Source organism: Erinaceus europaeus, chromosome 5 (genome assembly GCF_950295315.1).
Source record: "Erinaceus europaeus chromosome 5, mEriEur2.1, whole genome shotgun sequence".
Taxonomy (NCBI): domain Eukaryota; kingdom Metazoa; phylum Chordata; class Mammalia; order Eulipotyphla; family Erinaceidae; genus Erinaceus; species Erinaceus europaeus.
In genome coordinates, this window is record NC_080166.1 from 110,008,902 (window position 1) to 110,297,259 (window position 288,358).

At 38.2% G+C, this 288,358-nt stretch overlaps 2 protein-coding genes and 2 long non-coding RNA genes across 20 annotated transcripts; 1 reads left to right on the forward strand and 3 right to left on the reverse strand.

The window, feature by feature from the left end:
- Positions 1–2,504: 2,504 nt before the first annotated feature.
- On the reverse strand, positions 2,505–146,333 carry LOC132538636 (uncharacterized). The gene is made up of 2 exons (XR_009549994.1): positions 146,282–146,333; positions 2,505–3,126 (listed from the first exon to the last, which is right to left on the reverse strand). It is a non-coding gene; the product is annotated as an uncharacterized LOC132538636 (long non-coding RNA).
- Positions 5,466–70,867, reverse strand: NDFIP2 (Nedd4 family interacting protein 2). Its single transcript, XM_007531389.3, has 8 exons — positions 70,488–70,867; positions 35,366–35,528; positions 33,885–34,018; positions 27,243–27,336; positions 16,831–16,955; positions 12,646–12,712; positions 9,340–9,445; positions 5,466–6,481 (listed from the first exon to the last, which is right to left on the reverse strand). The coding sequence occupies exons 1-7, from the start codon at positions 70,806–70,808 to the stop codon at positions 9,342–9,344; spliced, it is 1,008 nt and encodes a 335-aa protein (XP_007531451.1). The 5' UTR covers positions 70,809–70,867; the 3' UTR covers positions 5,466–6,481; positions 9,340–9,341.
- Positions 146,334–167,390: 21,057 nt separating the features above from the next.
- On the reverse strand, positions 167,391–168,128 carry LOC132538637 (uncharacterized). The gene is made up of 2 exons (XR_009549995.1): positions 168,010–168,128; positions 167,391–167,886 (listed from the first exon to the last, which is right to left on the reverse strand). It is a non-coding gene; the product is annotated as an uncharacterized LOC132538637 (long non-coding RNA).
- On the forward strand, positions 168,054–237,513 carry RBM26 (RNA binding motif protein 26). 17 transcript variants are annotated; one of them, XM_007531393.3, is made up of 22 exons: positions 168,054–168,604; positions 179,701–179,819; positions 182,737–182,873; positions 186,369–186,457; positions 187,423–187,640; positions 189,632–189,892; positions 190,834–191,073; positions 191,747–191,887; positions 192,221–192,376; positions 195,544–195,655; positions 196,742–196,901; positions 201,041–201,202; positions 201,901–202,023; positions 203,322–203,393; positions 208,841–208,966; positions 209,284–209,358; positions 211,885–212,052; positions 214,688–214,792; positions 218,803–219,009; positions 222,036–222,122; positions 228,666–228,779; positions 230,398–231,212. In XM_007531393.3, the coding sequence occupies exons 1-22, from the start codon at positions 168,534–168,536 to the stop codon at positions 230,485–230,487; spliced, it is 3,033 nt and encodes a 1,010-aa protein (XP_007531455.1). In that variant the 5' UTR covers positions 168,054–168,533; the 3' UTR covers positions 230,488–231,212. The 17 variants fall into 17 exon arrangements, with proteins under 17 accessions (XP_007531455.1, XP_007531456.1, XP_007531457.1 ...); XM_007531394.3 differs by having other exon boundaries at positions 192,236–192,376; positions 201,892–202,023; XM_060191589.1 differs by lacking the exon at positions 230,398–231,212 and adding an exon at positions 236,522–237,513 and having other exon boundaries at positions 168,088–168,604; positions 186,366–186,457; positions 191,717–191,887; positions 201,892–202,023.
- Positions 237,514–288,358: the final 50,845 nt, after the last annotated feature.

Genomic DNA, 288,358 nt, shown 5'->3' on the forward strand with positions numbered 1-288,358 from the left:
TTAAGGATAAGTTGGTGTACTGCACCAAAGTAAAAGACTCTAGGGTGGGCAGGGAGGGTTCAGGTTCTGGAACATGATGGCAGGGTGGGGGTTGAATTGTTATGTGAAAAACTGGGAAATGTTACCCATGTACAAACTCTTGTATTTTTCTGTTGACTATAAACCATTAATCTCCAAATAAAGAAAAAGAGATGTAGGACAGGAGATGGACTTTTAATGCAAGTGGCAAAAACATATCATCCCTTCAAGTACAAACCACTCAAAAATATGAAAAAGACTCAGTTATGAACAGGGTAGAGTCTATAGAACTAAGATCCATTGTATTGCTCTTTCACAGTAGTCGACACTTTAAAAAATAAAGCTTAAGTATCCATGAGTACAAGCAGTGAAAGAATTTACCCTGAAATCAGAAACAATCTGGCCACCAACTTGTTTTCCAATCACTTCCCATCCGGGATTTCAGTACTCACACCCTGAGCAAAAGCAGTGAGTCACTAATGTAGCATTACTTAATAGATTCATGATGAAACTGTGGGGTACTGGCCTCCCAAGACCTCCAAGCTTCAGTCCAGAGAGATCTGTGTGAGTTTCCCCCTCTCCCAAACAGCTGGAGTGCCTTATTGCAAGGTAAACAAGCAACTCCCTCTCTTTTGCTTGTGTCCCTTAAAATCAATTATCATCTAAGTTAACTTTTATTCCACTTGCAGCAGAGAATTAAAGTAAATTTAATTCCACTTGCAGCAGAGAAAATATAAGGAGCCAATACTAGGTCAACGTGATCCTATTATAATCACCCTTTGCAAAAGAGCTGGCAGATACAATGCCCACATCAGGTTGGACTTACTGCAAGTCCTGGAGGCATCTACTAGCACTAAGAGGCAGCATGGTCAGGAAACACACTGAATAACGCCTACCTTTTTCTTTTGTATAAATCTCACCTAATCCTCAGATACATATTGTGCTTCCCAGCAAACAGGTAAGGAAACTGAGGCTTTGGTAAAGCAAATTGCCTGAGCTTGCATGGAAGTAGATACCTGAGTCCAGAGTTAATCTGGCTTCAGAACTCTGTCTTTGTGTTACACAAAGCTGCCTCTCTCAATAATCCATAGGTTCCTCAAGGATAGAAAGAGGAGGAAATTTTAAATATTTTTTTAAAGCCTGAAAAGCCAACTACATAATAGTTAGTTTAACTCTGCTCACTTTGCAGAATTACAGAGAGAAGGAACTGCCTTCTTAGCAGTTTCATTCTGTCACTCTTCCACACTGCCTTGGTGATACTGCCCTCTAGTCACATTATGTACAAAGTATATGTATGCACAAAGCTATACAAGCCAGAAGGGCACTCACTCAGAAACGTCATAAAGTAGGAACTCAAGGCTGTTGATCAACTCTTCAAAAACCATTTTCTGGTTTTTTTTTTCCCCCCTTCCTTATAACAAGTCTTAATCAGATACATTGGTCTTAACACTTGAACTTCCTATCACATGTATACAAGGAGCTAGAAATGGGAAACCCAACAATCTCAAATGTAAGGGAAGGAAATGTGTCATTAGAGAAGATGTATTATACTGGAACCTCTGGAAATTGATACTGAAATATTAATTTCACAGAACTGACAGTTAATTGTAAAGCGCCATACTGAGTAACAGCCAAAACTCTAAAAAGAGGTCCCAATAGTTATTTGACCAAGAACTCATCAAAACAATCTTACACAAGTACTACATGAATACTTCCGAAGGTGACTTGATATTATCAGTATTTTAAGGGCAGAAGCTGTTCTGCATATTTCTTCTTATTTTTTGAGCACACTTTTGTGCTACTTACTGATCCTGCTATGCTTCCAGTAAAAGAAGCTTAAAAGCTAAAAGATGAAACTATTCTCTAAGGAAAAAATAGTTCATGTCCTTCTGTTGAAGATGAACTATTTAATAAAACAAATAAACACAAAAGAAGTAGGAAAGTTGGTTTTTACCAGTGTGAGATAAGAAAATATCTATAATTTTTGGATAGCTATCTCTGTTGTTAAAAGTTTAATACCCTCTTTATTTAGCTATTGAAGGTATAAAATAATTTTCATGAAAATCAAGTGGTTTTGAGAAAGCGGCTTAATTTAAAAAAAGCTAAGACAAAGTCAAAGCATGCAAGCACGTTCTATTTAACTTTTCTGAGTACGAAATGAGCTTTTTTCGTTTTTTACTCAATGATTTAAAGATCTCTCAGTTTAGGAAGCATGGTTCAAATAAGAATACAAGTTTATAAGTAGGTCTGACCTAATTTGATTCACATTAAAATTGAATTGCAAACTATCAATCTCCTAAAATACAAATTATATGACAAGTGATGTTCCATACTTCAGCCTAATTCCATGCCAGTTATTTCAATCTCAAATAAGATGTCACATATTTAAAAAAAAAATCTGTCATGTAAATGTTTTAGCAAAGTCAATCTGGTAATACTAAGCCTTAATATGTGAAACTAGTCTTCAGAATGATAAATCAGATAACTTTTACATCTATAGAATTTTATTAACAAGTATCAGCATGTTTTACATACGGGCAAGAACATTCCTATTATAACAAGTGATACAATACTATCTAACAGTTGTTACTTGATCAAGAATGAGGTTTTAAAAATGTACTAACATTCTATATGATTAGACAAAGAATAACCAATAAACAGCAAAAGAAGCACTCGACAGCAGTAAAAGTATAAAAGTTCATTGTTTACAATTTACCATAAACTGGAATCACTCACATATAACTTTTATTTTTAAAAGAGAAGCTGGGGGAGGACTATGCATGCTCTACATGCCAAATAAATGGTTGGTTGGCCAGCAAAAGCTGTGGCAATAACTGGCTCCCACCCTACTACTCCAGTTTCTTCTCTCAAAGTATATTGGGTTCAAGTAGTCATTTCATGGAGCACTTAACCATATGTGCCACTGCTTGGCCTCCCGTCAAGTCGTCTTTTAAATTAAATCTTTTTTTTAGTATCTTTATTTACTGGATAGAGACAGCCAGAAGTCGAGAAGGGAGTGATAGAGAGGGAGAGACAGAGAGACACTTGCAACACTACTTCTCCACTTGCAAAGCAATCCCCCTGCAGGTGGGGACTGGGGACTCGAACCTGGGTCCTTGTGCACTGTTGTGTGCTCAACCAGGTGCACCACCACCCGGCCCCAAGTTGTCATTTCTTAGAACAATGTACAGTACCGTATCAAGTGAACATTTAATTTATTCTCAAATTAGGTTTGTTTTTTAAGAGTGAGGTGAGACACTATTATAATTAAGCCAAGAAAATAAAAAGAACCAGGACTATTCTGAGTAAACTCAGGATATATGTCATCCCAGTAAAATACAGTAGCAGATGTACTACCATTGCTCTTAAACAATGAGGGACATTACAGATTTTAAAATTTTGTATTATGTTAAGGAATCCTGAATTTTTTTTGCCATATGAACTTTCTGAACTTTCCTTTTCCTGTCAGGAGAGATTTTATTAGAACATACATTGATTATTATTTTAAGATTAAAATTCATGAACAAACTCAAAAGCATAGGATATAGCAAAGGCTCAAAATAAAAGGCTAGCACTTCCCTCTATTAAACAGAGACTTTCATTTTAATCACGTAATAGCCTTTTTTCCCCCTAGTTTTAAGTTTCTAAAATCTATCAGAAAACTGTCACTTTACTTAATAAACATACAATACTGGACAATACTGTGACAATACTAGCTAGGTTATTCAATATACTAGAAATAATAGGTTTTGACCTTAACTTCCAAGGCATATTTTACCTTTATTCAAAAACTGTTTAGATATCTTAACATATACTTTAACTTCCAATCTTTAAGGCAAAGTGCAAAAAAAAAGTTGGTAGGTGCCCCTCAAACACAATAGGAGCTATTCTAACTAGGCTCACAGGAAATGGAATATGTAAGGTTTGATTGATGTGGAAGGAAATATAAGATTTTTAAAAACAGTATTCTGATTTTCCTTGTATAATGAAATTTAAGACTACCATTGCATTGAAACAACTTTAGAGGATTAAGTAATGTGTACACTTGAATCTTTAAAAAATTGTGTAGGGAAAAAAAAATCAGATGAAAGGGTGAAGTTTTAATGTTGGATCAAAAATAACACATACATATTCAGAAACCAAATATAAACACAAAGCTAAGACAGCATTTAAACAAGTTGATGTTTGATAGTTGATAAAATGATTTTAAATTATCATAGCTTCATTTTATTAAAAAATTACTGGGGTAGGAATACAGCTTAATGATTATGCAAACAACTTTAATGCCTTAAATTTGAAGGTCCCAAATTCAATCCCCAGCAACACGTAAGCCAGAGCTGAGTAGTGTTCTGGTAAAAACAAACAAAATAAAAGAGCAACTGCACCAAAGTAAAGGACTCTGGGGTGGGAGTGGCGGGTGTACAGGTCCTGGAACATGATAGTAGAGGAGGACCTAGGTGGAGGGGTCAGAGTGTTATGTGGAAAACTGAGAAATCTTACACATGTACTAACTAATGTGTTTTACTGTGGGCTGTAAACCATTAATCCTCCCAATACAGAGGGGAAAAAAAAAAAAAAACTAAACGAACAAAGTAGAGGTCAACAAAAAAATTAATAAGAGCTCTCAAATGAGTTTCCATTTCTTAAATCAGAATTTTAGTTTTCAAATTAGGCAACAAAATTAAATATTTGGGTTTTTTTTGTTTGCTTAGCCCCCATGCTATTAATTTAAGAAGCATAACACTGGGTGGGGGTAGATGGCATAATGGTTATGCAAAGAGACTTTCATACTTAAGGCTCCAAGGTCCCAGGTTCAATCCCCTGAACCACCACAAATGGAGCTGAGCAGAGCAAAGCTCTGGTTATTAAAAAAAAAAAAGCTTAACTCTTTAACAATAAAATTCTTCTGTTGGGGGAGAAGAATAAATAAGGGAAACAAAAATAGGAGGTTCATTAGCAAAATAAAACTGTATACTTTATTTATCAATAGCAATGAAATCAGAGAAATACCAAAAAAAAAAATAGAGAGAGCATATTGAATTTTATTTGTCAGAAATGGAAAAATGTCCCTGAAAAGTTTCAGATATGTTTTTCAGTATTAGTATCTAAAAATAAACAATTTTCTGTTTTATATAGATATAGTAAGTGATTTTGAAGCTTAAGATGCTGTAATGTCCATCAATTATAATATTGACATTCAAAGAAAAGACATGTTAAATGATTTGCAAGATGATGTAAAATATGAATGCAAAGCAGATTCTGATTGCAATAATGTTCATCCCCCACTCCACACACATACACCACACACGCACTTAAAACACATACATAACCATACCACTATATTCCACAAAGATAGATTTCCTTTACTTGAAAGCAGGTATTTTTCCTGTATCTCAACCCAAGATATTATTTTCACAAATTAATCCTACAATCATAAAGCACGAAGCTACTAGAAGTACAAGTTTTTATTTGCAAAGTTTAACAAATTAAACAGCTAAAAGAAAAATAATTACAATGTTGAAAGATACTTTTATTGGCTTTTTAAAATGTGAATGAGTATCTTGTCCAGAAAATTAATTTCCAAAAATGTTTTTTAAGTGAAATAAATACAGTAGCTAATACAATCTCTTTCTGCAAGAATCTCTAAAATGAGCAATGCTAAAAACCCAGGTTTTCATATGGGAACCCCTAGAACAGGCATGGAGGAGAAGGGAGGAAAAGTTTTCTTACAAATAGCATGTGGAATATTCTCACAGTTTCTTGCTATTTGTCCTGAAAAAGAACCCTATCTTAAACACCCAAATGTTCTCTACATATTAAGTAGCTTAATTTAAAATTAATGAAAAGATATACAGATACAATTTCTAAGAAAAGAATGCATAAAGTGATTTATGCATGGTTATTTACACAATGAGTTTTGCTTAATAATGATGTAAATATCATATTCAAAAAATCTGACAAGGCCTTTCTAATAATCAGCGCTGCAGGTTTCAAAAAAACTATGTAACATAGGATGTTTCATCTGTCGTTACTCGGTGAAACTAAGAGCCAGAAACTAAAGCATTTGGCATGGTTAATAATATCATTTTTATTATAGTAAATGTTGGGTGAGAACTCAATGGCACTTACAAGCTGGAAGACTGTCTACCTCTCAACTCTTTCAGTTGTATCTAACACTGATTACCCAAATGTGACTGGATCTTACTACTATAACTTCATGGTTTCTTTCAAGTATATGTAAGTCTTTTAACGGGGCACATATGCAAGTATGCAAAACAAGTGAAATATAAACACTTATGAGAATGAACAGAAATGGCTTTTAAGCATAAGCCACCCTTGCCATTTGATTTTGAAGCTCTATCTTCATGAGTTTGTCTTCTATTAAAGCTATTAAAGTTATAGATTTACAGATGATCTGAAATTTTCACATTGGTGTTAGGAAGGAATGTCTGGTCGATGCAGTCTAGGAACAAAGAAATAATTTATTTTAAATTACATTTATGAATAATGCAAAAAATATAAATAGTATAGATAATACACATATTCTAAAACATCAGCAGTATGATAAAAACCTATTTTCTAGCAATATTATGTATACTAGTATATAATATTATTTTGCTATAGATGACAATATATCATACAGTAGGATAAATTCTATATTTTAAAGTTTCTACAGAACACCATCCAGAAAACACTAATGTTTTCTAATTATATTTTAGACTCCTGAAAGGCAAATAAGATAATCATGTTGAATACGCACAGCAAATCATGAAAAGTAGCAAAATTATTTTGCCTTTTATCTTACTGACGAACTCTTAATGTCACTGCTTGCAAAGACATTTTACTTGGGTTAAAAAAGAAAATGTAACATCATCTGGGGGAGGAAGACAGCTTTAATGTAACATTTAAAATGATATTTTAGGGGCTGAGAGACAGTTCACCAGTAGAGTAGTTCACCCTTCACTGTGAAAAGACTCTTGATCAAGTCCGCAGCATCATGTGGGGGCTCCATGCAAAAGGGACACTTCATAAATGATGGAACAGTGCTGTGGTGTCTCTACTCTCTGCCTATATGTGAAATTGAGAGGGGGGAGAGGGGGAAAAAAAAAAGAAGGAAGAAAAAAAAAAAAACCCAGCAAGTTTGCCAGGAGGGGTAGAACTGTGTAGCTGGCAAAGTCCTGGAGGCATAAATAGAGTATTTTAATGTCTAGAAAACAATAGTATCCACTGTACTCTTCGATGCAGATAAGTAAAATTAGGTTAGCTAATCTATAGATTATAAGTATTTAAACAATCAAATCACAAACTATACAATTTATAAGCACAATAGTTTTGACTGGTGAAATAGCTCACTTAGCTACTGTACTGTTCTGCCCTGTGAACAATCCAGATTCCAGCCTGGCCCAACCACACTGAAGCAAGTTTAAGTGCTATGGTCTCTCACTTTCTCTCTGCCTCTATTTAAAAAAAAAGTAGTAGTAGCAGCAGTAGTCGTCATCGTCCTCTTGGGACTAGGTGGGCAGGTGGTGGTGCATTTGTCACCATGAGTAAGGACCCCTGCAGGTGGGGAATCTTCATAAGTTGTGAAGCAGTACTGTAATTACTGGGTATTTCCCCCTCTCTCTCTCTCTCTCTCTCTCTCTCTCCTCTCATCCTGTGTCTCTCAGTCTCTGTCATAATTTTTAAAAAGGGAAAAATAGCCACCAGAAGTGGTGGATTCACTGTGTAGACACCAAGCCTCGGCAATAACCTTGGTGGCAATTAACAATAATAAAACAAAACAGCAGGGGAAATAGCATAATGGTTATGCAAACAGACTTGCATGCCTGAGGCTCTAAAGTCTATCAATCCCTTGCCAACCATAAGCCAGAACTGAGTAGTGGTCTGGTGGAGGGAAGAAGGGAGGGAGAAAGGAAGGAAAGGAGGCTACATCTTTAAAAAATATATAGTCTTGGGCTGAGAAGATACTAAAATGAACACACAAAAAGATTTTTATGCCTGAGGCACCAATGGTTCCAGGTTTAATCCACAGGGCCACCATAAACCAGAGGTGAGCAGTGCTCTATAGATAGATAGATAGATAGATAGATAGATAGATAGACAGACAGACAGACAGACAGACAGACAGACAGACAGGCAGGCAGGCAGGCAGGCAGGCAGGCAGACAGACAGACAGACAGACAGACAGACAGACAGACAGACAGACATAGAGTCTTACAATACTCTTGAAACACTGTGTACATACATTTAGAAATTGTTTTAGTAGATGTTTGTACAATTCAGATACTTTAAAAAGTTAAATCATTTCAAGATATGAATGCATGACACTTTAAAATATGGGGCCTTTTAATGTGATGTTATCACTATACAGCATCCAGAATCTCTGCTCATTTATTTCTATATTCTCTATGTATCTCTTCATATCTATATTCCCACTTATCCAAGTAGCAGTCTTCATAATACAAAATGACACACAACAGTAACAGAGCTGCTATTTTCTTTTTTTCTTTCTTTAATTTTTTTAAATTATCTTTATTTATTTGTTGGATGGAGACAGTGAGAAATTGAGAGGGAAGGGGGAGATAGGGTAAGAGGTAGAGAGACACCTGCAGCACTGCTTCACCACTTGCAAAGCTTTCCGTTGCAGGTGGGGACCAGGGGCTCAAAGGACCTTGGTTCGAGCCCCCTGCTCCCCACCTGCGGGTGGGGGGGTCACTTCACAAGCAATGAAGCAGGTCTGCAGGTGTCTATCTTTCTCTCCTCCTCTCTGTCTTCCCCTTCTTTCTCTATTTCTCTGTCCAATCTAACAACAGCATCAATAACAACAACAATAACTACAACAATTAAAAAAAAAACCTGGGTCCTTGTGTATTATAAATTCAGATATTTGTTAAGATCAGTCCATAGTAAATTGTTTTTCAATCCCAGATTTCTTTGTTCACCAGGTGTTGGTGTGGATTTCACACTGTTTCATGGATAACAGAATCTCTTCTGTTAAGTGCCTTGTCATATTTGGTTTTTCAATCTCCAGATTTTGAGCTGGTGGTTACTCTGATACATTCTGTTGTCAATCTTTAAAAATAAGTTTAAAAAGTCTGACTCAAGAGTTTCAATTTAGTAATCATGTATTTAGAACATTTTAATTTATGAAATTCAGTGTTAAAATCTAAAATTATCTTATAAAGCATAACTTCTTAAATATCAGTGAGTTATTAAACAGTACTAGATGTATTAAATATACTAAATTTGAATAAATGTGAGTACACTTAAACATGTGACATGATCCAATGGTTTAGGAATAGAATTTAGATTATTTCTTACCTCTATAATAAGAAGAAGTATCTTGTTCTATGAGCAGCTACCATACTTTCAGACATATTTCTGACTTTAAGATAATTAACAAATCCTCTGAAGAAAAGAAGCAGGCCTGAGAAGGTTGAAATCATACAGACATATTATGTTTTTATACAGAGAGGGAGCATGATAAGTTTTTAAAAGACAGTTTTAAAATATAAAGGTAGCCTCTACTGAAGAAATCTGATAAACAGAACTCCATAATATATTTTATACTATAATGCTTAACTCCATCATGAGAAAATGTAGTAAAATCTCAATGCTACTCTAAATTCTTTGTCAAACTCAGATGCATCTAAAGTAAATCCAGCTGTGAAAATACAAAATAACATTAAAAATATATACTATGAAGTAACTTTTCTAAATACTAGCTATCTAAATTCATTTAAACTAGTTGACTTCATAGAAATACCATCTATAGCAAAATTTCAATTAATACTATTCTAAGTCATGTCTATTCACATAAACTATTTTAAAGATTTTGTTGATTTTTTTAATCTTTTAAGGTTTCTTTTAATATATATTTATTAATGGATAGGGACAGAGAAATTGAAAGGGGAGGGAGAGATAGAGAGACAGAGAGACATCTGCAGCCTTGCTTCACCACTCACGAAGCGTTCCCCCTGCAGATGGGGGCCAGGTGTTTGAACCCGTGTCCTCGCGCACCATCATCATGTATGCACTTAGCCAGGTATGCCACTGCCTGGCCCCCACACGTCAACTATTCAAGGAGGAATATATGCATGGTACTGCTGATAAACTTGTCTAACAATAACGAATATCTGTGAAATCTGAAGAAGTGTGCATTATGTGAGCAATTTTACTTACTTTTTTTGTTTGTTTTTCATAAATAATTCTATTAATGTCTATCCTTCATATTTATTACATCCTTACTGAGGCACAATGGCAAGAAAATGTATATATTTGAGATGTATAGCAATAAGTTAAAATATGTATATTGTGCAAATAATCACAAGCTGATTATCAGATCACCTCACATACTATTTCTGTGTGTATGGTATGGACACTTAAGGCCTGCCCTTTTACTTTCAAGTAATAATAAAAGACTAATTTATAATAAAACTTAAGATGAGGAGAATTAAAAAAAAACACTTGGGGAATCTTTCTAGTGATTTTTTAAATGATTTGGCAATCATACCTTTATTTCAGTTTTCATCTCTGTACAGTACTTTTAAATATAACCACATATGTATACACATACAAGGTATCTTCATAATTAACAAAATGATATTTGTGAACTGCTTTAAAGTTTCAGATGAAATATGTTAGCTAAATTTAAAGAGTATTGTCATTATTAGTAGCGTTATGCCTTCAATATATTTAAACAGACAAATCTAAGGGGAACATTAAAGAATTTTAACTAGATAACGGTGGGAAGCAAAAACACAAATAGAAGATATGTAAGTGTGCAACTTTCCACACAGGCAGTAAGAACCTGTCAATTAAAAATGCAAAGTCCCAAAGTAAAATTGTGCCGTAGCTTCAAGACAGTAATACGAAAACCTAGAGACAAATAAATGAAAGCAGCAGAATGGTAATAAGTTAGAGGGGAAGATAGTAAAGATATGCAAATAATGGCAAGTGGCAAAAATTTCAGCTATATCTGATTTTTTTCCCCCATTTTCTAACTCCTTCCACTCTAAATTCCACCCTTGTACCCTTCCAGATGCTGTTCAAAGATAATGGTATTATGATCTAAATGTAAAAGTATTACTGAAAAATGTAAACCAAAATTGTTTGTGAAATCTCTTACTTTGTTTACAAAGCTGCTACTCCTAAGATATTTTCTACTCAAGAATTTTCTTTTAAAAAGACAGAAAAAAAGAAAAAATAAAAAAGCCCTATCCTACCTAGAAACCAATCACTCAGCAATTGTTTTTCAGATTTTTACAATGTGCTAGACATTCTTTTAAATACATGTAAGAGCAGCACTTTTATCATGGAATAAATTTCCACATTCCTTTAAATAAACTGAAAATTCTGACTGATGCGAAACTGAGGCTGTCTTCTACATTTTACTCTATCTCTTAGTTATCTTTCTAAGACATTTGATTCAATAATAAGCTATACAGGCAAGTGTATTTGTCAAATGTTTTAGTACCTCATAGCACTTATATAATATTTCTTTACGTGTTTTACTTTTGAGCAAGAAATTCAATACAGAGAACAAAAATGTTGGCAATCAGAACACAATATAAAACTAGTTAAAACCTTGTTTTAGTTTAACTTTTCCAACGAAGTCACAATACTAGAATAATTTTAACATAATTACTAGGGAAAGAATCCAGGATATTCATGACCTTAACCAAACACTAAGAATTCGTTTCTCTGAAGATCCAATAGCATGACTAAATAAAAATTCAAAGAGAAGACTGCCACCTACTGAAATGCTATTATTTTCTGGTACAATTGCATTACTAAAGAAATGTGAACTTTTAAGCCTAAATTGAATCAAAATGCTGTCTTCATGCCAGTAAGTAAATTTGAAATGTGGATTAAAAGTATAATGTGATTATAAGATTAACTTAATTATCATGCATCTAGAGTAAAAAACACAAGGCAAAAAGAAGAATTCTATAACATTCATCAATATTAATAAAAAGACATGCCTTGTAAGACAAGCAGAAGTTCTGTGATCACTAGGCATGAAGGCTTTCTGAATGCCCAGCTGATTAATGATTAATGCTGGGCATATTTCAAAAGTATAATGAATGTTTCCATGATCCAAAATAAGAGAATGGATAAAGCATTCAAATTAAGCCTGAGCATTTTCAAAGATAAATATTGAAGACAAATAAGTTTTAATCATGTTAGGATAAACTTGTGTAGTATTCAAGTATTCTTTAGTATTCAAGTATTCTTTTATTCAAGTTGGCAGACTCAGAATTTCTGAGAAATATGGTTATCAGGGAGGGCGCAGCACAAGATTTCAGTGGCAGGTGCAGTGACTGTAGTAATTTACACCCCTAAAATCTTGTAACTCTGTGACCCCCCCACATTAAATCACTAGATTAAAAACAGTAATAGAATTCCATTAAAATAAATTGACAAACTAGATTTTAAGTCTAAAAATCTAAAATACTATATAGAATTAAGTAGCTGAGATTATATAATAATTTGGACATAATTTTATAGTATAAAAATGTTCTACTTACATCATAATAATCTCTGTATAGCTTACAATTTTAAGAAACATCAAAATTAAGTTAAATGCAAATCAATCAAACTGAAATACATTAAGAATAAACTTACCAAGAACAAGAAATATCCACCAGAGCCAATACTGACCATTGAAGTATCCAGTAAAATAATCAGAAAACTAGGGAGTGAACATAAATATATTAACTGTATTTCTGAATGAACCTAAATTTTAAAACCATTGAATAGCTCGTTTCAGAATGATTTAACTCAATCTCAGGCACTTAAATATATCACACAGCGGAAAGGGGAAAATCTTGTGGCATATCATATATCGTAACGAAAAAACTCACATAATAGCAAACATGAAACACATATTTATTAGGAATAAAACACTTTCAAACTGCTCTAACATGTTAATACTATATTAAGGATATGAATCCAACATTTTCTCATTAAAAAGTCCACATATCAGTTCTTTTATCATAACCTCTCAAAGCCACAACTACCATCCCAAGCACAGTACAGCAACCTGCTGTTTTAGATATTAACACCAAAAGCCACATTAGTTTAATCTTATCAGCTAGGGATGTTCTGGTGACCTCTAGAAAGAAGAGCTTTTGACCTTCTGTATACCCCCTACTGTTAATCACTGTCAAGAATACTAAGCAAATAAAAACCCCCAACTCACTAGTCCTTTTATTTTCAAACTAGATGCTCCAGTATTCTGTTCCCGACAGTGAGCTTAGAACATCTAAATGAACCTTGAAGTGGCATTTCAACAGTTCCTATTAGTGATCATAGTAGACAGTTTTATATTCTCTGAGTAATGGGAATATGAACAAACAGATGAAATGAAGGGTTTTATGATATTGAGCACAAGTATCCTTTCCTCGATTGTACTGTATAAACATCATGACTATTAGAGACTTTTAATCAGTCTAATTTTCTTCAGAGCTACTTCAGATAGCTCTTATTACCTGTTAGCTCCAAATAAATTGTTTACTTAAAAATAGTAAGGTATGAGTTTAGTATAACCTACTCTAATACTAATAGCTGGATTGTTTTATCTATTCTAGTTCTATTGGTCTCCAAACGGAATCTGACATAACTAAAAATGACTTTGTTAAAGGTAGATTTGCCCTTACATCTGAAACTAATTAAAGTATCTATCTCCAATTTATAATTTCAAAGTACCACTAAAGATACAACCTCAACATATTGTTATATCAAATATATATAATGAGAATTTTAAAAATTAAGAAAGTATGGCTTGTAAAACAAAGACTTTATAAAGGTGTAACTGATTAATAATTAGAAATAAAGAGTTTCATATCAGTTTTAGAAGCTATAACAATAGGAGTAAAGATCCAAATTTATTCATTTTAAGATGTTTTAATGCTACCTGGTAAGAGGGAAACAGAAAATTAAGAATGATGGTGTTGGTCACCAAAAATATTTACCTAAATCTACTCTTTATTTCTCATTGAAAAATACAGTTGTGTTTACCTTGAAATCAGAGAGAATGGCCACATTATGTAAAGAAGGTTAATAATCTTTTGGGCTCATTGTGGAATTATCAAAACATAACTGCACAAGTTACCCTGTGCAATGATCCAGGTTCAAGCCCCCAGTTCCTATCTACAAAGAGAAAACTTCACCTGCAGAGCTGTGTTAGAAGTAATTCTTTCTCTCCCTACCTCTCCTTGCCTCTCCCTGCACTCTCAATTTGTCTCTATTAAAAAAAAAAAAATTTAAGTCTAGGAATGGAGCCAGGCGGTGGTGCACTTGGTTAAGCATGAACATTACAGTGTGCAAGGATCCAGGTTCAAGCCCCTGGTCCCCAACTGCAGGGGGAAATCTTCACGAGTGGTGAAGCAGGGCTACAGGTGTCTCTCTGTCTCCCACTCTATCTTCCCCTCCAAATTTCTCTGCCTCTATACAATAAATAAATAAATAAAACATTAAATAATAATAATAATAATAATTTCTAGGAAATTATTATTATTTATCTAGGAAATTATTATTGTCATGGGGCTGAAATGAGCTAATATGATTTTATTTATATACTTATTTTTACCACCAGGGCTCAGTGCCACCATGATAAATCCACTGCTCCAGGAGACTGTTTGTTGTCTTTTATTTGACAGGACAGAGAGAAATTGGGTGGGTGGGGGAGTGGGAAAGAGAAAGAGAGACACTTGCAGCATGGCTTCACTGCTTGTGAAGATTGCCCCTGCAAGTGAGGGCTGGAGGCTTGAACCCAGATCCTTGCACATGATAGCCTGAGTGCTTAACCAGGTGTGCTACTGCCTAATCTACAATACAGTTGTTTTCTAAGTGACTAAATCAGTCTGTGTTGATAGGTCAACCACAAGCTACAAAAACTAACACTGGAAAATAAATCAACAAGAAGAATTCACCTGACTTTATTAATAAGCCTCCAGATTTTATTGTTTACAAAGTAGTTACCTACTTTTAAAAAGGACAATTATTTACAGCCTATTTATCCTCAAAAACTTTTTTTTTTACACCTGCAGACCTGCTTCACCACCTGTGAAGTGACTCCCCTGCAGGTGGGGAGCCAGGGGCTCGAACTGGGGTCCTTACACTGGTCCTTGCGCTTTGCACCACCTGTGCTTAACCTGCTGTGCTACCGCCTGACTCCCGACCTCAAAAACTTTTTAATAGATCGTATATACATATTTGAAGAAGCAATAAAAACATCCAAAACCTTCATCTGCCAAAACACTGCGGAAAACAGCAGCATGGTTTATAAATTATTACTGTCTAGTAAGAGAAAACATCCAGCTTTAGGAGAAAATCTCCCTTTAAGCACTGAACTCTATGGAGAATTTATTATTTGAGGCATTAGAATAAAAGTCAAAGTACAGTGTCACAGAGGCAGTACAAAATTAGTTAGGCACTGAATAGAGACCAAATTAGATTCCAATCTACATACAAACTGGAATATTGAGCTAGTTGTTGGACTCTTTTTATTCTTAGTTTTATCATCAATAAAAAGGTTGATTGTCACTAATCACTGATACAAAGAGGGATAAAGTATTCAGTGATTATGTTAAGTTATGCCAAAAACACACTAATTATTCAATGAATGGCAGCTATAACAAACCTTTCAAATCCTTTTTTTTTAAAAAAAGTTTTTATATTATCTTTATTTATTTATTGAACAGAAACAGAAGTTGAGAGGGAAGGGGGGATAGAGAAGTAAAGAATTAGAGAGACACCTGCAGCACTGTTTGATCATTCACAAAGCTTTCCCTTTGCAGGTGGGGACTGGGGCTTGAACCCCAGTTCTTGTGCCTTGTAACATGTGCGTTCAACCAGGTGCACCATCACCTGGCCCCTTAAACCCTTTTCTTATGCCAGTTCTAAGTATATACTAAACTTATATATTAATCTTAACTCAGTGAAAATACTTTAAAAGGAAAAAGTCTTAGTGATCAAACTTGATGACAATACATACCTAACAAAACTTAGAGGAATTACAACTGGAGTTTACTGCTAGATAACCTAACCTCTTTCTCATCTCAGAGTTCTATAAGAAAGTTAGCCCTGGGAGTGGGGCGGTGGCACAGCGGGTTAAGCGCACGTGGTGCAAAGCACAAGGACCTGAATAAGGATCCCGGTTCGAGCCCCCCGGCTCCCCACCTGCAGGGGAGTTGCTTCACAGGCGGTGAAGCAGGTCTGCAGGTGTCTATCTTTCTCTCCTCCCCCTCTCTCTTCCCCTCTTCTCTCCATTTCTCTCTGTCCTATCCAACAAAGATGACATCTATAACAACAATAAAAATAATTACAACAACAAAAAGACAAGGGCAACAAAAAGGAAAATAAATTTTTAAAAAATTTGAAAAAAAAAAAAAAAAAAGAAAGTTAGCCCTAAACTATGCTACTAAAATGAAAAAAATTTACCAGCTTTAGAAAAACTGAAAAAATAATCTTCAACTCATTTTCTATGAAATAATTTTATTCCATTACTAATATAGCCTAGGATGGCCAAATCTAACCACAATTCTTTTGAACTTTTTTCTGTAATAGCTTAAATGAAGGCAAGAACTGTCCCTTTAAATATGTATGCTTTGTAACACTTAACTAATTTAGGATCACAGTAGAATCCACATTGTAATCTTTTTTGACATGAAATTAGAGCAAGCATCTCTCAGGTTACAGCAAAATAATTTAGCTCACATGCATAAAATTAACATTTATAAATGATACAGGAAATTTCATACATTGTAATTTTAGATATAAAGTAATAAAGACTATGAAGACACTTACTCTGACAATAAGGATCCATTTGATCAACGAAAGGCCAAATCCACAGATAGCGCCATATCTTCCAGCTATGGTATTGGTGATACAGAAGGATAAACAAAATCCAAGCCAGTTGAAAATAAAAGCCACTAAAGGCAAGAGAAACAACTTTTTTAAATACCACACTTTGAAATAATATTAACATTATTTTGTTGAAGTATTTCAATAGAAACAGCGCTTTCTTTTAACTCTATGTTAAACCTTGTTAAAGTTTTCTACCTTTAACAAATGTCATTATTTACTATGCATTAACAAATAGGTGCGCTTGGTTTCTTGTCAGTTTAATCAACTGGAATCAGTTCCTTAAAGGTCACTACCAATGGCAAGGAGCCAGGTTCAAGGTCCTGGTTCCCAACCTGCAAGAGATAAGCTTCCCAAGTGGCGAAGCAGTGCTACGAGTTATCGCTCTCTTCCTTTCTATATCCTCCCTCTCAATTTCTCTCTGTCTCTATTCAAATTATACCAATGGGGAAAAAAAAAAAAATCACATTAATTTTTTTTTAATTATCTTTATCAGATAGAGATGGCCAGAAAATGAGAGGAGAGAGAGAAAGAGAGATAGAGAGACACCTGCAACCCTACTTCACCACTTGTGAAGCTTTCCCCCTGCAGGTGGGGACTGGGGGCTTGAACCTTGGTCCTTGCACATCGTAATGTGTAAGCTTAACTAGGTGCACTACCACCTGACCCCGGCAAAATCACATTTTTAAACTAGCTAAAGCTCAGGTCCTAATACAGCTTCCATGAGATTCTACCCAAGAACTTCGCTCAAAGCAAACCACTAATGAGAGAGAGAGAGAGAGAGAGAGAGAGAGAGAGTTGATATATATGATGAGATGAATAAGTTATAAAGCATGGCTCTCAAACTAGACACCATTCACCATCTCTTCAAAACTACCTAACAATACTCATCTTTTTCCCTCCCCAGGAACATACCCAACTGAATCTTCATTTCAGGGATGGCTATATCCCCTAGCCCTAAACAGTGGGTTTTGAGAAACCTGGGGAATGTTAGGAGGTGTAGTCCTCTTTTCTTCAACAGTACTTCTGAAAAATCACTTTTGGTTCTTAAAAACACTGCAAGGAGAGGGAGGATAGAGTTCAGTTTAAAAACAGTGACTGATCACTGTTGAAATGGAAGTGTGTTATACACTACTGCCTATTTTAAAGTATACTTGAAATTTTCTAGTATATAATAAAAATTTGTTTTTAAAAAGAGGAAGGGAGGGAGGGAAGGAGGGAGAAAGAATGAATGAATCATTCCTTTTTTAAGTGAATGTCATGTATGGATATGGTATGTGGGAGCTGTAGGGATCTTGTCTGAGGATTAAGACATCATTCCAGTGGGAGAGAATGAAGAAAAGCACAAAACAGCATCCCTGTATCACTGATGCTTTCTGTCTAAATTCTACTTATCCATGGACTTGCTGCTTAGGAAGATGAACTATCTTAAAAAGAGCTGAAAAGGGGCTATCTCTTGTACCTGAAACCATACGGGTCCTTGAGATATACTCTGAGTGCCCTATTTGTTTCCAACGTATTAATATGAACAAAATCATCACCATCATCATAAAATATCTAAATAGCCACCTGAATCCTGTTCAGTAGCTATCTGCTTGCCCCTGTATACCTGCAACCAACTCCCAGGAAGAACATTGTAAAAATCATGAGTAACTGACTTTGCAGAATTCTGAAGAAAAAAAGGAAATATTTTAGGACAAATTTAAGTGAAACAGCTATTTCCTGTGCTCCAATAACTTTATTCCTAATTCGTTCTAGTTTCAGGTTTTTTTTTTTTTTTTTTTTTTTTGTAATTCATGGAAAGTTGCATTATACAATAGTAAGAAGAAAGTTATGTTGAAATGAGATGTCTGGCTTTAAATATGTGTATGCCACTCACGAGATATGTGACCTTGAACTCACTGCAGACTTCTGTCTGAGTCGAAGTTCTCTGATTTGTAGACAACTCCTTCACAAGGTTGATAAGTGAATTAAATGTGGTAATGAGTGTAAGAAACCTAGCACAGAACAGAACCTGGTACTTGGTGATTGCTAAGGAAAAGGTGGCCACAATCTTACTAGTGAATTCTTCACCTTACAGAGTAGGCCCTATCTTCTCGGGGGAAAAGTAATTCTGAAGCACTATTGGAAATAGAGCTTGCTTATTCTCTGCTTTCTGTTTTCTAAACCTATATGTTGACCAGTATTTTGTTACACTCTATTATCTCTATGATTCAATGCCACTACTTGCACCACTCCGTCCTCCAGCCCTCCTCTATAAATATTTAAATTAAAAACTTAGCTTTTCTCAGTTACACTGGCCACATTTTGAGTCTTCAAGTCATATGCAACTTGTAGCTACCCTACTGGAGAGGAAATACAAAATATTTCCATCATCATAGAATATTTTATAGGAAATTGCTGCTCTCTATATAATTACCTCTGTGAATTATCTGTGGGGGAAAAGACAAATCAGCACTCAGTCAATCAAAAGTAATTTTATAGCTATTTAATATAAAGAACAAGCTAAAGTGCATATTAGTTATGCGAAAGACCTTCACACCTGAGGCCCCAACGTCTCAGATTCAATCGCAGCACCATCATAAGCCAGAGCTCAATATTGCTTTGGCTATAAAATAATTTACATCAGGGTTAGGTGGTGGCGCACCTGGTTGAGCGCACATGTTACAATGTGCAAGGACCTGGGTTTGAGCCCTCAGTCCCCACCTGCAGGGGGAAAGCTTTATAAATGGTGAAGTAGTGCTACAGGTGTCTGTCTCTGTCTCTCCCCCCCTTTCCTCTCAACTTCTGGCTGTCTCTATCAAGTAAATAAATATAAATTAAAATAGTAATAATAATTTACATCAATAGATAGTAGACAGCCCCAAGTGGTGTGGCATATATGTATTAGTGACAGGCCACTCACAGGGCAGGAAGGTGAGGTCTAGGGTAGAGAGCAAAGTACCACCAACAAGCTCCACTGTGCTGTAAACACTGTTATTTTGCAAGCATATTATGTTGCCAAAATATAGAAAGCAATGAAGCAGAAAATCCAAAATTGCAAAATATTTCAAAAGTGCATTTTCACCTTAAAGTAGGTGTTCTGTTTAAGAGTAAGGGAAAATAATTCAAACACTGTCCCATCTTCTTCAGAATTAGGCTTACCGATTTCTACTATACATATCATTGTACCCACTACAAGACAAGAGCCAAAGGAAGAAAAAAAATATATTTACAGAGCAACTATTTTCCTTTTGCTCTCTGCTATCAGTATAAATTCCTACAAGTCATACTTATGTGCTATAACTTACTGTGGACTGAACTATATCCCCTCAAAATTTACAGCTTAAAATTATTTCAAATCGGTGGGGGTAGATAGCATAATGGTTATGCAAAGAGACTCTCATACCTGAGACTCCAAAAAATTATTTCATATAGTTTAAAGATGCTACTAGAGAGAGAGGACAGAAAGAACCAGAGTATCACTCCAGTACATGTACTGCTGGGGACTGAACGCAGGATCTCATGATTCAGACTCTTAATGCTTTATCCACTGTGCCACCTTCTGTACCAATAGATTAAAATTCTCATCCCTGTAAAAGATGTAAACTAGGACTTTCATGGAAGTAAGTAAGGGTATATTGGGTTATACAAGGACTGGAATCCTTTTATAAAAGAAAAAGAGAAACTAGATGTCTCTCGGCACACACATGAAGAGAAGTCCATGTAAGGACAAATCAAGAGGGCTGACATCTGCAGGCTAGGAGAATGCTCTCCAGAAACCAAATTTTCCAAGACCTGACTTTGGATTTCTAGCTTATAGAATTGTTAAAACAAACAAATAAACAGATAGATAGATAAATAATAATTTCCATGGCTTAAGTCACTCAACCTGGTATTTTGTTATGGCTACCCAAACAGAGAAATTCTCAGACTAACTGTATTTTGTTATGTTACACAACGGGAAAACACAGAAGCCAGTGACTACCTGAGCATAGATTCATTTCTTATGACCCTTTGCTTGTTAAGTAGAAAGCAAAGAGAACTAGGTCTTTAAGGCACAGAAACAATCTATTCAGAATCCTTGTCAGAACTAGCAAGAAACAATTTAAAACATGTTGCAAGAAACTTTTTTTTTTTATTATTGCCATAAGGGTATTGCTGGGGCTTGGTGCCCTCACTATGAATCTACCATTCCTGGAGGCTATCCCCCCTCCTTTTTTTTTCTATTTTTATTTGATAGGACAGAGAAAAACTAAGAGGAAATAAGGGAGGGAGAGTGACAGACACCTGCAGAGCTGTTTCACTGCTTGTCAAGTGTTCCCCCTGCAAGTAGCGAGCGGGGCCTTAAACCCAGGTGTGCCACCGCCAGACCGCCTACACGAAACTTAAAACATGTAAAGTTTGTTAAAAAAAAAAAAAAAAGTTATGACAAGTAGCAAAGACAGGGGAACACACCTGTACCAAGGAACACAATTAAGAATTTTTTTTCCAGCTGTGCTTCATTCCATCCATGTTCCTTGAGAAGCACAAGGCTAAATTATAATGTAAGATGTAGGACCGCTATTCCCCAATGAACAAGGTCCAAGGTGAAGCCTCAAAAAAGCAAGAGCCTAAATTTCTTAAGTAAAAATGTGGGAGAGCAAAAATGAAGGAAAGAGGGCAATTAACTTGGAAAGGTGAAGAGTGCTTAGTATTGTTCCAACTACACTTCTCCACATTCACCTTCAGAGTGCCCTTCTCTTTGTAAGAAAGCTAGGCGAGCAAGTTCAGACAGGTTAAACACATGAAAGAAGCTGCCAATCACTTTAAATCATACTACTTATTATAACTAAAAGGTGAATTCCTAGTTAAGGACAGAGGAGAACATTATCACCTCCTTCACCTAACAGTAGTCTGTAATCATATTTCATTTCATGTATTTTAACTTTTTTTCTTCTAAGACTTTTTTTTTTAAGAAGGGCAAGGTCAGAATTAATTCCATTCTATGGAGGACAAACTGAAACTTAAAGCCATTAAGTTCCACATGTAAGTAGCATGGCAAGAAAATTTAAAAGCAGAATTGGAGCAGCTAAGTCTTTTACACTTCACTTCTAGTGATATGTTCACTTTGTATGTGTCTAACTGCCCAAACAGGCTTCTAATTAACCTAGAGGGGCCGGATGGTGGCACACCTGGTTGAAAGCACATGTTACAATATGCAAGGACCGGGGTCCAAGCTCCTAGCCCCCACCGGCAGGAGGAAAGCTTCATGAGCAGTGAACAGTGCTGCAGGTATCTCCCTTTCTAGATCCCCCTTCCTCTTGATTTCTGGCTGTCGCTATCAAATAAATAAAGATTACAAAATTAAAAGATAACCTAGAAAATAATATTGTAGAATATAGTTTACCCAACAGAGTGTAAAGTAAAACTACACTTTAAATTTTACAACAGCCAAAAGGAAAAGAGTAACTGTACAGTGAGTAAATCTGGCAGATACCATTCTAGCCTAATGATAGCTGTCATCATCAATCTTAACATATGTCAAGGCTACTGTCTCCTGATGTAATGCACTAAGAATGGCATATTACTTCTGTGATAGTCTTACCCCCAAAAAAGTAAAACCTGAATTTAATAACAGGAAAAGATTATCATGTGTGAGTCATCATATTAGTGTGAGACAGATGTTAAGTCTTAGAGAAAATGTTTTTATTTTTTATTTATTTATTTTCCCTTTTGTTGCTCTTGTTGTCTTTTTATTGTTGTTGTAGTTATTATTGTTGTTGTTATTGATGTCGTCATTGTTGGATAGGTCAGAGAGAAATGGAGAGAGGAGGGGAAGACAGAGAGGGGGAGAGAAAGATAGACACCTGCAGACCTGCTTCACCGCCTGTGAAGCGACTCCCCTGCAGGTGGGGAGCTGGAGGCTTGAACAGGGATCCTTCTGCCAGTCCTTGTGCTTTGCACCACGTGCACTTAACCTGCTGTGCTACCGCCCGACTCCCTACTACATTTTGAAACTTTAGAGTATAAGATCATTTCAACAGATATCAATTTTTTTTCAGTAAATCAAATCATAATTTCTAGTTTCAACTGATAAATAACTGAGTTTTGTTCTATTCTCTTAGACAGAAAATCTGATTTTTAAAAAATTAAAAGATTTAAATAATCATGTGTATAAGGGTGGGACTGTGAGCAGTGGTACATCTGATTGAGTGCACATGTTACAATGTCCAAAAGAGAACTGGAGAGACAGCAAGATTGTGCAAACAACTTCCATGCCTGCGCCTCTGAGTTCCCAGGTGTAATTCCCAGCACCACCATAAGCAATGCAGAGAGAGATCCTGATTCGAGGCTTCACTCCCACTCCTGTAAGAGGAAAGCTTCACAAGTGGTGAAAGTGTTATAAATGTCTCTATCTCTCCATTTCCTCTCAAGTTCTCTGTCTGTATCCAAAATAAATATTTTTAAAAAATATATAGAAAAAGAACAGCTCTTAATGTGTCTTTTTAAAATATTTTTAAAAAATTTTAAATTATGTATTCACAGGTAAAGTATGCAAAAGACATTTGTGGTATTATTTCAAAAAAATTACAAAAAGCAAACATATTATCATAGGGTATAAATATTTCTTGTATTTTCTAGCACGAACATAAAATTACCCTCTCAAAATTAGAAGTAATCTTATTTTAGGGCTATACTAGTAAGACACAGAAATAAATGAGAAATTGAATAATGTGAATATTGAAAACAAAGAAGGCAAGAACTAAACCAGCAAAAGGTCTTTAATTCTGATAGTCTTACTGATTTTCACTGTAGTTTTTAATCACACAATTTATAAAACCCAAACTTCTTTAATTATAAGCCAAGTTAAAGAAAATCTATTTCTGTACCTTCGAAATAGATAACAGCTATGGGCTTAAGCATGGAAAAATGTACCAAGTTGCAATCTGTAGAGTAACCACTAGGTGGCAGTAATTACAAATTAATCAATGAGTAGCAAGCAAAAACTCAAGTATTAATAAGCTTACATCCTGCCAGGAAAAAAATTTCAAAATGAAGGTTGTTCAAAAATCAGTTATCATTTTACTCTTAGAATCTTGGTACAATACTTGTAGAACAGAAGGCATTAAAAAATAAGCAATGACCCTTCATATTCTATGGTCTTGTCAGTGTTTCCATCTTACAAATAAATTTTTTTAAAAAAGCAGTAGAGAAGTGATTTCATAGAAAATGTAGTAAAAGTCAGATAACGCATATTAAATGCATTAAATAGCAGTGCAGGAGGTAGCACAGAGGATAGTGTTGGACTCTCAAGCATGTCCTGAGTTCAATCCCTGGTAACAAATATACCAAAGTGATGTGGGTTCTCTTCCTATCTCTCTGCCTATCTAACAAATAAAATCTTTAAACATATACTAAGTACAAACACATTTATATTAATTAGTATGCCAGCAATAGGAAAAAAATGAAGATAACCAAGTTTCTAGATTACCATGCATTTATAATACTGTTTTGATTTGTTTTTAATTTTTTCAAATTATCTTTATTTTATTTGATAGACAGCCAGAAACTGAGAGGGAAGGGGAAACAGAGAGGGAGAGAGAGAGTCATCTGCAGCCCTGTTACCAATGTAAGTTTGTTACCAATATAAACGACTACCAGTCTAATTATAAAACTAAGGGGCAAAGACTGATAGTACAAAACAATAGTTGCTGATATGCCAAATATTAATTTCCTTTTCACTGTATCCTGCACTGTATCTAATGAGAAATTCTAAGTAAAGCTCGCAAACAAATTAGCTGGTTACCAACCTAAATTTAGTTAGAGGACAAATGTTCAATCACTGAACTATAACCCCATACAATCTAAGGAGAAAAATATAACAACTTGCCTCGCCAATTCTGAGTGATTACCTAGTTTCTGTTCTTCAGTAGATGAACTAAGAAGAACCAAGAAACCATTTCAAAATGGAAAAGGTAATTGAATTTCTAGGCTTAAAAGTAATTCATTCCAGTATTTCTATTTTAAAGTTGAATGTAGAACTTGAAATAACTAAACTATTCCTCAAGTTTATTACCAAAACAAACCATATCGTTAAATCTACATTCTAGCAGACATGAAAGTTTGCTTAAAGTCAGGGGAGGAGCAGGCAGCAGCACACCCTGCTGAGTGTAGACATTACCATGAACAAGTACCCAGGCTCCAGCCCCCGCTTCCCACCTGCAGGGAGGATGCTTCATGAGCGGTAGGCTGCAGGTGTCCTTCTATCTACTCCTCTCTTAATTTCTCTCTATCCAATAAAATACAATAGAAGGGGGGGGGATTGTCACTAGCAGTGGATTCATAGTGAAAGTCCTACTGACAATGTTAGTGGCTAAAAAAATAAATATAAAGTAAGTTGAGGTCATAAATTAACTCTATCTCAATATAGTGAATCTGACTATGTAAATAATGGTGTTTTTTGGTCTGTTTTACTACAGCACTACTCAGCTCTGGCTTACAGTGATGCTGGGGACTGTACGCCAGGCCTTTGGAGCCTCATACATTAGCCTTTTCGCATAGTCATTATTCTATCTCCCCAGCCTGAATCATGGGTTTCTAAAACTGATATTACTAATTTCAGCAGCTTACTGAGTATCATAATATTACTGAGTACATTACATGTCAATCTCAATATTGAATTAAAATGAAGAAGGGCTATAATAGTCTCCCTTGAAGGATATTGTGTTTACTTTAAAAATCAAGTATTAAATCAAGAATTTTTCAGATGTTAAAAATACCTATTTTTTAAATTTTATTTTTTTATTTATTTATAAGATAGAAACAGAGAGAAGTTGAGAGGGGAGGAGGAGATAGGGAGAAAAACAGAGACACACCTGCAGCCCTGCTTCACTACTTGTGAAGCTTTCCCCTATAGGTAGGAACCAGGGGCTTGAACCACTAAGGTTGCACACCATAATGTGTGTACTTAACCAGGTGTGCCACCACCTGGCCCCTTAAAAAATATTTCTCAGGTCTCTGGTCTTCTAACCATGTGCCTTGCTATTCCCTTCAAAATTTATACTGTATTTTTATACATTAATTTCTCAATCACATTAGTCCCACTACCCAGAATATCTCACTTTTAAATCCTTCCTCACTTTTTTTTTCCCCTCATGTTTATTGGGGAGTTAATGGTTTTCACTGCAGTCACTGACACATGGGTAAAATTTCTCATCATGCAACAGGATCTCAAGTTTACCCCCTCGCCTTTGCTTTGGTGCAATACACTACATCCAGTCCAGCTTCATTTTGTGATGTCTTCAAGTTCCATCCAAGAGGAAGTAAAAAGAAATGGCTTTTGTCATTTTTAATTAGTAATCCATTGTGTATATATACCACAACTTTCTTAGCCACCCATTTGTTGTTGGACATCCAAGTTGCTTCCAAATTGTGCTACTATGAGCACAGGTATACACGAATCTCCTTAGATAGGTGCTTTTGTTTCCTTTGGGTAAATCTCCAGTAGGGAAATTACTGGGTCATATGGGGTAGGTAGATCCGTTTCTAATGTTCTGAGAAATCTCCAGACTGTTTTCCACAAGGGTTGGGCCAATTTCCATTCCCAACAGCAGTGTAAAAGTGTTCCTTTTCCCCCCCTCATCTTCTCCAACATTTGTTGTTTCTGTCCTTTCTGATATATGAGATTCTTACAGGTTTAAAATGGTATCTCACTCCTGTTTTTATTTGCATTCCTCTAAAAATCAGTGAGTTTCAACACTTTCTTGTGTGTGTGTTGGCCTTCTAGGCCTCTCCCTCAGTGAAGAAGCTTCTGTCCATGTCCTCACCCCATCCCTTCCTCCACTCTACAGATACTCAAAAGGAAGTCCTTAGTGTCAGAGGCAAAATGTATACTTTCATTTTTCATGTTCATGCAGCACTGAAGGCTTCTGAAGCATTTTCATACAAAACACACTGGGGGTGGGTGGACAACGCAGGTAGTGTTACACCTGGTAGAGAGCTCACAGAACCATGAGCAAAGACCTGGATTCAAGCTGCCAGAACCTATATGCAGGATAGGAAGCTTCACAAGCAATGGAGCAATGCTGCAAGTGTCTCTGTCTGTCTGTCTCTCTCTTCCTGTCTCATTATCTATGAAAAAGAAGGAAAGAAAATAAAGCTTTAACGTGTCTACATATCTTTATAACAGCAAGGTTATAATTATAATTACCAGATAAGTGTTAAATTCTAGTATTTTTATTGTAATACATGATCATACTTAGTTCAAAATCAGCTTACATTTAAAAATAGTAGATATAAGTGAAAATATCGTCCTTTGGTGCCTGTCTTAGCTACATTAAAAATGTACATAGTCAGTAAGCAAAAAGAAAATATTATTTGGAAAGATCACTCACTGAAAAATGCCAGCATGAAAATCCCATCATTTCCTACTCTGAGCTGGTCTGCGTCATTGAAGTCATCTCTTGTCGGACATTCTTCCTCCTGAATCTGAAAAACATATCATTATAATATGGTAATTTTAAAGACTTGGGGAAATGATTTTAAAACATATTAACAAAATATTATAGAATTTTAAATTAACCTAAGAAATTAACATTTGGGGCCAGAAGATGGCTCAGCAGGCAAAGTAAATGCCTTACCTTGAGTGAAGCCCAGGGTTCTTTCTATTCCTAGGATGACATGAGAGCACCATGAACAGCACCGGGGAACTCCATGGATGGTGGAGTGGTGCTTTGGTGTCTGTTTCTCCTTTCTTTCTCTCTCTCAATGTATCTCATAAGAAAATATACACAATAAAAACTGAACCAGGGAAGTGTTGAGAAAGGCCCTGGTTTCATTCCTGGGAGGAGGAGGAGGAAGAGGAGGGGAAAGGGAAGGGGGAAGGAGGAGGAGGAAGAGAAAACAAAGAAGGAAAAGAAGGAGGAGGAGGAGGAGGAGAAATAAACATTAAAGCACAGTATAATCAAAACAAATGAATACAAAAAAAAAAAAAAAAACACTGTTGGCTGGAATATAACAAGTATGTCATACTTTCTTTTGATTGTTTCAGGTCACCAGGGTTCTTGGCTGGGGCTCTGCACCATTCCACTGCTCCTGAAAGATTTTTTTTTTTTTTTTAATATAGAAAGGGGGAGAGAGAGACAGAGAAAGGAATAGTGATATCACCATTTGTAAAATTTTTCCAGGCAGGTCCTCCTCTGTGGTAGTTGGGGGCTCAAATCTGGGTTCTAGTGTATGGTAAAATGTATGTTCTATTAGGTAAGTCATCTCCTGTACTCCACTTTGTGCTTTTTGTAAAGCACCTATATAGAAGGCCTGGCAGTGGCGCACCAGGTTAAGCACACATAGTGCAAAGCACACGGACCATTGCAAGGATCCAGCCTCCCCACGTGCAGAGGAGTCACTTCATAAGCGGTGAAGCAGGTCTGCAAGCGTCTTTCTTTCTTTCCCCATCTTTTGTCTTCCCCTCCTCTCTCAATTTCTCTCTGTCCTATCCAACAACAATAATAACTGCAACAACAACAATGGAAAAAAGATGGCCGCCAGGAGCAGTGGATACGTAGTGCAGTCACCAAGCCCCAATGATAACCCTGGAGGAAAACAAACAAAAAAATACCCATAGAACCAGAAGTTGGAAAATAAGAACAGAAGGGAAAACGCAAAGCAGAACTTGGGCTGGAGTTGGTGTATTGAACCAAATAATGGAGTGAGTGTGCATGTGCGTGTGCATGTGTGATGGTGGAAGAGGACCTAGGTGGGTTATTAGAGTGTTATGTGGAAAACTACACATGTACCAGCTACTGTATTTTACTGTCCACTGTAAACCATTAGTTCCCAATAAAAAAATTTTTTTAAATAGGCCTATAAATGAGTAAGTGGAGAAATGACTGAGTGAGGAAGTTCTTTAAATATATGGATTGAAAATGTTGCTACATAAAGGATTTTAAAATTTAAATAAAAGGTTTGTTTTCTGGGCTACCAATGTAGACTATGGAGATGGGAAACAAGTATTTTTAATATAAAAACAACAACAAAAAACACTTATAGAGATGTTATCATAGGAAATTAACAAAAAAATCTTTAAAGACATGCACAAGTGTCTTTACAACATTAACACCAAAAAAAGCACATATATGTATTTGAAAAATAATCTAAGTGTTCATTGCAGAGAAATGGCTGTTACATTACTGTATATGAATTCTGTAGAATTTCATTTCACCATTAAAACAATAGAAAAATGGGCTAAGGGGGTGGCTCACCCGTAGGACTGAACTGTGTAAAGTCCTAGGTTCATTCCAACCTTGGCACTGCAAATGATAGAGTGCACTATAGACCTTCTCTCTCTTTTACTCTCTCTCTCTCCCTCTCCCTCTCCCTCTCATACATGCAATGAATATTTTTTAAAAGATGAATATTTTTTAAGGAGCTAAAAAAGAGGACATGACTGCTTTTCAATACATAAACATTGATTTGTAAATCCTAGTCAGCAAACTATTTTTAAATATTTTGAAATGAAGAGCTGCACAGACTGGGTGGTGTTATCTAGTAAGAAACACAAATTACCAGACTCGAGGGCCTGGGTTCAAGTCCTCAGTACCCACCTGCAAAGAAGCTTCATGAATGGTGAAATAGTACTATAAGTGTCTCCCTCCACCCTCATCCCCACACTTTTCACTCACCCTCTTACAAAAAGAAAGAAAAAGGGAAAAAATATCTGCCAGGAATAGTCACACAGGCACTGAGCCCCAGCAATAACCCTGGTGGAAAAGAAAAAGCAAGAGAGAGAGACAGAGATAGGCAATAGTAAAATTATAGCACTATTTCCTCCTAATCCACATTGGCAAATGTACAGGAAGTAACTATTAACTGTTTTTATAATTAAGCACCAATATTTGCCAGATAGTCTTTAGGTGCTGGAAATGTACATGCAAACTCCTTGTCCTGGGTTACTCGTAATTACTGTATCTTATACTAGACTGTATGTCAAAATACAAGTTTCTAAACTAATTTCTAAAATGTTATAAAAAATGGTCCTATCCACCAAAAGGTTTTAAGATGAGATGAACTAAAGACAAATCATGTTCTAAATGTTTTATCTAATGAATTACATGGAACTCACATTGCTTGCAGAAATATTAAATAGGTGGTTCACTTACATAAACCAATATAATCATTCTATAATACACGTACAACCCTAAACAGTGAAAATAGAAAAGCTATGTGTGGTGTATTGCAGCAAAACCAAGGACTCTAAAGGGAGGAGGCAAAGGTTGGTGGTGGCCAGGTTTAAGCCCCCACTCCCCACCTGCAGGGGAAAAGCTTCAAGAATAGTTAGGCAAGTCTGTAGGTGTCTTTCTCTCTCCCTATCTCCCCATTCCCTCTCAACTTCTCACTGTCCTATTAAATAAAATTTGGGGGGAGGGGCAAAAATGGCCACCAGGAACTGCAGATACATAGTATTGGCACCAAGGCCCTGGGTTAACTCTGGTGGTGGAAAAAAAAAAAACCCTACTTGGGGGCAGTGGTGTGTTCAGTTAAGTGCACATGCACAGGTTCAAGCCCCTACTCCTCTATTTTAAGGGAAAAGCTTCACAAGCAGTGAAGCAAGTATTACAGGTTTCTCTCTATCTCCATCTCCCCCACCACTCACTATTTTTGTCCTATCAAATAAAGGAGGAGGAAAAAAAAAAAAAAAGAAGAAAATAATAGCTGCCAGGAGAGAGAGATTCATTGTGCAAGCACCAAGCCCCAACAATAACCCCTGGGGTGGGAGGAGAGAAGGAAAAGAAAGAATGAAACAGAGAGCCCAATGCACAATGGGAAGTCTTCAGCTGGTTAGAGGAATGGTGTGCAGATAGATATCTATCACAGGGATATAGAAACTACACTTGTGTGACAGTAATTGTTTTGTGGATTATTATTTTCCCCAATAATGTGATTTTTTTTAAAAGTACTGTTTTCAACTTTGCTGGCTACCTACATTCTCCCAACGAGTATGGATTTAAGAAATAAGTTTTCAGGGGACTGGTCAGTGGTGCACCAGGTTAAGTGCACATATTACCACGTTCAAGGCCCTGCTCCCCACCTGCAGGGGGGACACTTCATAAGTATAGTGCTATAGGTGTCTCTCTCTCCCTCTCCTCTCAATTTCCCTCTGTCCTATCAAATAAAATCAGAAGAAAGATATATATATAAAAATGCTGCAGTAAGTGGTGTACTTGTAGTGCCAACACAGAGTCCCAGCAATAACCGTAGTGGCAATGGAAGAATGAAAGAATGGAAGGAAGGAGAGAGGGAAGGAGGGAGAGAAAGAGGGAGGGAGAGACGGATGGAGAGAGGGAAGGAGGGAAGGAACAAAGGAAGGAAAAAAGGAAGGAAATGGGGGAGGGAGGGAGGGAGGGAGGGAGGAAGGAAGGAAGGGAGATTTTAGCTCAAAAAACAGCAGGCTTATTATGACTGAATGCACATAAATGATATTCAAACTGGGTTTTGTTTTTTGTTTTTTTATCTGAATGAGGAAAAAAAAAACACAATTTGTAGAAAGAAATCTTTGAAGTATTAGATTAGAAGGTGCTGATGAGTAGTCCAGGAGGTAGCGTAGTGGCTGGGGCACTGGACTCTCAGGCGTGAGGTCCTGAGTTCGGTCCCTGGCAGCACATATACCAGAGTGATGTCTGGTTCTTTCTTTCTCTCTCTCCTATCTTTCTCATTAATAAATAAATAAAATCCTTAAAAAAAAAAAAAAAAAAGAAGGTGCTGATGAATTTAAAAGATTTTCACAGTGACCTAAGTTAGTTGCTCATGCATAATTCTGCTTTGCTTTCTATGAATTTTCCCAGCCCTCACAAGTCAAGAGTTTAAAAAGGTATCAGGAGGTAAAATGAGAAAACTTTTCTTTTTTGGACATGTTCCAGTTCAGGCTGGGGACAGAGATAGGCAATAGTAAAATTATAGCACTATTTCCTCCTAATCCACATTGGCAAATGTACAGGAAGTAACTATTAACTGTTTTTATAATTAAGCACCAATATTTGCCAGGCATTGGAAATGATAGTGAGGAGTTGGAAACACACACCTTCAAGTTTTCTCTACGAAAGGTGAGGTCTCCTTGATACTTTGGCTCAAAGCATGGAGAACAAGAACTAATGTTTTCTGCTATATAAAAGTTAAGACATTAAAGAACCCAACATCCACAGTACTCTTTAAGGATCATTGCCATTCCAATGTCTCTAACCCTGGGGAGAAAAGGTGCCTCTACTTCACTGAGAATGATGCATGTACAAACACAGGCGCTAAGGAACCCAGAGTTCATTTTGATAAAAATCACATACACCATAAGGTCGTCCTTTTCCTTCTTGCACCTAAAATTTTTTTTTTCTTTTTTATTTAAGAAAGGATTAATTAACAAAACCATAGGGTAGGAGGGGTACAACCCCACACAATTCCCACCGCCCAATCTCTATATCCCACCCCCTCCCCCGATAGCTTTCCCATTCTCTATCCCTCTGGGAGCATGGACCCAGCACCTAAAATTTTTATTGACTGAGATTACAGCAAACACTTTCAAGAGGAAAAAAGAAATGCGGTGTTCACTATCTTTATTTAGGAACCCAAAGCTGTTTGTCTTCGTATTTAAATCTATGCATGCCGGAGGAGAGGAGCAGGTATAGAAAGAGCTGTAGCTGGTTAAAGAAATCCACTCTCCCCCCACCCCAAAAAATGCTTCACCTATCAGAAAAGCTAGTCGCTGGGTTCAAGTGCCAAGAGAATACCGTGTGCAAAACCACCTGTCTCTTCATACCTTATCTTAATTCTAACTGTCCTATGAGAAGGGTTTTCTTTTTTCCTTTTTCCTGAACAAAATGGTATTTTGTTCGAAAGCAAGGGGAGGTAGATAATAAATTCCAGCCCTGCTTGCTGTTATACTAAAATGTAAATAATTTCTACCTTTCTCCTAGCTATAAAATAGTATAGATATATCTCAATAATTCTCTATTACTGAGACATCTGCCACATTACCAGAACAGTAACACATAAAAGTCACACTGTATTACTAAGAAAAGAGGGGTGAGGGAGAAAGAAGAGCAGGTATAGTCCTTGAACATCACTCTAAAAATTTAGTGTGGGGTGTATTAAAAGATTGGAGAAGGGCCGGTGGTGGCACACCTGGTTGAGCATACATGTTACAATGCACAAGGACCCAGGTTTGAACCCCTGGCCCCCACATGAAGGGGAAATGCTTTGCAAGTGATGAAGCAGTGTTTCAGGTGTCTCTCTCTCCCTCCCTATCTCCCCCTTCCCTCTTGATTTCTGGCTGTCTCCATCCAATACATAAAGATTTTAAGAAAATTTTAAATAACAAATTAAGTTAAAAGAACTGGGAAAAAGTAAATAACACAGTCTTAAAGTCTTGTGACTATCCTTACAAGCTGGAGCAATGCTATAGGTATCTCTCTGTCCCTCTTTATCATCCTCTCTCCCATTTTTCTGTCTCTATAAGAAAAAGGAAAAAATAATGGCCACCAAGAGTAGTAGTGTTATCTTGCAGCCCTAGTAAAAACTCTGACAACTATAGTAGTAAATGTGGGCTGGGGAGACAGCATAATGATTATACAAAAGGATTTTCAGGCCTGAGGCACCAAAGGTTCCAAATTTAGTTCCTAGCACCACCATAAGCCAGAACTGAACAGTGATGTTAAAAAAAAAAAAAAAAGAGGGAACGAGGAAGGAAGAAATTGATACAAATAAAGTCTTGGGTAATCACAAGCCAACATGGATTTGATGATGAAATCAACAGGAATAAAAAACAAAAAATAAATAAATAAAAGAGGTGTCAAGGAAAAGAGAAGGTCAATTTTACTGGGAGAGTGTCAATGTCACTAAAAAATGGTGCTGTGGACAAATAACAGCATAGAAAAATACTAAAGAGAAAAATCTCTATGAACAAACGCTTTTTAATCTAAAGTACAGAGAACTGTTTTGGGTGTTACTGAATGTCCATATTGACTGACAAAATAAGACTCAAATTGTCTTACTCTCTGGGATGTCTCTGCTGCTGCAGCTGCCATTGCAGCAGCTTTTGCCTTCTCAGCTTCATCGTATGTAGGAAGGGAGGTAGCAACACTGTATGGAGGTGGCACAGGGTAAAACTCATTGTAAGCTTCTGTATCTGAAGAAAGGGGGTTAAGAGAAATAGTCATTAAATCAAACTACTTAGTATCATTTTGCAGCAAAACATAATTCCATAATTTGTAACAGACCATGAAAGATTAGTACTGAAATTTTAGCCCTATTTTACACACCTATACAAATTAATGCCATAATCAAATACGTTGTTAGTTCTCTATGTGCTTTTTAAATAACTTTAAAAAAAAAATGAGAGAGACCAGAATAACTGCTCTGTATGAGAGCAGAATAATTACTCTGTGTCATATGCAGAGTCAGGCATCAAACCCAGACACTCATGCAAGGAACATATTCTACCCTTTGAGTCACCTCTCCAATCCTAATTCCGCATTTACTATAAAAAGATTAATAAATATAATCTAAATGCCTATATGCAAAACAAGAACATAAGCAAATAAGTTCTGAAAATCCATACATGGAAAGAAAATACACAGGGACTAGATTGTGGCACACCTGGTTGAGCATACACAGTACTACGTGCAAGGATCCAGATTCAAGTTCTCGGTCCCTACCTATAGAGGAAAAGGTTCCAAAGTGGTGAAATGGTGCTGCAGTTCTCTTTCGTTCTCTCTCTCTCTCTCTCTCTCTCTCTCTCTCTCTCCCCCCTCCCCTCCCTCCTCTTTCCCTTAATTTTCCTCTATATTCAATAAAAAATATATAATAAAGGAAGCCGGATGGTAGCACAGCGGGTTAAGTGCACATGGCACAAGGCGCTAGGACTGGCCTAAGGATCCCGGTTCGAGCCCCGGCTCCCCACCTGCAAGGGAGTCGATTCACAGGCTGTGAAGGTCTGCAGCTGTCTATCTTTCTCTCTATCCTATCTAACAATGATGACATCAATTACAACAACAATTTTAAAAAAGGGCAACAAAAAGGAAAATAAATAAATTTAAATATACATATATATTTAAATTTATAATATAATAAAATAGAAGACACTCACAATATATGAGCATTCTCTAAATGCCAATTGCTATGCTCAAGGAATTTACTTGCCCTGACTCATACCATCAAAAAAAAGATACCAAGAATAATAACATCACTGTAATAAAAACAATTATTAGTGTGAATGGTCTTCTAATGGAAAGAAGGAAAGAAGAGAGAATGAAAGAAAGGAAGAGAAGGGGAGGGAAGAAAGAGAAAAGGAGGGTGAGAGGGAGGTAGGAAAGGAGAGAAAGGCCAGCCAGTATTCACAGAGAAGGGTCTAAGAAAATTAAACATCTAGCTACTGGACTCAAACTGTTTTGCAGTTAAGACACGATCAAGTCTTTAGAAATATTTTTAAAAGACATACTACATTGTCAAAACTATGCAGACTACAGAACAATACCTGAAGTTGTAGGTACTTCCACAGTAATGCTACTATAAGGTGGAGGGGAAGAGTCGGTTTCAAGTACTAGTGCTGAAGGCACAGTCTGCATGATCTGTGGTGTTGGGTTTGAAGTTGATGGTTGCTCTACAGATGATTCTGAATTATCCTCTTCATTGTACAGCTAAGAGAACAAGTGAAAAAAGAAGAATTAACATGGTTCTGATCATTGCCTTTAAATTAATTTTTAGAGACAGTTTCGGGTAAAGGACTTTTTTTTTTTTTTAGCTAAAAATAAAGATAAACAAAGCATTTTGAAAAATTAAGAGGATTTTTGAAAGACCTGAATCACTAAGTTTAGAATTTTTATAATTTCTTTTTTTTTTTTTTTTTTTTTTTTTGCCTCCAAGGTTATTGCTAGGGCTCGGTGCCTGCACTAGAAAAATCCACTGTTCCTGGAGGCCATTTCTCCCATTTTGTTGCCCTTGTTGATGTCATTATTATAATTGTTGTCATTGCTGTTGTTGGATAGGACAAAGAGGAGAGACGGGGAGAGACAGACACCTGCAGACCTGCTTCACTGCCTATGAAGCGATGCAGGTAGAGAGCCAGAGAGCTATAATTTCTTTATAATAAAAATGTCGGGGGCTGGGAGGTAGTGCAGCGGATTAAGCGCACATGGCACAAAGTGCAAAGACCAGCACAAGAATGGTGCAAAGATCCCAGTTTGCGCCCCCCAAACTCCTTACCTGCACAGGGGTCGCTTCACAAGCAGTGAAGCAGGTCTGCAGCCATCTATCTTTCTCTCCTCCTCTGTCTTCCCCTCCTCTCTCAATTTCTCTCTTTCCTATCCAACAACAACAGCTATAACAACAATAACAACTACAACAAGGGCAACAAAATGGGAAAAATGGCCTCCAGAAGCAGTGGATTCGTAGTGTAGGCACTGAGACCCAATGATATCCCAGGAGGCTGAGAGAGATGGTTAGCTGTTAAGAATTTATAAGGAAAAAAATTCATGATAAGTAGGTCACTCTTTACCAGAGAGAGAGAGAGCAAAAATACTTATACTTTTAATACTTATAACACCGTTTCTACTACATTAGTTTCTGAAATAACTGGAAAGTAAACTAATGAAACATAACAAGATAAAAACCACTCCTAAAATGTGGAGTATTCTAAGGAGACTTTCTTAAGCACCAGAAGACTTATGAATACAGCAAAATGAGCCAATGTTTACATAAAACTTTAGAAAATGTTCTGCACAAAAAAATTATTTTTAATTTATAGAAAAATTTTTGACTTTTTTTAAATGACTTATTTAAAAGGTTTATTTATTAACATGAAAGAGAAAGAGTAAGAATTAGAGCATTAATCTGGTATATAGTGATGTGGGGGGTTGAACTTGGAATCTCTCTTTTTTTTTTCTTTCCTTTCTCCTCAGAGCACTGCTCAGCTCTGGTTTGTGGTGGTGAAGGGGATTGAACCTGGGACTTTGGAGCCTCAGGCACAAGAGTCTCTGCATAATCATTATGCTATCTACCCCAGCCTGGAATATCATTTCATTTTTTTAAATATTTTATTTATTAATGAAAAAGTAGGAGAGAGAGCAAGAACCAGACATCACTCTGGTACATGTGCTGCCGGGGATTGAACTCAGGACCTCACACTTGAGAGTCCAATGCTCTATCCACTGAGCCACCTCCTGGACCAAGGAATATCGTTTCTTTTTCAAGCTCAAATCACAGAACTCAGCCCTTGATAAATTATCCAAGTCAACATATTTACTGGATGTCCAGCTGCACCGCGGGGGAGAGAGAAGAGACTGGAGGAGAGGGAACACAAATCTTTATTCACGCTGGCACTGCAGAGTTAGGTGAGCTGTACAGCGGTTCTGGGCACGTGGAGCTAGCAAAATGGCCGCCTCTGCTATGCAGCAACCCTTCTCGGTCTCAGGTCTCGAGGAAGGGAGGAAGCAGGAGGGCTTTTATGGGAGAAATTCCGGAAGTGGCAAGTTGGGATGGGATTGGCTAGGAAACAAGGCACTCCAGGAATAGAGTTTCAGCTCTCCTGGGAATGGGAAAGGGAGGTGGGGGGAACAAGGCACTCTGGGAAGCTAGGATTTCAGCTCTCACCGGAATGGGCGAGATACCCTGAGGGGACAACATGGTGGATGTGACCACATCTGCACGATTTCCCAACAACTGGATGTTCAATAACTGACAAATAGTATACTGAGATTTTTAATATTTTAACTCATTTAATCCTAACAAACCTATGAGAAACCTGAATAACTGTTATCCATGTAAGACAAAGTAAAAGGAAAATTTTGTTTACAGATTAAAAAACAAGCAAGTCTATAAGAATAGAGTTAAAGTTAGATGCCAAACATCGTTAAGTAGGAAAGGCAAAGCAGGAGTAAAACCCAAGTAATGTCGCTAGAGCCCTCTTATTTCATTTACAGTGATCTTTTAAATGATTATTCTATAGAGGCACTACATGGAGGCAAAACAATCTGAGGTTAACCAGAACTATCAATATTATAAGTGACTCAACAAAACTATAATCAATCCTGAGATGTGCTTGGAAAAAAGTTCTTACTAAAATATTTTTTAGTTATTTTAAAAACAATTCAAATGCTGGTTTGAACTGCAAGTTTTCAACATTATTCAATGCCTACATCTTAATGTACTCCTGCAGCTTTAGGAAACCTAATATTGAAAAAGAAAACCCCTCCAAAGAAATTTTGTCACAGAGTACATTTAAGCACATACAAACATAAGTGCTGTACTGCAATAAAATTAAATTCATTCTAGTGTCCATGAAGAACAGCAAGCAAATTCTTGCTCCAACATCTAGAATCTTTGATAATTCTTCTCTGTGCCTTAATTCCCATGTGTTAAGATCTAAATGTAACCAAAATTAACACAGAATGTCTAACACATAACAGACACTTAATAAATATTAGCTTTCATTTTCTTTCACTTATTATACTTTATTTCATAGGGTCAAAAAAATTATGTGTTGGGAGTCAGGCTGTAGCGCAGCGGGTTAAGCGCAGGTGGCGCAAAGCACAAGGGACCGGCATAAGGATCCCGGTTCGAACCCCGGCTCCCCACCTGCAGGGGAGTCGCTTCACAGGCGGTGAAGCAGGTCTGCAGGTGTCTGTCTTTCTCTCCTCCTCTCTCTCTGTCTTCCCCTCCTCTCTCCATTTCTCTCTGTCCTATCCAACAACGACAACAACAATAATAACTACAACAATAAAACAAGGGCAACAAAAGAGAATAAATAAAATAAATATTTTTTTAAAAAATTATGTGCTTCTCTAAGTCTAGTAAATTGTTACTTGCTTCCAAAGACTATCTATCTATAGATAGATGCTCACACTTACATATATTTACATACATTTACATATATATGCAAAGTAAAACATCAGGTTAACACTGCTATTTCAAGTGTCTTACTAAGAGATTACATTAACAAAACTCTTCTGTGAGTTAATAAATACACTATACTTTTTATAAAATTATTGTAAACATACCTAAAATAATCTCAGGCTAATGAGACAATATTTTCTCCATTATCACCTAGTATAAAAGTAAGGTCCACTCATAGAAACTGAGTTCTAAGATCAAATAATGTGAACTTTACCCCTTTGCATGGTATTTCCATTGTAGTTACAGGTAACCTAAACCTGTGTCCTAGTGCCTTTTTTAAGTGTCACTCTATTAAATGAGTTATCTCACCAATCTACCAACTCATTTTTTAAAACTTAAGAGAGCTGTCTTGATCCAAAAAGGATGAGAGGACCTAGTGGAGGTTCTATTATGTGGAAAACTGAGAAATGTTATGCATGCACAAACTATTGTATTTACTGTCGAATGTAAAACATTAATCCCCCAATAAAGAAATTTTTAAAAATAGAGAGCTGTCTTAAATGGCTAGTTTTTATAGATGTATACTCAAGAGTTTTTTGTTTGGTTATTTGTTACCAGAATACTGCTGAGCTCAGGCTTATGGTGGGGCTGGGGAATTGAACTTGGGACCTTTGTTGTCTCAGGCATGAAAATCTGTTTGCAGGGAATTGGGTGGTAGCACAGCAGGTGCACATGGCATGAAGTGCAAGGACCAGCTTAAGGATCCTGGTTCCAGCCCCTGTCTCCCCACCTGCAGAGAAGTCACTTCACAGGCGGTGAATCAGCAGGTCTGCAGGTGTCTGTCTTTCTCTCCCCCTCTGTCTTCCCCTCCTCTCTCCATTTCTCTGTCCTATCTAACAAGGACAACATCAATAACAACAATAACTACAACAACAAGGGCAACAAAAGGGAAAATAAATTTTTAAAAAATTTTTAAAGAAAAAAATCTGTTTGCATAGCCTTTATACTATCTCCCCAGCACAGAGTTTTTTGGTTTTTTTTTTTTTAAATGACAAGAAAGCTGGCAGAGAGTGGGGTAGATAGCATAATGGTTATGCAAAGAGACTCTCATGCCAGAGGCTCTGAAGTTCCAGGTTCAATCCCATGCACCTCCATAAGCCATAGCTGAGCAGTTCTCTGGTGAAAGAGAGAGGAAGGAAGGAAGGAAGGAAGGAAGGAAGGAAGGAAGGAAGGAAGGAAGGAAGGAAGGAAGGAAGGAAGGGGAGGGAAGGAGGGGCTGAAAGTCCAACCCTCTCACCTATAAACTATTGCTTCTTTTATTTCAATAGACTTGTCTCTTGTACTAGACTTCTTCATTCCATCTTGGTAATAAAATATTAATCTAATAGTTGGAGGTTTGCTTTGGAGAAGTTAGAACTCACTGAATCCTTTCTAAATATACCTAAAGGAGGTGATAATGTGGTTAAAGAATAGAAGACTAAATTAGTTTTGCTAATTTGACTTTTTTTCTGACCTTTAGAATTTTATTCAATAATTACTTCATTTTCAAATATAAAACATAATCACATACAACTTGGCCTGCACATGTGTGATTCTTTCCTTCCCACACTGCACTACTAACCAACCTTTACATATATTGTTCAGAGCTTAGCTAGCATTTAAACATACAGGAAGGAGTCCGGCGATAGCGCAGCGGGTTAAGCGCACGTGGCGTAATGCACAAGGACCAGCATAAGGATCCCGGTTCGAACCCCCGGATCCCCACCTGCAGGGGAGTCGCTTCACAGGCGATGAAGCAGGTCTGCAGGTGTCTATCTTTCTCTCCCCCTCTCTGTCTTCCCCTCCTCTCTCCATTTCTCTCTGTCCTATCCAACAATGATGACATCAACAACAATAATAACTACAACAATGGAAACAACAAGGGCAACAAAAAGGAAATAAATAAAATATATAAAAAAAACATACAGGAAAACCCTTTTTCTTTTTTCTTTTTTACTACCTTCAGTGTGGTAGGGATGGGGCTTGAACCTGGGTGGCATGCATAACAAAGCAGCACACTGTCTAAATAAACTATTTTTTGCCAGCCCTAGAAAGGCTTTTCTAGTCTCCCAAAGGACATTAGGACTCACACCAGAAACTTGTTCTTTAAAGCATTTATTACAAGACTAATTACTTATGTAATCATTCATTTACAATCTGTTTTTCCAGCTAAAATAAGAGATCCACAAAAATAGAAGTTATGTCTGTCTTGGATCCATCTTGGCTAAAACCTTTGAGAAAGAACATTTCTGCTAACCCAAGCTTACTTTCAAGTCTCTAATGGCTAGTTATCATCTGAATAAAGGAAAGGAGAAAGGATTGAAGAATATTTACATCTTGGGCCGGATAATGGCACACATAATTGAGCGCACGTTACAATGCACAAGGACCCGGGTTCAAGCCCCCAGACCCCAACTACAGGGAGAAAGCTTTGTGAGTGGTGAAGCAGTGTTACAGGTGCATATGTTGCTATGCACAAGGACCAGGGTTCAAGATTAATGTTTTTTACTTTTGATTAGTACAAACAGAATTGAGAGGGAAGAGGAAATAGGAAGAGAGAAAGAAAAACACCTGCAGCATTGCTCCACTGCTCATGAGCAGTTTTTCTCTCTCCCTATCTCCTCTTCCCTCTCAATTCTGTCTGTACTATCAAAAAATTAACTAAAAAGTAAAATGTAGTCGGACAGGAGTAGATAGCCTAATAGTTATATACAGAGACTCTCATGCCTGAGGCTCTTAAGTCACAGGTTCAATCCCCTGCACCACCATAAGCTAGAGCTCATCAGTGTCTGGAAAAAATAAGAACAACAACAACAAAAATAAAATGTAGTTAAAAAAAAAGAAAACAAGCATTAACTAATGTGCACAATAATCATTTTAGTCAATAGGTAAATACTAGTTGGCTTGCATTATTAACAGCATGCTGATCTCAAGTCCTCACCAACAAAATATATATATGTCTGAGAATACTGTATTTGGCACCTTCTCATACTTTCATCTAAGACTGTCTTCTGGGAACTGATTCATGGTGGCTTCCACTCACTTTCTCAGTCTCATATCTCACATCAATTTAGCATGAAAGATGGTCATGTATGCCACAAATACTTGTATGTTTCATGAGATGGTGGTTTATTTTATTAATTTTTTTTATTTTCATAGGACAGAGAGTAATTGAGAGGGGAAGGGAAGACATAGAGGGAGAGAGAAAGATAGACACCTGCAGACCTGCTTCACCACTTGTGAAGTGGCCCCCTGCAGGTAGGGAGGCAGGGGCTCCAACCAGGATCCTTGCGCTCCACAGTATGTGTGCGCTTAACCCACATGCCACCATCTGGCCCCTGGTGATTTTTTTGTATGTTAGTATAAGTGAAAACTCTTAGAAGAACAAAGATCATATCTTTTTTTTTTTTTTAATAGGGCACTACAGAATGAACCCAGGATGTGGTAATGCCCAATATCACTAAACAGCCTCACCAACCAAATGTTTTTTATTTTCGATTTTATTTATTTATTTATTTATTGGATAGAGATAAATCAAGAGAGAAGGGCAGGTAGAGAGGGGTTAGAAAGACCTGCAGCACTGCTCCACCATCTGTGAAGCTTCCCCATTGCAGGTGAGGACCAACTGAATTTTTCATTTGATATCCTTGGAGAGGAAAAGCCAGAAAGACAGACAGGAGATATACTACAGCTTTGCTCCACCACTCAAAGTGTTAACTTGGTGATTCTACACAAGGTATGGGAGGGTGATAAATGTATGGTCTTAGTTTACTTTTCTTATAAAGAAAATTTTTATAATGAAACACATATGGCAAAAATATTAACATCTAGTATCTCCAGAGTGGTTATATATTTTTTTTAATTATCTGGAGGGCTGGTAGTGGTGTACCTGGCTGACTGCACATGTTACAATGTGCAAGGACCCAGGTTCAAGGCCCTAGTCCCCACTTGCAAGGGGAAAACTTCACAAGTGGTGAAGCAGGTCTACAGGTGTCTCTCTGCCTCTCTCCTTTTACCCTCTCTATTTCTGTCTCTATCCAATAAGTAAACATAATAAAAATGTTTTTAAATTATGTTTTTTTAAAAACATTTTAAAATTATCTTCTGTACTTCCTTTATACTTGAAATGTTGCAGCTTTGATTCTTACATTTAAAGAAAAGGGAAGTTAACCCAGTTAAGCTGTCCTCCATATGTAATGTATCAGAGAGAAAGAGAGAGAGGGGGAGGGAGGGAAGGAAAGAGAGATGGACAGAGTGTGTGTATGACAGCCACAGGTTCTTTGGTGTGGGGTGGGAGGGCGAACTACTCCATGAGAAAAAAAAAAAAAAACAGACAAAAAAGGCATTCAAAAACCAATAAAAAAAAAAAAGAATGAAAAAAAGTAATGGAAGAGGATAGTGGTGGTTACCACTGACTCCTTTTAAACACAGAACTAATCCTAAATATAGAACTAAAGACTAAATAGTTGCTATTTAGTGGCAAACATTATATACCTGAAATATTAAGCATATAAGTAACATCAAAATCAAGAACTAAGGAAAGAGATGAAAAATAGTATTAATATCACTGATCTAATTCTCTATTACACATGTACCAACTACTGTATTTTATTGTCCACTGTAAACCGTTAGTCCCAATAAAGAGAGAAAAAATATATATATATTATATACAGTTGGCCAAGAGATATACTGGCAAAAAATATTTATCAACTAAAGGATAATTATCTCTATGTCAACCGTTATTAGAATCACCAAACAAGTAAATGTAGTAAACCTCAAGGTTAGCTTAAATCCCACTAATATCCCAGATGTATTTCCTACCTAATTTGAGACCAGACACCATAAACCTAATACCAGTTTGGATACAACAAATGACACTCAACACTTCAACAACTGGGAGAAAGCCCAAGCTTGTTAGGTTAAGAAGGGACTACAAAGGCTGAAAAAGGGCAAGAGACTACCTCACTTAATGATGACCTTCCTGGTCATTGGCAGGCCAACCTATCACCTGAGGCCCTAGTCAGGGAATCTTTGGATTCCCACACAGATTCAAAGGGCCTATACCTTTAATACATCTCTCCCTCTCTCTTCTATCACTGGTCATTTCCATCAGGAATATCATTATAAGCCCTCTTGTGGGTTTCTTCAGGACCGTACCCTCACTATGAATTACCAATGGTAAGGACTACCCCATTCTCTGAAGGGAGGCTGAGTTATCCTGAAATGCATGCAGCCTAGAATGTCCCCAGCTGTGACTATGGACTGACAGGAACTCAGAGGTTACAAAGGCTCCTGTGCTAAATATGAATAGATACAGGCCATAGGTCAGATCAATGTGGTAAATAGCTGTATTTACATATTTTCTTCTAGTTGGGAGCTACTCTCTGCCCTGATCCAGCTTTCTAGTCCTATTCTCAACTCTGACACCATCTTCCCAGACAATGTTTTTACTCCACCTGCAGATTGGCTATCAAGCTCCAGCAAAAATTATCCCTAGGAACATAACTAAAATAGACTTCCTAGCTTCTATCGACCCTAAAATCCCTATTCCTATCTGCTCTATTCCTACTTCATGGTTCCTGTCCATTAAACATTTTGTCCTGCTTTTTTATCTTACTGCACTTCAGCTGCCAAGTTGCAGATGCTACTATAACTTCATTCTGAACTCCCTGGGCAGATGACCTCACCAACATCTCTTGGAACCCCATCTCTCGAGCCCTATCTCACTGGGAACAGATAAGAACAGGCTGAGGATATGAATCAACCTGCCAACATCCATGTCCAGCAATAACAGAACTCCCACCTTCTGTACCCCATAAAGAATTTTGGTCCATACTCCCAGAAGGGGTAAATGTCAGGGGGAAAATGACCAGAGAGCTCAGAACTCCAATTCCATCAGGACCCAAAGAAGGCGGGGAGGACATTCAGAGAGGAAGAGAAGACAGAACCACAGGAAAAGGGGGGGGGGGGCAATTATATATAAATACAGATAGGTAGTATAGAAAGAACAGTCACCTTATACCTGTGATCCTGGAAGTATTATTGCAGTTTCCAGTCGAAGGAATGGGGACACAGAAATCTGGTTGTGAGAAAGGTGTGGAATATACCCACCTCTGTTAGCTTAAAATTTTGTAAATCAACATTAAGTCACTAATAAAAAATTAAAACAAAAGCTGTATCTGCACAAATCACATATTATTCTGTTACGTTTTGTACTTGTGGAATTCTACTGCTCCTAAGGAACTTTTCTTTTTCTGACAAAAAGGAGGGTGGGAAGAGTGTGTGTCACCAGGGTACTGTTGCATAATTTTCATGGAGCCTTCACCCACCCAGTGCTGTGCATTGTTCTTCCATGTAATGCCAGGGGTTTCAACCTGGGTCTTCCCGCATGAAGTGTGCACTCTACTGTGTGAGCTACCTCCAGAGTTTTCTCTGATTTTAAATGAGAAAATATTAAGTATCAAAATGACTATTAACATAATAAGTGGGAAGCATGGGTGATTGTAAATTGCCTAGGTTTGTTGCTTTGGTGCTGTTTTTTTCTTTTTTTCCAACTTCCCTAGAAAAGAAAAACAACATTCTTTTTTTGTTATTGTTATTGTCATTAATGCAGGAAAGAAAGTGGTCTATTAAAGAGATTTCCATAAAGAAATAGTTGCAATAACATAGAAAGATATTAACTGTAAAATGTTTTAATCACTGGAGTCAGGCAGTAGCGCAGTGGGTTAAGCGCACATTGCACAAAGCATTAGTGGACTGGTGGTTTGAGCTCCGGGCTCCCCAACTGCCAGGGAGTCGCTTCACAGGCGGTGAAGGAGGTCTGCAGGTGTCTGTCTTTCTCTCCCCCTCCCTGTCTTCCCCTCCTCTCTCTATTTCTCTCTGTCCTATCCAACAGCAATGATATCAATTAACAACAACAACTACTACAACAATAAAATAACAAGGGCAACAAAAGGGAATAAATAAATAAAAACTGTCTTAATTATACTAAGAACGAATAAGATCATAGATTTTATATCCCTTCCATAACCTTTTAGTGTATGTGCCACCAAAGTAAGCATTCAACAAACAACCTTTTAGAACCACTATCACATTTACAAGAAAAGGAAGTTGGTAAATAAGCCCAGATATGATCGCGCTTGTGATATTCCATCAGCCAACACTAAGGATATAAAAAGCAGTAGCATCATCTATCCATTTTAATGTAGCAATTTTCTAGTGAAATCCTTATAAAAGTCACAGTGATTCATAGACTTTTTCTCTGTACCGTTCCCACCTGTAATAAGAGTTTCCTTCTTGATGCCCTTTTGCTTTAACCACTTGTCAATCACATTACACAGTTAAGTCTACATAATCTGCAAAGGCATTCTCTTTTCACAGTAATGCTGTCTAGTCCTTAGAACTCCAACTATAAGGAGCACACTAACATTATGAACGACACCTTGTCAGTGTTCCAAATACCCTTTTTCCACAGCCTAACTGATAAAGAACTCTGCAAACTTTCCACCAATCATGGCTGTTGTTTTCGCCGGGTTATGTTGTTTTCGCCGGGCTGGCTTCACGGGCGGGTAACAGACGACCAGGGACTCATGGTTGAGCTGTAGGCAGTATCTCTTTATTCATGCAGGACGCAGCACAATCTAAGACGAGCTAAGCTAAACTCAAGTACCCCAAAACTCACAATGCTGTCTTTATATATACTTGCCAAGTAGGGTGGAAACAGGATGTGACATAGAGAAGGTGGAGAGAAAAGTGACTGGTGAAAATCAGAGTGTGACAAGGAGGGGGCAGAGCAGGCGAGAATCCTATCACTGAACCACCAATGCCCTGGAGTGCTTTATGTAAATGTAAAGTGATTTATATAAATAGACCAAAGCTTTGAATGGGATTAAATCTATCCCTATATAGGCATATGGTTAAGCAGAAGCCAGGGGGAGCTGGCATACTATCCAACAATGGCGGGTGGGTGAATGGGGTTGGCAGGGAGTGTTCATAAGGACCCAGCACTGTAGTAGTAATAATAAAAATAGGACAACGTGGTCCAGGAGGTGGCGCAGTGGATAAAGCATTGGATTCTCAACCATGAGGGCCCGAGTTCAATCCCCGGCAGCACATGTACCAGAATGAAGGCTGGTTCTTTCTCTCCTCCTATCTTTCTCATGAATAAATAAATTCTTTAAAAAAGAAAAATAGGACAATAATGAAAATAACTTATGTTAGTCAATTTTTTCCAGTATAGTCTCATAAATTTAAGCAGTTCTGTATAATTTAAAAGCTTTCTCAATTCAAACTAAACTCTAGAAATCAGATACCTTCACATTATCTATAAATATTACAAGAAAAAAAGAGTTATGTTACAAAATCATGAAAGCACTCACTGGTCAAATGTGGGACTGTCTCGGTCTTAAAATAAATTATGACAAATTACAACAATATATTAAGTAAAATAAATAAATTTATATTGATTTAAATGAATAAATAATTGGAGGCAAGGGCAAGCTCTTTGTAGAAGTCTAAATTACAAATGTAATGGGGTAAACAGAATTAGGAAATAATCATTTGACAACCGCCATAGTGATATATTCTCTCAGGCAATAATAACCAATGAATTAATTCTAAAACAAATGGGTAGAAGCATAGTGTTTTAAAAGAACATTTATAGGTATACTACAAAACAACTGACATGAGCCTTTCAATATTAATATTGTAGAAGATAAAGATTAGGGAATAGTTTCTGATTAAAGTTTAAGAGACTTAATAACTAAGCACAACATTTTATCATGGCCTGATCCCTCCTCCCCAAATGTCTTTTCTTTTGCTCTGACAGGTGTTAGTATGGAATTGGTGAAATGCTTATAACTATAGTATTGTATCAGTGTTATTTTGATAACTGTGCTATGGTTTACAACAGTGCCTTTTTTTTTTTAAAGAAATTTATTCATGAGAAAGATAGAGCGAAAGACACAGATATCACTCTGGTACATGAGCTGCGAGGATTGAACTCAGGACCTCATACTTGAGAATCCAATACTTTATCCACTACACCACTTCCCGGACCACACAACACTGTCTTTATTTTTAGAAATTAAACATTGAAATACTTAGATGTAAAGGAATAGCATGTCTCCTGTATGCCACTTACATTCAACTGCTTCAGAAAAATACTGTGTTTATATGTATTTATATGTGAATATAAAAAAAACATCAAAAGCAAATATAAAATGTCAAGATTTGATAGCAATGAGTGACTGATACATGAAACGGAATGACAACATGAATTCGTTCTACAGTATTTTCCATAAATCTAAAATTATTTTAAATAAAATTAAAAAAAAATGTTAAATGTGCAAAGACCCAAGTTCATGTTCCTAGATCCCACCTGCAGGGGGAAGTTTCACAAGTGGTGAAGCAGTGCTGCAGGTGTCTCACTATCTCCCCTCCCCCTCTCAGTTTATCTCCTAGCAAATAAATAAAATAATTAATTAAAAAGTTAAAAATGCGATTGCTGGGGAGAAAGCATAACCATTAATGGGAAAACAAAAAAAGCAAGCAAGAAAGAAAAATGTAAAGGCCCAGCAATAGTGCAGTGGGTTGTGCGAAGCCCAAGGATCCCAGTTCAAACTCCACCCTGGCTCCCCACCTGCAGGGGGTGTCACTTCACAAGCAGTGAAGCAAGTCTGCAGCTGTCTTTCTCTCCCCCTTTCTGCCTTCCCCTCCTCTCTTGATTTCTCTACAACAGCAGCAACAACAAGGGCAACAAAAATGAAAAATTGATTCCAGGAGCAGTGGATTCTTGTAGACATTGAGCCCCAGCACTAAGACTAGAGGCAAAAAAAAAAAAAAAAAAAAGCTATATGCTAAGAAAACAGAATACACGGTATGCACTGTATAAAAAGACTAAGGGATGGGGCAGGGTGTGGTGCACATGGTTGAATATACATGTTACAATGCACAAGGACCTGGGTTCAAGACCCTGGTCCCCACCTGCAGGGTGAAAGCTTCACAAGTGGTGAAGCAGTGCTGCAGGTGTCTGTCTCCTTGTCTATCTCCCCCTACCCTCTTGATTTCTGGCTCTCTCTATCCAATAAAGATTAAAAAACTGAAAGAAGACTGTCGAGCTGGTGTAGTGGCTCTGCCTGTGGACTCTGAGGCAGGCAGACAGGGCTTCAGGTTCAAAGCCTGTCCTCCCCAGAAGCCAGTGGTTCACCACCACCGGAGAGGAAAAAAAAGACTGAAAGACAGACAGACTAGGGGTGGAGGCTGGGTAGTGGCACACCTGGTTGAGCTCACATGTTCCAGTGAACAAGGAACTGGGTTCCAGCCCCTGGTTCCCACCTGCAGGGGGAAAGTTTTGCAAGTGGTGAAGCAGTGCTGTAGGTGTCTTTTTCTTCCTATCTACCCCATTCCCTCTTGATTTCTAGCTGTCTCTATCGAATGAATAAAGATTAAATAAATAAATAAATAAATATTAGGGCCCAAGAAGTGGCATATCCCATAGAGTTACTGTGTTGAACCCAGTTACTGGAGTAGCTGGGTTCAAGTCCCTGGTTCCCATCTGCAGAAGAAAAAACTTCTAAGTGGTGTAACAGTGACTGCTTGCAGGCGTCCCTCTCTCTCCCATCATTCTTCCTTTTTCTATTCTTCTGTCTGTCAAAAAAAGGGGGAGTGCCTACAGCAGAGGAAACAGTATAATGGTTATGCAAGAGACTTTCATACCTGAAGCTCCAAAGTCCCAGGTTCAATAACCCACACCAGCATAACCAGAAACTGAAGCAGTACTCTAGTTTAAAAAGAAAAGATGGCTGCCAGAAGTAGTGGACTCATATAGGTACTGAAGCCTAGCCATAAAACTGGTGGCCAAAAGAAAAAAGTAGCTTAAAACTCTACAATCTAGCTTCTAACAATGTTTATTCTCACCCTATTCATTAACTCCTCTACACCTAAGTGGCTTTACAAAATTTCTCCACATTTAATAAAAATCTAACCCGGGATGGAACAACTCCCTCAAAAGCCTCTCAAATCAGTAAGATAATCCTGCCACTGCCTGCCCCCATACACTCTTATCTGGGAACAAGACAAGGAAACCTTTCTTGACTGTTCAATTCTAGATGAGGAGCTCCTCTTGAAATTCACACTATCTATGAGTACTGGGCACTCCTTCGCCCTGTTCTTATTATCTATATTTACAAGGGTCCAAATCATTCCCCAGTGAATAGACTTTTATAAATCTACTCCCTATCCTCCACATTATCCCCTCTACTTAAAGCCCTATAAAATGGGAATAATTTAATACCTATTTAATAATTTAGTGCCTTTTTTCTTTTTATTTTATTAAAATAAAAAGAAAAAAAGGATGTAGTACTCAGTGACTGAATCATTACCTCAGTTCTCCACTTCCCTGTCATGGATAATAATCTAGAATAAGAAGCTTCTATGGGAAAATACTGAATTTATTACACAGCTTCATTCCTGATCACAAGTTCTGGCTCTACATCTGGTATTAGTGTCTATCCTTATCAGTCCAAACAATAAAATGAAAAAGGTGCATGGCATTAACCATCAATTTCCTAGTTCCCATATTCCGTCATATCTTAAGCTACTCCCACTCCGTCCATCAAGACTCAATTTGGGATGTATGTTCTATCTCTTGGTAAGACAAAAAAACAAAGTCACACTACTACGTAGGTTAGAGTCCCTAGGGACTTAGTGTCTAATTTTGGCAGGGTTATCACAAAGTCACAAAACATGGCAGATGTTTCTTCTTCACCAGACTCCCCTTTTCTTTTCATGGAACTTTAAGCAAAATCTTTGCTTCCTACTTCTGATGGAAACTGGTTTTCAAGCAAAATTCTTTTCAACTTCTCTCCCCTGCAACTCTAAATTTAGCATTATGGCATCCGTCCTAATTCATATTCCTTGCTCCTAAATGCCAGATAGCTGTACAGAGAAGATCCTGTCTTCCAAAGAATTTTTTTTTTCGTTAATTATGTCTCTTCCTCCTGTTCTCCACTAACTTGTCTCTGCCTACATAAATATTCTATTTGTGCCATACTTTAAAGAGAAAAAAAGACCTTTACCCAGCCAAAAATAGTTTTTCTTGCGTTTTCTGAACTATATTACCATCTCTTTCTTCTCGTCAATGACAAACATGCTATCTAAAGAAAGCTACCTATCTGTTCTCATTCTGTGCACTTGTAATTCTCATTTCCTCCCCAACTCAACAATTTGGCTTTCACTCAAAGAGCTCCTGCAACAACAGTGACCTTTTAATTGTAGAACCCACAGCCTTTTTTCAGTCCTCATCCTACAGAAAATCTCTAATAAATTCAACACAATTGAGTGTACTTAGAATTGTTTTTCTTTGACTTCCAAAGAATTATTGCCTTGGTGCTAGGCAGTGGCGTACCTGGTTAAGCACACACATTACAGTGTGCACGGACCCAGGTTCAAGCCCCTGGTCCCCATCTGCAGAGGGAAAACTTTACAAGTGGTGAAGCAGTACTACAGGTGTGTCTCTGTCTCTTTCCTTCTCTATTTCCCACTCCCCTCTCAATTTCTCTCTGTCTCTATCCAATAATTAACAAATAAATAAATAAATTTTTAAAAAGAATTATTGCATTATGATTTTCCTCCCACCTTTGAGTATTCATTCATTTGCAGGGTCTTTTTTTCAATCTGCCAACTTAGTTTTAACTGAATCCAGAGCTGTGAATAAATACTGTCTCTAATATAGAGATGAACTGAAGTTGTATAATCTGTTTCATTTAATTTGCAAGGGTCTAAGACAAAATTAATCCCACATATAATTGTTAGAGCTACTACTACAAGTATGCACTTGCCAATGAAAAAATAGTGTGGTGCACTGCTTGTATGATTTCAGATTAATTTAGATGACAGCGTAGTTTCTATATGAATAAATTAGGAAAGCTAATTTGATGGCATAAAACTTTAAGATACAGATCTACTACCTCCTAAATGAATAATCTTAACTCAATCTTTGAACTTCATCTTTCAGTTATCACTCAACCAACATAACTAACACCTACAAAATGTCTAATATATTTTATGTACTACACTAGGTGTAGGAAATGTTACAAATCTCAACCCATTACATCCTAGAATGTCTAATTTTTGACAAATAGGAGTTCTGGGGTAAGCTTTATGATCAGGGTTACAATAGAATTAAAAGGAAATAAATGTTTGCTATTTTATCATATGTAAACCAAGGAGCCAAGACCACCAGCAAGAAGCAGTCCTAAAATACCAACTTTCGGAGCAAACACAGAGAAATTAAGAACTGCATCCTCTGAAATGTTTCTCTTTTATGACAACCTGAATGGAACAGAAAGAATCATATTAAGTGCAAGGATCCTGGTTTGAGTGCACCCCAGCTCCCCAGCTGCAAAGGGGGGGGGGGTGAAGCAGGCCTGAGACCCCAGCTCCCCACCTTCACAAGAGGTGAAGCAGGTCTGCAATTGTCTATCTTTCTCTCCAGGTCTTCCCCTCGTCTCTCAATTTCTGTCTGTCCTATCTAATAACAACGATGAAAAACAAGGGCAAGAATAGGGGAAAAATAGCCTCTAGGAGCAGCAGATTCATAGTGTAGGCGATAACCCTAGAGGGAGGGAGGGAGGGAGGGAGAGGGAGAAGGAGAGAGAGAGAGAGAAATTTTAGTTAGCTATGGTCTATTACAGTAGATCTAAGGACACTAAAAGGGAAAAGCACAATGAGGCTGAAAATGAGGTAGGGGCCTAGAAGGTGGCACAGTGAGTAGAGTGCTCACCTTAGAAGCATAAGGTCCTAAATTCAATCCCCAGCAACCTATGTGGCAGAGTGACAGTCTGGTTCTGGTTCTCCATCCCCCCACTCTGCTATATAAATAAATAAATAAACAAACAAACATTCTAAAAAACACAGGTAGAGACAGCATAAGTTGGTGGAAGGTGTGTATACTGACACCTATCATGAAGGAGTTATGAAACTCTACACCGGTGACAACAGTCTTGTAAACAATATTTCCACAATAAAATAATGTGAAAAAAGTCAAACTGAATCATCAGGCAAAATTTATACTATTAACAACTACTATGATGGGCTGTTGATTCATCTAGGAAGCACAGAAAATAGCAGACAACAGCAGAGTGCTAGTTCACCAAAGTGTGTCATGCTCCAAAGCAAACACTCCAATGTTGGCCAATAAATTAGTTATTTAAAAAGATAAATAAGTAAGCCTTCACAGCACAAGCAAAATACACACTCACATATTCTCCATTTCTCTTTAAAAAATTAACAACCATATGCACCTTTACATCGTCCTACCACAGTTCTTTGTTCCTTCATAAATAAAACATACTCTCTTATTACAGGGAGCATTATAATGTCACACACTTCTAAAGGCAATACTTAATACAATAGTTAAACTGGGATTTTCCACAAAACTTGACATTTCTTTTTTTTTTTTTCCGAAAGTACATCTTGCTCACTTTATTTTTATTCATGATCTAATAATGGTATACAGGACTTTTTTGCAAGTTCATGTGTTTCAGGTTTTTTTTAAATTTATTTCTTTATTGGAGAATTAATGTTTTACATTCAACAGTAAATACAATAGTTTGTACATACATAACATTCTCCAGTTTCCCATTTAACAATACAACCCCCACTATGTCATTTATCATCCTTCACGGACCTGTATTCTCCCCACCCACCCACCCCAGTCTTTTACTTTGGTGCAATATGCCAATTACTTGACATGACATTTCTAGGAAAAAGTTATATCCATAAATCCCCTAGCTGTATTAATTTCCACTGGGAGCAAGGATGCATAAAACAAAATACATTATAACTTATGCTCTTGAAAAAAAGAAAACAAAATACTACCTGAAAAGCTGAGTGAGGTAGTCTTTTATGGTACTCAGATTATCAGCTGTTTTACTATAGTACTACTGCCAACTGTCAGCAAACTTATCACAGCACACATAATAAAATAAATTTACCAAATAGTTTTGTAGGTGGAAAAAGAACAAATTTAATTATTTTCTTGGATAATCTAATTTTTATTTTAGCTTTAGAAAGACTGAGTTTTGGGGAGTCGGGCTGTAGCACAGCGGGTTAAGCGCAGGTGGCACTAACGGCGTCAGGATCCCGGTTCGAGCCCCCGGCTCCCCACCTGCAGGCAGGTCCCTTCACAGGCGGTGAAGCAGGTCTGCAGGTGTCTGTCTTTCTCTCCCCCTCTCTGTCTTCCCCTCCTCTCTCCATTTCTCTCTGTCCTATCCAACAACAACGACATCAACAATAACTACAACAATAAAACAACAAGGGCAACAAAAGGGAATAAATAAAATAAAGTAAATTTAAAAAAAAAAAAAGACTGAGTTTTGCTTTAAAGAGAGACCTTTAACATAACTAGAACACTGACAATGATTTCAAATTATTCCATTATATAATAATTTTGCCTTTCACTGTATCCTTTCTCATGAATAAATAAATTCTTTAAACAAAGAACCAGACATCACTCTGGTACATACATGTGCTACTGGGGATTGAATTTGGGACCTTAAGGTTAAGAATCCAATGCTTTCATCCACTGTGCCACCTCCCAGACCATGTGACATCTGGTTGTCTCGATCTCTCTCCTTTCTTTTTTTATTTTTTTTAATTATCTTGATTTATTGGATAGAGACAGCCAGAAATCAAGAGGGAAGGGGGTGATAGAGAGGGAGAGAGACAGAGAGACACCTGCAGCCCTGCTTCACCACTCATGAAGCTTTCCCCCTGCAGGTGGGAACCGGGGGCTCGAACACGGGTCCTTGCGCATTGTAATACATGTGCTCAACCAGGTGCACCACCACCCAGCCCCTCTTTTTAAAAATTTTTTTTAATTATCTTTATTTATTGGATAGAGACAGCCAGAAATCAAGAGGGAAGGGGATGATAGAGAGGGAGAGGGACAGAGAGGAAGAGAGACAGAAAGGGAGAGAGACAGAGAGCGCTCTCTCTCCTTTCTTATGAATAAATAAAATATAAAAAAAATTCAAAAAGTCTTTTAAGAATTAGAAAAAGTTGCCAAGTTCAGTCCCCCACACCACCATAAGCCAGAGCTGAGCAGTGCTCTGGTAAAAAAAAAAAAAAAAAAAAATTAGAAAAAGTTAACATTATTTTAAATGTCTGACACAGTTAATGCCCAGTAAGTGTTAATTTGAGAATGCAAAAATCTTTTATACTTATCTATTTTAATCTCTATAGCAACCCTATGAGGTGAGTGCCATCCTTTTACAGATACAACAAACTTTAAACAGTTGAAATGGCATACCTATTCAATATCCAAACCCTATTTCAGTACTTCTAAGTTAAGTTCTTTTTCAAAATACCTCAAATAAAAATTCACAGGTGGTGACTATCTGCCACATAAATATTTATATAGGTACTTGCTGATGGGGGGGAGATATCATATCACAAAAGGATTATAATGGAAAACAAAGAAACCTAGGAAAATCTCAAATAAATGAAAAATCGAACTTCTAAATAATGGGTAGTTTAGACAGAGAAATCACAAGAGATACTAAAAGACATTCTGAACTGAATGACAACATATCAAAAAATTGCAGGGTATGGTAAATAGCAGTTGAGGAATATTTATATTTTTAAAAATGCTTACACTAGAACAAAAACTCTGAAATCAATGACCAAAATACCCCCTATTAAAAGCTTGAAAATAAAAAGTAAACCACAGAAAGGAGGATATAATAAATAAGAAAGGCAAAACTCAGTAAAACAGAACCAGAGACATTTAATTAAACACAAAGTTAATTCCTTGGAAAGTCAATGAATATCAAAAAAATTACAAACTATCAAGAAAAATAAAGAGAATAAATCCCAATATTAGAAATAAAGTTGATAATGCATAAATTAAGATGATTTTTAAAAAATAAATGAATTTAATGTCAATAAATTCCATTTACTTTTTTTAACCTCCAAGTCATAGGAAAACACAGAAAAACCTGTTCTATTAAAAAAATAAACCATAAAAAAAAGACTTTGGATTCAAGAAGTGTAAGATACAACACAGCAAAGTAATGAAAGAGTCTCAGCTTGACAGTTGTGCACCAGGCCTAGAGAACAAACAGTATAGAGACAGGAGGAGAAGGCTCCAGGAAAATTGTCTTAAAAACAAAATACAGGTATTAGTAATTGATATGATTAAAAGCAATAAAATAAACTTTGTCCTCCAGACTTGGCTGCAAAAATTCCAATCATCTATTAAATGGGAAGGTTAAAGAAAATCATTGTTAATTGCTTCTGGAAGCAAGTTATTTTCCTTCTTTATATAGCTAGATCAAATAACCTAACCATGATTAACTACCTTGTAAATGCAATCCACCAATCAGAAGAGGAATTACATAAAATGACCATAATTTACCTAAACAGGTTAACCAGCAGTAGCGCGCGCGCGCGCGCGCACACACACACATACACAGATTTTAGTGTAGTCCAGTAAGGGGCATGTTAAGAATATCAACATTCCCTGTGGGGACAAAGCGTCCAGGCCGCGTCGGAGAAGCCCCGTCCCCTGGCTCATTGTTTCCTGGCTGGTGCATGCAGGGGTGGCTTGTACTGTATGCCAAGTCTGTCTTTGACTAGTAAAAGATTCAATAAAGGTTTTTAAAGTACAAAAAAAAAAAAAAAAAAGAATATCAACATTGGGAGTCGGGCGGCAGCGCAGCGGGTTAAGAGCAGGTGGTGCAAAGCGCAAGGACTGGCATAAGGATCCCAGCTCCGGGAGTCGCTTCACAAGTGGTGAAGCAGGTTTTGCAAGTGTCTTTCTCTCCCCCTTTCTGTCTTCCCCTCCTCTCTCCATTTCTCTTTGTCCTATCTAACAACAACAACATCAATAACAACAACAATAATAATTACAACAATAAAAAAGGGCAACAAAAGGGAATAAATTTAAAAAATATTTTTAAAAATTTTTTAAAAGAATATCAACATTAGGGGGTCCGGCGGTAGCACAGCAGGTTAAGCGCACATGGCACAAAGCGCAAGGACCGGTGTAAGGATCCGGGTTCAAGCCCCTGGCTCCCCACCTCGCCCGGGTGTGGAGAGGTTGCTTCACAAGCAGTGAAGCAGGTCTGCAGATGTCTTTCTCTCCCCCTTCTGTCTTCCCTCTTCTCTCCATTTTTCACTGTCCTATCCAACAACAACAATGGCATCAATAACAACAATAATAATAACCACAAAGTAAAACAACCAGAGCAGGGAAAAAAATAGCCTCCAAGAGCACTGGATTTGTGGTGCAGGCACAGAGCCCAAGCAATAACCCTGGAGGCAAAGAAAAAAAAAAAAAAGAATATCAACATTATATAGACTAGGTAATGCATCATTACTTTTTTTTTTTAATTGACACCAGGGTTGTTGCTGGGGCTTGGTGCCTACACTACAAAACCACTGTTCTTGGCAGCCATTTTTCTTTTCCTTTTTTTTTTTCTTTCTTCCCTTCCTTCCTTCCTTCTCTCAATAAGACAGACTGAAGTTGAAAGTGGAGGGAGAAACAGAGAGGGAGAGACAAAGAGAGTGACACCTGCAAACCTGCTTCACCACTTATGAAGTGATGCAAGTGAGGAGTACAAATCTGAACTCAGGTCCACTCATGAACACAGTAACATGTGCACTTAACCTGCTGCATGTCACATGTTTCTTTTCCATAGCAGTACTCTAGAAAACTATTCACCTTACAAACAGAACATAATACACCAGCAAACTCATGTACATACTAAGAAATCATTCAGAAAAAGTGTATTTATCTACCTATGAGAGCATCACTCTGGCACACAATACTGGATCTCTTGAACTTGGGATCTTATGCTCGAGAACCCACTGCTATAACTACTGTACTGCCTCCTAGGCATTTATTTCTGTACATTTATTTATTTCTTCAGTACACTTATTTCTTCAATAAGCAATTGCTAATATGCACCAACAATATACCCAGAATTATGCTATATACTATTTTAAACAAGACAGATAAGACCTACTTCCCAATAAGTTTCTAATCTAGTGGGGAAATAGAAAGAAACAGAATTAACTATGACACAGATAGGTGAGTTCAAATAATACAAAGAATTGTGTGAAGGGTAAAGAAGTAAGCTGGACTGAAGGGAAGGAGATAGAGATGGGAAGGCAAAGGTTTAGGGAAGGTTTTCTAGAGGTATCTAAGAAGAGTAAGAGAAATTAGTCCTGAAAGAAGGAAGACAAAAAAAGGGGGGAGGGGGGACTGTTAACAGTTAAGCTAGAAGGCAAGAGACAACAGGATTTAGAGTGACGGTTGGTGAGGCTATCATCAAGAGGACAAAAGTAGTGCAACTTGTTCAACAATTTGTTTGGCTTTGTATGTTAACTCTCTTTTCAGCCACCAGGTTCCAGATGCTATCATGATGCCAACCAGACTTCCTTGGACAGACGACCCCACTGGTATGTCCTGGAGCTCCGCTTCCCCAGAGACCCACCCTACTAGGGAAAGAGAGAGGCAGACTGGGAGTATGGACCGACCAGTCAATGCCCATGTTCAGCAGGGAAGCAATTACAGAAGCCAGACCTTTGACCTTCTGCAACCCACAATGACCTTGGGTCCATACTCCCATAGGGATAGAGAATGGGAAAGCTATCAGGGAAGGGTATGGGATATGGAGATCTGGTGGTGGGAATTGTGTGGAGTTGTACCCCTCCTATCCTATGGTTTTGTTAATGTCTCCTTTTTTAAATAAATAAATAGAAATAAATTCTTAAAAAAGTAGTGCAACTAAATATGGCTCAACAAATCAGGCTGCATACCCATGTAAAGGTAACAAACAAAAACTTGAAAGGTCTCAAGTGTTACTTCTAGACCCTTTCTCACTGGAGGAAATCACACACCCGTCACACTGTACCAAAATGAAATTTTATTTTCATTTGGCAGGACGAGGGGAGATAAGAGTAAATGTTTTGTCAAACATCCATCAGGCAACAAGTTCTTAAAAGTCTGCTAAGTAAGAGGTAAAACTATCACAAAAGATCCTTTTAAAGCCTAACCAACTAGCACAATTTTTTGACATATTATGGGTAAATTATGGGAGAATCTCATAGACAAACTAACCACAGCACATTCCTAAACTTCTGAAATATTAAAAGGTGCATGTCCTGACAAATCTTAAAAGCAGACAAGTCAAAACTTTGAAATAATCTGACAGTAAATCTTAAAAGACTACTGTAGCATTTCCCAACTTGCATCTGGCAAGTCCTTAACTTGTATTTTATCCACACCTTAATTCCAGTTAAATGATTAAACTTTTGGATGAAACCATAGCAACAGTGCATGAAAACATAAACAAAGGATGATTTATAATCACATGGTAATCAGGCTAGTTTTAATTCAATTCAATGACCTTGTCAGAAAATTTACATCTAGTAAGTATCAACAGAGTGTATGATACGGTCATTTTACACTAAATCAGATATATATATATAAAATGATATAATGGATGGGTATATAGATGTATAATATAACATTCTAAAATAATACATTTCTATTAATACAAGTAGGCAATGTTCTAGAATACAGGTCTGTTATTAAAGGGGGAGAGAAGAAAGTAAGTACTATGTTTCCAATATAAAACAGATGAGAAGAAACAGTATTCACAACACCCACAGTTAAGCAAGGCCACACCATAAGATTTCATGGGTTACTTGCTGAACATTGCCTAGGGAATACCACTCATATAGGAAACAAAGAAAGATAGAAACAGGAAGAGAAATCATAATAAATAAATGCTAAACTGAAAAAACACACACAAGGGCTGGGTGGTGGCATAACTGGTTGAGTGAACATATTACAGTGCACAAGGACCCAGGTTCAAGCCCCCAGTCCCCACCTGCCAGGGAAGAGCACTGACAGTGGTAAAGCAAGGCTGTAGGTATCTGTCTCTCTTTCTGTCTATCCCCCCCTTTCCTCTTGATTTTTGTCTCTATCAAATAAATAAACATAATTAAAATTTTTAAAAAGAAGAAAGAAAAACACATACAACAACAATGTTCCATGGCACCAGGAATAATGGAGCAGTGTTCTGTGTCATTTTCTGTATCTCTTCTTCTTTTTAAATGTAAAGAATGAAAACAATGCTCTAGAAGTGGCAGAGAAAAAAATAAACAAAAATTAAGTATTTAATTAAATTAGAAAAAAAAAAAAAAAAAAACCTAGCCAGGAGCAGTGAACTCATGGATATATGAGGTCTGGAAGCTTCCCCATAGGAAAAAAGAAAAAGAAAAAAAAAAAAAAAAAAAAAAACATTACCTCAATGAGGATGAAGATTCCACCAGACTTGAAAAACTTGTTTCTTGTTTCTACCATCTCACAGGGACTTTCATACTCTTTTCCACTACTCACTTATCTCCACCATAATTCTAGTGACTAACTTGATTACCAGGTGTAAGTTAAGGATGCAAAACAAGTTTACATGTTTAATAAGAGTTCGCTTCCAGTCTTGGAGCCAGCTGGTGACGCACCTGGTTGAGTATACACATTACAGTGCACAAGGACCCAGGTTCAAGCTCTTGGTCCCCAAATGTAGGGAGAAGCTTCATGAGTGATAAAGCAGTGTTGCAGGTGTGTGTGTCTCTCTTCTCCTTCCCTCTCAATTTCTCCATCTCTATCCTAAATATATTTTATAAAAATCTATTCAAAAACATAGTGAGTCTTTTTAAAAAAATATCTTCTTAGAAGCACCCTGGTATAATTAAGTTTCAGGCCTATATGTGCCCAAATCATCTACAACAGGGTGGGCAAAGTACAGACAAATCCAGTCCACTATTAATTCTGTAAATGAGGTTTTATTGAACACAGTTACAGTTGTTTATATATATTGGACACTTTTACAGAATCACTGTCACAGATATCACAACTCACAGAAACTTATAAATTAGTGCAAACTCAAAGTCTGCTGGCCCCTGACCTATATACTCTCATCACTGAACTCTCCCCCACACTAAGACTGCTAGAGGTACCATTTTATGGTCTTCATGAGCACATGACCAGATGAAACAGACGGCAACATAACTAACAAATGTTCCATGGTGTTCTGTAGTCATCCTGAAATTCTAAATAATTTTACTTTTGAATTTCAGTGTTATAGGGAAAGTCTAGTAGGACAATGGAATATGTGCAAGGAACTTCAGCTCCTAAGCATTCAGCCTCCTCAGGAAGGATTCTCAGTTAATTGAAGTCTCCTGATTCAACCTCCCTGTTTTCACCCACTCACTAGAAGCATGACAAAATTGTAGTCATTCTCACAAACCCAGGGAACATTCAACAAACAACTCAGCAGGTCTTCTTACCTATTTGCCAGTTCTGGTAAGAAACATATTCTGGTGTGAAGACTGTAATCCTTTGAAGGATATCCATCTGCCATGGAGTCAAACAGTAGTTGCAAGAAGGGAAAGCTGATTTCCCACCCACCAGGGTTGCACATTTTCACTTGGTACTGGGTCTTGCAAATTAAGCAACTGGAATTAATTATTGCCATGAAACAAAATGATAAACTGCAGCTATAGAAAAAAGTGTTCCATTCTTTTAACAAATTCAGCATTAAATTATATCTATGCTTTGTCCAATTCTACTAAGCTATCTAGTTCATACTGCTCTCACTATGCAGTTGTCTTATTTCTTAAGCCAATAAGCCCATTTCCACTATAGGTCATTATCACATCTGTAATACTCATCAACCAGAACATACAATTAAGTCTGACTTAAGAGTCACATGCCAGAGTGGAAGGAACTCTGCATCTTGTATCCAACTATCCTGATTCTAGTCAACTGAGGATTCAAAATAACAATTACATTTTTTTTTCAAAAGCACCCTAATATAGACCTAAGCTTGAGGCCTATTTGAGGTGTATGCCCAAATTATCTACATTAAGGTGGGCAAACTACAGTAAAAAATCCAGTGCACTATCAATGTTGCAAGTGAAACCTAACTAATGGGGCATATTATCCCAAAAAACTGGTAACCATCAACTTCTCCCCTCCAAATATGTGCATGTCTCTCCCTTGAGACATAAAATTTATTTGCCCTCCCTCTGAATCTAAGCTGGTCTTGTAACTGCTCCTACCAACAGAATCAAGTAGAACAGACATTCTGGATTTCTATACCCAAGTTTTAAGAGAAACAGCAACTTCCTCTTCTTTCCATGATGTAAGAAGTCAAGATCACATTGAGAGGGCACATGGAGACAGCAGAAAAGAAAGAGATGATCCACTCAATAATTCCACCTCAGTTTGCAGTCAAAAGTCAACATGAATTGCTAGTCAAGTGAATGAACTGTCCTGTAAACTCCAGCCCAATCAAGCACCAAAATGGCTACAAGTCTTGCTAAAAACCCTAGTAATAGAAGAGTCAACACATGTAATCTTGAAAAAAAACATATGTAGAATAGTTGGTTATAAACCAATTAAAACTTTCATACCAAGATTTGAATACCAGGTCCATCACAGCTGGGCCTATTACTTAGTCTCTTTATTGCCTCAGTTTTTTCCATCTGCAAACTTGGGATTATGACAATTACCTATTACATTTACTCACAGAAGCACAATTAGAGGCAAATGTGCTGATATGTATAAAATACTGAGCAGAGTTCATGAGTAGTGCTTCTCATAATCCAAACATAATACAAAGTAATAGTTACATTACTGCCATTTCATTATTGACAAAATGTATTTTGTCCATACAGTACATTATAGTCTTCAAAAGATTACTACCTGCTATTATGCTTACTTTCCTGCCTCACTTCCACCAAAGTATGAACCATGAGACAAGAACTTAACTGTCCTGTTCTCCAGTACTTAAAACAGATGTTGGCAGGTATTTCACAAAGCATGATATACTACATAAATAAATGAGCTCTAGAGTCTGCTTCACAGCTGTTAATATCTAAAAATGCTCTCACACTATGATGGTTATCTTTGGGAGGTGGGAAGGCAGGGACATAGAACTTTGGTGATCAACATAGTAGGGAACTATACACTGTCTACTTACAATCTTGTAACCTACAATTATTAGCAAGTAAAAATAAATAAAAGTGTTCTCACACCATCTTAACCATTCAAGACAGAAAGTATGTAAACTATAATGTGGTAATTTCTAGATATATGTCCAATGCATTTCCTAGTTTCCATCGAAATATTACACCGTTACTAATGCATGCACTGGTCAAATATGCTGAGGCAAGCATTTGATTCAGTATTATACACACAGACTCTTCATTTGTGTACCTTTTTTGTTTTAATATAGAGATGGAGAAAAAGTGAGAGACCACAGCACAGAAGCTTGCTTCAATATGCTGGGGCTGGATCAAGCTAGGGTCTGTGCATATGGCAAATCAGTGAACTATCCAAATAAGCTATTTTGTTGGCCTTTGTGTACCAATTTCATTTAATTTTTTTAACCAAAGCACTGCTCAGCTCTGGCTTATAAGGAGTGGTACTGGAAACTGAACCTGAGACCTGGAGAGGCTGAGGAGAAAAAGGACTCTGCTTATACAACTGGTGGGTATGTAAATGGGTGCAGCCTCTTTGGAATTTTCTATGGAGAGTCCTTATATAAAAATGAAATTACCATATGGTCCAGCAATTCCACTTGTAGGTATTTATCCAGAAGATACTCAAAACACTAATTCAAAGGGGCATATGCATCCCTATGTTCATTGCTGCCATGATTCACAATAGCCAAAGAGCAGAAGCAGCCTAAATGCCCATCAACTAGCTAAGGAAGTTATGACATATACTCCATGTGTCCTTTGGGACAAAATGTATGGCACTGGAGGTGATTAATAATGAAAATATATTAATAATAAAAATATATGTTCACAAAATGATCTCTACAAGAATATTCCTAACAGTTTTCTTCACAGTACCCCAAACAGGAATCAGTCCAAATATCTATCAATAAAGCGATAAACAAACTGCAGTACACTTAGACAATAAAATAGTTTATCAATAAAAAGGATGAACTGGGCGGGGGTAGACAGCATAATGGTTACGCAAAGAGACTCTCATGCCTGAAGCTCGGAAGTCCCAGGTTCAATCCCCCCACACCACAATAAGCCAGAGCTGTGCAGTGCTCTGGTGTTTCTCTCCGTGTCTTTCTCTCTCTGCATCTCTCTCAAAAATAAATAAAATATTAAAAAAATAAAATAAAAAAGAAAAAGGATAAACTATAGATACATAATATTCAATCTCCAAAACACTGCAGAGTGAAAAAAAAAAAACTCTGCAAACTTAGTGCTATAAGATTTGAGAATAAGCAAAACTTACTTTATTTTATTATAGTTACCAGAACACTGCTCAACTCTGCTTTATAGTAGTGTGAGAGAATGAATCTGGGACTTTGAAGCCTCAGGCATTAAAATTTTATCCATAATCATTATGCTATCTCCTAATTCAAAGTATAAGAAAATTAAAAAATGATCACCTTGGGCTAAGAATTAAAAGAAGAGGGTCGTGACTGGGGTGGTGGTGGAACCAGTAAAGCATACAAGTTACTATGCAGTGGACCTGGGTTCGAGCCTCGTAATGTTCTACAAGGGTCAGTGGACTTCCATAAAGGACAGAACAGTAAGTACTTCAGACAGTGTGGACTCAATTCTGCCATTGTAAATGAATGGGTATGGCTATGTTACATAACAGATATTTCAATAGAGCTTAATTTACAAAAACAGTAGTTTACTAATTCCTACTCCGTATGTTAAAAGTGCTTGATATTTGTCAAGACCCCTCCAATAGGGCATTTACAATTTGTACATTTCACTCTATGTCAATGATACCCCAAAGGAAAAAAAAAAAATGCTTAGCTCTATGGTAATAAAAAAAGCAGTTTGTTTGCAGTGAAACAGACAGATAACAGCAACTTTGAAAACATCAAAAGAGTGTCCCGGAGGTGGCACAGTGGATAAAGAATTGGACTCTCAAGCATGAGGTCCTAAATTCAATCCCCGGCAGCACATGTACCAGAGTGATGTCTGGCTCTTTCTCTCTCCTCCTATGTTTCTCATAAATAAATAAATAAAATATTAAAATAATAATAATAAAGAAAACATCAAAAGAGATGACGGGGCCAGGTTGCAGTGCATCTGGCTAAGTGCATACACTAGAGTGCGCCAGGACCGGGGTTCAAGCTCCTGGACCCCACCTATAGATAGAAAGCTTCAGGAATGGTGAAGGAGAGCTGCAGATGTCTGTCTCCCTCTTATATTTCCCCTACCCCCTCAATTTTTGTCCCTATCCAATAGTAAATTAAAAATAAAAATAAAGAGAGAAGTTGGGGCACTTGGTTAAGTGCACACATTACAGTGTGCAAGGACCCAGGTTCAAGCCCCTGGACCCCACCTGCAGGGGAAAAGCTTCCCAAGGGGTGAAGTAGTACTGCAGGTGTCTGTCTCCCTATCTTCACCTTGCCTCTCAATTTCTACTGGATTCTCAACCATGAGATCCCAAGTTCAATCCCCGGTAGCACATGTACCAGTGAGTGATGTCTGGCTCTTTCTCTCTCTCCTATCATTCTCATGAATAAATAAATAAATTCTTTAAAAAAAAAAAAAGTAGGGAGTCGGGCGGTAGTGCAGCAGGTTAATCATGCGTGGTGCAAAGCGCCAAGGACTGGCATATGAATCCCAGTTTGAGGCCCCGGCTCCCCACCTGCAAGGGAGTCGCTTCACAGGCGGTGAAGCAGGTCTGCAGGTATCTTTCTCTCCCCCTCTCTGTCTTCCCCTCCTCTCTCCATTTATCTCTGTCCTACCTAACAACCATGACATTAATAACAACAACTACAACAATAAAAAAGGGTAACAAAAGAGAAAATTTAAAAAAATTTTTTTAAGTAACTGCATCTAAAAATCACCATACATTAACTTTTTTAAAAAAATTTATTATCTTTATTTATTAGACAGAGACAGTCAGGGGAAACAGGGAGGGAAAAACAGAGAGACACCTGCAACACTGCTTCACCACTTGCAAATCTTTCCCTCTGCAGGTAGGAACTGGAAGCTCCAACCCAGGTCCTTGCACACTGTAACATGTGCACTCAACCAGGTGTACCATCACCACCACCACCACCACCACCACCACCCTACTGTGCACCACCAGCCGGCCCCCTATACATGAACTCTTCTAGCACATGTACTACTGAATAATGCAGTCTGCCAGGAACCTGGGGTGTCCCTGCACATTTCTGCTGAGTGTGGCAGTGTAAAAGCTCATCTATTTGCTTATACTGAGCATATTCTTGTAATCACGTATGCAACACAGAACATCAGGTTACAACTAGTAAGTAACCAAATCCCTGAGGAAGAGATGAGTGAATTCGCTTACTGCTTGCAACAATGCTTGCCATCTGCAAAAGAAGTGTTGTACCCTTGGTCAGCTAAGACCCACCACCTGCATCCTCTGAACATATCACCTTCACAGAAGCTGACTGCAAGTGCATCCTGCAAAAAAATGCTGATGTTCATGTAGCTTTTGCTGAGTCATGAGTAGCAACAGCTTCTGTTTCTAAGCTGGGAGTATCCTGTTTTGAGCTAACAACCAAGACACACCAACACACTAACTTACTAGCTGGTAAATATGGCACAATCAAATCTTAAAACTTTTCAGATCTGATATGGACACAGCAAGCTAATTATATCACTAAATAAAACAAGAAGCCTAAAAGTGTCAAAAAATTTGAAATATCTAATTTATAGTTTATCTTACACTAGTTGTCGCAGTTTAGCATATACCAGTCTCTATATTAGATCTTTTACCTATATTTATATTATTTAGTTCTCCCACAATAACCCTAGTGAGATAGATACAAATATCAGGAAAGTGAGGCCTCAAGGTAATAAGTAACTAAGCTAAGGGCTCATAAGTTTTAAATAAGACAACTTAACTCTTTAAGTCCAGATGATTTTAACTTGTAGTCAACCTCATATACAGCTAACAACTCAAGAACAGCTCTTATTCTCCAGAAACAAGAGTAAAACAGATCTTCACAGTACCTATATTTTGTTAAATTCCTAAGAAAAATGACTATTTTGAAAGGTTAGTATTTAAATTTTTTTCTTTTTAAAGACTTAAAAATATTGTCTTTGTTTATTGTTGAATAGAGACAGAAGAAGATCAAGAGGGAAAGGGAGGACAGAAAAGGAGAAAGAGATATTTGCAGCACTGCTTCAATGCTCAGGAAGCTTCTCCCCTGCGGACAGGGACTAAGGGCTTGAACCTGGGTCCTTGTGCATTATAACATGCACACTCAACTCAGTGTGCCATGATGCCCCCCCATTTTTTATTTTTTTATTTTTTATCAGTAGACAAGGTTTAGGAAGAACTAAGCAAATCCAAGTAACTGTTTTTACTTCAGATTATTGCCTAGTTTCAAGCTGAAACTTCATTTTAAAATGTTAAATAAAGTATGTTATAGATCTTCCAAGAACATCTAATACCATCATTCTAGAATAGAGTTTGGGAAACCACTGCTACCATCAACATTGGCAATTGAGACCTCTGAAATCTTAAGAGGCAGCTTGGTACAGGTACATAATCCTTTAAAACTAATAACATCAAAGAGTGTGGCTTAACAGCTCCAAGCCAACTACTTCACAGTTTGGCAACATTGCTCATTTCCTACCAAAGGAAACTGACTTTCCCATACACAACGATGCTACATTTCATACCTAATTTTTTCTGAAATACGTTTTTTTTTTCTTTTGTAGTTCTATGTAGTTATCCACTGCTTTAATGTTTATAAATTCAGACTACTTTAATTAAGAAAAGACTACAAAGGCCTAGGGAAGACAGAATAATGCTTATGCAAGAAGACTTTCAGGCCTGAGACTCCAAAGTCCCAGGTTCTATCCCCACTATCACCACAAATCAAAGCTGAGAGAGATATCACACACAGAGACAAAGACATCATAAATAAAGCAGTTAGGGGGCCGGGTGGTGGCACACCTGGTCAAAAGCACATGTTACTATGCGTAAGGACCTAGGTTCAAGCCCCTGGTCCCCACTTGGAAGGGAGAAGCTTTGCAAATGGTGAGGCAGGGCTGCAGGTGTTTCTCTGTGTCAATCTTCCCTCTTGATTTCTGGCTGTCTCTATCCAATAAATAAAGATTAAAATAATTCTTTAATCTTTTTTTAAAAAAAAAGAAAAAAGAAAGCAGTTACCCTGAGAATTTGTGAAATATTAAGTCACTCTGATAGTCCTTGGCATCACTAACTTTTCACTATGGAAAACTAAGTTTTAACTTTCAGTAAGAGCTAAATGAGCATCGCCTGCCATTTCATGCCTAAGCATACCTGCACAACCTCCTTAGTCATGTCTTAGCATTCCACAACTAAAGTTGGTTGATGCTCAAGCTTATTAATCATTCTAATGTTCAAAAAATTAAGTTAAAGACAGCTACAAACGAGTTATGTTCACCATACATGTCAGAGCTGAAGACTAATCCCAGGCAAAATAGTCTACCAGAAAGCAATCCAACTGCTTCTCTGACATATTCCCAGGTGCAGTTATGGATCACACCATCCTCAAAAAAATAAACAAACACAAGAGTTATACTAGACAAATGAAATCACCGTGTAATTACAGAAGAATGAGAATTAAAATACAAACTTAAATTGTACTAAGATTCGAAGGCAATTAGCCTTACAAGGAAAGTGAACTGATGTCATATTCAATAGGGGCATCACGTTTAGAAGGACTGATTTTTGCCTACTGCTCTGAAGTAATGCCTCCATTCACTCAAAGTCTATGTAGAACACATCTCCAGTTTGATGGGAGGAAAAAAAGGCAATAATAATAATAATAAAAAGACTGCATCTACTTATTATGAAAGAATTTATAGGGTGGTTGAGCTAGCATAATAGTTAGGCAAAGACTGAGGCTTCAAGGTCCCAGGTTCAATCCCCTACACCACTATAAGCCAGAGCTGATCAGTGCACTGGTTAAAAAAAAAAAAAAAAAGTTAAAAAAAAAAGAAATTCCACTAGTAATCGTATTTAAATTTTACTTTCTGCTATTTACTTCTGTTAACATCTACAAAAATAAAAATGCCTTTTTTAAAAAGCAAACTTCTAGAAGTATACATACTGAAAACTTGAAAAATACATTCCATACTGGCAGCAGTAATATTTTACAAGCCATTTTTTAAAAGAATGACATTATTCATAGAATTCAGAATATGGATCAACTGGAGGCTTATAGGATATAAACCAAATGATATGTGCATATAGCTACATTTTACATTAGAAAGATGCAAAATCACATACATTGGGACCTTTCAGTATGCTAACAATCAAAAAATCCTTTGTTGCACAATTTTGCTTAAGCTTACTTCAAGCAACTAAGTTTATCTCATATGTGCAAACAAAATGCTGAACTCTGTACTAACACCTACCCTTCACAAGCAGTACTACAAATTACATCATCAGTGCTACATGTCGTTTATCTCTTTCTCTGTAAATGGGTTTAACTAAATTACCATTTGAACGTTTACAGCACAACATACCTAAGCTGCCAATAGAACTGTCCATTTCTTATATTTTAAAGAGCAGAGTTTCCAAAGACCCTCAAGAATTAAAAACTAAAGAAGAAAAAAACGTATTCAAAAAACTGACAATAAAAATATAGAGGGAGAACCAGGAGATAGTACCCTAAGTATCAAACCAGACTTTCATGCCTGAGCCACCAGAGGTCCCAGGTTCAATGTCTGGCACCACCATAAATTAGAGTCGAGCAGTACTTTTGGTTAAACATTAATCACAAGAACAAACAATAATAATAAACAAAAACATTTGGAGAAAACAATTTCGACTCATTTCAACAGCTACAAAGCCCTCTAAAGTTAAATTGAGAAACCTATATTTAAAGAAAAAAAAAGGACTGATTTTTTTCAAACGTGATCATCACGTTATCTAGTAAAAAAGTCATCATCATAATAATAATAAAACACGTTTTTCCTCTCACCAAGAAAAATTGCCACGACGGAAAAACAAAAAGCACTTAATTTTCACATTCACAAAATGAAAAAAAGCACACAATGGCAAGGTCGACTGCTGATGCGGCCCTGAGCCCCGAGATTCGCACCCTGACTGTGGGCTCCACTTGCACCGGCTTGACTGACAGCGCCTCCGTCCTCCCCGAAGCCGCGGCGCATCGCCCCCTACGCGGCGCTTCCACCTCGGCCGCCCGGCTGCCCTCCCTCCGCCCAGCCGCCCAGCCGCTCCCCCGCTCCATCTATGACGCCAGTCACCTTCCCGGCAGGTGCGAGAACTCAGCAGTTTCCAGCGACAATGCACTGGCGTGTCGCAGCAGTGGCTGGGGTCCGAGCATAACGAGAAAGTGAAAAACAAAACAGAGATGAAGTGTTGACGATGGGGGGGGTGGGAGTAGAGACGGGGACTCGCAGCGGGGTGCGGGGTGCGGGGTGCGGGGGCTATAGGAGACTCGCGTAGAAAAAGGAAAGGTGGCGAACGTGTCGCAGGCAGGCTCCACGGGAAGGAGAGGCGTGAAGCAAGCAGCCCCGGCTACCAGAGTCAACATCCAACAGCCAGCACGTTCCCTTCCAGCATAACCCGGGGGTGGGGGTGGGGGTGGGGGTCACGGCAGGAGACATTTCCGCGGCCCCCGGCCGCTCTGGGGCGGGGGGGGCGGGCGCCAGGAACTCACCACCTGGTAGCGGCCAGTCCCCGGCTGGTGATGATCCATCCTGCCCGGTTCAGGATCCGGCTTCCGAGCCGGCGAGTCCCCTCGGCACGCAGCTCTTTCGGCTGCCTCAGTTGACGACGTCGCAGCCGCAGCGCCCCTTCCGCCCGCGTTTCTGCCGCCGCGGTCGCCCGACGGGGCCGCTTTACTTCCTGTCGCTCCCGCAGCAGCCGCACCAACGTCCGCGTCGGCCGCAGTTCGCTGGAGAAGCTCCGGGGCACCGCGCGCGCTACTGAGCATGCTCGGACCGGCGGCGCATGCTCCCTGGCTCCTCCGACGTCCCATTCGCCTCCACAGTGGAGGGGTTTCCCTGGGTGGGAGGAAATGCAAAAGTCAGACGAGTCCCTGGAAGCGTTCACGGTCGTCAGCCTGTCGGGTGTAGGCGGTGGCGAGAAGAGCGGAGAGGAGAGATGTAGCTCTGGTTTTGATTGGTGTTTTCTGTTGGGTGAATTTAGCGCAGCCATGGGCGGGTGCACAATCTATCTGAGCAGCCGGAGGTCGAGGAAGGAGGGGACACATTCCTAGAACATCTGGGACAGGTCACCCAGATACCTGACGCTTCCTCTTAATGACTCACCTATCCTAGAACAATGCAGGGAAATGCAACTCTGGGGCATTCATAAAATGTTCTTTCAACATCAGTAGTCAGTAAGGGGCATTTAAAAATTTTTTTCGCCGCCTTAGTTGTAAAAGGTTTAAAATTCCAACAAGGACCCTTCTGCTATGCTTTTCCATTTCACCAAGGAAATAGACCTCTAGAGTCCCTGAGGGTATAGTAGAATAATGAAATAAGATAGGGCTGTTTATATGATCACGAATGAATAGTGCCAAAGGGCTTGTTGATACCAAGAAGTGATATGTGTGCAAATTCCTAAGATCATCCCAGGGTCTAGTTGATCACATAAAATATGTGTTTCTCCCACTAGGCACACGACATGTTTCTCTATCAAGTAAAAGACAATGACAAGGTAGTGTCAAGCACAGAGATCTCTCTTCCTTAAAAACTATAACCCCACATGTTCTGACTAGCTGTCTTTGACAGTTGACTTCCTTCCTCCATCTCCAAATGAGAATCCTGGTGGGGAGATGGTTATGCAAAAAATACCTGCATACCTGAGGAGGCAGAGTCCCAGGTTCAATAACCCTCACCACTAAAAGCCAGAGCAGAGCAGTGCTCTGCTATAAAAAAAGGAGGAGGGGGGGAGGGGGGAGGGGGGGAGGGAGGGAGAGGGAGAGGGAGGAAGGAATCCTGGAATGAAGGTCACTTGAAGAGTTTGATCAGCTACTTAAAGCTCTAAACATACATTTAAAAAAAAAGTGGAAGCACAGAGATCAGCTAAAAAATAAAAACATTCCTGATAGTTTTATGCAAAGCACTGAACAGTTTTTTCTGACTTGTAGTGGCAAAGGCTTTACTGGTAAACAAACCAAAGGAAGGTCAGTCCCATTGCTTCCAACCCAATGAACAGCAGTGTCCATAAATACATCAAGTGGTGTCAAAGTGCACTTTGTCTATCTCTGATTCATAAATCCAGTCAAAAGCACAGGACTTGTGGCTAACCAATTCTTCAGGCTTAAACCGCAGGCTGATTTCTTTCTCAGCGCTTTTTTACTGAGTCACAGCCCTGATGATGTTCCTGCCAACCTGAATACAGAAGTCCCTTCAAATGGTGCCTAGCTTAGAATCTGCTGGTTTCCCCAAGCACCACTCTCCCTGTCTTCACTACATTCAGCCCCTGCCAGACCATAGCCACCACTGGCCCAGAGTTCATGTACTTAACAAGCCCAGGGAAGAATGAACCATCTTTCAAGTCAGTGTAGTGCTGCTTCAGGAGTTCCTCAGAGGCCTGAAGGAACTTCATTAGCCTTTATTTCCTAAATTAAAATTTAAAGTAGAATTTAGAAGATATAAGATTTAATTTCAGTATATGAAATTAAATATAATTATTTCTCCCAAGTTTAGACTGTTATACTGTATGCGGATCTTATAAAAAGTTTGTAGGCTTCAACAAGATTTAGTTTCACATAGTGTTCCTTATTTATCTTGTCCCAATATTCTTATCATCTGTTCATCTCCACAGTTTTAAAGAGTTCTTCTAAAATGAACAACCTGACAATCAAAATTCTACCTCCTTTCTTCCCTTTTTGCTCTCATGCAGTATGCTAGAACAAGATAAAAAATCTTTTTTTTTTTGTAATTTTTTTTTTTTTGCCTCCAGGGTTATCATAGGAATTGGTGCCAGCACTACAAATCCACTGCTCCTGGAAGTTATTTGTCCCATTTTGTTGCCCTTGTTGTGGTTGTTATTGTTGTTATAGCTGTTGTTGTTGGATAGGACAGAGAGAAATAGAAAGAAGAGGGGAAGACAGAGGGGGGAGAGAAAGACACCTGCAGACCTGCTTTACCTCTTGCAAAGAGACCCCACCCTGCAGATGGGAAGATGGGGGCTCCAACCAGGATCCTTAAACGGCCATGTGCGCTTAACCTACTGCGCTATCACCCAGCCCCAAAGCACTCCTATCTTTATCAGTTATAGTTCACTCAGAGTAGCAGAACCAATAAAAGATAAATATTGACATTTAATTAACAAAATTGGTTTATGCTATTATATGCATACTATGTTATTATGGTTAGTCAAGTTAAAAAAATCATAACACAAGCCACTGGAAATCCAAGAGTTCTAGAAGGTGTTGTTTACAGGCAGAATTATTTTTCTACCTCAGAGAAGCCTCAGTCTTGATCTCAAAGCCTTTCAAGTGATTGAATCAAGTCCACCCAGATGATAGTGGATGATTTATTTTACTAAATGATTTTTCATTTTAAACATACATCTGTAGAACATTTTCACAGAAATGCCTAATTCCTGATTGAGTAATTGAAACCACCTAAGAAGACAACACACATGTGTTTATTTAAATATAAGCCAATATGGTCTCTATACAGTAAAGATAAATAATAAGTAGAAAGAGAAACATATGGAGTGTGGGATAGAGAGCATGATAGTTATGCAAAGAGACTTTCATTCCTGAGGCTCTAAAGTCCCAGGTTCAATCCCCTGCACCACCATAAACCAGATCCGAGCAATGCTCTGGTTAAAAAAAAGGGGGGGGGGGAGACAAACAACAGATAAGTGGCTGAGCAAGTTGTGGTATATATACACAATGGAATACTACTCAGCTATTAAAAATGGTGACTTCACCATTTTCAGCCGATCTTGGATGGACCTTGAAAAAAATCATGTTGAGTGAAGTAAGTCAGAAACAGAAGGATGAATATGGGATGATCTCACTCTCAGGCAGAAGTTGAAAAACAAGATCAGAAAAGAAAACAGAAGTAGAACCTGAAATGGAATTGGCGTATCGCACCAAAGTAAAAGACTCTGGGGTGGGTGGGTGGGGAGAATGAAGGTCCAAGAAGGATTCAGAGGACCTAGTGGGGGTTGTATTGTTATATGGGAAACTGGAGAATGTTATACATGTACAAACTATTGTACTTACTGTTGAATGTAAAAGATTAATTCCCCAAAATTAATTGTATGTCTCGAAGTTTTTAAAACACAGACTGAGTCTTTTTAATATATAGGCTGTGTATTTGATATGCAGACTCTCTCAAAAGCCTAGACCAAGTAGATCAGAAGCAACCAATGGCACAGCTATATACAAGATACTGGGTACTATACAGCAAACCCTAACAAAAGGTCTTTTCAAAGTTAACCCAATTACCAAATAATGTAATGATAACATTAACTGTCCATTGTCTTTTTGAACCCTAAGACAGCAGGAACCTCACATCTCCACTCTAGAGCCTATATTTCCCCCAGTCCTGGAACCCTTGGGTAGGGCCCACTTTCCTGTATGCCTCTCCCAATCCATATCAAATAATATTGCATCTGCCGATTGCAACCTAATCAACGCAGCGGATTGCCACCTCAACATGCTTCAGCTCAGACTGTGTCTAGAGACTTCACGTGTGGAATGACAACCCTTCAGCTTCATTACTCGGGTGAGACCTTTCCTTTCATAGTATTCTCTAATTCCATCCCAGGTGGTTCACTTTCTAACGAAGTCCCAAAACCTAGATATACACCAGTTTCTGTGAGAGAGAGCATATGTTCACACGTATCCATAAACTAGTGCAAAATATATACATGAAAGCAAGAGTACACTAGAGTTTGCAGTGAGTAAGCCCCCTTACACTTCCTCTCCACTATTCCAGCCTTTGGGTCCATGATTGCTCAACAATTTGTTTGGCTTTGTATGTTAACTCTCTTTTCAGTCACCAGGTTCCAGATGCCATCAGGATGCCGGCCAGGCTTCCCTGGACTGAAGACTCCATCAATGTGTCCTTGAGCTCAGCTTGCCCAGAGACTCACCCTACTAGGGAAAGAGAGAGGCAGACTGGGAGTATGGATCGACCAGTCAATGTCCATGTTCAGTGGGGAAGCAATTACAGAAGCCAGACCTCTCACCTTCTGCAACCCACAACGACCCTGGGTCCATGTAGTAGTATATATCAGAATTTCCTTCTTTTAAAATTCTGAATAATACATATATATATATATATATATATATATATATATATATATATATAACATTGTTTTCCATCCAACAATCAATAGACATTTGAACTGTTCTCACCTGAGTTATTTTATCTGATATTCACTATAACTACTCAACAAATCTGAATTTGAAACTTGATACAGTCATGTGGTAATTGCTCCTGATTAAGCTGAATTTTCTCCTTGTATATTAACTTTCTCTTTTGTAAAATGGAATCCAGTTTATTCATCTGGCAAAACTGAAATGAGAATGTAATAAATTAACAAAATTTATAATCTAGTATCTTATCATATAGTAGATGTTCAGTAAATGGCAGCTAGTAACATTTTTTTGTTGATAAAGATAATACAATTATCTATTCTATGTGTCTTTGGATCATTTCAAGCTAATCTTTGCAATGTGTCTCTTGCTTTACGAAAAGACATCATAGGTCATCTATATATATAAGGCAAATGTATTTCTGGCTTCTGAAGTACTCAAATCAATGAGGGAGGGTAAGAATCACTTATGGCACATGTACTTATTCCAGCCACAATCTATTTGTTATCTTCAAATAGGTTAAAATGTCAGTTCAAAAATTCAGTTTTAAGGAGTGCCGATGATTTGACTCTTAAGGAAATCTTTTCTTCAGTTTATTTACCTGAAAATTAAAGGGCAGGGGCAGATAACATAATGGTTATGAAAGGGACTTTCATGCCTGAGGCTCCAAAGTCTCAAGTTAAATTTCCTGCACCACCATAAGCCAGAGCTGAGCAGTGCTCTGGTAAAACTAACTAACTAACTAAATAAATAAATAAATAAATAAATACCATATCATTAAAGAATAAATGTGGGAGAAGGGGCTGGGAAAACAGCTTAATGGTTATGCAAAATATTTTCATGCCTGAGGCTCTGAGGTCCCAGGTTCAATCTTTAGTACTACCCTATGTCAGAGCTAAGCAGTGGTCTGATAAAGGGGGAAAAAGGAAAAAAAATTATAAAATAATTTAAAAGGGGCGGGTGGTGGCAAACCTAGTTGAGCGTACATGTTACAGTGTATAAGGACTCAGGTTTGAGGCCCCCATCCCCACCTACAGGGGGAAAGCTTCACTATTGGTGAAGTAGGGCTGCAGGTGTCTCTCTGTCTTTATCCATCTCTATAAATTTAATTTAATTTTATTTATTTTATTGGCTAGGACAGAGAGCAATTGAAAGGGAATGGGAAGGGAGAGAGATAGAAAGACACACCCTTGTGAAGCTTTCCCCTTACAAGTGGGGGACCCAGGGCTTGAATCTATGTCCTTGTACACTGTAATGTGTGCCCTTAACCAGGTGCACCACCACATAGCCCCTGGCTGTCCGTCTCTATTTCTGGTCTTCCCTCTCGATTTCTGGCTGTCTCTATCCAATAAATAGAGATAATAAAAAAATTAAAAATAAAAACAATAAATAACACAGGTCTGACAAAATAACTCACTTTGGTACACTTAGACGCATGACTTCACTGCTTTGTCGTATACTTAACCCAGGTTTGAGCCTGGTCCGCACTGCACTAAAGAAAGTTTTGGTGCTGTGGTCTCTTTCACTCTCTCCCTCTGCCTCTGACTCTCTGTCTTTATTTTTTAAAAAGGAGAAGAAAGAATACATTTTCACTAATTTATTAGAAAGTCATCTTCAGATTCAACTAATATAATATCCAGGTGAGCACTGAGAAAAAAACTTGAAAAGGGTATTTATGAACTTTTATAATAATCTATACTTAGATTATTCCTATGAAAAATATTAATATAAACCATAAAGAAACTTCATATGTACTTTAAAAAATATTTTTATATTTATTAGTGATAAGGAGCAGAGAGAGAAAACCAGAGCATGACTCTACACATCTTTTGTGTTGCAGATGTCTCTGACTCTCTCCCTCTCTCTTACCCTCCTTATTTCTCTGTCTCTATTCAATAAATAAGTAAAATATTTTTCTAAAAAGAAAGATAAGAACAGTGGGTCTGCAAGTGGTGCAGTGGATAGTTTTGGACTCTCAAGGATGAGGTCCTGAGTTCAACCCCTGGCAGCACAAGTACCAGAGGGATGTCTGGTTCTTTTTCTCTATTTCCCTGTCTCTCTCATTAATGAATAAATTAAATATTTTAAAAGGAAGGAAGGAAGGAAGGAAGGAAGGAAGGAAGGGAGGGAGGGAGGGAGGGAGGGAAAAGATACAACAGTGCTCTCTGAGAGATACCTGCAACACTGCTCCACTACTTGGGAAACTTTTCCACTTTAGACAGACACAGGGGGCTTGAACCTGGTCCGCAGGAGGGTGAATCAGAGCACCCCTCCTTTCTCACAAGAAAGAAAAGAAAGTATGTGTACTTGACAAAATTTCTGTGATCAGATTCCTGTCCTACCAACTCCTGGCACAAACTTGAATAAATCACTATTTCTTTGTATGACAGTTCTTCCTTGAAAAAATGGGCACACTAGCCAGGTAGTGGCACACCTCAGTAGAATACACGCATTATCATATGCAAGGACCAGGCTCAAGGTCCTGTTCTCACCTGCAGGGGGAAATCTTCATGAGTGTTGGAGCAGTGCCACAAGTTAGTCTCTCTCTCTCTCTCTCTCTCTCTCTCTCTCTCTCTCTTTCTCTCTCTCTTTCTCTCTATTTCTCTCTCTCTCCCTTTGCTCTCAATTTATCTCTGTCTCTACCCAGAAGAGAAAACTAGGAATGATGAATTTTTCCTGCAGGCACAGAGCTCCACTGATAACCCTGGTGACACAGAGAGAAAGAATTCTAATAGCGTACCTATTGGACAAGTTTGTTATAAAATAATCCTTAGTACATTAACTATAAAATGTTTAGAATGGCACTTCATATATATATATATATATACACATATATATATAAAACTATAGTCAGCTATTATCTATTAAAGTGTTGTTACTATTACTATTTTTTTAGTATTTATTTATTTTCCCTTGTTTTTATTGTTGTTGTAGTTATTATTGTTGGTGGTGGTGGTGTCATTGTTAGGGCAGAGAGAAATGGAGAGAGGAGGAGAAGACAGAGACGGGGAGAGAAAGATAGACACCTGCAGACCTGCTTCACTGCCTGTGAAGCAACTCCCCTGTAGGTGGGGAGCCGGGGTCTTGAACCGGAATCCTTATGCTGGTCCTTGTGCTTTGCTCCACCTGCGCTTAATGTGCTTCGCTACAGCCTGACTCCCATTACTATTACTATTTTGCCAGCAGGGTTGTCATTGGAGCTCTGTGCCTGCACGATGAATGCACCCCTCCTGGTGACCTCTTTTATTTTTTGGACCCCACTTTCATTTCTTTCTCTTTTTTAAAAAACTTTATATATATATGATGGAAACACTGACAAGACCATAGGATAACAGGGCTACAATTCCACACAATTTCCACCACAGGAACCATTTCTTTCCTTTTTGTTAATTTTAATACATCTTTTTACTTTTTATGTATTTGTTAGTTATTTGATAGGACAGGGAGGTATTAATGTGGGAGTGGAAATAGAGAGGGAGAAAGTGCAACACCTGCAACACTCATGAAGCTACCCATCTGCAGGTAGAGACCAGGAACTGGAACCCAAGTCCTTGTGCATAGTAATGTGTGTGTTCAACCAGGTGCTATACTTTTGTTTTTCTTTTGCATATCTAAAAGGTAAATTCTTTTATTTTACATTTGTAGTTTTTCTTTATGTTTCCAGTTTTATTAAAATTAATTTACCTACAGCACATTTTTTATTTACGTCCACTTTATGGGGGCTGGGAAGAAATGGTTTACAGTGTAGTTGTTGCATATGTACAACCTCTCACTTCCCCAAAATAGGTGTCCCTAGCACCATCATAAGCCAGAACTGAGTAATGTTCTGATCTCTCTCTCTCTCTCTCCCTCCCTCCCTCCCTCCCTCCTTTTCTTTTCTTCTCTCCCTCTTCTTTTTAAAATTTTTAAATAATTTTTTATCTTTATTTATTGGATGGAAACAGCCAGAAATCAAGAGGGTAGGGGAGATAGAGAGGGAAAGAGAAAGAGAGACAGCTGCAGCTCTGCTTCACCACTTACAAAGCTTTCCCTCTGCAGGTGGGGACCAGAGGCTCGAACCTGGGTCCTTGAGCGCTATAACATGTGAACTCAGCCAGATGCACCACCACCCGGTCCCTCTTTTAAAAGTTTTAAAAATATTTATCTATGTATTTATTGGATAGAGACAGAGAGAAATTGAAAAGGAAGAGGGGAAAAGAGATAGAGAGAGAGAGAGAGAGAGAAAGAGAGACAGCTGTAGCACTGCTTCACTGCTCACAAAGCTTTCCCCCTGAAGGTGGGAGCCAGTCCTTGCACACTGTCGTGTGTGTATGTGTGTTTGTGTGTGTGTGCGTGTGTGTGCGTGTGTGTGCTTAACCCAATGCACCACTACCCAACCCCCATCCCTGTATCTTTCTGTAGCTCTCTCATTAAAATATATTAAATATTTTAAAATAAAAAAACATAGAATGACAGTATGATTCAACAATTCTGCTTCTGGGTACATGTACACAAAAGAATTTAGTGCAAGGTCCGAAAGGAATATTTTTTGTCAATATCTTTATTGAAATAGCTAAAATATAGAAGCAATTCAAGAGTCAGAGGTGGATGAATGGAAAAATCAGTATGCTGTTTAAAGATGCAGTGGGATACTATTCAGTTTCATAGAGGAAGTCTGACATATGAATAACATGGATGAGCACTGAAAACACTTTACAAGTGAAATATAACTTTATGACTCTGCTAGTGACAAAAAGTGAAATACTGTAGTTAGGGTAGTCAAATTAACATTAACAGAAACTAGGCGGTTTCTACGGTCTGGGGGAAGGGTGACAAAAATTAATTAATTAATTAATTAAAAATTAATTAAAATTAATTAAAATTAATTAATTAACTATTTAATTGGACAGAGACAGAAACACTGAGAATGAAAAGTAAGGTAGAGGGGAATTACTATTTAACAGTCAGTTTGTAATATGAAAGTATTCTGGAAATAGATAGTGATAAGACTGCACAACATAAATGAACTGGTACTATTCATCTGTACGTTTAAATATGGTTAAATGGTAAATTGCATGCTATGTGCATTCTACTTCAATAAAGAAATTGAGGTGGGGTGGGTGGTGCACCCAGTTCAGCGCATGTAGTACAAAGCACAAGAAACCACGCAAAGATACAAGTTCAAGTACCCACTCCCCACCTGCAGGGAAGACACCTCAGGAGCAGCGAAGCAGGTCTACAGGTTTCAATCTATCTCTCCCTCCCCTCTCAATTTCTCTCTGTCTATCTCCCCCTCCCCTTTCAATTTCTCTCTGTCCTATTCAATAAAATGGAAAATATGGCTGCAGAAGCAGTGGATTCATAGTGCTGGCACCGAGCCCCAGAAATAACCCTAGAGGCAAAAAATTAAAAAAAAAAAAAATGGAGGAGGAAGTTTACACACTAAGCCATATGTTTTTTTTTAATTATTATCTTTATTTATTTACAATTGAGCGGGTAGGGGTGATAGAAGGAGACACAGAGACACTGCTTCACCACTCTTGCAAAGCTTTCCCCCTGCAGGTAGAGAACAGAGGCTTGAACCTGGTCCTTGCACATTGTGACACAAGCGTTAATAGTGGGTGCCACCACCCAGCCCCCTAAACCACATTTTTTAATATTTTAATTTTTTATTTATTTTAAAAAAAGAGACATTAACAAAACCATAGGATAAGAGGGATACAACTCCACACAATTTCCATCACCAGATCTCTGGGAGCATGGACCCAAGGTTATTGTGGGATGCAGAAGGTGGAAAGTCTGGCTTCTGTAATTGCTTCTTTGGGTCCATGCTTCCAGAGGGATAAAGAGTGGGAAAGCTATCGGGAGGGGATGGGATACGGAGATCTGGTGGTGGAAACTGTATGGAGTTGTACCCCTCTTATCCTATGGTTTTGTTAATGTCTCCTTTTTTAGATAAATAAAAAAATTTTTAAAAATAAAAATATTTTTTAAATGTGGTTTAGAGGACTGGGTGGTGGCACCCCCTATTGAACTCTGTGTCACAATGTGCAAGGACCACATTTTTTACAATAGAAGATAAACTGCATACAAGATGCAGCAAGATAGATGAGTAGGTAAAATATTAAAAATTAATAAATATTTTAATGTGTGTTTGCAAATGTAGCGTAAGTACATATATAAGTGATCCCTGTATTATTGTTTTTTCTAGAGCCAGGGACTTACACATGCACAATTTCACTACTCCCAGACAAACCTCATTATTACTGAGAGACAGAGAAAGAGACTAATGGAGGGAGAGACACTACAGTACTGAGCTTCCCTTTTGACAGTGACCATGGCAAGGCATATATCCTATCTATCGAGCTATCTTTCTGACTCATTCAAGAAGGAGAATATTATTCAAATAGAAATTCGTTTTTGCTTAAACTTTATTTACTCTTGCATGAGGGATCCTCTACCCTTCCTTCTTTCCTTCTTTCTGTTTTTATTTTTAATAAACAGAGAAATTGAGAGGGAAAGGGAAAATTGGGAGAGATAGAGATATATCAGCACTGCCTCACCACTCATGAAACTGCACCCCCTAGGTGGGGGCTGGGTGCTTGAACCCAGGTCTTAGCAATAATAATGTAATAGTAATATGTGTGGTTTACTGTGTGCTCCACTACCCAGCTCCTGCTTAGACATTTCATCATTTCTAGTTAATGTATAAACAATGATTAATAATCATAATGCAAAGAAAATGTCATTGTGAAAAATCAGTGCAATTTGAAGACAAGACATTAATAAATATCTTTGTTGGTGGAAGGAAGTTGTTTCACTTGCTTAAAACATTCTACTCAGAGCCCAGAGGATGGGTTGTGAAAATTTCAACCTATTTAAGACAGAGATTATATAAGTGAATATACACACAGGTGAATAGACATACTGCCATTGAAACTGAGGTTCATAGTTGGACTTACTGGATGCATTAGGACATTTATAGTCATCACAGGATTGTATGGTAGTGAGAAAAGTAGCAAACAAAAGTCAAAGAATTACAAACAAAAGTCAGGAAACAACTGAATACAATCCCAGTTGGTTCTAATATGTGTAGATTTGAATCAGACATTTCATTTTGTACTTCTCTAAACTATGGCACTCAGGGATAAGAACAAAGTTCAGAGATACTGAGGAGGTTGAACTGGCTAGAATTGGGCCCCTCCCTGAGACTTAAGTCTGGAAGATCTTTAGACCTGTAGTCTATTAATAAAGTTTTCAAGGGCCAGGGATATAGCATAATGGTTATATAAGACTTTCCTATCTGAAGCTGTGAGATCTCAGGTTTAGTCCCCAGCACCACCATCTCTCTTTCCTTGAAAAAAAAAACTTTCTTTTTTTTTTTGGGGGGGGGGAGTGCTGGTGGAGGTTCAACCTAGCTAAATGCTTAAGTGCAAGGACCCATAAGGATTTGTCTTGGAGCTCCCGCCTCCTCACCTGCAGCAGGGGGAATGCTTCACAAACAGCAAAGCAGATCTGCAGGTGTCTATATTTCTCTTTCCTTGTCTATCCTCCCCTCCTTTCTCAATTTCTCTCTGTCCTATCCAATAAAATGGGAAAAAAATAGCAACCAGGAGCAGTAGATTTGTAGTGTCGGCACTGAGCCCCAGCGATAACCTTGAAGGTAAAATAAAATAATTTAAAATAAAATAAAATAAAATAATTCCAGGGGCTAAGTATAAACATGATAGTGCACAAGGACCCAGGTTCAAGTCCCTGTCCCCACTTACAGGGAGAAAGCTTTGCAAGCAGTGAAACTGTGCTGCAGGTGTCTCCCTCCGTCTCTATCTTCCCCTCCCTTTCAACTTTTTGCTGACTCTGTCCAAAATTAATAAAAATAATTTGTTAAAGAATATAAAAAGTGTTTCGAAGGTATTGCTGTTGATTAATCAAGTGTGAAACCTACTAATGCAGGGTATCTTCTTCTTCTTCTTCTTCTTCTTCTTCTCCTTCTCCTTCTCCTTCTCCTTCTCCTTCTCCTTCTCCTTCTTCTTCTCCTCCTCCTCCCCCTTCTTTCTCCTTCCTTTCCTTCTCCTTTTATTCCTTCTCCTTCTCCTTCTTCATCACCTAAGTGTCCTTCAGTGCAGGAGGTGCTGGGTTCAAACCTGGACCATGCACAAAGCAAAGCAGCATGCCATATAAGTGAGTCATTTTACTGGCCCCCAAGGCTATTTATTCAAACAGCCTAAATGTCTAAGTAAAGTGAAGAGAAAAGATGGTAGCTATAGGGCCAAGGGAGAAGCAGTGTCTTCAGTAAAAATCAGAGAGCCTCCAAGGCCCAGCAGTAGCATACGCTGTTAAGCTCACACATTATCAAGTACAAGGACGAGGGTTTGAACCTCTCCTGCTCACCTTCAGGGTGTGTGTGTGTGTGTGTGTGTGTGTGTGTGTGTGTGTGTGTGTGTGTGTTGGGGGGTGTTTTATGAATACTGAGGCAGGGTTGCAGGTGTCTACCCTCTTTTCCTTTTTACCTCCCCCTCTCCTCTCTATTTCTCTCTGTCCTATCAAGTAAAATATAAAGGAAAAGAAATGGCCTCCAGGAGCATTGGATTGGCAGTGCTGGCACTGAACCCCAGCAATAACCCTGGTGGCAGATAAGTTTTATTATTGTATTTTAATTAACTTAGATGTTTAATTAATTAATTAACTTATTGGATCTAGACAGAGTGACAACTGCAGCCCTACTTCACCACCGGTGAAGCTTCCCCACTACAGGTGGGACCAGGTAGGGTCCTGGCTTGAACCCAGGACCTTGTGCACTACAGTATGTGCACTTAATCAGGTGCACCACCGACTAGTCCCTTAAAACATTTTAAAAATAATAACAATAAAAACCAAAGAGCCTTGATAAGTCATTTAATATTTTAATTTTTTAAATTCTGTAGTCATTTATAAACTGAACTATAATCCTGTCTACCCTAAGTATCCTCAGTTTTAATTTTTATATTTAATTTTTTTTGATATTTTATTTGTTTATTCCCTTTTGTTGCCCTTGTTTTTTTCTTATTGTTGCTGTAGTTACTGATGTCGTTGTTGTTGGCTAGGACAGAGAGTAATGGAGAGAGGAGGGAAAGATAAAGAGAGGGAGAGAAAGACAGACACCTGCAGATCTGCTTCACCGCTTGTGAAGCTACTCCCCTACAGGTGGGGAACCAGGGGCTCAAACCCGGATCCTTACACAGGTCCTTGTGCTTGGCGCCACCTGCGCTTAACCTGCTGCGCTACCGCCCAGCTCCAGGTTTTAATTTTTTTTATTTTCATGAGAGAGAGAGAGAGAGAGAGACCAGGGCACTACTTGGCTTTGGCATGTGGTGGTTCTGGAGATTGAACCTGGGACTTCAAAGCTTCAGGCTTGAAAGACTTTTGCATAACCACTATGCAGTTTGAAGTCCCCAGTCCGGAGCATGCTGATTTTCAGTTTCCTTTCAAAATCTTTATTTTAACACTTCTTCCTCATAATGATAGTCATTCTTTCATTTACAGACCACCTACTACACTATATTACTGGTATACAGCGAGGTCATGAAAATGAATCAGACACCTTATCTGCCTTCAAGGAACTCACTCTTGTTAGGAGGAAAGACAAATGTATACCTTTATAATAAAGAATAAGGAGGAGAGAGATTAAGGAATAGGTTAATGATGTCCCGTCTAGGACAATCTTTGAATGTGCAAAAGTAAAACTTGTAAAATCAGACTGCACAGATCCTGGAGAAATTGCAAGCTGTTTACTGTTCTTCAAGAGGAAGGCCAATGAGCAGTTGAACTGCATAGGTAGGAGCAGTTATATAGTTAAGAATACTACTTGGCATTCTAGAAAACTTGGGATTTTTTTCCCTGAAGGCAAGAATTCAATTTTAATTTTTTTTTTTTTTACTTATTTTTACTGGAGCACAGCTCAACTCTGGCTTATGGTGGTGCTGGGAATTAAACCTGAAACTTGAGAGTCTCAAACATGAAAGTCTTTCTTTTTAAAAAAATTTTTTTGAATATTTATTTATTTTCCCTTTTGTTGCCCTTGTTTTTTATTGTTGTTGTTATTGATGTCGTCGTTGTTAGATAGGACAGAGAGAAATGGAGAGAGGAGGGGAAGACAGAGAGGAGGAGAGAAAGATAGACACCTGCAGACCTGCTTCACTGCTTGTGAAAAAACTCCCCTGCAGGTGGAGAGCCGGGGGCTCAAACCGGAATCTTTAAGCCAGTCCTTGCACTTTGCGCCATGTGCACTTAACCCGCTGTGCTACCACCAGACTCCCGAAAGTCTTTCATATAAACACTATGGTAACCCCCTCTGGTAAGGGGGATTCAACTGAGGGTTCTTTTTAAGGGGGCTAGGCGCTGTCACACCTGGTAGAACACACTTGTTACCCAGGTTCAAACCTCCAGTCCCCACTTGCAAAGAAGAAGCTTCATAAGTTGCAAGTATCTCTCTACCTCTCTCCCTTTCTCTCCCCTCTCCCAGTTTCTCTGTATCTTTATCGGGTCAATCAAAAAATCAATACTTTAAAAAACAGAGGGGGATTGGGATCCAGAGGTAGTACACTGGATTGAATGCACATGTTACCATGCACAAGAACCCAAGTTCAAGCCCCCAGTTCCCACTTGCAGGAGGGAAGCTAAATAAGCAGTGAAACAGTACTGTAGGTACCTCTCTTTCTCTTTCCCTTTCTTTTTTTTTTTAAAGGCAAAAGAATTTATCTTATTTTTAATATTTTATTTATTTATTTATGAAAGGGATAGGAGAAAGAGAAAGAACCAGGCATAACTCTGGTACAATGTGCTGCCAGGATTGAACTCAGGACCTCATGCCTGAGAGACCAACACCCTATCTACTGTGCCACCTCCCGGACCACTCTCTTTCCCTTTCTATCTCCTCCTTCCCTCTCAATTTCTGTCTCTATCAAAAATAAATTAAATTAAAAAAATAATAAAGCAATGTATTTTGTTTAAAATTGTAAATACCTGGTGGTCACTCATAGGCAGAATTTAGGAAACAAGACAGAAAGGGAACACACAAAGAAAACTTGGAATGGGTTTGGTGTACTGTACCAAAGCAAAAGACTCTGAAGGAGGTGGCAGGGAGGAGACAGAGAGAGAGAGAGAGAGAAGAGAGAAGAGGGAAGAAAGAAGAAAGAAGAGAGAGGAAGGAGGAGGGGAGGGGAGGGGAGGGGAGGGGAGGAAAGGAGAGGAGAGGAGAGGAGAGGAGAGGAGAGGAGAGGAGAGGAGAGGAGAGGAGAGGAGAGGAGAGGAGAGGAGAGGAGAGGAGAGGAGAGGAGAGGAGAGGCGAGGCGAGGCAGTGGCCACCTTGGAGTCCTGTTACATGATGATGGAAAAGGATTTAAGTTGGGTGTGAGAAGGTTGAGAATGTTTTGCAGACACCTATCATGGGGAGATGAGAAATTTTACCCACGTGTTAACAACTGTACTATATATAGATTATTACCCCACCCCACCCCCATAAAATGATAAAAGAAAAAGAAGAAAAAACGGAATGTGACTAGAGGGCCAGAGACATAGCATCGTGGTTATGCAGAAAATTTTCATGCTTGAGGCTTTGTGGTTGCAAGTTCAATTCCTAGCACCACCATAAATCACAGATATTGTGCTCCAGTTACAAAAAAAAATGTGACAAGATAAAATATGAATTTAGAACATTTAATCTGAGGATCAGTTACAAGTGTTATTAGAAATATGTAGAGCAACAGAAAGAGAACAATTGTAATCCTGGCAGAAGTCAAGCCAAAGCACTCAGTAGCAGGAACAGAGTCAAGAGAGAACTGTCCCACCCCAAGATTTAGAAAGTTCCCCAGGTAGTGCTACTAATTAATCTTAAATGTGGCACCTACCAAATTTAGACTGCTTTTCAAAGCACTTAAGTGTCAAAAGAAAGAGGCAAAAGGGGGTAGCTACTAGAACACCAAGGGAAAGTGGATGGTTAAAAATCAAAGAACTTTGGGGCCAGGTGTTAGTGCATCTGGTTGAGCACATATATTACAATGCACAAGGATCTGGGTTCAAGCCTCTTGTCCCCACCTTCGGGGAAAAGCTTTGTGAGTGTGAAGCAATGCTACAGATATCTCTCTCTGTCTCTTTTCCTCTCTACCACACCCTTCCCTCGCAACTTCTGGCTGTATATATTTAATAAATAAATAAATAAAGACAATTTAAAAATTAAAAAGAAATCAAAGAGCTTTTGTCAGTCATATGCCAGGGAAAGAGAACTAACAGGGGGGGAAAATCTGGAATGATGGACAATCAATAAGAGGAGGATCTCAGTTCTGAGAAAGAAGCAGAAGGAAAGAGAGGGAACATGCTTACAGTTTGAGAGGGAGAATGAGGGACAAGGATGAGTGAATTGTCCCTGTTTTTGTTTGTTTTCCTCTCTGAGGCAGGTGGGTATCTTCTGGAAAGACAAAGATGTATGAGAGGAATATTCAGGATCTTGGAAATAAGAAGGACCTCATGAGAGAAAGGTTAAAGTGCTGTTGTCTCCCAGGTGGCAAGAAACTGCCAGTGAACAGGGCATGCACTTTTCTTCATGTAGGGTTGCCAGGTGCAGCACATAAAAATATAAGATGGGGAGTTGGGAGGTAGTGCAGCGCATTAAACACACGTGGCGCAAAGTGCAAGGACCAGCTTAAGGATCCCAGTTCCAGCCCCCGGCTCTCCACCTGCAGGGGAGTCACTTCACAGGCAGTGAAGCAGGTCTGCAGGTGTCTATCTTTCTCTCCCCCTCTCTGTTTTCCCCTTCTCTCTTCATTTCTTTCTGTCCTGTCTAACAACAATAACGACGCCAATAACAACACCAATAATAACTACAAAAACAATTAAAAAACAAGGGCAACAAAAAGACAAAAAAAATTTTTTTAATTAAAAAATATATAAGATGCCCAGCTGAATTGGAATTCTAAATGTAAAATAGGTCCTTTTCTTTACTGTATGTCTTATGCAGCATTTGAGACATACTTAAATTGAAAAAGTTATTCATTAGTTATTTGCAATTCTGAGTTAACGGGGCATCTGGTATACTATCTGGCTCATCACAAGAACTTGATTTAGATGTGAGGGTTATGATCTAATGTGTAAATTTGATACTGGGGTGTACTGTGAAACTCCTCTTCATTTATTAATGGTTGTTTTCTTTGCAAGTATGACTCACTGTCAGCAGCAGACAGGGTCAGGAACACATAGTCATGACACGGCAAAAGTTGTAAGCAAGACTGATTAGCTAGTGACTGCTGAACTGAATCTTCCCTATCTAGTCCTGTTCCATTCTGAGAAACATCCACCTTCACCTTTGACTCCAGGGCTCAGTGTTTCCTGACAGTAAATCATTTGTTGGGCAGATAGTAAGAAATAACCTTTTATTTTACACTACCTATGCCAGATCACTCATGTTAGTTAAAAGTAAGATAATTATCTATCCTGATTTTGTCCAGAATTGAAGGTTATCTGAGATTTGGGATTTTTAGTGCTTACATATCACACAAGCCAGGGCAGTTCTTTCTCTACCTTGTCCATGATGGATTACTTTAATCCAGTGATATCTCTATGTTGATAACTACACTTTAATTCTTACAAGAGAATTATAGACTTCTCATCAAAACATCTCATCTTCATTATGTACGGAATTCCCTCTATTTTATATAACAGGCAAGAATTTATAAAAGAAAAAATACCTTTTTCATATTGTATGCTTTATCATATTTTAGTTCTTAAAACATCCTCCATGGAAAAGTATGTCAATTATATAATCAATTTTTTTCTAGGCTTTGTTTCTAGTGATTCCATTTTATTAAAATGATGTATGTATTTTTCCCTCTTATTTGGATTTTTTTTTTGTGCCTAATTTCTCTAGAAGAATGGATAGTACTTTGTTGAACAGGATTGATAAATGTAGGTCTCGTTGGGTGGGGGTTGGTTATGCAAACAGACTCTCATGCCAGAGGCTCCGAAGTCTCACGTTCTATGCCCCGCATAATAAGCCAGAGCTTGTGCAGTGCTCTGGTATTTCTCTCTGTGTCTTTCTCTCTTAAAAATAAAATAAATAAAATACTTTTTTTTAAGTGTAGGACTCCTTGTCTGACTCCTCTTATTTACTATTATTATTTTTTATTCTTATTCCTCTTCTAAGAGGAATGGTCTTCAGCTTTTCATTATTGAATGTGATGGGTAGCTGTGGTCTTGTCAAATATGGACTTAAATATATATAATTGAAGTCTATTCATTTTCTACTTGATTTGTTTTTTTTTCATATTTTAATCAGACAAATCTTTATCGAGTACTTGCTTGTCCACATTTGCCTCTGACTCCAACTCAGTATTTTTCTAATAGTGAATCATTTGTCAGGTAACAGGCTATGTACTTAAAATTTTTTTTACTTAATTTGATAAGACAGAGAGAAATTGAGAGGGAAAGGGGAGAGAGAGGGAGAGAGATATCTGCAGCACTGCTTCACTGATTATGAAGCTTTCCCCTTATATATGGGGGCCAAGGGCTTGAATCTGGATCCTTGTGCATGGTAATGTGTGTACTTAACCAGGTATGCCACCACTTGGACCCAGGTTATGTATTTGTTGAAGTTTTACTTATATACTCATTAACTGGACAGAGACAAAGAGAAACTGTAATGGAAGGGAGAGATAAGGAGAGAGAAAGAGAGACACTTGCAAAACTGCAGAAGAAAACTGAGCTGGAGAATTTTAATTGCCCAAGATCACAAACTAGAAATAGTGAAATTGAGACTCAAATTCAGAGAGATTGCCTTGAGATCTCTGACTTTAATCTTCTCAAAGATGAAACGGATACAATCTCAGTGAAAAATAAATGTGGAGTTTTTTCTCTCCTCTCCTCTTCTCTCCTCTCCTCTCCTCTCCTCTCCTCTCCTCTCCTCTCCTCTCCCGGATCAACTAGGAATACCAAAGGAGACCACCCGGACCAAAACAAGACAGGACTAGAATGACCACAGGAACCCAGTAAATCACCGGTGAGTACAAACACGCGTGGCTGGTGACAGAGAGGAGAGAGGGGCCTAAAGAGAGATTAAGTGACTGCTAACAGTTCAACAGTTTATCAGTGGAGACACCACCTCCATCTGCTCCACAACAAGGGGACAGCTGAAGGGAGGAAAGGACTCCCCAGAGACTCACCAAGTGCAACTCTGAGTCTCCATTGCTACTACCCTCAGAATCTGGAGCAGCAACAGGGAGGGACACCAGGGGACAGAGATCTAACCGGGAAACTCAAGAGAAGACCTATACCTCGGTGGCATAGCTTCTTCTTCTAGTGTTTGCCCTTCTTCCGTAGCCAGTCAACAACATCAGGTTGAGCCTGATGTAAAGTTTCGAGACCTCCTTTGAATCTGGAGAGGTGGCAGTCGTTGACTATGTGGGTCATAGTCTGTCTGTAGCCACAGGGGCAGTTTGGGTCGTCTCTGGCTCCCCAGCGATGGAACATAGCAGCGCACCGGCCATGGCCTGTTCGATAGCGATTGAGGAGGGCCCAATCATAACGTGCTAGGTCAAAGCCGGGTTGACGCTTGCAGGAGTCTCTGATGAGGTGTTTGTTCTTTACCTCAGCTGACTGCCAACTCTGTTTCCAAGAGTCTGGAACAGAGAAGTTCAGTGTAGGCGTAGGGGACCAGATTGGGTGACGAGACGCCAAGTGTTGAACAGGGTGGGCGAAGATATCCGCGTATATTGGCAGGTCCGGTCGAGCGTAGACGTGGGAAATGAACTTAGATGATGCTGCATCCCGACGAATATCTGGTGGGGCGATGTTGCTAAGAACTGGCAGCCATGGAACCGGGGTGGAACGGATGGTTCCAGAAATTATCCTCATGGAGGAATATAATTTGGAATCGACCAAGTGGACATGGGGGCTACGGAACCATACTGGGGCACAGTATTCTGCAGTGGAATAGCATAATGCCAGAGAGGATGATCATAGTGTGGAAGCGCTTGTGCCCCATGAGGAGCTGGCCAGTCTTGCAATGATGTTATTCCTCGTGCCCACCTTTGCTGCAGTTTTTATGAGATGTTTGTGAAATGACAGAGTGCGATTGAGAGTAACGCCAAGATAGACTGGCTGGGCTTCATGCCGGATTCTCGTATCGCCAAGCTGCACATTAAGCTCACGCGAGGCCAAGGCATGGTGTAGATGGAAAACAGATGATACCGTTTTTGCAGTGCTAGGGATTAGTCGCCATTTTTTACAGTAATCAGATATCAGAGACATGTCTTTCGTGAGTGTTTCCTCGAGGATGTCGAACTTGGATGCCTGAGTTGCACAGCAGATGTCATCGGCGTAGATGAACTTCCTTGAAGAAGTTTCTGGGAGGTCATTGATGTAAATATTAAATAGCGTAGGAGCCAGAACAGAGCCCTGGGGGAGGCCACTTGAGACAAGTCTCCATCTGCTAGACTTGTCACCCAGATGTACCTGGAATCTTCTGTTTTGGAGAAGAAATGATATAGTGTTGGCCACCCATGGAGGCAGGCATCTTGAGATCTTGACTAGGAGACTACGGTGCCAGACCGTGTCATAGGCTGCTGTGAGATCAACAAAGACAGCACCCGTCTTTAAATTCTTCTGGAATCCATTTTCAATGTAAGTTGAGAGGGCCAGGGCTTGTTCGCAGGTAGATCTTCCTGGGCGGAAACCACCCTGGGCGGGTGATAGGAATTTCTCTGTAAGATGAGAAATACATGACAGAAACAGCCTCTCAAGGAGTTTGTAACACACAGAGAGGAGAGAAATTGGTCTATAGCTGGCGGCCAGAGTTGGGTCTTTCTTTGGTTTCAAAACCACTATAATCTTCGCACGATGCCAAACTTTAGGCATAGACTCAGATTCCAAGATGTGGGACAGGAATGAAGCAAGCCACTTCTTTGCCGCGGGAGCCAGGTTAAGAATGAGTTCTGGGGTGATGTTATCATAGCCAGCAGATGTTCCCGGTTTAACCCTCTTCAAAGCGTCTTCCAGTTCAGACAGTGTAAAGGGAGAGATTTTTGGAGATGGACAAGATAACCGCAAGTGGGATGACCATTCATGGGAAATTTCTCTTTTCCAGACTGGGTTAATCTTAGCACGTCCAACTTGAGTTAGGTGACTGGCCACTGAGTTTGGAGATACGGGAGGATGGGAGATGGGAGGGGGTTGGCTACTGGCACCCAGTCTGTGAAGAAGCTTCCAGGCCTTCCTACTTGAGTGGGTGAAGTTCAGACTTTCCATGAGTTGTTGCCAGCGGGCTTGGCGTGCTGCATCCAGGGAGGCAATGAGATGGTCAGCCACATCTGGGTCGCCCGACTCATCATACTGCTTTAGTAGTTGCTCACATTCAGCATCAAGACAAGGCGTATAGTTAGCACGTCTCCCACAAGGAATGACTTGGGAAGCTGCTTTGAAGATGGCTTGGCGGAAGCGCCTGTAGGAATCTTCAGAAGGGATAGAGTTAATTGGAATTGCAGGAATAGATTTGTTGGTAAGATCACTGAACAGACGCCAGTTTGCTTTCCGAAAGTTCCATCTTAGTTTCTCCGAGCACAGAATCAGTGGGAGCTGGAGACCAATGTGGATGATAGCTGGGCGGTGATGATTGTGCGGGAAGATCTTGAGAACTTGTCTCGTAGTGGGAAAGGCTTGGCCGTTGACTGTGCTAATCCAGCATAGGTCAGGTGACTAGTCTCTCTTCCATCTAGCACTGTGAAAAGAGCCTGGCTGTTTGGGATCATATAATAGGGAGAGGTCATTCGCTGAAGCCCAGTAAGCTAAGATAGAGCCGTCAGCACGAGTGGAGGAATATCCCCAGTTTTGGTGATGACTGTTAAAGTCTCCAACGAAAACGGCTGGGTGATTCAGGCTAGGCAGGATCTCATTATCCCATGAGGCACTGGGAGGCTTATATACGTTGACGAGCTGAATAGTTCCAATAGTAATGGAGTCATAGAAGGTCGAAGAGGCCGTGTGGTAAACGTCCGCAAGACACGATTTGGCGTAGATGGCTCGGCCGTGTTTAGGATGAAGATTATAGCATATTAAATCGAATCCACTGATGGTGAATCGAGCAGCTTCATCGACTGCTATATGTGTTTCTTGTAGACAGATAACATCTGCCTGATGCTGTATCGCCAGTTGACCAATAAGAACGCGTTTGGCAAAGGACAGCCCCTCAACATTAAGTTGGAGGATTTAAGTTGGTGGCATAGCTGAGGGGCTGTGAAAGTCTCTTTGCATAACCACTGGATTATCCCTGCCACACCCTGCTTTATCTCTTGGTCAGGAGTCAGTGATTAAGCTAAGAAGTCTATTGATAGTTTAAAAGCCCTCAGGCTCCCATAGCCTACAGGGAAGAAAAAAAAAGAGAGGCTTTTACACCACTGAGCTCCAACTCAGGGATTAAAAAAACTGTTAACTTCCACCACAGTAAACCCTTTAATTAAATTACTTAGACACAAGTTAATCCAGGCAATAGTGATCAATAATTTTAAAAGTACTGATAAAGGGAACTCATAACATAATATATTAAATGGTTAAAACAACAAGAAAAAATATTGGAGACTCGAACCAGAACAAGAATCCAGCCGAAAGTCCTCCAGAGGGTGAAGCACAAAACAACGAGTTCAACATCCAAACATTAGCTAAGGAAATAATAACAGGAGTGAGTAAAGAATGTGAAAAAATTGTAATCAGAAATGCAAGAACAACAAATGAGAATATGGAAGAAAATTCTAATTATCACATGGTTATTAGAGAGCTGAAAGCTGAAATTGCTGAGCTAAGAAGGCAACTAGCTGAACAAGCTAAAACAGTATCAGAGCAGAGCAACAAAATAGATGAACTCCAGAAAGCAGTAGAGGGCAGAGAGAATAGAATCTATGAGGCTGAAAACAGAATTAGCAAGATTGAGGATGAATTAGAGACAACTAAGAAAGAAGAAAGAGATCTCAAAAAGAGATTAAGAGATGCTGAAAACAACAGAGTCCTATGGGATGACTTCAAAAGAAACAATATACGCATTATTGGCTTACCAGAGGAAGAAAGAGAAGGAAAGGAAGAAAGCATTCTCCAGGCCATAATAGCTGAAAATTTCTCTAGTCTAGACAACACCAAAGACATAAAGATTCAAGAAGCCCAGAGGGTCCCAAACAGAATTAACCCAGACCTAAAGACACCAAGACATGTCATACTTAGAATGGAAAGGAATAAGGATAAAGAAAGGATCCTCAAGGCTGCAAGAGAAAAACAAAGAGTCACCTACAAAGGAAAACCCATAAGATTAGCAGCAGACTTCTCCATACAAACACTACAGGCCAGAAGAGAATGGCAAGATATCTATCGAGTGCTCAATAAGAAAGGCTTTCAGCCAAGAATACTATATCCTGCTAGATTGTCATTCAGACTAGATGGAAGCATCAAAACCTTCTCAGACAAGCAACAGTTGAAGGAAGCAACCATCACCAAGCCTGCCCTGAAAGAAGTTTTGAAAGGTCTCCTATAAACAACCAGACCACCACAAATAGGACATATATCAAAACACTCTAAAACTCTACAAGAATGGCGTTAAAATATCTTCAATCTTTGATATCAATAAATGTCAATGGCCTGAATTCACCAATTAAAAGACACAGAGTAGGAAGATGGATCAGAAAACACAACCCAACAATATGTTGTCTACAGGAAACTCACCTAACGCAACAAGACAAACACAGACTTAAAGTGAAAGGATGGAAAACTATCATACAAGCCAATGGCCCACAAAAAAGGGCAGGAACAGCTATTCTCATATCTGACATGATAGACTTTAAAATACATAAGATTAAAAAAGATAGGAATGGACACTACTTAATGCTCAGAGGATCAGTCAATCAAGAGGACTTAACAATTATTAATATCTATGCACCCAATGAGAAGCCATCTAAATACATCAAACTTCTACTGAAAGAGCTACAGCAATATATTAACAGTAACACAATCATAGTAGGGGACTTCAACACCCCACTATCTCAACTTGACAGATCATCCAGGAAGAAAATCAGTAAAGACATAAGGGAGCTAAATGAAGAGATAGATAAACTAGAACTATTGGACATTTTCAAAGTCATTCATCCCAAGAAACTGGAATACACATTTTACTCAAATCCACATGGATCATTCTCAAGGATAGACCATATGTTAGGCCACAAAGACAGCATCAGCCAATTCAAGAGCACTGAAATCATCCCAAGCATCTTCTCAGACCACAGTGGAATTAAACTAACACTTAACAATCAACAAAAGATTAGTAACAGTCCCAAAATGTGGAAGCTCAACAGTACACTTCTTAACAACTTCTGAGTCAAAGAGGAAATCAAGGAAGAAATCAAAATGTTTCGAGAGTTCAATGAAAATGAAGACACAAGCTATCAAAATATTTGGGACACAGCTAAAGCAGTCCTAAGAGGGAAGTTCATAGCTATACAAGCACACATTAGGAAACAAGAAAAGGCACAAATAAACAGCCTGATTGCACATCTTAAAGACCTAGAAGAAGAACAACAAAGGAACCCTAAAGCAACCAGAAGTACAGAAATTACTAAAGTTAGGGCAGAAATAAATAACATTGAGAATAGGAAAACCATACAAAAGATCAATGAAAGTAAATGTTGGTTCTTCGAAAGAGTAAACAAAATCGACAAACCTTTAGCCAGACTCACAAAACAAAAAAGGGAGAAGACCCAAATAAATCGGATAGTAAATGAAAGAGGAGATATCACAACAGACACTGCAGAAATTCAACATATCATGCGAGGCTTCTATGAACAACTATATGCCACCAAGCTAGAGAACCTGGAAGAAATGAATGATTTCCTAGATACCTACCAACTTCCAAAACTAAGTAAAGAGGAAGTGGATAACATGAACAGGCCCATCACAGCTAATGAAATTGAAACAGTTATCAAAAATCTTCCCAAAAATAAAAGTCCTGGACCAGATGGTTTTACAAATGAATTCTACAAAACTTTCAAAGAAGAACTAATACCTCTACTTTTAAAAGTCTTCCAGAAGATTGAAGACACTGGAATACTCCCTGCCAGCTTCTATGAAGCCAACATCACCCTGATACCAAAAGCAGACAGGGACACAACAGGAAAAGAAAACTACACACCAATATCTCTGATGAACATAGATGCGAAAATATTGAACAAAATTCTAGCCAACCAGATACAGCAGTATATCAAAAAGATTGTTCATCATGACCAAGTGGGGTTTATCCCAGGCATGCAAGGTTGGTTTAATATACGTAAATCAATCAATGTGATCCACCACATCATGCTATTCCACTGCAGAATACTGTGCCCCAGTATGGTTCCGTAGCCCCCATGTCCACTTGGTCGATTCCAAATTATATTCCTCCATGAGGATAATTTCTGGAACCATCCGTTCCACCCCGGTTCCATGGCTGCCAGTTCTTAGCAACATCGCCCCGCCAGATATTCGTCGGGATGCAACATCACCTAAGTTCATTTCCCACGTCTACGCTCGACCGGACATGCCAATATATGCGGATATCTTTGCCCACCCTGTTCAACGCTTGACGTCTCGTCACCCAATATGGTCCCCTACGCCTACACTGAACTTCTCTGTTCCAGTCTCTTGGAAACAGAGTTGGCAGTCAGCTGAGGTAAAGAACAAACACCTCATCAGAGACCCCTGCAAGCGTCAACCCGGCTTTGACCTAGCACGTTATGATTGGGCCCTCCTCAATCGCTATCGAACAGGCCATGGCCGGTGCGCTGCTATGTTCCATCCCTGGGGAGCCAGAGATGACCCGAATTGCCCCTGCGGCTACAGACAGACTATGACCCACATAGCCAATGACTGCCACCTCTCCAGATTCAAAGGAGATCTCGAAACTTTACATCAGGCTCAACCTGATGTTGTTGACTGGCTACGGAAGAAGGGCAAACGCTAGAAGAAGAAGAACAAAAGCAAGACCAAAAACCACATGGTCATATCAATAGATGCAGAGAAAGCCTTTGACAAAATACAACATCCCTTTATGATCAAAACACTACCAAAAATGGGAATAAATGGAAATTTCCTGAAGATAGTGGAGTCTATATATAGCAAACCTACAGCCAACATCATACTCAATGGTGAAAAACTGGAAGCATTTCCCCTCAGATCAGGTACTAGACAGGGCTGCCCACTATCACCATTACTATTCAACATAGTGTTGGAAGTTCTTGCCATAGCAATCAGGCAGGAGCAAGGAATTAAAGGCATACAGACTGGAAGAGAAGAAGTCAAACTCTCCTTATTTGCAGATGACATGATAGTATACATGGAAAAACCTAAGGAATCCAGCAAGAAGCTTTTGGAAATCATCAGGCAATATAGTAATGTGTCAGGCTATAAAATTAACATTCAAAAGTCAGTGGCATTCCTCTATGCAAACACTAAGTTAGAAGAAATTGAAATCTAGAAATCAGTTCCTTTTTCTATAGCAACAAAAACAATAAAATATCTAGGAATAAACCTAACCAAAGAAGTGAAAGACTTGTATACTGAAAATTATGAGTCACTACTCAAAGAAATTGAAAAAGACACAAAGAAGTGGAAAGATATTCCATGTTCATGGGTTGGAAGAATTAACATCATCAAAATGAATATATTACCCAGAGCCATCTACAAATTTAATGCTATCCCCATCAAGATCCCAAGCACATTTTTTAGGAGAATAGAAAAAATGCTACAAATGTTTATCTGGAACCAGAAAAGACCTAGAATTGCCAAAACAATCTTGAGAAAAAAGAACAGAACCGGAGGCATCACACTCCCAGATCTCAAACTGTATTATAGGGCCATTGTCATCAAAACTGCTTGGTACTGGAACATGAACAGACACACTGACCAGTGGAATAGAATTGAGAGCCCAGAAATGAGGCCCCACACCTATGGACATCTAATCTTTGACAAAGGGGCCCAGACTATTAAATGGGGAAAGCAGAGTCTCTTCAACAAATGGTGTTGGAAACAATGGGTTGAAACATGCAGAAGAATGAAACTGAATCACTGTATTTCCCCAAATACAAAAGTAAATTCCAAGTGGATCAAGGACTTGGATGTTAGACCAGAAACTATCAGATACTTAGAGGAAAATATTGGAAGAACTTTTTTCCGCATAAATTTTAAAGACATTTTCAATGAAACGAATCCAATTACAAGGAAGACTAAGGCAAGTATAAACCTATGGGACTACATCAAATTAAAAAGCTTCTTCACAGCAAAACAAACCACTACCCAAATCAAGAGACCCCTCACAGAATGGGAGAAGATCTTTACATGTCATACATCAGATAAGAGTTTAATAACCAACATATATAAAGAGCTTACCAGACTCAACAACAAGACAACAAATAACCCCATCCAAAAATGGGGGGAGGACTTGGACAGATTAGCCACAGAAGAGATCCAAAAGGCCGAGAAACACATGAAAAAATGCTCCAAGTCTCTGATTGTCAGAGAAATGCAAATCAAGACAACAATGAGATATCACTTCACTCCTGTGAGAATGTCATACATCAGAAAAGGTAACAACAGCAAATGCTGGAGAGGGTGTGGGGGTCAAAGGAACCCTCCTGCACTGCTGGTGGGAATGTAAATTGGTCCAACCTCTGTCAAGAACAGTCTGGAGAACTCTCAGAAGGCTAGAAATGGACCTACCCTATGACCCTGCAATTCCCCTCCTGGGGATATATCCTAAGGAACCCAACACACCATCCAAAAAGATCTGTGTATACATATGTTCTTGGCAGCACAATTTGTAATAGCCAAAACCTGGAAGCAACCCAGGTGTCCAACAACAGATGAGTGGCTGAGCAAGTTGTGGTATATATACACAATGGAATGCTACTCAGCTGTAAAAAATGGTGACTTCACCATTTTCAGCCGATCTTGGATGGACCTTGAAGAAATCATGTGGAGTGAAATAAGTCAGAAACAGAAGGATGAATATGGGATGATCTCACTCTCAGTCCGAAGTTGAGAAACAAGATTAGAAAAGAAAACACAAGTCGAACCTGAAATGGAATTGGAGTATTACACCAAAGTAAAAGACTCTGGGGTGGGTAGGTGGGTGGGGAGAATACAGGTCCATGAAAGATGATGAATGACATAGTGGGAGTTGTATTGTTAAATGGGAATCCGGGGAATGTTATGCATGTACAAACTATGGTATTTACTGTTAAATGTAAAGCATTAATTCCCCAATAAAGAAATAAATTATTTTAAAAAAAAAGAAAAAAATGTGGAAAGGTATTAGATTTTCAATAGAGTAGCCGTTCAGTTATGGAATTGTATTTATTATGAGCCTTGTTCTTTCTAATTTTTTAAAATTTTATTGAGCTGTGGTTGACAGATGACATTATTTCAAATGTACAACATAGGAGACCCGGTGCTGATATACTTGATAGAGTGCAAGGACCCTAGTTCAAGCTCCCAGTACTCATCTGCAAGGGGAAGCTTTACTAGTGGTGAAGTAGTGCTGCAGGTGTCTATCTCTCTCTCTCTCTCTCCCTTTTGTTTCCAGGTTTATTGTTGGGGCTTGGTGTCTGCACTATGAATCCACTGCTCTTGGAGGCTGTTTTTTCCCCTTTGTTGCCCTTGTTGTTTATTGTTGTTGTTATTATTATTGTTATTGTTGTCATTGTTGCTGGATAGGACAGAGAGAAATGGAAAGAGGAGGGGAAGACAGAGAGGGGGGAAAGAAAGACCTGCAGACCTGCTTCACCACCTGTGGGGAGCTAGGGGCTCTAACAGGAATCTTTACACGGGTCCTAGTGCTTCACACCAGGTGCATTTAGCCTGCTACGCTATCTCCTGCCCCTTATTTTTTAACTTTTAAGAGCTCTTTGCCATTTTCATTTTATCTTGTTTTCCTTTTTGATGTTTAGGAACTCAGTACCGCAGAGGATATTAAGTATGTTCTGGGATATTTTTATTTGGGGATCAGTTTAGGAAAAGATGATTGGCAACTTTCTTTGGAGAAATACAAGCAACTGATAAACTAAGCAAATCACCAGGAACCATGTATAACTAGACTTCCTGTTGAATGACAGTGAGAACTAACAGGTAAGATCTTCTCTAAGCTTCATTCTGAAGGTCTTAGACTGTCCTCAACATGGAAAATTAACGAAAGAGACAGTTATCTTACAGAGAGTTGAGCACTTATTGAGAATATGGAGAGAGATGGAAAGTACATGCCGCAAGGCATGTGGACCCTGGAGAGAGACTTGAATGGTAAAGTTCCCCGCCCCACCCTTCTTTGTCTCCCAGCTTTTATAGTCACTTCTGGGGAAGCCCTGGACCCTGAAGCAAGGTACTCTAGTCTTTTAGTCAGAAGTTCATCTATATCTATTTGCATTTTATGGCCTCGCAATCAGAGGGGGAAGTGTTTGGAGTAGAAGGCTCCTCTGACTGCTTTTGGCCATTTCTTCTCCTGTCCAGATTGCAGGGGAAGAGGTTGTCTTCCCTAAGCAGACCTCTGACACTGTTGACTGGCTACGGAAGAAGGGCAAACGCTAGAAGAAGAAGCAGACCTCTAACATTCCTACTTATAAAGTGGTTTAATGATTGCCCTTGTTTAAATCTATTGAACAGCAGATACAGAATTCAGATACAACTCAAATATGTGAGTTTGGCTATAGTAAACACTAGACAATCTAACAGGCAGAAAATGATTTATAATAAAATGTAACTATTCTAAATTGGCAAAGTAGCTCACTTGGCTAGTGTGCAGCTTGGACATGTATACAATCATGGTATGAGTTCAGCCCCAATCACTTTGAAGGATGCATTGGTGCTATGGTCTCTTTCAATCTCTACCTTTCTACATCCTTGTCTTTATCTGAAAGAAAAAAAAATGAATGAATGAATTTATTTAAAAAACAAAAACTATTTAAAATTTTTTTGTGGGGGAATCCCATAAAAATGGTTTACAGTAAACACAGTTGTTGGTTCATATATAACATTTCTCACTTTTTAAAAAAATATTTATTTCTTTATTTCCTTTTTCCTGACCTTGTTTTTTTATTATTGTTGTTGTTATTGATGTCATCGTTGTTGGCTAGGACAGAGAGAAATGGAGAGAGGAGGGGAAGACAAAGAGGAGAGAAAAATAGACACCTGCAGACCTGCTTCACCGCCTGTGAAGTGACTCCCCTGCAGGTGGGGAGCCGGGGGCTCGAACCGTAATCCTCTGGCTTAACCCTATGCGCTACCGCCTGACTTCCCCAGTTCTCACTTTTCTACAAAACACTAACCCCCTGTAACATCTTGCACCAGGATCTTAAAGCCCCGCCCCTCCACCTCATCCCCAGAGTCCTTTACTTTGATGCAATATACCAAACCCAGTCTAAGTTCTGCTTTATGCTTTTGAAATAGTTAAAGAAAGGCCAGGCTAAATGTGGACAAAGGAAATGCCACTGCCTTATATGAGAAGGTGTGCAAAGACACGTTTAATTGTATGTATAACTGTAAGAGCCAAATGCTAGTAGTCTATTTCTGTACTCCCTACTTGTTGTGCTATGCACCAATGAAATCTCTCCAAGTAATTTAGACACCTGTGTCTATAGGTATAATAAATACCCAATAGAAAAAAGGTTGGTTGCTAGTAGTCTTTTCCAGAGAGATCTGACACTGAGCCCACCAGTAAATAAAGGTTTACTTTTTCCGAGATCAGATTGTTAGAGGGGAAGATGGGGGTGGGGGTGGAGCCACGGCGGGGAGGGGGGACGGGGTAGGTGTGTTGGCGGGAACCAATGCTTTCTTCCATTCCCAAAGTTTGTCATGCCTGTCTCCACAATGAATTGAAAAGAGAGTATGATTATTCAGGTAAATTAAACTTTATTGAAAACAGAACATGTTAGGGAAAGAGAGAGAGAGAAAGGTAGAGAAACTTACATGGTTGCAATCAGGGCCAAAGAGAGAGCAAAAGCCCTGTGTTTCTGGGTTATAAACTCAAAACCCAGTCTACACTTCCCAAGCCACACCATAACCACTCCCATCTCTTGAGTGGTCCTTCCTCCCTCAACATTCCAGCCACACCTCTAGCCACTCCCATTTCTGCGTGGTCCTTCTCTCCCTCAACAAGATGAGATTGGGTGTGTTCAGGGTGGTATGGGCATAGCCAAGTTTTTCTTTTCCCCAATATTTGGTTTTCTAGTCTTGTTTGCTGTTTCACTTTTTCTTCTGTTCTTATTTCTCGACTTCTGTCTATGAGTGAGATCATCTCATAATCATACTTCTCTTTCTGGCTTATCTCACTTAACATTATTTCTTCAAGCCCCATCCAAGATGGCTTAAAGAAGGTGAATTCACTATTCTTAAAAGCTGAGTAGTATTCCATTGTGTATATATACCACAACTTTCCCAGCCACTCATCTGTTGTTGGACATCTAAGTTGCTTCACGATTTTAGATATTACAAACTGTACTGCTATAAACATAGATATACACACATCTTTTTGGATGGGTGTCATTATAGTCACTTATTAAGCTTTCATTGGTATAAAAGGATTAATTTAAATTTCTTTTGCCTTCTAATTTTCTTGCTACAAGATTCTTATATTCAGAATAGATTACTTTGGGTCTGGTGGTGGCACATGCATCACAGTGCTCAAGTATCCAGATACAACAAGCTCCTGGTCTCCACCTGTGGAGGAGTGCTGCAGGTGTATCTCCTTCTCTTTGCTTCTCTACCTTCCCCTCCCCTCTCAATTTCTTTCTGTCTTAACAAATAAAATAAAGGGATGGGGAGTCTGATCGCTGGAGCTACAGATTCATTGTGCGGGCATTGAACCCCAGTGACAATTCTAGTGTCAAAAGCAAACAAACAAAAAACACACAAACAGAATAGACTACTTCCCAAAGATAAAGATTTGGTCCTTGTTCTATTTTTGATATTATGGAGATCCGCGGTCATCAATATATAAAAAGATTCCTCTCACTTTATTTCTTGTTTCTGATCTTTTCATTCAACTGGATTAAACTGACGTTTCCTAGTGTTCTAAGTTCACCCTCTTTTCTTTTTCTTTTTCTTTATTTATTTTATAAAGTTTTTAAATTATGTTTATTTATTCATAGAGACAGCCAGAAATTGAGAGGGAAGGGGGAGATAGAAAGGGAGAGAGAGAGACAGAGACAGAGAGACACCTGCAGCACTGCTTCACCACTCGCAAAGCTTTCCCCCTGAAGGTGGGGACTGGGGGCTCGAACCTGGCTCTTTGTGCACTGTAATGTGTGTGCTCAACCAGGTGCACCACCATCCAGCCCCATTCTTTTTCTTTCTTCATTCCTTTCTCTCTTTCTTTCTTTCTTTCTTTCTTCCTTTCTTGTTTTTAAGGTTTTCCTAAAAGACCAATCAATAAGTTCAAAATCTTCACACCTTATCTGTCAAATTAGCTTCAAATTAGTCATCTTCTTCCCACCTCCTTTCCTCTAAATAGTTTAACCATATGAACATCTCTTCATGAAGATCTAGAACAGTTTGGATAGGGACAAACATCACAGCTTTGCCCTTCCTTCCAGTTGGCTGGCCGACACTCTTACAAGATAGAATTGCAGTGAATGTGAAAAACAGGGCCAACTGTAATGTTGCTTAAGATGATTAAGGAAGAGACAGTACTATCCTTTTTTTTTGAAGAGGCCATACTTCCTGTGCGTATTGACTATGCAGGCACAAGTCTCAGGCCTGACTCTAGCAGTGGTGAGCCACTTCCTCTCTAGAAATGGAGTCACTAGCCTGAGTCATTGCCCTGCTATTGCTAGGTGCTATTTGCTAAGTAGTAACAAACAACTCTGCCCCCTCAGCACCTCACACAGAGAGTTCTGGGGAATTACCCATATTTCAGCTTTGCTGAGTTGGTTTGTGACTGACTCACACTCTTCCTCTCTAGTGACCTTTTAAAGGGACAGGGCTAGCCCCTATTTTTATGTGTATGTGTTATGTCTCTTGTAGGTTTCTTCTTGTTTATTTGAACATAACTTGTAAGTAAGCTTAAAAATCAATAAATTTATTTTTGTGTATCATTTATGTACAATCAGCTTTCTACACTGTCTTCCCTCTTAAAATATTTTCTTTCCAATTTGGAGAAAATATTGCAGAAGGATCTCATTTCTTATAGGGTAATAGATTATATTTCCCATTAAATGCTATTAGTAACTTGAAAATAAGAGAAAGAACTGCAATCCTAGGAGTTCTATTTAGGATGTTTATTTATAACTTTACATACAATAACTTTATTGGAAGAAAGAACAAGAATTGTCAGCACAAGGAAAGTTGCAGCATCCAATATTTATAGTATTCTGCAATATCAAATGAGTATTTAAAAGTCTTAACTCCTGGGCCAGTGGAATAGCTCACATAGATAGTGTGCTGCTTTGCCATGTGCTTGACTCAGGTTTGAGCTTGGCTCCCACTGCATTGAAGGAAGTATCAGTCTCTTTCTCTCACCTTTCTTTGTCTCTATTAAAAAAATTTTTTTTATTTTGTTACAGTTTAAAGTTGTGATCATATTCTCTACTTATTAAGGGGTACATTTCCACACATTGCTCACCTCCAGAGCTCCATATCTAATCCCCTCCCTTGATAGCTTACTTATTCTTTATTCCTCTGGGAGTATGGACCCAGGGACATTATGGGAAGCAGAAGGTCTGACTTCTGTAACTGCTTCTTCGCTGAACATGGGCATTGGCAGGTCGATCCATACTCCCAGCCTATCTCTCTCTTTCTCTAGTGGGGCAGGGATCTGGGGAGGCGGGGCTCCAAGACACATGGTGGGGTCCTCTGCCCAAAGAAGTCAAGTTGGCATCATGGTAGCATCTGGAACCTGGTGACTGAGATTCCCAGGTTGAAAGCAGCTTCCTTGCAGAGCTCACACCAGGTGTTGTCTCCAAGCTGCCATCTTAGCTCTGCCTCATATCCTCTATTTTTTAAATTTGAAATCCCCCTAAAATATTTTATTGCCAGGCTAACGTATTACGCTAGCCCGGCATTTTATATTAGAAATCTTGGCATACTTGTTAGAAACTTCAACTCCCATACAATGGAGAACCCCACATGAATGGACTATGGAAAATATGCCTTTGTGTATGTATTTAAATTCTACCATGAGCCCTGAAGCAAACTGAATTAGAGAATTTTAAGCAGCCCAATTTTGTTGGAACATAAGGTGTGAAGGTGGAAAGGAGAGGAGATGATGTAGGAGAGCTTAAATTTTATTATTATAGAGTTTGTCACAGGCCTGGAGAGAAAAGCTGGTCAAAATCTAATTTTAGGAAATCTAAAATATAAATTACATCAGTTTTCCTAAATTTAACATACTGTATTTCAAAAAACTCAAAACTGAAAAAGTGTAAGTATAGCTTCTATATAGTTCACTAAGTGTTTCATTTGTGGTAATTTTTGTTTGTTTGTTTGTTTTCCAGAGCACTGTTTGGCTCTGGCTTATGGTGGTATGAGGGGCTGAGCCTGGGACTTTGGAGTTCAGGCCTGAGAGACTCTTCACATGAACATCATGCTATCTCCCCCACCCTTATTTCATCAAAGTTTAAAACTCCAAAAATACATTCTCATATAATTGAAAAGGTGCTAGAAACCACACCAATACTGATGATGCTCTATATTATAGTGTTATTGTCTTAGTGTATATGCATGATAGAGTCAATAGTATGTCTACTGAAAGAAATAGTGTAGTTGTCCGGGAGGTGGCATTGTGGTAAAGCTTTGGACTCTCAAGCATGAGGTCCTGAGTTCAATCCCCTGCAGCACATGTGCCAGAGTGATATCTGGTTCTTTCTCTCTCCTCCTATATTTTTCATAAATAAGTAAAATCTATGGGAGTCAGGCAGTAGCGCAGCGGATCGAGTCCTGACTCCCCACCTGCAGGGAAGTTGCTTCACAGGCAACTCCCCCCTCTGTCTTCCCCTCCTCTCTCCATTTCTCTCTGTCCTAACAATGACAACATCAATTACAACAAAAATAATAATAACTACAACATACAATAACATATAATACAACATATAATAATAACTACAAAAACAATAAAAAACAAGGGCAACAAAAAAGGGGAAAATAAATAAATAAAATTTAAAATAAATAAGTAAAATCTTTAAAAGAAATAGTGTAATGTGATTCATAGTGAGACTTTTGACAATCTCATATTTATATTGTATGTGGTTACAAAGGGCATATTACCTGCACATACAGACACGTATGGATATTTAGTAGAAATTAAAAGAAAATAACTAGCACAGTGTCAAAAGGCAACGTTATTCTTCAAGAATGAACTAAAAATGAGCTGAAATTATTTTCAAATTTCATGCACAGCAAATGTTTCTTTCCTTCTGATTTCCATGTCTGAGGCTCTGAAGCTCCAGCTTCAACTCCCAGCCCCACCATAAGAAAAAAAAAATTTTTTTTTTCATGAGACACAGCAAAGGAAAAGACAGGGTGAGATGAGAATGAACCCATGGTTATTATCATTAGATCTGACATCCCTAATGGGGAAGATGGAAGGGAGTGAAAAGAGTGTTAATGGCACCATGTCTTACAATGAAGACAGATGACACATTGGTGATACATGAGATGTGCTGCTACAAATTTTGGATAACTGTACCCCAGAAACAGCACTTGTCCTTTAAAACAGCATTTCATTAATAATTAAAAAAAAAAAAAACAAAGATTGGAAGGCAGAGGAAAATAGTATGATGATTATGCAAAACATTTGATTCTTGAGGCTCCAAAATCCCAGGTTTAATACCCTGTACCACCATAAAAACCAGAGGTGAGCAGTGCTCTGGTTAGATATATAGATAGATAGATTGGCTGACTGATTATTAAAAAGGAGAAGCTAGTAAACTATTGCACTTAGTGCACTGATTTATCATATATACAACCCAGGTTCAAGCTTGGCCCCTACTGCATTGAAGAACGCTTTGGTCCTATGATCTCTCTCTCTCTCTATCTCTCTCTTTCTATCTTAAAAAAAGAAAGAAATAGAGAGAGAGGAAGGAAAGAAGGAAAGAGAAAGAGGATTTGAAACTGGAGAGATAGCCCAGTGATTTACACAACAGACTTTCATGCTCAAGACTCTCAATGTCCCTTGTTCAATCTCTAGCGCCATCATAAGCCCAAGTTCAGCAGTGTTCTGGTGGGGGGGAGGTATATGTTTGAAGTAGAAATAAGAAAAAAGTAGAATATGATATGAAATATATAAGCAAATAAAACAAATAACTTGCCTTTTAAAAGTTCCACCCTAATTTTTTGGTTTATGTTTCAATTTCAGGGGGCAGTCATAAATCTTTTGTTAAAAAAAGATCTGATACAGAGAAGAATGTCATTTTTTAAGATCACCAAGAGATTTTAAATTAATTAATATATTTATTTGTTATTGGATAGACAGTGAGAAATTGAGAGGGGAGGGGAAGATAGAGAGGGCAATAGACAGACACCTGCAGCCCTGCTTCACCTCTTGTGAAGCTTCCCCCATACAGGTGGGGGACAGGGGGCTTGAACTTGGATCCTACGCTTTGTAACATGTATGCTCAACCAAATGCCCCACCACCAATAGTTTTAATGAGCCTCTTATATCTTTGAAAATAATAGATTTAAAAAAGAGAAATTTAGTAAATTTGCTGCTGGTTCATTTGTACTAACTGATAATATCTATAAACTATCATCAATTTTCACTCTAGCTATTATATCATGTGTGTAGGCACTTATTTACAATGTTTCACAAAACCTAAGCATTTACTCAAGCACAAAAGTTCCTATTGTTCATTTCATAATAGATAAAATCAGACTCAATAGCACATCCTCTTTTTTGGGGAACAGAAGCTTAGAGAACAAAATAAATTTAACATAAAACACAATCTGACTTAGAGCATTTATTCTGGGGGCTGGGTGGTGGCACACCTGGTTGAGTGCACATTACAATGCTCAAGGACCCAAGTTCAGGTCCCCAATCCCCACCTGCAGAGGGAAAGTTTTCGAGTAAAGCAGGTCTCTGTCTTTCTCCCTATCTTCCCCTTGCCTCTCAATTTCTAGCTATCTCTATCAAATAAATAAACAAAGATAAAAAAGAGCATTTACTCTTACCCTAATAAATTCTGGAAACAAAAGTCAATTTACATGAAAAACTAAATAATTCCCCAATCAGAAGACTCAGGAGTTTGGGTCCAGTCAGGAGAAAGAAACCCCCCCACAGTTTAACACTGGTAAAAAAAAAAAAAAAAAAAAAAGGAGTCCAGAACTATCAAGTGTGAAAAAAGCAGTTACTATCTCTGGATTGTGAAAACGAAATCAAGTACCAGGAAAAGACTGCCCCTGCTCCAACCTCTTTAGATAGGAAGTGTCTACCACAGAAACCCACAGCCTGTTTGTGGCCAGAGAAGGTGCCAGAGGGAGGTTGGCATTGATTTGTAGAAAAGGTCTATCATTGCTGAAGGTGGTGACAAACCATTGCCAGAGCTACTTACAACTGGTTTCTGGTAGGGAAGTCATGCCTCAAGGCATGGCTGGAGCTCATTGTCTGTACAGCCTGGGTGCTGAAATTTTGTGCTGAATAATTGCCTCTACGGGCAGGAGGAAGGGAATTGTCATTCTGCTGCTATCACTTGGACATTCACACTAGTAATCCCAGCTGGCAAGGTCTACCATCATCCTAATAAGCAAAAAAAAAAAAAAAAAAAAAAAAAGTTTAGGGCAGCTGTAGAGAGTGGTGAATTGGAGCTCAGAAATCATAAATTAGTATCTGTACATCCCACCCTTTGACTGTTCAACTTCCATGTACACTCTTCCTGCACACTTATTATACTCCCACTCAGCCACAAAACAATTTGATGCAGCTACCCTTAGTATCTGAAGAAACTCTCAAAGTGGGGGGAGACAGAGTTCCAAGGCTAATTGTGATTACTGTATTATGTTTTTACTTCTTTATTCTAGTATCCTTTCCTTGTCTTTCTTGCTCTCAGGAAAAGTATCAGCTAACTGGGTCTTTTTACCTGGTAGAATCATCTAAAACTAATTTTCTAAAAAGTCTGTATTAAGGAGGGCAGGGTAGTGGTGCACCTAGTAGATGACACATGCTACAGTTTGCAAAGAACCAGGCTAAAACCCCTGGTCCCCACCTGCAGTGGAAAGCTTCACACAAGTGGTAAAGCAATGTTGCATGTGTTTCTCTCTCTCTCTCTCTCCTCTCAATCTCTATCCAAAAATAAATGAACAAAATATTTTTTAAAAATTCTATATTACCAGAACTCTCATCAGTTTATTTTTGTTTCCTGAGTTTCTCATTAACCTTAGAGCATGAATGTACTAAAAGGTAGCTCAGAGAATTCTCAGGTTACCAGAGATAGTATTCCTTGTCTCTATGTATAATAGGAACACAATTTCCCCTTGGTAGACGGCAACAGTTATACTGCAATATTTTTTTTTTCTTGCTGCTTATTTAGTGGCACAAGAACGTCAAATGACAAGGTGACATTCTTCTCTTCCAATTTGAAATAGAAAGTGTTCCTTCCTGACAGCTAAGACCAATACATCAGAGTTCAAAACTGTTGGGGTAGGAAGCAAAACTTCTGTAAGTTGTTACTTATATAAAAGAAAATGCTTCTGTCTTGATTTTTGCTACCACATGCTATGGGGGTTGGAGGGGAGGGAATACCACCTACACTCTCTGATTCAAAATGTATGTGGTATTCTATAGGGAGAAACTCATGTCTGCAAGGTTGACCCCCTGCCCTGCCCCACTGAATTATAACTCAGATTTTTTTTTAATGATCCCACAGCTATTACTGTGGTCTGCACAGCTCTACCATTACCATTTTCCCCTTTTCCTTTCTTTTTAATAGAGGGTGAGCAGTTGAGAGAGAGAGAGAGGGAAGGAGAGACACCTGTGAGTGGTAGAGCACAGCTCTACCACTCATGAAGCTTCCTTTCTGCAGGTGGAGATCAGAGACTTGAACATAGGTCCTTGCATATACTAACATATGTACTCTACTAGGAAAGCCATCACATTTTTTTCCATCTTTATTTACTTAATTTTTTTCTTTTCAGTCACTGCAAGGGACTCACTGCTCTGAGCTCAATTTTTCAGACAAAAACAGAAGCAGAAACAGAGGGAGTGGGGAAGACACTATGTGCACAACCCAGGTTCAAATCCTACTACTACGTAAGAGATGCTCTGGCATCTGAGGACATTTTTGTGTTATGGTGTCTACCTTCCCTGTCTTTGTCTATCTCTGTCTTTTCCTTTGATGGAAAGGAGTGGTGAAATCACACATTTGCAAGATCCCAGCTTTGACCAAAAGGAAAAAAAAAGCAATGTATAATACAGGAATAAAGCAAGAGTGAATTCCTTTTTTACTGTAATAAAATACTTTCTAACCATGACTCAAAATCTAGAAGCAGTAATTAAATAATAAATTTGATTACATAAAAATGTGTAGATCAGAATAACAAAGTCAAAGTACAACTGACACATGGGGATAAGCACTGATGACATATAAAACAAGGACTCTTAGTGATCAATCTGTGACAAATCTTAAAAGTGAGAGACAGTTGCTAAAGTAGTGCTTACTAGTGTATTTATGTCATTAAATGTTTATGTTAGAGAGGAAGAAAAGTCTCAAATCAATAATGTAAGTTCCCAATTTAAGAACTGGCAAAAAAAAAAAAAAAAGCAAGAAGAATAAAAGAGATGAGAGAGATAGTTCACCAGGTAGGACATGTGTTTTGCCATATACCAGACTCTCCATTCCTCTTCTCTCTCTCTCTCTCTCTCTCTCTCTGAGAAAAAGTGGCAGAGTACAGTAAAATCACATGTCTGAGATCCCAGCTATGCAAAATAAAGAAGGGAAGAGAAAGCAAGAAAGTAATAGAGTATGGGAGAGAGGAAGGAAGGAAGGAAGGAAGGAAGGAAGGAAGGAAGGAAGGAAAGAAGGAAGGAAAGGAAGGAGGGAGGGAGGGAGGACAGACGGACCTCATTAGAATTGTTATGTGGTGCCACTGCTGTCTCAGAAGCCTGATATATCTAAAGGCTGGGATTCCACTCCCCAGGCCTACTATGGGCAATATGCAAAGAAAGCTACATGGCAGGGCCACCGGCAAAATATAGACAAGAGTAGCAGTCTACTGTGAGCTAGGTTGTACATTAGTGAATTGCCAGTATGTGGTCATCAACTTCAGTTACTCAAGAGAGGAGCCTTTACATGCTGTGAGCATCTGCTTACTTTAGGGTGGCACTTTATACAGTTTGGAGAGTGGGAGAATGAGCAGTGAGATGTTAACTCAGCACAAGAGATTACTTTATCAGAGGATGCAGCCAAGCTATAGCTGACACAGACCTTGAAGTCTTGGGACCTGTGGCTATCAGCAGTTTGGACTCTGAAAACCAGTAATAGTTCCTGTGTAAATGTGTGCCTTCTGCCAAATATCACATCATTCAATCAATGATAGATGCAAGAAATTTGGTATTTGGTAAGACCTGGTGTCATTAAGTGCACATATTTTCTAATGCCCCTTGCCCAACAGGAGTTTTCATACAGTTAACATAGGTTGGTTGTTGCCTGAAAATTGTGTTTTTTAGACTGGAAATTTATTTCTCTCTGACATTTTGTCCCCATATAATTATTATAAACTTAATACTAATAAAAATGATAGTTTGTATTGGTTCTTTAAAAAATTATTTTTTTTCTTTTTGCATGTGTGAGATGGAACTGAGTAGGCTTCTCAGGTCAATTTTCATTCTGTACTGTTTTTTTTTAAATGTTGTATCTATAAAAAAGAAACTGACAAAGCACAAGGACCAACATAAGGATCCCGGTTCGAACCCCGGCTCCCCACCTGCAGGGGAGTCGCTTCACAGGCGGTGAAGCAGGTCTGCAGGTGTCTATCTTTCTCTCCTCCTCTCTGTCTTCCCCTCCTCTCTCCATTTCTCTCTGTCCTATCCAACAACGACAACAACAATAATAACTACAACAATAAAACAACAAGGGCAACAAAAGGGAATAAATAAATAAAATAAATATTAAAAAAAAAGAAACATTGACTAAACTATAGGATAAGAGAGGTACAACTCCACACAATTCCCACCACCAGAACTCTGTATCCCATCCCCTCTCCTGATAGCTTCCCTATTCTTTAACCCTCTGGGAGTATGGACCCAAGGTCATTGTGGGATGCAGAAGGTGGAAGGTCTGGCTTCTGTAATTGCTTCCCCACTGAACATGGGTGTTGACAGGTCAATCCATACTCCCAGCTGTCTCTCTTTCCCTAATGGGGAAGGGTCTCTGGGGAAGCGAAGCTCCAGGACATATTGGTGGGGTTGTCTGTCCAGGGAAGTCTGGTCAGCATCATGCTAGCATCTGGAACCTGGTGGTTGAAAAGAGAGTTAACATACAAAGCCAAACAAATTATTGACCAATCATGGATCTAAAGGCTGGAATAGTGCAGATGAAGAGTTGGGGGGGTTCCTCCATTTTGCAGATAGCTAGTAGGCATATTTTAGTTATATTCCAAAGGGCCTGTGGCTATACTAGTTTTTTTGTTTGTTTTCTTTTCCTTTTTTCCCCTGAGCCTGAAATCTGATATGCAGGTGGATCCAAGTTATTGTCTGGGGAAATGATGTCATGGCTGGAAAAAAGACCAGAAAGCTGGATGAGGGAAGAGAGTAGCTCCCTAATATGGGAAAGGGATATAAATATTGTTGACTGTTAACCCCATAGATTTGATTTTGTCTGGGGCCCATATTCAGCTTAGGAGCCTATGTGACCTCTGCATCCCTGTAGATTTGAGTTCACATTCTACGGTCATGAGTAGGAACGTTCTAAGCTGCCCCAATTTCAGAACCCATCTTCCTCAGGTGAAAGATAGAGTATGTTGTCCAGCCAAGGACTTCCCATTTCAAAATAATCCTGAGCTGCTTTATGGTCCAATTTTTATTATGTCTGTTTTTCAGAGGTATGGGGAGCAAGAAAGAAAGGGGAAGAGGAAAAAAAGAGACCAAAGCACTACTCCACCATTCATGGAGTTCATTGAACACCGGTTTCTGTTTTACGCATGCTAAGGTAAGTGATCTACCTCCTGAACCACCTACAAGCTGCCTCTCATACCCATGAATGAACAGAAGATAAAGTCTAGTTTTCTTTTTGTGATGACTAAGATAAATCTGACAAAGTTCTCATATCATAATACATAAAACCTAGAATACACACACGAGTAAATACAGTTCAACCATGGAAAGTCACTAATGGAAAACTTTTTTTTTTTAAAGTCAGAGCCAGAACCTCATACATACACAGTTTTACCTCTCACAGGCCACTTTTTTATTCAGCTAAGAAAGCAGATAGACACCACAGTACCAGAGCTTCTCCTAGTGCCATGGCACTCCCATGTGGTTCAAGACAAAAATCTTGAGGTTGATGAGTTGGACTAAATGAGAACAGTGTCTATGCACCAATGGAACTAAAGTCCAATCTTGGGTACTTGGCTTTACTTTTCTTGTGAAGCAGGAGTAGTTTTTATATTTGTGATTGTTCTGAGGAGTAATTACAGGACCTTTTTCTACAGTAGAAGGTTCTAAAACTTATTCAACTGCTTTTTTCACTTAAAAAGTTATTAGTTAAAAGAGGATATGTTGATAAATGAGTTTCCTTTGTTCTTTGTGGTTTGGTACAAGCTATATAATCCATTCCAACCCACTCATCTACATTACTCAATTCTATCACTGAATAATTGAAATTTAGCCTCACATTTAGGCATATATTGCATTCTCTTCTCATACATTCTTAATATTGTGTTGCTAATAAGTTGATAATGTACCCCTTATATTAATAATAAATAGTGGAAGCTGTGGAACTCTGAAAATATGAAGTGTCAGCTTTCCTTTTCTCTCTTAATACTGAGTTCATCCCTTTAATCACAATTTGCGCCAGTGGTTAGGGTTAAACTTATCCTCTAAACAGTGAATAAATATTTTGGGGGAGGAGTGTCTTCTTGAAATTAATTAATATATCAGGAAGAGACAGAAACAAGTTTATAGGCATGTTCATAATATTTCCCAAGAAATATTTTCAGCATATAGCATTAACCAAAAACTGTGTGAGGCATTCTTAGGCTTGACTACAACTTTTATCTATGTATTTGTTTTTATTGTTTTTTAATCTTTATTTTTTTTTTATTGGATAGAGACAGTCAGATGGAGAGGGAAGGGGGAAAAAGTGAGGGAGAGAGACAGAGAGACATCTGCAGTACTACTTCACCACTTGCAAAGCTTTCCTCTTGCAGATAGGGACTGAGGTTTTCAAACCTGGGTCCTTGCAGATTGTAGCATGTGCATTCAGTCAGGTGTGCCACCACCCGGCCCCTTTGACTATTACTTTTATGGCTAACATTAAACAGATTAACTCTTTCTTTAACTTTGTCAGTATACTGTGATCTACTTAGTGAATACTGTAAGATGCTATCTAGTTCCCTAGGAGCAGACCCTTAGACGGGGATGATGAAGGAGACAGAATTATACAGGGAAGATTGCTTAGCCAGGATGTACATTCGTCAGGACATCAACTTGTCTAGTTTCACAGGAAGTTGTGGCTCCATCTTGAGAGGAAAGAGACAACTTTTGTGCCTCATGTTGCTAAATGACTAGATTGTGATTGTAATCATCAAGGGCATGGCTATTCTAGTCTCCTGTTCAGCTGAAAGGCACAAGTTAATTCTTGTGAGGTGGTCACAGCTGTGAATTGCTAACATTAAATATTTGTAACACCTGGTAGAAAAGTGGCCAGAGGGTGGACAAATCACTCAGGTCATAGGTAGGTTGTCTGGCAACAACATTCTTCTTCTTCTAGCGTTTGCCCTTCTTCCGTAGCCAGTCAACAGTGTCAGGTTGAGCCTGATGTAAAGTTTCGAGACCTCCTTTGAATCTGGAGAGGTGGCAGTCGTTGACTATGTGGGTCATAGTCTGTCTGTAGCCGCAGGGGCAGTTCGGCAACAACATAATCCAGTATAGATGACTGTTACAACGCCATGTCTTATTAGATCTATAGAGGTAGAAAGTACTATAGAGATAGTTAGAGGGCTGGGGAGACAGCATAATGGTTATGCAAAAAGACTTTTTATGCCTGAGGCTCCAAGGTCCCAAGTTCAATCCCCAGAACCACCATAAGCAAGAACTGAGCAGTGCTCTGTTCTTTGTTTCTGTATCCTTCTCTTAGTATTTTTTTCATTAAAATGAAATATATTAAAAGAAAGATTAGTCAGAAAAAAATCACTACTCATTTGCTACATAAAGAGAACTGAGGTCCAAAGAGACAATTTTAGAAATCCCTAATTTGCTTTAATATATATTAAAGCACAGATCTTTGTAACAGAGTAACTGCTACCATAATTCCAAAAAGTTTTGTTTTTAATTAGCACATAGGTAGCAGAAATATTATTTCTAGTATTTTTATCTCAAAGAACTAAAGGACCTGATGATACACTCTGAGACTAAATGAATGTTATAATAGGAATTAATTAGCTGTTCAAGAACATGTAACTAGACTTCTCAAAATGAGTTTAATATTAATTCAGCATCTTATTTTAAAAGTGAGAATAAAAACCATCTAAATTTAAAAATAAGAATGAAAAAAAAAATCAAAAGGCAACCCCAGACTGGAGATAAGAATAGGAGGCAAGAGATCGATTTCTTCCTGTCAAAGCTGATGAGGTAGAAAAACTCGGACTGGAATATTGCCTAGAAGTGAAAGAGAGGAAAGAGATCTCATCACTAGAATTTTTATTTTAACAACACTTACTATTTTGATAATATCTTATGAAAAAGAATCCACTGCTCCCGGTGGCCATTTTCCCCATTTTTTTTTTCCTTCTTTTATTTGACAAGAGAGAAATTGAAAGGGGATAGGGATATAGAGAGGGAGAGAGAAAGAGAGAAACTATAGACCTGCATAAGTGATTGTGAAGCATGCACCCTGCAGGTGGGGAGTGGGGGCTCAAACCCCAGTCTTTGCACATGGGGATATGTGCATTTAATTTGGTGTCTTACCACTTGCCCTTCCCCTTTTTTAAAAAATTTTTATTTATAAAAAGGAAACACTGACAAAGCCATAGGATAATAGGGGTACAACTCCACACAATTCCCACCACCAGAACTCTGTATCCCATCCCCTCCCCTGATTCTTTATCCCAATTGATCCCAATTCTTTATCCCTCTGAGAGTATGGACCCAGGGTCATTATGGGCGCAGAAGGTGGAAGGTCTGGCTTTTGTAATTGCTTCCCCATTGAACATGAGCATTTATAGGTCGATCCATACTCCCAGCCTGTCTCTCTCTTTCCCTAGTGGGGTGGAGCTCATTGGTGGGGTCGTCTGCTCAGGGAGGTCCGATTGGCATCATGTTAGCATCTGGAGCCTGGTGGTTGAAAGAAGAGTTAACATATAAAGCCAAACAAATTGTTGACTAATCATGAACCTAAGGGCTGGAATAGTGCAGATGAAGATTTGGGGTCTCTGTTTTGTATATAGCTAGTAGGCCTATTTAGTTAGATTTCAAAGGGCCCATCCATGACTATACTAGTTGTTGTTGTTGTTGTTGTTTTGTTGTTGTTGTTGGATTTTTCCCTGAGCCTCAAATCTGTCATGCAGATGGATTCAAGTTAGTGTCTGGGGAGATGATGCCATGGCTGGAAAAAAAGGGCTAGAAAGCTAGATTAGGGAGGAGAATAGCTCCCACATATGGGAAAAGTATATAAATATTGTTGACTGTAAACCCCATTGATTTGATCTGATCTGGGGCTCATATTCAGCTTAGGAGCCTATGTAACCTCTGCACCCCTATAGATCTGAGCTCGCATTCTGTGGTCATGAGTAGGAACGTTCCAAGCTGCCCCAATTTCAGGACCCATCTTCCTCAGGTGGAAGATAGAGTATGTTGTCCAGCCTCCCTTCAGAGGATGGAACATTCTCTACTGTTGTTGATCCACATCGGGGGCTAGGTCCTATGGAAGCCCACAAAGGCATCTATTGTGCTCTTCCTGATAGAGAAGACCAGTAACAATGGAGAGAGGGATCTATTTGAGGTCTAGGCCCATCATCTCTGTTTTGGAATCTCAGGACTCCCTGACTAGGGCCCCAGCTCATGGGGTGTCCTGATAATAACTAAAGAGTCATCATTAAAGTATGCCTGTCTCTTGCCCTTATTCAGCTTTTGCAGTCCTTACTTTGATAAGGTTAGCTTTGGTGTGACTGAAGGAAGTGTAATAGGAAGTAGGTGAGGAGGGTATCTAAGTCTAAGTAGATACTATTTCATTATGAACTTTTTTTTTCTTTTTCCCGCCAGGGTTACTGCTGGGCTCGGTGCCTGCACCATGAATCCACTGCTCCTGGAGGCCATTTTTCCCCCTTTTTTTTGCCCTTGTTGTTGTAGCCTCGTTGTGGTTATTATTATTGCCATTGTTGATGTTGTTCGTTGTTGGATAGGACAGAGAGAAATGGAGAGAGATGGGGAAGACAGAGAGGGGGAGAGAAAGATAGACACCTGCAGACCTGCTTCACCGCCTGTGAAGCTACTCCCCTGCAGGTGGGGAGCCTGGGGCTCGAACCGGGATCCTTACACCGGTCCCTGCGCTTTGCGCCACATGCACTTAACCCACTGTGCCACCGCCCGACCCCCTCATTATAAACTTTATGGTGCCTTTTTTAGGTCTTTCTACTTGCTTGCTGCATATATTGACTCACTGCAGACTTTTGCTTTCAAGTATATATTTTGCCCTAATTTATGCATACATGTGAACATATGCCCTATCACATGGGACCTGGTCTATATCTAGGTTTTGTTAAGAAATGGACTACCCGAAATTGAATTAAAGAATCCTATGAGAAAGGAAAGGTCTCAACTGAGTAATGAGGTTGAAGGGTCGACATTCCATGTCTGACATCTCTGGACACAGTCTGAAGTGAAGCATGCTGAGGTGGTACTTGTTGCATTGATTAGGTTGGCATCAGCAGATGGAGTGTCAGTTGGTATGAACTGAGAGAAGCATGCAGGAAAGTGAACTCCCCCCTAGAAGTTCCAAGACTGAGGGAAATGTAGGCTCTATAGAGGAAGCAAGAGGTTCCTGCTGTCTTAGGGTTTAAGAAGGCAATAAATAGTTATAGCTATAATCAAATTATTTGACATTTGGGTTAACTTTGAAAATCCCATTGTTATGATTTGTTTTATCATAGACAACATCATAATAATTTATGTCCTTCATCTCCCCAGACAATAACTTGGATCCACCTGCATATCAGATTTCAGGCTCGGGGGAAAAAGGAAAATAAAAAAAAAAAAAAACTAGTATAGCCAAAGGCCCTTTGGAATATAACCAAAATATGCCTACTAGCTATCTACAAAACAGAGACCCCTCCAACTCTTCATCTGCACTATTCCAGCCTTTAGGTCCATGACTGGTCAACAATATGTTTGGCTTTGTATGTTAACTCTATTTTCAACCACAAGGTCCCAGATGCTAGCATGATGCTGACCAGACTTTCTTGGACAGACAACCCCACCAATGTGTCCTGGAGCTTCACTTCCCTAGAGCCCCACCCTACTAGGGAAAATGAGAGAGACAGGCTGGGAGTATGGATAGACCTGTCAACACCTATTTTCAGTGGGGAAACAATTACAGAAGCCAGACCTTCAGCCTTCTGCATCCCACAGTGACCTTGGGTCCATACTCCCAGAGGGTTAAAGAACAGGAAAGCTATCAGGGGAGGGGATGGGACACAAAGTTCTGGTGGTGGAAATTGTGTGGAGTTGTACCCCTCTTATCCTTTTTTGCTGCCCTTGTTGTTGTAGCCTCGCTGTGGCTATCATTATTGCCATTGTTGATGTTGTTTTGTTGTTGGATAGGTCAGAGAGAAATGGAGAGAGGAGGGGAAGACAGAGAGGGGGAGAGAAAGATAGACACCAACAGACCTGCTTCACCACCTGTGAAGCAACCCCTCTGCAGGTGGGGAGCCTGGGGCTCGAACCGGGATCCTTACGCCCATCCTTGCGCTTTGCGCCACATGCACTTAACCCACTGCGCCACCGCCTGATCCCCAGTACCCCTCTTATCCTATGGTTTAGTCAATGTTTCCTTTTTTATTGTTATTTTTTTATATTTTATTTTATTTATTTATTCCTTTTTTGTTGCCCTTGTTTTTATTGTTGTAGTTATTAATGTTGTCTTTGTTGGATAGGACAAAGATAAATGGAGATAGGAGGGGAAAACAGAGAAGGGGAGAGAAAGACACCTGCAGACCTGCTTCACTGCCCTTGAAGCGACTCCCCTGCAGGTGGGGAGCTGGGGGCTGGAACTGGGATCTTTATGCCAATCCTTGCACTTAGTGCCACCTGCAGGTGTCTCTCTTTTTCTCTCTCCCCCACTCAAATTTATGTCTTTATAAATTAGTAAACAAAAAGAAAAAATGATAAAAAATTTAGAAAAGAATCTTTACAAATTAAACTTAAAGGCCTTTTATACTTGATCTATTTCATTATAGTAAAGCTATGGAAACTTTAATTTTATGATAATTTGCTTTGTTATATTCTACTTATTTAAATGAAAGAGATACAGGGAGAGACCAGAGCACTGCTCAGTTCTGGTTTATGGTGGCTGTGGATTGAACTGGGGACTTTAGAGACTCAGGGATGAAAGTCTTCACCATAGTCACTATGATATCTCTCCAGTCCTGATATTATGTTTTTGAGAATCTGGGTTGGCAAAGATTAGAAGTCAACTGGATGTCTTAAATGATATGCACACTGCCCTGTAAATAAAGTTTATCATTCTTATTTGTGCTAAACAACAGCATCTATAATGATAAATGTTGTAACAATAAACTTACTTGCATATATACATATACATGCATAAATACATAAATACATATAGATATAGATGTGCTTTTTTGCAGAGGTAGATCCTTCATGTGCAGTTTCACTATTCCAGGCTGCCTTTTCATTCTAGTAGAGAAACACAGAAAGGGAGAAACATCACCCAGAGCTTCCTCTGGGCCATAGCACCTCTCATGTGATGCCTGGGTTTGAACATGAACTGAATAGCATGACATTGATCCTTCTCAATGAGCTGTGTTTCCAACCTGCTTATATTTTAAACCCACAGTTATTGAGCATATTTTAAAAACATATATTCTGGGCTGGAGAGATAGCATAATAGTTATTCAAAGAGACTCTCATGCCTGAGGCACCAAAGGTTCCAGATTCAATGCCCAGCACCACCGTAAGCCAGAGATAAATAGTTATCTGGTAAATAATAATAAATCACATATGTTTTATTATTTTTCATTATAATTTGTTCTCTTTGTCATCCAATATTTTTCTCATATTTAAAACATTATTTTGGGGTAGTGGGTAGATAGCATAATGGTTATGCAAACAGACTCTCATGCCTGAGGCTCCAAAGTCCCAGGTTCAATCCCCCGCACCACCATAAGCCAGAGCTGAACAGTGCTCTGATTAAAAAAACAACAACATTATTTTGATAGGAATCCATGGAGTTTATCAGACTATCTAAGGGGCTGGTGTGTAAGAGAAGGCTAAGGGCCTGTTACTTCCAGGGAAATTATTTGTTGCTTACATAAATTCTGACATTGAATAATTACTTTCACTGGCCTTGCTTCTGTTGGGCATTACACCAGCTCCCCTGCATTGCTTGATGCTATGGTCTATTTACATAATCATTGTTTTGCTTGAGACCCACCCTGCCTGCTGGGTATTGGTTAATCCCACTGGTTAGAACCTTCGCAACAGCTGCTATGGAAGCTTTCTACCTTCGTGCTCTTTTCTTTGTTCCACCCTCTCACTTAGCCATTTCCTTTTCCCACTTGCCACTTCCAGTTAAAGATATATATAAAGGCGCTGTCTCTGATCAATAAAGGCATTGCATTGCATACCTGCTCTGCCACAAGTTCTTGGTCTCTCTCCCACGTCACTGAGTAAGCAGCAGCCCAGGCTGGCTCTGGTCGAGTTCTCTCCAACCCAAAGAGCACGTGCCCGGGAAGAAACACCCCTCACACTAGCCCGGCATGCTTCCATGCTTTGACTCAAGTAATTTATCTTATTAATTCATTTTCTCTGGGTTATTTACACTTTTATCTTTAATTTTTTTTTATTTCTTTATTTTAGCTTATGAGGCATATTAAAATTGCATCTCACCTCCTCATTTATTAGTGGTTTATGTTACAAGAATTAATCTATAATGAAAATCTATGATAATGCTAATACTGAACATAGAACACATTTTAGGAACAAATTTAGCTAAACTATTCTCATTCTCATTGATGTGTTTAAATGTTTGAAGAGGAACAGAATAGTTATGTAACCTCAAAGCATCTTTCCACAAGACTTTTGCTACTTGAAGAAAGTAATATAGTTCTGTTAAACAAGTCAAACAGCATGGATACTGTCTTAGTAAAATGACCAAAGTTAACTTCACCAATAATGAGACAAATCAACAGCCTATACTTCCCAATGTGGTGTCCTAACACAACATTATTTTCATGATAATCCAGTCAAAAGTACATAACTTGAATCTAATAATGATAAAATATTCTAATTTGAAGTATATGCTACAAAACAGTTATCCTGAACTATTCAGAGATACCAGTTTCAGGGCAGGGGAGATAGTAGAATGGCTATGTGAAAGACTTTCTTTTTTTTTTTAACTTTTAAAAAAATTTATTTATTATCCCTTTTGTTACCCTTATTGTTCTAGTTATTATTGTTGTTGTTATTGGTGTCGTTGTTGTTGGATAGGACAGAGAGAAATGGAGAGGGGAGGGGAAGACAGAGAGGGGGAGAGAAAGACACCTGCAGACCTGCTTCACTGCCTGTGAAACACTCCCCTGTAGGTGGGGAGCCGAACCGGAATTCCTTATGCTGGTCCTTGCACATTGCGCCACGTGTGCTTAACCTGCTACGCTACCATCCGACTCCGTGAAAGACTTTCATGTCTCAGGCTCTGAATTTCCAAGTTCAGTCTCAAGCACCATCACACACTAGAGTTGCGTGCGCTGTGCTTTGGCCAACAACAACACCCAAACAGAAGCGTCTTGACATACAAAGAAAGTCTCTGTTCATATATATTAAAGGAAAATAGAACAATATGACAATTTAATGTAATGAATGAGCTTATATTTCTTTTGCCATAAATGTATTGGTGGGACTCTGACAAATGGGCGACCTAGTAAATAATGATTTTTTTTAACCAGTTTTAATTTCTAACTTTGAAATTGTGTGTGGTTATATAAGAAAGTACTCAATATTTTAGGAAATATGCAATGCAGTATATAGCAGAACAGAAATGTCAAACCTGAATACTTTAAATAGCTAAAAAAAAAAAAGTGTGTGCTTGTGTGAACATATATGTAGGGAAAGTAAGGAAAGAAGGTGGTGGTGGTGGGTTGGTGATAGAGCACAGGACTTGAATATAATAGAAGTTAACACAGGAAGATGGGAGGAGGTTGTTTTGAGGTCTTAATACACTTTTCTAAAGCTATGGAATTAAATGTAAAGAAGATAAGACACATACTCCTAAGTGTACCCATTGTCATGTTAATATTGAAACTTTTGATACCTCAGTTCACACACCACTCACTATCAGTTATTTTTAACAACTGGAGAGTCCTTTGCTTGGCTTTTTTTTTTTTTTTTTTTTTTTTTTTTTTGCTGTGTCCCATTTGCTTCTCTCCTTTGGGTATTTGTGCTCTTCTTTTTTTGTTAATATTTCCCTGGGGCAGATGATGCTAAATTTCAGACATATGGCTATTTTCATTTTCTGCCAATCACTAAGAAAAAAATACTAAAAAAAAAACAATCATTGTAATAAACTAAACTAAGATATGGAAATATGGAACAAGATGAGTCATATATTTTGGGAGTCAGCAGCTTTGTTTGGCTGCTGACTTACTTCATGACCTTGGGAAAAAAATCACATCATGAGTTTGTGCCCTATTCTTTTCATAATCTTTTTTCCAGAGCTTTCATTACAAAGTGTAGAAAGAATTAACTTATAATTGTGCATCAGTTTGAATCTCCATGATTTAAGTATTAAAGGATTTACCACAAATAAATAACCCTATGAATAGCATGCTGTGAAAATCCTCTTCTTGGCATTTTGGTAGTTGTTTTATCACTGTTACAGCTTTTCAGAATACCCAAAAATATTACCAGCACTGGTTGTAGTATACTTCCCCCTTGTAGCTACCATGTTATTGAATCATGGAAAAAATTAATATATATTAATTTTCTTGAAGTTTTCTTTATCTTTTTCATTTCTAGATTCCAATCTAGAGAGAGAGAGAAAATGGAGAGAGAGATTATACAGACTGAGAAGAAATAAAACTGATTTTGTTTGCAGATGGTGTGATCATCTATGCAAGAAAATTGAAAAGAATCAAAAGAATGTGGAGGTGAGCAGCATAATGGTTATTGCAAAAAAATATATATGTCTATACCTCTGAGGTCCTAAATTCAATCCCTGGTGTCACCATATGCCAGAGATGAGCTGTACTCTGGCCTCTCTCTCATTTAAACAAACAAGCAGGTGATAACACCTTGGGTTGAACATACATGCTAGAATGTGTAAGGACCCAAGTTCAAGTGCCCAGGAGGGTCACTTCCAGTGTTTTTTTCTCTCTCCTTCAGAACATTGCTCAGCTCTAGGTTATTATGGTACTGGGATTGAACCTGGGGCATTTGGTGCTTCAGACAATAATTTATGTAACCACTGTGTTAGCTCCCCAGATTCTCCCCCAATGTAATTTTAATTGCCTTCAACTTCTGAATAAAGAGGTGTTGATATACTTATTGTCTGAGAATATATCAATTATTTTAACCAAAAGAATGAAATTCATTTTTACCAATATATTTTATTTATTTATTTAAATAATGACTAAATTTGTTTTCAGAATCCAGCAACTTTTAAGAGAATAGTTTTCTTTTTTTTTTTAATTTCTTTATTGGGAAGTTAATGTTTTACATTCGACAGTAAATATAATCGTTTGTATATGTATAACATTTCTCCATATAACAATACAACTTCCACTAGGTCCTCTCTCATTCCTCTTGGACCTGTATTCTTCCCCACCCACCCCAGAGTCTTTTACTTTGGTGCAATACACCAATTCCAGTTCAGGTTCTATTTGTGTTTTCTCTTCTGATCTTGTTTTTCAACTTTTGCCTGAGAATAGTTTTCTTTAGTAAGTTTTTTAAAAGTTTGAGCTCCCTCTGGTGGCTTTGCAGTAACATATCATACACAGCATACTTCGGTTTTGTACAGAAACAAACTGATACATGGCTAATGTCATTGATTCATCTGCAATATTAAAGAGTAGCTTGAAACTGTGGTCTTTTAATAGTCTCATCAAAGTCAAGTTTCTGAGAAATACCGCCGATATTGGCAAGGTGATTGTTTCAATGTAAGTGTTAAACAGGCGTAAAGCGCAAGGACCGGTGTAAGGATCCCGGTTGGAGCCCCCGGCTCCCCAGTACAGGTGAGCCACTTCACAAGCGATGAAGCAGGTCTACAGGTGTCTATCTTTCTCTCCATCTCTCTGTCTTCCACTCCTCTCTCCATTTCTCTCTGTTCTATACAACAACGACAACAACAATAAGAAAACAACAAGGGCAACAAAAGGGAATAAATAAAAATATTTTTTAAAATTGTATTTAGTATGCGTGTGATCTACTTACTATATCTCTAAATATATTACCATATAAGTATATTTTACAGAAAAAAAAGTTCTGCTTTCTGATTACAGTATGTACAGGAAGATATTGATTTTTAATATTACTGTGGTTCTCATATTGTGCAAGTCACAGAACCTGTGTGTTGTGTTACTTTACTAGTATAGATCTAGTTCATTTAAAAAAAATGCTGTGAGGCGGAGCTACGGGCAGCAGATCGCTTTCTCTCCTCTCCTCTCCTCTCCCAGATCAACTAGGAATACCAAAGGAGAACACCCGGACCGAAGCAGGACAGGACTAGAATGACCACGGGAACCCAGTAAATCACCCGTGAGTACAAACACGCGTGGCTGGTGACAGAGAGGAGAGAGGGGCCTAAGGAGAGATTAAGTGACTGCTAACAGTTCGACAGTTTGTCAGTGGAGACACCACCTCCAGTCTGCTCCACCAACAAGGGGACAGCTGAAGGGAGGAAAGGACTCCCCAGAGACTCACCAAGTACAACTCTGAGTATCCATTGCTACTACCCTCAGAATCTGGAGCAGCAACAGGGAGGGCACAGAGATCTAACCGGGAAACTCAGGAAAAGACCTATACCTCGGTGGCATAGCTGAGGGGCTGTGAAAGTCTCTTTGCATAACCACTGGATTATCTCTGCCACACCCTGCTTTATCACTTGGTCAGGAGTCATTGATTAAACCAAGAAGCCTATTGATAGTTTAAAAGCCCTCAGGCTACCGTAGCCTACAGGGGGAAAAAAAAAAGGCTTTTTCACCACTGAACTCCAACTCAGGGATTGAAAAAACTGTTAACTTATATAAAATGGTTAAAACAACAAGAAAAAATAATGGAGACTAGAACCAGGACAAGAGTCCAGCTAAAAGTCCTCCAGAGGGCGAAGCACAAAACAATGAGTTCAACATCCAAACATTAGCTAAGGAAATAATAACAGGAGTGAGTAAAGAATTTGAAAAAATTGTAATCAGAACTGCAGGAACAACAAATGAGAATATGGAAGAAAATTCTAATAATCTCATGGTTATTAGAGAGCTGAAAGCTGAAATTGCTGAGCTAAGAAGGCAACTAGCTGAACAAGCTAAAACAGTATCAGAGCAGGGCAACAAAATAGATGAACTCCAGAAAGCAGTAAAGGGCAGAGAGAATAGAATCAATGAGGCTGAAGACAGAATTAGCAAGATTGAGGATGAATTAGAGACAACTAAAGAAGAAGTAAGAGACCTCAAAAAGAGATTAAGAGATGCTGAAAACAACAACAGAGTCCTATGAGATAACTTCAAAAGAAACAATATACGCATTATTGGCTTACCAGAGGAAGAAAGAAAAGGAGAGGAAGAAAGCGTTCTCCAGGCCATAATAGCTGAAAATTTCTCTAGTCTAGACAACACCAAAGACATAAAGATTCAAGAAGCCCAGAGGGTCCCAAACAGAATTAACCCAGACCTAAAGACACCAAGACATGTCATACTTAGATTGGAAAGGAATAAGGATAAAGAAAGGATCCTCAAGGCTGCAAGAGAAAAACAAAGAGTCACCTACAAAGGAAAACCCATAAGATTAGCAGCAGACTTCTCCATACAAACACTACAGGCCAGAAGAGAATGGCAAGATATCTATCGAGTGCTCAATGAGAAAGGCTTTCAGCCAAGAATACTATATCCTGCTAGACTGTCATTCAGACTAGATGGAAGCATCAAAACCTTCTCAGACAAGCAACAGTTGAAGGAAGCAACCATCACCAAGCCTGCCTTGAAAGAAGTTCTGAAAGGTTTCCTATAAACAACCAGACCACCACAAATAGAACACATATCAAAACACTCTAAAACTCTACAAGAATGGCGTTAAAATATCTTCAATCTTTGATATCAATAAATGTGAATGGCCTGAATTCACCTATTAAAAGACACAGAGTAGGAAGATGGATCAGAAAACACAACCCAACAATATGTTGTCTACAGGAAACTCACCTAACGCAACAAGACAAACACAGACTTAAAGTGAAAGGATGGAAAACTATCATACAAGCCAATGGCCCACAAAAAAGGGCAGGAACAGCTATTCTCATATCTGACATGATAGACTTTAAAATACATAAGATTAAAAAAGATAGGAATGGACACTACTTAATGCTCAGAGGATCAGTCAATCAAGAGGACTTAACAATTATTAATATCTATGCACCCAATGAGAAGCCATCTAAATACATCAAACTTCTACTGAAAGAGCTACAGCAATATATTAACAGTAACACAATCATAGTAGGGGACTTCAACACCCCACTATCTCAACTTGACAGATCATCCAGGAAGAAAATCAGTAAAGACATAAGGGAGCTAAATGAAGAGATAGATAAACTAGAACTATTGGACATTTTCAGAGTCATTCATCCCAAGAAACTGGAATACACATTTTACTCAAATCCACATGGATCATTCTCAAGGATAGACCATATGTTAGGCCACAAAGACAGCATCAGCCTATTCAAGAGCACTGAAATCATCCCAAGCATCTTCTCAGACCACAGTGGAATTAAACTAACACTTAACAATCAACAAAAGATTAGTAACAGTGCCAAAATGTGGAAGCTCAACAGTACACTTCTTAACAACTTCTGGGTCAAAGAGGAAATCAAGGAAGAAATCAAAATGTTTCGAGAGTTCAATGAAAATGAAGACACAAGCTATCAAAATATTTGGGACACAGCTAAAGCAGTCCTAAGAGGGAAGTTCATAGCTATACAAGCACACATTAGGAAACAAGAAAAGGCACAAATAAACAGCCTGATTGCACATCTTAAAGACCTAGAAGAAGAACAACAAAGGAACCCTAAAGCAACCAGAAGTACAGAAATTACTAAAGTTAGGGCAGAAATAAATAACATTGAGAATAGGAAAACCATACAAAAGATCAATGAAAGTAAATGTTGGTTCTTCGAAAGAGTAAACAAAATCGACAAACCTTTAGCCAGACTCACAAAACAAAAAAGGGAGAAGACCCAAATAAATCGGATAGTAAATGAAAGAGGAGATATCACAACAGACACTGAAGAAATTCAACATATCATGCCAGGCTTCTATGAACAACTATATGCCACCAAGCTAGAGAACCTGGAAGAAATGAATGATTTCCTAGATACCTACCAACTTCCAAAACTAAGTAAAGAGGAAGTGGATAACATGAACAGGCCCATCACAGCTAATGAAATTGAAACAGTTATCAAAAATCTTCCCAAAAATAAAAGTCCTGGACCAGATGGTTTTACAAATGAATTCTACAAAACTTTCAAAGAAGAACTAATACCTCTACTTTTAAAAGTCTTCCAGAAGATTGAAGACACTGGAATACTCCCTGCCAGCTTCTATGAAGCCAACATCACCCTGATACCAAAAGCAGACAGGGACACAACCAAAAAAGAAAACTACAGACCAATATCTCTGATGAACATAGACGCGAAAATATTGAACAAAATTCTAGCCAACCGGATACAGCAGTATATCAAAAAGATTGTTCATCATGACCAAGTGGGGTTTATACCAGGCATGCAAGGTTGGTTTAATATACGTAAATCAATCAATGTGATCCACCACATCAACAAAAGCAAGACCAAAAACCACATGGTCATATCAATAGATGCAGAGAAAGCCTTTGACAAAATACAACATCCCTTTATGATCAAAACACTACAAAAAATAGGAATAGATGGCAAATTCCTGAAGATAGTGGAGTCTATATATAGCAAACCTACAGCCAACATCATACTCAATGGTGAAAAACTGGAAGCATTTCCCCTCAGATCAGGTACTAGACAGGGCTGCCCACTATCACCATTACTATTCAACATAGTGTTGGAAGTTCTTGCCATAGCAATCAGGCAGGAGCAAGGAATTAAAGGAATACAGATTGGAAGAGAAGAAGTCAAACTCTCCTTATTTGCAGATGACATGATAGTATACATGGAAAAACCTAAGGAATCTAGCAAGAAGCTTTTGGAAATCATCAGGCAATACAGTAATGTGTCAGGCTATAAAATTAACATTCAAAAGTCAGTGGCATTCCTCTATGCAAACACTAAGTTAGAAGAAATTGAAATCCAGAAATCAGTTCCTTTTTCTATAGCAACAAAAACAATAAAATATCTAGGAATAAACCTAACCAAAGAAGTGAAAGACTTGTATACTGAAAATTATGAGTCACTACTCAAAGAAATTGAAAAAGACACAAAGAAGTGGAAAGATATTCCATGCTCATGGGTTGGAAGAATTAACATCATCAAAATGAATATATTACCCAGAGCCATCTACAAATTTAATGCTATCCCCATCAAGATCCCAAGCACATTTTTTAGGAGAATAGAACAAATGCTACAAATGTTTATCTGGAACCAGAAAAGACCTAGAATTGCCAAAACAATCTTGAGAAAAAAGAACAGAACCGGAGGCATCACACTGCCAGATCTCAAACTATATTATAGGGCCATTGTCATCAAAACTGCTTGGTACTGGAACATGAACAGACACACTGAGCAGTGGAATAGAATTGAGAGCCCAGAAATGAGGCCCCACACCTATGGACATCTAATCTTTGACAAAGGGGCCCAGACTATTACATGGGGAAAGCAGAGTCTCTTCAACAAATGGTGCTGGAAACAATGGGTTGAAACATGCAGAAGAATGAAGCTGAATCACTGTATTTCCCCAAATACAAAAGTAAATTCCAAGTGGATCAAGGACTTGGATGTTAGACCAGAAACTATCAGATACTTAGAGGAAAATATTGGAAGAACTTTTTTCCGCATAAATTTTAAAGACATTTTCAATGAAACGAATCCAATTACAAGGAAGACTAAGGCAAGTATAAACCTATGGGACTACATCAAATTAAAAAGCTTCTTCACAGCAAAAGAAACCACTACCCAAATCAAGAGACCCCTCACAGAATGGGAGAAGATCTTTACATGCCATACATCAGATAAGAGTTTAATAACCAACATATATAAAGAGCTTACCAGACTCAACAACAAGACAACAAATAACCCCATCCAAAAATGGGGGGAGGAATTGGACAGAATATTCACCACAGAAGAGATCCAAAAGGCTGAGAAACACATGAAAAAATGCTCCAAGTCTCTGATTGTCAGAGAAATGCAAATCAAGACAACAATGAGATAACACTTCACTCCTGTGAGAATGTCATACATCAGAAAAGGTAACAACAGCAAATGCTGGAGAGGGTGTGGGGTCAAAGGAACCCTCCTGCACTGCTGGTGGGAATGTAAATTGGTCCAACCTCTGTGGAGAACAGTCTGGAGAACTCTCAGAAGGCTAGAAATGGACCTACCCTATGACCCTGCAATTCCCCTCCTGGGGATATATCCTAAGGAACCCAACACATCATCCAAAAAGATCTGTGTACACATATGTTCTTGGCAGCACAATTTGTAATAGCCAAAACCTGGAAGCAACCCAGGTGTCCAACAACAGATGAGTGGCTGAGCAAGTTGTGGTATATATACACAATGGAATACTACTCAGCTGTAAAAAATGGTGACTTCACCGTTTTCAGCCGATCTTGAATGGACCTGGAAAAAATCATGTTGAGTGAAATAAGTCAGAAACAGAAGGATGAATATGGGATGATCTCACTCTCAGGCCGAAGTTGAAAAACAAGATTAGAAAAGAAAACACAAGTCGAACCTGAAATGGAATTGGAGTATTACACCAAAGTAAAAGACTCTGGGGTGGGTGGGTGGGTGGGGAGAATACAGGTCCATGAAAAATGATGAATGAAATAGTGGGGGTTGTATTGCTAAATGGGAATCTGGGGAATGTTATGCATGTAAAAAAAAAAAAAAGAAGTAGAAACGCAAAGCAGAAATTGTCTGAGTTTGGAGTATGGCACCAAAGTAAGAAAGCAGAAGTATACTAGAGTTTGCAGTGAGTACCTCCCTAATACTTCCTCTCCACTTTTCCAAGCTTTGGGTCCATGATTGCTCAACAATTTGTTTGGCTTTGTATGTTAACTCTCTTTTCAGTCACCAGGTTCCAGGTGTCATCAGGATGCCGGCCAGACTTCCCTGGATTGAAGACACCACCAGTGTGTCCTGGAGCTCAGCTTCCCCAGAGACCCATCCTACTAGGGAAAGAGAGAGGCAGACTGGGAGTATGGACCGACCAGTCAACGCCCATGTTCAGCGAGGAAGCAATTACAGAAGCCAGACCTTCTACCTTCTGCAACCCACAATGACCCTGGGTCCATGCTCCCAGAGGGATAGAGAATGGGAAAGCTATCGGGGGAGGGGGTGGGATATGGAGATTGGGTGGTGGGAATTGTGTGGAGTTGTAACCCTCCTACCCTATGGTTTTGTTAATTAATCCTTTCTTAAATAAAAAAAAATAATAATAAAGAAAAATAAAAAAATAAATAAATAAAAATTTAAAAAAATGCTGTGTTTGTTAAGCGCAGGTGGCGCAAAGCACAAGGACCGGTGTAAGAATCCCGGTTCAAACCCCGGCTCCCCACCTTCAGGGGAGTCGCTTCACAAGCGGTGAAGCAGGTCTGCAGGTGTCTAGCTTTCTCTCCTCCTCTCTGTCTTCCCCTCCTCTCTCCATTTCTCTCTGTCCTATCCAACAACGACAACAACAATAATAACTACAACAATAAAACAACAAGGGCAACAAAAGGGAATAAATAAATAAAATAAATATAAAAAAAGGAAACTACATTTCTTTTAAAAAAATGCTGTGTTTATATTCTGTAGTGAGAAGGATTAGAGATATTTACATACTCAAACAAAATTTACATGGTGATTATATGTATCAATATTTTTTGGCTTTTTTGACATGAAAATATACTCCATGGTGTGTTTTGCACAATTATAGACAATGTCTCTGTGATTTTTTTCTTCTTATCTTGCAGATCATTGATTTGTGTCTTAGTGATAACCATCTTATCCTTCTGTTTATCTGCCAAGGTCCATAATCTGTTTGAGTGTCTTCTTTAAAAAAAAAAATTATTGGCTAGAGATAGAGCAAAGCTGAGAAGAAAGGGGGTGATAGAAAGAGAGATATCTGCAATACTTCTTGACCATTTATAAAGTTTTCCCCTGGCAGGTGGGGACTGGGAGCTTGAACTGAGATCCTTGCACGCTTTATCATGTGCTCTCAACGAGGTGCATCACTATCCAGCCCAAGAATTTTCTCTTAAAAATAATTTATGGGAGATAGCATAAGGGTTATGCTAGCTCTCAATTTCTGTCTATCTCTGTTCAGAGAAAAAGAATACACACATGTACACATATTGAAACATATACATATACCTGCCAGGAGGGGTTGTAGGTTCTTCATGCAGGCACTGAGCCCCAGAGACACCCTCGGAGGCAACTAAAAGTAAATAAATAAAAATAATAACAACAGTGATTTCAGTTTTCCTCCCCCTCGTGAATTCTATTTTGCTTTTATTATTTTTTTTTACTTTCTTTCTTTATTATTTGTTGGATAGAGACAGCCAGAAATCGAGAGGGAAGGGGGTGATAGGGAGACAGACAGAAAAACAGCTGTAACAATGCTTCACCACTTGCAAAGCTTTCCCCCTGCAGGTGGGGACCAGGGGCTCTAACCCGAGTCGTTGTGCATTGTAACATTTGCACTCAAACAGACAGATGTGCCACCACCCAGCCCCTTTTTATTATTTTTTAATGAAAATTACAGTTTAATTCAACCTCACAGTTGGCTTCTTTTTTTTTTTTCATTTATTGGGGGATTGATGTTTTACAGTTGCCAGTTATTATTTATTTATTTATAAAAAGGAAACATTGACTAAACCATAGGATAAGAGGGGTACAACTCCACGCAATTCCTACCACCAGAACTCCGTATCCCATTCCCTCCCCTGATAGCTTTCCTGTTCTTTAACCCTCTGAGAGTATGGACCCAAGGTCATTGTGGGATGCAGAATGTGGAAGGTCTGGCTTCTGTAATTGCTTCCCCACTGAACATGGGCGTTGGCAGTTCGATACATATTTCCAGCCTGTCTCTTTCTTTCCCTAGTAGGGTGGGGCTCTGGGGAGTTGAAGCTCCAGGACATATTGGTGGGGTTGTCTGTCCAGGAAGCCAGTTATTATTTTTAACCAGAGCACCCCTCAGCTCTTGCTTATGTTGATGCAGGAAATTGAACCTGGGACATTGGAGCCTCAGGCAAGAGAGTCTCTTTGCATAACCTTTATGCTATCTACCCACCGTCATATTTTGCCCTTCTTTTTTCTGCCTGATGTCTCTCCTTCAAAGTACTGGTGTTTCCTATACAAGATATTATTTTTCTTGATTGGCTGATGTATTTAATTTTAAACATTGAAATAATGGTCATTTCACATCTGGTGGAAGGCAAAGGTACTTCTAATTATAAAGTACTAAAGCCAGTTTCACTAGCCTATGAGAGCTTATTACTATTATTTTTATTGCTACTTATATTATTACTTTGATCGTTCATAGTTTATAAGGGGAAATTAATGATTTACAGTCATTAGTACATGTGTAAAATTTCTGTTTTGTGCAAAACAATCTCACCCTCAGCCTAGGTCCTCCTCCACCATCATGCAACAGGACCTGAAAACTCCCCTTCCTCTCTCTCCTCCCCCCAGAGTCCTTTACTTTGGTACAATTCACCAAACCCAGTCCAAACTCTGCTTTGTGTTTCCACTTTTGTTCTTATTTATCAATTTCTGTCCATAAGTGATATCATTCCACATTCTTCCTTCTCTTCCTGGCTTATCTCAGTTAACATGATTCTTTCAATCTCCACCCATGATGAGATGAAGGAGGTAAATTTATCATTCTTAATAGGTGAGTAGTATTCCATTGTGTATATCTACCACAACTTTCTCAGGCACTCAATTGCTGTTGTGCAAGTTGCTTCCAGGTTTAGGCTATTATAAATTATACCACTATGAACATAGGTATACAGAGATTTTTTTGGATGGTGTATTTGGTTCCTTAAGGTATATCCCCAGGAGAGAAATTGCAAGGTGATAAGGTAGGTCCATTTCCAGCCTTCTGAGAGTTCTCCAGGCTGCTCTCCAGCAGTGCGGGAGGGATTTCTTACCGCAGTACCCTCTGCAGCATTTGTTGTTACTATCCTCTTTGATGTATGACATTCTCACAGGAGTGAAGTGGTATCTCATTGTTGTCATTATTTGCATTTCTCTGAAAATCAGTGACACTGGGCATTTTTTTCATATTTTTGTTGACCTTTTAGATTTCTTCTTTGGTAAATATTCTGTTCATATCCTCTCCCCAATTTTGGATGGGGTCATTTCTGTTGTTGTTGCTGCTGAGTTAGGTGATCTCTCTTTTTTTTAAAAAAAAAAAGATTTTATTTATTTATTTGGGATGCATTGGATCGACCTTCTTGTGGTGCATCCCGTGAGTACCGATTCATTGGGGAAACTGACGATCCTTCCTACCCGACTGAATCCACATGGATCCCAGTCACTTTCAAAGCCAGCAACAAAGCAGCTTCTGACAGCTTTCAACCTGACGCTGTTGACTGGCTACGGAAGAAGGGCAAACGCTAGAAGAAGAAGAAGATTTATTTATTTATGAGAAAGATAGGAGGAGAAAGAAAGAACCAGACATCACTCTGGCACATGTGCTGCCGGGGATCGAACTCAGAACCTCATGCTTGAGAGTCCAAAGCCTTATCACTACACCACCTCCCGGACCACATGGTGATCTCTTTATATATTTTGATTATTGATCTTTTGTCTAATGTATGGCATGTAAGATCGTCTCCCATGCTGTAAGGAATCCCCTTGAGTGGTGGTTTCTTTTCCTGTGCAGAAGCTTTTCAATTTGATGGAGTCCCCTGGGTTTATTATTATTATTATTTTAGTCTTCCTTGCAATTGGACTTGTGTCATTGAAGATGCCTATAAAACCTAGATGAAAAAGAGTTCTGCTGTGGTCCAAGAGGTGGCGCAGTGGATAAAACATTGGATTCTCAAGTGTGAGATCCCCAGTTCAATCCCCACGATGTTTGGTGTTTCTCTCTCTCTCTTTCTCTCTCTCTTTCTCCCTTCCCCTCCCTCCATCCTCATATCTTTCTCATGAATAAATAAATAAAATCTAAAAAAAAAGAGTTCTGTCAATATTTTCCTCTAAGTATTTGATAGTTTCTGGTCTAACATCCAAGTCCTTGATCCATTAGTTTACTTCTGTGTTTTGTGAAATGTAGCAGCTCAATTTCATTCTTCTGTACATGTTTTTTATTCTTATTGAGAGACAGAAAGGGACCAGAGAACCACTTCAGCATTTTTTTTTTCATGCTGTGCTAAGGACGGAAACCAGAGCCTCATGCATGAAAGAGTTGCAGTCTACTGCTGAGCCATCTCCTTGGTCCTTGACTGTTAGTTTTTCAAGCTAGTTGTTAAGCTCAGTACTTACTGAAAGTAAAATGATCTTCATATTACATTCATTACATTGAAAAGACAGTAAACACTTAAAACTCATTATTTACTAATTATTATTATCAATCGTATATTATTTGTGTCTTTGGCAATACTTTACTACTGCAAATCTCTTTCCAGTTCTATACTTAGTGATATATTGGTAGTTTCAACTTGACTATGGAGAAGCATTTACATTATGGAAATTGATAAATCATAAAATTTGGCTTAATTTTATTGATGTCTTGCTTGTCTAGATGCAACAAAGTGTTTAGAAAAATGTTACAAGGGGGTCGGGCGGTGGCACAGTGGGTTAAGAACACATGGCACAAAGCACAAGCACCGGTGTAAGGATCCGAGTTGGAGCCCCTGGCTCCCCACCTGCAGGGGTGTTGCTTCACTGGCAGTGAAGCAGGTCTGCAGGTGTCTGTCTTTCTCTCCCCCTCTCTGTCTTCCCCTCCTCTCTCCATTTCTCTCTGTCCTATCCAACAACAAACGACATCAACAACAACAATAATAACCAAAACAAGGCTACAACAAGGGCGACAAAAGAAGGAAAAAATGGCCTCCAGAAGCGGTGGATTCATGGTACAGGCACTGAGCCCCAGCAATAACCCTGGGGGCAAAAAAAAATGTTACAGATACAAGAATTTGGCATACATCAGCTAAAACACTGTGTAAGGACTAGTGTGGCATATAGAATTTATAGTAAGAAATATTTTATATGTAAACACTATTTGAGAGCTTGTTTGGAGGTTCAAGCAGGAGAGTGCAGCTACTTGTCACCCTCGACTGAAGAGGAAGGCTGTCCTCTTCAATGGAGTGTGCAGCTTGGGGGGCACATAGAGCGGTGAGGGAGGAAAGGGACACCCCATTGAACGCCAGGGTTGATTCACCTGATCTGGAGTGACAGATCTCACAGCCAGGTCACTCTCACGTCCTGTAAACACTATTTGTAAGTTATATGCTATACATCCTTTTTATCAGAAGAAAACAAATATATATTCATAAATTTTGTTTCCAGTCAGCTTTAAAAATTAGATATCATACCACCGGTTTCTGTCCAAAACCAGAAAAGATGCCAACAGCAAGCAAGTTCTCTGCTGAGGCTCCTGAAGAAATCACTGGTGTACTCATTCAACCTCAGGAGTGGTGCCTTGGTATTAAAATAACTATGTAGGTCCTTTGATAAGGACGGCTCCTAAATTTATCCCTTTCACCTTCAATGTGGGCTGTATTTAGTAACTGTAATGATGATTGTAGCAGAATTAATTAATTATATGTCCAGTACTAATTTATAAAAAGCTATTGTGGGGAGGCAGGCAGTAGCACAGAGGGTTAAGTGCACATGGCGCAAAGTGCAGGGACTAGCGTAAAGATCCTTGTTCTAGCCCCCAGCTCCCCACCTGCAGAGGGGGTCGCTTCACAGGTGGTGAAGCAGGTCTGCAGGTGTCTATCTTTCTCTCCCCCCTCTGTCTCTTCCCCTCCTCTCTACCCTATCCAACAACAACAACAGCAATAATAATAACAACAGTCATAAACAACAAAAAGGGAAAAAATAGCCTCCGGAAGTAGTGGATTCATAGTGCAGGCACCAAGCCCCAGCAATAACCCTGGAGCCAAAAAAAAAAAAAAAAAAAAGCTATTGTCGCTTTTGACTTGCTCTGTGGACTGCTTGTTTTGGGGGAAGTAACAGCCATGTTAAAAAGACACATATACCCAACCAAAAAGATGTGTGTACATCTATGTTCATAGCAGTACAATTCATAATAGCTAAAACCTGGAAGGAACCCAGGTGCCCAACAGCAGATGAGTAGCTGAGAAAGCTGTGGTATATATATACAATGGAATACTATGCAGCTATTAAGAACAATGAGCCCACCTTATCTGACCCATCTTGGACAAAGCTAGAAGGAATTATGTTAAGTCAGCTAAGTCAGAAAGATAAAGATGAGTATGGGATGTCCTCACTCATCAACAGAAGTTGAGAAAGAAGAACAGAAAGGGAAACTAAAAGCAGGACCTGACTAAATGGAGAGCAGGGCACCAATGTAAAAACACTGTGGTGAAGGGGAGGGTGGCCATTGGGCTTCCTGGCACGGCGGGGGGTGGGTAGGGGGGGTAGGTGGTGATGGGACACAGTCTTTTGGTGGTGGGAGTGAAGTTTATGTACAATCCTATTAAAGTGTAAACATATAAACCACTATTTAATTAATATGAGAGGTGAAAACTGGTGATATGTCTAGAACTTCTTAAAACACAGACTGAGTCTTTTTAATACATAGGCTGTCTTTGATATGTTGTCTCTCCAAAAAGCCTAGACCAGGGAGAACAGAAGCAACTGGTAGCATAGCTACATACAAGATGCTGGGTATTATACCCCAAATCCTATCAAAGGGACTTTCCAAAGTTAACCCTATCACCAAATAAGGTGACGATAACAATTAACTATCCATTGTCTTCTTGAACCCTAAGACAACAGGAACCTCACATTTCCACTATAGAGCCTACCTATATTTCCCCCAGTCCTGGAACCTTAGGGTGGGGCCCACTTTTCTGCATGCTGCTCTCAATTCAAATCAAATAATATTGCATCCGCAGATCACAACCTAATCAATGCAACAAGTGCCACCCCAGCATACTTCACTTCAGACTGTGACCAGAGACTTCAGGTGTGGAATGACAACCCTTCAGCTTCATCACTCGGGTGAGACCTTTCCTTCCATAGTATTCTCTAATTCCATTCCAGGTGTTCCACTCCCCAATAAAGTCCCCAAACCTAGATATAGACCAGGTCCCCTGAGATAGAGCATAGGTTCACTCGTGCCCATAAACTAGGGGGAAAATATATACCTGAAAGCAGATGTACACAAGAGCATGCAGGGAATACCCCCAACACTTCATCTGCACTATTACAGTCTATAGGTCCATGATTGTTCAACAATTTGTTTGGCTTTGTATGTTAACTCTCTTTTCAGCTACCAGGTTCCAGATGCTGACCAGACTTCCCTGGACAGAGGAACCCATCAACGTGTACTTGAATTACTTGAATTTCTTTTTTTTAAATGTATTTATTGGGGAATTAATGTTTTACATTTGACAGTAAATACAATAGTTTGTACATGCATAACATTTCCCAGTTTTCCATATAACAATATAACCCCCACTAGGTCCTCTGTCATCCTTCTTGGATCTGTATTCTCTCCACCCGTCCACCCCAGCGTCTTTTACTTTGGTGCAATACACCAATTCTAGTTGAAGTACCAACTTTCTTAAGGGACAGACATCTTTCCAGAGATCTGTGAAAATTGAACTGTTAAGATTCAGGATATTCAGAAACTATCAACACCACTGTTTCTCCTTACTTCATTGGAAGGTCATTGGGCTAACTTCCTTTGTCAGGCTCCCCAGATCTAACTCACTTAACTTTCTTTTTCTTTTTTTCCTTCCTTCCTTCCTTCCTTCCTTCCTTCCTTCCTTCCTTCCTTCCTTCCTTCCTTTTTTCCTCCCTCCCTTCCTTCCTTCTTTCCTTCCTACTTTTTATCAGAGATCTGCTCAGCTCTGCCTTATGGGGTGTGGGTAATTGAACCTGAGACATTTGGAGCCTCAGGCATGAGAGTCTTTTTGCATAACCATTATGCTATCTACCTCCACTGCTCACTTAACATTCTGTAGGCCTTGGTAAGCATTTATTTCAGGAAAGGCAAATTAAGAGTTGAAAAACATGGTTAATGAGTTATCTCTAAATTGTCAATGTTCAGAGACTCCAACCTGATAAATATTTTCTGAAGTCATAATCTCATACTGTTGAGGGACAGGAAGTATCTGGAGGGTGCTGCCCCAGAAATGGGAGTGGTGACAGGTGTGGCTTGGAAAGGTGAAGGTGGGGCTTCTCTCTCTTGCCTAGGTGGGCCTGCCTCTAACGAGATGTGAGTAAGGGGGCTCCTCTCTTTCTCTTTCTCTCTTGGCCTAACATGTAAATGTTCTGAATTTTCTTGTTTTTTATTTATTCATTTTATTTCTGAGAGAAATGCAGAGAGACACACACAGAAAAACACCAGAGCCCTGCTCAGCTCTGGCTTATGGTAGTACGGGGGATTGAACCTGGGATTTAGGTTCAATCTCAGGCATGAGAGTCTGTGCATAACCATTATGCTATCTCCCCCACCCTGAATTTTCTTGAATAACGTTTAAAATTCCTGAAAATCATGCTCTCTCCTCAATGCTTTGTGGAGATTATGTGTGATGAACTTTTAAATGTTGGAGAAACAATGGTCAGACAACTCCCCCCAATACAGTACCATTCTGAAAATAAATGAGTTCCTTTGAAAAGGTTTTATGTTTGAGGATTTGACTATTTACTTAGAGAGAGAGAGAAAGAAAAGGGGCAGGGAGAGAGAGAGAGAGTCCCAGCACTGCTTCACTGGTCCTGAAATTTCCCCCCTGTAGGAGGAAATAGAGAGTTTGAGTCTAGGTCCTTGTGCATAGTAAGTAATGTGTACTCAACCAGGTACATGACTGCCCAGCCCCCCACCTATACATTGTTTTGAAAAACTTAATGCTGTTGGAAATTTAATAGACTGGAGTAGAGTATAAATATAACATGAACTGGGTATGTGGCTGGCTTTATTGTGCTATTTACATTATTGGAGTGGTCTGGCCAGAACCTGCAGCATACCTGAAGTCTGCCTGAACATCTTTTCTTGATTGCTTACCATCCAATTAGTGTCCGGCTTTAACTCCTGCTTCTTCACCTCTCACACACTACAATGCTACCATGCCAAGATACCTGCAGCCCCCAATCTTCAATATTGCATTATGCACAAGATAAACTTTTGCAGATGGGAAAACTGTTAAAAGAAACTATTTTAGAGAATTTGGGATTTCATTTAAAGTGTTAAACTAAACATTATGAGTATAAACAGGATGCTTTCCCTACATATAATTTATAGACTACTTTTGTGTTCAAATGGAGGCATACTATAATAGTTTATTATTTTATTTTATTGCTGGATAGATACAGAGAGAAATTGAGAGGAGGGGGAAGCTATAGAGAGAAAGAGACAGAGAGACACCAGCAGCCCTGCTTCACCACTTGTGAAGCTTTCCCCCTGCAGGTGAGGACCAGGGGCTTGAACCTGGGTCCATGAGCACTGTAATGTGTGCACTTAACCAGGTGTGCCACCATCTGGCCCTGTAACCCTACTCTTTAGATAATTTCTATTTCTCTCTCTTTCTCTTTTTGTCGACTTTTTTTAATTGGAGGGTTAACAGTATACAGTCAACAGTAAATCACAGTAGTTTGCACATGTGTGGCACTTCTCAGTTTTCTACGTAACAATTCACCCCCCTCTAGGTCCTCCTCTGCATCATGTTCCAGGACCTGAACCCTCCCCTTGCCCCAGAGTCTTTTATGTTGGTGCAATGTACCAAAACTAGCCCAAGTTCTGCTTTGTGTTTTCTTATTTTTCAAATTCTTTTATAAATTATTAGTGGCTTAATACTAATAGTTTAATAGACAAGATTGTGGGATAAGAGGGGCACAATTCACACAACTCCCACCATGAGAGAACTTTAGCTAATTTCTAATCATTATTCAGAACTTATCTTAAAAATTATTTCCTCTCTTTTCTCCAACTGTGATAAATACTCACAGTTCTTATTGATATTATAGTTATATTCTTTTTTAATATTTATCTATTTATTTCCTTTTTGTTGCCCTTTTTTGTTATTGTTGTTGATGTCATCGTTGCTGGATAGGACAGAGAGAAATGGAGAGAGGAGGGGAAGACAGAGAGGGGGAGAGAAAGATAGACACCTGCAGACCTGCTTCACCTCTTGTGAAGCGACTCCCCTGCAGGTGGGGAGCCGGGGACTCGAACCGGTATCCTTACACTGGTCCTTGCGCTTGGCGCCACCTGCACTTAACCAGTTATATTACATTCTATTGTTAATAATCTTCTGTCTATAACAATAAAAGATTAGGGTCCTTAGAAGCAAAAAATTTTTTCCATTTATTGTTTTATTCTCAGCATTTAATATATAATAGATAACGTACTTGTTTTCTAGACATAGGTAAATTTATATAATATTATATTATATTTTTATTGTTACTATTTTGCCTCCAATTACTGGGTCTTGGTGCTGGCATTATGAATCCACTGCTCCTGGATGACATTTTTTCCTTTTTTTTTTTTCCCCCTCCTATTTTATTCAATAGGGCAGATAAGTTGAGAGGGAGGAGGGGATAGAGAGAGAGAGAGAGAGAGAGAGAGAGAGAAAGACACCTGAAAATCTGCTTCACCACTTGTGAAACATCCCCCCTGCAGGTGGAGAGCAGGGGCTTGAACCCAGATCCTGTACTTCATATTATGTGCTCCATAAGTTTATGACTGTTATTAAACCACACCAAGGAAAAGCATACATGATAAGGAATTCAATATCTTCACAGATAGAAGTTAGGGAAGAATATCGATAAGAGTTTATAAGACTAGAATTTATCATAGGATGGTCCTGGCAGAGACTGACCAGAAATCATAAAGATGGAAGTTGCTGGAATAATCAGTGATCTTCCCTGTAGGATGTATCATTTAGTGTGAAGTTAATGTTAGGTAAATTTGCCTGTGATCTTATTAATAACACTATGCAAATGAATGTTGTCTGTCTTGCATATCATAGTTTGTGCAATTTTTCTATTTGCGAGGTATGATACTGTTTTTGCAAGTGGTGGTTTCTGTTTTCAGTTCCTAGTTGGCACTTACATCCTAGCAGCCAGCTGAATTTATTTTCCCTCTATCTTATAAAAATGAAGAAGTTTAAGTCTAGATTATTAAGATCTAATTGTTTCCACAATAAATTAGCTTCATCCACTCTAAAATTTTATTTAAATAGAATCACAATATACTTTTTTGTCTGACTCTTTTTGTTTATTAACTGCGCTCTGCAGTTCACTTCTCCTTTGCTTTCTAAAATAGTGCATAGTAGACAAGATGGGCCTAGACCGCGAATAAATCCCACTCTCCATTGTTACTGGTCATTTCTATCAGGAACAACACAATAGACTCCTTTGTGGGCCCCCATAGGACCTTGCCATCAACATGGATCAACAATGGTAGAGAATGTTCCATCCTCTGAAGGGAGGCTGGACAACATACTCTATCTTCCATACTCTACCTTTCAGAAAATGGGTTCTAAAATTGGGGCAGTTTGGAATGTTCCTACTCATGACCACAGAATGTGAGCTCAGATCTACAGGGATGCAGAGGTCACATAGGCTCCTAAGCTGAATATGGGCCCCAGATCAGATCAAATCGATGGGGTTTACAGTCAACAATATTTATACACTTTTCTCATATTTGGGAGCTGCTCTCGTTCCTGATCCAGCTTTCTTGTCATTTTTCCAGCCATGACATCATCTCCCCAGACAATAACTTGGCTCCACCTGCATATCAGATATCAGGCTCAAAAAAAAAAAAACAAAAACAAAAAACCCAAACACTAGTCTAGTCATGGGCTCTTTAGAATATAACTAAAATAGGACTACTAGCTATCTACAAAATGGAGGCCCCCAAATCTTCATCTGCACTAATCCAGCCTTTAGGTTCATAATTAGTCAACAATTTTTTTGGCTTTATATATTAACTCTTCTTTCAGCCATCGGGTTCCAGATGCTACTGTGATGCCAACCGGACTTCCCTGGGCAGACAACCCCACCAATATGTCCTGGAGCCCTGTTTCCCCAGAGCCCCATCCCACTAGGGAAAGAGAGAGACAGGCTGGGAGTATGGATCAACTTGTCAATGCCCATGTTTAGTGGGGAAGCAATTACAGAAGCCAGACCTTCCACCTTCTGCACCCTATAATAACTCTGGGTCCATACTCCCAGAAGAATAAAAAATAGGAAAGCTCTCAGGGGAGGGGATGGGATACGGAGTTCTGGTGGTGGGATTTGTGTGCAGTTTATTCCTCTTATCCTATGGTTGTCAGTGTTTCCTTTTTATAAATAAAAATTATATTTTAAAAGATTTCATGTTATATCTTCCATCAGCATTTGATGACATTTCTCAAGGGAACCATTTGAGTCAGAAGTTCTATTTGTGGTAAGATGATTATGATTGCTATTATTATTATTATTAGCACTTTTTTATTGCTATCCACTCTTGGTGCATAAAAGATGAATCCACTGTGGCCATTTTTTCTTTTTAATTTTTTTTTATTTTATAGGATGGAGAGAAACTGAAAGGGGAGTGGGACATAGGGGAAGAGAGAGACAGCCAAAGCACTGCTTCACCTACCTAAAGCTTCCTCCCTGCAGGTGGGGACCAGGGATTTGTGCCAGGGTCCGTATGCATGATAATATGTGTGCTCAACCAAGTGTGCCACTACTAGGTCCTTATTATTAGTGATTTAATGGTGTTTTACAAAATGATAAGATTTCAGGATTATAATTTTACATTCTTACATGGTGTACATGTCACCACATCCTCCATCAAAGTTCCATGCCACTTCCCTATATCGACTATAGTTCTTACCAAGTCTAAGAGATAGTTTGGTTAACTTTTTTTTTGCAAGTTCATTTGCTTTAGTCATCTATAATTCTACATATGAACAAAGCCATCTAGTAGTTGTCCCTTACTTCTTCACTTAGCACAGTCACCTCCAGTTCCATTCATTTCATTTCAAATGATTACCATGTTAGTTTTTTTAATTATTATTACATAGAGGTATTTTGTTTAATATATACTCTAAAACTTATTTATTCAGTCATTTGTCCTTGAGCACTTAGGTTTTCATATTTTTGCTACTGTGAATAGTGAAGCTATAAACATAGGATGTAGTGGTTTGGGAGGTGGTGTAGTGGATAAAGCATTAGACTCTCAAGCATGAAGTCCAGAGTTCAGTTCCCAGAAGCACATGTACCAGAGTGGTGTCTTGTTGTTTCTCTCTCTTCTCCTATATTTCTCTTTAATAAATAAATAAAAATAAAACAAAAACACCAGGTGTATATATCCTTTCAAATCTGTGTTGTCATGTATTTTGATATATGTCAGCTATTAAATTTTAATTTTAATATGCACCATTAAGAGATATAACTAAGATTATAGAGTTCAGAAGAAAAACTACTGTTTAAAAAAAACTAGTATTTTGCTGGAACATTATCATATCAAGTCTCTACGTATATTATGTACTTGACAAATAAGCATATATTACTTTAATTAATTATCAACAATCCTATAAGTAGGTGCTATGTTTCTAATTCTCACATTTGAATCAATAAATTAAGATGCAAAATGGTTAAATAGTTCACTCAAAATAACCCACTTATGGAAATAATAGACCTAGGATTTTTTTTTTTTTTAGTAATTTAATATTGATTTACAGAATTGTAAGATATAATTCCACATCTTTCTCATCACCAGAGTTCTGTGTTTCCATTCCATCCATTGAAAACTGCATTAGGTGGTCCGGGAGGTGGTGTAGTGGATAAAGTGTTGTACTTTTAAGCATGAGGTCCTGAGATCGATTCCCGGCAGCACATGTACCAGAGTGATGTCTTATTCTCTCTCTCTCTCTCCATCCTATCTTTCTCATTAATAAATAAATTAAAAATATTTTTTAAAAACTACCTTCCTACTTTAAAAAAAAAAGAAAAAGAAACTGGATTAGTTCTCCCAAGATCACAGATAAGAGTTGAGCATTATTTCTGTATTTATATGTTTTATATGCCCATTTTTCCTATGGTCCTGCCTTCTCTTCCTTTCTAAGTTATACCTACTACTTCTGAATGTCCTTCCTCCCTCTTTTTTTCTTTTCCCTCTTCTCTCTCTGGGTCCTGATAGAATTGGAGTTCAGACCCCTGACATTTATCCCTCTAAGAGTATGGATCAGAATTCTCTATGAGTGCAGAAGGTGAAAGGTCTAGCTTCTATAATTGCTTCTCTGCTACACAGAGAAAAATCCCCAGCCTCTCTCTATTTTTCCCTAGTGGGTTAGGGCTCAAGAGAGGTGAGGTTCCAGGACACATTGGTGAAGTCAGAATGAAATTATAGTGACATTTGCAACTTGGTGGCTGAAATACAGTAAGATATAAAACAGGACAAAATGTTTAATGAACAGGAACCATAAAGTAGGAATAGAGAGTAGGGGAATATAGATTTTAGGATGGTTAGAAGCTAGGAATTCTATTTTAGGTATGTTTCAAGGGGTCCATGACTGTGGTAATTTTGGCTGGAGCTTGATAGCTAACCTTCAGGTGGACTAAAAATATTGTCTGTCAAGATGGTGTCAGAGTTGAGAATGGAACTAGAAAACTGGATCAGGACAGAGAGAAGCTCCCAAATTTGAACAAAATTTGTAAATACTATTAACTATTTACCATGTTGACCTGACCCAGCGTATTTGTTTTTGATGATGCAATATTTTAATAGCTTAATTAACTTTATTTATTTATGCCTCCAAGGTTATCACTGTGGCTCAGTGCTGGCACCACCACTCTTGGTGTTGTTTTTTTTTTCTTTTTTCTTTTTTCTTCCATTTTATTCAGAAGGACAGAGAGAAATCGACCAGGGGTGGGGATGGTGGGTACAGAGGGAGAGAGAAAGATAGACACCTACAGACCTGAGTCATTGCTTGTGTAACATCCCCGCTGCAGCTGGGGAGTGGGGTTTCAAATGTGGGTTCTTATGTGATTCCTTGTGTGTAGTACTATGTGCACTTAACTGGGTGAACCATCACTTGGCCCCTATTTGTTTATTTATTTATTTTAATTTTTTGTTATCTTTATTTATTTATTGGATAGAGAAAGCCAGAAATTGAGAAGGGGGGTGATAAGAGAGAGACAGAGAGACACCTGTAGCCCTGCTTCAACACTTGTGAAGCTTCCCCCCTGCAGGTGGGGACCAGGGGCTCAAACCTGGGTCTTTGTGCACTGTAACATGTGCGCTCAACCTGGTGTGCCACCACCCGGCCCCCCCATTTGTTTATTTTTAATGAAAGATAGTCGGGGTGGGAGGAGACACTAGAATACTGCTCACTTCTACTTTATGGTGGTTGTGGAGATGTATCTAGGACCTCAGGCTTGAAAGTCTTTTACATAGTCACTATACTGTCTCCCCAGTCTGATCTAGGGTTTTATTAAACATTTTCTGGGCACTATTTTAGGTGCTTTTTATAATCTCTAAAATAGTGCCAACCGTGCTTTATTCTCCCTTACCACTGGAGGAACTGAGACATAAAAAAGTAAAGTAAGTCACCTAAGATCACAGAGATCATGGCCACATGGAAGCAATATTCAGATCCAGACAGCTTGGCTTAATGGTTCATGCATTTCACTAACTTGTCTGTGGCTTCTCTTGAGCCCCTGTGGCAGGACTTTCACATGTGTGTTTATCACTATTCTGCTGTACTTCATTGACAATAGAGAAATTTCACAGAAAGGTTGAATGTGAGAGAGAGATGTGGCAGATTAGTACGCCATTTCTGGATGGCTTAATGAGGGAAGGCTACTGTTCAATTTAAGAAAAGTAGCCCTCTTGTAGTCCTGGAGCAGGAAATATTTCTTTTTAACTAACCAACTAACTAAAAACGAAATAATTTTTTGCCACCAGGGTTACTGCTGGGATTGCTAGGGCTGTGTGCCTACAATTGAATCTACCACTCCTGGTGGCCATTTTTTTCTTTTCTTTTTTTTTTTTTTTATTCTGTTTTACTGAATAGGACAAGAGAGAAACTGAGAGGTGAGGGGAAGATAAAGAAGGAGAATAAGAGTGGTCCAGGAGGCGGTGCAGTGGATCAAGTATTGAACTCTCAAGCATGCGGTCCTGAGTTCAATCCCCTGCAGCACATGTCTGTTTATTTCTCTCTCTCCTCCTATCTTTTTCATTAATAAATAAATAAATAAATAAATAAAATATTTTTTTAAAGGAGAGAGAGGGAGTCAAGTGGCAGCGCAGCGGGTTAAATGCACATGGTATGAAGCACAAGGACCAGCGGAAGGCTCCTGTTTGAGCTCCCGGCTCTCCACCTACAAGAGAATCGCTTCACAGGCAGTGAAGCAGGTCTGCAAGTGTCTGTCTTTCTCTCCCCCTCTCTGTCTTCCCCTCACCTCTCCATTTCTCTCTGTCCTATCCAACAATGACGACATCAATAATAACTACAACAATAAAACAACAAGGGCAGCAAAAGGGAAAAATAAATATTTTAAAATTTTTAAGAAAAAAAAAGGAGAGAGAAAGATCCAGGTTTAGTCTATAGCTAAATAATCATCATCTTTTACATCATTTTCATCACCAACAAGTTTTATTGAGACTGTTACCAGACAGCAAACACTTTGCTAAATAAGCACAGTGCATTTATGTTGTCAGATTAGCTCACACCACCACACTGAGCCACACTTGTTCATTTCCCAGCTTTATAGATGAGGAAAGCAAAACTTGGAAGATTTAATGACTTCCTCTTACTAGTCATCAGAACTGGGTTTCAAATCCAGATCTGATTTTAAGCCTGAGCTTCCAATACAACTATATTACATGAATCAAAGCCACTAGAAATTATTCAATACTTACCTGAAATCTTCATTATTAATTTCATTGTTATTTTTATTATTTGTTTGTTTTATTATTGTCCGGACTATCTCTGGGGTTTTAGTGCCTGCACAACAAATCTACTACTCTGGTGGTCACTTTTTTTCCTTCCTTTTTTGATAGAGACAGAGAAACTGAGGGGAAAGGAGGTTTGAGAGAGTGAGAGAAAGAGAGACATCATCAGCATCATTTCATTGCTCATGAAGTTTCTCCCCTCCAGGAGGAGACCAGGGTCTTGGACCCAGGTCCCAACACATAGTAATACATACGTGTGTTCGTGTGTTCCACTGGATACACCACTGCCTGATTGCACCAGGCATCTACTCTATATACATTGCCATATCAGACTGCAAAGAAGCTTACTTAAGTCACCTCCCATACCCACATGGTTTCAGATGTTGTTGGGCAGGAAGTTATTAAAAATAATTAACAGTACACTAACTACCCAACAGTTGGAACATAAGAGATTAATAAGGAGGAGGTCTTGGAGAAGATGAGATTCACAATAGGCCCCAAACAGTAGAAAAGATGAGGAATAAACAGGGAAAGCATTTCACACGAGAGGCAATGTGAACACACCTTAAGGATGAGCAAAGTATTTGTTATTGCTATTGTTGAAGGTGGAGATGGTGAGGTTGGGGTGGAAAAATGAGTTTTCCAGGAATAAGACATTTGTTTGCTCTTCTGTTTGGCCAGTGGGATCTACGGAATGCCTCTGGTATGGAGGTGTTCTGTACAGGACAAAGGAGAGGTTGAAAAGCTAGGTTAGAACCCCACTGATATCAAGATCAAGAAGAGGATTTTCTCTTGGAGATTCAGTTTATAGTTAGTTGGGCAACTGTAGATGGATTTTTTTTTTCTTTTTTTGCCTCCAGGGTTTTGCTGGGGCTCAGTGCCTGAACTATAAATTCACTGCTTCTGGAGGCCATTTTTTCCATTTTGTTGCCCTTGTTGTTGTTATTGTTACTATTGTTATTGCTGCTGTTGATGTTGTTGGATAGGACAGAGAGAAATTGAGAGGAGGGGAAGACAGAGAGCGGGAGAGAAAGACACCTGTAGACCTGCTTCACTGCCTATGAAGCAACACCCCGGCAGGTGGAGAGCCAGGAACTCAAACCAGGATCCCTACACAGGTCCTTGCGCTTCGTGCTATGAAGCTCTTAACCCGCTGCACTACTGCTCGGTCCCCTGTAGATGGATTTTAAACCCTACTCTGACTGATTTTCTTAGCTGCTTCTGTCATTTCTCTTACTGAAGCTTTTCTGAACTTCACATTGAAGGCAGAGTGTTCTGTTGGTAGAGACATCCTTATAACTTTGTTGGGAAATGCCCATGTTTAGGGAAAGAAGACGAGTCTGTTAAAATTCCAAAGGAGGTCAGATTGGGGAATTTGAAAACCTAACCAAAGCTCAGAATGGGAGAGTTTGAAGAAAGTATAGAAGAAAATAGGGATCATGGGTGTAAGATGCACCAAAAATAAGGCGATAAGATATCAAGAGACATATGGTGATTGATTGTTGGTATGCTTTTAAAAACCTCTTCTGTTTCATTTGGTTAAATCCCCCCTGCTTAACACTATTCTATTTACATAACCACTGCATTCTATTTACATAACCACTGTTAACAAGCACCACCCTCCCTCCAGAGCATTGGTGGTTCAGTGATAGGATTCTCGCCTGCTCCACCCCCTCCTTGTCACACTCTGATTTTCACCAGTCAATTTTCTCTCCACCCTCTCTATGTCACATCCTGTTTCCACCCTACTTGGCAAGTACATATAAAGACAGCATTGTGAGTTTTACGGGACTTTAGTTTAGTTTAGCTTAGCTCAGCTTAGATTGTGCTGCGTCCTGCATGAATAAAGAGATACTGCCTACAGCTCAACCATGAGTCCCTGGTCGTCTGTTACCCGCCGTGAAGCCAGCCCGGTGAAAACAACATAGCCCGTCGAAAACAACAATTGATCTTGATGATGGTTAATCAATGATATTGAAGAACACATCTCAGTAATACAGTTGGGAGAACTCTGTTGCAGGGTGTTAATGAAAGCAAAAGGAGAGATGATGACACCACAGTGTAGATGGCTCATTTTGCAAGTTCAATGGCCAAAGGAAGAGAAAATGAAGATAATAACAGAGGTACAGAAGTGATCAAGACTTTTTTTTTCTTTTTATTTATTTATTTATTTTTTTTATTTAAGAAAGGATTAATTAACAAAACCATAGGGTAGGAGGGGTACAACTCCACACAATTCCCACCACCCAATCTCCATATCCCACCCCCTCCCCCGATAGCTTTCCCATTCTCTATCCCTCTGGGAGCATGGACCCAGGGTCATTGAGGGTTGCAGAAGGTAGAAGGTCTGGCTTCTGTAATTGCTTCCTCGCTGAACATGGGCGTTGACTGGTCGGTCCATACTCCCAGTCTGCCTCTCTCTTTCCCTAGTAGGATGGGTCTCTGGGGAAGCTGAGCTCCAGGACACATTGGTGGTGTCTTCAATCCAGGGAAGTCTGGCCGGCATCCTGATGACACCTGGAACCTGGTGACTAAAAAGAGAGTTAACATACAAAGCCAAACAAATTGTTGAGCAATCATGGACCCAAAGCTTGGAAAAGTGGAGAGGAAGTATTAGGGAGGTACTCACTGCAAACTCTAGTATACTTCTGCTTTCTTACTTTGGTGCCATACTCCAAACTCAGTCAATTTCTGCTTTGCGTTTCTACTTCTTTTTTTTTTTACATGCATAACATTCCCCAGATTCCCATTTAGCAATACAACCCCCACTATTTCATTCATCATTTTTCATGGACCTGTATTCTCCCCACCCACCCACCCACCCCAGAGTCTTTTACTTTGGTGTAATACTCCAATTCCATTTCAGGTTCGACTTGTGTTTTCTTTTCTAATCTTGTTTTTCAACTTCGGCCTGAGAGTGAGATCATCCCATATTCATCCTTCTGTTTCTGACTTATTTCACTCAACATGATTTTTTCCAGGTCCATCCAAGATCGGCTGAAAACGGTGAAGTCACCATTTTTTACAGCTGAGTAGTATTCCATTGTGTATATATACCACAACTTGCTCAGCCACTCATCTGTTGTTGGACACCTGGGTTGCTTCCAGGTTTTGGCTATTACAAATTGTGCTGCCAAGAACATATGTGTACACAGATCTTTTTGGATGGATGTGTTGGGTTCCTTAGGATATATCCGCAGGAGGGGAATTGCAGGGCCATAGGGTAGGTCCATTTCTAGCCTTCTGACAGTTCTCCAGACTGTTCTCCACAGAGGTTGGACCAATTGACATTCCCACCAGCAGTGCAGGAGGGTTCCTTTGACCCCACACCCTCTCCAGCATTTGCTGCTGTTACCTTTTCTGATGTGTGACATTCTCACAGGAGTGAAGTGATATCTCATTGTTGTCTTGATTTGCATTTCTCTGACAATCAGAGACTTGGAGCATTTTTTCATGTGTTTCTCGGCCTTTTGGATCTCTTCTGTGGTGAATATTCTGTCCAAGTCCTCCCCCCATTTTTGGATGGGGTTATTTGTTGTCTTGTTGTTGAGTCTGGTAAGCTCTTTATATATGTTGGTTATTAAACTCTTATCTGATGTATGGCATGTAAAGATCTTCTCCCATTCTGTGAGGGGTCTCTTGATTTGGGTAGTGGTTTCTTTTGCTGTGAAGAAGCTTTTTAATTTGATGTAGTCCCATAGGTTTATACTTGCCTTAGTCTTCCTTGTAATTGGATTCGTTTCATTGAAAATGTCTTTAAAATTTATGCGGAAAAAAGTTCTTCCAATATTTTCCTCTAAGTATCTGATAGTTTCTGGTCTAACATCCAAGTCCTTGATCCACTTGGAATTTACTTTTGTATTTGGGGAAATACAGTGATTCAGCTTCATTCTTCTGCATGTTTCAACCCATTGTTTCCAGCACCATTTGTTGAAGAGACTCTGCTTTCCCCATGTAATAGTCTGAGCCCCTTTGTCAAAGATTAGATGTCCATAGGTGTGGGGCCTCATTTCTGGGCTCTCAATTCTATTCCACTGCTCAGTGTGTCTGTTCATGTTCCAGTACCAAGCAGTTTTGATGACAATGGCCCTATAATATAGTTTGAGATCTGGCAGTGTGATGCCTCCGGTTCTGTTCTTTTTTCTCAAGATTGTTTTGGCAATTCTAGGTCTTTTCTGGTTCCAGATAAACATTTGTAGCATTTGTTCTATTCTCCTAAAAAATGTGCTTGGGATCTTGATGGGGATAGCATTAAATTTGTAGATGGCTCTGGGTAATATATTCATTTTGATGATGTTAATTCTTCCAACCCATGAGCATGGAATATCTTTCCACTTCTTTGTGTCTTTTTCAATTTCTTTGAGTAGTGACTCATAATTTTCAGTATACAAGTCTTTCACTTCTTTGGTTAGGTTTATTCCTAGATATTTTATTGTTTTTGTTGCTATAGAAAAAGGAACTGATTTCTGGATTTCAATTTCTTCTAACTTAGTGTTTGCATAGAGGAATGCCACTGACTTTTGAATGTTAATTTTATAGCCTGACACATTACTGTATTGCCTGATGATTTCCAAAAGCTTCTTGCTAGATTCCTTAGGTTTTTCCATGTATACTATCATGTCATCTGCAAATAAGGAGAGTTTGACTTCTTCTCTTCCAATCTGTATTCCTTTAATTCCTTGCTCCTGCCTGATTGCTATGGCAAGAACTTCCAACACTATGTTGAATAGTAATGGTGATAGTGGGCAGCCCTGTCTAGTACCTGATCTGAGTGGAAATGCTTCCAGTTTTTCACCATTGAGTATGATGTTGGCTGTAGGTTTGCTATATATAGACTCCACTATCTTCAGGAATTTGCCATCTATTCCTATTTTTTGTAGTGTTTTGATCATAAAGGGATGTTGTATTTTGTCAAAGGCTTTCTCTGCATCTATTGATATGACCATGTGGTTTTTGGTCTTGCTTTTGTTGATGTGGTGGATCACATTGATTGATTTACGTATATTAAACCAACCTTGCATGCCTGGGATAAACCCCACTTGGTCATGATGGACAATCTTTTTGATATACTGCTGTATCCAGTTGGCTAGAATTTTGTTCAATATTTTCGCATCTATGTTCATCAGAGATATTGGTCTGTAGTTTTCTTTTCTTGTTGTGTCCCTGTCTGCTTTTGGTATCAGGGTGATGTTGGCTTCATAGAAGCTGGCAGGGAGTATTCCAGTGTCTTCAATCTTCTGGAAGACTTTTAAAAGTAGAGGTATTAGTTCTTCTTTGAAAGTTTTGTAGAATTCATTTGTAAAACCATCTGGTCCAGGACTTTTATTTTTGGGAAGATTTTTGATAACTGTTTCAATTTCATTAGCTGTGATGGGCCTGTTCATGTTATCCACGTCCTCTTTACTTAGTTTTGGAAGTTGGTAGGTATCTAGGAAATCATTCATTTCTTCCAGGTTCTCTAACTTGGTGGCATATAGTTGTTCATAGAAGCCTCGCATGAAATGTTGAATTTCTTCAGTGTCTGTTGTGATTTCTCCTCTTTCATTTACTATCCGATTTATTTGGGTCTTCTCCCTTTTTTGTTTTGTGAGTCTGGCTAAAGGTTTGTCGATTTTGTTTACTCTTTCGAAGAACCAACATTTACTTTCATTGATCTTTTGTATGGTTTTCCTATTCTCAATGTTATTTATTTCTGCCCTAACTTTAGTAATTTCTGTCCTTCTGGTTGCTTTAGGGTTCCTTTGTTGTTCTTCTTCTAGGTCTTTAAGATGTGCAATCAGGCTGTTTATTTGTGCCTTTTCTTGTTTCCTAATGTGTGCTTGTATAGCTATGAACTTCCCTCTTAGGACTGCTTTAGCTGTGTCCCAAATATTTTGATAGCTTGTGTCTTCATTTTCATTGAACTCTCGAAACATTTTGATTTCTTCCTTGATTTCCTCTTTGACCCAGACGTTGTTAAGAAGTGTACTGTTGAGCTTCCACATTTTGGCACTGTTACTAATCTTTTGTTGATAAGTGTTAGTTTAATTCCACTGTGGTCTGAGAAGATGCTTGGGATGATTTCAGTGCTCTTGAATAGGCTGATGCTGTCTTTGTGGCCTAACATATGGTCTATCCTTGAGAATGATCCATGTGGATTTGAGTAAAATGTGTATTCCGGTTTCTTGGGATGAATGACTCTGAAAATGTCCAATAGTTCTAGTTTATCTATCTCTTCATTTAGCTCCCTTATGTCTTTACTGATTTTCTTCCTGGATGATCTGTCAAGTTGAGATAGTGGGGTGTTGAAGTCCCCTACTATGATTGTGTTACTGTTAATATATTGCTGTAGCTCTTTCAGTAGAAGTTTGATGTATTTAGATGGCTTCTCATTGGGTGCATAGATATTAATAATTGTTAAGTCCTCTTGATTGACTGATCCTCTGAGCATTAAGTAGTGTCCATTCCTATCTTTTTTAATCTTATGTATTTTAAAGTCTATCATGTCAGATATGAGAATAGCTGTTCCTGCCCTTTTTTGTGGGCCATTGGCTTGAATGATAGTTTTCCATCCTTTCACTTTAAGTCTGTGTTTGTCTTGTTGCGTTAGGTGAGTTTCCTGTAGACAACATATTGTTGGGTTGTGTTTTCTGATCCATCTTCCTACTCTGTGTCTTTTAATAGGTGAATTCAGGCCATTCACATTTATTGATATCAAAGATTGAAGATATTTTAACGCCATTCTTGTAGAGTTTTAGAGTGTTTTGATATATGTTCTATTTGTGGTGGTCTGGTTGTTTATAGGAAACCTTTCAGAACTTCTTTCAAGGCAGGCTTGGTGATGGTTGCTTCCTTCAACTGTTGCTTGTCTGAGAAGGTTCTGATGCTTCCATCTAGTCTGAATGACAATCTAGCAGGATATAGTATTCTTGGCTGAAAGCCTTTCTCATTGAGCACTCGATAGATATCTTGCCATTCTCTTCTGGCCTGTAGTGTTTGTATGGAGAAGTCTGCTGCTAATCTTATGGGTTTTCCTTTGTAGGTGACTCTTTGTTTTTCTCTTGCAGCCTTGAGGATCCTTTCTTTATCCTTATTCCTTTCCAATCTAAGTATGACATGTCTTGGTGTCTTTAGGTCTGGGTTAATTCTGTTTGGGACCCTCTGGGCTTCTTGAATCTTTATGTCTTTGGTGTTGTCTAGACTAGAGAAATTTTCAGCTATTATGGCCTGGAGAATGCTTTCTTCCTCCCCTTCTCTTTCTTCCTCTGGTAAGCCAATAATGCGTATATTGTTTCTTTTGAAGTCATCCCATAGGACTCTGTTGTTGTTTTCAGCATCTCTTAATCTCTTTTTGAGATCTCTTACTTCTTTTTTAGTTGTCTCTAATTCAGCCTCAATCTTGCTAATTCTGTCTTCAGCCTCATTGATTCTATTCTCTCTGCCCTCTACTGCTTTCTGGAGTTCATCTATTTTGTTGCCATGCTCTGATACTGTTTTAGCTTGTTCAGCTAGTTGCCTTCTTAGCTCAGCAATTTCAGCTTTCAGCTCTCTAATAACCATGTGATTATTAGAATTTTCTTCCATATTCTCATTTGTTGTTCCTGCAGTTCTGATTACAATTTTTTCAAATTCTTTACTCACTCCTGTTATTATTTCCTTAGCTAATGTTTGGATGTTGAACTCGTTGTTTTGTGCTTCACCCTCTGGAGGACTTTTAGCTGGACTCTTGTCCTGGTTCGAGTCTCCATTATTTTTTCTTGTTGTTTTAACCATTTTATATAAGTTAACAGTTTTTTCAATCCCTGAGTTGGAGTTCAGTGGTGTAAAAGCCTTTTTTTTTTCCCCTGTAGGCTATGGTAGCCTGAGGGCTTTTAAACTATCAATAGGCTTCTTGGCTTAATCAATGACTCCTGACCAAGAGATAAAGCAGGGTGTGGCAGAGATAATCCAGTGGTTATGCAAAGAGACTTTCACAGCCCTTCAGCTATGCCACCGAGGTATAGGTCTTCTCCCGATTTTCCCGGTTAGATCTCTGTGCCCTGGTGTCCCTCCCTGTTGCTGCTCCAGATTCTGAGGGTAGTAGCAATGGAGACTCAGAGTTGTACTTGGTGAGTCTCTGGGGAGTCCTTTCCTCCCTTCAGCTGTCCCCTTGTTGGTGGAGCAGACTGGAGGTGGTGTCTCCACTGACAAACTGTTGAACTGTTAGCAGTCACTTAATCTCTCCTTAGGCCCCTCTCTCCTCTCTGTCACCAGCCACGCGTGTTTGTACTCACGGGTGATTTAGTGGGTTTCTGTGGTCATTCTAGTCCTGTCTTGTTTCGGTCCGGGTGGTCTCCTTTGGTATTCCTAGTTGATCCGGGAGAGGAGAGGAGAGGAGAGAAAGCGATCTGCTGCTCGTAGCTCCGCCTCCGGAAGTCGAATCCAAGACTTTTTTTTTTCTAAAAATGGGTAAAAACAGTACATATTTGAAGTTGTATAACATAGGCAAAAGGGAAAAAACTAAAGAAATTGGACGCATAAGATATAACAGATGGGCTGTAGCGCAGCGGGTTAAGTGCAGGTGGCGCAAAGCTCAAGGACCGGTGTAAGGATCCCAGTTTGAGCCCCTGACTCCCCACCTACAGGGGAGTCCCTTCACAGGCGGTGAAGCAGGTCTGCAGGTGTCTATCTTTCTCTCCTTCTCTCTGTCTTCCCCTCCTCTCTTCATTTCTCTCTGTCCTATCCAACAACAATATCAATAATGACTACAATAATACAACAGCAAGGGCAACAAAACGAAATAAATAAATAAAGATATAACAGATGTGAGTCTTCTTATACACTGGGATTTTATAAGTTTATATTTATTGGATCAATACAACAATTAAAAATATGAATCATTGAGGGCCAAGTGGTGCACATATACTACAATGCACAAGGATCCTGGTTCAAACTCTTGGTCCTCACCTGCAATGGAAAAGCTTCACAAGGTGTCTCTGTCTCTCCCTCTCTACTTTCCCCTTCCCTCTCAACTTCTGTCTCTGTCCTATAAAAGTATCTGAGTGGTTTCATTGAGACAATTGTTGCCTCTACCTCATGACTCTACTCCTATATTACACACCATTTTTTGTCCATATATCAGAAGACCATCTCATCCTTAAACCTGTCTGCTCTGGGTACTGATGTTTCCATTTATTGTCAGGGCCCTCTCTTCTCCAGCAGGTAAATTCCCTGCTGAGTATATTTGTAACACTTTAAAGGAAACTTCTGTCTGTTGGGTCATTTTTCTTTAGCGTTCAGTCTGTGTGACTTAGGACTTTTGGATTATCAAAGCCTTTGTTTTTCATAAAGATGTATGTCTAAACAAATACTTGACACAAAGGAATGAGAGAGGACCTGTGGGAGGCACGTCTGAAAAACAGTGTGTTTCAGTAGTTACCCACTGAGTAGATACTATGTGTCAGAGACTAGGTCAAGTGATATGGTGAGTGGGGGGGGGATGCAGAAGAAAGGATATATATATATATATTTATACACACATACACACACACACATATATATATATAGAGAGAGAGACCTGAAAGCCTTATCCAATGTTTTATTTATTTATTTATTTATTTATTTATTTATTTATTTTTACCAGAGCACTGCTTAGCTTTGGCTTAAGTGTGGTACAGGGAATTGAGCCTCAAGCATGAAAGTCTCTTTGCATAACCATTATGCTATCTACCACCACTGCCACTTGTCAAGCAACCCCTATAAATGATTTTTTTAAAATCTTTTTTTAATTCTATTTTTTAATTGGATAAGACAGAAAAAATTGAGATGGGAATGGAAAAAGAGAAAGACACCTGCAGACCTACTTCACCACTTGTGAAGTGTTCCCCCAATGGTGGTGAGCAGGGGCTTGAACCCAGGTCCTTGCACATTGTCCTGTGTGTGTTTAATCAGGTGTGTCACCACCTGGCCCCCCAACAATTTCTTTTAAAGATTTATTTGTTGATCAATTTGTGGTGGTAGAGGGGGAACCAGAACATTACTCTGGCACATGTGATACCAGGAACTTGGGACGTCATGCTTGAGAGTCAATAGTTTTATACATTGTCACATCTCCTGGGCTACTTGAGTTTTGTTTGTTTGTTTGTTCGTTTTTCCCAGATAGAAACAGAGATAGAGACCTAACTTGTGCTCTTGACAAAGCAAAGACACTATCCAAGTGTGCTATCTTAAAAAAAAAAAAGAAAGAAAGAAAAACTAGAGAAGTTACTATTAATGATTCATTTTATTTAACCCAACTATGACTTTAACATCTGGTATGCACTTTTTACAATTATAGATCATCTCTAGTCAAACAAGACACTCTAGAAACTCTCAGTAATCACATATTGCTAGTAGCTATGGTAATGGGCAGTGCAGCTTTAATGGAGTGTCTCATGTGTGCACTTAATTATGCCTGATGTCTGTTGTCTGAGTATTACAGGTCATTTTCTTTGGCTTAGGTTGTGGTCCCCAACAAAAGCAGATTTGAATCTCAAAAGTTCTAATTAATGTTCTACATCATTGCTTTTGTAATAGGCAATTTTGTCCTAAGGTTATTCAGGAAACAAGAACAAAATGTAGAGCTGAATCATCTTCAAAGGGTTGTTTATTCCTCCCTTCATTTTTATTAGCCAGAGAGTGAGAGAGGGAGGAAGAGACTAGAATATACAGTTTTCTTCTGATCTTTGGCATTTACTGACAAAAGAAAAAAAAGAATACTATTAAAAATGGTAGCATTGCTATAGAAGCTATCTAGGTATCACAGGGATGTAATCTTGCAAATATCTGCTTCTCATAAGATTCCAAGATGAGTTTTACTTATCCATTTTGCTTTCATCTGGTGCGGCTTCCTTGAGATATTAATCCATATAGTAGCTAGTGGAGTGTTATGTGTAGCTGGATAGCTGAAGGGAATCACTGGAGTCTTGACTTCCATTCACAACTATCAGATGCTCATCTGGGTAATGTTTTATTCCCCTGTGCTCATCAGCAAATATTGGTAGCCTACTTTGTGTGATGAACTTCTCTAGGCACTGAAAAATAGTTTTTTATATTTTTGTTTTATTTGAATTTTTTATATTTGTTGATAATTTGTTACAAGATTATAAGATTACAATGTGGGAGTCAGGTGGTGGCACAGCAGGTTAAGCGCACGTGGCTCAAAGTGCAAGGACATGCGTAAGGATCCCGGTTCGAGCCCCCAGCTCCCCACCTGCAGGGGAGTCGCTTCACAAGTGGTGAAGCAGGTCTGCAAGGTCTGTCTATCTTTCTCTCCCCCTGTCTGTCTCCCCCTCTTCTCTCCATTTCTCTCTGTCCTATCCAACAACGACATCAATAACCACAACAATGTTAAACAACAAGGGCAACAAAAGGGAAAATAAATAAATATTAAAATTTTTTTAATGAATCATTAAAAAAAAAGATTACAATGTATAGTTGTACAACACACCCACCACCAAAGTCTGTGTTCCTATACTCCCAGCTCCTAAAGGTAACCAACATAGTTCTCATAAGTCTTACAATTTGCTTACTTATGTTTTGCTTGGATTTTTTTTTTTTTGGCAAGTGTGTGTAAATCAGTTCTCTTAGGTTCCACATATGAGTGAAACCATCTGGTAGTTGTCTTTCATCTCTTTACTTATTTCACTAAGCATCATCACCTCCAGTTCTATCTGTTTTGTCCCAGATGACGCAGGATATCATCTTTTTTGATTGTAAAGTAGTATTCCATGGAATATATAGCCCATAACTTTTTAAGCCAGTCATTTGATGATGGGCATCTAGGCTGCTTCATTCTTTGGCTATTGTGAATAATGCAGCTATGAAGATAAGGGTGCATATGTGCCTTCAATTAGTGCTTGAGTGTCTACTGTTAAATGCCCAAGGACTGTCCATACAGTCTTCCAAAGGGGCTGTACCAGTTTGCATTCCCACCAGAAGTGAAGCAGAGTTCTCTTTTCTCCACAATCCCTCCAACATCTGTAATTTCCTGGTTTACATATGTAAGCCATCCACTCAGGTATGAAATGGTATCTCAGCATAGTTTTAATAAAAATACAGTTTCTGTTCTCACAGAACTTATATGTCAGTTAGCTTTCTTTCTTTCTTTCTTTCTTCTTTTCTTTCGTTTTTTGTTTTCAGGGTTATTGCTAGGGCTCAGTGCTGGCACTATGAATCTACAACTCCTGGAGGCCATCTTTTTTCTTTTTTATTGGGTAGAACAGAGAGAAATTGAGAGGGGAGGGGGAAATGGAGAGGTAGAGAGACAGACACCTATAGACCTGCTTCACTGCTTGTGAAGCAATGTCCCCTGCAAGTGGGGAGCTGGGCTCAAACTGGGATCCTTGTACTTCTTTGTACTGTATGCACTTAACTTGGTGCACCACTGCCTAGCCCCCATGCTAGTTAGTTTTCTAGACACCATTTCCATTCCTTCCCATCCCCTCCTCAGCTAGAATAAGGAAAGGGGGGGAAAAGTGAAGTTATTATGGAGGCACCAGTTTCAGCAATAATTTGGTAAGGGGTAGGGAAGGAGCTTGAACTCTAAAGAAAGTCAGAGAAGTGTGTGAGGGCAAATTCGGTAGCAGGGGTCATGTGAATATATTTATCTAGATTTTACTCAACATATGATAAGCAGCCATTGCAAGGTTTTCAGTCTGGTAGTATGCCTGGGAAGCATGAACACACACATGCTTAAAAATGAAAACAAATTTGCGCATTTTTACAAGAGGAGGAGCCAAATAGTCTGTAATTTAATAACAAAATCTTTATTTCCCTAGAAGTAGGGTCAAGAGCATGTAATAAAGAAAAGACAGTGTTACTATTTGAGACTAGATACTGATAACTTGGAAAAAAATGTCTGCTGTAATGAAGCATACTCAGGTAATTTAGGAAGAAACATTGAAGCGATTGGTAATAGTGTATGTAAACTGTGAACAGAGAACAAACATTTCCTTCTTAGTAGAATCAGAGCACTTCTGTTTAAAAAATACTGTACTAAAAAAGAATAATAATAAACAAAGTCCTTGGGAGCAAAAGAGTTGTAATCATGCAAACACAAAAATTCTGATGGGAATTAAAAAAAAAAAAAGCCTAGAAAATATAAGGTTTATTGACTTTTTTTTAGTTTGGACAAATGAAACAAATTAGGTGATTTAACTTGCTATAGGTTGGTTTCTCTAGGGAGCAGACCTGGAGATGGAGCTGAAAAGGCAAAAAGTTTTCTAGAAAGTAATGTTTGTGACAGGAAGAGGGGAAAAAAAAAAAACAGGGCTAGGGGTGGGGTGAGGGAGATAGGGAGAGAGATAGGTAGCACTGTTTCACCACTCTTGAAGCTTCCCTCCTGCAGGGAGCATAGGGGCTTAATTAAGCACAGGGGCTTGAACCCAGGTCTTTGCCCATGGTAATATGTGTGCTCAACCAGGTATGTCATGCCTGGTCCTGAATCTTTCTTAAAGGTAGATCTAACAGTGCACTTAAAAAAAAAAAAAAAAAAAAAACCTGTATTGCTGCCTAGAAGGTGATGCAGTAGATAATGTGCTGGGCTTGTGTGCATGAGGTTCTGAGTTCAATTTCCAGCATCTTGTGTGCCAAAGTGATGTCTCTCTCTCTCTCTCTCCCTCCCATGTTAATAAATAAATAATGGGAGACAGAGGAGAGAGAAAAGGTGAGAGGGGGAGCAAAGGAGGGAAAGACCAGAGTACTACTCAACTCTGGCATATTTGGTGCTAAGGTATAGAACCAGGGAGTTCAAACTTGGACGCTCTGAGTGCTGATATATTATCTCCCCAGTTCTCAACAGTATGCCAGTTAAAACAAAAAAAGTTAGATGTCACACTTTATACCACATAGAGGAATGCATTCCAGGACAAGTAAAGAAGAAGAAAATACAGAGGGGACCAGGTGGTGGCGCACCTGAATGAGTGAACATGTTACAATGCTCAAGGACCCAGGTTCAAGACCCCGGTCCTCACCTGTAGGGGGAAAGCTTCACGAGTGGTGAAGCAGGGTTGCAAGTGTCTCTCTGTCTCTCTCCCTCTCTGGCTCCCCTATCCCTCTTAATTTCTAGCTATCTCTAATAAATAAATAAAGATAATTTTAAAAAATACAGAGAATCTATGTGATGTTGAAAGTCACAGTGAGATTTTAAACAAGACCCCAAAAACACCATTGAGGGAAATGAGATAACATTCATTAATTAAGAGGGAGAATTAAAAAAAAAAAACAACTAAGAGGGAGTTAAATGCACTACAGAGACTTCCTAGGATCAGGGCAGATAAGTAAACCACAAGTGCTAGAAGTATGTTAGGAGATATATCATTATGACTTGCTTATCACAAATGTTTACCTAGCCTCTGCTTCTTCCAATTTAAAGTGAAGCATAAATCATTCAATATACATTTTTGAGTTCCATACATCATGATTAGTACAGAAGTACAAAGAGAATTAAGCCTGAGTTCCAGTACATAAAGAGCTAATAATCTAACTAGAGAGACAGATAATCTTGGTTTCTATTTTAATGTTTGGAACCTTTGCATAGAACATCAGTGAGAAGTTGGTTTGAGCAATAAGGAAAATCATTCCAGGTAAAAGAGGCAGCATTAGTAATGCCACAGGGTCTTAAGAGGACACGATGTGTTGAAAAATGTTAAGCACATAAACACTGGCTATTCTAAAATATGAACTGCAGAATAATAGCAAGTATATGTCATGGGAGCATATGTTATAGATTTAGAGGAGGAAGAGAATGCTACCTAAGGGTAAGGGACATTTCATTAAAATGGTAAAAGGTTTCATTAAAAAAATTTGAAAATTGGACTGTATACATCAGGGGCTGTGCCTGGAGTAGGAGATTCAAAATTATCGTCTACTAAGGAGAATAAGAAAATTGTAAAGAGAAAGTAAAGAGTACTCTACTTGAGGCAAACAAAAGCTGATGAGAAAACCTCAGAGGAAATCTTGTCTCAGAGTAGGGCCAGGAAAGGGTTCCAGGCGGTGGCCCACTGGGTTAACCACACATATCAGGAAGTTCAAGGACCTGTGGAAGGATCCCAGTCCTCAAGGTTCCCCCACCTGCAGGGAGGGGGGTCACTTCTCAAGCTGTGAAGCAGGTCTGCAGGTGTCTCTGTCTTTCTCCCTCTCTATCTTCCCCTACCCTCTCAATTTATCTCTCTGTTTCTCTCTCCCTCTCTCCGTTTCCTCTAAATTTCTGTTTTATCTAGTAAAAATGAAAAATTGTCACCAGGAACAGTGGCTCCGTACTGCTAGCATCCAGTCCCAGTGATAACCCTGGAGACAAAAAAAAAAGATAATTTTTTTTTATTTTTAGTGTTAAACTTTTTTTAAACATTCTTATTTATTTATTTTTCATTCATTCATTCCCTTTTGTTGCCCTTGTTGTTTTATTGTTGTAGTTATTATTGTTGTTATTGACATCATCATCGTTGGATAGGACAGAGAGAAATGGAGAGAGAAGGGGAAGACAGAGAGGGGGAGAGAAAGATAGACACCTGCAGACCTGCTTCACCGCCTGTGAAGCTACTCCCCTGCAGGTGGGGAGATGAGGGCTTGAACCAGGATCTTTACACCGGTCCTTGCGCTTCGCGCCACGTGCGCTTAACCCACAGCGCTACCTCCTGACTCCCAGGGTTAAACTTTTGAAGGTGATTCCATAGGCCCTGAATCTTGACAGATGGGCTGATTTCATCCAGTGAAGGGGGTGGCTAACTAATTAATTAATTTATTATGCAGTACTGCTCAGTCATGGCTTATCATGGTACTGGGAATTGAACCTAGGACCTTTGCAGCTTCAGCCATGAAAGTCTTTTTGCATAATCATTATGCTACCTCCCTAGTCTTGGAAAGAAATATCTTATAATGGCTCCGTTTAATGAAAGAAAGTACACATTTCTTTCAAGGAATATGAAATGGCTAAGGATAGCTGGAGATAAGACACTGAAAAATTTCTAAGACAAATAGAAATGGGGTTGATTAGGAACTATATATGTGTGTGTGTGTGTGTGTGTGTGTGTGTGTGTGTAATTTTTTCCATTGGCTAATGGTTTAGTTTTTTTCTTTTTTTAAAAAAAAATTCTTTATTGGGGGATTAATGGTTTACAATCAACAGGAAAATACAAGTTTATATGTGCATAACATTTCTCAGTTTTCCACATAACAATACAACCCCCACCAGGTCTTCCTCTGATACCATGTTCTAGGACCTGAACCCTTCCCCCATCCCAGTATCTTTTACTTTGGTGCAATACACCAACTCCTGTCCAAGTTCTGCTTTGTGTTCCCTTCTGTTCTTGTTTTTCAACATTTGTCTATGAGTGAGATCATCCCATATTCTTCCTTCTAAGAAATATATATATATAATTTTCCATCTTAATTTTTTAATTTTATTCATTTATTATTGGATTGAGACACAGAGAAATTGAGAGAAGTGGGAGACAGAAAGCAAAAGAGACAGAGACACCTGCAGCTCTGCTTCACCATTCATAAAGCTTTCTCCCTGCAGGTAAGGGACCAGGGGCTTTAACTCAGGTCCTTGTACTCTGTAATGTGTGTACTTAACCAGGTGTGCTACCATCTATCCCCAGAAATATTTTGTATAGTAAAAAATTCATACTTTATTCGGAAGACAATATGGAAATTGATGGATATTTTAAGCAGAGAATATGATTTGATGCAAGTTTTAGAATGACTGTTTTTTAATTTTTATTTATAAAGTAGAAATATTGATAAGACCATAGGATAAGAGGGATACAACTCCACAAAATTCCTAACACCAGAACTCCATATCCCATCTTCTCCCTTTAAAGCTTTCCTATTCTTTATCCCTCTGGGAGTATGGACCCAGGATCATTATGTGAGCAGAAGGTGAAAGGTCTGGCTTCTGTAATTGCTTCCCCTCTAAACATGGGCATTGTTAGGTTGATACATACTCCCAGCCTGTCTCTCTCTTTCCCTAGTGGGGCAGGCATCTGGGGAGGTGAGGCTCCAGGACATGCTGGTGGGGCTTATTTTAGGTATATTCCAAGGGGCCCATAACTTTACTAGTTTTTGCCTGAGTTTGACAACTAACATGCAGGTGGACCCAAGGTATTGTCTGGGGAGATGGTGTCAGAGTTGGAAAAAGGACTAGAAAGCTGGATCAGGGAAGAGTAGCTCCCAAATATGGGAAAATTATATAAATAAATATTGTTAACTGTAAACTCCATTGATTTGATCTTGGAGAATGACTGTTTTTAAAAGCAATGATGATAAAACTAACTGAAGATGAATTAATATGGGCAAAGCATAAGAGGCAGACAGATTAAAAGGCTTGTTATTATTCAGCAAAAATTAAAGAAATCTTAAAATTTACAGCAGTAGTGTTATTAAGAGAGAAGGGCAATATTGGGTTAGAAAAATGAAGCTCTATGTGGAAAATGATGTAAATAAATGTTTGCAAAAAGGGAGAGTAAGAAAATCAGTTTATCTGGATTATACAGTGTTTGCTAAAATGGCAATCAGCTTTCACAGACTATAGTAGAGGGAGCAGTTGGTGAAAAATATTGGTGGGATGGTTGAGGAACTAGTTCTGTCTGGTAAACCTGTTGAACTTGCAAGCTTTAGGCTCTGGGTTTAAGCCCCAACAATGCATATGCTAGAATGGTGTCCTGGCTTATCTCTTGTTTTCTCTTCTATGAAGTTAAAAAAAATATATATATATATATGTGTGTGTGTGTATACATATATATATATATATATGTAATCAGTCTGTAACAAAGTTATTAAACAAATAGGTCAATAACTGGGATTTTATTTTCCTACAATAATATTAAATTTGTACAATTTTTATTGTGGTAACATAAAATTTACCATTTCAACCATATGATGTGTACAGTGCAGGCATTAAGTGCACATTGTTGTTCAACCATCAATACCAGACTTTCTCCAGAACTTTTAAAATTAACTCCATTTAAAAATTTTATTATTATTTTTGTATTTATTTTTTTCCATTTTGTTGCCCTTGTTGGCTTTCATTGTTGTTGTTATTGATGTCGTCGTTGTTAGATAGGACAGAGAGAAATGGAGAGAGAAGGGGAAGACAGAGAGGGGGAGAGAAAGAGAGACACCTGCAGACTTGCTTCACCGCCTGTGAAGCTACTTCCCTGCAGGTGGGGGGGGGGGCTCGAACCAGATCCTTACGCCAGTTCTTGCGCTTTGCGCCAAGTGCGCTTAAGCCGCTGCGCTACTGCCGGCTCCCCAATTTTTTTATTATTATCTTTATTTATTTATTGTATAGAGACAGCCAGAAGTTGAGAGGGAAGGGAGTAATAAGAGATGGAGATAGACAGAGAGACACCTACAGCCCTGCTTCACCACTTGTAAAGCTTTCCCCTGTAGGTGGGAACTGAGAACTGAACCCCCACCTTTATGCATTGTACCATGGGTGTTCAACCAGGTGTGCCACCACCCGACCCCTCTCCAGAACTTTTTCATCATCTCAAACTAAAACTTTACCTACAAGAAAAAAAAATTACTCACTGTTTTCCCCTGGGAGCCACCAATTTTACTTTATGGCTATAGCAATTTTACTATTTAAGACTCCAAATACTCAGGTAAGTATAGTCCTACGACATTTGTCTTTTCTTTTCTTTTTTAGAAAGAAATGGAGAGAGGAGGGGAAGACAGGGAGGGGAAGAGAAAGACACCTGCAGACCTGCTTCACCGCCTGTGAAGTGACTCCCCTGCAGGTGGGAAGCCTGGGGCTCCAACCGGGATCCTTAGCCGGTCCTTGTGCTTTGCGCCACGTTTGCTTAACCTGCTGCGCTACCGCCTGACATTTGTCTTCTCATGTCCGGCTTATTAAAGTGATTAGCTAAATCCCTTTTAGTAAATATACTGGTTATTTAGTAGCTGGATTCTAATTTGTATCCTAATGTATACATTTAAAAGAACTTAGTTGCATCTTAAATGTTACATTTTCCTTTTAGTTTTATTATTGTTATTTTTATTGGAAAGTCAGAAATGGAGAGGGAGAGGGAGAAGGGGGAGATAGGAAGAGAGAGAGGCAGAGAGACACCTGGAGCCCTGCTTGATCACCTGCAGGTAGGGAGGGACCCGGGGCTCAAACCCAGGTCCCTGTGCATTGTAACATGTGAGCTCAAACAGGTGTGCCACCACTTGGTCCCTCTTCACATTCTTTTACACTTAACAATAAATGACACTTCACTCTATTACATCATCGAGTGGGCATTAACAGCAATTTAATTTGCCACTGTGCCTGTCATTATTTTTTTTATTGGTTCGCTTGTCCTACTACTATGAGTTATTTTCATTCCAGTATAATTTATAGGTGCTAGACCTTTTGCAAAATTCCATTTAGTGCCTTTACGGTAGTATATAATAACGAATGGAACAACTCAGGCAGGAATCAAATTTGTTTCACCAGCCATCAGGGAAATTTATTTGGGCTGCTGATATGAAGACCTCTCCATCCCTTCTCATACTGTGTAGTCTTCCCTACCCGGGGCTAGAGCTGCTCTGATTGAGAATTAAACAGCAAAACACCAACTCCACTACTCGCTTTATCGCTGGTCGGAATGGGGGTGGTGGAGAGTCTCAAAGTTCCAGATGTCGGAAATTACTAGAATTGTTATGCCCCCCCCCCTTCATTTGAGGGTTTCCCGAAGTCACTAATGCTCAGCCGAGTCGAGTAACTTCGGACGTGAGATTAGTCCTCTGGAGACTTGAGTATGATCAGCCAGCTCGTGCTCCTCTGTCTTGTCCGGTTCGCACACAACACACGGCCGGAGGGAGCGCAGAGCCACACACCTGGAAACGCTGGCGCCAGAGACACGCGCTCCAACAGGCTTGTCCAGTGAAGCGCCACGGCCTGGCTCCCGAGCCTTCTGAATACAAAGGCTTTCCCCCTCTGGCAAAAAAGGAACAATCTTTAAGTCCTTAAGGGGTCTAACGCGTAAAAAGACAGACAGGGCCGCAAAGGACGCGAATACGCAAAAATCGATCTACGGTATCAGCCCGGGGCCGATCTTACGTCTCTTCCCAGCAGGCTTCAGGAGTCACCGCGAGACTTTTATCAATTCTCGCGAGATTTATCGGCAGCCATCTTCTTGGGGGTGCTGGGAGCCGGGAAGACCCCCAGAATCGTTTCCATTCAGCTGCCCTTGGTCTTCGCCTTTTCTCACTTTCGCTTATTCTTCGTTACCGACAAGCACCTGGTTCCAGGGAGAGAGAAAGCCGGGGTCTAGGCGCGCGGCGGGCTGCAGGTCCTAGAAGATTCGCTGGGGTGGCGAGAAGGGGGAGGGCCCGGGCAAACCGTTGCTGCCTGAGCCCGGGCCGGGGTCCCGGGAGGGGGAGTTCCGGGCACCCCGTGGACTCGCGGCCTGGGGCGGCCCCCACCGAGTGGCCTGCGGCTCGGGCCTCGCGGGTACCTGCCACCGGCGCCTCCCAGCGCGGCCCACGCGGGCGGCGCGCGGAGGAGGGGCGGGGGCAGCGGCGGCTGTAGCGGCCGCGACCGGGGCGGGCGGAGGAGTGTGACGGGCCTCGGGGCCGCTGTGGATGGTTTCTAAAATGATCATTGAAAACTTCGAGGCGCTCAAGTCCTGGCTCAGCAAGACTCTGGAGCCCATGTGAGTATCCGAGGGCAGGGATGGGAGTGGGAGCCAGGCGGGCACACCGATCTGCAGTTTCCCCCCGAGTGTCTGCAGGGGAGGCCGAAGCGGTGAATGGAAGTCGGGGTGTGTGTGTCCCCTAAGCATTCTCGCTCTGGCTCTAGGGGCCGGGATACACCTGCGGGCCTAAGCTGACAAGCAGCCGATGACTTCTGTCCCCCCCCCCCCATTATATGTAGACGGACAACACACTCGCTTGGGGCACCCATGTCGGTTTCTTGTCTAACCTGCCACAGACTTCTTTGCCTGGTTTACTTAATTCAAATGAAGGCGTTAGAGGAAGTTTTAGTCTTAAGTTTCTCACGTTTCATCTAAACTGCAGTCCTTGGAAGAAAGACCATCCATCTCCTCTCCCATGTGCTGTCGGGCTCAACGGGCACGTCTCTTAATTGATAGAAGATGTAACAGGTGCTGACTGCCAAGTGTAATCTTGTCCCACTTATATACGTTTGTTGGCTTAGAGAGGAGGAAGAAAATGCAGTCTATCCATATGGAATACCAAGCGGTTTTAAGTGCCATGTTTCAGATAGACTTATGTCTGTGTTGGGGGGGGGGCGGGGGGAAGGGAGAGTGATGATTTTAGGTTGAAAAATTGAGGAGTGTCTTTAAAGATTTATTAATACAAAACTATGGGCCAAGTGATTAATTTGCAGTAAGCTAAAGTTCAGTGAATTAACTAAGCATTTACTATGAGCTGTGAAGGTTTGGGATGGAACTTTTTTTTTCCTCCAGGGTTATTGCTGGGCTCGGTGCCTGCACTACGAATCCACTGCTCCTGGAGGCTCTTTTCCCCTTTTTGTTGCCCTTGTTGGATAGGACAGAGAGAATGGAGAGAGGAGAGAAAGACAGACACCTGCAGACCTGCTTCACCATCTGTGAAGCGACCTCCTTGCAGGTGGGGAGCTGGGAGCTCGAACGGACTCCTTACGCGCGTATCCTCGCACTTGGCGCCATGTGCGCTTAACCCGCTGCGCTACCGCAGGCCCTCTGGGATAGAACTTTTAAATTTCACCACAGACTGGGCAAAGTAAAGAAGGTAATTAGTTGCAGGCAGTAAGAGAAATGATGGTTGTAGTAATAGAGGTACTTGTAAAAGGCTAGAATAGTACTCTCAGGAGCTTACATTTGAGCCATTTGTATGAAAGTCTGGAGAGAGAATTTTTCTTGCAGAAGTACCACCAGTACATAGTTATTATAGGAAACATAGTATGTTCCAGGAAAAAAAGACAACTGAGACTGTGATGGGTGAGAGAATAGAAAAATCTGAAGTTGGAGAAGCAATCAAGAGACCCAAATCATGTAGAATCTTGTGGAGATTGAGGGAGGGGTAACAGTGAAAGCAAGGAGACTTATCCCTATTATGATTATTTTATTTCAGAGAGAGAAAGAAAGAGACCAGAGCACTGCACAGTTCTCACTTAAGGAGGTGCTGGGGATTGAACTTCAGAGCCTTAGACATGAAAGTCTTTGTATAACTCATTGTGCTGTCTCTACAGTCCACAGAGACTTTTCTGAAGGGTGTCATAGGTAGAAGTGTTGGTAGTTTGTATTAGTGATTATAGAAATGTTTCACAGACAAATCTGATAGGACTTGTTGATGGATTGAATGTGGGAGAGAGACAAGGAAAAGGAAATCCAAGGATAGTGGCTAACCTAAGCTAACAATTGAGTAATGGCAAAGAAGATAGGAGAGAAGGGTGCTTTGCTTTTTTTGCTTGTTTTTTAAGGGTTTTTTTGCTTTTTTATTTCATTTTCAATATTTTATAAAATTATAAGGTTTCAGGAGTACAATTTTTTAAAATATGTATTTACTGTTGGATAGAAACAAATTGAGAGGGAAGGAGAGGGAACGAGACAGATACCTGCAGCCCTGCTTCACTACTCATGATGAGACAAAACATGAAATAACTATCTTCATTCATAGTGTTTACCATTTAGTTGGGGAGGCAGATGTTTGAAAAAGTAATTACAAGACTAATGAGCATTATGAAAAAGTCCAGATTACTGTCAAGGCGTATGTTTGGGAGATCAGGAAAAACTTTTTGGTAGAATAACAATTGGTCTCAACCTAGAGGACTGAAGAGCAATTTGCTGGGGCAAAAGGATGGAAATGAACTGTGAGAACATTGCAGTTTTTGGGCAACAGATTGAAATGAAAGAAAAAAAAATGTCTTGGAGATATCAAAAGACATTGAAAGCAAATAGAGGAATAGCAGTAGATAGCTCCAAAGAGCCTGATCACACAGGACCTTGTTGAGTCATGCTGAAAATTTAAGTGTTATTGAAGGGTAGCGGGAGACCAATGAATGGCCTTAGGAAGGGAGAGTTTTCACACTGGCATTTAAAATAATCAGCCTGGTTGCAGTTTTAGCATGCGTCTGTATTTTATTTGATTATAAGACCTGTAGGTTTGTCAGAGTTCTGAGTTTCCTTTTTCATAAATGGTTACAAGTGTAATTGTTAAGTTTGTTATCTTAAAATGCTTAAGATGGATAGTTTGTTCTTGCAAATGTTTGCTTAGTCATATTTGCAAACAATAAGATCAGACTAGATGTTGGTCTCACTTCTGCCTCATTTTTGATAGTGTAGAGTCCTAAAATGATGTAAAATTTTCTTTATGTTGCTCAGTTTCAATTTTTTTTTTTTTTAATTTCTTGTCAGGGTTATCATAGGGCTCAGTGCCTGCACTATCAATCCACTCTCAATGGCCATTCTTCCCTCTTTTTTTTTTTTTGTCCTTTCTATTTTATTTGATAGATCCGAGAGAAATCAAGAGGGAAAGAGAATATGGATAGGGAGGGAGAAAGATACCTGCAAACCTGCTTTGCCACTAAGAAAGAGCCCCCCCCTGCAAGTGCATGTCAGGGGCTTGAACCCAGGTCTTTGTGTATGGTAATGTGTGTGTATGTTTACAGGGTGTACCACCATTAGCCCCCTAGTTTTGATTTTTTAAATCAGTTTTTTTGCTCTGTCTTAAAATATGAATTTATGTTACTAGATGTGATATTGCAATAAAGTCAGTATTTTATCTTTTGCCAAAAGGAAAGGAAAAATCCTTAAGATCTAGTCAGCCCCTTTATTTTTTAAAAAATAAAATTGAGACAATGACGCCCAGATTTTGTGATCTTAATAGTAAATAATAGAATGCCTAGTTTGTGCTGCTACTGGTGCTGTGGAGGTAGAGTTCTACAGTGGACAGAAGATAAGTATTATGTTCACATTTGAATAGTATTCGAATTTGTGATCTACCGCTTACTGTGCAATCTAAGCAAATAAACCTCTTATTTTCCTAATGGTATATAGTAAGGAGAATTACTTACCTTTTTATTTTCAAAGTTGAAAAGATTGAGACACATTTTAAGACTTGTACTTCTTATAGTACTGGCTGAGTAAAAGCAAGTGGGTTACCTTTCTACCATTGCTACTGTTGCTATTGGACTTATACCTAACATTTAAACAGTGTAAAACATTTTTGAGCTAAATATTGTTACCTCCATTTTACAGGTGATGGCACTGAGGCGTAAAGTTAAGATACTTGCCCAGAATAACTGTAGCTAATAATACTATGTGACCAAACAGTGATTCAAACTCAAGCTCTCGCTACTGTGTAATGCAGTAGTTTAGTTGTTTTTTTTTTTTTCCCCTTTATTGGGGGAGTTTAGTTAGTTTTTTTTTTTTTTTTTAGAAGACTGAACACACATGTGCAATTTCATTGCTCCCCTACTTGTTTCTTATTTAGATAGAGACATAGATCACAGCACCACAAATGGCACTGGTGTTGTGGCACTCCTGTGTGCCAAGTCCTATGTGATACATGGACTTGAACCTGGGCCATGTGCACAGGAGGGCACATGCCCTACCAGTTGAGCTTTCTGTGATCCACAGTGCCGTGTTCTTTACTGTGTACATATTTTACTATTAAATTTCTACAGTAGTAGCTATTGCAAAGGGACAAAGTTCTAAAGTATTCTAGAGTTTTAATAATTTTCCTCCTTTCACCCACTCTCATTACTCTACCTTTCTTACCACATTAAAATTTATCTTTGTTCCGGTTATACAGGAAGAACTGAAAGGTGACCTTTTTACTCCAGTTTCCCTCCTTTAGATCTCTTTTTGCGGACTCCTTAGGGCATAGAGTGTCAATCTTCCGTCCCTGTGGGAAGCAAACTCAGCAACAATAGTGGCAAAAACAACAAATAAACTCATATATTTTCCTAGTTAATTTCATGCTACCTTATTTCCCCATGTTTTTACTCTTTAATAGTCTTTAATTTTTTGTTCAGTTACCTTCAATCATTTAAAAAAAATTTATGTATTTATTATTGAATAAAGACAGAGAAATTAAGAGGGGTGGGAGGAGATAGAGAAGGGAGCCTGCAGCCCTGATTTCCTAGTGGAGCTTTTCCACTACAGATGGGGGCGAGGGACTTGAACCTGGGTCCTTGCACACTGTTATGACTTTTAACATTCCTTAATAATAAACTACACTTTGTAACTTAGCTTTCAGCAATTTTCCAAAACAAGTCATATATATATATATATATATATATACATACACACCATGGCATACTACACAGTTATAAGGAATCATGATGTGGAGAAAATGAGACCTATAGACACTGCTGTAGAATTTAAATTGGCATAGCCACTATGAAAAACACTTATGGGAGGGGCGGGAGAGATAGCATAATGGTTATGCAAAGAGACTGATGCTTGAGGCTCCAAAGTTTTTGGTTCAGTTCCTCACACCACCACGAGCCAAAGCGAGTAAAGCAAACAACAGTATGGAAGCTCAGAAAATTAGAAATAGAGCTAATGTAATCCAGCAGTTTCACTTCTGGGAATATATCCAAAGGTAGTAAAAAAACAGTAAGTTCAAAATATGTCTATGCCCAGTCTTCATAGCTTAAGTTACAGTAGCCAAGACATGTAAGCAGACTAATATCCATCAGTGGCTGAATGGATAAAAAAGGTAAGTATGTGTATAAATTAAAATTCATAGTTGATGGACTGCTGTTTCGCCATGAAAAAATGAGGAAATGCTATTTGCCAGTTAGTGGATGAATCTTGGGGAAGTTATGCTAGGTGAAATAAGTTAGAAAAAAACAAATACTATATGATCTCATTTAAAAAAATTAAAAATGTTTTATGGAGGGACCAGAACACTGCTCACCTGCTTACGGTGGTGGTGGGATTGAACTTGGGACCTCTAGTGCTGTAGGTATGGTAGTCTGATGCAGGTATTATGTCCCTGATCTTTATGATCTCCTTACCACTTGGGATCCAAAACAAAATACAAAGTAAGACCTAGAAAATAACAACGCACCAAATCAGGCTCATGGTTATCAGAAATGGAGAGGGGAGTGAGGGGAATTGGAGGAAAGTCATCAATATAGATCAACTTGTAGTTATAAATACTGGGATGTAAGATACAACATGATGACTATAGCTGACACTGCTGTATGATATATAGGAATGTTAAGGGAGTGAATTCTTTTTTTTTTTTTTTTTTTTTTTTACTAGAGCACTGCTCAGCTCTGGCTTATGGTGGTGCAGGGAATTGAACTTGGACTTCAGAGCCTCAGGCATCACAGTCTGTTTGCGTAACCATTGTGTTTACCCCTACCCTGGAGATATTTTTTCCTCATCTATGAGAAGATGAATTGTTGTTATATTCACAATATATGTAATCAAATAATCTCGCTGTATTCTTTAAACTTATATAGTGACTTGTCAAGTTATCTCAATAAAACTGGCAAAAAGTTGACGAGAAAAGCTACTCATGAAAGTATTAATTATGGAGGGCTAGGCAGTGGCCCACTTGGTTGAGTACATATGTTACCATGCACAAGAACCTGGGTTAAAGCTACCTGTAGAGAAAGGTTCACAAGTGGTGAAGTAGTACTACGGGCATCTCTTTCTCTGTCTCTTTCTCCCCTCCCTTCTCAATTTCTCTGTGTTCTATCAAGTAAAAGTAAAAAAATACAAAAATATAAAAGTTTTAGTTATGTGGCCAGGTTGTGGCTCACCTGGCTGACCTTGAAAGTTATCATGTACAACAGACCCAGGTTTGAGGCCCCAGTCTCCACATGGGAGTCCCTTTAGGGGGAAGCTTCATGAGTGGTGGGAACAGTGCTTGCTCTTCTCTGCCTCTCATACTCTCATCTATCAGAGAGAAGGAAAAGAAAAGAAAAGGCCACTGGGGGTAGTGGAGCTAGCTCTCTAGGCACTGAGTCCCAGCAAAAACCTGGTGGAAAAAAAAAGTTATTAAATGATAAAAGTCATTGTACAGGGAGTCAGGCGTTAGGTAGCACACTGGGTTAAGTGCACATGGCGCAAAGTCCAATGGCCTGCGTAAGGATCCTGGTTTGAGCCCCTGGCTCCCCACCTGGAGGAGGTCGCTTCACAAGCAGTGCAGCAGGTCTGCAGGTGTCTGTCTCTCCTCCTCTCTGTCTTCCCCTCCTCTCTCCATTTCTCTCTGTCCTATCCAACAACAACAACAGCTGTGATAACAATAACAACTACAACAAGGGCAACAAAATGGTAAAAATAGCCTCCAGGAGCAGTGAATTCATAGTGCAGGCACCAAGCCCCAGCAATAACCCTGGAGGGGAAAAAAAAAATCAGTGTACATATGAGCAGCACAGGAGATGACACATTGGAAGGGTCATTCGACTAATCCAGCATTGGAAGTCCCAGTTTCTGTCCCCAGTATCTCAGCATGGTGCTTTCCCTCCCTCAAATCTTTAAAAATGTACACATGAGAATTAATATGCAGTTCAGCAGGTCTTCTGTTACTCTTTGTAATAACAGCTTTAAATGCAGCAACAGGCATTTTGAAACCTCTTAACAGGACCTTTTGGGAACACAGTTGATAAGAACTTGCCAGTGTGACCTTTGATACATTTTTAAATTAAAATAGTTACCTTATTACTTTTTTTATTAGTTTCATTAGTCCTGGCATTTTCAAATTGAAAAGTGCTCTTAGCATTTCCTCCTTTTCAATAAACATTTTAGCACGATGTGGTAACATTAGAAAATTTGAGTGGCAATGTCAAGAAAAGTGAATGTAGATCATATATAGCTGTGCAGCTTTAGCCAAACTTGTGTGCACGTGTGTTTTATAAGAGAAAGAAAATAGTTTGCTAATGTTTAACTGATTTAATCAGGTTCATACAACAGGGTGTTGATACTTCTTAAAAATAATTTCTAACCTTAATGCTGTTTCTTTTGGATAATTCCGTCTGTTATTGGTGTTGAGGGAAAAATGCTCTGAAGCATCTCTTTTTATTGAAGGGATGAAGTAACTTACATCTGTTTTAGTAGTGGGTAGAATGTGAATCCACTTGTGTAACTCACTGATTGACCTGTGGAAATCACGACGCTTTTGCAGAGAATTCAGCTGTTCAGAGCTATGATTTGGAATATTAAACATTTGAAATTTTTCTTGTAGACTGCCAGGTCAGCATGTCACTTGAAGCCCTACTTTTTAAAAAATGTTTTATTTATTTATTATTGGATAGAGACAGAAAGACATTGAGAGGGGAGGGAGAGTTAGAGAGGGAGTGAGACAAAGAGACACCTGCAGACCTCCTTCACCACTTGTGAAGCTTTTCCCCTACAGGTGGGGACCAGTGGCTTGAACCTGCCAGGTCCTTGTGTACTATAAGATGTATGCTTAACCAGGTGCGCCGTCACCTGGCCCTTCCGAAGTCCCACTTTTAAGAGGGAGTTCTGTGGCTTTATGCAGTAACCATATTTATTTGTACTTAATTTGCCACTTGGGCCATTGCTCTAGGTGTAGAATAAGACAGATTCACAAAATGATTATTGGGTCTTTGAAACTGGGAATTTGGGAGTATGGATCAACTTTGTATTATATATTTAGGTAGGTACTTTCTAAATAACAGTTCTTAAATATGATGAGAACTCTGAAGGCCTTCTAAGATTCTATCCTGAGGCCCCACTTTTCCAGTTGTATATGTGTGTGGCCAGGTTTTCTACATTCATTTCAACTAAAGAAGCATGTCACAACAGATTGTATGTAAAAATAGACATGAGAACCAATCTGTCTTTTGAGACGGTCGGTGGCATTGGCAGAAAATGTAAGACATTGTCATCTTCTTACTAGATAAAAAAAAATATTACTTATTTGTAATTTTTATTGCCACTGGGACTATCACAGACTCACCATTTCTTGGCAACTATCCTCTCTTCTCCCAACCTGCCCCATTTATTTGATTGGGCAGAGAGAAATTGAGGGGGAGGGAGAACAACAGAAAAGAGAAGAGAGATATCTGCGGTACTCCTTCACTGCTCCTAAAGCGTCTCCTAAAGAGAGAGAGGGGGAGAGGAGAGAGAGAGAGAGAGAGGAAGAAAGAAAGAGAAAGACACAGGCAGCACTGTTCTACCTCTCGTGACACTTTCCCCACAGGTGGCAACTTGGGGCCTTGAGCATGCGCTCTACGGGGCCCACCACACAGCCCTTTATTTTTGCCTTCTCATTTGAATAGAATGAAGCAGTCAAGTAAATTGTGACAATTTGATATTTAAAAAATGTTTTATTTATGTGTTTGAGAATCTGAGCATGTGTGATACTGAGGATGGAACTCAAGACCTCATGGCCGAGTGTCTTAATGCTTTATCCACTGCACCACCTCCTGGTGGGTCATATATATATATATGTGATTTGTTGCAGTGGAATTTGGATTTTTAAAGGAGTAATCTTCAGTACAGAATAATAGAACCATGACTTTAATGCTAATTAGATATTTTTCTTGAATATAAAGTGAAGATGTGGTAGGAACAAATGTGGGTGTATATCCTTGTTCTAAAGTGACTGTGTTAACATATTTAAATTTCATTTTTAATTCCCACTGCCACCTCCATCTCCTCTTTCTCAAGATCACTGAAAATGGAAGCTTAAGTTAAATTCTGTCAGTTATCTTCTACTGAATTTCTAAAGCCTGCAATAAAATTGAGCAAAGCAAAACAAGCTTTTTGAAATCCTGTTCTGTTGTGTCACCTTTTGTTTTAATTTTGTCATTGTATTTTCTGGAAATCTTAAAAAGTAAAATCTGATATGTTCATAAGGGGATTAATTACTGCCTTTACAAAGCACACCAATTGGGGCAAGGTGTTGGCATATTTGGCTGAGTGCACACATTACAAAACAGATAAAATTCTCATGATTTTGATTCATACTAAGAAAATTCAGTATTTTTCAGAGATTTTATTATACCATTTACTTTTCTGTACTGCATTGGTTTCTTAAGCTTATATTTTAAAAATCTAGTTCCATTCTTAGATACAATTGGAAGAGAATGTCCCTCTTATATGGTCACCCCTAAATCAGCCCCCCCCCCCATTCCAGGTCTTCACAAATTTATAATATCACCACCCACAGGCCAGCTTTTTAATTCTTTACATTCTAGATAGGGAGAGAAAGAAATACTGCACTATTGCCACCTCCCATGGAATTTCTCCTGGCACTGGGATTTAAACTCCGTCTCAGGACTCATGGTGTGATCTACTGGGTAAACTAACACTTTCTTGATCCTCAGACTTTTTTTTTTTTTAGTTGCCACCAGGGTTAATGCTGGGGTTTGGAGTCTCACTCCTGGTAGCTGGCTGGCTGAGAGACACTTGTAGCCCTGCTATGCTGTTGTTAAAGCTTCCCCCACAGGTGGGGATGGAGGCTTAAAACTTGGGTTCTTGCACAGAGTAAATGTGTGTGCTCGATAGGGTGCATTGTTACTAGTTGTATATATTTTTTCTTTTGCCTCCAGGGTTATTGTTGGGCTTAGTGCCTGCACCATGAATCCACTGCTCCTGGAGGCCATTTTCCCTCCTTTTGTTGTGGTTATTATTATTATTATTGAGGTCGTTAGTTGTTGGGTAGGACAGAGAGAAATGGAGAGAGGAGGGGGGAAACAGGGAGAAAGAAAGACACCTGAAGACCTGCTTCACCTCCTGCAGGTGGGGAGCCAGGGGTTCGAAAAGGGATCCTTCCGCTGGTCCTTGCGCTTTGCGCCAGGTGCGCTTAACCCGCTACCGCCCGACCCCCACTAGTTGTATCTTTAACATAACATATATGATGTGTTTGCCTCAACTATTTCATATTTTATCTCATTTGACTTATTGTTAATTAAAATACTTAGTTCTCTCTCCATCTCATCTTCTACAAGTACTACTGATAAGCCATGTCTCGTGCCTTTATTCTGTTGCTTTTTTTTTTTTTTTTTTTTAATTTCCCTACCCCACAGGAGGATTATTGGAGTTTAAATAGTCTGTGGTCAGATTGATGCTTTATTTGGCTGATTATACTTCTTGAAATTTTTATTATTAATTTTTTACTTGATAGGACAAAGAAAAATTGAGAGAGGGAGGGGAGATAGAGACACTTGTATGTGCTTCACTATTCATGCAGCTTCTCCCTTGGAGGGGAAGACAGAGAGGGAGAGAAAGATAGACTCCTGCAGACTTGCTTCACCCCAGCAGGTGGGGAGCCAGGGGCTGGAACCAGGATCCTTATGCCGGTCCTTGCACTTTACCCCACCTGAGCTTAACCCGCTGCACTACCGCCTGACTCCCAATATTTGTTATTTTATAATAACTTTTTAAAACAAACCTACTGAGTTTAAAAAAAATTTTTTTTATTATCTTTATTTGTTGGATAGAGACAGCCAGAAATCAAGAGGACCAGGGAGATAGAGAGGGAGAGAGAGAGAGACATCTGCATCATTGCTTCACCGCTTGTGAAGTTTTCCCCATGCAGGTGGGGGCCAGGGACTTAAACCCGGGACCTTGTGCACTATAACATGTGCACTTAACCAGGTGCACCACCACCCGGCCCCTCCTACTGAATTTTTAATACATTTTTTAGTTTACATTTGGAAGGATACTGAATGATGATTACTATATAATCCTTGTATAATAGAAGTGAAGTTTTTTTTTCACTGTCTTTCATAATCAAGGTGTTTTTTTTTTTTTTTACATATACTAACTCACTTAACTGTGTATCATCCCTAATAATCATTGCTTTATTTCTTCAGCTGTGATGCAGATCCATCAGCTCTAGCAAAATATGTTCTTGCCTTGGTAAAGAAAGACAAAAGTGAAAAGGAGTTAAAAGCGTTATGTATTGATCAGCTGGATGTATTCCTTCAGAAAGGTAAGATCTTTGCTTTAAAAATAATACATTGTTTTATTTAACAAGTAAGTAAAGAAAACTGATCTTTGAGTATTAAAGGACTCAGTAAAAAATAATTTATAACAAAGGTGAGTACAATATTAGTACTGTCTATTATGTCTATAGCTTAATTATAGTTAAAGCCTTTTCTTTCATTAATATTCTGCTCATTTAAAAATATTTTTAGACTTATTATCTTTTTAAATTTTATTTATTATTGGATAGAGAGAGAGAGAAATTGTGAGGGCAGGGAAGATGGCAAGGGAGAGAGAGAGACAGAGACACCTGCAGCTTTACTTCACCATTCGTGAAGCTTTTCCCCTGCAAGTGGGGACTAGGAGATTGAACCCAGGACCTTGTGCACTGCAGTGTGTGAGCTTAACCAGGTGTGCCACCACTTGACCTTCCATTTTTCTTTATTAATGATTTAATATTGATTTACAGAATTATGAGATGGTATAATTCCACGCTATTCCCACCACCAGAATTCTGTGTCCCCATTCCCTCCATTGGAAACTGCAGTGGTTCCCCCAAGGTCACAGACATGGGCTGATTATTATTTCTATAACTATCTATATTTATATATATATGGCTATATTTTACTCTGGTCCTTCCTTCTCTTCCTGTCTATGTCAAACCTACACTTACTACTACTTTCCAGTTTCTTCCCCTTTTTCCTTTTTTCTCTCTGAGTCCTGATGGAATTAGAACTCAGAGCCCTCTGGCCATCTTTCCCTATTTTTATTTATTTATTATTGGATAGAGATAGAAATTGAGAGGAGTGGGGGAGTTAGAGAGGGAGAGGAAGACAGAGAGACACCTGCAGGCCTACTTCACCACTTGTGAAGCTTTTCCTCCTACAGGCAGGAACCAGGGGCTTAAAACTGGGTCCTTGTGCACTGGAATGTGTGCACTTAAACAGGTGCGCCACTGCCTGGCCCCTTATTTTATTTTATTTTACTTTACTTTACTTATTTACTTATTTTCCTTTTTGTTGCCTTTGTTGGCTTTTTAAAATTATTATTGTTGTAGTTATTATTGTTATTGATGTTGTCATTGTTAGGAAGAAATGGAGAGAGGAGGGGAAGGGAGAGAGAAGGAGAAGACAGAGGGGGAGAGAAAGATAGACACCTACAGACCTGCTTCATCACCTGTGAAGCAACTCCCCTGCAGGTGGGAAGCCAGGGGCTTGAACCGGGATCCTTACACCCACCGATCCTTGCACTTCACGCCATGTGCGTTTAGCCTACCTGCTGCAATACCGCCTGACTCCCAGTTTTTTTTTTTCCGTCTCCAGGGTTATCATCACTGGGGCTCAGTGTCTGTACTACAAATCCTTTGTTTTTTTGGATAGGACAGAGAAATTGAGAGGAGAGAGGAAAATAGGGAGAAAGAAAGACATCTGCAGACTTGCTTCACCACTTGTGAAGTGACCTGCTTGCAGGTGGGGAGCCCTGGGCTTGAACTGGGATCCTTATGCGAGTCCTTGTGCTTTGTACTATGTGCATGTAACCCAGTGCACCACCTCCTGGCCCCCTCCCCATTACATTTCTCCCCCTCTGGGAGTACGTACCAAGATTCTTTACAGGATGCAGAAGGTGGGAGTTCTGGCTCTGTAATTGCTTCTCTACTGGATATGGATGTTAGCAGGTCGATCCATACCTCCAGCCTGTTTATAGCTTTCCCTAGTGGGGTAGGGCTCTGGAGAGATGAGGTTTCAGACACGTTGGTGAGGTCATCTGCCTAGGGAAGTCAGGATGGAATCATGATAGCATCTGCAACTTGGTGACTGAAAGGAGTAAGCAGGACAAAATATTTAATGAAACAGAAACAATAAAGTTGGAATAGAACAGATGAAAATAGGGATTTTAGAGTGGATAGAAGCTATGAAGCCTATTCTTGTGCTCATTTTTTAAAATGTGCTGATACATTTTTTAAGAAGAGTGGGTGAGTGTTATGCATACTGCTTAAAGATGAAAATTGGGGCTGGTGATGGATATTTGGATGTTGGCACTCCTGCTTGAGCGCAAACGTTACCATTCACAAGGACTCGGTTCTAGCAGGGGAGATGCTTCACAAGAAGTGAAGCAGGGCTGCATGCTTTTTCTCTCTGTCTCTCCCTGCACTCTCAGTCTCTTTTCTATCAAACAGAAAGGGCAGAAAAAGAAAGGAAAAATGGATTCCAGGAGTTGTGAATTTGTAGAGCTGGCACCAAGCCCCAGCAATAACCCTGGTGGCAATTAAAAAAAAAAAAAACTAAGAAAGTGATTGAATCCTTGTTTATTTAAAAATAATACCACTTTGGAAACTGTGAAATTGTCTAGGTTAGTATTTTTTAACTTTTTTCATTTTGCCTACATCTGATTTTTTTTAATTCCTTATTTATTTTTTAAAGAAAATTTTATTTATTTTTAGGTAGAGACAGAGAAGGCAGACCAGGTAGAGAGAGGGGAAGGAGAGAAAAAGAGTGAAAGAGACCACACTCTGAAGCTTCCTGCAATGCAGTAGAGGCCAGACTTGGAACTTGGTTGTGCATGTAGCAAAGCAGCATGTTATCCAAGTGAGCAGTTTTGCTGCTCTGCCAACATCTAGATGTTGATAGTATTTGCTTGGTGCCGTAGACCATGTTGATAGGTACTTAGGAACTAGGCATGGCTATAGGTAACCGCTCCAGAGGTGCTGTCCCTTCTAGCCTCTACCAGTCTGAAAAAGTGAATGGCCAGTATTACCATAGGACTTGTACCTTGGTGTACTATTTAGGGAGTGTTCAGTTTTAATGTACTTTCTAGATTTATGAAAGCCAAGATATATTTTCATCATATTGTCAGGTATGAGAGAGTAGAGAATTAGTATTTTAATAGTAGCGTTCTAATCTGAAGTTTTTAAATTTCATTTTTAGAGACACAGATATTTGTGGAAAAACTGTTTGATGCTGTGAATACAAAGAGCTACCTACCTCCCCCAGAACAGCCATCATCAGGAAGCTTAAAGGTAGAATTTTTTCAGCACCAAGAAAAAGATATAAAAAAAGAAGAGGTAAGCATTTACATTGACCTTAAGTTAAGAAAAAAAAAGTGTTAAGATGTAATTCATGTGCCATTACAGTTAACTTGTCTAAAGTATATAGTTTAGTGATTTTTAATTTTATTTATTTACCAAAGCAGCACTTAACTTTGAAGATTGAACATGGGTCCTCTTACATTCAGATTCAGTGTGCTAACTCATTTTTATTACATATAAAGGTGTTTTTTTTTTTTTGCCTCCAGGGTTATTGCTGGGGTTCAGTGCCTGCACCATGAATCCACTGCTCCTGGAGGCCATATTCCCCCCTTTTGTTGCCCTTGTTTGTGGTTATTATTATTGTTGGTGGTGTTGATGTCGTTTGTTGTTGGATAGAACAGAGAGAAATCAAGAGAGATGGGGAAGATGGGGAGAGAAAGATAGACACCCGCAGACTTGCCTCACCGCCTGTGAAGTGACTCCCCTGCAGGTGGGGAGCTAGGGGCTCGAACCGGGATCCTTACGCCAGTACTTGCGCTTTGCGCCATGAGCGCTTAACCTGCTGCACTACTGCCCGACCCTCATAAAGTTATTTTTTTATATATTTATTCCTTTTGTTGCCCTTGTTGTTGTTTCTTATTATTGTTGTAGTTATTATTGATGTCGTTGTTGTATAGAACAGAGAGAAATGGAGAGAGATGGGGAAGAGAGAGGAGGAGACAAAGATAGACACCTGCAGACCTGCTTTACTGCCTGTGAAGCGACTCCCCTGCAGGTGGGGAGCCGGGGGCTCGAACCAGGATCCTTACAGCCGTTCCTTGTACTTTGCACCACATGCGCTTAACCTGCTGTGCTACTGCCTGACTCCCATAAAGTTATTTTTTAATTAATGTATGTTTGTATGATTGGATAGAGACAGAAATTGAGGGGGGGGTAGAGATGGAAAGAGAGACACTTTCAGCTCTGCTTCACCACTCATGAAGTTTTCCCCCTGCAGGTGGGGACCAAGGGCTTGAAACCATACTTAGAGTTTTGCAATCATGTCTACTATCAAATTCTAGAAAGCTTTTTAAAAACACAAGTTTTGGGATCTCTCAAGATTACCTCATCTCCCATTTAATTTTATCAGAAACACCCAGGAGCTCAGTATATAGTCACATCAGTGAATAGCTGTGCTACATTACAGAGTAAAATTACAAAACCAAATTTCAAAGGTGTATAGTGAGAAAATAGGCTAGGGACACTACAGTTGTTATGCATGAGTACAGCTTCCCATTTCCCTATGATAGGTGTGTACAAAACACTCCCTCAAGTTAAGTCCTTTTCCATCATCTTGTACCAGGACCACAATTCCCTCTATCCCATCCCTTCCCCTCTATTCGCAGACTCTTTTGGTATAATGCACAATACTTCGTTCAGGTTTACTTTGTGTTTTCCCTTTCTCTCCTTATTTCTTAAATTCCCCTTATAAGTGAGATCATCTGGTGTTCATTTTCTGTTTGGCTGATATCATTGTTGTATCATGATTCTTCCAGGTTCCTTTCATGATGGTGCAATCACTTCATTTTTTTTAACCAGCTAGTAGTATTCCATCTTGGATATATATACCACAACTTTCTTAGCCACTCATGTTATTGGGCATCTGGGTTGCGTCCGTATAAGGGCTATTACAAATTTTTCTGCTGTATACATAGGTGTACATAGATCTCTGTGTAGTTGTCTTTGTTTCCTTTTGCTATATCCCAGGAGAGGAATTGCTAGGTCATAGTGTAAGTCTATTTCTAGAGTTTCGATGAATCTCCAGATTGTTTTCCACAAGCTTTCTTTTTTTTTTTTTTCTTTTAATTTCTTTATTGGGGGATTAATGTTTTACAGTCAACAGTTAATCCAATAGTTTGTACATGCATTACATTTCCCAGTTTTCCACATAACAATAAAACCCCCACTAGGTCCTCTGCCATTATATTCTAAGACCTGAACTCTCCCTCACACCCACCCCAGAGTCTTTTACTTTGGTGCAATACAGCAACTCTAGTCCAAGTTCTTTTTAGTGTTTTCTCTATTTTATTTTTTTGTCACTAAGTTTACCACTGGGGTTTAGTATCTGCACTACAAATCCAACACTCCTGGTAGCTTTTTTTTTTCCCCCTGTTACTGAGGCAGAAGCCCATGAAACTTCCCCTTCACGTGGGTTCCAGGGTTTTGAACCTGTGTCCTTGCACACTGTAATGTGTTGACTCTTCTAGATGTGCAGCTGCCTGGTCCTTCTCAAATGTAATTTTATCTCTATATAGCTATATATTTGCACACACAGAAAATGTTTCTCTATAAAAGAAGATCAGAAATAATTATATAATGCATCAGTATAAGGATTCTGTTAATAAGGAGAAAAAGGATAATGCTGTTTTGACAACTGCATATATCATGTTGAAATACAGTTGTTTAATTTTTGTCTAAAATGGAAGTTTGGGTTGATAGTTGTGATTTTTTTTTGCTACTACAGGTTGTGTTTTGATTCTTATAAAGTCTTTGATATATTCTGGGCTCTTGATTTGAGAAGCAGTAAGTTTTCTCCCTAAATGAGTTAATAATAAAACATGAGCCTTATTCCTACCTATTTAACCTTTCTCCACAGTTTTGTGAAGTATATTCATCCCCAATCTTTTGCAACTGTCAAAATGCCAAATAACAGTCTAGATTTAAGATACTGCGGTTGTAGAAACATTTTCCAGTTGAGTGTTCCTAAGGAGTAATATAAAGTTACTTGCAAATGCATGGAGGCAAATAGAAGGGAAACATTACCAGAGGAGAGGTTCATTTGTAGTTTAGTTTGTTTATTGTGGGGTATGTGTCTCGTATGCACAGGTACTTCAAGTAAGTAAATGCGAAGAGGTGAGTGAAAATATAAAAAAAAAACAAGCAAACTTAAGAAAAAAGTTTAATGATTTAACAGTGGCTTATAAAATTATAAAATTTTAAGGGGTCTGGTTTCCTACACTCATTTATGTGTAAAACTTATACCTAGCACCAAAACTCCTCATAATTACTATAGTTCTCACTAAGTCTTAAGAGTCTTGTCTTTTATTATTATTTATAAATTGAATTGTTTCATGAGTTTTTAAGGACCAAGTTTTTAAGAAATGTTTCTGATTTTGATCTGTTGATAGGATTTCTGTTTAATTATTCATCCAATGTGGATATTTTCACAGTAAGACTCTTCAAAGGGATGTTAAAATTTTTGGTATTAAAAAACTGAAGACACTTGATTAAACTGATTTCTTCATCTATGCTAAGGATTTATGAATTTCTTTAGCATTCACTGTCTTTCAGCAAAACTCGTTAATGGTTAAATTTTTGCAATTAGAAATTCATCTTGTGTTTTTATAGTTATCTTATTAAAGTTTATTTTAAAGTAATTTGAATAAGTGTAGAAGACAGTTCCCACCCTGTATTTTGCTATCAGTTAAGTTACTGATAGAATATGCCTAGGAGTGACTTCTTAAAATTATACTTTTTGTTGTTCTTTAGCAGATCACGAAGGAAGATGAACGTGAGAAAAAGTTTTCTAGAAGGCTAAATCATAGTCCCCCCCAATCAAGCTCCCGATATAGAGAAAATAGGTAATTCACTGAACCATGTTTAATGTTTAGACTTTACCCCTTCCCCTCTCCTTTTCCCTCTTACTGCCTTTTCCTTTACCTTCCCCCCACTTCCTCCTTCCCTCCCTTACCCCTGTCTCCTTTCTTTCCTTCCTTTTTTTTTTTTCTTTTTACTAGAGCACTTCTCGTCTCTGGTTAATGATGGTACTGGGAATTGAACTTCGAACTTCAGATTTTCATAACCATTATGCTATCTCCCCTGCCTGTATGACTCTTCCCTCCCTGCAGGTGGGGACCAGGGGCTTGAATTCAGGTCCTTGTGCACTGCAGTGTGTGTACTTAACCAGGTGCATCACAGCCTGCCCCCCTAAACATTTCTATTTATTTTTATGTATTTATTTACTTATTTATTGGATAGAGACAAAAATCAATAGGGTCATGGGAGATAGGGAGAGACACAGAGTGACACCTGTAGCTCAGCTTTACTACTCATGAAGCTTCCACCCTGCCCATGAGGACTGCTTACTTGAACCAGGGTCCTTGTGCACTGTAATGGGTGTGTTTAACTGGATGTGCCACTGCCCGTCCCCAGGTCTCTTAAGCATGTCATTATAAAAAGTAAGACTTGGGGAGTTGAGCGGTAGCACAGCAGGTTAAGCACATGTGATGCAAAGCGCAAGGACTGGTGTAAGGATCCTGGTTTGAGCCCCCAGCTCCCTGTCTACAGGGGAGTCACTTCACAAGCGGTGAAGCAGGTCTGCAGGTGTCTTTCTCTACCCCTCTCTGTCTTCCCCTCCTCTCTCCATTTCTCTCTGTCCTAACAACAATGACATCAATAACAACAACAGTAATAAATACAGCACTAAAACAAGGACAACAAAAGGGAATAAATAAAAAGTATTTTAAAAAGAAGTAAGACTTGAATTTGAGTTTTTTCTGTATTCATTAAAACCTTAATTACATAGAAGTGTTCTTGTGTCTCTTAGAAGTCGTGATGAGAGGAAAAAAGATGATCGTTCTCGAAAAAGAGATTATGATCGGAATCCTCCTAGAAGAGATTCCTACAGAGATCGGTACAATAGAAGGCGAGGACGAAGCCGGAGTTACAGCAGGAGTAGGAGTCGAAGTTGGAGTAAAGAGAGGCTTCGTGACAGGGATAGAGATAGAAGCAGGACTAGAAGCAGAAGCAGAACACGAAGCAGGGGTAAATAATCCATTTATCTATGAATTTTGATTGTCAGTTGCTATATTGTGTAAGAGACTTTAAAGATTAATTTTAAGTTATTTAAATTTTGCCAAAATTGTCTTTATTTTTGATTTTATGATATTTTATGGTCTGAGTGAATGCTTTTTGAACATCTCTTTAATATTTCATTTATTAATTTATTTCATTCTGAAGTAAAATTCAGAAAGAATTATCATTGCCTGAATCAGAATGATTAAAATTAAGAGGACTGACATTATCTTGTGTTGGTAAGGATAATCTTTGGGGAAAACTTGTATGTTATCTTCACAACGTTAAACATACACCGACCAAAGACTAGTCATTCCAGTCTTACTTATTTTCTTTTTTCTTTTCTTTTTTTTTTAAACAAGAGCACTGCTCAGCTCTGGCTTCTGGTGGTGTGGGGTATTGAACCTGGGACTCTGGACCCTCAGGCATGAGATTGTCTTTGCATAACCACTTTGCTGTCTACCCTGCCCCCTTATGTATTTTCTTAAAAGAAATAAAAGATATATTTCTTTTTTTGGTGGGGATGGGGAGGGGCTACTGGGATTGAACCCAGAACTTGGCACATGCAAAGCAAATACTCTACAACTGAGCTACAGCCCTAATCCCTTAAAAATGTGTTTGGACACAAATCATCAGGGAACTTGATTTGTAATAGCTGAACACTAGGAAGAACTCAAATGTTTATCAATACATGAATTATCAAAACAGATTCTGTTATACTGACTAGACAGTGAGTAAACAGAAAAGAACGATGCATGTAACAAAATGAAGCTTTTTAAAAAAATTATTTGGTTTATACTTGGGAAATATTTTACAAGACAGTTGTTCTCTCAGGGTTATATTATTACCTCTCTCTAAAATGTGTGCCAGCATACTTCCTCTCCCCCCAGAAAGGACACATCCTATATTTATGTTGACTGAGTGAAACCAAACAAAAGAAGAGTGTGTATGTATTTGATAGTTTTTAAAAAATATTTTGTTCATTTTAATTAGGGAGAAGATAGAGACAGACAGACCGATACACAGACCAACGACTCCGCATGCTCAGCTCTGGTTTATATTGGTGCAGGGTATGGGACTTCATAGCCTCAGTCATGAAAGTCTTTGGCATTACGTGCTATCTCTCTGCCTGTATACGGTATTTTAAAAAATACAAAATAATGAGTGCTTTCTGGGATGGATTATAAAGGTTCCTAGGGTGGTCAGGTAGGTGACACAATTGGTAGAGTACAGGATTTGCAGGTATGAAGTCCAGAGTTAGTTCCCCAGCACACACGGCTTATGCCATAGTGATGCTCTAGTTCTCTCCCCCCCCCCAGTGTGAATAAATAAACCTAGGTTGTTAGTATAGCTCACTTGATTGGTGTGCCTGCTTTGCCAAATGTATGGCCCAGGTTTGACACTCCCCCACTCCCCCACCACACACACTGCATGGCAGGAAGCTTCAGCACTGTGGTGTCTCTTCCCCGCCTTTGTTACTCTTTCTCTTTTTGTCTGTCAAGCTGCTGCAGTGAAGCTGTAGGAACAACAATAAAAAAGGGCCACATGGATATTTGGGGGGGTGGTGATGAGTGTATGAGCAACATATACATTATTTCTGTTCATAAATCAAAATAATTACACATTTTCAATATTTCCAGTTCCTTATAATTAAATAAACCTAAAAACATTTAAAATTATTTTAAAAATTATTATATAAAAAATTATGTATTTCTAAGAGTTTGTCATTTCCAGCCTGTGTAATTTTTCTCCCAGCATGTATTAATTGACAGTGAGCTAACGGGGGTTGTGCGATGGTACACCCAGTTATTACCATACATGAGGACCTGAGTGCTTAAAGGAGTGTTTTAAATATATTTTAAATATCTTCCACTTTCTCTGTGTTCAGCATAAACACTAACTCACAGGAATTTTTTAAATTAGTATATGGCTTCTTATAGATCATTTATATTTTGTTACAGAAAGGGAACTGGTAAAACCTAAATATGACTTGGACAGGACAGATCCATTAGAAAACAATTATACTCCAGTCTCTTCAGTACCTACTATTTCAACTGCTCACTATCCTGTACCAACTTTGAGCAGCACTATTACAGTGATTGCTCCTACTCATCATGGCAACAATACTACTGAAAGTTGGTCTGAGTTTCATGAAGATCAGGTGGACCATAATTCATATGTAAGACCACCAATGCCAAAGAAGCGGTGCAGAGACTATGATGGTAAGTATTTAAACTCCTTCATGAAGTATTCAATGGGTAATCTCCCCCCCCACCCCCCTTATTTTAGCCACCAGAATTAATCCTGGGGCTCGGTACCTACACAGTGAATTCACCACTCCCTGCTGCCATTTTCCCCTTCTTTTGTTCCCTTTTATACTTGAAAGGACAGAAAGAATTTGAGAGGGAGATAGTGAAAGAGAGAGAAAGAGATACTGGTAGACTTGCTTCACCACTTGAGAAGTTTTCCCCCTGTAGGTAGGGGCCAGGGCCTTGAACCTGAGTCCTTGTGCACTGTAAAGTATGTGCTACCACCCAGCTGCCTGACCGACTTGACTTCTAAAGTTTCAGGTTGCACACAATTTTGCAAAGACTTAACCTTACTGGAGATAGTAGGATCATTTAAACAGTTCAGAAATTCCTCAGTAAGCTTCATAAATTCCTTGAAATCTCCACTAGTCGTCTGGTTATTGAATGTTAATGTACAGGTAGCGTTTCCTTGCATGTAAACCTTAGAGTGTCGTAAACAAAAACTATGTCTTCTGAAGTTATTTATCAGGAAATAAACTAATGAGACATTTTGAGAAAACCTAATTTCGAAATGGCTATTGACAAGTAGAATCTAGAAATGTGTTTCATCTATTTAAGATTTTTATAAATGAAGACTAAAAGTGTATTAGAAGTTTTGTGAATTTTAAAGTTCAGGCACTAATCTGAGAAGATGAACATGTGCACATATATATAAGCTAGCATAAGTTACATTATCTTGCCAGCAGCACTCATTTTAATTTGATTTTTTTTAAATCATTTGGTATTTTCAATTATTGAAAATTAGTAGGTAGCTATTGTGGTATGGTTACTTGTACTTTTTCAATATTAAATATATCTTTGGTTAAATTTTTTATGTCTAGCACTTTTCATATTTAAACTATTCTCCCTCACAGAAAAGGGTTTCTGTATGAGAGGAGACATGTGCCCTTTTGATCATGGAAGTGACCCAGTAGTTGTCGAAGATGTGAATCTTCCTGGAATGCTGCCATTCCCAGCACAGCCTCCTGTTGTTGAAGGACCACCACCTCCTGGTTTACCCCCACCTCCACCAATTCTTACACCTCCACCTGTGAATCTGAGACCCCCAGTGCCACCACCCGGGCCATTACCACCCAGTCTGCCACCTGTTACAGGTAAGTAAATATGTGCTTGCCTGTTTTAGTCATTTATCTATTTATTCTTTACTTTTTTATTTTATTTTATTTATTCCCTTTTGTTGTCCTTGTTGTTTTATTGTTGTAGTTGTTATTGTTGTCGTCATTGTTGGATAGGACAGAGAGAAATGGAGAGGGGGGAGAGAGAGACACCTGCAGACCTGCTTCACCACCTGTGAAGTGACTCCCCTGCAGATGGGAAGCCGAGGGCTCGAACCAGGATCCTTACGCTGGTCCTTGTGCTTTGTGCCATGTGTGCTTAACCTGCTACGCTACCACCCGACTCCCTTAATCATTTATTGACTCATATACTTAAGCAGTTAACTTTGGTGTTTGATTTTGTTAAAAGTAATCAAAAGATGTCTGCCTGAAACTAAAAGCAAGACATTCTTAACAGAACATACCACCACATTTTAGATTATGCCACACCCATGATTGTGTATTGGGCCTAAATTTCATGTATGCAAAACCCAGATAAAGCTGTTTTGGAATACATTAGAGACATTTTACCCTATAAAACGAATTTAAGTGTAAGAGTTTGGTGTTTGTAGATATTGCAGTTTGATAAATGAGAATATTGTGTTTGAATGTACAATAACTTATTTTATTTGTTTGCTTTCAGATGATATTTCTTATTCTTTGGTTTTGACAGGACCACCACCTCCACTTCCTCCTTTGCAACCATCTGGCATGGATGCACCACCAAACTCTGTAACCAGTTCTGTTCCTACTGTGGTAACAACTGGCATACATCACCAGCCTCCTCCTGCTCCACCTTCTCTTTTTACTGCAGGTACAGTTTTGGCTCTGTCTATATTCTTAATATGGTGTGAACAGAGTTCTAGATGAAGAATTTAAAAATGTCTGTAGTGTGAATTGCTCTATTAAGCTTTTCTTACTATGTATAGAATAAAATGACATGGTGGGTGTAAATTAAATACAAATCCTTAATTAATTTTTTTCTCAAAAAAATTATATTTAATTACTTGTGTTTACAAAATTTAATTTTTAATAAATATAACCAGTAGTAGTATTGTATTGGTAATATGTTAAATAATTTACTTTTTCTATTAGTGATATAAAGAAATTTACCAAGTGGACTTTTATAATTGTTTTTTAATTACAGTTTTTGTATTACCAGATACATATGACACTGATGGCTACAATCCTGAAGCCCCAAGCATTACAAACACTTCCAGACCAATGTACCGACACAGAGTACATGCACAAAGGCCTAATTTGATAGGATTGACATCAGGGGATATGGATCTGCCACCTCGAGGTACTATGGTGAAAAGAACACATTACTATTCTTCTTTGTGTATCTTCAGATAAAGAACATATTGTAATAGAAAGGGTTATTAGATAACTCAGAGGATCTCCAAAAAGGCCAGTGGACCAAATGCATTAGGCAGGGATAAGGTTTAAAAACATCTGTATTAGAACTGGTCCTGTGAAGATACTACCAGGCAAAGAAACTGCAACTTGCACTGTGATTTGATACTGAATGTTTCCTCCTGGTTGGCTATAGAGATGATGTGTAAGAGATATCAGAAAAGCACATAACCCATGTGATATTTTCATGAAGTTGGAATAACTCTGTGACTTGAATAGAGGCAGGTGAGAATATAGAGGAAAGAGGTCTTGGATGCCTTAGGCATGAGAGTCTCTTCACCTAACCATTATGCTGTCTGTCCCTGTGGTGGTGGTTCTCCTTCTCCTCCTCCTCCTCCTCTTCCTCCTCTTCCTTCTCCTCCTCCTTCTCCTTCTTCTTCTTATTAATTGGATAGAGACAGCCAGAAACTGAGAGGAGAAAGGGAGAGAGACAGAGAGACACCTACAGCACTGCTTCACCACTTGCAAAGCTTTCCCCTTGCAGGTGGGGACCGGGGGCTCGAACCCAGGTCCTTATGCACTGTAATATGTGTGCTTAACCAGGTGCACCACCACCCGGCCCCTTATCCCTGTGGTTCTTAAGTTCTGTACTATTAATACAAGTTGGAAGGGAGGAGAAATGGAAAGAGGCATATCGTATATCCAGATTTGACATAAGGCCAGAGGCTTATCTCTTGTGTTTTTTGTAGCCACCCCCCACCTTGAGAATTACTGTAAACTGTGTATTTGGCTAAGTAAAACCATGGCAAGTAGTTAAGATGTCTTAACAGATTGTGTAATGTGAGTTTAGAGATCCCAAGAAGATGACTTGAAAAGTGCCAACAGTGGAGCAGTGGCAAAATAAAAGGAATTTGAAGAGGAGGGCACTGAGCAAATAAAACTCAAGAGACAGAAAGGAGAGAGTAGGGAGTTATTAAAAGTGAAGGAACACAGTATCTGAGAAGCAGAAGGTGATATGTGGGATCACTTGCTCTTTAGAGAGGAAGAGCACAGAGGTGCATTCATATATTTAAGTAGTAAATTAGGACATTGGTAATTCTAGCATGAATTCACTAAATGCAATAAATGGGAGAAGCTGCCAGTTTTCAGAGGATTAATAGATTAGTTGGTGGCAAAGAAGCAAAATTGGTGGGCCAGGCAGTGGTGCACCTGGCTAAAGCACTCAATTACAGTGCACAAGGAAACAGGTTCAAGCCCCTGTCCTCCACCTGCAGGGGAAAGCTTCCCAAGTGATGAAGCAGGGCTGCAGGTGTTTCTCTGTGTTTCTCCCCCTATCAATTTCTCTACTTGATCCATTAATAAATAAAGAATATATATTAATAAAAGAAAAGCAAAATTACCAAGTATAGATACCTCTTAGTAAATACTATGAGGGTAGAAAGAAAAATAGACTAGCAAGAGGAAAGGTGATTTTATGAGATTTCTTTAAAAAAAAAAAAAAGGAATGATTTAAACTTGTTTTTAAATGTTGATGGGAAGCTCCAGTTTAGGAGAGGTTGAGGATGGAGAAAAGCTGTAAGGGCATTAATTCTGGTGGTTCTCTCTTTGCACAGGACAAATTGATGGCAAGAGAATTTGGAAGATAAAATTAAGGCAGTAGAATAAGTTATTAGTAATGCAAGTTTTGTGCTAAGGTTGTTTCATTGGGATATGGTAGGAAGTACATGCAAGATAAATTGAGAAAATGGAAGAGTTAGAAATAAAAAAGAGAAAATGGTAATTTCTTCTCTCTTCCTCCCCTCCCTCCCTCCCTTCCTCCTCCTTCCTTCCTTCCTTCCTTCCTTCCTTCCTTCCTTCCTTCCTTCGTTTTTTTTTTTTTCTACCAGAGCACTATTCAGCTCTGGCTTATAGTGGTTGGGGGATTGAACCTGGGACCTTGGATCCTCAGGCATAAGAATCTTTGCATAACCATTATGCTGTCTCCCCCACCCAGAAAATGGTGGTTTTATTAATGGATGGCATTTTACTATATAATAAGGCAGAAGTTAGGTTCTTAGTAGATTTCATGTGTTGCACATTAAGATGCTTATCTATAAGCGTGAAAATCAGTTGTAGCCTTGAGGATGTGTACTAAAATAGATCCTAAGTTCATTTGGTTAGTTGTATGTTTGGAAATACTATTGGTAAGAGTAAGACTTATCTAATTCACCTTTAAAAGAACTTAATTTTTCTTTTCATTTTTTAAAAAATGTTTAAAAAATATTTATTCATTTATATATTTTCCCTTTTGTTGACCTTGTTGTTCTTTTCATTTTTTTCTACCCTTTGTGTCATTTGAGGAAAAACTCATGCAAGTAAGATGCTGAAAGTGGTAGTTATTTTTTTGTGTATCATTCTTTCTATATTTTAAAATCAAGTTGTTTTTACTATGTTAACATTTTATGCTTAAATGAGCAGTTACAATAATGACTACATTATCAATTCTTTTTCTTTAAAGTTTATTCATTTTTATTGTATAAGACAGAGAAATTCAGAGGGGTTGGGCAAGGTAGGGGGAGAGAGAAAGAGAGAGAGAGAAACACTTAACATTACTTCACCCCTGTGTAAGCTTCACCTCTGCAGGGCGAAGGGGAGGCTCAGACACTGTGTGCACTCAGCCACATGCACCACCACCTGGCCCACTGTGTTACCAGTTCTTAAAGGCCATTAGTGCTAAGTCTTTTAGTTTGTGTATTTACTTTAAAGACTAAACTCAAGACCTCAAAGATGATTTGTTACTTATATTTGGAGAAAGTGGTGGCAAATGAGAACAGTGACATTATTGCCGGCACCCTCTTTTAACCTGAAGCCCCGTTACCAAGGAAGGCCTATAGGATCAGAGGTGGGGGTTTTTGTTGTTGTTCTTTTTTTTGACATGCTAGAATTAATGATTCTGCTTCACAAGTATGAGATGAAATAAGCTAAAAAAAAAATCTCTTATTTAGGGTGCTATATTTGCATGTACATTTACTTCTGTTTGCTCCTGAAAAATGTATTTGGACAAAAACCTAGAACTTTGTTTTCCATGATCAAGAAATTACTAATCAGTAGTTTTTTTCTTTTATTTTAAAACAGAAAAACCTCCTAATAAGAGCAGTATGAGGATAGTAGTGGATTCAGAATCAAGGAAACGAACTATTGGTTCTGGTGAACCTGGAATTCCTACAAAGAAGACTTGGTTTGATAAGTAAGCTGACAGGGAAATTGAAGAATTTTATTGTGCAATGGCTTTAAAAATATTTTAATTTTATGAAAGTATAATATTTTATTTAAAAATAAATATTTTTTCATTCTGTTCTATAGACATTCCCCATCTAATGTTTATTTTCATGAAATGTATAAGTTTGTTGTTTGTTATTTAGAAGGCATTTTCTTACAGAAATGATGTGGCCACTATATACATAATCTCCCCCCAAATTTAAGAAAACAGCTCATGTCTAGCTTTATGAAAGACAGTTACGAGTTTCACTAGGGAAAGAAGGGTAGATCTGGTCTAACAGGAGGCATTAGCTTATGGGTTATTCCTATTAAGAACTAGAGAGTGACATTTTGCTGGGCATGGGAGGTAGGTAGTCTGAGGTTGGTTGTGAAAGAAGGACTTTAGAGAAAGATAGAAGTAGTCATAATGTTAGAGAGTATTCCTATGAGTAATTTTAACACTTACTTAGTAATCAATAATTTATAGTTCTGGCTCTATCTTTATTCTGTCACTTGAGATAAAAGAGTATAACCTTCCTAGGATATAGTTTTGACCTTAATTCATGTATTTTATGTATTTCATAGTTTCTATGTCAGGAAAGGTTGAAAACTCTTTCACCTTCCCCTTCCTGCGCTCCCTCACCTCCCAGCATTCCTTAGTCTAACTTATGGTGGTTCATGGGGCTGAACCTTGGGCATTAACATCTTTTGCATAACCACTGTGCTTATGTCCTCAACCCTCATTTCTTGCTTTTAAGCAGTATTTTAAATAGGATACATTTCAGTAAACTAGACTTTGCGGAAACATTCCTCTTAAGAATTTTATGTAGGAATAGATCAGAAGTGGAAAGTAACAGATAAATATGTAAGAATTCTTCTCAACCTCATATGAAAAATACAGTCATTATTAATGTGGAAAGTTCATTTTTGTAGAAAATATTTAAATTTTCTGTATCAACTGATAATTTCAGTCTTGAAAAAAAATTGAATTTACATTGTAAAGCTTTTTTACTTTATATTTGGTAGGAGTCAGAAGTTATAAATGAATGTGTTAACTAATGTGATTTTGTTACAGATCAAGTTTTAATAGAACAAACAGTCCAGGGTTCCAGAAAAAAGTTCAGTTTGGAAATGAAAATACAAAACTTGAACTTAGGAAAGTTCCTCCAGAATTAAATAACATCAGCAAACTTAATGAGCATTTTAGTCGATTTGGAACCTTAGTTAACTTACAGGTAAGATCCATGTCTTCGCTTAATTATTATCCATGTTTCTGCTTAATTATTATGGAAGGAAACCTAATGTAAGGAAAATACACTTTAGGGATCGAGAGATGACTCACCATATAGGGTGCTCACCTTACCATGTACATGGCCAAAGTTGAAGCCCCTGGAACCACATGAGAGGTGCTATAGTAGTGAAGGAAGCTTTGATGCTGTGGTCTTCAGCTGAATGAAAAATGTGACCTGAAGAAGAGAAATTATGTCTGGGCTTCATGTGTGTGTCTCTATCCCTCCCACTCCCCAGTAACTTTTTATTTGTTTTAAATAATTATTTTTACGTATTCCTCACCTGCAGTGGAAACACTTGGTGGGCAGTGAAGCTGGTCTACAGACGCCTGTCTTTCTCCTTCTTTGTCTCCCTTCCCTCTCCAGATCCCCCCCCCCCAATGCCTCTCTCCACCATACTTAACACTGGGGCTCTGTGCTGTGCAGGCACTATGAATTCATAGCTCACAAGCTCCCGGTGGCCAATCTTTTTTTTTTTTTTTTAAATGGTTATAGTATATAGGACAGAGAGAAATTAAGAGAGGACAGGAAGATAGAGGGAAAGATAGCCATGTGCACACCTGTCTCACTGCTCATAATAAAATCGGCACCCTGTATAAGGGGATCAGGGGCTCGAACCCAGGTCCTTGTGCTTGCTAATATGTGTGTTTAACTTGGTGTGCCACTGCCTGACCCCCTTCCCTCTTCCCTGAGTTTCTCTTTGTCCTATCAAAATAGAAAGGAAGGGGGGTGGGCGCCAGGAGTGTTGGATTTGTAGTATTCTCACTGAGCCTCAGTGATAACCCTAGTGGTGAAAGGAAAATAAATTTTTAAATAAGAAAATAAAGCTATGGGGCAAAACATGACATACCACTATTGTTTCAATTTGCATTTCCGTAATTACTAGTGAGGTTGTGTTTTCTCATCTCTTTACTTTTTTTTTCTCATTTTTTTCTCTCTCATCTCTTTACTATACCCTTTTGCTATATCTACGTATTCTTTACCAGTATCTGGCATATATGATCTTAAGGATCAAACTCAGAACCTCATCCATGCAAGCTTGATGCCAGCTGCATTGTTTCCCAGCTTGCAACCACATTATTTGTTTATTATTATTTTAAACCAGATCACTGTTCATATCTTGCTTATGATGGTGCACGGGATTGAAAGTGGGACTTTTGGAGCCTCAGGTTATGCAGTCTCTTTGCATAACCATTATGTTATCTACCCCTGCCCCCGCATTATTCTTTATAAAGTACATGCTTTTAAAAACCAGTTTAAATAAACCCTTGAACTTTATCCTAATAAAATTAATGTTTTAAATTCTAATAAACAGTTGTTAAAATGCTACCTAAAATCACCCTGTAGTTAAACTGTTTAGCATGAATAATTATTATGTATTTTAATTGTCACCAGTTTTATCACTGGGGCTTAGTGCTTGCATGACAAATCCACTGCTCCTGATAGTCACCCCCCCCTTTTTTTTTCCTGTTTGGTAGGACAGAGAAATTCAGAGTGGCAGATAGAGAAAGAGATGCATCTCTAGCACACTGCTTCACCTGTAGGTTGAAAGTAAAGACTTGAATCCAGGTCCTTTGTACTTGATGTCATGTTCACTCTCCTGGGTGTACTACTGCATGGTCCCGTGTTACGTACTTCTTAACACTATGAAGTCACTTTTGTTACCTTATTTGTAGGAGAGGAAATGGAGGCTTAGAAAAGTAGGGCTCCCCTGGTTGAGTGCACACGTTATAATGTACAAGGACCTGGTTTGAGCCCCCAGTCCCCACCTGCAGGGGGAAAGCTTTGTGAGTGGTGAAGCAGTGCTGCAGGTTTGTCTCTGTCTCTCACTTGATTTCTGCCTGTCTCTGTCCAATAAATAAGTAAAGACAATTTAAAAAGTATATTGATGGGGGTTGCGATAGCGCAGCAGGCTAAGTGTACGTGGCACGATGTACAAGGACCAGTGTAAGGATCCCAGTTCAAGCCACGAGTGGTGAAGCAGGTCTGCAGTGTCTTATCTTTCTCCCCTCCTCTCTGTCTTCCCTTCCTCTCTCTATTTCTCTCTGTTCTATCCAACCACAACTACATCAATAACAATAATAATAACTACAACAACATTAAACAACAAGGTCAACAAAGGGGGGAAAATAGCCTCCAGGAACAGTGGATTTGTGGTGCAGGCACCAAACCCTAGCAATAACCCTGGAGGCAAAAAGAAAATAGTATATTGATTTTTTACATGTTCCCATTGTTCAAGATTTAAATCAGCCAGTCTAAGAGTCTTTGCTCTTAAGTGTGTGTGTGTGTGTGTGTATGTATGTGTGGGTGTGTGTGTGTGTGTAGCAGGAGTCTTGCACACATGCAATTTTACTACTTCCAGCAACTTTATTTTTCTCATTTGGATATAAAGGAATGACATCACAGCACTGGAGCTTGCTCTGATACCAAAACACCTCTTGATAGTGTCACTCTTAAACCTGACTGAAACTTTGGAAAATATACCTGTTATTAAAAGAACAGGCAATTTTTTTTTAAATTTTTTATTTAAGAAAGGATTAGTGAACAAAAACATAAGGTAGGAGGGGTACAACTCCACACAATTCCCACCACCCAATCCCCATAACCCACTCCCTCCCATGGTAGCTTTCCCATTCTCTATCCCTCTGGGAGCATGGACCCAGGGTCGTTGAGGGTTGCAGAAGGTAGAAGGTCTGGCTTCTGTAATTGCTTCCCCGCTGAACATGGGCGTTGACTGGTCGGTCCATACCCCCAGTCTGCCTCTCTCTTTCCCTAGTAAGGTGTGTCTCTGGGGAAGCTGAGCTCCAGGACACATTGGTGGGGTCTTCAATCCAGGGAAGCCTAGCCAGCATCCTGGTAGCATCTGGAACCTGGTGATTGAAAAGAGAGTTAACATATGAAGCCAAACAATTTGTTGAGCAATCATGGATCCCAAGCTTGGAATAATGGAGAGGAAGTGTTAGGGAGGTACTCACTGCAAACTCTAGTGTACTTCTGCTTTCAGGTATATATTTTGCAGTAGTTTATGGATACGTGTGCACATAAGCTCTCTCTCACAGAAACTGGTGTATATCTAGGTTATGGGACTTTGTTAGAAAGTGAACTACCTGAGATGAAATTAGAGTGTACTATAAAAGGAAAGGTCTCACCCGAGTAAAGAAGCTGAAGGGTTGTCATTCCACACGTGAAGTCTCTGGATACAGTCTGAGGTGAAGCATGTTGAGGTGGCAATCATTGCTTTGGTTAGGTTGTGATCGGCGGATGCAATATTATTTGGTTTGGATTGGGAGATGCATACGGGAAAGTGTGCCCTATCCAAGGGTTCCAGGACTGGGGGAAGTAAGGGCTCTATAGTGAAGATGTGAGGTTCCTGCTGTCTTAGGGTTCAAAAAGACAATCGATAGTTAATATTATCATCACATTGTTTGTTAATTGGGTTAACTTTGAAAAGTCCCTTTGTTATGGTTTGCTGTAACACAGTACCAAGTATCTTGTATAAAGCTGTGCTATTGGATGCTTCTAAGAACAGGCAATTTTGAATTGAAAACATTTAGACCTCTTATTTGTTACTTGTAGGGTCCACAAACTCTTACATTCATTGAATCTTAAGTTTGCTTTTGTATAGTACTATGTGATTATTACTGTTATGTGTCTTTTTATTTATTTTTTCCCTAAAGTTCCCACTCTTGGAAATATTTTTATGATTTATAGGCTTGGAAAGTTTTACAAATGTGTTTTCCTGTAAGTTTTGAGGTCACTTCTTTCATAGCAGTTTACTGCCTTTTGTTGTCACATAGATATTGACCATCCCATTCCCCCCACCCCCGTGCAGATGGGGATTGGGGTCTTGAACGTAGGTCCTTAAATTTTAACATCTGCCTTCCACTGAGCATACCACTATCACCTGCCCCACCTCAGTTAACATTTCTGTATTGAAAATAGACTATGACAATCTCTTAAGTTGATATAAAGAGAAAATATTTAACTTGGAAAAATAAGTTTTTCACTTCTTAAAATTGAGAACTGTTACTGTATGAAACTGCTGAAAGATCTGAAAATTCACTTTTTATTATCTTAAATTTTAGGTTGCATATAATGGTGATCCTGAAGGTGCGCTTATCCAATTTGCAACGTATGAAGAGGCAAAAAAAGCAATATCTAGTACAGAAGCAGTGTTAAATAATCGCTTTATTAAGGTTTATTGGCACAGGGAAGGCAGCACTCAACAGTTGCAAACTACATCAAAGGTAAGAGAAACATGTGAAATTAAGTACTTTTGTTAGGAAGCTCTCTTAACATAATGTTTAAGGTCAGAGGTATTACAGTCTGTAGAATCAACACCCTGACTACCACAACTATAACTGTATGGACTTGAGGAAATTAATTAATTTGTACAACTTGCTCTCATTTTATTGTGAGCTTAGACAATTGTAAGATGATATCTGTATAATTTGTTTTTAAAGAAGTCTGTGGTAGCTAGAAGATAAGATAGAAGACAACCAGTACATGATAGACATTTATATCCCAAAAATTCTGATTATGGAGTTCTTAGAAATCCATCCTTCTCTTTTACTTTTTCTCTCTCCTCTCCCTTTTCTCTCTCAGCCTATTTTACTATGAGTCAAGCAATATGCAATGTTACAATAAGTGCTTATAGAGTTATTACAGCAATTTTTAAATTTAACTTTCTCTTTTTAGTAAAGAGAGAAAATAGTGAAGGATGGATTTTAATATGCTGCTTTTACAAAAGTAAAAATAGTTATTTTATGCAAAGAAAACATCTAGACACTCATGACGAAAATTAGAAGACAGGCTTTGATTATAAGCTGCAGTTTTAAAACAATAGGCAATTTAGTAATAAAATAACTGAGGTCATTGCTCAATTACCAGATTTTTTTTTTTAATAAGTTTTACTTTTTTTTTTTTTTGTTCTGAGGTAATGCAGCCTATAGTCCAGCAGCCTATTTTGCCTGCTGTGAAGCAATCAGTGAAAGAGCGCCTGGGTCCAGTACCTTCAAGTACTATTGAACCGGCAGAAGCCCAAAGTGCCAGTTCAGACCTTCCTCAGGTAAATGATGCTTTATCATTCTGCCTGAACATAGTAGGGCCTTGGTAAATTAGTTTCTCTTGGTTATTTAAATTGTAATTTTTTGTATTTTATACACAAATATGTTTGATTAATATATACTTGAGACTTACTCTAAGTTTTTAACATAACGTTTTCATAACCTCCTTTTCCTATAGTATTTAATCTTAAATTATTTTTATTAGTGAATACTTATTTATGAGGAAAAAATTCTCTTTCATATTTTTCAGCACAACTGCATGAAAAGTGCTCAGTGCAGTGAAGTTCAATATTCTCTTGTCACCTTTTACTTACTTAACTAGAATTCTAATCCAGAAATAATTATGTAGTAATATGAACTTGAAGTTTTTGGAAAGGGAAGACTTAAAAGCCATTAAGCTTTCACCCCCCACCCATACTTTTTGTTATACGATTTCCAGTTACTTACATAGCTCTCTTAAGAACCTTGTATCACTTATTCCTGACTCTTGGACTTTCTTCTCCATGCTGTTCCCTCCCCACTAACCACATTTGAGTAGCGATTTCTTATTTCTACACCCTTAGTCTTTAAAACTTAGTTTTCTCTTGTGTCTGGATGTTTGAGCATCTGCTGTATATGATAGTTATGATAGAGTATGCTATTTGCCTAATGTAATGTGACCTTATTACAGTAGTTTTCCTAAATAATTTCAAAGAGGTAGATAGTGAATATTAGTTACCAAAAAGTCAAATCAGCCTCCCTTCCCCCCCAGTCCTACTATTCCAGTTCATCATGAAGAAAATACTTGGCTGTGAAACAAATATACCTTAGGGGGGAGATTAGTTTTATTTTTAAGCTGAGAAAGCACATATTTTAGTGACTTAAAGTCAGTATTTAAAATATTCAAACTTTTAGGACCTGGAAGGTGGTTCAGAAGTAGAACACATAAGTATTGCATATGTGAAACCCTAAGTTTGATTTCTGTCACTGCATTAAAAATATTCAATAAAAAGTATAATATTCAAACTTTCTGTTTGTCAACATAGGATTCTTAGAATTAATTTCATGCTTCTGTGTCATGGAAGGCATTTTGGCAAACCACCTAGATCAGATTTCTTACTTTACATCATAATTTTTCATGATAATATTGCTTACTGTTTTTCTATTCATAGTTTCCTTTGTCTGAAGAAGTCCAAGTTTTTTTATGATTAAACTTAATATTTATACTTAGTACATGTTTGCAGAATCAGAATGTTCAAAATCCCAGCAGACTTATACATGTTTTGGGGAAAACTGAATGTGTCCATTTTAATTTTTTTAGAATATAACTAAGTTATCTGTGAAGGACAGGTTGGGTTTTGTATCAAAGCCATCTGTTTCAGCAACTGAAAAGGTAAGAAGAATAGCATGATGTGTTTGTCTTGGCTTCATAAATGTTTTCAGATGGCATCATTAATTTTTAATTTTTTCATAGTTCCAAACTTTTGCTTGTTAATAGTATTCTTGTCATCTATTCATGCCTTTGTACTTTCCATTTGCTGAAAAAAAAAAAATTCGCCTACTTTTGACTTTTTGCTTCAGTGTTTCACTACTTCTCACTTTATTGCTATGTGCCTCATTTCTTTTAATTTGCTATATTTTTTCCTGTGGTGAGATACTATACATTTTAATTTGACAATTTTGGTGCCTAACAGAAAGGCCTATGAATTAGGAATTCTACTTGAGCTGAATTCTTGACTCTTTGCTTGTATACTAACTGCATGAAATTGAGCAATGCGTTTAAACTTTCTGCACCTTTTTCCCTCAATGTTTGTGGCGATGGTACTACTTGTCTTGCTTATGGGGCTTGTACGTATTAAATGAAGTAACAAGTAATTATACAAAAGTAATTTGAGAACTGGAAAGTATGATGTAAATGTAAGCTTTCTACTACTAACAGCTTTTCTGTGTAGACTGACAACATATTTGGTTATGTTTTGTTTAAGTGAAGGGGTAATTGCTATTTAAGATAATTAATGGACTTAAATAGTTTGGTGTAGATGTACTTTTTTTGTCTGTTTATGTCTGCATGAATACTGTGATCTTTAGTCTTGAGATGTGTAAAATCTGAATCACATATCATTATTGAGCTAGTTGTTCTCATTTGTATGTCTTCACTTTAAAGGATGTTAAGATTCAAATAGTTTGGTGGTTGAGTAACTGAAGTCTGTTTCTCATATTTCTAATCCATAAATATTCTTACTATGAAGTTTATGCAGAAATTCAACTTTAACTAGTAGAGTATCTTATGAGGTAGCTAGCATGCTCTTTGCTAGTTCTTCATTGTATTAGTATCCTTATTTGCTGTGTTAAATTTTAGCAATTCCAGAATGTTGAATCTGAGTTTTACTTTATGTGTCTATTTTTCCTCTAGTTACTTGGGTATACCATGTTTGAAATCATCCATCGTGTCCCACATAAAGTAGTTTTCCCTTCCATTCTCCTACCTAGCTCTGGAAGTGGTTTCATTTTCCAAGTTGTATAGGCTAAAAGCTCTAGTCTCACTTACTTAACTTTATAGTTCATGTCTTTTTCTCTACTGCAATCAATTTCTTGGTCTGCAGATGCATGTTATAGCTAGTATCTCTTTTGTTTTTGTTATCTCCATCTTTTAGTTTAAATCCTACATTTTGATGTTAATACCTTATAGACAGATTTATTTCTTCAGGTCAGTGATGTTACTTGATTAATACTACTTCTCACTTCAGTTATGGTTCTAACAATTGAGTGTTGTTTTTTGTTTTTAACTGACTTGTTCTTTATCCACCACCATGTCCCTACCCGGCCCCCTCACCGTCTTTTTTCGGTTAGTGGTTTTCCTGGAGTGCACTTCCATTGGCTTATCTCCGTTCTATCAAAACTTATTTTTGCATTTGATGCATCCTTTTTTAAAATTTTTGTTCCATAGTTTGTGCTACTAAATTTAGCAGTATTTAGTGATATACACCTAAACATTTGATTAGCTCTCTCTTGAACAACTAAGGAATATAAAAGCCAGAAGGTCTGTTTTACTTAGTATAGTATTATGCAAGTCTGGAATGCCTAAAGACCTTATTGTGTCAGGATTTGAGCTTTGAAGTGTGTACTAGTTATAGATTTTAGAAGTTTTCTCATATGTTTTGTTACTATCCACAAACATGTTTTATATAGGTTTAGAATAAAAGGGGTATGATTTTAGACTTGACAGTATATGACTTTACTGATGCAGTTGCTACTAACTGAATTTGAAAATTCATAAGTGTGGGTTGAACTACTCATGAAAAAAATTGCTTTATTACTATAAATCATCTTTCATTGAAAACCAAATATATAACTTTTACTCATCAGTGAATTTGTTTACAAAATAGTATTTACTCTTCTTCTGGCTTGGGTCTACTCTCAAAGTCTTTAAGAATTTTGCTACAGAGTTTTTAAGAGGACAGTGGTTTAGAGACATTTTCAAAAGTGGGAGAATATTCTAAAAAAGAATATTCTTCATTGTTAGGGGAAAGCTCAAAACTAGTCTACTATCATTAATGCAACTAAGTACACAAGTGCAAAATTTTATCCCCTTGAGTAGACCTTAAGTGATTTGTAGATTCTATTTTTGAGAGCTGAAAGATGATTTACAGTGGATAAAGTGGAAAATTCCACTATGATTCCTAAGAACACCACCCAACTACAGGCAGTGACTTTTCCAAAACAACATGTCTTTCTTTTTTCCAAATAGGTTTCTATAAAAGTTATATTTTTAAATGCTAATCTTATTTCCAATGACTGTACTGTGCTCACTAACTCCAATTATTTGTGAATTCTTTGAACTTTTCTCTTTTTTTCTTTTTTAAAAGATCTTGTTTATTTATTAATGAGAAAGATAGGAGGAGAGAAAGAACCAGGCTTCACTCTGGTACATGTACTGCTGGGAATTGAACTTGGGACTTCATGCTTTATAGAGTCCAATATTTTATCCACTGTGCCATCTCCCGGACCACTGAACTTTTCTATTTGTATAATTGTGTCATCTGTGACACAGTAAATATAATTTTGTTTCTGTCTTCTCAAAGTTTATTCTAATCTATTTAATTATCTTATAGTACTAGTTTTGGAGATATATTTAAATTGATTTCCAAAAATTAAATCAGTCTTGTGGCCTAAGTGGTGGCTCAGATTATAGCACCTATAATGCATACATAAGGCATTATAATATAGTGCCAGGGTTTAAATCTAGAGCCTCACACATGTTAAGACTTGTATTCTACTAAGTGAGTTCAATAAGTTTTGTTTATTCATAGTTTCCTTAATTATAAAATAGTTTTAAGTAACTTTTATTTTACAATTTGACTGTTAATTAGAAGTATTGACTTTTAAAAAAAATAATACCTTGACTTCTGTTAGGATTAATATCTGGATTACTCAGTGAGATTATTATCAGACTTCTTATTTTTTGTTGGCCTTATGTATGCATGATAGTTGCTTTAATCTGAGCTGGTTTCACTTTCAACTAATTATGTTTATCAGATCTCTGCCCCTTTACAAATGCAGATAGTTCTTGCTATCTAAACTCAGAACTAAATAGCTTAAAATATAGAGAGTAGTATTTCTCTATATAGTTAACTGTTTCTGAGGCAATTTATACTTATACCTCAGAAATAAGACTACATTTTATAGTTGGTTGTGTTTATGGTTTTTGACTAGCAGCTTTTTTTTTCATTTAGTAGTTATAAAATGATAATGTATGGCATAATCAGTGACTTCCTAAGCTCAGTGAAAAATATTAGCTGACTTTATATATTTTTTTCTCTTTTGTTGCCCTTGTTTTATCGTAGTGGTTATTATTGTTGTTGTTATTAATTGACATTAATTTTGTTGTATAGCACAGAGAGAAATCAAGAGAGGGGGAGAGAAAGAGACACCTGCAGACCTGCTTCACTGCTTGTGAAGCAACCCCCCTGCAGGTGGGGAGCTCAAACTGGGATACTTATGCTGGTCTTTGCGCTTTGCGCCATGTGCACTTAACCCACTGCACTACACCTGGCCCCTACCTGACTTTATATTTTTACAGAAAGCAGTTCCTAAATAAAACAAAGTAATAACATGCTTCTAAGAATAAAAGATTTTTTCTTACTCAGATACTTTGTCAGATACTTTCACTCACTTTAAATCAGCATTCCTGAGTTTGATATCAGATGTTGATAAGGATAAGGATAATTTTGAACAGGAGTATCCCCTATTCACTGAGATTGGAAATATCCTGGATTAAGAAAGCTATATAAGTCTCCTTCTAGACTACTTGTATTTTTTATGATATATTTTTAATGATACTATTTCCTCCTCCCCTCTTATTTTTATTTTTTTATTGCCATCAGGGTTGTTGCTGGAGCTCTGTGCTAGCTCTATGAACCTACCTCTCCCAACAAGTCTTTTTGTTTCCTTTTTTATTTATTTATTTTTAATCTTCCTATTTTATTGGATAGGGCAGAGAGAAATTGAGAGGGAAGGAAGAGAGAAAGACACTTGCCTCTTGCCTCACTGCTCATGAAGCATCCTCCTGCAGGTGGAGCGCCAGGGCTTGAGCCAGGGTCCTTGTGCATGGTAATATGTGTCCTTAAACAGGTGTGTCACTGCCTGGCCCCCCAAATTAGTTTTCTTTATTAGAGAAAATTATAAAACAAACTTTGATATACACCAAGTGAGAGACTTTTATTTTAAAAACATAACCAGTATAATCATAATATCTTAGATTTTAAAAAAAAACAACTTTGTGATAAAACAGAGAAATTGAGAGTTGGGTGGAGATAGAAGGAGAGAAAGACAGAGAAACACCTGCAACAATGCTTCACCACTGTGAAACTTTCCCCCTGTGCAGATGGGGACCAGAGGCTTGAACCATGATAATACATGTACTTAGCCAGGTGTACCACCACCCAGCCCCATATCTTAGACTTTTATTCCACTTGGAAGGTACCACAAGGCATTCTTGAATACTTAGGATATGGCCTTAGCTTTGTTGTTCCCTAATCTACTTTGATGAAAAAAATTGGGAATTAATGTCCGCTTTGCTAATTCTCTTGATATATGTAGATATTAATGTTTTAATAGCTAGCAAGGTGATGCTTTCTGTTTGTGTATTATTTCTTTTAAACTTAGACTATTGCCTCTTTTCAGTCTTACATTCCTTTAAAAGTGGGAAGGTACTGAAAGAAGTACAAGGAGGATAAAAGTACATAAATTATCATATTACCATATCATTTTTTTCTTAAATAGATTAGTAACAACAGAATAGATTTCATCAAAGAATGAGTAGGAGAAAGAAGTGACAGACTGTAGAGGTCTTACCTGTTTCTGAACCTGAGCTGAGTTTAGCTTGACGGAATAAAATCACTTAATGCAGAAGGAACAGTGCTAGCAAAGGAACTGAGGAATTGAGGAAGAAAGTTAGAAGGTTAACGATAGAACTCAGAATTAATGATGTTTGAGCAATATCATCTCGTTTCTTCCTAAGTACCAAGTTCTTTTGCTTTAGTAAGCAAACAAAGCAACTAGTATTTTCTCCTTATATTGTACAAATGCAATAATGACTACATTTTGCCTATAGGTGTATGGTTTTAATTAAAATTTTTTAAATTTTATACTATGCCCCATAACCATATCCTCTTTTCAGATCACTAAATGTGACTTACATACATGCATGGATATTACACATCTAGTTCACTGTGCTAAATTTGACAGAATTGCTTTAAAGTTGAGTTCTATAGCAAGCAAAGATTGGAAAATTGCTATTACTTGATAACGTTTTTTAAGAAATTGAATTTGTGTTGGTAGGTATTGTCTACATCAACTGGCCTAACAAAAACAGTGTATAACCCAGCTGCTTTGAAGGCTGCACAAAAGACCTTACTTATTTCTGCCTCTGCAGTTGATACTAATGAAGCACAGAAAAAAAAGCAGGTAAGTACAGCTACTAGAGCTCCTGTTGTACAATTCTGCATGCAGGAAAGTTTTTGTGAGTACATTTGTTGGTGTTTACCACGATGTATATGCTAATTGCTACTCAACTTTTTTTTTTTTACTTTTATTTTCAATATTGTGGTAGATATTGATTTATTTTCATACAAAAGGCTCTCCTGATTTTGAAATACATTCATTTTTAGGTAATTAAACTTTTCAGTTAATTTTTAATGGTAAAGGTTATGCAGTTATGACTTATTTCTGTCTTCAGTAATTAAATAAACATCTACACATAGCATTTCTATTCATTTCTCTAGGAGGCATTGAAACTTCAGCAGGATGTAAGGAAAAGGAAGCAAGAGATTTTAGAAAAGCACATTGAAACACAAAAGGTAAAAATACTAGAACTGACAAAGTATGTTTATAGAGGTAATTTTAACTGAATTTAGTCTTAAATTATGTAAATTATGCTGACAATCATATTTCAGTGTAAATGGTAACAGTGAAGTTAAAGTGATAATGTATATCTCATTTGATACCCTACAGATGGAGATCATACATTAAATGATATCCTGTCAATTTGAGCAGTTAAGTGGAACTAAGGTTGTCTTCTTGAAAGAAAAGTTATGTTTATCTTGATGGATAGTATGTTTACTAGGTAGTAAAATGGAATTTTATCACTGTTGAAGTATGTACCTTTCTTTAATAGACTTGAAGCTATTTCTAGTCCTGCACTGTCTCTTACACTAATTAATAGCCATATCCAGTTGTTAGGTAGTTAAGATGTGTCTAGTTCAAATTGAAGTATGCTGTAGTGTATATAACACCAGATTTTGAGGACGTAATATGAAATTGAAATCAAAGTCTTTCTATTTTTGCTGAAGTTTAACTTCTCAGGATATGTTGAGTTACAGAGAATTTATTGCTAAATTTTGTTTCTCTTGTACAGTGTTGCTTTCATTAATGACATTTTTTTAAGGTCTTCATTACATCTAATAATATGGTTAAGACATTTCCAATAATGAAAACATAGGAGCAATTTACATTTCGGTTTATAATTTCCCTGCCCCACCCCATGCTTGCTGTTTGTTTTTTCTTTTTTTTAAGATTTATTTATTCATGAGAAAGATAGGAGGAGAGAAAGAACCAGATATCACTCTGGTACATGTGCTGCTGGGGATTGAATTTGGGACCTCATGCTTGAGAGTCTAGTGCTTTATCCACTGCACCACTTTTCCCAGACCACCTTTCTTTCTTTCTCTCTTTCTTTCTTTCTTTCTTTCTTTCTTTCTTTCTTTCTTTCTTTCTTTCTTTCTTTCTTTTCTTTTCTTTTCTTTTCTTTTCTTTTCTTTTTTTTAATTTATTATTGGACAGAGGCAGGGCAGAAAGAAATCAAGAGGGAAAAAATAGGGAGAGAGACAGACACATGTAACACTGCTTAACCACTTGTGAAGGTTCCCTCCTGTAAGTGGAGTCTAAGGCCTTTAACACATGTCCTCAAGCATGGTAACGTGTGCACTATACCAAGTGCACCACATCTTGCCCTATTTTATTTTCCTCTCTTGTCTCTTTCCATTTCTTTATTTCTTAATCATTTCTGTTAGGAAGGGGGGGGCTTAATGGTTTACAGTGCAGTCATTCACGTATGGTATAGTTTCTCATCTCCTGGTGAAAGTTCTTTGCAGAGCAGCACTCAGTCATACAGCCTAGGTCCTTTTATATCATTATGTACCATGACTCCAAGGTTCTCTTCAGCACCTTCCCTGTTCTTTTCTGTGATGCACGACATCACACCCAGTCTAAGTTGCCTTTTGTCTTCTCCTGCCCTATCCCAATTTGTTCTGTAAGTGAGATCATTCAGTATTTGTCCTTTATCTCTTGGGCTTATATTTGGATGTACTTGGTAAAGTGATATTTAATGCTTTATACCAAAAACTGAAACCATCTTGATTCATATAGCATACAGGATTATGGTTTCTTCAGTCCCAGTAAAGGTGTGCGTGTGTGGGTTTCTATTTTATTTGATAGGCTAGAGAGAAATTGTGAGGGGACTAGTAATAGAAAGATAAGAGACCTGCAGACCTGCCCCACTGCTTGTGAAGCTTCCCTCCATCTGTAGCTTCCACTGGGGAGTGGGAGCTCAAACTCCAGGACATGTGTGTGCTCAAAGTGGTTTACCGCTACCTAGTCCCATCTTTGTATTTCCCCTACATGCTGAAGATGCCGTTCCTGGGCTGTCCACATACTGTTCCTTGCAAATATTTTTTTTAAAAAGTCATTAAACATTTCATTTTTCTAACATCTCATTGTTCAAAGGAGGCCATAACATTTTTCCTCTGATTTTTCCGGACTGCAGACTATAATTGAGCAGAAACATCATCAAATAGATTAGAAAGTAAATTCACTATTATTTAAAATTGTTTTTCAGAACTTGAATTTCTTTTTTTTTTTTAATTTCTTTATTGGGGAATTAATGTTTTACATTTGACAGTAAATATAATAGTTTGTACATGTATGACATTTCTCAGCTTTCCATATAACAATACAACCCCCACTAGGTCCTCTGTGACCCTTCTTGGACCTGTATTGTCACCCACCCACCCACCCCAGAGTCTTTTACTTTGGTACAATACGCCAATTCCGCTTCAGGTTCTACTTGTGTTTTCTCTTGTGATCTTGTTTTTCAACTGCCTGAGAGAACTCGAATTTCTTATGAGTATATTCTTTGAAGTTAGATACTGAGAGAGTCACATAATAATTTGGTCTCCACAAAATTAAGGAATTTAAGATTTGAATTGAGATAGCATCACCAATTCTGCTATTTATTGTTATTTATTTTGTTTATTTTTGCAGTGTTTGCTTTGTTTGAACAATAGGAATAACTATCTTTTGTTTTTCCCTTTTTAAAAAATTATCAGATGCTAATTTCAAAGCTGGAGAAAAACAAGGCAATGAAATCTGAAGATAAAGCAGAAATAATGAAAACCTTAGAGGTTTTGACAAAAAATATTACTAAGTTGAAAGATGAGGTCAAAGCCACTTCTCCTGGACGCTGTCTTCCCAAAAGTATAAAAACCAAGACTCAGGTATTTTGTGACTTCTATTTCTATCCATTAAAAAGCATTTAAACATTATATTACTTTAGATGGTGGTTTTATTATTTGCTAAAGATCTGTCCATACTCTACTATCAATCTTTCCATGTCAATTAATCATTAAAATAATTATAAGTAAAAAGACTCTACTATAATCTTTCTTACTCTGTAAATTTGTTGCAAAGTTAATAGGTGGTGCAGTGATAAAGCTTTGGACTCTCTTAATAAGCAGAAATTATAACTTGAAATAGCTGTTTTATGATAGACTGTTAGTACTTGAATGCTAAATAGAGGACTTTGAACTTTATTTTGTAAGTAGTTGTTGGTATAATATGTTAAAGAATGGACTGTAGGGCCCGGTTTCTGGGCACCTGCTTGAGCACACATGTTACAATGCGCAAGGGCCTGGATATGAGCCCGCGCCCCCCACCTGCAGGGGGAAAGCTTTGTGAATGGTGAAGCAAGACTGCTGGTGTTTCTCTGTTTCTCTTCCTCTTATCTTCCCCCTCCTCTCAATTTCTGGCTGATTTTATCCAATAAGTAAATAAAGATAATAGAAAAAAAAAGAAAAAAAACTTTTTAAAAAAGTGGACTGGAAAGAGTTCATCTTTTTGGTGTACCAACTTGTATCCTTGAGGCCTCAATATCACAGGTTCCATCCCCGATGCCCCAATACCCTTGGTGAGCAGTTCTCTGATCCTTTTTTCTCCACCCTTGTTTCATGCTCTTGCATAATAAACAAGTCCTTTAAGTAAATTAATGAGCAGAGAACTAACATTCTGGTAGCACTGTAGAAACTGAGTTGGGGGGGGGATAGCATAATGGTTATGCAAACAGACTCTAATGCCTGAGGCTCCTAAATAAATCCCAGGTTCAATCCCCCATACCACCATAAGTCAGAGCTGAGCAGTGCTCTGGTGTTTCTCTCTCAAAAATAAATAAATAAAATAAATAAGAAGCTTAGTTAAGATACAGATAACTGAACAAGATAATTTCAGATTACCACTATGTCAAAGTGATTTTTAAAAGTTCTTTAGAGGGGCCAAGCAGTGGTGCAACTGGTTAAGCACATATATTACAGTGTACAAGGATCTCGGTTCTCAGATCCACATACTGTGGGTGTCTTTCTATCTCTTATCTCCCCCTTTTGATGTTCTCTGTATCTATTCAATAAATAAAAATAAAATTTAAAAGACTCCTTGAAAAATTAAATTCTTCAGACATGTAATATTTATATTTGGTATATGTATCTGTGTATAAAATCAAGAGTTCATACTGATATTTCTGGTTCTAATTCAAGAACACATGGTTCTGGGGCAGGTGGTGGCGCACCTGTTGAAGCATACACGTTACAGTGTACAAGTACCAGGGTTCAAGCCCCTGGTCCCCACCTGCAGGGAGAAAGCTTCAGGAGTGGTTAAGCAGAGCTGCAGTTGTCTCTCTGTCTCTGTATCTCCATCTCCTCTCTCAATTTTTCTGTCTGTCCAATAAAATATAAATAGGGGCAGGCGGTGGTACATCTAGTTAAGCAGCACATTACAGTGCACAAGGACCAATGGTCAAGCCCCTCATCCTCACCTGCAGAGGGAAAGCTCCACAAGTGGTGAAGCAGGGTTGCAGATGTCTCTGTGTCTCTCCCTTTCTCTCTCCCTCTCCTCTCTCAATTTCTTTCTGTCTCTAATAAGTAAACATTTGCTTCCATATTTTATTTCCCTTTTCTCATAATGACAACTTAAGTTTCCAGTGACATTATTGTAGTTACTCATTTTACAGACAGCTGTGAAGTTGTTAAAAATTTCTAACTCAGTGATAGGGAATCTAATGACTTGGAGCCAAACTGTGGTCTGGGATTTGTTTCTCCCCTTCACCCCCTTCTGTATGGCTTTGTTGCCAATTTGATAAAATGAAGTAAGTCTGTTTGCATTTAGTTTTGTATTATCTCCCCATTCTTGCTGATTTATTTGTTCTTTGTCAATAAGTAAAACATTAACATGATTAAAAGTTAATTTAAAAATATCTGTAGAAGGCGTTACCCCTCCCATCTCTGATACTGCTGCTTTTTACTGTGTGTCTCTGTCGTCTGTCTCTGTCTCTCTCTCTTTCTCTCCCCCCCTCCCCCCCTCTCCTTTTTGTGCCAGCAGGAGGTGCTATGGCTAAAGTGTTGAATTTCCCTGTTTATGTATCTTGGTGAGGGCGGGAAGATTTTTAAAAAATTTTTTTATTAGTGATTTAATATTGATTTACACTATCCCTGCTTTTGAGATGGGTGTCTATAAATGTGGATGTGTATATTCTTTTGTACATTTAAGCCCATTCTATGTTGCTCGATAACACCTTGGTTTTTGTTTTTCTTTTCATAGATATTTCCTGAAAATTACTCCATACCAGTCCATAGATATCTCAGTCTGGCTTTTGTATGGAAATCAATGGGAATAGGAACAAGTTAGGAAGCTTTTGCAGTAGTGTAGAACAGAGATAATTAATGGTTTAGGACTAGGGTGATAGGACTGGAGATGTGAAGAAATGTATAGATAAAATGGGAATATGTAAAATTACTTTGTAAAAAGTTTTTTATAAATGCATGCTATTAGTTACCATCACCTAAAATATTAATTACTATTTTCTAGATGCAGAAAGAATTGCTCGACACAGAACTTGATTTATATAAGAAGATGCAAGCTGGAGAAGAAGTCACTGAACTTAGGAGAAAGTATACAGAATTGCAGCTAGAAGTATGTTTTACCATAACTGCATAGTACACCAAAGACGAACCAGTATAGCTGTAGTGAATTTGAAAATGTATTTTCTCCTTTTTTTTTTAAAAAATATTTATTTATTTATTCCCTTTTGTTGCCCTTGTTTTATTGTTGTAGTTATTACTGTTGTTGATGTCGTCGATGTTGGATAGGACAGAGAGAAATGGAGAGAGGAGGGGAAGACAGTCGCCTGTGAAGCGACTCCCCTGCAGGTGGGGAGCCGGGGTTCGAACCGGGATCCTTATGCCGGTCCTTGTGCTTTGTGCCACCTGCACTTAACCCGCTGCACTACAGCCCGACTCCCGTATTTTCTCCTTTTAAGGCAACAATTATTGGCAATCTCTAGTATAAATATTGGGAATTACTATAATAAAAAGGGAAGAGACTTAATAAATGATTCAAAGTAGTGAAATTTTCTTATTTAAAGGTGGCATCAGTTCTACTTAAATACCCATGTTTATAAGTCTTTAGTATATATTTTTTAATGTGTCAAAACATTTTTTTTTTCCTTTCTCCCTCTCCCGCTCCCTCTCTCTTTCTGGTTGAGCATACATGCTACAATGCTCAAGGACACAGGTTCGAGCCCCCAGTCCCCACCTGTAAGGAGAAAGCTTTGTGAGTTTTAAAGCAGTGTGTGTTTCTTTCTCTCTCTCTCTCTCTCTCTCTCTCTCTCCCTCTCCCCCTGTTACCCCCCCCCCTTTTTTGTCCCTCTCCCTCTCCCTGTCTCCCCTTCCTCTTGATTTCTCATGCCCCATTACTTCTAATCAGTTTTTTCTTGTTATACTTTTGGTCTGACTTTTTTTTTCCTGGAACCAAAAATCTATAAAAAGGTTTTCAGATATTTTTGTGTAGATTTGTACATTTATGTGCATGCTTTGCTGAGTTGTTAGAAAGGCCAGGCTTGTATCTAGAGCCAATTTGAAAGCATGCTTGCTTAAGTTTTGCCTATAGGTGGTGCTGTTGATGTTTATAAAAAAGAAACTACTGTCTTATAAGCATAAGACGTTACATGACTAAGAAAAAACTTAGAGAAATTGGTCCTTGTACTTGAGAATTTCTAACAGTATCAAAGAGATATTTAAAAATCAGTTCATTTTAAAGTAGAGAAAATTAATATCTATTATATTTGGCACATGTCTACATTTATTATTGACGTCACAATGAAAACTTTTAATATTTATTGCTTTTTATTATTATTATTTTCCCTTTTGTTGCCCTTGTTTTGTTTTTGTAGTTATTATTGATGTTGTTGTTGGATAGGCCAGAGAGAAATGGAGAGAGCAGGGGAAGACAGAGAGGGGAAGAGAAAGATAGACACCTGCAGACCTGCTTCACCGCCTGTGAAGTGACTTCCCGGCAGGTGGGAAGCCAGTGGCTCGAACCAGGATCCTTACCCTGGTCCTTGTGCTTTGCGCCATGTGCGCTTAACCCTCTGCGCTACCACCCGACTCCCTACTTTGCTTATTAGAATAATATTTTCCTCCAAGTATGTTAGCAGCCTGACCCTTTTTTGTTTCAGCATAATACAAATATTGAGTACTGGCATTCAGGTATTTAAACCACTTTGCTTGTCTGAAGGTTTGTTTTGCTTTAGAAGTCATAGGACAGTATCTTAAATCTACATTTTGAATTCTCTGAAAACTTCATATGGTTGCTTGTGGGTCCTATCTGAAATAATTAGTTTTTAAGACATAAATCTCTTCTATGCTAATATAGAAACAATATTCCCTGTTTTAGAGATTTTATCCCTGTGGTGAAACTTATTATTTAAAAAATTAATTATCACTTAAAAAGCTTTTTTGGTCTAGAATTTTTGTAAGAAATAATACTGCTAGTATTCTTTCTTTCTTTTTTTTTAATGAGAAAGAACCAGTCATCACTCTGTACATGTGCTGCCAGGGACTGATCTCAGGACCTCTTGCTTAAGAGTCCAGTACTTTACCCACTGTGCCACCTCCCAGACCACTACTGCTAATATTCTTTATTAGCTCATTTTGGTTCTTTAGCATCTTGCATCTAAATATTGAATGTTTGCTATTTTTTTATGACTTTAGTTTACAGTGAAAATTAATTTTCACTACAATATAGTACTTTATAGAGTGTCTATTCATCACACAAATTCACCTTTTTTTTTTTAGCTAGTAGATATTAGTAAACGAAGGTTCTAAAACTAAATATATATGGAAATTGTTTATTTTATTATATTTATGTATTTTTCCTTTTGTTGACCTTGTTGTTGTTGTTATTGATGTAGTTGTTGTTGGATAGGACAGAGAGAAATGGAGAGAGGAGGGGAAGACAGAGGGGGGAGGCAAAGATAGACACCTGCAGACGTGCTTCACCGCCTGTGAAGTGACTCCCCTGCAGGTGGGGAGACGGGGCCTCGAACTGGGGTCCTTCTGCATAATGAACCATACCTGAAATCTGAAGATCTTAATTGACACCTCCTCATACTTCCAGTATCCATATTCTGGTTTACTATTAATGCTTTTATATGTGGCTACTCTCAGACATACTTTTAAGTGTGTTCATGTTCTCATGCCACCATTGTAGACCATGCTTCCGTCTTCAGCTGATATGATTATTGTAGCACCTACTGACTAGTATCCTGATTCATGGTCTTTTTCCTTTCACTCTGCTCAAAATTCTGGACAGAATGTCATGATGTAAATACTGAAATGCTGGGGCCAAGCAATAACACGCCTGGTTAGGTTCATACATTACATACAGTGCGGGAGGACCCAGGTTCAAACCACTGGTCCCTACCAGCAGGGGAAAAGCTTCACGAGTGGTAAAGCAGGGCTGCAGGTGTCTCTCTCTACCTCTTTCTCCCTTCTCAATTTTTCTGTTTCTATCCAGTAATAAATAATTTTTTAAATAAAACTGAAATGTGGGAGTTGGGCAGTAGTGCAGCAGGTTAAGTGCAGGCTCTAGGACCGGCTTAAGGATCCCGGTTCAAGCCCCCGGCTCCCCACCTGCAGCGGAGTCGCTTCACAGGCGCTGAAGTAGGTCTGCAGGTGTCTATCTTTCTCTCCCCTTGTCTCCCTCCTCTCTCCATTTCTTTCTATCCTATCCAACAACAATGACATCAGTAACTACAACAATAAAACAAGGACAACAAAAGGGAATAGATAAATAATTTTTTAAAATACTGAAATGTTTATCTGATTACATCACTCTATTTCTCTACTTAAAATGACTGAGCTTTTTCATGACATTTGGGAAGTAAAAATCCTTTCTTAATGTAGTCCTTAAAGTTCCTCAAAGAGTTCTATTTCTATTGCTTCATCTCCCCCGTCCCATATGGTCTCATGATAGTGTTTTTGTTTTTGTTTTTCCTTCAAGAATCATGTTCCTTTAAGTCTTCGTTCCTTTACTTGTGTTTTAACCTTCCACCCTGGCTCTTACCTTGTACATTATTTGTTCCTTCTTTGCTGCATTAACAAATATGAAGTATTTTATAGTAAGCCAGCTGCTATCATAGGAGCTAGGGATAAAATAGAGAATATAAAGGGAAATAAATCCATATGAATCTGTCCTATAAGTTTATTCACTGAAGATTTTTATTGTTCTATTCAGAACTTACGGTAAACCATTTTGAGTTGTTTCTCATTAATATAATTAGATAACCTTGTTGCTTAATGTCTTTTTATTCCTCTAGGTTTTACATTTCATGAGGGTAATGATTAGCATAAAGGAAATGTTTGTTTTATTTGTGGCATGAAATAATGATTTGTTACTCATACAGAGTGGTACCACTAACAAAAATGCTATTTGAAAGTTATAATATTATGTATGTAGATAGATATATCTACAAGTATTAAATTTGTTTCTGGAATTATTTGTATTTGGAAATAAGGATTGCTGGTCTTTCTGTGAATTATTAATAAATTAGCTGTTACATTTTGATTTATCTGATAAAGTCTTTAACATTTAGCTTGTATTAGTAATTACTATGTTTAATCTGAGTGTCTATTATTTTCTAGGCTGCGAAACGAGGGATTCTTTCATCCGGTCGGGGTAGAGGGATTCATTCAAGAAGTCGAGGTACAGCTCATGGCCGAGGCAGAGGCAGAGGCAGAGGCAGAGGTCGAGGTGTGCCTGGTCATGCCGTGGTGGACCATCGCCCCAGGGCACTGGAGATTTCTGCATTTACAGAAAGTGACAGAGAAGATCTTCTTCCTCATTTTGCGGTACTTTCTTTCTGCCCAACAAAGCAAATACTGATAACCATTGTTGGGGATAATACAAAAGTGGCATGAGTAATTTAAACCTATTAATCTGATTAAAGGCTTGATTGGTACATAATAATGTTTTGCTAAATATTTAAAAGATTGTTAGGGATTTATTGATTGTATAGTTATTTTCTGTAAGAATGTTACTATTCTTATACTAACACATTCACATATTGTGAAATCATTTTGAGCATTATTGTTTCAGCAAGGGAGTCCTATAATTTACTTTCATTTGTTACTACTTTTAAGGAAAATTTTAACACATCACATAGGCTCCCAGATTTTTTTAAGCTGGAATTTTGTTAACGTTGTATCCTTTATCTAGATTAATGAAGACAAAATTTTGGTATATAATCTTGAAGTTGCCTTAGTTATTACAAGGGTATTGTTAAAGGAATCTGTCCAATGGTTATAGATTATTCTATAAGAAAAGAGAATGGGATTCATTTGATGCATATAGAGAATGGAGATCACACCTGTCTAAAGGGCTTTTTCAGTCAAAATGTTATGGCTTTTATCCATAGGTTATCCAGAGGTTATTTTTTTATTATTTATTTTACATTTATTTATTTATTTATTCATTCATTTATTGTTTTGACTTCAGGGTTATTGCTGGGGCTCAGTGCCTGAATAACAAATCATCACTTCCAGCAGACTTTTTTTTTGGGAGGGAAACAGGGGTGGGGTGGGGGGGGTGGGATTGAAAGGGAAGGGGAGACAGGGAGAGAGAAAAACACCTGCAGTACTCACTTCCCCCCTGCAGGTGGGGGTTTGGGGCTTGAACCTGGGCCCTTATCCATGGTAATATGTGCACTCTTATCAGGTGTGCCACAGTCCAATCCCCTCCAAAAGTTTGTTATTAAGCATCTGTCTTGTCCTTAGAATTATAGTAATTGCTCTGAAAATATGAAGGAAATAACTGATTCATACCCTTAAGGAGTTTAAATATGTTTATTTAACACAAACCAGTTAAACTACAAACAGAATTTGTAATGAAATTAAATTTATTAAAATCTATATATCCTTCAAAATTTAGAGTAATATCATTCACACAGGCTTGTAGAAAGAGAATAGTGAAAAATTTAATGAACCAGTAAAAAAGATAATCTAGCCCTATTCTTTCTTGGGATATACCCCACTTACAAAACTTTGACAAGAGAAGGAAGATCCAGATAATGTACATGTATTTCATATAGTCATCTAACTAACCTGGAAGTTAGTAATGAATATGCTAAAATAATCGAACCAAAGTAAATTTGTTATGAATGTGTTTTTGGTGCAAATGAGAAGGTCTTAGTTTTAACAGTATACAGAGCCTCTAAGCAGAGATTCCTGCCTGTATCTAGAGATTCAAACTCTACTCAGTTAGTAGTTGTAATGCATATTTACAAATGACCGGTTTTTAATAGTGCAGGCTTAAAGTCTAACCTTAAATTTGTTTTTGTTTTTGTTTTAATCAACCTGTGACTTGTACCTATTCCAGGTTATCAGAGGGGGAGAACGACACTGCATTATTAAAGGACTATTGGATAAATAAAAGTCACCACTAAAACTTAGAGCAATTCTTTTGTGACTGGTATTATGAGTTATTTAGAAGCTCTATGAGGTATTAAGTATCTTTATTATGTCCATTTTAGAAGTGAGAAAAATGAAGCTTTAAGATATTAAATTGTTCAAGTTTATAGAGCTAGTAACTAATGGACCTGAGATATGAATTACTCTAGTCTTCTCTTTTATTACACAGAATTTTTCTGTATGGAGTGTGTATTTAATGACATTGTTTTTATAATTTTTTGTAAGGGGTTATTAGTAATGATTCATAAAGGAATAATATTTTATGTGATAAAGATTGTTGTTTATAGAAAAATTGTCCTACAAAATGGAAAAATAAAACCCAGCAAACCAAAAGCAAGCATAACTTAATAGTTTGCTTTTATATCCTAAAAGAGTACATTGTTTTTAGAGTCTAATGCAAGAATAAAAGCAGAAGGTCATCAGTTAATGTTAAACATTTGAAGCAACTGAACGCTCATCCTTTGGCATAATTAACTTAAATTCTCTGACTCCACCCTAATTTTAAATTGGATTTTTTTTTTTTTTTTAATGCTGAGAGTGTTATGGGTTAAGTATTATTCATTTTTTTGTTTTGTTTTGTCTTTTTTTGTTTGTTTGTTTGTTTTTTGCCTCCAAGGTTATTGCTGGGGCTTGGTGCCTACATAACAAATCCACTGCTCCTGGAGGACATTTTTTCCATTTGTTGGGTAGGACAGAGAAATTGAGAGGGAAGGGGAAGACAGAGAGGGAAAGAGAAAGATAGACACCTGCAGATCTGCTTCACCACTTGTGAAGCAACCCCCCTGCAGGTGGGGGACCGGGGGCTTGAACCTGGATCCTTGTCCAGGTCCTTGTACTTAGTACTATGTGCACTTAACGTGATTGTACCACTGCTCAGCCCCTAAATATTCTTCTTTAGAAATAATTTAGTTTATTTTGGAATCAATAATAAGTATTAAAGGAAAAACAACAAGCTCATTCTTTGACCATTATCCTTTTGTTAAAAGTTCAGCCAAATAGAATTTCCCTAATTTTAGAAATTGTGGAATTGTAAATAATAAAGTCAAGACTGCCATTTACAGTGCTAAAAACTAAAATTAATCACTTTTTCCTTCTTAATCACCATGAGTTATGCATTATGAGGTATATTTATTATCTTAAAATCCAAGGAAGTTCACTCTTTAACCATTATCCTTTTATTAAAAGTTCAATCAAATATAATTTCCCTAATTTTAGAAATTGTGGAATTGTAAGAAATATTGAAAGGCAGGACTGCTATTTACAATACTGAGAACTAAAATTAATGACTATTTCCCTCTTAATCACCATGAGTTATGCAGTATGAGGTGTATTTATTATTTGAAAAGCCATTAGGATTTTGGATGTTTCAAAGTATTTATTTGGAGGAAATACTTTTTTTTAATTTAAAGCAATATGGTGAAATTGAAGATTGTCAGATTGATGACTCTTCACTTCATGCAGTAATTACATTCAAGACAAGAGCAGAAGCTGAAGCAGTAAGTATAACAATCTGATTTATTGAAAATTAAGATTTAATGTGTTATAAATGCTGCTTTAAAGTTTCAGTCTAAATTTTTTTCCAGCTTACTAATAAATACTCTTTGATAGTAGATAGAACATATCCAGCTGGCCTCTATAATTTTTATCTAAAATCTGATATATAACTCTAGCTTTTAGGATTCTTTTTAGTATAGCTCTTACTGTCTGTTTTACTACAGTTGTCTTAAAAACAAAACAAAAAAAATCTTTATTAGATGGAGGCATAAATCAAGAGGGGAGGGTTTTCTGAGAGGGGGAGAGACACAGCACTGCTTCACTGCTCATGAAGTTTTCCTCCTGCAGATGAAGATTTGGGCCTTGAACCCAGGTCCATGAACATTGTAACATGTGCACTTAACTGGGTACACCACTTCCCAGTCCCCTGTGTAGTCCAGTTGTCTTAAGCTGTCTTTCTTGAATTGTCTCCCCCCAAAAATGACCAAAAGTATATGCACCTTATCTTTAATCTAGGTCACAAAGATTTGAAAATGAGACATGAGTACGGTATGGGAATATTTACAGTAGTCTTTTTAAAAGCCCTGTGCTTTCTTTCTTCAGAATTATAAAAAAGTAGATATATTGACTTGTCTTTGGGAAAATGTATTGAGTTCCAAATAGTTAAAGTAAATGGAAGGTTGAGGTTTTTTTTTTTGTTGTTGTTGTTGTTGTTTTTTAGAACTTTTAAGTTGATTATTATCTAAGTTTTGAAGTAGTTTATAAATTGCTTATCCTCTTTGTAGTGTATGATCCCTGTCAGCACAAAGATATATTGCACGGGGCTTACCTGGTCAGAATTTGTTTTTATAGAATTGAAACCATAATAGACTGTTGATTTGGTAAGTCTTGCAAAACAGTATGTACCCCTCTTATCTGATGGTCTTGTCAAAATTTCCGTTTTATAAATAAATTTTTAAAAGGTATCTAGCAGGAGTCGGGCTATAGTGCAGCGGGTTAAGCTCAGGTGGCGCTAAGCGTAAGGACCGACTAAGGATCCCGTTTTGAGCCCCCGGCTCCTCACCTGTTGGGGAGTCGCTTCACAGCCATTGAAGCAGGTCTACAGGTGTCTGTCTTTCTCGCCCCCTCTGTATTTCCCTTCTCTCTCCATTTCTGTCTGTCCTATATAACAATGACGACATCAATTACAACAATAATAAAAAACAAGGGCAACGAAAGGGAAAATAAAGTATCTAGCTGAACTTTGGTCAGAAGACAGAGGTAGTACATATTTTTACAAGTATTAGAGACCATGTAAGTTTTAACTTTTTGAATTTAGTTTAAAATGAGATTTTTATGTTTTTATTGGTTTAATGTGTGAAAGGACTATCTTTTAATGACTTATTTTTTTATCTTTTATTTACTTATTTATCGGATAGATACAGTAATTGAGATAGGGAGAAACAAAAACACCTGCAGCACTGCTTCACCACTTGTGAAGCTTTCCCCCTGCAGATGGGGACTGGGGACTTGACCCTGGACCCTTGCACATTGTAACATACGTGTTCAGTTAGATGTGCAACAGCTGTAGCCAAGACTATTATCTACTTTTATTGAATGTATAACTACCATCTCACCAAATTATTTTTGCGTAGGGCTTAATTTCATTTTCTTGGGTTTTTGTTTCTTTGGATGTTTTTTTGTATTCATTCATATCATCAAATAGACCATTTACCACCATTGTTCACATTAAGATACTTAGTATTTCTAATTATTAATAGTACATTTAGGTAAACATTAAGTGGCATTAATAGTATAGTGTCTTACTTAGAAATTGATGTTTCTTGTGTAGGAAATGAATAAAAATGTTCAATAAAAATAGTTCTATTTGAAATATGAAGTATGCTCATGGCTTTTTAGGCTATAAATGAATAACTGCTCTTTTATTAAAAGTAGTTCTTTATCATGTTTTTTTTTTTTGTATTTATAGAAAGTTGAGAGTTCCCCCTCCCCCCATACATTAGTTTATTGCTTTCTATATTAAATCATTCACTTTTGGTATAAATCCCATTTTATTTCTCTTTGATAACTCAATGGACTATTCTTTTTAATTTTAATTATTTTAATACAGTTTTCAAAAGTAAGCTTGGTTTAGAGAATTGGGAGATATTTTTTTACCAGGTATTAATATTCTTTAGCTTTATTAAAAGTAATTGACCCCCACCTGCAGGGGGCAAAATTTCATGAGTGATGATATCTATCTTCTTCCCTCTCAATTTTTCTGTCTTTTTCCAAAATAAATAAATGTTTTTTAAAAAGTAATTGAAAAGTTTCCTTGTACTTTTAGTATTACAGGTATAGATTTCTTAATCTTAGCATTCACATAAAACTGTTAGTCTTTTTTTGAAAACTTTCTATAGAAATTGTTCTTTTAAGCTATATTTGTATTGATATGAACAAATTTAATTTTCTCTTCATCTGTACTTATTACTCCACTTGTCTGTACTTTAGCATTTATATTTACTTTCACTTTAATACAACTGCCACATAGCTAAAAGACAACCTATAGATACATTTAAACTTAATTGTTTTAAGTGGAAGAATGAATGAGGGTACAGAAGCTAATGAGCCACCAGTCTGACCCAACTCCTCTCCTTTCCCTTCCCTTCCATTGCTCACTCTTTTCTTCTCCTTTTACTTTTTAAAAACTGATTTCTATTTTGGGGGCCTGTGGAGGGGGTGCCAAAGCACGCACTCCACCATCTATCACTTGGTTGCCTGTGGTGCTTCATAAATATGTTTTTTTAATTAAAATTCTGAAGTTTATTTTAATGTACATTTTAATAAAATGCTTTGAAGCAACACATTGTAATATAAACTACTAGTCTGGTTTCTATTATAAAATAACAGTAATTTCCCCATCTGAGAATGTGGGCCATGATCCTTTTTGGGGTGCAGATAGTAGGAGATCTGACTTCTGTAATTGCTTCTCTGCTGGACATGGGCATTACTAATGATTTCTAGTATGGAGATTTCTGAAAATCATTTAGTAGAGTAAAGATTTTTTTTTTTTAGATAGTATTCAGAAACCATAAAAATATACATTGATAAATTTCAGTAAATGAAATTGTAAGGGGCCAGGCAGTGGCACACCCAGTTAGGTGCACCTATTACAGTGAGCAGGGACCTGGGCTCAGGACTTCAGTCCCCACCTTCAGGGTAAGTTTCTTGAGTGATGAAGCAGTGCTGTCAATCAGTCAGTCAGTCAGTCTCTCTCTCTCTTTCTCTCGTTTTCAATTTCTGTCTCTAATAAATAATAACTACAGTATTTTTTAAAAAGAAAAGTTAATACTTCATAGTACAAACAAATGCAAGAGCAGCCCTTTCCTCTGAATTAGAAATAAGCTTTGAAAAATCAAAGTACAATTGGACAAAGTATTTGATTAAGTAAAGACGCCAGAATACTTGAGTAAACTGGCTTAAATATATTGAAAATCTAAAAATATCTATAGCCATTCAAAGAAACCAACAAATCTGTTGACAACATAAAAAGAACCTATAAAGATAAGTTGTAAAATCAGTGAATGTCCTCATATGTACCTATGTGTATATACAAACAATTTTAGTATGTGTACTAGAAAATACTTGTAGGACTTTTGACCGTACTCTTCACAGACTAGTAGTTATCTCTCTCTTTTTTTTAATTTATTTTTTATTTAAGAAAGGATAAATTAACAAAACCATAGGGTAGGAGGGGTACAACTCCACACAATTCCCACCATCCAATCTCCATATCCCACCCCCTCCCCTGATAGCTTTCCCATTCTCTATCCCTCTGGGAGCATGGACCCAGGGTCATTGTGGGTTGCAGAGGGTGGAAGGTCTGGCTTCTGTAATTGCTTCCCCGCTGAACATGGGCGTTGACTGGTTGGTCCATACTCCCAGTCTGCCTCTCTCTCTCCCTAGTAGGGTGGGTCTCTGGGGAAGCGGAGCTCCAGGACACATTGGTGGGGTCTTCAGTCTAGGGAAGCCTGGCCGGCATCCTGATGGCATCTGGAACCTGGTGGCTGAAAAGAGAGTTAACACACAAAGCCAAACAAATTGTTTGAGCAATCATGGACCCAAAGCTTGGAATAGTGGAGAGGAAGTGTTAGGGGGGGTTACTCACTGCAAACTCTAGTGTACTTCTGCTTTCAGGTATATATTTTGCATGTTCTCTCTCACAGAACCTGGTCTATATCTAGGTTTTGGGACTTTGTTAGAAAGTGAACCACCTGGGATGGAATTAGAGAATACTATGAAAGGAAAGGGCTCACCCGAGTAATGAAGCTGAAGGGTTGTCATTCCACACGTGAAGTCTCTGGACACAGTCTGAGCTGAAGCATGTTGAGGTGGCAATCGTATTGATTAGGTTGCGATCGACTGATGCAATATTATTTGATATGGATTGGGAGAGGCATGCGGGAAAGTGGGCCCTATCCTAAGGTTCCAGGACTCGGGAAATATAGGCTCTCTAGTGGAGATGTGAGGTTCCTGCTGTCTTAGGGTTCAAAAAGACAATGGATAGTTAATGTTATCACATTATTTGGTAATTGGCTTAACTTTGAAAATTCCTTTTGTTAGGGTTTGCTGTATAGTACCTAGTATCTTATATAGTGCCACTGGTTGCTTTAGTAGTTATCTCTTATGAGTTGGATAACGATAGGCTGTTACTTATATTATGTGACTATAATTTTTTGAATTCAAAATTTTTGAAAGAACAAAACCTAAATATTTTGTTATAAATTACCTAAAATAAAATAGCATTTTCATAAAGCAGAAATTTTGTCATTTCAAATTTTTATTGAAAGTTTCTAATGCAGCAAAGTTAATAAAAAGTGAAGTATTCTTTGCTTTGACATTCATTAATTTTATTCTACAATTTTACATCTGAAACTCTAGAGGCTTGTTTGTAAATTTGAAGTATATGTTGAACGTACTTAACGTAATTAAATCAGCAGAAATATTTGTCAAGAACTTTCTCTGGAAAGCACCAGTAACTTTTTTGGTTATCACTAAACATAAGTGCATGTACAGCACCACCATTTCTGAATGCCACCCCCCCATTTTTTTAATTCCTAACCCAAATCTTTCTTCCATATTATTATTATTATTATTATTATTATTATTATTATTGATAGCGGTAAGAGATAGAGACACCTGTAGCACTGCTTCACCACTTGTGAAACTTCCCTTCTGTAGTTAGGGATTAGGACTTGAACCCAGACCCTCTGTTTGGTAATATGTTTGTTCTTTTGAATAGGCCACCATCCCATCCCTACTGTGTATTTTTATCTAATAGTTATAGCTTTAAAATATGCATATTTTTTCTTAATTTGTTATATGATATTGAATCTAGGATTAATAGTCTTGGAATCATTTAAATTTTTATTTATTTATTTTCCCTTTTGTTGCCCTTGTTTAACATTGTTGTGGTTATTGATGTCATTGTTGTTGGATAGGACAGAGAGAAATGGAGAGAGGAGAGGACAGAGAGGGGAGAGAAAGACAGACACCTGCAGATCTGCTTCACCACTTGTGAAGTGACTCTCCTGCAGGTAGGGAACTGGGGGCTGGAACTGGGATCCTTACACTGGTCCTTGTGCTTTGCGCCACATGCGCTTAACCCCCTGAGCCACTGCCCAACTCCTGAATATTTTAAATTTATGATAGCTATATGTGCAGGTTTAAAATTTAGACCTGAGGACATGAAAATCACACAACTCATGATCAGTTGTCATTTAACATGTCATTGTTTCTACATTTTACATTATGCTGTGCTTTGAGATTGTGCTATAAATCCTTTTGACTATGAGGTATTTCTGTAATGTTACTAGCACTGATGTTAACTTGTGTTACTTAGATTTAAATATACTATTTTTACGCCATCTACTTAGCCAGCAAATGCTTAGACTTGACTGTTTACTAAATTTATGTGTTACCATATTCATCTTTTAAAAGTAAGAATGATAGTCAAATATTTTATGGTATTTGTATATTTTTATGTAATTTGAAAATAATTTGATGCTTTATTTGTGTATGTAAGCTTATTGGTATACTTATTAAGTATTTTCTTACTCATAGTGACTTTGTATTTTATTTTCAAACTAATAAGATTGAAAATGTAATAAAATGCATACTAACTTTCAAGTTTAGACTTTGGTTCTGAATCTGTACCCAGGTTCTTTAAGTACTTTGGAATTTTTGCTTTCAATAGCAATTACAATTATATTGTAAATATACAGACATAATTCTTACAGACAAAAATAGTTCTATGCATATATGAGAAATTGTTTTTTGTTTTCTTTATAAAAGATTTCCATTCACTGTACTGAGTTTTAGAAGTAAAATATGAAATGTAAATTATAATTTGTGAATTAAACCAATAGAGAAATACATAGCTGCATAGCACGTGAATAGACAACTATCTTCATTGCAGAGCTAACTTAAATATTGAGTATGGTAACATAGCTGTTTTCTCAGAAATTATTAATGTTCTATCTCCCATTGTTGTTAATGTGTTTCAGGCAGCAATTCATGGAGCTCGTTTCAAAGGGCAGGATCTAAAACTGGCATGGAATAAACCAATACTTAATATTTCAGCTGTTGAAACAGAAGAAGTTGAGCCTGATGAAGAGGAAGTATGTTTTATTTTTCAATATTTATTTTTTCAAAATGTTCAAGCCTTTAAAGTATGATTTTTATGGCTGTGATTTTAACACAAACTTTTTATTCCTGAGCCATATTTCTAGGAAGGGGCTGGCATGTTAATGCAGACAACTTTAAACTGTTTGCATTAATGAAACTATAGATTGTTATTCCAAAGATAACATATGAAAGTCTTACATATATATGTATATACACATGTGTGCACACTTTCACTTTTCATTTACTTTTAGAAGACAGTAATTTTTAGACTTTTATCCACAGGAAATCTATACATTTTAGAGTATATAAATCAGTTGCTTTATTAACATTTTAGGTTTCCTATATTTTAATTCATATTTTAGTTCATTAGAGTGAATGCCTGCTTATATGATAGTTCTTGTGATAGGCAAAAATAGAAAATGAATAAGACACGGTCCCTATCATCAATGAGCTATAATCTGGAATGGGGTAGTGACAGACACTAGAAATTACTATATATATATATATGGCAGAATGATATGCAAATAGATTTGAACAATATGCTGTGGAAATTCAAAAGGAAGGAATGATTGTGTCCATAAAAATATTAATGGAGTTGATGAAATGGAGCTGAACCCTAAGTGATACAGAAGCTTTTCATAACTAAAATCTGGGCCGGGGAATATATTATATTTGAGAGGCTTATTTTAGGTAGAGGGATAGGTGTGGAAGTGTATATTTTCCTTTTGAGTAATAACAGTCTGGTGGCTGTAAAGATGTGGACATAATGAATAGTGGTGGGAGAGTCCATTAAAACTAAAAACTTAAAAGTAAGCAACTCTTGTTTAGTCATAAAACAATTTATAGGAAGAAGTTGAAGTTAAAAAGTAAAGGTAAGATGAGGAAATTAAATGATTCTTGTGTTTTGCCTTTATTATATTTTTATAATGGCACTTCATTTTGTTTGAAGAGCATTAAAGGATTTTATACATATCCGTAGTCAAATGCAAGAATAAAATGTATATTTTGAAACTCATATACATGATTTGTCATTTTATATTTTAGATTATACCTTTGTCCTTCCATGAGTTTGAATTGAATGGGGAGAAAAGCAGGAGAACTCCTGGTATTAGGTATTTTGAAAAGTTTGGACAGTAGTATGAGAAACACGTTTATGAAGGGAATGGGAAAAGAAAAGAATGCTATAATAGAAAATGTTTGTTACATGTAGCAGAAAAGAGATACAAATTTTATATACTTCTATACTAGTTATTAGCTGATTTAGTATTTAGAGTTAGATAGAATAAGCCCGGGAAAACTTATTAATGTTCCCTTTTTTTTTTAAGTGTCAAGCAGTATTTTCATAAGTATTGCAGATGCTAGTATTTAATAAAGAGAGGCAGGAGAAATGGCATGTACAGAGGCTTACTTTGTTGTTTCTTTATTGCCTGTTTGATGCAAGCCATAGAAGAAATTACAGAGAAGCTATAGAGTGGACATAGTTTGTTTTCTTTGTTGTTCTAGTTATAGAAATACTTTTTGTATTCAGCTCTGTTAAAAGAGAAATCAGTATTATAAAGTGTCACTTTTTTTTTTTTTTTGGTACATTCCTAAATGCATTTTAACCTAAAGTTTCAGGAAGAGTCTTTGGTGGATGACTCATTACTTCAAGATGATGATGAAGAAGAAGAAGACAATGAATCTCGTTCTTGGAGAAGATGATTTGACTGATCATTGATCTGCATATTCTAGAACTCTTATCTGTGTTTCATTAGTATTATCTAATGTACTTTTACATATTTGTAAAAACAATTTTGGTAAAATGTGATGAAGATGGATTTCCCAAATAGACAAAAGAGAAGAAAACTGCCTTCTGATCCTGTATTTTGAAAGATTGATGTTTGCTTTTTATTTCAGTAAACAATTGCTAAAGACATCACACTAGAAACATATGCAATGTTTTTATTACATACTTCTACTGAACATTAAGAATTCTTTGGGTTCTTTGTAACTTAATGAATAGGTCTGAAAACTTATGACCAACCCTTGTTATAACTTAGAAGATTTTGTTTTAATCCAAATAAGGAATGAATTTGCATTAAAAATCTTAATGAATGTTTTAAAAAATGAGTAGATAACATAGAACCTAAAGTCTCCCAAGTTATGTATTCATAATATTACATAGTAGTATGCTTAGGCTTTACTATGTATTAGCCTTTTGTTGGACTTGTGTATGTATTTACCATATGGGTTTTAATGATAATGGTGTATGACTGCTTTGCATATGAGTCCTATACATTCAGATGTTAAAAAAAATAAAGTGGAATGGTCTTTCAAAAAGAAAAGAAAAGAAAAAAAAAACAATGACAAAAAAAAAAAAAGCTAAGACAATGTTCCTTGATTAAAAAAAAAAAGAAAAGAAAAAGGAGAAAAAAAAAGAAATCAAACAGACCATTCTGGATGGTGATCTACCCTCCCCCCCAATTATCACAAAAGGAGCTATAATCACTAACTTATTCTTAACAATTATGCTTACCCATACCTTGATAATAATGTACAAGCCAATGTTTAAATTTTATACCACTTCAGTTTGGTTTGATCTATAAACTCTCAACAGATGTCTTAAGATTTAAAGCAGGTTGATTAGTTTGGAACCAGACTTCAAGTAGAGCTAACATTTGGTGAATAAGAAAACATCACATTACATTTTGGATGTATGAAAGAAAACTTGACCATTTGAAGATGTATGAATAAAGACATATACTATAGATACTGCTTTAGGAAAACACTGTTTGGTAAGTGTTCCAGTCTGATACTTTCAGTGTGTATTTCTTACATTTGTATAAAAATATTTGACATTTACAACAATATTGTGGCTTTTCTTTTAATTGGACTCTGCAAATGAACATAATCATTGAAAGTTGATAAAATAGTTTTCAGAAAATACATGCATTCATTCTTTATGGATTGAAGAGGGTAGGAAATGATATATTTATCTTTTGAAATTAATTATTTCAGATGCAATAATTTCTGCCCCTCCTGAAATTATAGTGATTATATTAAAAATCAAAAATTTCAAATCTATTTCTTCTCAAATTGCGGTATTCAACAATCACAGACTACAGTTCCACCATTTATAGTCTTCTGCCATTGGAGCAACTAGTGGAATACTGTTCTTCCAGTCCCAACCCCGTACATTTAGCGCTATAGTTGTGTATATATGTTCTTTTTGTAATACTTTTTGTAGCAGCGTTCACAATTTTACATTTAAATTTATTTTGTCAAAATAGGGACTTAACTAAAAAATTCTTTATTTAGCTTTGTAATGTTTTTTGTAGTCTCTTATATGTTGATTATGTGCTATTCTAATTCATTGGGTAAGCTTGTTTTCTTTTCTTTTTAGTAGTCCTGAAAGGTGCCAAATTGGCAGAGGCTCATGTTTCTTCTCTTTACACCAAACAGGTATTATAAAGAAAGTAAATCTCCGTGTGGAACTATACCCTATAATCTTACAATCTTGTAAGCCACTATTAAATACAAATTTTAAAAATGTCTTTAAAAAGAAAGAAGAAGAAACGAAAGTAAATCTTTGAAAGGACAGTTAAATCTCCATGCTGATTTTTGGCTTTATGGCTTGATTAGTAAATTTTAGCCTAATTTAAAATGTATTATAAAACTCTTATAGCTAAAATTACTTGCTGTTTATTTAGACCAATAATGTATCTTTTTTCCTAGTCTTAGATTTTGTGGTAACCTAAATTTAAAAGTGTTTTAAACCATGCCTTGAATGAATCAGAACAGTTACAGTTTGATTTAGTCTCCAAAGTCTGAGGATTAAATAGTAGCAACACTCATTGGGTTCACAGCTATTTTTCTCATCATTTATGTGATTTTTAAGTATAATTACTGCTTAACATATACTTAGCTGTTCTTAAATTAATGTTTATATTAGTGCTTTAAATGTTACTTTTTGTGGTTTTCACCTAAAACTGATATTCATTTGAAGTGTTTGTAACTTCCATTTTACAGATAAGGAAATTCAGATTAATAAAGATGAAATAAGTTGCCCAAAATCTCAACTAGTAATTAGAAAGACTAGGTTGGAATGCAGGAATTCTGATTCTATTGCCAACATTTTTTTAACTTTACATTGCTGCCTTCTTCCTAATTATTGATTGTGATTTTGATTGTAGTGAATATGTTGTTACAAAAAATTAGTATGTTTCTTGGTCATTAGCCATTTATATCCTTACCCTCCCTTTTAATACAGCACTTGTTCACTTCTCTGTTATAGTACTTAATATTGTAGTATGATTTATGTGCTTTATATGTCTGTCTTCCCCACTAGGTTATAAGCTCCTCTAGGAAGGGGACCATGTCTTATTCATCTTTATCTTTAATAATTGTCAAAAAAAAAAAAAAGCCAAACTCATAGTGGGCATTCAGGTGTTTTGTCAGATGCATTAATGAATCAACACATTGTTACTTAGCTCTCCAGTATTGGAGTGATTAATACCCTTGTTAATTCTTAACAGTTTTTCAGAAGTCTTAGCCACTGAGACCATTTTGCTAAACAATTGATACAGTTAAATAAAACATTGGTGGGGTTACAAATGCATATGTAGTCCTTGGGATATTTCTGTAACATTAAGCATTAATGTTTTGAAATTTTTTTTAAGTATTATATACAGTTTCTGAACTATGTAAGAAAAGAAGTGCTCACACCCAGCCAGAGATAACTATGTTATTAGAGTATTTGACAAGGGTTAACTTAAGCTTTGCTTCATAAGCATTGAAACAGTGCTGCAGGTCTCCTCTCTACCTCTTCCTCCCTCCCATTTTCCCTCCCTCCCTCCCTCCTAAGTACTAACCAGGCCCGACCTTGCTTCAGAGATCAGAGATTGGGCTTGTTCAGGGTGGTATGGCCTGAACACACACACACACTCTCCTCTCTCTCTCTCTCTCTCTCTCTCTCTCCCTCTCTCTCTCTTCCCCCTCTTTACTTCCCTCCCTTCCCCCTCCCTACTTCCCTCCCTTCCCCCTTCTCTAGCCCTCTCCCTTTCTGTCTGTCCCCCTTCCCTCTCAATTTCTATCAAGTTAAATAAAGTTTTTAAAAATGTAAAAGACCTTTAGGTTTGGCCCCAGCTCTGAAATTAATTCTCTTGCCTTACATAAATATGTCTCTTAACTCAGGGCTATATTTCCTTGTCTGTAAAATATGAAGAACTAGACCAAATGATCTCTAAGGTCCGTTTATGATACATTTGTATTTCACATAAACAGTATACCTATATCAATTCTTCCTATCTGTTTTTGTTGTTTCTATCATCTTACTAGTAGAAACAGCTTAGATTTGATTAGGATAATGATTTTGTATTCACTAGTGCTTTTTCTTTTCATACTTAGGCTTTTTCTTTTCATACTTAGAACTTTTCTTTGTGGTTCTAAACTAAAAAATTTAAATTATTTTGCATTACAATATGCTATTCAAAACTTGGAATACATTTTTAATTCTGCAGTTTTTCTAACAAGTTCTTTGCTTTAGTATAGATAAGAACTGAGTTGGGAGTTAAAGAAGGACTGAGCAATGTAGGTAGCTACTTTATATTGAGAAAATAGAATTATGATATGTATTTATGGGCTATGAGATTGGTTAGGATTACTTCAAGATATGGTTGAATTGTCCATTTTACATATTTTACTTCTCTACTTAAGCAGTGTTGTTTTAAATGATTTTGAACAGTTGTAACATTTACAATTTTAGTGGTTAACAGATACCCATACATTTATTGAAAACATTGCAGAAATGACAGGAAATAGCAGCACTCTTTTTTACTATAGTATGACCAAATGTAACAACTAATAGTTTTCTATAAAGACAGAATTTTACTGTTTTAAACTGATCACTTCCAGAAAGAATAGTTGAATTTAAAGGAAGTTCTTGCCACTTCAGCTGTTTCATTGGACTGTATTTCCAGCCTTGAAACCTTAATCACTAACTGTTAATGGTTATAAAAAGAGAAAAAGATAGTGCTTCTTTAGTATGTTGAAATATCAGTGGCTGTTTAAGGTTGTTGAACAAATTTTTATTGATCTGTGTTTTCTTTTTCTCTTTACATATGTGAATTAACTATAGGAAATCAGTTTAAGGCCTTTGAGAATTGATGTCAGTGTTTGTAAACTTTTCCCTCACTTATAAAACTTTTTATTTTTTACTTATTTTAAGCAATTTTTAATTCTTTTTTTTATTTTCTTATTTTTATTTATTATTGAAAAGAGAGAGAAATTGAGAGGGGAAGAAGAGATAGAGAGGGAGAGAGAGACCCGCAGCACTGTTTGACCGCTAGTGAAGCTTTTCCCCTGCAGGTGGGCAAGGACTTGAACCTAGGTCCTTGTGCACTGGTGAGTGCTTAACCAAGTGTGCCACAGCGTGTCACCAAAAACTTTTTTTTTTTAACTGCAGCACTGCTCAGCTCTGGCTTATGGTGGTGCAGGGACTTGAACCTGGGACTTGAGAGGGCCTCAGGCACAAGAGTCTGTTTGCATAACCATTGTGCTATCTACCCTGCCCACCAAAAACTTTTTAATTAACCCTTTAAAACAAAAATATCCTGTGCATAATATTCTGACTACTTTTTAGTTCATTTTTTAGTTTTTCTCAGATTTTTTTTTAACCATTTAAATTAAAAGTGGAAATTTAACCTAGGATTTTGTCTTCAGTATACAGTCTTTTTGTAAGGCAGAAATAAAATGTCCTGTTCCCAGACTGAAGGAAGTGTCTTATTTTTGTTTACTTCTTGAGCAAGCTACATAGTCTAAGGTATGCATATAAGCTTTTAGGTGGAGATGGGGGCTTGAACCCGGGTCCTTGTGCATTAGGCTTTTAAAAGAATAGTTTTTTTTTTCTTTGTTATCATGATCATTATATACCTATCAGATAATAATCTTTCAAAATAACTACCCAAAAATCTTAATCAGGAATTTTTTTTTTTTTTTGGTAAATCATGAGTATTGTTTTCAGCAGTAGCTAATGAAATCATAATGCTTTTACTTTTGTTATTATTATATATTCATTTAATGTAATTGAAAGACTGTTATTTACCTGTTTGTGTCAGCTTTCCATACTCCTACCTTGCCCCTGCACCACTATCTTCTTACTTCTGTAGTTCTTTCTACCATTCATCTTCCCATTACTCAGCTTGCCTTTTGTATTCTAAGCACTGTCAGTGTGCTTTTTGACTTTCACTCATCATTGTCCTTAGTATAGGATTTTATGTCATAGAGTATGATTAATTAATGAAATGATTATGGGATTTTAGAAAAATATGGATAATCTCCATAATTTGAAGTCTTTAAAAAACATTTTAAGATTACTCTTATTTTTATATATAGTATCTTGGAATTTGTTCATGATATCTTAAACTTACTTTGCCTACCAATACCTATAAAAATTACCCATCTAGTCAGTTACCATATTTTCTAAAAAATCATTCAAATCATAGCCAGGTTATATTCATGTCATCTCTGCAACTTGATGGTTTAAGGAAGCATGATACAGACAAGTTTTGTTAAGATTATATTTTAACTCAAAGCTGATCTCTTCTGTAATTTGTTACAACTTGATTCAAGTAATTTCTCATAGTTGTTTTTTTTTTTTAACTGGTTGGAGCTCAGTTTATGGTATGATTCAATTTTTAGATTCATTTACTATTTTCAGAGTTTTTTTTATTTTAATAGTTTTCTCTTTTTTCACCAGAGAGATCATCATTGCCTGAATTTAGCTTTGTGACTACAACAGCAAGACCTGTTCCTGTCTGGAGACGACTGTTATAATAATATTCTGTCATTTTATGTTTACCTTTTATCTATTTTGAGCACTTGTTTACATGTACTATATAATTAGCATTTTATTTTTACAGTACATCTGAGTCCAGAAGTATATCTGAGTGTTTGCTTTGTCTGACCTTATTTTTAATACTTTTCTTCCTTATAGCCATTTACTTTTTAACCATCATAAGAAGGAAAAAGACTTCTTGGTTTCCTAATATAAGTTCAATCTTAGCCAAGTTGAAAACTGTGTCTAGGAAATTATAAAGCCATGATGCTCTCTATGTTTGTTAGCATGAATAATTTAGAATGAAGAAAATGATTAAAAAGTTAAAACATGGGTTCTGTTTTAATTTTTCTTGGTTTTAGGATATGTAAAGTGGGGAGGGTTGGAATAGTCATGTAAGTAATAATTGATAAAAAAAACTTCTACAAATTGTAATAACATATTTATTTCTTTTGACTATACTTACTAAAATAGTCACCAAGGTCATTTACTCAGATAATTTTTTTAACCTGTTCTTCAAAATCAGCAAGGAGAATAATTTTCTTCCAAGTAATAGAGGATTATCTATAGATTATAAATATTGAGAAAAAATTAAAATGTTTAACAGTTTTTCATATTCTTCACAATCAAGATTTCAAAGACCATCTTAAAAGCAAGGGGGAAATAGTGGTAATGTGTTTTAATACTGTTAATATTCCTATCTTAAAAGGTATATGTCCAAACTATTTATAAGTAGTATGAATTATTGTAGTATATAATTAAGCCTTACCTAAATATTAATCCAAAAATTTTTTATAATGAACATGATAAAAAGGTGTTCATAGTCTGAAGTTTCACAGATTCTAGAAGTTATATTTGGTAGCAAATCTTTATTAAAAAAATCAAATTGCACTTGATTCTATTCGCTTTTTTTTTTTTAAAAAAATGCCTTCAACTATGTTTATGTTTTTAACTTTTTGTGCGCACAAAGTTGACTCTTCTACACTCCCCCCCACACACACACACATTGTGATGTTTGTCTTCATAAAAAATAACAAGAATGAAATTATTAGTTGTAAATTGTCTATTTTGGTTCACAATATTAGTGTTAGATTTAACCTAAAGGAAAGTGCATATTTTTGAAAGATGTTTAACATAGTTGTGACTTGGTTGCTCACAAGATATTTTCTGTTAGACATTTTAGTTCACATTTGTAGACTATAAGTTAGCCGTAGGAAATTCATAAATGTATCCCTAAATAGTTTTTCTTTTTTTGAGATAAGATTTTGTGTCCACATAATAATGGTTTTTACCTGTCAGATTAGAAACCCAAACATTTCTATTAACAACTTCTATTAACAATTAGGCTGCTTAGTGAATGCAAACAATGTAACTGCCTTTACCTTTATTTTGTCATCATCTTTTTCTCTTAACTTTTAAATTAAAACCAAAAACTAAAGCAGGGCAAAGCTGAAACATGCATTGGCAATTACAAGACAAGATAACTGGGCAGGGGTAGATAGCATAATGGTTATGCAAACAGACTGTCATGCCTGAGGCTTTGAAGACCCAGGTTCAATCCCCTGCACCACCTTAAAGGAGAACTGCTCAGTGTTCTGGTTTAAAAAGACAGAATCCCAGTTCTTTCTGCATAGAATTCTCATGGAGCCATATGTATATAAATGTAAAGAATCATTTTTATTGAAACAGTTTACCTCTGCATGATTGCATTATTGGAAGCATTTTTTTATTACTTTTTTCAATTAAAATTTTAAATTTTATTTAATATTTAAACTTAACAGCATTTGGCAGCTCTGGTTATGCTGTGTTTTTTAATATAAAATTTATAAATAGGGACCACGCAGTGGCTCACCTGGTTAAGCGCACACATTACAGTGCACCAAGGACACAGGATCGAGCCCCTGGCCCCCACCTGCAGGGGAAGCTTCACAAGTGTTGAAGTAGGGCTGCAGGTGTCTCTCTGTCGCTCTCTCTCTGTCTCACCTTTCTTCCTCAATTTCTGTCTCTAGCCAATAATAAAAATATTTAAAAAAAATTTATAAATACAGATCAACTGAATATTTTTTAGCTTGTACTTTAAAAGATGAAGCTCTTCAGGTGTCTTAGGAAAAAGTCATTGGTGCTACAAAACCTCTCAATATCACTTTGAACCTGTTATCTAGGTTTTATAATATAGCTTGGGGTTTATTCTAATTTAGCAATATAACTGTAAATGTAGTTCATGAGGAGTCAGGTAAAGAGCCCAGCCTATTAGAAAAAATCGTGTAATTTAGAGAGAAGACACAGAATGACTACACTTATTTGCTTAATTTCCAAAAAAATAGTTTCTTCAGTTTGTTGTAACCTCTTGATAAGAGAAACGGTTAATCTGGCTAGAATAAAAGCATAATACACTCTGTTTGGCTCAGTTTCCCCCCTATATCATGTGGAGAAATGTTTCTAGCATTAAACCACGATGTAATCCTGCTCTACCTTTAATTTTGATCTGTCTTTTACCCAACAGGAGGCAGAGCAATTCTTAAATATTTACAGATCATTTGATGAGTTGTAAAGAAATGCATTATTTACACTGTACAAGTTTTGCATTGTAGGTTGTTTTCTGCATCAAGACTTCATTCCAGCACTTTAGTGAATGTTCTTAAGGTGGTTTTAAGTGTCAGCAAAGCATTCATGTATGTTTACTTTTGATTCTCAAAATTCTGAACTTATTTTTTGGTATAATACTTTAGAACAAATATCTGGCACAAGATTTCCCTTAGTAAATGGTCTAACTCAATTTCTGTGAATTGCTGAGTTTCAAAACACCAAAGGAATCTTTTCTTGTCTGCAGACTGGATTCTTCCAGTTTTTAATACCTATGCCCATAGTATCCCATTTCATGAATGTGTGTAGGCATGGGGGGGAAATTTCCTGCTCTTTCCGTGGAGCAAAAGTGATTGGTTAAGCTGTAGCAGCTTTTTGTTATTTTAAAGTGGTAATAAAACTTGAACTGATAAAAGATAAAACTTGAACTAAAGTACTCTTGTATGCTTAGAATGTTTATAGTATTACATGTTTATGCAGAGTTGTCAACTTATTTATAGTTGAATTATGTTTTGTTTGTTAAATATTCATGTTTATTATTTTTTATATTTTTGAAAATTTTTAAATAAAATAGTCTTACTAAAAAGTTGTTAACTTAAAACTGTGCTACATCTTGCATTTTATTAGATAGAAAAAAGTTTCAGACTTCACACTTTCACAACTAAGAACTCTGGGGAAATATTTATAAAAGAAATGTCTCTTAATTTCCTCTTTATCTCTTCCCATTCTCACTTTAATTTTTTTTCTGGGAAGTCTTGGTTTAAGACTCCTGTTCTCACACATACCCAAGTTCTCCATACTCACCTTACTTATTCACCTACCACTTTTTACTGCCACTTTGCATTATCATGACTAATAAATTTAAAAAATACTATTGTGATGCCAGAAAAGGCCATATTCAGGATGATTCTCAAGGATAGAGTCTGAAATGTCTACTGTCAACCTCCAAAGTCATGAAAAGTTTTCAGAATTTCCCTCCATAACTTTTCACAGTTGTTATTTTGAAACTTGACAGTTTTCTCTGCTTTTCCAGCATTCATCATGCTCATTTTCATATTTAATCTTAATGGAAAGTATTATAAGATTTGTTCTTTTGCTATCCATTTCAGTTTTGTTTGTTTGTTTGTTTGTTTCATCTATAACATGGTTTAAATACCATGATGGTAACTTGTATTGAACCTGTGGCATTACTTTTCCAAGAAACTACATTCTCATCTGAGTGTGTAAGTCTTGATAAAAACCTAATTAAATCTGATTTAAAAATTTAAAGGACTGACTTGAAATAGCAGAGGACTTAAAGTTAGTAATAGCATGTTTAATAAAACTAAAGCTAATATGAATGCATGCATATATAGAAACACTATGCATGTATACATTGCAGGTCCTGTGGAATACTTAGATTATAAGTTTAACTGAAAAGTATTTCTGCATAAATCATAAACAAATTTGATCTTTGAGAATTCTTTTTGAAAAGTTACACATTATTGTAGGAATATCTAGAAACTTTACAAAAAAAAAAAAATTTACAAGAGGGCAAGAGGAGAACCACTACTGGGGATTGAACTCATGACCTCTTGCCCAAAGTCCAACACTTGTATCCAATACACCACCTCCTGGGCAACCTAGAATTACCTTTTTTTTTTTCTTTAAACTTTTTTTGTTATCTTTGATAGAGACAGAAATTGAGAAGGAAGGGGGATTTAGAGGGAGAGAGACACCAGCAGCACTGCTTCACCACTTGCAAAGCTTTCTCCTACAAGAGGGAACTGGGGCCTTCAACCCAGGTCCTTGTGCACTGTAATGTGTGCTCAACCAGGTGTGCCACCACCCAGTCCCCGCCCCCTTTTTTTTTCTTTGATTGCTGAAACTTGGTATCTGCGTGACTCCACTGTTCCCAGTGGCCATTTTCTTTTTGATGGAGAGAGAGACTTCCAACACTGTTCTGGTTAGGAAGGTTGCCCCACCCAAGCTGTAGTTGGGACTGTGGACTTGAACCTGGGTCCTAATACATGTTAGCGGTATATTCTTATCAGGTGAGCCACCACACTGTTGCCTAGGTACTTTAAAAAGACAAAGGTAAAATACTTGAAAATGATGCAGACAGAGCCAAGAAGGTAGCTCAACATGCTCAACTGCACCAATTTGCCTGCCTTTGAGACCCCAGATTCAGTTGCTGGCACCACCTTGATACCAATGATCTATGTGCTAGTCTCAAATATTAAAAAATTAAACTGGTCATCAATCATATTTAAAAGTAAGATTATAAGAGATATACAGTTTTTATATTTTAAAAGTATGCCATTTTAGGAATTGATGCAAAAAGGGAGCCGGGCAGTAGCACAACGGGTTAAGCGCAGGTGGCGCTAAGCGCAAGGACGGGCATGAGGATCTCGGTTCGAGCCCCTGGCTCCCCACCTACAGGGGCGTCGCTTCACAGGCAGTGAAGCAGATCTGCAGGTGCCTGTCTTTCTCTCCTCTCTGTCTTCCCCTCCTCTCTCCATTTCTCTCTGTCCTATCCAACAACGACGACATCAACTACAACAACAACAACAAAAAAGACAACAAGGGCAACAAAAGGGAAGATAAATAAAAATTACCAAAAAAAAAAAATTAAAAAAAAAAGAATTAATGCAAAAAATGACTAATTGGTAGTTTCATAATGTACAGTTGCCAGGATCTTATGTATTGCGCTTTTTTTTTCCTAAAAGCTGTAGTGTTTACTACTTTGTTTATAGCACATTATGAGTTTTTACGAGTTTCAGTGTCATAACTAGTCTAAGTTTCCCTCATTTTTATCTCACCTCTCCAAGCTACATTTTTCGGGGGGGGGGGTTGCTTTCCTCATAAAATTGATGATCAGTTGTTACAATTTTATTTGCATGTTTCTTAAATCACCAGCCTCCATTGATGAATAGACTCTTCTTTCTCCACTTGATGTTTTGGGCTCCCTTGTAAAAAATTAGACGACCATAAGGATGGGGCTGATTTCTGGGTTTTCAATTGTATTCCACTTTTTTAAAAAAAATATTTGTTTATTCCCATTTTGTTGCCCTTGTTTTATTGTTGTAGTTATTATTATTGTTATTGATGCCATCGTTGTTGGACAGGACAAAGAGAAATGGAGAGAGGAGGGGGAGAGAAAGACACCTGCAGACTTGCTTCACCGCTTGAAGCGATTCCCCTGTAGGTGGGGAGCGGGCCCTCGAACCGGAGCCTTATGCTGGTCCTTGCGCTTTGCGCCACCTGCGCTTAACCCGCGGCACTACCGCCCCCCCCCTCCCCCGTCTGTCTATATTTAGTCTTAGTATTTGGCTGTTTTGATTGTAGTAGCCCTCTGCTATGTTTTTTCAGTCAGGAGGTGTGATACCTCCACCTTGCTCTTTCAGGATTGTTTTGACAATCCTAGGAATTTTCTCGTTCCAGATAAACTTGTGTGTCTTACGTACTTCTGAGTGACTTTTAATATACTATCTGCAGAACATGGCTTTTAATGTTATCTGACACTTCATACTGTCATATAAAGCCATCTATATCATACTAATGCTGAGATACAGTGGCTCAAAATGTTGCCATGCTATCCTTATGTTGCCTGCCCATGAAAGGGAGTTTACTACTCGGGCTTTAACCAAAGCAGCTACTTTTGTATGAGAATTCCCTTTTTAGTGAACTGAGGGGAAAAGAAACTTGATGAAGCACTTAATAAGACAAACTCAAGATCCACACAACTTTAAAAGTAAAAAATAAAAATATGTAGAAATAGCGTCTTCCTCACCTTGATGGAACCAATTATAAGAAATTTGCACATAATGTGCTACTTAATACTAAGTGAATGAACACCACCCCCACTCTAATCCTCAAGATCAGAAACAAGGCAAAGGCTTTTGTTAGTTCAACATGGTGCTCAAAAGTCCACACACTTAACTCGCTGGAAGTTCAAGCTAAGTACAATAAGGCAAGAAAACACATTCTGAAAGAAGAAATGTTTGCAGACATCATTTGTCTACATACAAAATCCTATATGTAAATAAACCCAACAAAGGTACATAACAAAAGTTTTAAAAATAAGTTGTATTTTTAAACTAGTACTGCACACATGGAAACATTAAATATTACCAAGGAAATGATAAAGATGTTTGTTATTACCAGTCCTTCACTTCCTGTTCCTGGGCTCACCTTGGGTAAAAAGGCAGTAAGAGGGCAAGTCACCACAGCGCTGAATCTCTACCAATATCCTGGGAGCTAGGCTGGGTGATATGCATAGCAAAGAAGACTTGAGCTATCTCATGACATGAGCTATCTCACCAGTCCAGAAATGACAAGCTTTATTAGAATATAAAGTAATGAACCTGAGCTATCATAGCAAAGATTTACCATGAAAAGTGATCATTCCATTGAAAGTTGAATAGTAGCATATTGTCTGAAAGGTGTATGAGTGGGGGGGGGGGGCTGCATATTGGTAGCATAAGCATTTTGTGCAAAGATTTATAAAATCAAATATATGGCTCGCTAAAGGAATAGAAGCCTAGTGTAAGTAAAGCAGAGATACAATTTGAGAATTAACTTGGTAAAAAAGCCTTTAAATGAGGATGAAATTCCTATACAACTATAAAAGGAGGAATTCTGTATTTTAGGTTTTGTGGCAGATTCTGCAAAGGAGAATTAGAAGGGAAATTCAAAGTTTTTTTTTAAAAAAAAGGAGTGGAACTTAGAAATATAACCAAAGTTAAAGGAAATGACTGACAAATTGTCAGAAGTTACAAGGTAAAGTAAGATGAAATGTGAAAAATGTTCATTGGGTAAGACGATCATGGAGAGAATAACAGAGTGATAGTAGAAGGTGATAAACCCCAATACTGAACATTCCTTTAGAGCCATAGAACCTCCCACATGATAGACCTGGAACCTGGGCTGAGCACATGGCAAGGCACACATCCTACCCGATGAGCTATCTCTGGCTCTGTTTAAGTGTTTTGGAGCGTGGACATGAAAGCCAAAGTAAAACTAAGTGCACATGGCGAGAAGCGCAAGGATCAGCATAAGGATCCCGGCTAGAGGCCCTGGATCCCCACCTGCAGGGTTGTCGCTTCACAAGCAGTGAAGTAGGTCCACAGGTTTATCTTTCTCTCCCCTTCTCTGTCTTCCCCTCCTCTCTCGATTTCTCTCTGTCCTATTCAACAACAGTGATAAAACAACAAGGGCAACAAAAGGGGAAAAAATAGCCTCCAGGAGCAGTGCATTGGTAGTTCAGGCACGGAGCCCCAGTGATGGGTGGAGGCAAAAAAAAAAAATTACTATGGGCAGCTGTTTTTTCTCTTTGTGTGTGTGTGTGAGGGGGGGAGGTTAAAGGTACAAAACAATCTACAAGGTACTTGGAATAAAGAAATGTTTGAATCTCTAACAAAAGTTCTTTTAAAAGCTGTTTTAAAATAGGATTACAATTATAAAGATGTAAGAGCATAGTTTAGCACCTGTCGATAGCTACCACTAAACTTCCTATGACACCTACCACCATAATTTTCAGAGTGTTAGTTTTAGTGTTTTATTATTTTTTTTACAGTCCCATTTCTTTTATTTACACCGAATTATGAGTGAAATGATCTGGTAATTATTTTTTACTCCATTATCTCAACCTTGAATCCATCCATTTGGGTTGGATGGATTCCATTCTGGTTCACAAGTCCTAAAAAGCCTTGGAATTTTCTTTTGTCTCTCTTTTTTTTTTTTGGTGGAGACAGAGACAGAGAAAGAGAGACCACAGCATCAAAGTTTCTTTCAATACAATGAGGACTGAGCTCAAACCTGCATCCGGCACACGGTGAAGTAGCACACAGTCTGAGGGTGCTATTTCACTGGCTCTTAAAGTGTCTTTTGTTATGCTGATGAGAATGCTTTTGGGAATATGCATTATGTTTGCCAGGATAACCAGTGACTAGAGGGCTGGAAATTCCACTGTCACTCTCACATCACCAGAGAGTGGAGTTGGAATATTGGGTTCATTTGCCAATGAGTAGTGACATAATCAGTCATACCTAAGTAATAAAGCTATAAAGCACAACCATATTGGAATGTGGAATGTGGAAATTTGGGAAGTATGTCATGTCTGAAGAGGACATGTGGCTCCACCCCTCACCCTGTACCTCTCTCTTTCATCTGGTTGTTCCTAAATTATGTCCTTTTAAAATAATCCAGTGATCTGCTGAGTAAAGGCGTTTCTTGAGTTCTATGAATCACTGTAGTAAATTAATTGGACCTGAGGAGAGGGGATCTCGACTCTGATTCACAGCCAAGTTCTCAAAACAAAGGCACCAGCCTATATTTTGGTCTGAAGTCTGAATAGGAGGAAATCTTGAGAGATTGAGCTACCTCATCACTTACTATTAAAATCATTTATTTATTTATGAACTGGTTCTCGTGTGTGTGATTTCACTTCCGTGGGCCAATTTTTAATTAAGAGAGTGAGAGAGAAAACACCACAGAACCCAGAGCTCCTCCAGTGTCATGGCAACTCCCATGTGGTTCCAGGACTCAAGACTGAGTCTCCTTCATGGCAATACAGACACTAGTGTGTTATCTCCTCCCCCCACCTTAAAAAAATTTTTTTTTATTATCTATGTTTATCGGATAGAGACAGTCAGAAATCAAGAGGGAAGGGATATGGAGGGAGAGTGACAGAGACATCTGCAACACTGCTTCACCACTTGCAAAGCTTTCCCTCTGCAGGTGGGGGCTGGGGGCTCAAACCTGGGTCCTTGAGCATTGTAACAGGTGCACTCAACCAAGTGCTCCACCACCCAGCCCCTCCCACCTCTTTTTAAACGGATCTGTTACTATCTTCTGGCAGATAGTGTCATAATTAAACCGAAATGAGATGAGTTGAATTCTTAGACACAGTGCTGGTGTCCAAGAACAGGTTGTTAGTATGGTGAAGAAGGGAAAGGAGAGAGAGAGAGAGAGCTAAACACCTATAGCCCTACTTCACCACTTGTGAAGCTTTCTCACTGCAGGTGAGGACAAGGGGCTTGAACCTGGGTCCTTGTGCACTGTAATGTGAGCACTTAATTTTGTGCGGCACCACTGGCCCCCATAAAAAAAAAGTGATTGGGAGTTGGGCGGTAGCGCAGCGGGTTAAGCACACATGGCGCAAAGCACAAGGTCGGACCGGTGGGCTTATGGATCCCGGTTCCAGCCCCCAGCTCCCCACCTGTAGGGGATTCACTTCACAGGCGGTGAAGCAGGTCTCTGTCTTCCCCTCTTCTCTCCATTTCTCTCTGTCCTATCCAACAACGACATCAATCACAACTACAACAATAAAAACAAGGGCAACAAAAGGGAATAAATAAATATTTTTTAAAAAGTGATCTTTATTAATCAGCCGTTGCTAAAGGGGAGGAGGGTGGATAGAGAGAATGACTAGGAGACAGAATGCACACTTCACCATGCAAAAGGAGCCAGGTTCAAGCCCCTGGAAACAGGGAAGTACCATGTACTGCACCAAGGGAAAACTCCATGAATGTTATCCTTTTTATCTGAAATTGGAAGGCAAAATGTCTACAAGGAATGTAGGGCCTGGAAGCGAAGAGCAGCAGAAAGAGAGAGAGAGAGAGATGTGTGTGTGTATAATGAATATAACATCCCCCAAACCAATAGCTTACAATAAGCCTCTGTTTTCCTGCATGTTTGCATGCTAACAGTTTTTTTTTTTCCAGCAAATTTTCAAACTGCATTTCAACTGGGAAGCTTTGTTCCAACATATGGATTGGCATTTATTTTATTCCATACAGATTCATTCTTGTATCTCTGCTGAAAGAGGCTTCAATGCATAAGGAAGTTGTGAAGAATTATAAACAATAGTTCAGTCGTTGTGCCAGACAACTGAATCACTGTGTGCATCAAATGCCTACTCTAATTTAACCCTTGGTTGTACCTACACAGAAGTTTACTGAATAGAATAGCACACCGTGAGAATGAGGCAAGGGACATAGTGCACTCAAATAACTAGTATGTAAAAGTCAAGAAATGTGTAAATGACATGTGAGAATAGAGAACAGAAGGCAACAGGTAGACCCCATTATTTATAAAGTTTTTCATGAAATCTTAAAAAGTAATATTTATTGAGAGAGAGAACACCAGCACATCATTCTGGCACATATGATGCTAGGGATTGAACACAGGTCCTCATACCTCATTATTCTAGCTGCTGTACCACCTTCCAGGTCACACCAGTTTGTTTTTTTTAATGAAAGGTTGGGTGTGCCAAAAAGACTTTCCAGAGGCTGGACAGTAGGGCACCTGGTTAAGCACATATAATGTTAAGTGCAAGGACCTGCACATATAGTACTAAGTGCAAGGATCCTGGTTCAAGCCCCTGGCTCCCCACCTGTAGAGGGGATGCTTCACAAGCAGTGAAGCAGGTCTGCAGGTGTCTGTCTTTATCTCTCCCTCGCTGTCTCCCCTCCTCTCTCAATTTATCTCTGTCCTATCCAAAAAATTTGAAAAAAATGGCCATAGGAGCAATGGATTCCTAGTGCAGGCACTGAGCCCCAGTGATAACCCTGGAGGACCAAAAAAAAAAAAAAAAAGTTAAAAATACTCCTTCCTGAGGCTCTGAGGTCACAGGTTCAGTTCTGGACATCACCATAAGCCAGAATTGAGTAGTGCTCTGGTTTATTAATTAAAAATATGAGGTCAGTCATGTCCATTTCGAAGTATGCTGTTGAAACAAATGAGTTATGACTCACAAGGAATGAAGTCTGACACACACTACTACTGGTAAGCTTTGCTTTAGACCAGTCCAACACACACACACATATTTCAGTTAACAGTTTACTTAAAGAACACCAGTTCTCACGCATCACAATTCAGAATCAGTTACTACAGTGTATTAACTGTGATTAACTTGTGTATGAAACACAAACCACTGCTAGCTCTTCAGTCAACAAATCACTGTGTAAATAAGAGATGTGCAGTGAACAGTAATGCTATTTTTTCCAAAGGTAGTTGGTGATTGGTCTCTGTACACCTTTTATTTAGTTAATGTAATAAAGCTAAACACGTAAGTGTGGAGGAGATAGCATAATGGTTATGCAAAGAGACTCTCAAGCATGAGGCTCCAAAGTTCCAGGTTCAATCCCCTGCACCAACATAATCCAGAACTGAGCAGTGCTCTGGTAAACAAACAAACAACAACAAAACATGTAGTTTTTACAATATGTAATATGTTTTAAAAGTGGATAATGAAAAGTTAGTTATGCCCTCTTAAGTGTGATATCAATTGCTTTCTCGAGAAATCAAGAATAGAAGGGAACATATACAGATATTATGGAAAAAGGATAAGTTCACAGCAGTGCTTGGATTTCTGAGGGGTTCACATATATCTGATTCTGAAAGTGACAAAGGTATAAGGGTGCACACAAGAAATAGAAGGACACTGTCTGCTATTCCTCTCTCCTCTATTCCAGCCTTCAAAGAGTGTCTACCATTGGTGGAACTTAAATGGGAGTCAGTTGCCACATTAGTTGAGGATATGTAATTTGCCAATAGTCACTTCTGGTGTTAAAGGACCAGATAGAGAAAAGTTAAATAGTCTGAGAGGTGGTAGGTGAATAATTGTAATATCTGCCACCACTATTTCTCCCAGGGATTGTCCATAATATAGGGCTTTCCTACTTGATCTGATATTCTAAGTTCCTGAAGAAACTTATCTATAGGGTTATTGTCCCAAGTCTGCTAAACTTGTCTAAGTTACACATTGACCAAGTAGCAAAACAGAGAGGTTAGTTACACTACATTTTTTTTTTTGTCTACAAATATCAGACCTCTCCCCCCACCCAAAAAATTATTATTATTCCCTAATAGTTTATTTTATTTCTTATCCTCAAATGAGCTAACCTTTGTGTGATTCTCTGCCCAGGAATTTTGCTCATCTTCTTTTACACATGCTTGAGCTGTGAGGTTGCTTTTTCTTTACTTTCTTTCTCATTTGCCTCTCTATTTCTGGTAATGAGGTATCCTGGGTGTTGATTCTTTGAGAATGTTTTTCAGTTAGCTACTCAAAGAAAAAAGAGGCTAAGGAATTTTGAGATTTAATTTATTTCAGCTTACTCTGTTTCTTTCTTATAGCCATTCTGTCCCACTGGGAAGAAACAAGTCTGCCCCCTTGGAGACTTTCAAGCTTATGTTCTGGGAAAGAAAAGAGTGACTTGCACTTTTCTTTCACATAGATTCTTTTTTCATATAAGCATTTGTGTGTGATAAAGAGAAGCACCTATAGCATTTGCACAGTTGAAAACATTGTATTTAGAGTGTTCTGAGATGTTCCCTGATGTCCACTTGTACAGAGGAAACAATTTCAATTGACAACAATGAAAGAGATAAGTCCATCTTATTTTCTAATTTTTGTAACTTTTAAAAAGTGATATCTCTGGTATGTTAAGAATCTGTAAGGAGTATGGACTTGTACCCCCCTTATCCTACGATCTTGTTAATCATTATTAACTCACTAATAATAATAATAAAAAAAGAATCTGTAAGAAACACTAGCAAACAGTGAGACCTACTAGTGCCTTCCTTTTTGTCCACTGCATTTTTTTTATGTCTTCCCCTTATTACTTTTACTTCTTTTTTATCCCCAAGACAATAAGATCACATAGTTTCACGCCAGATCCAGCAACAAAGTCCTGCACTTCCCCTCCTCACCGACAATCACCATAGTTCTCCGAGTCTTAGAGACAGTTTGCAGTTATAACAGTTACTTGTATTTTGTTAAGTTCATGTATTTCACCTTTTTATATTCTACATATGAGCAAAATCAACCTGTAGTAGTTTTCCACTTCTTATTTCTCTAAGTATAATCACCTCAAATTTCCAAACATTTGTCCTGAAGAACAATGTTATATTTTTTTGAAAGCTTGTGTTTTAACCCCATTAGGTTTCTCACTAGGGCTTGGTACCTGCATAACTAACTCACTGCTCCTAGAGGCCTCTTTTTCCTTTTTATTATCATCATTATTATTTTATTGTTATGATGGAGACAGAGAGAAATAGAGTGAGAGGTTGAAAGAGAGAGAGGGAGAGAGAGACTGGCAGCCAACTTTACAATTTGTGAAGCTCACCCCCACAAGTGGGGGCTGGGGGCTTGAACCAGAGTCCTCTCACATAGTAACTTGTCTGCTTTACTGGTTGCACCATATTCTGGCTCCTGATATTATCTTTTTAAAATGCAGAATAATATTTCATTGATTATATGTCCCATCACTCCTATATCCATTTCTATGTAAATAGATATTTAGGCTATTTCCATTCCTTGACTATTGTAAGTAATGCAACTATGAGCCCTGGGGTGCATATGTTTGTTCGTATTCATGATTGCATATTACTTGGGTATATACTTAGGAGTGGTATTATTGCATCATAAAGTATTATCATTTTTATTTGAGGACTTGCCATACTTTTTCCATAGGGGCTGCACCAGTTTTATTAATGCACCAGTGCATTCCCATTGTTAGTATAATGGGGTTCAGTTTTCTCTACAGCCATGCCAGCACTTGTCATTTCCTGTTTTGTTGATGTAGACAATTCTTTTTTTTAAATTGTTTATTTATAAAAAGGAAACATTGACTAAGCCATAGGATAAGAGGGGTTCAACTCCACACAGTTCCCACCAGCAGAACTCTGTATCCCATCCCTTCCCCTGATAGCTTTCTTATTCTTTTTTTAAAATGCTTTAATGGGTTTTATTTTTATCTTAACAAAAGTTAAGTTTAAACTTTGAGAATTACAAAATTAGTTTCACTTCCTAGTTACTTTGGAAATACCCTTGTAGACCAATCTTTGCATGCATTTATGATTACTTCCTTAGGCCAGATTTGTAAAAATAAAATTCTTGTATTATTAGAAATGAACACTTGAAAAGCTTTTGAAGTACATTTTCAGATTATCCTCCAAAGTCTTAAGTAGGAAAGCTCACCATTTACAGCAGTTCAGTGCATGATAGTTTCCCTGCACTCTTCACATTTATTGTTACACTAAAATAGCATTTGCAATGTGATGGGCAGTCTATGATCCTTTTTAAAAAAAAAAATTATAAAAAGGAAACATTGACTAAACCATAGTATAAGAGGGGTACAACTTCACACAATTCCCACCAACCACCAGAACTCTGTATCCCATCCCCTCCCCTGATAGCTTTCCTATTCTTTAACCCTCTGGGAGCATGGAGTGTTGTTGAGCTGTGTAAATACTTTACAGGTATTTGATATCAGTCCTTTACCAGATGTGCAACTATCTTATCCCAATTACTAGATTTCCTTTTATCCTTGTGAATGTGGAGAAGATTTTCAATTTGATGTCGTTTCATTTATTTAATATTGTTTTCATTTCACTTGCTTATGGAGTTGTTTCCAAATATATCTTTGATTAAGGTCTTGATGTTTTTTTACCAATGTTTTCTTCTATGTATTTTATTACTTCAGGTCTAATATCAAGGTCTTTATTTATTTTTATTTTTTTAAGTTAATTTTGGTCTATGGTGCGAATATGTGTCTTTTAAAAAATACCTATTTATTTATTAATGAAAGGGAAGGAGTTAAGAGGAAAACTAGAGGATCACTGGCATATGCAATACTGGGGATCAAACTTGGAACCTCATGCTTGAGAGCACAACACTTTATCCACTCTACCACCTTCCAGGCCACCAGTGTCTTACTTTTTATGACACACTTTTAGAAGTACATCACACTTATTTTTTTCTAATTGATGTTTGTCTTCAGGATTGAACTTAGCAGCAGTCAGTTCTTGAAAAATTATGCTCTCATAATTTTTTTAAAGAGGAATCATGCTTTCTTTCTTTTTTTCTTCCTCCCCTCCCCCATTTTATTATACAGGACAGGAAGACATTGAGAGGGAGGAGGGGAGATGAGAGGGGGAGAAGACAACACCTGCAGACTTGCTTCACCACTGGTGAAGTGTTCCCACTGCATGTGGGGGGGGTGGGCCCAAGTCCTTGCACATAGTACTATGTGTGCTTAACTGGATACACCACCACCTGGCCCCCATGCCTCCATAAGTTTAAAGGAAGAGGGACAATGTCATCGAGTGGTTATATACCAGTGAGGTCTTTATGACACATTAATCTGCTGGCACCATTAGTTGAAAAATAGTAAAGGAAGACTCTGATATGATATAACATGAAACAAAACATATAGCACAGACATACAGAATTTGAAAGCAGTGTTCCACTGAAACCTTTCCTAAGTCTGAATATTCTAAAGCAAAGAAGCAATTACTTAATTAATGTAAAAAAAATTGATCTTTCTTAAATCTCTAAATAACGACCGATGCATACCAAGTAACATACAATTTATGACAACGTTAACATATAGTAAAAACCAAGGATGAAGGGTGGGGTAGACAGCACAATAGTTATACAAAGACACTCTCACACCTAAGGCTCCAAAGTTCCAGGCTTAATCCCCGGCACCACCATAAACCAAAGCTGAGCAGTACTCTAATTTAAAAAAAAAAAAAAATCAGGGATGACAGTGACTAATACACAACCTGTATTAGTTCCTAAGGAAGAAGGTTGGTTCTTTCTGTCTCTCTCTCCCAGAGCAGTGCTCAGCTCTGGGTTTTATGGTGGTGGGGGAAATTGAACTTAGCATGAGAGTCCCTTTGCATATCTATTATGCAATCTACTCCCACTTGGTAGTGTCATTCTCCATGCTCAGGGTGCATGCAGCCTTTAGAGGGGCTCTTGACAAAACAATTGAAAGATATTTGCCATTGGGTTTTTAAATATATGTGTGTGTGTATGCGCACACACATATAAAAAACCTTTTGTGATTTCTTTCAGTTAGCAAAAACAGGTATATGGAGAACTTTTGTATAAGTGAAAGGGTGTAACTTAAGCTTTTGAAAAAGTGGACAATACCTGAGTGCATAAAATGAACGGAATATTTTCTATGAAGTATTCACTCCTGTTAACCAGTCACAGGAATAAAAGGTCTATTCTAATAGGTTTTTAGGTGGCTAGAGTTCTACTTCCATTTACTATTGCTAATTAGCTCTCTGACCTAAGCAAAGCCATTTAACCTCTGTGGATTTTTACTTTGCTTATGAGAGAATGAACTAGATCAGGAGTGACAAGCAGGATTTATCTTAACTATCAACTCCAGAAAGCAGCCTGCTAAGTGCTGAGTTGAGAATTCTAGGACAGAGGTTGGACTTAATGAGAAGGAGTGCTGTGATCGATTGATGCTGTCTGCTGTGGGTGCAGGAGGTGGAGAACTCACTGAGAGTGCCATATATTAGCTGTTTCCATAGACTAAACTACCTCCAAAATTACTACTATTATGCTATATAATTCAATCTATTTATCACTTAATTTAAATTTATAAACATAAGACAAAGCTTGAGGTTCCCAAGTTAATGTACAGATTTTGGGGAAGCACACTTTATTCTTCTGATTGTTGGATTGATGGGGAAGTTTCTATAAGAACTTTTGGAGGAGTCTCTTCAAATATTGTAAATTTTATCCTTGAATACTTCCATTCTCATGTGTAATATTTAATAAGTTCCAACCAGAAAACTGCCACAATGTTATCAATTGCTGGATTTAATTGATAGAGTGGGTACATGGTAGTGGTGGTGTGTGTGTGGGGCTGGGGGGGTAGATGGATAGACACAGCCCTTGCTGTTGTGAAGATACTGGTCCAATATGGGAAGGCAGAAGTCCTAACATGTAATTGGAATACAGCACGTCCAATGCTATAGTGTTTTTGTGAAGCTCAAAAGATGAAAAGACTAACATCTCAAGGAGTTACTGCTGTTCTCATAAGGTATAGCATCTTTTTTGAGTGTTAAGGCATGAACAAATATTTGTCTGTTGAAGATAGTTTAGGTATTTGGTACTATTGAAAAAAAATTTTCTCCTACCAATTATTTATATTTTGGGAAGGTTGTTTTGGTTAAAGTCTAGAAAATTTTAGGATAAATGTTATTGACTAGTCTAATATTTGTTGAAGAAACAATTATTAGGATGTTGGAAAATAGCTCAGTTGACAGAGTGCATATTTTCATGATGGAGGATCAAGGTTTAAACTCTAGCACCACATGGGAGTCTCATGGCCTATGCTTGGATTGGTGCTGTGGTATCTCTCCTTTCTGTTTCTCTTTCTCTCTGTTTTTTTTTTTTTCAGAGCCTCAGGCATGAAAGTCTCTTTGCACAATAATTATGTTATATACCCCTGCTTTCCCTCTCTCTATTTCAAATATTTAAAATAAAAAGTTGGTCTGGAGATCATGCATATATGCAAGATGCTGGTACCGCAAAAAAAAAAAGAAAGAGAAAAAAGAAACTATGGTGAAATAATGTAGTTTCAACTGTCTGGGAGTGGAGGGATAATATATTTACATAGATGCTTAAATATTCCTGTGTGATAGTACCCGGGAACAGATTGTAAGGAGAGATGATAGAACTGTGTTGTTCCAGACTGGGCTCAGAGAAGGGGACTGGGAACTGGAGGGGCTCATAAGGACATTTGTGAAGAGTTTGGAAAAGGATGGTTTAAAACCAAGAACCTCCCAGGAAAGGCCCCAATTTCTTTATTATGGATACAGTATCTCATGCTAGAGTATGACAGAGATGTAAAATATTAAGCATTGACTGAACAAGAGGAGTTGGTCATTAGAAGATAGTTATGTGGAGCCTAGGGAGAGGTAAGCTAATTGTGTACTAGCTGGTGAGGACACTAGTTTTAAGATGGGCAGGATCACCTCAAAACAAGAAAAAAATTACTTAGCACTTAGTAGATCCCTGGTTTCTGTGGAAAAGAGGGGAATTTCTCAAACTAGCTACCTTCTTGGAGGGAAGAGATCCAGATCTCAACTCCCTTTTACTGTGAGCTCTTGAAAACTGTCAGGAAGATGTAAGAAAAGACCAAATTGACAATTTTCCTGACATTGACTCAAATCTTGTTTGGAGGAGTTGGCTGCTGATGTTTGAAGTTGTGACTATGTATTATACCTAACAGAATGTGTCAGCAGTTGGATTTACTTTTTTAAGACTTAACTTTAGTTGCACAACATGCTTTGGGAGAAGTTACTCAAAGAACCAATCGTTTTCTGGTAACTTCAAAGAATTCCTGAAGTAGTCTGTGTCAGGGTTGGCAAACATAGCCACCATTCCTTTATTTTCATTGTGAGGCAATGACTAAGGCTAGGAGAAATCAGTACGTATTCAACTTACAATTTAGGCATATTCCTTTTTGAGAAGTGTGTGTGTGTAGTATGTCTATTTAAGTTTGTTTAATTTTTTATTGCTTCTTCCTTTGGCTAATTTGTTATTTTCCAATAATAAGTATATGTGTTCTAGTTAAATTTTTCTGATTTTCAGTGGTTAATCAGTTCCATGGCAAACAATGACAAGCTTTAACTGATGAACTAATTAATAAATTGTGTCAAAGTTTCTTTTAGAAAACATCCTGTTAGTTAACAGTATCAGTTGGTCAGGATAAGTTTTATTTTAACATTTATGTAATTATTCCTTTAATGTGAAAATTATGTAGTTCATTTAAATGTGATTTACTTTTGCTACCATTCTTACTTTCTGTATCTCTTCATAGTTTATTGCTTGACATCCTTCCACTTTTTTATAAATAGGCATAATAAAAAAATTTACATTTTCAGACATCTAACACCTGAGATGACATTGTAATCATGTGATAACAACTGTCTTATAAATTAAAAAATCCTCTAATAAAATGATTTGGAAAAATGCATTTATATGTGTATTTATCCATAAAGTACATATCTGTGTGTCTTTTTTTTAAAAAAAATTCATTATGTCTTCCTAGAAAGTAGGTGTGTGTGTGTATGTGTGTGTCAGTGTGTGTATGTGTATGAGTGTGTGTATGTGTGTGTGTACTGATAATGGAGAATTTATAAAGTAGGAAATGCAGAATAATAGTTAGCATTCCTTGTTTCAGAAAAGGGGATCTACCCTCTGAGAAATTTTGTGTTTTGCAACATTCTATGAAGAGCTCGTACAGATCATGAAGCTATAGAAGTCTAGGTGAGAAACTAAATAGCAAACTCTTGGGTTTTTCAACCTTTTTGACTGCACAGAGTATTAGACTGTTAGTGTTGATTGTGAACTAAGTGTAGATACTCCACACATGCATAGGCATGCCCCCCCCCCCCCAGAGTCTCCTGGATGCTGGTGGCTGTGTTCAAGGTCTGAGGTACAAAGGAGGTTCTGCTCTGAACCAAAACCTCTTTACAGAGATACATTTGCGGTTAAACTGTACCAGTGTTGCAAAGGGGATCTCTGCCTTGCTGGGAAGTGAAGTCCTTTAAGAATAAAGCTGTGATGTCAGAGTTCTGTCTATTGGACTTCATTTAACAAAATTTAAACTTTGCTGCAGCTCTAAGGCCTGTAGTATAAGAACACAGCTTTCTAATCTTATCTATTTTCCAATGTGGGATAAACATATTGGGTTTAGTTAAATTATGAATGCTGATAATATTCATTTGGTGCAATTTATATTCTTTTATCTTTTTATTTTTGACAGTTTAAGCTGGGGCATAAAGCATAATTATATTCTTGGCATCCTCCCTTAGAAGTTTTAAATCAGTTCATGAGGCTTTCAGCGAGGCTCCTGTCATTTATCCATCAGCATTCAGTCCATTTAATCCCGGCCTCTCAGCCTCTCAGCCCCAGCCCCTGTTGTGAGTGATTGGCCTGCTCCAGTGCTCCCAGCTTCTCCTGTCACATCGCATTTGCATAAAAGAGGACAGATAACCAAATTTGAGCACACAAATGAAAATGCTAAGCGCTAAACCTGTCACAGTTGTTGTTCAACTAATTGTGAAAAATTTGATTTGCTTGCCTTTCACTGTTTGTCATGTGGACCCCCTTCTCAAAGATGCCTTGGCTTCTGCCTCTGTGTGTGTAGCTTTTAAACTCTTGAGCACAAGCAGCCCACCCTGGGGATTACTTACCTCTCCCACCAGCTTTTAATGTTGGCTCATCTTCTTGACTAAATTAGGCCACCCTAGCAAACAAACACATAATTAAAAACCCAGGAAAGACAACTGTAGTTGTACTTCGTAAATTGATTCTTACAATGCTGGCGTCTGCCTCCTTGTACTCTTCCATTTGATAATTTCATCTCTTTATGTAATCTTTGGGGAGGAGAAATTTAAGGAAAGGCTTTCTAGTAATCTTTATGCTATTTAAAAACCCATGTGTTATTTTGCTTCTTTCTTTCTTTCTGTTTCTTGAATAACAAAAAAACCAAAAAAAAATTGTATAATGGGTCTTAAAAGGCACTTTTCTACTTCCTAATACCTTACTTGACATACCAGTATACATTTTTAATCGAGGTTTCAAATGATTCCATTTGAAATAGTATTAGAAACAATGTATGAAATTTCTCTGCTTTCAACACTCAATCACATGAGGTCTATTGAAATGGTAGGTAACTTGGTCTTTGGAAAATCTGAATGCATGAAGTACAAAATCTAGTTCAGTGTTTGTTATATAGAGATATTTTAATTGTTTTCTTCTTACAGACAAAATTTTCCTGATTCCCATCAAAACAATATGTGTAATGTATTTATAAATGTATGTATACACACACACATACATATATATATATTTCCAAGAGTCATATAACAAAGTATCTTTTTTAATACTACCTTTAATTGCTTTACTGAATTAATTTATCCCCACTATTTCAAGTATAAAATGTTCAAACAATAATAAAGATGACATTAACTAACATTGAAACCTTTTAAGGTTGAATGTAGCTGAAATTGCCTTTGAGAATTAGGTGGTTACAGTCTTGAAATTGGGTTGAAATGAAATGCAGCATTACAGTGACAGTTTGTGGTTTGCAAAAGTTAGATGTAACATCACTTATTGCAGTACTCCTTTGGGATTTACATTTAGTAGGTCATATGAAATAGGATAATTGAATAAATACTTTAATACTACATATTTAAATATGTATACTTTTATAGTCATGTTTTAAAGAAAACACTCTGACTTTCCTTTTGTCATAGTTCCCTAAGCTGCTGCAGGATTAAATCTAACCTGAAAAACTGCATCTTTATGTCTAGTCTCACTTTAGTTCAAAGAAGTCAGGTTATTGGATTAAATGTTCACTACTTTAAAACACACATGATAAATTTGAGTTGAAATCTTTTTTCAAAGAGTTAGGGGAATAGTTTCATTCCTATTATATTTTCCTGATACTTCACTAATTTATGTCATTATTTATCTTGTGAATGAAGGTCTGTATAAACCTAGATGAATAAATCTTAGCTGGATAGGGCTAATTACATATGACCAATAATAGAAAATATTAATTGTGAGCTATTTTAATGTCTCTAAATAAAAATCTGAAAGGGGCTATAAAATGTAACTCAGGAAGGATTGACTGAAACCATTACCAGAGAAATCTATTATTGCAACTTTATATAGAGTAGGAATAAAATAAAGTTATAGCCTCCTCCACTATCTACTTTCAAGTTGTGTTAATTCTCCCTGCAGCAATATTTCTTATTTTTATCCATATATATTTCATCTTTGTATTGGTTTAGTTATCACTCTTTTAATTATGGAGATATCATTAACGTTGTAGTTAATAATTAGGACCTGTCTTATGCTCAGTAGTCAAATGACTTTGGGGGGGGCATAACTATCTGTGACCAATGGAATACTTTTTCACTCAGAGAGAGATAGAGAAAGGGAGAGATAGCACAGCACTAGAGCTTCCTTCAGTACCATGGCATATCTGATGTGGTGCCAGGGTTTGAACAACAACAAGGGCAACAAAATGGGAAAAAATGGCCTCCAGGAGCAGTGGACTCAGTACCGGCACCCACCGAGCCCCAGCGATAACCCTGGAGGCAAAAAAAAAAAAAAAAAAAAATTAGGACTATGAAGCCTCAAGAATGAGAGTGTCTTTGCATACCCTTTTTGCTATCTCCCCTACCCACTTTCCATTTCCATTTTTTAAATATTTATTTATTGATGTCATTCTTAGATAGGACAGAGAGAAATGGAGAGAGGAGGGGAAGATAGGGGGAGAGAAAGTTAGACACCTGAAGACCTGCTTCACTGCTTGTGAAGCGACTCCCAGGCAAATGGGGAGCTGAGGACTCTACCAGGATCCTTACTCTGGTCCTTGTGCTTTGCACCATGTGTGCTTAACCCGCTGTGCTACCGCCCAGCTCCCCTCCATTTCCTTTTTTTTTTTTTTTTTTTTTTTTTTTTTTTACAAAATATGATTTCTCTAAATTTCTAGAGGTGAGATTCCAGTTCCGTGTATCTTGAATGTTTCATAGATACTGAACTGTATTGCAAAATTGCTATCCAAAGAGTGAACCACTTTACAATGTCAACTACAGCTTTGTCTTTATCAGTGTTCATCTTGCTAGTACTTGCTGCATTTGTGTATTGATTTCAAAGTCACATTCCAGGTTGAGGACTCTCCAAACTACTGCCATGCTACTTTCTTGCATTTACTGGATTCCTTTTATTTATTTCACATTAGAATAAATTTTTGTAAGTGTTGTTTATTGTGTCACACTGTTTAAATTATTCATCTATTACTTCTGCTTCTTCTTTGAATAAAATTAAGCATTTCAATAGCTAGAATAAGCCTTTGAACTAATTCCCATCTACCAAGTTTACTATTGATATTACTATTTTATTTTATTAGAAAATAATACATTCTAATTCTGTGAGTGTAGGCTTTTGTGTCTCACAGATCCAGGCTTGAATACATGTGATATCATTTATAAAGTTGTGCATTCTCAGTTAAGTACAAGTTCTTTGAACATCACTTTTATAATTTTATTTATTTATTTTTTAACCAGAGCACTGCTCAATTCTATTTATAGTGATGCTAGGGATTGAATTTGGGACTTTGGTGCCTCAGGGTTGAAAGGCTTTTCTGCATAGTCATTAGGCTCCTCAGCCCTAGAATAGTATTTTACCTTTACCAAAGACTAACTAGTCCCAGGGCTGGGGAGATGGCATAATGGTTGTGCAAAAGAAGCCTTTTATGTCTGAGGCAACAGCTGTGTCAGGTTCAATCCCCAGCACCACCAAAACCCAGAGGATAGCAGTGCTCTGGTAGAAAAAAACAAAAACAAAACAAACAATAAAGTAACAACCAATCTCACTTTAATTATTCTCATTACTCAATGGATGTTAGTTCATTTATTCTTTTGAGTCACCACTATGGTCTCTTCTTAAACTATTACCTGCAGATATTTTCCTTATTGTTTTTCCAAATCACTATGAAAACATCATTTTTCCCCTCTATGTTATTTACCTTTGAAATTGGCTTTACATATTTCACCATATTGAACCTATTTCAATTCCCATTTCTTATTTGGGATTTTAAAAGCTATCAGATGGATATTTTCTTTACAGAAATTTTATTTGGATAATCAATTTACAAATTAAATTCAAATTGAGATAAAATTCTGAAAGTATGTATAAATATGAAAGTGCAAATTGTCATTTGGATGGGGAAAGGAGAAAAGAGTCATTTCTTTTTCCCATAAAAAAACCCCCTCATTTTTGTACTTGAATGTCTCTACAGTATCATCCTCTTGTTGGTAAGACTTGGATAAAAGGGCCATGTCATCTAAGAACATTTTAGCTAATTATATCTACAAAGTACTTTACTCATTTTGCCCTAGTTAGGGTTTTTTAAATTTTATTTTTATTATCTTTATTTGTTGGATAGAATTAGCCAGAAACCGAGAGGGTAGGAAAGATAGATAGACAGATAGATAGATAGACCTGCAGCACTGCTTCACCACTCACAAAGCTTTCTCCTTTAGGTGGGGGCCGGGGGCTCAAACCCAGGTCCTGTGTTCAACCAGGTGTGTTGCCACCTGACCCCACTCTAGACAAGGTTTTAATTGTATAAAAACAATTTTTCTGGCTTTCAGAAATTTACTAGTTAAGGGTGGGGGTAGATAACATATGGTTATGCAAAAAGATTCTCATGCCTGAGGCTCTGAAGTCCCAGGTTCAATACCCCACCCCACCATAAACCAGAGCTGGTAAAAAAAAAAAAAACAAAACACCAAACTAGAGTGAATGTGGTCTCCAAAAGTACTAATAGGGGGTCAGGTGGTAGCACAGTGGGTTAAGTGCACAAATCGCAAGGACCTGCGTAAGAATCCTGGTTCGAGCCCCTGGCTTCCCACCTGCAGAGGAGTCGTTTCACAAGCCGGTGAAGCAGGTCTGCAGGTGTCTTTCTCTCCCCGTCTCTGTCTTCCCTTCCTCTCTCCATTTCTCTCTGTCCTATCCAACAACAATGAAATCAACAACAACAACAACAACAACAACAATAACTACAACAACAATAAAAAACAAGGGCAACAACAGGGAAAATAAATGTTTTTTAAAAAGTACTGATAATATATTTAAACAACAGCAGTAATAATAACAGTATTCTTTCTTTTAAAAAATCACCACTAGTGTTATTGCTGGAACTCAGAGTCTGCACAATGAAATCTACCACTTCCAGTGGCTAGTTCCTTCTTTCTTTCCTTCCTCCCTCCTTCCCTCCCCTCACTTTCTTTCTCTTTTCTTTTCTTGATAGAGACAGAGAAATTGAGAGGGAAGGGGGAGATAGAGTGGGAGAGATAGATACCTTTAGCTCTGTTTCACTGTTTGACATGGACCACCACCTGGCCCCTGAGTGGCATTCTTTTAGAGAGTTATTTTCTGCCTCTCCTTCTATTTTTAAAGGAATTTATTTATTTAGTTATTTATTTATTGCCTCCAGGGTTATTGCTGAGGCTCGGTGCCTGCACTATGAATCCACTGCTCTTGGAGGCAATTTTTCCCCTTTTGTTGCCCTTGTTGTTACGCTTGTTGTTGTTATTGTTGTCATTGCTGGTGTTCCCTTGTTGTTGTTGTTGTTATTGTTGTCATTGCTGGTGTTCTTGTTGGATAGGAAAGAGAGGTGGGGAGACAAAGAGGGGTAGAGAAAGACATCTGCAGACCTGTTTCAATTCTTGTGAAACGTCCCACCTGCAAGTGAAGAGCCAGGGGTTTGAACCCAGATCCTTGTGTGGGTCCTTGCGCTTAGTACTATGTGCACTTAACTGGGTGTGCCACCGCCCAGCCCTTTGATTGTACTTATTAATGAGAAAGATAGAAGAGAGAGAGAACCAGAAATCACTCTGGTACATGTGCTTATGTGCTGCTGGGGATTGAACTCAGAACCTCATGTTTGAAAGTCTAGTGCTTTATCAACTGTGCTATCTTTTGATTTACTCTTTCTTTCTTTTTAATGAATGCTTATTTTTTTAAAAAAGATTTTATTTTATTAATGAGAAAGATAGGAGGAGAGAGAGAGAAAGAGCCAGACACCACTCTGGTACATGTGCTGCTGAGGATTGAACTCAGGACCTCATGCTTGAGAGTCTAGTTCTTTAACTACTGTGCCACCTCCCAGATTACTGAATGCTTATTTTTTATATATTTTATTTATCAGATAGAGACAGATAAATTGAGAGGTAAGGGGAAGGTAGAAAGGGAAAGAGAAAGAGAGACATGTCTAGCACTGTTTTACCACTTGTGAAGTTTTTCTCCTGTGGGTAGAGAGCTGGGGCTTGAACCCAGGTCCTTACATATGTTCACTCAGTGGACTGTGCCACTCCCCAGCCCCTCAGATATTTTTATGCGTACTTGTACACACATTGTGTGTGTTTACAGAGGTAACCATCATTCAGATAGAGCTTATGAAAACATTGGTATCTACAGGTATGGATGGGTACAGGCAGATCAAGAGCAAGCAGACTAAATTTCCTAAGACCTATGAGTGTTTAAATTAAATTAATTCACTTTATGTACTTATTTTTATTTATTTCATGCTCAAGACAAAAGTTCCAGTGATGACAAAGAATAGCTATTTATATTATGTGCAGTAATAAGATATAGAAGGATAATTATCTCCTCCCTGATGGAACCTAATAAAACTAATCTCTGGAGTCAGATGGTGGCTTACAATGTTTGAGGACCCAGGTTCAATATCTAGCTGCCAGCTTTAGCGGGAAAAGGTGCTATAAGGGTGGTGGAGCAGTGTAGGTACCTTTCTGTCTCTCCCCTTTTCTATGTCCCACCCCCATCTCTTAACCTCTATAAAAGACGAAAGAAGAAAGAGTAATTACTGCTGGGAATTCTGGAGTTGTGTCGGCACTGAGCCCCAGCAATAATTTTACTGGCAAAAAAGGAAAATGAAACACTCACAATATTTTAAGATGCTTGTGTAATGTCTTGCTGAAACCAAGAGACAGAGAAAAGGCTGGAGGAAGGGAGATGACTACGAGATAAAGTCAATGGTTCTGGTGTTAATTACTAAGTATAATGGTGGTGAAAAATGGAATGGGAACACACAAAATAATAGTTATTAGGTCTTGAGACCTGATAAACTGACATTAAGAAAGATGAAGAAATCAAGACATTTCAAAGTTGGGTAGAATATTAATATAATAAGACAGTTTGGGGAAAAGAAAATAGCATAGTAGTTATACACAAGACTTAAATGCCTGAGGCTCCAAGATCCCAGGTTAAATCCCTGACACCACCTTAAGTCAGAGCTGAATAGTTTTGTCATTAAAAACAAAAGTAACACATTGGTGGGGTTGTCTGTCCCGGGAAGTCTGGTTGGCATCATGGTAGCATCTGGAACCTGGTGGCTGAAAAGAAAGTTAACATATAAAGTCAAACAAGTTGTTGACTAATCATAAACCTAAAGGCTAGAATAGTGCAAATGAAGAGTTGGGGGGTATCTCCATTTTATAGATAGCTGTCCGACTCTTGCCCTTATTCAGCTTTTGCAGTCCTTGCTTTGATAAGGTTAACTTTGGAGTGAGCAAGGGAAGTGTAATAGGAAGTAGATGAGGAGTATGTCTAAGTCTAAGTAGACACTATTTCATTATGAACTTTATACTGACTCACTGCAGACTATTGTGTACTTTTGCTTTCAGATATATATTTTGCCCTAATTTATGGATACATGTGAACATATGCTCTATCTCACGGGACCTGGTTTTGGAACTTTGTTAGGAAGTGAACCACCGAGAATGGAATTAGAGAATCCTATGAAAGGAAAGGTCTCACCTAAGTAATGAGGCTAAAGGGTTGACATTCCAGGCCTGACTGTCTTTGAAGTGAAGCATGCTGAGGTGGTACTCCTTGCGTTGATTAGGTTGGGATGAGCAGATGAGATATCATTTGGTATGAATTGAGAGAAGCATGCAGGAAAGTGAGCCCCACCCTAGGGGTTCCAGGACTGGGAGAAATATAGGCTCTACAGAGGAAGCGGGAGTTCCTGCTGTCTTAGGGTTTAAGAAGACAATAGTTATTGCTGTAATAAAATTATTTGGCAACTGGGTTAACTTTGAAAAATCCCTTTGTTAGGATTTGTTGTGTCATACACAACATCACCATAATGTATGTCCTTTGACATTAGTTGTATATAACGGTGCCACACAACACAGGCTGACCCTACCAATCCACTGCTCCTGGCTGCCATTATCCTCCCCGCCCCTTTTTATTGGATAAGACGGAGAGAAACTGAGCAAGGAGGGGGAGATCAGGAGGAGAGAAGGACAGACACCTGCAGACCTGACTCACTGCTTCTGAAGCGACCCCGCAGCAGGTGGGGGGCCAGGGGCTCGAACCCGGATTCTTGCCCCGTCCTTGCGCTTCATATGTGTGATTAACTAGGTGCGCCACCGCCCGGCCCTCAGGAATTTGCCTTTTACCATGAATGTTGTCAAGTGAAAATCCGCCTTGAGCGGCTGCTTTGTGGCGGCCATTTTAGACGGCCAAGCTCCTTCTCGACACCCAGGCGGGTGTGCGGTTCGCCTCTCCTGGGGATGTGCTGCGTGTTTGCTGGTGTGAGTTGATGCTGTTTTGGGGGTTGGGAATGCTTAAAAAATGTATCCATGAAGTGACTTCAGTGGCTTGAGACCACTTTGACGTTGAAAGTTTTCATAAGACTATTAGGAGCCGGGCGGTGGTGCACCCGGTGCACTGCGTGCGAGGATGCAGGTTCAATCCCCTGGTCACCACCTGCAGGGGAAGCTGCACCAGTGATGAAAGAGGGCAGCAGCTGCCTCACTGTCTCTCTCTCTCTCCTCTCAATTTCTCCGTCTCCTATAATAATAGTAGTAGTAGTAATAATAATAATAGTAATAACAACAATAATAAGCCGGGCAGCAGCACACTGGGTTAAGCGCACAGAGTGTGAAGCACAAGGACTGGCATGAGGATCCCAGTTCGAGCCTCTGGCTCCCCACCTGCGGGGATGGGTGTGTGTCTCTTTGTAAGCAGTGAAGCAGGTCTGCAGATGTCTTATCTTTCTCTCCTTCTCTCTGTCTTCCCCTTCCCTCTCAGTTTCTCTCTGCTCTACCCAACAATAACAGCAACAACAACAATGGAGAAAAGATGACAACAGGAGCAGTGTATTCGTAGTGCAGGCTCCAAGGCCCATCTAACCCTGGAGGCGATAAATAAAAAATAATAAATATAAAAATAATAAGAAAGCATATCGATGGATGAGTACCACAAATCCCTGAAATTGTGTGTGAACTAAGCATTTTCTAGAGGGATGCTTCCTACATGATCTTTATATATATATATATATATTCCCTTTTGTTGCCCTTGTTGTTTTTATTGTTGTTGTTGTAGTTATTATTGTTGTTGTCGTTGTTGGATAGGACAGAGAGAAATGGAGAGAGGAGGGGAAGACAGAGATGGGGAGAGAAAGATAGACACCTGCAGACCTGCTTCACCACCTGTGAAGCGACTCCCCTGCAGGTGGGGAACCAGGGCTGAACTAGGATCCTTACCCTGGTCCTTGCTCTTGGCGCCACATGCAGTAAACCTGCTGCCTAACACCCGCTTCCCTCTACATGATTTTTATGGTCTGCTTTGGATTTTTCAGTTCAATGGACTTTGCTGTGTAACAAGAGTTATTTACTTATTAGTTTGTTTTCTTTCTCTTTAACCAGAGCACAGCTCATACTCTTAGAAGGTAAAATATTAAATCTACAATAATGTAAAGATCAGCTAGAGATAACACCTAACATTTAATAAGCCTTTGCTATCTGCCAGAGAATCTATTCTAAATCTTCTAAATTTTGTGCATTCTCTCATTTAATCCTTGGGGAAATTGTAATAAGAGACTTCTCTTAATAGGACCAGATTGCAAAAGGGGAAAATGAGGACAGAGAGATGTAGTGACTTGTTCATAGTGGGGTCAAGATTCAGAATTTCTGACATTAGATTCTGTGTGTTTAACCACTATAAAATGTCTCTGGACATATCCATGAAGGTGAACAACCACTGGCACTTTGAGTGTCTTGGATTCTATGGTGTCTGAATGTAAAGCTCTGCTTTTCCTTCCACTATAATTATGTACATCATACTTCCATATTTTGGATTATCTCTGTTACTAATTTGTGAGTCTTAGAACTAAAAACAAGATACAGATCACTTTGCTTTATATATCTTCAATTCTAATTGATACAGATTATTCTGAAGAACAGCTATCTGTGAAAATGAGAAAATTAGCTGATGGGCAGGATACTGGCAAAGTTTAGTCAAAGTAATTTAGTGATAGTTGAGAATGTAACTGATTGGTTGATTTTTTACTTAAAAGGATGGGAAACCAATGTTACAGGTAAGATGACAAATCTTTATTTAGTACCTCTGACATGCAAGGGACAGTGCTAGGTGTCATGAGAATTCAGAGAGGCAGAAGTAGAATACCTTAGGGAGTTTACAATATCCTGATTATGGGCCACTAATAACAATAAAAATACATTAACAACAACATCAAGTGGTGTTGAACATTAAAAGTGGGGCAGTATAATAAAGACCATTGTATTATGCACCTAAACATTTTCAGACATTTCAGGTAGATTTCTCATTTATTTTTTCTTTTAACTAGATATTTGTGATTTTTTAAAAAAATTTGTGCTTTTTGCTTTTTGACCACATTTCCCTTCCCACCTACTTTCCCCATCTATTGGTAGTGATACTAACAATCTAATCTCTGTATCTGTGAGTTCAGATATTTTAGATTGCACAGGTAAGTGATAATGTAATTTTATTTTTCTAACTTATTTCTCTTAATTTACTGCCTGCAAGGTACATGCATATATACATGTTGTGGAAGGTAGTTCTCTTTTTACGGCAGAATAATAGTCCAGTGCAGGTATATAACTGTCATGTTTTCTTTTCTTTTTTTCTTTATTGGGGGAATTAATGTATCACATTTTATTTTTATTTTTAGTTTCTTTATTGGAGGATTAATGGTTTGCACTCAGTTGTAAAATACAATAGTTTGTACATGTATAGCATTTTTCAGTTTTCCACATTTCCACTCAGCTTCCACTAGGTCCTCCTCTGCCATCATGTTCCAGGACCCGAACCCTCCTCCCCCACCTCAGAATCTTTTACTTTGGTGCAATACACCAATTCCAGTCCAAGTTCTGCTTAGTGTTTTCCCTTCTCAACGTATCACATTTTCTTTGTTCATTAATCTGACGTGTATAGGTGTCTTCACGTCTTAGCTATTGTGAACGAAACTGTAATGAACACAGGAGTACAGAGAATGATTTTTAGATTTTGTTTCCTTTAGATGATACTCAGAAGTAGACAGTTGGATCACATGAGAATTCTTTTAAAGTTTTGAGAACTCTCCATATTGATTTTTATAGTGTCAGTGGCAATTTGCATCCTCACCAGCTATGAACAGGGTTCTGTTTTCTCTATGTCTTTGCAAATATTTGTTATGTTTCATTCTTTTTGATAATAACCACTTTCATTTAATTTTCAAAATAATCCTATGTAATTATTTTCTACCCTAGAAAATAGCTAAAGCTCAGAGAAGCAAGTAACTTACCTGAGGACATGTAGTAAGTGGGAGGCTTGCAATTCAAAGATGTTGCTGGACATTAAGGTCTATGACTTTTTTTTTTTTTTTAATATCGTTTTTTACCAGACCACTGCTCAGCTCTGGCTGATGGTGATGCAGGGGATTGAACCTGGAACTTTGGAGCCTCAGACATGAGTGTCTCTTTGCATAGCCATTATGCTATGTATCCTCACATCCTATGCCTTTAAATTTTTTATCACTTAGTATTAACTTACAAAATTATAAGATAATGGGTATAATTCCACACCATTTCCACCACCAGTGTTGTGTCTCACTATTTTCTACATTGGAAATTGTAGTAGTTCTCTCAAAGTCACAGATATGGGTTTGCTATCATTTCTGTAAATAGATATCTTTGCCCATTTCTTTCTGTGGCTCTGCCCTCCCTTTCTTTCTGTTTTTTTTTTTTAAATTTTATTAATGATTTTAATATTTATTTACAAAATTGTATGTCAACAGAAGTATGTCCATTTTTTGTTTTTACTAAAGCACTGCTCAGCTCTGGCTTATGGTGGTTCAGGGAATTGAACCTGAGACTTTCAATCCTCAGACACAAGCCTCTTTGTATAACCATTATGCTATCTACCCCTGTCCCAGGGGTATAATTCCATATCATTCCCACCACCAAAGTTCTGAGTCCCCAACCCCTTCATTGTAAGAGACAGCAGTTTTCCTAAGGTTGCAGATATGGGTTAACTATTGTTTCAACAACTATCTATATTTGTATGTAATTGCCCTTTTGCTTTTTTTTTTTTTTTTTTAAGATCCTGTTCTTTCTTCCTTCACAAGCCACACATAACCTTATTACTACATCTTAATCTCTCTCTCTCTTTTTCCTTTTCTCTCTTCAGGTCCTGATGGAACTGGTGTTCAGAGCCCTTTTATCCTCTTCCTCCTATCTCTTCTCCCCCACTGGGAGTATGGACCAAAATTATTTTGGGGGTGCAGAAGGTAGGAGTTCTGGCTTCTGTAATTGTTTCTCCAGTGGACATGGGTGTTGGCAGTTTGATCCATACCCCCAGCCTGCCTCTGTCTTTCCCTAGTGGGGTAGAGCTCTGGAGAGGAGAGGTTCCAGGACACAGTGGTGAGGTTGTCTGCTCAGAGAAGTCAGGATGGAATCATGACAGTATCTGTAACTTGGTGGATGGAAAGTGGCAAGATATAAAGTGAGACAAAATGGTTAATGAATAGAAAACAAGAAGTAGGAACAGAGCAGATGAGATTACCCTTCCTTCTTCCCTCCCTTTTTTTTTTTTTAAATCTTATTTATTTATTTATTATTGGATAGAGACAGAAAGAAATTGAGAAGAGAGGGGGAGATAGAGAGGAAGAGAGACAGAGATAAAACTGTAGCCCTGCTTCACTACTAGTGAGGCTTTTCCCCTGAAGGTGGGGACCAGGGGCTTAAACCCAGGTCCTTACACACTATAATGTGAGCACATAACCAGGTACACTACTGCCTGCCCCTACCCTTCCCTTCTAAGTCACATCAACACCTGTTGCTACTTCCGAATGTCCTTCCTTCTTCTTTTAAAACTTATTTTATTTATTGGATAGAGACAGAGATAAATCCAGAGGGAAGGGGAGACACAGAGAGAGAGAGAGAGGATGAGAGAGAGACACCTGCAGCCCTTTTTTACCACTTGTGAAGCTTTCTGCCTGCAGGTGGTGGCCGGGGGTTTGAACCTGGATCCTTGCATATTATAACATGTGCACTCAACCAGGTGCACCACCTGGCCCCTGTCCTTCCTTTTTTCTTCTTCTCTCTCCAGGTCCTGATGGAATTGGAGCTCAGAGTCCTCTGGTCCTCTGGTCCTCTTCTGCCATTATGTTCCAGAACCTGAACACTCTCCACTGCCCCAAATTCCTTTACTTCGGTGCAATACACCAAATCCAGTCCAAGTTCTGCTTAGTGTTTTCCCTTCTGTTCTTATTTTTTTAACTTTTGTGTATGAGTGACATCATCCCATATTCTTCTTTCTCTTCTGGCTTGTTTCACTTAACATGAGTCCTTCAAACTCAATCCAAGATGAGGTGAAGAAGGTGAATTCACTATTTTTAATAGACTATTGATTTTTAAATTTTTTTTTTTATTGCCAGCAGGGTTATCGTTGGGGCTCAGTGTTGGCACTACAAATGCACCCACCACTCCCAACAGCCTTTTTTTTTTCTTTCTTTTTTTTATTCTTACTTGACAGGGCAGGGAAAAATTGAGAGAGAAGGGGAGATAAAGAAGGAGGAAGAAAGTCACCTGCAGACCTGCTTCACAAGTGGTGAAGCGCCCTTTCTGCATGTGGGGAGTGGAGGCTTGAACCTGGGTCCTTGCACATGGTGATATGTGTGCTTCAGCGTGTGTGCCATCACTGGCCCCCAGGGAATATTGCCGTTTATTTTTATTTTTTTTACTTGCAGTAATGATACGCATTTCTTATTTTAAAATAAATCTTTTTCATTAGATACAGTCATATTGATTTAAATAAAATAGCATTTGGTGTGTAAAAAACTTGTGGAAATAGTACTTAAGTGTTTTAAGTTTGAAAAACATTGCTGTATACCAAATTGCACTGTGGCTGAGGTTGAAGCCAGACTCTGCTGCTATAACAAACAAGCCATAAGCCCAGCAATTTAAGAACGATGGTTTATCTATGTGTAGCTCACATACATTATATATCCTGCGTGACTCGAGGGGATAGTGGTGGGGCTGGAGGTGTCTCTCTGCCAGGTAGTCACTCTGGGACTGTGTTGACAGGTCCTGCTATTTTATGTCCCTCAAGGGGAAGACTGAGAGATTAAGCAGGGACAGATCCATGAAAGGTTAAAGAATCTGGACCTTATCCTGAGGGCAAGAGGATTAGTGCTTTTAATGGCTTTTCTTCTATTCATTGCAAGCACTGGCTGTGTCTTGGTCTATGAAGATAATGTAGTGTGTTGCCTGGGGACCTATCACTAAGATTTTGGGGATTCAAACCTAATATATGAAAATCCTGGCTTATTCTGCAAATAAACATGAGGGTTGTTCGAATTCCCAGTGTTCTTTGCTTAAATAAAGATTTAGTTGCAAGATGGTCTTGAAGAGCAAATATCCCTTAGTATGGGCTATTTTAAATGAATATTTACTTACTATTATGTGTTCACCAAACTTTAGTAACCCTTCCATGGTATGAAGTTTCATCTGTTTTACAGTGAGTATATTGTAACTTTTAAATTTTAATATTACCCTCATTAATATCAACTAAATGAAAATCCTCCCCACTTTGAATGTAATAAAAGCAAGTGTAGTTTAGATTCTGAGCAGTGCAACAAATGTAGTTGTGAGAGAAATGATATTTCAAATTTTTAGAAATATTTTTATTAATGTTATTATTGGATAGAGGCAGAGAGGAATTGAAAGAGGATACAGAGAGACACCTGCAGCTCTGTTTCACCACTTGTGAAGCTTTCCCCCTGCAGGTGGGGATCAGGGACTTGAGCCTGGGTCCTTGTGCACTGTAATGTGTGTGCTTAACCAGTGCGCCACTGCCTGGCCATATATATATATATATATAATTTGGACACTCCAACTTTATTTAGATAATGTCTTTATAAAATATTAGCACTTATCATGTTTTATTACATGCTTACTTGTCTATCTTCTTCACTAGTACCTTGAGGATAGAAGACATTAACTTTGTCTTTCTACCACCTGACACAGCTCAGTGCTCCTAGTAAGTGCTCAGTAAATATTTGTTGAATGACTAAATAAACACCTGACATTTCTCAAACTCCAGTGCAAAGGTTTTCCTTGTTAGTCTCACCTCTGCCAAGCAGGAATTTCTTTTTAATTAATCAGTTTTTACCTCTCTTGGATTGTGCCTTGGCTAAAGATAATAATTAAGTATCTAAGAGATCCAAGACAAATAAGAAATAAATTTCAAGAGAGCCAGTGTATTCTTAAATTGTTGATTCTTATGACTGAGTGAGAAAAATGAGTGTATCTGTGTACTCAAGATATAAATTCTAGGCAACCTTAGCATGCAAGTCTAGCTCTGAAACATTAGAGCCAATTTATCAACCATTACAGTCTAGTTAAGTACTAATCAAGTTTATGTTTCTCCTTCAAGCTAATAATAGGGAAGAGCTCTGATTGCAGAACACTAAAATCATCTATTACACGGGCTTAAAATGCTTGTGACTTTAATTTCTACAAAGAGCATATGCTTACTGTGCTTAAATGTCAGTTTCACAAAACTGACATACATCTCAAGTGGAACAGTCAAGTAATTGGAAACTAATTTTTGCAAACATTTGAGGTTTTCCCTGTATCACCTCCAACTTTTGAAAACAGTATTTGTTTTCTTTGGGTACATTTCCATTAAGTTTTTTGAAGTCCATTGGTGCAGATTCTAAATTCTGTACTACTTGTGCCATTGAGAGCGCTGGTTCCCAGATTCTCTCCATACCCTCTATTCAAACGTGAGCATCATTCGCTATCCTTGAAATTTATGTGACAGGCCAGAACTGTGGCCTTGTATGCCTTTGCTTCTGAGAGTGAAAAATATATAAAGAGAAGAGGTGCGAAGCAGATGCACTCAAGGCTCAGATTAGCACTTGAGCTCAATAATAAAGGACCTGCCAGTAATTAAACCACCTCAGAATAATGAAATGATTTTACACAGTACTGAGAGAGGCCTACCATAAGACTGCCCACCATAGTAAAGGGAAGCAGGGCCTGGGCTTTGGGGGGAGAAATAATGACCTGCAAGATGTTTGCTTTTGATACTTGTAAAGAATGAAATTGTTCAGAGGCATTGAAATCAACTTACCTTTGCTTAGATAAACTATAATGCCATACTTACGCCTTGTATATGTTTTAGAACATGTAGACCTAAGGACAAAATTTTTGGAGTTGTCAATCAGGGAGACACTGTGTGAATCAAAATGAATTTCCTAGGGGTTGGGGGAGGAGGAGGAGGTGCAGTCATTATCTACTGTTAGGTGGAATGAGCCTTCCTTCCCAGCTTGTGCTATTGTAGTTTCAGTTCAGAAAGCAACACTTACAGCTATTTAGATGGAGGGGAGTGAATAGGGATGAAGAGACCAATTAACCAATTTTTCTTGGCCTTTCCTCACACATAGACACATTCTGTACAACACCCCAGTTTTGATGTATTATTTTAATTAATCCCAGTCTTTTGATTCCTGCAGAAAGAAGGTTAGCAAATGTAACAATGCTCGGGAGTTTCTTTATCGTAAAAGACACATAATTTCAAGCATTTAATAAGGTAGATTTATTCTGGGTAGTTTAGCTTGCACATTCACTCAAACAGCCCTCCCCAAAGACAACATTAAAAATGTGATTAGTTAGCTGCCATCAATAACACAAAATAGGAAAATGCTCTCTGAAGGGACAGCTTTGTGGAGGGCACTGCACAGTGTGTAGTAAAAATATATGGCCTAATAAGTTTACATTTGCAGGCTCATTTGTTAAAACTCTTGAATTTCTAATTTGTGTCGGAAAGATAAATGGATGGAGCCATGGTAAAGTGTGAGATTAATACTGATGGATGGGGATTCAGTTTTTTGCTAGCCTCTTAGTTCCACACAACCCAGTAGGCAGTTTATAGGAAAACCAAATGTAAATAAAAAGATGGACATTATTTACTCTGGTTGAGAACAATTACCAGTTATTTTGGTTCTTTCAACCCTGCAGTTTAGAAAATTTCTTTGTAATTTAATTATTATTATGCTCTATTAGTCAAAGGACCTATAATTTTTAATTTAGTGTTCTCTAGTTGGCCCCCAGAACCTCTATTGTGTACGAATCAGTGAGGGCTGATTTTTCTTGTTCTATCTCACAAAATATTTCTTTGGATTATCCCTAAAAATAAAATTGGACACAATAAAGGAAGAAGGCATGGGCTCTGAGAAAAAGAAAAAAAAAGTAGGCTTTTTTTTTTTTTTTTTTTACAGTCAAGGATTTAGGAAAACACAGTGTGAGTTTTGTAGCAGAGAGAAATTGGCAGCAAAGGGTAAATTTAATGTCTCAGTTTGCTGTTTTAATCACACCCCCCCTTCCTCCAGTCATGGTACCACAACCCTAAGCAGAGTCCTGACATGGAGTTTTCTAAAGCCTAAAGATTTTAGTGACAGCTATGTCACTAATGGCCTGTAGACCATTAATAGGAGTAGAGGCCAATGGCAGAGTGAGGAAAACCAACATCCAGAACACCTAGTGTAATTTTAAAAAATACTTTAAAATTATGGATGAATGCTCAACACATTGGTTTACTTTTACTCCTTCAGACAGGGCTGAACACATTCCTAATTATGAGCTATGCTTTAAATGCTGTGTCAATAGATAAAAGATCTACTTGGAGGGGTAGGAAACAGCAAATTGAATCCCTCTCCTCTTCTCTCTCCACACCTCTGCTCTTTCTTTCCTTCCTTCCTTTTCTCCTCTGTGTTTTGCCACCCATCCTGGAGACCATTATACACCTCAAGGTGGTCTTTAGAAAGGAAATCTCCAGTCACCCTGAATTCCTTACTGATTTTACCGCCTTGTCTCTGCCTAGCTGAAAAGAGGCATTAATGGTGTCACAGAGGAAAGAACTTTGGTCTGGGGAACAAAAAAGTCTGCAAGGTGGCCCTAGGTTCCGTAACTTAAAAGTTGTGTGATGATACTTTTTTTTTCCTTTTGTCTCTCTTTCTTTTTTTTTTTTTTTTTTTGAATTTCTTTATTGAAGAATTAATGTTCTACATTCAACAGTAAATACAATAGTTTGTACATGCATAACATTTCCCAGTCTTCCATATAGCAACACAACCTCCACTAGGTCCTCTGTCATCCTTTTGGGACCTGTATTCTCCCCCCCACTCACCCAAGAGTCTTTTACTTTGGTGCAATATGTCAATTCCAGTTCAGGTTCTACTTGTGTTTTCTCTTTTGATCTTGTTTTTCAACTTCTGCCTGAGAGTGAGATCATCCATATTCATCCTTCTGTTTATGACTTATTTCACTTAACATGAATTTTTCAAGGTTCATCCAAGATTGGCTGAAAATGGTGAAGTCACTGTTTTTAATGGCTGAGTAGTATTCCATTGTGTATATATACCACAACTTGCTCAGCCACTCATCTGTTGTTGGATACCTGGGTTGGTTCCAGATTTTGGCTATTAAAAATTGTGCTACTAAGAATATATGTGTACACAGATCTTTTTGGATGGGTGTGTTGTGTGATGATACTTAACTTTCTGAGTCTCATCTTCCCCATCTCTAGAACTGGGACCATACTTATTTTACTGACTATGCATTTTTTATGTATGGAATAAATATGTAACAGTGCCTTAGAAAGTATAGTTGGCCCTTTGACAACTGGTTTTTATTTTTTATTTTTTCTGCCTCCAGGGTTATCTCTGGGGTCAGTGTCTGCATGATGAATCCACTATTCCTGGAGGCTATTTTTCCCCTATTTTTGTTGCCTTTGTTGTTGTTTTTTATTGTTATTGGGTAGAATGCTGTTAATGTTGTTGTTGTTGGATAGGACAAAGGAAAATTGAGGGGGGAGGGGGAAGACAGAGAGGGGGAGAGAAAGATAGACACCTGCATATCTGCTTCACTGCTTGTGAAGTGACCCCCCCCTGCAGTTGGGAGCCGGGTGCTTGAACTGGAATCCTTATGCTAGTCCTTGGGTTTCACACTATGTGCACTTAACCCAGTGTACTAGCGCCCAACCCCCGACAACTGGGTTTTGTCATGTTGTTGGTAAATACAATGCAGTACTATAAATGCATTTTTCTTTCTTATGGCTCTCTTAATATTTTTCAACTTTATTGTAAGAGTTATAATTATTATAAAATATGTATCAATTGACTATACTACAGGTAACACTCCCACTTAGTAGGAAGCTAAGTACGTTTTGGGGGGATCAAAATTGAAATTTTGACTCTGCATAATGGGTGCCCTAAATTCTTATCTGCTTTAACAGAAAGAGAGAGAAAAAAGTAGACTCTGACATTATCCCCCCCTTTAATTCCCTAATTTTCATTAAACTGAAAAATAACCTTAAAGTACTAGAAATGGCCAAGGAGGATTAAAACATCAATTCAGAGAGATTGTGTAGTTGGGTCTGTAGGTTTTGTATTACCCAGTGAACAGCCTATTAGGTTGGTGCTGGGGTCATTGCTAACAGGAGCTGGACTATAGGATGGATTTCAGGTGGAGAAGGAACAGGCCTCTCCTCTGACTGTTCATCTATCAGGTAAGAGACTCAGTCTTTAAGTGTGTGGTGCTGTGGCCTCAGACCAATGACCTGGACTGTTTTCTTTTATGCCACAGTAGCAATTTCTAGCTTAGTTCTCTCAGGAAAGATTTCTGAATGAACTGTATCTGCCCATCTGGGTACTGTGCATCTGTGCCTTTTAGAGTCATCTGTACTCTGCAATCCAGCTAAGGCGAATTTCAGAATGGACTATCTGGGTGTGCTTTGGGTAAATCAAGTCTGGGAATGTGATCTTGTTTGGAGACTAGCTGATTTTCTTTTCTTTTTTTAATTTGTTTTATTTAAGAAAGGATTAATTAACAAAACCATAGGGTAGGAGGGGTATAACTCCACACAATTCCCACCGCCCAATCTCCATATCCCACCCCCTCCCCAGTAGCTTTCCCATTCTCTATCCCTCTGGGAGCATGGACCCAGGGTCACTGAGGGTTGCAGAAGGTAGAAGGTCTGGCTTCTGTAATTGCTTCCCCGCTGAACATGGGCGTTGACTGGTTGGTCCATACTCCCAGTCTGCCTCTCTCTTTCCCTAGTAGGGTGGGTCTCTGGGGAAGCTGGGCTCCAGGACACATTGGTGGGGTCTTCAATCCAGGGAAGCCTGGCTAGCATCCTGATGGCATCTGGAACCTGGTGACTGAAAAGAGAGTTAACATACAAAGTCAAACAAATTGTTGAGCAATCATGGACCCAAAGCTTGGAATAGTGGAGAGGAAGTGTTAGGGAGGGTACTCACTGCAAACTCTAGTATACTTCTGCTTTCTTACTTTGGTGCCATACTCCAAACTCAGTCAATATCTGCTTTGCGTTTCTTCTTTTTTTTTTTTTTTACATGCATAACATTCCCCAGATTCCCATTTAACAATACAACCCCCACTATTTCATTCATCATTTTTCATGGACCTGTATTCTCCCCACCCACCCCAGAGTCTTTTACTTTGGTGCAATACGCCAATTCCATTTCAGGTTCGACTTGTGTTTTCTTTTCTAATCTTGTTTTTCAACTTCGGCCTGAGAGTGAGATCATCCCATATTCATCCTTCTGTTTCTGACTTATTTCACTCAACATGATTTTTTCCAGGTCCATCCAAGATCGGCTGAAAACGGTGAAGTCACCATTTTTTACAGCTGAGTAGTATTCCATTGTGTATATATACCACAACTTGCTCAGCCACTCATCTGTTGTTGGACACCTGGGTTGCTTCCAGGTTTTGGCTATTACAAATTGTGCTGCCAAGAACATATGTGTACACAGATCTTTTTGGATGGATGTGTTGAGTTCCTTAGGATATATCCCCAGGAGGGGAATTGCAGGGTCATAGGGTAGGTCCATTTCTAGCCTTCTGAGAGTTCTCCAGACTGTTCTCCACAGAGGTTGGACCAATTTACATTCCCACCAGCAGTGCAGGAGGGTTCCTTTGACCCCACACCCTCTCCAGCATTTGCTGCTGTTACCTTTTCTGATGTGTGACATTCTCACAGGAGTGAAGTGATATCTCATTGTTGTCTTGATTTGCATTTCTCTGACAATTAGAGACTTGGAGCATTTTTTCATGTGTTTCTCAGCCTTTTGGATCTCTTCTGTGGTGAATATTCTGTCCAAGTCCTCCCCCCATTTTTGGATGGGGTTATTTGTTGTCTTGTTGTTGAGTCTGGCAAGCTCTTTATATATATTGGTTATTAAACTCTTATCTGATGTATGACATGTAAAGATCTTCTCCCATTCTGTGAGGGGTCTCTTGGTTTGGGTAGTGGTTTCTTTTGCTGTGAAGAAGCTTTTTAATTTGATGTAGTCCCATAGGTTTATACTTGCCTTAGTCTTCCTTGTAATTGGATTCGTTTCATTGAAAATGTCTTTAAAATTTATGCGGAAAAAAGTTCTGCCAATATTTTCCTCTAAGTATCTAATAGTTTCTGGTCTAACATCCAAGTCCTTGATCCACTTAGAATTTACTTTTGTATTTGGTGAAATACAGTGATTCAGTTTCATTCTTCTGCATGTTTCAACCCATTGTTTCCAACACCATTTGTTGAAGAGACTCTGCTTTCCCCATGTAATAGTCTGGGCCCCTTTGTCAAAGATTAGATGTCCATAGGTGTGGGGCCTCATTTCTGGGCTCTCAATTCTATTCCACTGGTCAGTGTGTCTGTTCATGTTCCAGTACCAAGCAGTTTTGATGACAATGGCCCTATAATACAGTTTGAGATCTGGGAGTGTGATGCCTCCGGTTCTGTTCTTTTTTCTCAAGATTGTTTTGGCAATTCTAGGTCTTTTCTGGTTCCAGATAAACATTTGTAGCATTTGTTCTATTCTCCTAAAAAATGTGCTTGGGATCTTGATGGGGATAGCATTAAATTTGTATATGACTCTGGGTAATATATTCATTTTGATGATGTTAATTCTTTCAGCCCATGATCATGGAATATCTTTCCACTTCTTTGTGTCTTTTTCAATTTCTTTGAGTAGAGACTCATAATTTTCAGTATACAAGTCTTTCACTTCTTTGGTTAGGTTTATTCCTAGATATTTTATTGTTTTTGTTGCTATAGAAAAAGGAACTGATTTCTGGATTTCAATTTCTTCTAACTTAGTGTTTGCATAGAGGAATGCCACTGACTTTTGAATGTTAATTTTATAGCCTGACACCTTACTTTATTGCCTGATGATTTCCAAAAGCTTCTTGCAGGATTCCTTAGGTTTTTCCATGTATACTATCATGTCATCTGCAAATGAGAGTTTGACTTCTTCTCTTCCAATCTGTATGCCTTTAATTCCTTGCTCCTGCCTGATTGCTATGGCAAGAACTTCCAACACTATGTTGAATAGTAATGGTGATAGTGGGCAGCCCTGTCTAGTACCTGATCTGAGTGGAAATGCTTCCAGTTTTTCACCATTGAGTACGATGTTGGCTGTAGGTTTGCTATATATAGACTCCACTATCTTCAGGAATCTTCCATCTATTCCCATTTTTTGTAGTGTTTTAATCATAAAGGGATGTTGCATTTTGTCAAAGGCTTTCTCTGCATCTATTGATATGACCATGTGGTTTTTGGTCTTGCTTTTGTTGATGTGGTGGATCACATTGATTGATTTACGTATATTAAACCAACCTTGCATGCCTGGGATAAACCCCACTTGGTCATGATGAACAATCTTTTTGATATATTGCTGTATCCGGTTGGCTAGAATTTTGTTCAATATTTTCGCATCTATGTTCATCAGAGATATTGGTCTGTAGTTTTCTTTTCTTGTTGTGTCCCTGTCTGCTTTTGGTATCAGGGTGATGTTGGCTTCATAGAAGCTGGCAGGGAGTATTCCAGTGTCTTCAATCTTCTGGAAGACTTTTAAAAGTAGAGGTATTAGTTCTTCTTTGAAAGTTTTGTAGAATTCATTTGTAAAACCATCTGGTCCAGGACTTTTATTTTTGGGAAGATTTTTGATAACTGTTTCAATTTCATTAGCTGTGATGGGCCTGTTCATGTTATCCACTTCCTCTTTACTTAGTTTTGGAAGTTGGTAGGTATCTAGGAAATCATCCATTTCTTCCAGGTTCTCTAGCTTGGTGGCATATAGTTGTTCATAGAAGCCTCGCATGATATGTTGAATTTCTGCAGTGTCTGTTGTGATTTCTCCTCTTTCATTTACTATCCGATTTATTTGGGTCTTCTCCCTTTTTTGTTTTGTGAATCTGGCTAAAGGTTTGTCGATTTTGTTTACTCTTTCAAAGAACCAACATTTACTTTCATTGATCTTTTGTATGGTTTTCCTTTCTCAATGTTATTTATTTCTGCCCTAACTTTAGTAATTTCTGTACTTCTGGTTGCTTTAGGATTCCTTTGTTGTTCTTCTTCTAGGTCTTTGAGATGTGCAATCAGGCTGTTTATTTGTGCCTTTTCTTGTTTCCTAATGTGTGCTTGTATAGCTATGAACTTCCCTCTTAGGACTGCTTTAGCTGTGTCCCAAATATTTTGATAGCTTGTGTCTTCATTTTCATTGAACTCTCGAAACATTTTGATTTCTTCCTTGATTTCCTCTTTGACCCAGAAATTGTTAAGAAGTGTACTGTTGTGCTTCCACATTTTGGGACTGTTACTAATCTTTTGTTGATTGTTAAGTGTTAGTTTAATTCCACTGTGGTCTGAGAAGATGCTTGGGATGATTTCAATGCTCTTGAATTGGCTGATGCTGTCTTTGTGGCCTAACATATGGTCTATCCTTGAGAATGACCCATGTGGATTTGAGTAAAATGTGTATTCCAGTTTCTTGGGATGAATGACTCTGAAAATGTCCAGTAGTTCTAGTTTATCTATCTCATCATTTAGCTCCCTTATGTCTTTACTGATTTTCTTCCTGGATGATCTGTCAAGTTGAGATAGTGGGGTGTTGAAGTCCCCTACTATGATTGTGTTACTGTTAATATATTGCTGTAGCTCTTTCAGTAGAAGTTTGATGTATTTAGATGGCTTCTCATTGGGTGCATAGATATTAATAATTGTTAAGTCCTCTTGATTGACTGATCCTCTGAGCATTAAGTAGTGTCCATTCCTATCTTTTTTAATCTTATCTATTTTAAAGTCTATCATGTCAGATATGAGAATAGCTGTTCCTGCCCTTTTTTGTGGGCCATTGGCTTGAATGATAGTTTTCCATCCTTTCACTTTAAGTCTGTGTTTGTCTTGTTGTGTTAGGTGAATTTCCTGTAGACAACATATTGTTGGGTTGTGTTTTCTGATCCATCTTCCTACTCTGTGTCTTTTAATAGGTGAATTCAGGCCATTGACATTTATTGATATCAAAGATTGAAGATATTTTAAGGCCATTCTTGTAGAGTTTTAGAGTGTTTTGATATATGTCCTATTTGTGGTGGTCTGGTTGTTTATAGGAGACCTTTCAGAACTTCTTTCAGGGCAGGCTTGGTGATGGTTGCTTCCTTCAACTGTTGCTTGTCTGAGAAGGTTTTGATGCTTCCATCTAGTCTGAATGACAATATAGCAGGATATAGTATTCTTGGCTGAAAGCCTTTCTCATTGAGCACTCGATAAATATCTTGCCATTCTCTTCTGGCCTGTAGTGTTTGTATGGAGAAGTCTGCTGCTAATCTTATGGGTTTTCCTTTGTAGGTGACTCTTTGTTTTTCTCTTGCAGCCTTGAGGATCCTTTCTTTATCCTTGTTCCTTTCCATTCTAAGTATGACATGTCTTGGTGTCTTTAGGTCTGGGTTAATTCTGTTTGGGACCCTCTGGGCTTCTTGAATCTTTATGTCTTTGGTGTTGTCTAGACTAGAGAAATTTTCAGCTATTATGGCCTGGAGAATGCTTTCTTCCTCTCCTTCTCTTTCTTCCTCTGGTAAGCCAATAATGCGTATATTGTTTCTTTTGAAGTCATCCCATAGGACTCTGTTGTTGTTTTCAGCATCTCTTAATCTCTTTTTGAGGTCTCTTACTTCTTTTTTAGTTGTCTCTAATTCATCTTCCATCTTGCTAATTCTGTCTTCAGCCTCATAGATTCTATTCTCTCTGCCCTCTACTGCTTTCTGGAGTTCATCTATTTTGTTGCCCTGCTCTGATACTGTTTTAGCTTGTTCAGCTAGTTGCCTTCTTAGCTCAGAGATTTCAGCTTTCAGCTCTCTAATAACCATGAGATTATTAGAATTTTCTTCCATATTCTCATTTGTTGTTCCTGCAGTTCTGATTACAATTTTTTCAAATTCTTTACTCACTCCTGTTATTATTTCCTTAGCTAATGTTTGGATGTTGAACTCGTTGTTTTGTGCTTCACCCTCTGGAGGACTTTTAGCTGGACTCTTGTCCTGGTTCGAGTCCCCAATATTTTTTCTTGTTGTTTTAACCATTTTATATATTATGTTATGAGTTCCCTTTATTAGTACTTTTCAAATTATTGATCACTATTGCCTGGATTGACTTATGTCTAAGTAATTTAATTAAAGGGTTTACCGTGGTGGAAGTTAACAGTTTTTTTTCAATCCCTGAGTTGGAGCTCAGTGGTGTAAAAGCCTCTTTTTTTTCTTCCCTGTAGGCTATGGGTGCCTGAGGGCTTTTAAACTATCAATAGGCTTCTTCGCTTAATCACTGACTCCTGACCAAGAGATAAAGCAGGGTGTGGCAGAGATAATCCAGTGGTTATGCAAAGAGACTTTCACAGCCCCTCAGCTATGCCAAGGAGGTATAGGTCTTCTCCTGAGTTTCCCGGTTAGATCTCTATACCCTGGTGTCCCTCCCTGTTGCTGCTCCAGATTCTGAGGGTAGTAGCAATGGAGACTCAGAGTTGCACTTGGTGAGTCTCTGGGGAGTCCTTTCCTCCCTTCAGCTGTCCCCTTGCTGTGGAGCAGACTGGAGGTGGTGTCTCCACTGATAAACTGCTGAATGTTAGCAGTCACTTAATCTCTCCTTAGGCCCCTCTCTCCTCTCTGTCACCTGCCACGCGTGTTTGTACTCACGGGTGATTTACTGGGTTCCTGTGGTCATTCTAGTCCTGTCTTGTTTCGGTCCGGGTGGTCTCCTTTGGTATTCCTAGTTGATCCGGGAGAGGAGAGGAGAGGAGAAAGCGATCTGCTGCTTGTAGCTCCGCCTCCGGAAGTCGAATCTTTTTTTTTTTTTTTTTTAATTTTTATTTATAAAAAGGAAACACTGAAAAAAACCATAGGATAAGAGGGGCATAACTCCACACAACTCCCACCACCAGACCTCCATATCCCATCCCCTGCCTGATAGCTTTCCTATTCTTTAACCCTCTGGGAGTATGGACCCAGGGCCATTATGGGGTGCAGAAGATGAAAGGTCTGACGTCTGTAATTGCTTCCCTCTGAATATGGGCATTGGCAGGTCGATCCATACTCCCAGCCTGTCTCTCTCTTTCCCTAGTGGGGCAGGGCTCTGGGGAAGCAGGGCTCTGGGACACATTGTGGAGTCGTCTGCCCAGGGAAATCAAGTTGGTATCATGGTAGCATCTGGAACTTGGTGGCTGAAAAAAGAGTTAACATATAAAGCCAAACATATTGTTGACTAATCATGAACCTAAAGGCCGGAATATTGCAGTTGAAGATTTGGGGTCTCCGATTTGAAGATAGCTAGTAGGCCTATTTTAGTTATATTCCCAAGAGCCCATGACTATGCTAGTTTTTCCTGAGCCTGATGCCTGATATGCAGGTGGACCCAAGTTGTTGTATGGGGAGATGATGTCATGACTGGAAAAAGGACCAGAAAACTGGATCAGGGAAGAGAGTAGCTCCCAAATATGGGAAAGGGTTATAAATATTTTTGACTGTAAACCCCATCAATCTGATCTGATCTGGGGCCCATATTCAGCTTAGGAGCCTATGTAACCTCTGCATCCCTGTAGGTCTGAACTTGCATTCTGTGGTCATAAGTAGGAATGTTCCAAGCTGCCCTGATTTCAGGACTCATCTTCCTCAGGTGGTAGATAGAGTATGTTATCCAACCTCCCTTCAGAGGATGGAACATTCTCTACCTTTGCTGATCCACTTTGAGGGCAAGGTCCTCTGGAGGTCCACAAAGGGGTCCACTGTATTGTTCCTGATGGAGATGACCAGTGACAATGGAGAAAGGGATCTATTCGAGGTCTAGGCCCATCAAATATGCCAGGCTAGCTTCGAGGCCGGGAGACAGATGACCAAGGACTCATGGCTGAACTGGAAATGCTGTTCAATCTTTATTGATGAGCAGGAATGCAGTGCAATCTATCTAATCTCCCTTCATGAGAAAATCCTGTCCTTTATATCTCCTGAGGTGGAAGTGTCAGGTCGGAAGAGGAAGTACGTAGGATAGGGGGTGGGGAGAAGGAAAAAGCGTGCACGCTCGGAAGTATCAAGCTTGCATCCAACCAGTGGGGATTAAACCAATGCTCTGTAGGCAGGGCGGGTCTCAGGTAAAGCAGTGCTTATGTAAATAGACCACAGCGTTAAGCAGTGCAAGCGAACCTAACGTGATGATGATCAAAACAGAAGTGGTCTTAGAAGCAGAATTAGAAGCAGACCAACAGTATCTGTGTCGGAATCCCAGGACTCCCCGACTAGGGCCCCAGCTGATGGTGTGGCCTGATAGGGACTAAAGAGTCATCATTAAAGTATGCCAGTATCTTTCCCTTATTCAGATCAGCTGATTTTATAATATGCCTAGAAATTAGCAAGAGGTGCCCACAAGTCCAGCAGTCAGCATTTATTAAGCAGTTACTGGGTTTTTAAAACATAAATTTATTAGGGAATAATGATTTACAAGACAGTTATTATTACTATTATGTTTTTCAAAAGAAATCTCTCTTTTTTTTTTTAAGGAATGCAAGGAAATGATCTTTGTCTGTGTCTGAGATGTGACCCAGAGTCGTCTGTTCGGGTAGCAGAAGCATCGAACCACAAATTAGCTTGTTAAAAGGGCAAACACTCCAAATACATCAGAATTTTCTTATTGGGAGGCATTGCTCCTAAAAAATTCAAAGCAATAAGTAGAATAAAGATGAGAGCCTGCTGAAAATTTTCTTTGCTAAATATTATTTGTAGAAAACTGAACTGCAGATTACTTTAGGAACATCTAGGAATAGATTTAGCATGCACTTAAGGCCCACCTTGCTTAGGGCTAAGAGGAATTAGAGAGGGAATAAACCATACAGAAGAGATTTTTTTTTTTTTTCTCCTTTTATGGGCCCTTGATCTAATGCCACTAGAGAAATTTGTATTGGTGAGTGAATCCTCCTATCAATTCTACAATGGAGATAAGAGCCTTTTTGTAGTCTTCTTAGGTGAATTTGTGGTAAAACATGAAGGGATAGATTAATTTAGAAACTTCTAGGACTATATTCCTTTTCTTAAAAATTCTGAATGGTTCCCTGTTGCCTACAAGATAAAAAAATCTAAGTTTCTGGCTTAGCACTTGAGAACCTTGGTAATTTATTCCAAAAGCTTATCTTTGTAGTTTCATAACATTATCAATGCATTCTGGCCTCAGTTACATGGAACCCACAAAAGGCTCTTGAAAGCACTGTGCTTGTAGGCAATGCTATTCTTCTCTTACGCTGTTCTCTGCACTGGATAGTTGTCCTTGACCTCTGCTAGTGCCTTCCCTCTTTCTACCTTTAAGACCTTTCTCAAATGTTATCTCAAACGGAGTCCCTGAGCACTCCCTAGTCTCTGCTGGTTTATTTCTTTTTAAGTATTCAACTGTGGTCAGGTTGGTTGGTTGGCTTCTGTTTCTGTATATAATCTGTATGTAGGCTATGAACCCTTTATAAGAGAAACTTTTGCTAGTGTCCTGCTTAGTTAGTGTAGGGACAAAGACACAAAGAGTTTCAAGGAGTTTGTATTCTCAGTGTTTTGGCAGCAAGAACCTGTTATGTCTAAACCCACCCAAGGTTATATGGAAGACGCTCCTCACACTCCCATCCTTGCTCTCATGACTTATAAACAACATAGCCACAGTGCCACCTGTTGGCTGAGCAGCAGAAACCATGCTTAGCCAAAACATGGGAAAAATTCAACTGTTCTAACTTGAAAAGATCTTAAAAAAAAAAAAAAATCTCTTGAGGGAGTGTGTGTGTGGTGGGGGAGGTTAGCACAGCGGGTTAAGTGCACGTGTTGCAAAGTGCAAGGACCAGGATAAAGATACCGGTTCTAGCCTTCGGCTCCCCACCTGCAGGGGCGTCACTTCGACAAGCGGTGAAGCACGTCTGCAGGTGTCTATCTTTCTCTCCCTCTCTCTGTTTCCCCCTCCTCTCTCCATTTCTCTCTGTCCTGTCTAACAATGATGACATCAGTAACAACAACAATAATAACTACAACAACAATAAAACACAAGGGCAACAAAAGGGAAAATAAGTATAAAATTAAAAAAAATTTTTGAGTTTGAATTCAGAAAGCTTAACTCTGAAAAGGAATAAAAAAATGGAAAGAGTAATTTAAAAAATGAGCACTAAATTAAAGAAACTCAAGGTGTTATATAAAAGAGAAAAATGGTATTTAAAAAGACAGAGCCCCACCTACTGGGGGAAGCTTCACAAGATGTGAAACAAATGCTGTAGGTTTCTCAACTGATTTCTCTCTCCCTTTCTCTCTCCCTCTTCTCTCAGTTTCTGTGTCTCTTTCAAAAATAAATAAATAAATAAATAAATAAAATTAAAACAAAGACATAGAGTAATGTTTATGCATGTAAATGTCCTATATACGAGTCTATATAATTTATATATAAGTATATATACATATATCTAAAAGAATCTTTTAAAACTATTCTTACCCCCCCCCCTTTTTCTCTTTTACTTCTAGGGTTATCTCACTGGGGCTTGGTGCTGGCACTATGAATCCACTGCTCTTGGTGGCAATTTTTCCCATTTTATTGGATAGGACACAGAGAAATTGAGAGAGGAGGGAGAGATAAGGAGGGAGAGAGAAGGACAGACACCTGCAGACCTGCTTCACAGCTTGTGAAGTGTCCCTGCTGCAGGTGAGGAGCCGGGGGTTTGAACCCTCGTGGGTCCTTGAGCTTAGTACTATGTGCGCTTAACTAGGGGCCACAGCCCGACCTCCCTTCCCCCCCCACCCCTTTTTAAAAAGCTCTCTCATATTTCTATGACTTGTGTTTCTGAGTCTGTTTTTTATTGTGTATCATTACATTGTTGAGAGTTAAATGTAGCTTTTTTTTTTTTTTTTTCTTCTTCTTCTTCTTCTTTGTGGTACTTTTTCCAGTAATTCTTGCAAGGCAGGTCTGGTAATGGTAAACTCCTTTAGTTTTTGTGTATTTGTTATTGTTTTTATTGTTCCTTGATATTGAATGATAATCTTGCAGGGTGAAGCTTGCATCGCTGGAGGTTGTTCTCTCTTAATACTTTCAGTATGCCATTTCACTACCTGCTGACCTCCATGTTTCCTATTGAAAAGTTTGATTCAAGTCTGACTGCTGTATTTATAAATAACTTTCTTCCTTCCCCTGGTAGCTTGTAAAGTTTTTTTTCTTTGTTTTTGACTTTTGATAATTTCATAATGATATGTCTTGGTATAGGCCTACTTGGGTTTAGGATTTGAGAGTTCTCTCTGTTTTCAGAACATCTGTTTTTTTGAAATAAATTTTCTTTAACATTTCTTTTATGATCTTTATTTATTGGATAAAGATAGTCAGAAATCAAGAGAGTAGGGATACACACACACACACAGAGAGAGAGAGAGAGGGAGAGAGAGAGAGAGAGAGAGAGAGATGCAACACTGCTTCACTCACAAAGATTTCCCCTTGCAGGTAGGGCCTAGGGACTTGAACCTAGGTCCTTGCACATTGTAACATGTATACTCAACCAGGAATGCCAACACCTGGCTCCCTTTCTAAACATCTATATCCAAAATCCAAGAGGTGGAAAAATTTCTGCTATTATTTCTTTGAATGTAGTTTCTACTCCATTCTTTCTCTCTTCTTCTGAGACACCTTTAATTCTCACATTTTCTTTTCTAATGGAGTTTTTAATTTCTCAAAGAAGTTGCTTCATTTTCCCTAGATCTTTTTTTTTTTTTTTTCCCCATCAAAGAGGGTAGTTATTTTGACTTCTATTTCTGGTACTCTCTCTTCTGCATGGGTGAGCCTATTTCCTTGATGCTACTTAAGGCTGGAATGCATTCAAAGTGTCCTTCTCACTCTGTAGCTCTGTTTTTATTTTCTTATCATGTGATTCTTTGAAGACATAGATTTCTTTCTTAATCATCTCTTTATATTAAATTGAGAGCTTTGCATCTCTTTACACTTCCTGACTATATCTGTCTATCTTTTTTTCTCCCCCCCCCCTTTTTTTTTGCCACCAGGGTTATTGCTGGGGCTCAGTGCCAGAACTATGAACTCACTGCTCCTGGCAGCCATTGTTTTCATTTTTCCCTCTTTCTATTTTAGTTGACAGGATAGAGAGAAATTGAGAGAGTAGGGGATATAGAATG

Bases quoted from the DNA above. Each gene is read 5' to 3' on its own strand.
- RBM26 (XM_060191583.1), top strand. From the start codon at position 168,534: ATGGTTTCTAAAATGATCATTGAAAACTTCGAGGCGCTCAAGTCCTGG. The intron at 168,605-179,700 runs GTGAGTATCCGA...TTATTTCTTCAG, and splicing joins AGCAAGACTCTGGAGCCCAT to CTGTGATGCAGATCCATCAG. The intron at 187,641-189,631 runs GTAAATAATCCA...ATTTTGTTACAG, and splicing joins AAGCAGAACACGAAGCAGGG to AAAGGGAACTGGTAAAACCT.
- NDFIP2 (XM_007531389.3), bottom strand. From the start codon at position 70,808: ATGGGACGTCGGAGGAGCCAGGGAGCATGCGCCGCCGGTCCGAGCATG. The intron at 34,019-35,365 runs GTATTGTTCTGT...CCCTTTCTTCAG, and splicing joins GGAAGTACCTACAACTTCAG to ATACAGAAGCTTACAATGAG. The intron at 16,956-27,242 runs GTGAGTGATCTT...TCTTGCCTTTAG, and splicing joins TTTCATGCTGGCATTTTTCA to TGGCTTTTATTTTCAACTGG.